Below are 210,347 nucleotides of genomic sequence, written 5' to 3'. Positions count from 1 at the left end.
CCTGCTCCAAAGATGACCATTCATCTGTTCTTCCTCAGTGGCAGGAACGACACCAGAAATCTAAGACCTTCTGTGCATCATCCTGCAAGGACACCATGAAAGACAGAAACCCCATCTTGTCCCCAGGCCACCTAACCATGTACTTAACTGTCATCTCACCCTCTCCCAAAGCTCTTCCCCAAATAAGTCAGTCGCCTTCACCTCTCAGGACCCTCAATGTGGTGTATTTCATCAAAGATCCACAGAGAGGTCAAGGTAAACCAGGCATATCCAGTCTGACGTCCTAGGAGAAAGTCCATGGTCCCAGCTCTTCTGTGAATTCGGTACCTGTTTCAGCAGCTCACAGACCATCTCACCACAGGACTGTGTGTCTTTGAGTTGCTGGTTGTTTGGTTTTGTGAGACAGGGGTCTCTCTGTGTAGCCTTGGCTGTCCTGGAACTGGCTCTGTAAACCAGGCTGGCCTTGAACTCAAAAAGATCCACTTGTTTCTGCCTCCCAGATGCTGGAATTAAAGGCGTGCACCACCACCGACCATCAAGTTGCTGATTTTTTTAAACTGTTGTACAGTGCCTTCCTCCTTACTTTCCCCCTACACGTTCCCTCAGCTCCTACCCAAAACCTTGGGTGTTTTATCCCAGCAATTGTGCTGGGGACAGTGGGTTTGCCTTCCATTCAGCTTCTGGAAGCCATGAGTTCCCATCCCACCCAGGCCCTGGCAGGCAGAGGCCAGAAAGAAGACACAACTAACCTGATGGAGTCCAGCCCATGCTTCAGACACTTGCTGATGCCAGACCACGTGTTCAAAGCCAAAGTTCCAAAAGTTCTCCTTCTCCCGCGGAGGAAGCTCTGCAGCCCTGTTTTATAGATTCCCCGGCAGAAGCTCAGGGAATGCAGAGTGGAGAGTCAAATTCAGACCTAGCTAGCCAGTACCTGCCATCTGCTATTAGTGGACTGGAAGGTCCTGGGCATGTGGGAGAGGTGGAGTAATCTTGAGGTTTCCTATGGGAAATCACAGGCTGTCTTAGTCTATACAATGAATGACAAGATGAGGGTCGGGCAAGGGAAAGGTAGAGGCTGAGTCAGATGCTTCCCAAATTCCAGGCGCAGAGCTGTTCACGTAGGAACTGGAGATGTGGACATAACCCCCTGAAATCATCCTGTCTCCCTGCCTTAGACCTGTCTGGAACAGGAGGACCCAGAGCTGCCTGCCCCCAGGGACAACAGGCTCAGCAGATTAGCTCAGAGGACAGGGATGAGGTCAATGCTAAGTGGATTTCCAGGAAGCCACCTCCAGCCACCAGGCCTAGCCCCAGGTCAGCAAGTCTTTAAAGGAAGGGCCCTGGCTGGGAAAACGCTGAGTTAGCCATAGGATGTAGGCTGATGCAACGGAAGTGACTTTTGAGCCCCCTCCTTGGGTTGCATGATGTCATCTCTGACTTGGCTCATTTCCTCCATCCCTAGAGAGGGTGGTAGTAACAGTTATAATCCTAGGATCATGGAGAAGATCGAGCAAGACAGCGTGGCCCATACTTGCTTTGTTTTGCCTGCCCAAGACATACCCTTTCAGTGTAAATGCATAATAAGGCTCCTTCCTGAGGACAGCCATGAGCAAAAAGACAGAGTTTGTGGTAAAAGGAAGGGAGGAGAGAATGCAGAGAGCATCCAAACAGAATGAGAAGCCATCATGAGGCCAGGCTCTGGACCACCTCACATCCTGATTACCCTCGGTGGCTGTGACCATTCTGAAGAGCACAGCCCTTCCCTCACTGGCAGAACCTATCACCCCTCTCTGATGGCACTGAGCCCCAAATGACAGAGAAGTGACCACAGGCCAACCCCCTACCATCAGGGAAGTCAGTAGAAACACATGCCAGGATCTTGTCCTGCTTCCCTGGGGTATCCTCAGTCTCCTGTCCTGCTACCCTGTGGTGTCCGGAACATGTGGCCTGAAGTTTTATAACCAGGGAAGCTTCAGGAACACATCTGTGTGTTGATGTCCTCACTTCAGAGCCCCCAGGATAACTCATCTGAAGCCAAATCCCATCGCAGGCTCTGCTGTGAAAGGGACAGAAGACAAGAAACATAGACAGCTGGAGGCAAGCCAAGCCTTGGGGCGTCATGGAGGAAGAACTGTAGAGATGGTGCTTGTGCAGCTCACTCCTGGGTGTCCTGTTGGGTAACTGGGCCACTGCAGTGAGAGCGCACAGTTATCTGTGTTTTAGTTGTGTGGTGCCTGTTCACCATGGCGAACAGCATCCAAGTAGTCTGAAACAGCCAAACTGTGAAAAGCTGGAGGGCTGCGGCCAAACAGATTCATTCTGGCCTGGGATCCCATGCTAAGCAGATAGCCAGCCAGGGGCTCAGTGGATCCTCTGTGGCATCAACCTCCAAGACGGAGTCTCAAAGCCCCCTGGGATATTCCCTCTAGGGATATATGGGTTTCCTTACCACTCGGGGACCAATGTATTCCGTAAGTCAAGGGGAAGACTAGGCGAGAAGCTGAGATTCCCATGCATGATCTAGCATCAAGAAGCTCAGTGTCTTCTATTGGTCCCACTGGCATGAAAAAGGAAGCATGGAGCCCATGAAGGCTGAGACTCAACAGGTCCTACAGCAACATGGCAGGTTCCTGTGTGGGACCAAGATGCTTTCATCCCCAGGATGGGATGGAAGGCGACTAGTGTCCAAGTGGAGCTCCTGAGACTACCAGAGCAGATGGTAAGGGGTGGGGGCTGTCCGAGTTTGCATCTTTTCATGAAGAGTGACAAGCTTAGAACCTTCTGGCTCCTAATGACACGTTTGTTGAGCATTGTAAGGATATAGATGGGAGCCAGGGATCCCACTCAGACATCCCAGGTGCAGCAATCATATGGACCTAGGCCTCAGAGTGAGCCGTTCCAGGTGTCAGGTCTTGAACAGAAGCCTGCCAACTGGTAGACACAACAGATAAGCAAAAAAGGATGTGTGAAGGCCAAGGCCAGCCTCTCAGGAAGGAAGCTGAGACTCAACAGGCAAAGCATGGGGACCCCAGAGAGTGCCCCGTGGTCAGGGTGCCTAGAAAACAAGAGGGGTACCTTGGGGGAACAATATTGCCTCCTTGAGGGAAAGAGACAGGTGTGTCCCTACATCCAACCCTCCTGGTCCCCTGACGTCATCTGGCACCTGCCACTGTCTTTGGTCACCCCAGCACCTGGAAGACCCCTTTGAAGAAAGCTCCTGACAGTGACAATGCCAAGAATCGAAGCTGCCCACTAAATGCCTCCTTCCAGGGTTAGAGTCAGACATGGCATGTTAGCGCCCTCTGGTGGTGTTCCTGGTCAGGGTTGATCATGTGGGCCATCCAAGCACTGGCTTAACAGTCCTGGCGGAGCAACCAATTCTGTGATTCTGACCCAGAATCTTGTGGTTTCAAGATCCCTGAAAGAGTGTGGAGGGTCTTGACTCAGGGATACTTGCAGCCTGCCTCCTGGGCTGGCATTTGAGGACAATGACAGACAATATGTTAGCACAAGGTCCCTACCACCATCTAGTCAGAACAGGAGGTCACAGTGCAGGGTCACAGACCACTTTGGTCCCAGGACATGCCACCACTCCAAGTACCCACTGAGATCCAGCCCATTAACCCCAGAACCCCAGGCTAGACCATGCTCAGTCCTCTAAGGCCAAGCAGTGACAGACTTAACCAAAAACTGTGGATATTACATGGCCAAAAAGAAGGCCCTGAGGTGTCAGAGTCTCTACCTGCTCCTGTGGGCTCCCTGGGCACCATGCAGTTTTCTGAAATTCAAGATCCAGCCTGGAGCAGGCGATAGAGAGGGACAGAAACAGACCCCAGTTAAATCTTGGGAGTCCAGTGTTTGAACAGCAATAAAAACCCAGTATCTTCCTGGGCGATGGTGGTGCACACCTTTAATCCCAGCACTCAGGAGGCAGAGGCACGCCAATCTCTGTGAGTTTGAGGCCAGCCTGGTCTATAGTGTGAGTTCTAGGACAGCCTGTCTGAGAGAGAGACAGAGACAGAGATAGAGAGAGACAGAGAGAAGAAGGAGGAGGAAGAGGAAGAAGAAGAGAAGGAGGAGGAAGAGGAGGAGGAGGAGGAGGAGGAGGAGGAGGAGGAGGAGGAGGAGGAGGAGGAGGAGGAGAAGAAAAGTCACCAATGGAGTCATCAAAGACAGTGACAGGTGCCAGATGAAGCCAAGGGACCAGGAGGCTTGGATGTGGGAACACACACACCTGTCTTCCCCTCAAGGAGGCGCCATTGTCCTCATAAGATCCCCACTTCTTTTCAGGGTGCTCTAACCACAGAAAATAAAAGCCCAGTATCATAAACCTTGGGGCCAAAAAAGTAGAATCTCTGGCCTGGGTAGAGACTCCCATTTTGACTGAGCCAGATCAACACAATAACTTGGCCAAAGGACCACCCCTAGGAAGGCAGGCTCACCTTAAACAAAGCTAAAGAGGTAAGCAGAATAGTTTTTCATCTAATGAGAATATGCAGTTTTCCTCCCCAGAATCTCCTCTCCAGTGCAGAACTTACCAGGCCACAACCATGCAGCTTTGGAAGCCTACTCACTATGTACACAGTTTCTCCTTTCCTATCTCCTTTCTAAACATGTTTTCCTGACACTCTGTGCTTCCCCAACATCTCGGGCTGTCTTACTCATTCTCTAAAGCCTCCCTCCCCTCCAAGCAGCTGCTTTTCCACCATGTGGCTGACCTCCATGGGGCTCTAACTGCGTGGCTTTTTCCTCCATGTCCCTGCTCTGGGCAGCAGCTGAGACTCACAGCTTGCCTGTTCTGGGTTTTGTTTTAACTCTAATGAAATTGTCCTCAAACTTCCACTTGAGTTTTTCTTACATTATTTTATGAAAGAGACAAAGAGCCCTAAGAGGAGACACCCCCATTTTCCCTTTATTGCTGGAATCTCCCCAGGGCAGTCTTAGCTACTGGTAAGTATAAGGGGGCTAGTCAGCCATACCCCTGCACTCCCATCCACAGGGACCAGAAGCCTGGGAGATCTTCTCCATTCAGAACTCCTAGGTGACAGGGGACCAGATATCAGCCAGCGACACTATTCTTTCACCGTCTACATGCCACAGGCACAGCCTGCTCTCAAGTGATGCCCACCACATATCCATCAACGAGACCAGAGTCAGCACCCCCATGCTGTCCACATTGGTAGGGACATTGAGCCCTCACGTTGGGGTCAGTGCTGGGGAGGGAGGAGCTCACAGGAAATCAACAAGCACACTGGGCTTTAAGAGTGAATGGGATCAGATCTGTCCAGGATTGAGAGGGTCAGAGTGTCTCAGGGTAGGGTCCTCCAGTAGGCCCACAGAAGGGGACCTTAAAGACTCAGGGATCAGTGACTGAGATGGGGGCACCCCGGCCATCCACCCGGCCCCACTCACCTCACCACCTTGGTTCAGAAGGCTCTGCCTCATACCATTCAACCCTCCAAGAACACACCACTACATGTCAATGCACACGTGGAAATTCCCATGTGCTCTGTCCCAGCCACGTGACTTTGGACAGGCCACCTGCCTCCCTGAGGTATGTTCCTCTCTTCTATAAATGTCATGTCTTGGGTGTATACACAAAGGAATCTAAGTCAGCGCATCACAGAAGCACCTGCTCACCCGTGTTTACTGTCCATCAACTGCAGTAATGGAGTCGCAGCTGAATGGATAAAGAAGTGTGGCATCGGTACACAGAAGAGTTATATTCAACCATGAAGAAGAACAAACATGTCCTTTGCAGGGGAGTGGAGATCATCTTGTTAAGTGCAATAAGCCAGGCTGGGGGTGGGGGTGGGGGCATAAGGGGAGGTGACGAAAGTAGAAGCTGGCCTATCAGAGAACAGGAAGGGAACCCATGGGGAGGGACAAATTTGAGTAATAGGAAGACAAGAGGCAATCAAAGTGGCTTAGATGCATGAATGTAACTGACATCAGGAACACACTACTCTGAGAATTAATAACCACTAAAAGAAAAAAACTAGAGGGGAAAATCTTTCAAGAAAAAGAAAAGCATGCACAACAAAATGGTCTTGCAACTTCACAGAGCCACTGCCCGTGGTCCCTGATGTGCCCCACGCTCAGACAGAGCCAGCCCAGGCCTGAGCCTATGTTCCAGGAAGTGTCATAGACGTTTCCTTGCTTGATGGTGAGTGTAAGGTGATCTGAAGCTGGCCTGCTATCAGCCCGCAGTGCCTGACTGGGGAGGAGCTTGCACATCTAGCCACCCCTCCCTCTTTGGCCCCAGCATGTGGTCGGACAGAGATGTCAATTAAGGGCATTTCGGACCACAGTCTGATCACAGAGCCAAGACCTCTCTACTCCAGACCAGGAGAACAGCCCTGCTTCTGCCTTGGAGTTTCCAGTCCTCCACCAACAGTAACGAGGAATCTGTGATTTGCTAACAATGAAAAACAAAATTTGCTGTTAGATTGTTTTTTTGTTCTCGCCAAGTTAGGATAAAGTCTCTGAAATGACCAAGGAAAGAAGCATGCAGGGGAGAGGGAACATGGAGGGACTGGTAATGGGATCATGGTCCTATGTCCCCTCCTGTCCCTCAACGAATAGATGAAGGAAGCTGATGGGACTGCCTGGTGACATTCAGACAGACTGGAGGGAAGAGCAGGAAGCCATGAGGATTGGGGTAGCACAGAATGCCTCAAGCATCCACAGAAGATTCCACGGAGGACAGAGAAACAGATGACCAGAGGTCCATGGATCCAGAATTAGGAAGGCCTGTAGTGCCAACAAAGGAGCCCATCAGGCTGTGACTGCTGGGTGTGGGTGCCTCCTGCCCTTTGGGAAAACAGTGAAGTCCCATCCCTGGGACAGGGCTACAGGAATCCAGAAGAGGACAAAACTCAACCCTTGACCTCTGGAGCCTGAAGATTCTTCCTTCTCTCCCCATGCCCAAGCATGGCATGTACTCCTTTCTCCCATCTCCTGTGTCACCAGCACCCAGCCCTCAGGGACAGGAGCTGAAGGAGGCAAGATGTGCAATGCAGAGACTCAAACCGTGAGCCTTCTACACCTGTAAGCATTGGCCACCAGAGGGCAGCATGACTCTCCAGAGCCCTGGAGTCAAAAGGGACCCCCCCCCATGACACACCACTGTCCCCAACAAAGCAGCTGACCTCCTTCTGCTAAGCCTCTTTAGGGGAGCCTGAGTCCTTGTTTCCAGGAAACATGGACCAGAGAGTAGCAATCTCTGTCATGAGAGGATCCATGCATTTCTGTCTGTCAAGGTCTCATGTTTGGTTTGTTGTTTTGTTTTTTTCAAGACAGTGTTTCTCTGTGTAGCCCTGACTATCCTAGAACTAGGTCTATAGACCAGGCTGGCCTACAACTCATAGAGATCCACCTACCTCTGCCTCCCAAGTGCTGAGGTTAAAGGCGTGTGCCACCACCGCCCTGTGGTTGGTTAGTTTTGTGAAACAGGATTTCACAACCTCAAACACATGCTTCTCCTGTCTCAGCCTCTTCATAACTAGGTCTGCCCTGCGCTGTCAGTCAGTGAGTTCAAACTGGCCTATTCCTTGGTCTGTGAGCTTACAAGTCTGAACCATAAAACACTGTTCATCAAGAATATTCATGCAATCATTGGTTTCAAGAAGGCGTCACCAACAACGCTGGGGCATTAGCACCCGGGTTCATCCAGTATCTCTAGTTAACCCATGGCTCTAGGTGACATTAGCTTGGGACTCAGGAGGCCTCAGGCCACTGAAGGTGAGAAGGGGTCACCAACAAAGCTGGGGCATTAGCACCCCAGATCATCCAGTATCATCTAAAGATGGTTCTCGAGTTAACTCGTGGCTTTGGGTGACATTAGCTTGGGACGCATAGGAGGCTTCAAGTCACAGAAACGGTGCCTCTAAGGTACAGGAGCATGAAGGGGTGTGCTGACATAGCAGAGTGGGGTGGCACCACACAGTTGGCATCTTAGCAGGATGTCATGGGGCTGCACGTGCCATCTGATATGCCTCACTTGGCTTTCCCCAAAAAGTGGGAAGACCGTCAGGGGCTGGGGAGGGGTGTGTTAGTCATGGACCTGGAGTTATAGCCGGCAACTGCTGAGTGTCCATCGCGTACCAGGCTCAGTGCCAGATTCAGGGCCAGACACACGTCCTGCCTCATCTCTCCTCTCTCCAGACAGAGCAGGAAGCAAAACCGATCTCTGAGCTCCCCATTGCCACCCACGTTCCCTAACTTGAGTGACACTGGGAGAAGGGGCTAGGGCAGAGCAGAGGCCGGGGACCCAGCGAGCTCAGGCTAGGCCACCATCTTCTCTGACTCAGAGGAAGCAGATGAAATCAAGTTCCAGAATTTAACATCGAATGAGTCAGTGAGCACCCTGCCCTGAGAAGTCACCAAGCTCCCCCAGAGAGACTCAGTGGCCAGAAACAGAGCTTTCCCTGCTGGAAACCAGATGTGCTTGCCCTCCTGGAGATTACAGCATCAAAAGGTTTTGGGGACAGTTTTCCTTGGAGTCAGATTGAGGTACAACAGGACACAGTTTGGCTTGGGATGCCCTCATCTAGCTTCCAGCCTGCTGCAGACGGAATTCTATTGGATTCAGACCCTTGGACTGGCTGAGGAGGTCTAACATGCACCCCTGTTTTAACAGATCTTCTCTCTTTCTTTTTTTAAATTGATTTATTATGTATATAGCATCCTGCCTGCATGTATTCCTGCAGGCAGGAAGAGGACCCAGATTTCATTACAGATGGTTGTGAACCACCATGTGGTGGCTGGAAATTGAACGCAGGACCTCTGGTAGAACAACCAGTGCTTTTAACCTCTGAGCCATCTCTCCAACCTGTTCTTAATAGATCTTCTCTTGTAACTCAGCCCTGTGGGCTTAACACATTGCAGCTACTCCTGGAGAGATGAGGAAACAGAAGCAACAGAGAGTTAGGTAAGGTGCCCAAGGTCACACAGTCTGGAGGTAGGGACGACAAAATGTGCATCCTACATTAAGGCCAGACTCACCCAGTAAAGCCATGTCACTGTGTCCAGAGCTGGGAAGCGCCCGATGCCCTATGCCCCATGCCTCTATCTTCACAAAGAACCAATCTCATGCCCCCTCCTCCAAAAAGCCTGCCTGGGACCTAAGGAGATTAGAGGGACATTTCAATTCTGTTCCTGTCCTTCAATGCTCCCTACCCTAGGTCGTCTTTGTGCACCAGAGACAGGTCTGGACAAGCCCCAGAATCCTCATGTCAGGGGGGGCCTGCCTCGTCCACCTCCTTCCTGCCCTTGGATTTCCTATGACAGATCTCCGTGCCCATGTAAACACCGAAGGCAGCAGGAGAAGAGTCGTCAGCAGACCGTAAACAAACCTGCTCCGGAGATGAGACCCAGGCAAGCTATCTGGACAGGGTTGAATCCCTGCAAAGTTTACAGTGGGAAAAAGAATTATCTACAAGGATTGAGGAACTGTAAAGACGCTTGTTGATGAATGAGCGAGGGAATGAATGAGACCGATGGTGTGTGCCCAGAGGATGCTCACAGTTGCTAAGAGGTGATGGCAGTTAAGCCAGGGTCCTCTCTAGTCAGCATCTCTGTGTCCAGCTCAGAGGTCACCCTTCCCCAGTCTCCATCCGCACATCGAAGTCACTCTGGAGCTTCTAGGGAATCACGTGCACCCAGTGTTTTCTCCATTGCTTCCTGTGCTGGACCAAGGTGCCTGAGGGCATGTGGATCCCTCCAGCCACAACTACACAATATAGGGGACCCACTGAAGACTGTCCATCTCAGATATCCTCCCATAACCCCAAATGAGGCTGATTTCATCGTGCAGGAGGAACTGAGGCTAAGCGACTTGCTTCTGCCATCCCAGAGTGTCTCTGCAACCCACTCACTTCCTCGTTGTCTTCTCCATCAGACCAGAGTCCCCAGGCTTAACACAGCCAGGCTACACAGAGAAACCTTGTCTCAAAAAAAAGAAAAAGAAAAAGAAAAAAAATCAAAGAGGACAGGTAGATGGGAAGTCAGGTCTCTTCAGGCTGATTGTTGGTTTCATACAATGGGAGGCTGGGTTCTTGGTGGGTTAAGTTCACCCCAGGCCTGTGCTTGGACCCTTCACATCCCCAACTTGTCTCAGTTCGTCTTGGAGCAGGGTGTCTCTCACTGTAGTAAATGTATTCCTAACCCCTGTGGGGCCTTTGAGAAAGCCAGACTACTGTGGCTGACACCCGTGTGGCGACCTCCTGGATTTGTGGTCTACTGGCCACTTCCCACCACAAACCAGCTTGAACGCCCCATAGAAAGAGGCCTGAGTCACAGGGTCCAAGATGATGCTCAGTGTGGCCATGAGGTACTTTCCCAAAAACAGTTAGAGGAAGGGCCCGTGCAAAGTCATCCTCAAGGGACAACAGACCATTTAGTGTGACCCTCACCATCAACAGAGGCCCACGGCCACTGCTTTCCTGAAGTCACCTGGGGCCAGGAGCTGGCTGTGTGACACACGTTGCCTGCTGGCCATTAGAACATACCTCAACTACGGGGGGTTATCTGACAGCCTGGAGTCATGCCTCCCTGCCTCCTCAACTCCTTCCCAGCTACCACCGTCCAAACACCTTCTAGGCCTGGTCTCTGTCCTCCTGACATGACCTGGAACTCTGTGTACCAGGCTGGCCTTGAACTTGCAACAGTCTTCCTACCTCAGCCTCCCAAGCCCTAGGATTGTAGAAGAACAATACCTGAATCAGTTAAACTATGAATTGTGTTCCTGCTCCCAAGCTAAAGTTTGACCTTTGCCATATACTGAGCTCTGCTGCTGCTCATACTCTGAGCCCTGATCTTGATTATGCCCTGAGTCCTAAGCCTGGTCACATAGTGAGAGCCTTGCTCTTGTTTGCACACTGAGCCTTGGTCATGCTCATATACAGAGCCTTGGTCCTGACCACACACCAAGCTCCTGTCTGGATAATATTCTAGTCCCTGATCTTGCTTACACTCTGTCTTGACTCTTTTCAAACATTCATCTCTGATTGTACACTGAGCCTTGATCCCTGTCACAGCATGAGTCTTGATCCTGATCATGCAATGAACTCCTGTCACAGGTTGAGCTCTGGCCTTCCACATTGCCCCTGGAGGTCACCAAGACAGAGGGGTCTCTTATTTAATCTCTTTCCGTTGAGCCAATTGAGGCTCTACAGCTGGAAATTGAGCCCTGGTCTTAGATTTCCTTCCATCAGGACCTCATGGAAGAGAAGGGAAGAGAGGAGAAGGAAGCAGGGAAGAAAAAGAGGCTGGCTTACCTGGAAAGAGAATAAGGACCCCCTGATGACACACAGGTTGGCTGTCCTGGGGCTACTTGTCCATGAAGCTAGGGACAGAAAAGGTCCCTGACTAGTAACTGGGGGAGACTAAATAGAGTTAGCGCTGCTGATAGAGCCAAACTCCTGAGAGACATACAGAGAGGTAAGTGGCTCTGGGAACCCTCAGGCCTTACTGGGGGACAACCCGTAGCTCCCCCTGTAAGCAAGGCTTTGTGTCCTGGTGAAAGATGACGGAGCAGCTCCTCTCCTCCAGGGCTTGTTCTCCTCCTCCGTAAAATGTGACCAATGGGATGGACAGCGAAGAGCGTGCGTTGTCCTTTCAGAGGACCCAAGTTCAAGTCCCCAGCATCCACAACAGACAACTCACAATCGCATGGAACTCCAGCTCCAGGGCATCCAACACCTTCCCCTGTCCTCTGAGAACACCTGCACCTATGTGCACATTCCTCCCCCACAGACAGACAGACAGACACACACACACACACACACACACACACACACACACACAAACAATTTAAAAATAAAATAATTCCTTAAAACCCGGGAGACAGTCAAATCCCCAGACAATTCTAGAAACACTGGAGCTCTGTGCACCTCAGAGTCTGGTGTAGAGCCTAGAAAGACAGCAAGGCCTACACAGGGCCCATTGTAGGCCTTTGTCAAATCCAGCGTGGTCCTCAGCCAGCTGTGGCCATAACCCAAAGTGAGAGGGTCACTCTGAGGACCCTCAGCTCTGGCGGGTCAGATGCTGGGCAAGGCGTTAATCCGGCTTCATTACCTCTTTACTCCACTGCAGTTTGGATTCAGGATGCTGGACATGGAGTCTGACCTGCAACCCCTACCAGGCTCACCATGTCTGACTGCGCATCAACTGGGAGGGGAGGGGTGGCCCCTCCCAGTCACTTGGCTCTGAGTCAATCCCTTGCCTACCAGTCATTCCCAGGGATTTGTTACCAGCCTTCCAGAAAGTGACCATCCTGGCTAGCAGCATCCCTTTACCCATTCCCACCACGCCCCCCTAGTACCCCTCAAGGGTGATGCCAGGGCAATGCACAGCATCCCCGCTCTGAACGTATAGCAAGGCAGTGAGGTCAAGAGCAGCTCCAGCTGTACCATGGACCCACTGTGCTGTCCCACACAGACTCAGCTGTCCTGGTCCCACGGGAGCATCGGAGGCCAGACAGGTCGGAAATAGAAAGCAGATCCAGGCCCTGCGGGGGATCTGGCCAACTCCTGACCCTGGTCGAGTTCGGCCAAGGGAGCTGAAGCCCAGCCAACTCAGAGTGGTACATGGGCCCCAGAACCAGTCTGCTGGAAGAGACAGAAGCCTACCCTTTGCCCAGGTACCAGGCCTGGAGCTGTTCCTGAAGCTTCTATAAAGAAAGCTCACTGGGCTTTGGCTCCGTGCGTGACTGGCAGTTTGACGGAACAGACAGACTCCAGGCCTGGCTCTCCTCTTTCTAACTATGTACCCTTGGACAGGAGACTTTACTTCTGCTATTTGTCCTCCCTGAGAATGGAACCCAGCAGCCCTTCAGAAGGCTTGAAGCTTGAGGCCCAGCAGCTGGCCCATGCCGGACTGACACCACTGTGGGTGCCTCGTTCTGCATTTCTTTGTTGTTTGGTGAGACAGAGTTTCTCTGCATAACCCTAGCTGTCTTAAAACTTGCTCTGTAGACTGGGCTGGTCTTGAACTCACAGATATCTGTCTGCCTCCTAAGTACTGGGGTTAAAGGTGTATGCCACCTCCGCCCACCTTTATTCTATATTTCTTGCTGAATGATGGACCCTTGGATTAAGTTTTCAGACGGGAAGTCACACCCCAGCAGTGGCTCAGTTGAGTAGAGTCTCCCAACTGCCCCTGTTGGTGTCATGGTACCTCAATACAAGCAAAAGTAGAGAGTGTTTTGCAGTCTCTCAGATTACCTTGCTTAGGACCGGATCACTCTGAGCCCCCCTGAAGCCTCCTCAGTCCTTTTGAGGCCCACTCAGCCCTTCGGGGTCAAGGATAGCTAAGTCTCTCCTTCCCTCCCTGTGGAGGCTGTGTTTCCCCAGAGACCCACAGTGCCCTTCGATTCCACACTTCGGAGAACCGTCTCCTCGCTCCAGCCTCTCGCTGCTGTTACCCGTGCTCCTGGTCTGTCACCTACAACCCATGCACCTATGTCACCCCTCAAACAAGGTTCAGGAAGCAAGGCAGCAGCTGCCCTGGTATCTGCAGCCTCAACACCACCCTTTCCTTCAGATCTGTACAACCTGCCGAGTGATAGGACAAGCTCCGCCCAGGAGCTTCCCGGAGGTGGAAGGGCACCAGAGAGGTGAGGACAGCACACCCCTTCCTGTGCTGTCCCAATGTGGAGACGGGGCAGGGAAAGGAACAATGGAGCCAGGCTGTACCTGGGCATCCCAGGTATAGAAAGTCCCAGCCACTGGCCAGGATACCCAAGTGCAGGAGAACAGGTGGGCACTGACCTCAAGGGAAGGAGCACCCTGGCCAGCTGGTGAAATGTGAGCTCCTCCAGCCTCAGGCCCTGTTCTTGCCTGCCAATCAGACCCTGCCCACAGAAGTGACATTGAGTCCCTATCCCTCAGCCTTGCAGCCTAACAGAAGCTTGAAGGCCTGCCTCCACAACCAGAAGCCAGTGCTGACCTAAGGGAGGCCGTCTGGAAAGCCATGGGCTTCTGCACTTCTCTGGGTCTCAGTTTGCCCATATGGGATAGATACAATGAAATCCTGAGAATATAAAGGTGAGTGCCGACTGAGGCTGGAACCTTTCATTTCCCAGAGGATCAAAGCCACCACCGTGGCTCTAAGGGCTGCTGAGACTCGGTGTGAAAGTGTCAGCTCCCTCCCAGCCCCCATCACACTCTCCAGGTCTCTGCTCTACAGACCCTGACTGTTCAGCTGCCCCTTCCTGGAATGGTTTCCCCTCCCTCTGCCCATCCAGGCAGCCCTGCCCTCATTCCTCTCCTTAGCTTGCTGGATCTGCCACTAGGCACCTGCTTCTTCCTGTAGTCTTTATCACACCCAGTGTGAGCTCTGGAGGCCTTGGACCTCCTGTGCACAGCCCTCCTGGGTCTGCAGTGTAGAAAGACTGCTAAGTGGGTACTCAGGGAAGCATGGTAGTGTGATTGAAACAGATGATAGACACAAGGAGCAGAGGACTAGCGAGCATTCCCTAGCAGAGCAAACAGCCCTCCACAGCCTTAGTCCCAGCCACGTTCAGCCCTTGCCCTGCCCAGAGACCTTCCTCTGCCAGCAGTCTGTGGCTACACCTGCCTGGATGCCCTGAGCCCCAACCTGCCAGGGCAGGACCCACCTTGCAAATCTCTCCTCTCTCAGAGACTGGCCTAGCTGTTCTAAGACAACGCACAGCCTTGGGCCATAAGCCAACCCTGCCCCCTCTTCATTCTTCCTGGTCTGAACAGCTGCAGCTCACCCACCCCTCTGTCTAGGGGAGGGGTGGTATTTCTGACCCCCTAGGCTCCTTCTGGCCCCAGCTCCTCTAGCCGGCCAGCAGGGGTGGGGAAGGAGACCGCTCCGCCCCCACCCCAGCCACCCCTCTGCTTGTGTCCAAAAGCAGCTGGCTGGCCTGACGTCAGGCCCTGGGAAGGCACTGTCCGTTGGTCACAGACCTGGAGTTACAGAGCCCAGGCTCCGCGCAGAGGAAGGCACAGCAAGAGCCGGTGAGTTCCCCAGGCATCGCTCCTTCCTGTGTCCCCAGGCAGGTAGCACAGCACGGGGTACCCTCATTACCCAGGCAGGTGACTTAGGGGGAAGATAGGGGAAGGGATGAGAAGTGGTCCCAGGAAGCAAGCCCACTTCACAGCCCTCTGCCACAGAGGCAATCACCTAGATGGAAAGATTGAGCCCCAGATGGGAAGGGGGTGGAAACGGTACCCTCCCTGCCACATCAGTGACCTTTGCCCACCTCACCCGCTCTGGGTTTCATTCATGAAATTGATCATCCATTTGGTCAACGCTGGCTTCCCGTCTGCGGCTGAGTCCAGAGCCACAGTTTGGTCCCTCAGACCAGGTTAGGAAATGAAGAGTGACCGACGTGGACTTGATGAGCTCCAGGTCCCCAGCCACTAGCACCAGGAGGGGACAAGACTTGCTGCAGCACCCAGGGGACGACTTCTGTCTTGGACCCGAGGTCTTTGCTCTAGCCCAGCTCCTTCCTCTGCCCTTTTAGGAGTGGGGAAACTGAGGCCCCTTGCTGGATTTGTCTGCTCAGCCCCACAACACAGCCTCAAAGCTGATGCTTCTCAGCTGGGCTTACCCTGATGTAGCTGCCCTGTGAGAAGGCAGGAGAGCAGGGTCCCGAGGGGGCTGGCTGGCTGGGAACTGGCTGGTGGCCAGAGTGCCTGGCGGGACAGAGACGGAGCAGCTGGGTAGCCTCAGGCAGGACTGAGACAGAGGCAGTGGCGGGAATGCATAGCCCGCAGGGGTACCTGCCACTGCCCACCTTAATCTGCCCTCCACAGCAGGCGGCCAGGTACTTCCGTCCCCCCCAGGGGCTGCCTGGCTGCATCAGTGCGCAGGTCACTCTGCCAGCACTGTCAGAGTGAAGAAAACCATGCTTTCTCCTGGGAGCCCCCAGGGGACTTCTTCCATCCTACACAAGGTGGTGTGATCTGGGGAGTCTATCAGTAACCCCAGAAGGCCAGGGGGGAACAGAGGCTCAGAGAGGCCAGGAAGGGTCTCTCTAAATCCTCGTTCAAATCCCAGGCTGCCCTCTTTATATAGCTTAGGTTGATCTCAAAGTCGCAACAATCCTCCTGCCTCAGTTTCCAGTGCAACATTAGAAGTATGCACATCAGACCCATTCCATCGGGTTTCTGTTCGGAGGATGGAAAGAGATGTGTTGATTTCTTTTGTTTGACAGTTCTTGGTTTGGTTGACTATTTGGTTGGTTGGTTGGTTGGTTGGTTGGTTGGTTGGTTGGTTGGTTGATTTTAGTTTTTAAGATAGAATCTCACGTAGCTCACGTGAACTCAAAGGCTCACTGTGCTGCTTAGACTAACCTCAAACTCACAGTGATCCGCCTGCTTCTGCCTCTCAAATTCTGGGATTGCAGGTATGTGTTCCCACACCCAACTGCAAGGGGTCTTTCAGAAGCACTCATTTGCATTCTCCACAGCTGTTCTGACACAGGTCACCTAGGCCACACCCTTACTAATTCCAGTCCAGCCAGATACCACACAAATAAAAACCTGGAGGCAGGTGAACATAACCCTGTTGGACGATGGGACTGCAGCAAAGAGAACAAACAAAGTTGGGTTCTCCAGCAGCACCCCTTGAGGAGGAAGGTGAAGCAAGTCCGAAAAAGTCTGGGTAAGACTCCTTCCATAGATATAGTCAAAACCAAGGCCACCATGTACCTAGATTGCTTTGGCTTCTCACAAAGTGTTGAGCCACACAAGGGGTTCCTACCTCAGGACTTCGAATGTGTTTGCCCAGCCTCCTTCTTCACTATTCCCTTAGATGGGTCTCCTGGCCCTGATTTCACTCCAGCTATGAGCTGTATGAGGAGGGACCACCTCAGCCTACATCCCTTAAGCCCCAGTGCTGGAGTTCCACAGGATCCAATGTCTGCAAAGTTCCCAGCTGTACTCACAGCCTGCAGAGTACAATAGGTGGCTTAGCCAGTCCTCCTCTACTCAGCTGAAGGGGGACTGGCACAGAGCAGGCACAGGCCTGGGCTGCTGTGCACCCAGCCCAAACAGAGCATATATTTGAGGACTGAAGAGTGCAGAATTTAAACCTAGAACTTCTACCCCTACTGCTGAACCCCGAAATAAACCTCTCCAAGCCCTAGTCTCTTAACAACAAAAACTGGGCCAACAACACCTACTTGGGGTTACCTTGAGAGGTGGTAGTGAGATCCTTGGAAGTATCCTCATAGGGGTCAAAGATTTACGGGACTATATTGCTCTCTCCCCAGGGAGGGGTGTCCATGGTACCAGGGATTTAAGGGGGCTCAGCAGAGTTGTGTGGGGTAGTAACTGTGAGTCCCAAGGTCACCAAGTACCTCAGGCACAGGGAAGAGAATATGTAAAGATTCTACCAGGCCACCCAGGTGTAAAGAACAGCACACCTGGAGTGGAGAACAGCAGGTACAGAGACCGTGCATGCCAGGCTAAAGGTCTATACTCCGAAGAAGTAAGCAGCTGCCCCGTTGGCACTTCCCAGCAGCCCTAGAAAGGCTGAATTGACAAAGTAGGGTATCAGAGACTGGTGAAGTGGTAGTTGTCCAGGCTAGAGGTGAGCAAGGAACTAGGATGGCAGGAACACATGTTTAGGAACACCAGGACCCCCAAGTGTTGCCAGTGATCCCCCAAAACATGTGGCATTCCCATTAAGGTCAAGGACTCAGCTAAATGTTCCCAGATAATGACTTTGTGGAAGTAGCAAGGTACAACCCGGGTCCTATTCTCAACAGTGCTCAGTCTGCTCCCAGAAAGGCTGGATTAGGGGTCTGAATGTCCAAACAGTGTTTCAGGGAGCTGCCAGGTGATCCAGAGCAAGTCTGGTCCTTACGCAGGACTGAATGAGGAGGAACCAAAGGGCAACTCAGGACAGCCAAACACAACTGATGCTGGCTCTAAAGAGGATGCTACCAGGCCCAACAGAGTAGTTCACACATGTAATCTCAGCACTTGAATAGCTAAGGCAGGAGGATTGCTGTGAGTTCAAGGCTAGCCTGTACTTACATGGTAGGTTCCAGTTCAACCTGGACTAGAGTGTGACTGTCCCAAAAATCATGACTTAAAAATAAGCAGGCAGGTGCTTCTTCAGCCCCGGTTCTCTTGTCCTTAGAAGGCCATGTGTGTCTTTATTAGGGTTGCAGGCTGAGCCCTCACAGATTTAAATATATACCTGTGATCTTGGAGCCCCAAGAACCACCCAGTTGCTGAAACTAGCCCTCCTGCTCCCTGCGTGGCTCTCAGTTCTACCCAACACAGCTCAGATCTTCAGGGTCACAGTTTCCATGCTGTGTGACCCTGGGCAGATGGCTTGTCTCTCCTATAAAAGCTGCTGCTGCCTTGTGGCTGTGGAGTGATCATACTCATTCCCAGCCGATGCCAAGAGCACCTCAACGCCTGCCCCTCCCAAGCCTGGCACAGAAAGTCAGGTGGAGCAGGATCCAGAGTCACCGTTGAGCTTCCTGGTCCCCTGTGGAACCAGGCAGGGCAGCCAGCTTGCAGAGGAGCAGCTGTTGGGCCACATGCAAACATCAGGGTAGGTTTGGGCAGAGCCTAAGAAAAAGCCAAGATAAGCTACTCACCACTCACAGGTTGAGGAGAGAAACAGTCTCTGGTGCCCAATATGGAATCCTAGGCTAGAGCATTCCGTGGCTATGTGCTCAGAAACTGTAAAGGACAGAGGTGGCCACCCCTATCAGTGTTCTGGGCATAGTATATCAACATGGCTTCGAGGGAGGGAACGGAGTCAAGTGACTTGAGGAGAGGTTCACTCTGTCCCTGGAAGCTTCCTAAAAGCGCCGAGAAATCCTGGGAAGGCTGACGTGGCCACTCAGGATCCTTCAGCATGCTCACAGTAACTGTGCGGTTCTCTTGTGCATGCCGTGGTCATTTTCCCCTGAGCCACACAACACCTCCAGGTCTCTCCACTGGACCGCCTTCATTTATCTAGGTCCCCAGAGTCTTGACTCTACAAGGTGGAGTGACTCGTGAGAGCTTGGTGGAGGAAGAGCACGTTTAAAGTACACAGTTCCATGGAGTGTGGTGATGGGATGGGATGGGATGGGATGGGATGGGATGGGATGGGATGGGATGGGATAGGGACAAACACAGCAATCTGGGTGGCAGCAAGGGGCTTCCTGGCAGAGGTGGCAGCTTTGCTCAGCTGGTGGATAGGGAGGGTACAACTGTGGGAAGAACCAATAACAAGGCCCCCAGCTCCACCCTTAGTGCAGCCCTGAGGGGTCTGCAAAAGTGAGCAATGGACAAGGCTTTAGCAGGATGGTGGGTCTGTGCTGGCCACTTACAGCCCATAGTCCCTAAAGGCTCAGACTGCTGGGAAGGTACAGGATGCAGTATTATAGGGGTAGCTAAGTCTCTGAGGGAGGAACAGAAGGCCAAGTCAAGGGGACATCCAGAAACTGGGCAGGGATTATGCCTGCAGGAGAGAGTGTTTCCCTCTAGCAGGCAAGAGCCCTGGCATCAGAGCGACACCCCAGCTCTTTCCAAAACCCAGCCTCAGGCCCCTGGGGGAAAGGAACTGCATAGCCCCTCTGAATGTGACCTGGGGACCTGGCCCACCACAACCTGCCCCAGGCAAAGCCTCAACTGGCCTATAACATGGGAGTTCTGGCTCTGGTCACCTGGAGGGGAGAAGAGAAGTTAGCAGAGCCAAGCAGCCTTCACCACATGCGCTCACTCTTTGGTGAGGCCCAGAGAAGGCTCTTCTACCCCAAAGCAGCACAGGCCACCATGGAGGTAAAGAAGCATAGTGGCCCCAATAGAAGCCTTCTCCTTCCTTGGGGAAGATGTGACTGTTAGACTCACAGCTTCCCTCTTCCTCAAAGGCTAGGTCTGTCTGTGTGTCCCCTTCGAGACTTCCCCAGGGCACATACCCACCAAAGGCCTCTCTATTGGGATTAGTGGGGGGGGGGGGTCCTGTGAGTGAGCACTTAATGATGAAGTGAGGACTTCACTGTGAGGAGAAGCTGGAACTAAGGGAGTACTGAAGGGAGTATCGGGGTGGACATCATAACGGGTACAGAAGCAGCTGTAGGTAGGAGGAGCATGCCAGTGTGAGGCCCCAGCTGTGGATAGAACCAGAACTCCATGAACAAACAAGACCAGGTCTTAGAGAGGGACACGATCAATGTGTAACTGGGATCAGGGACCAGTACGTAACTCTGTCCTGGACCAGAGTTTGAATGACCTGGATCAAGATTCAGAATAAGACAGGATCAAGACTTGGGTTCCTTGAGTGGAGAATGAGGACATGGTGGGGATCAGGGTTCCTTCTGTGGCTCTGACTACAACAGAGATATGTGTCTGCTGGGGAGGCAGCATATATGCAGGATCAGGGTTCAAGATGTAACCAGTAGGGCAGGGTGTGACAGAGATTGGCCTTATTGCATTCAGGGGCTTGGGAATCGATGAATGCCAAGTCCAAAAGCAACTTGGGACAAATGGGTACCTGTGGTGCCTATTAGTATACCATAGTGCATGCTGGTTCCCAGGCTGTCTTAGCATCACAAGTACCTGTTACAGGGTCCAGGCTGGCATCCCGTTTCTTCTCAACTCTTCTTACCCAACACCTACCCTAAACTTCCACAGCTTATGGGCTTCCCTCTCCTATCTTCTCATTCCCTTATAACCCTGCAATTTCAACTACTTCTTTTGTCTTCCTCTCTTGGCCCCCCTCTCTCTCGGTCTCCTTTGCCCGTGCTCTCTTTGTCTTCATCTCTCACTCTTCCGCTCTCTCCTTCCATGGTCCAGTCCAGTCTGCTGGACATGTACGGTTTGCTATATTCTCTGTCTGCTCTGCACTTTTCCAGATGCCTCTGGCTGGTAATCTCCCTCATATCTACAATAAGAACCTTGCCCTCAACCATACCACAGAGCAGTCTTACCCTCAGTTTATACATCTGGTGCCGAAACCCTTCATTTACACAGTATATAATTAGGATTGGGGCTCATTGTATCTCTGGGATCATGTCTCAGCGTGTAATCAGGATGCAGGCTCAGAGAGGGATCCGAGCTCTTAAAACAAAACAAACAAACAAAAACCAGTGTCTCTTTATGTAGCTCTGGCTGTCATGGAGCTCTGTAGACCAGGTCAACCTCCATCTCATAGTGATCCTCCTGCCTTTAGCCCCTGTGTGCTGGAATAAAGGTGTGAACCACCACACCCAGTAGAACTCAATGTTTGACTAAGGTTGGGCTCGGGGTGTTACAATGAACGGAGGCTTCTTATGTTACGGAGATCAGGGCTCAGTGTCCGACAAGAGTGGGGACTCAGTGCAGGAGCAGGTTCCAGTTTCAGAGTGTGACAGGAACTAAGGCTCGTTGACTTACGGAGACCATGAGTCAATGAGCAAGTAAATTCTGTGACACGAACATCAAGGCGCAGCTCTATCCAAAGTGAGGGCTAGTGTTCTTGGAGGGGAGCATCAGGTGTGTGCCTCCATTCGCATTCACTCCTCTAGACTCTGGAACATTCTGAACACAGCTCCCGACTCTCTCAAGGCTCAGGATACCTCAGAGTCCCACTGCGCTATTGTGTGCCCAGTACCTCAAGAGCATTTCTTGTCACCACAGATGGCTCTGGGGAATTTCTGGGGACGCAGGACCCTGAGGGCTGGCGTCACCCTGGGACTGATTCCCAGAGGAAGCGCTGTAATGTTTATTACAAGTCTTTGATTGTGTCATTCACCCAAGGCCAGAGCAGACAGAGCCTGGGGAGAATCCACTCAGAAGAATCTGTCTTGTTAGCTCTGGGGTCTTTTCTTCTAACACATTCTTACCCATGTCCTTGATCCTAAGGCACAACTCATAGTCCCCAGGTGCCAGGTCCTGGCCCCATACTCCCTTGTATCCACTGAATATCTTTCCTGCTTCTTCCCCACCTGGTGTCTTGGAACCATAGGGTGACAGGAAGGCCATACAGTTTACTCAACAAACACTTCTGCCTAGAGGGCCCAAGATAAGGACCCTGTGTCTTGGGAAGCACAGAGGCTCCTCCTAGAAACCTCGATGTAGTAGATGTCCAGGGTACGGGTCTCTGGGACAGAAGGTACGCTGGATGACCTCAGCAGGGACTGAACTCTCCTAGCACACATCTAGAGGAGGCGACCAGCCCTGCCAAAACCCCACCCTTCAGAGTTAAGGCTGCATCAACTCTGCTAGGATAGACATTGGATCCCCAACTCCCATCTAGAGGGAGGTAAGATCCTGTGGCTAATTCTTGGTTGGGGTGGCCAGAGGGAACCTGCTACCTGCGGCTATATGTCCAGGTCCTGAAAGTGGACAGTGTCTGAGCTGTTTACAGCAGTCAGCTAACAAGGGGGACGCAGGGAGCCAGCCTATGGGTGGGAAGGGTTTTCTTGTGCCCTGCAGGGGGGTGGAGCAGTGGGCATCAGCAATGCTTCATGTGCCGCCCTCCTCCCTGCCTCTTCCCAGAGGCTCCTTTCTCCTGAAAAACCCCAAAAATGTCCATATTTGGAGGGTCAGCCTGCTGAGGCAGGGGGAGCGGTGCTGGGATCCTGTTAACCCTTCCTCTTTAAATAAAGGGATAAATCAGAGCCGAGTTAAACACTATGGCAGAAACATAAACAGCGGGTAGCTCCAGCCCAGCCCCCTGCCCGCCCCACGCCACCCTACACGGAGCTCAGTGTTTATTTGACTCACACCGGAGGCCCAGCAGCTAGGCAGCTTCTGCTGGGACCTGCCTCCTGGCTCCAGCTCTCAGCACCCATATAGCCTACTAAGCACCCATTCTCCAGGGAGGGTCCAGAGTGGTGATCTGGAGCTGACCGGAGAAGAGGTAAGAATAGACCAAGGCCCAGGGGCTGGGACCTTGACCATGGGTGTGGGGCAGGGGCAGGGGCAGGGCAAGCAGCTTCTAATCCCCGACGTGGGCCAGCTAGTCTTTGTCCCAGCAGAACTGGTTCATCATCCACCAGCTATGTCTGCAATGTTCCCAGAGGCAATGGGATTCCAGTGGCATAGAGTGGCATAGAAAGCACAGTAGCTAAAGGACTCGCCTAAGGAGACAGTTAGGACACGTTAAAAGCTGCCCTGAACTCACACAGCAGCCCTGTGTGTTCATTGCTCTGGAGTCTCATGGCATCTGAGGACAGTCCTCCATGCAAATGTTGGTCTGTCCATCCAGGATGGTCTCAGGAACCTCAACATCTTGCTTCATGCACTATGGATACGGTCTGGGTGTAACGGAGAGAGCTGGGTCAAACAAAAGCATGGTTTGGGGAATGCTAGATACCTGGGATGACTAATCTGCTTGCTTCCAGGCTGGGGGCCCACTGACCACTGCCATGCCCTCTGAATCCCCCACGAGGCCCTGGGATGCTATGCCCCTCAATACCACTGCAGCAGCATGGACCAATGGAAGTGTGCCCCTTTTCCACCTGTTCGCCCAGCTGGATGAGGAGCTGCACCAAGACTTCCCCAACCTGTGGCTGGCGCTAATGGTCGTGCATGGCACCATCTTCCTGGCTGGGCTAGTGCTCAATGGACTAGCATTATATGTCTTCTGCTGCCGCACGCGGACCAAGACACCTTCAGTGATCTATACCATCAACCTGGTGGTGACTGACCTGTTGGTGGGCCTGTCCCTGCCCACACGCTTTGCTGTCTTCTACAGTGCCCGTGGCTGCCTACGCTGCGCTTTCCCTCATGTCCTGGGCTACTTCCTCAACATGCATTGCTCCATTCTCTTCCTCACCTGCATCTGTGTGGACCGCTACCTGGCCATTGTACAACCTGAGGGTTCCCGCCGCTGGCGCCAGCCAGCCTGCGCCAAGGCTGTTTGCATCTTCGTGTGGCTGGCAGCCGGCATCGTGACCCTGTCTGTACTGGGCGTGAAGACTGGTGGACGATCGTGTTGCCGTGTCTTTGCTCTGACTGTTCTGGAGTTCCTGCTGCCGCTGCTGGTCATCAGCATGTTCACAGGGCGCATCATGTGCGCGCTATCGCGACCCAGCCTGCTACGCCAGGGCCGCCAACGCCGCATGCGGGCCATGCAACTGCTGCTCACAGTGCTCGTCATCTTCCTGGTCTGCTTCACACCCTTCCATGCCCGCCAGGTGGCCGTGGCGATATGGCCCAACGTGCCACGCCACACGAGCCTCGTGGCTTACCATGTGGCTGTGACTCTCAGCAGCCTCAACAGCTGCATGGACCCCATTGTCTACTGCTTCATCACCAGTGGCTTCCAGGCCACTGTCCGAGGCCTCTTCCACCAGCATGGAGAAGAATTCAAGCCCAGCAGTATGGGTGCGGTCAGCATGCACAAGAGCACCAAGGCTTCGGGCCCCCATCAAATCCTCAGCACCGGCTCTCACACCCTCACCCAGCCTCTGACCAATGGGCCTGAGCCGTAGGCAGCAAGTGCTCTGTCTAGGGACAAAGGTCAAGGCTCTGAGAGGTTACCAGTCAGTCACAATCTGGACCTGGCCAACAAGTTGACTTCCTATTGATCCATTGGATGTAGCTGCCCAGAGTGTTGTATTGACAAACTGAGCCCACCGTGCTGTGATTGATTAGCAATGTCTGCCAGGGACTCCAGCTAGGGTGTAACGGTGTGAATGTCGGATGCTTACCTTCCCTGTGGCTGTTCAGTGGTGTCCACTGAACACTCAGAAAGGTAGCCAGGAGCTGCTCCTCACCTTCCTTATTTCGTCTCCTGAAGAAGCTCCTCCAGAGAAAGCATAAAGATTAATGTTCTGAGGACACCACCAGAAGAGTCTCCACCACAGGTGGATGGAGAAACAAGAACAAGACTATTATCTACAGGGAGTGGAGAGAACCCCTCGAGTGGCCCTGGGCTTCTGAACCATACCACAGGCCAGCAGAGCAATACAAAGTGTCCACTGCCCGCTATGTGCCAGGACTTAGGTATCCGGCTGACACTTGGACCACTGAAACCCCAAAAGAAGAAGCTAGTTTTAGTTTCAGCCTTTTCTGTCTTTCATGCAAAGAGGGGAAGTGACACAGACACTACCACTGGACAATGGTAGGGTCAAAGCTAAGGCCAGCCTCACAGCCTCCAGCATCCCAGCTCCTGCTTCCACGGCTACCTTCCAGACTCCTGAAGACCCTGCCCAGGATTGGTCCTGAGTCCCTTGCCTGCTCCCCCAGACTCTGCAAGGCCCCACCCCAGTCTGGTGGATGAAGATGCTAAGAATAAAGATACAAAGCAACTCAAACTCAGGGCCACCAAGCCAAGGCCTCTGTGTCTCCTAGGCTCACCCTTCTGGGGACCAGAGCTCCTTGGAGATGATCCTCTGACCACCATCTCCAAGCTGGTCTCAAGGGGGTCTCATACTTGCCTCTCTCAAGTTCTAGGCTCCTGGTGTTTGGGGGGCAGGGTCTGTGGTGAAGGAGCATGCTCTGCGTCACAGTCCGTGAAGCAGGTGAGGTGGGATCTGGGCCCAGATTGTGCACCGGTCTAATGAGAAGTCTCCTATGTCCCAGGGACCTGGGACTTGAGAGGCTGGAAATGGGAGGCAATTGGAGCATGGTTGGGGTACATAGAGTTTCTAACTGACTCCAGATAGGGTACCTATACCCAAGCTCAGGAGGACTGTGTGAGAATAAGAAAGCCAGTCAGGGACCCACTTTCCAGCCAGGAGACTGGGCTTGGGATATAACTAAATTGCTAGCTCAGCATGCATGGTACGCTGGACTCTACTCCCAACACAACACCACAAAAAATGGACAGGGTTTGAAGTGAAGGCATTATGGCGGTCATGGGGAGAGAAGAGCACTTGGATAATCAGAGGCCAATCTTGTTCCCACTAATCCCAAATAGGTTTCCAGGACATCATGAGACCACTGGGGTGGGGTGACACTGGAATTCATTTTCTGGCCAAGATGAATGACCTAAAGTCCAGACGTCAAAGACATAACAAGAAAGACAGCAGGGCATGGCCCTACGTGGGGCTACTTCCTGTCTGTATTCCTGAGAAGTGGGGGGCAAAATTATGGCACTCTTTTTTCTTCTGAGACAGGGTTTCTCTTTGTACCCTTAGCTGTTCTGGAACTCGCTCTGTAGACCAGGCTGGCCTCGAACTCAGAGATCTGCCTGCCCCTGCCTCTTGAGTGCTGGGATTAAAGGAGTGCTTCACTGTTTTACTCTCCTAACCACCATGTCCCTGACCCTCCCTAGAGTCATCTGTTGTGCCTCCTACTGAGCGCCCCCCCCCCCCGCAAACACTGGGTCATACAGGGCCAGAGACTCCAGAATCCATCCCAAGGGATCTTTCGGGTTCCTATAGGCTACTCACATCCCTCCCTCTTTCCCCTGCCACATCCATCCCCAAGTCTATGTCTCTATAACCTGACTCCCTTCTGTGCTGAGAGCCACAGAGGCAGGGACTGCCTGCAGTGGAAAGCGGGGCTGAGACGGGATCGATATAAAGAAGAGTCCAGGCTCATGGTGGACAGGAAGCTACACCAGACCCTTGAGCGTCACATGAACAACCCCCCCCCCAACCTTTTCTAGCACAGGCCCCAGTCTCTCGCCCCAACCCCACTGATCCATACCACACCAGACTGTCTGTTACCTTTGCCCTTTTTCATCCCTATCAAAACCTCCCCAATCCTGGTTCCCTGTCGTCATTCCAGTTCACACTACGGAGTGAATGAGTAGGCTTGGGGGTAAAGAGGAGGCAATTATTCTGGGACAGTCCTTTCTAGAAGACAGGGGTCTCAAAAGAGGATGAAGAGCCATGCCCAAGTCTAAAATAACACCATCAACCTGGAATCCTCAGGGCCTTGGAAGCTTCTCGGGCTATAAGAGCCTTTAGTGAAGGCCTTTGAGGGCCTCACCAGGAGCTTGCCACTGTTCAAGCCAAGACTGGCTGCCTTCTAAAGGGTCAACAGCCAGGCTCAGGGCCATCCTCCCACCTCTGAGAACTCTGACAACCTCTCTTACCGAGCTATGGAGCCTCAGTTTCCTCACACCCCACTCCCTTCTCTCCTTGGAGCTAGAAAGCAGATTCTCGGGGCATCTTGACTACCTGGGGTCTGGGGGCAGGGCCAGGAAACTGACAGGTCTCCCTGGTGCTGAAAGTCCAGACCATCACCCCATTTCAGAGATCTAGAAGCTAAGGATTTGTCCAGGAGAGTTCTGCTCAGGCCCATGGTGCCCAGGCTATGAAGTTTCCATGTCCAGTCTGTCTTCCTCCTCCCTGGATTTTCAAAACTCCCAAATGACGTAAACTGTGTATTTATATCCGATGTAAACAGCATCCTTCACTAGAAGTCCATGCTCTGAATTAACACTGTTTATTTTCCTTGTGCCCAGCTCGGCTCCCAGCTGGCAGTTGGGAGCTGGTGGGGGCACCCAGCCTAAAGGGACCTGTGTGGCTCCTCGCCACTCACTGTCCCGTGGAACCCCTAAGGCGGGAATGAAGAGGGAGGTGAGCAGCTAGATGCCCAAGCATCTCACCAGATCCTCAAGGGGTGACCTGGAGGCAGGGGAGCTTTGGCCCGTCTGAGGCCCTACTAAGTGCCTAGAAGCCATTCTCTCTCTGGCCTGAGAAGTGAGGGTACCCACCTTACTTCATTGATAGGGACAGTGTCTGAAGGGGTTAGCTTGAGAAAGTTCTCGTTGGTACCCAGCTTTTGTCTCTCAAACGGCCTGTCTGGCCTTGGCCCAGGAAGGCTCAGAGGAGACAGGGATGCTGGGAGGGATGGCTGGCCGTACAAGACTCATCATTCTTCCTGTCTGGCACTGTTGAACAGCCGGAGGCGTCTAGAGGTAAATATTAGGGACTGTTTAGATTAACCTCCATTAATAGCAGGAAATGTCACCTTGGGTGCCTGCCCTGGCTTCCTGCAGGCCTGAGGCGGGGCTATCTGGTTCAAGCTGATGGCCAACAGAGAAATGCTTGCATGAATTCCAGACCTTCCACACTTTCTCCTGAGCTCAAGGCCACCTTCTGGTGTGGGAGGGCTCTGCCTGCCACAGCTCCCTGAACCTCACTCTCACCTCCTAGGGGATCCCTGAGGCAAAGGTGCAAATCCAAGGGAAGGAGACACCACCTGGCTGATTGGAGCACCCACCTCACACTCTTTGGGCTGGGCTCCCGGTTCTCAGAGGAGAAAAGTAAAGCTAGAAAAACAAGGCGGCGACAGTGTCACCCAAAGACAGGGCAGGAACTCCCCACACAGACCTCATCCCAGCCTAGACGCACATACACGGGAACCACAGAAAATACAGACTTGGCTGAGGAGGCAGAGAACAACCACCTGAATGCCAGCACGGGTCACATGGCCTCAGCATAGACCAGGTATGGGGGTGGGGCAGAACAGGTAGAAAGCCTCCCCCAACACAGACACACACGCAGGCATGCACGCACGCGAATCACATTCTCTCAGGCACATTTTCCCCACTCCTGTGTCTGCAGGACCTCATGGCCCCAGGAAGACCCCCTAGACTCTTCAGCCCACAGCACTCTCCTGCCTGTGGCCCTCCTTCGCCTCTACCCCCAGTTCGGGACAGTTCTATTCACAATATTACCAATCCCACCCCAGCACCTACACACCTGTGCCACCACCTCCCTCCTCTGCCTTGCTCCCTGAGACCCTTTGTGCCGAGACCCACTTCTTCCCAGCTACTGCAGTGATTTCTCAGCATCCTCCAGACTCCACCCTCCCCGTTCTCTACCCAGCAACTTTACATGTGTCTGTCATTAACCACCGCTACCACCCTAAGACCTTCTGGTTCTCCAGACGAGTCCATTGTTCCACACTGTGACATTTTCCTGTACCGTGGGACTGGCAGCTGGGACCAGGCTCAGATCAGCCAGTGACAACCGTGAGTAAGTGGGCTCGGAGGAGGGCTTCGTGGCAAAGAAGGGATCTCTGCCTCCTCCTCGGTTTCCTCATCCGCACTCAGAACTCAACTTCACTGGCTCCCAGACACAGCGTGCTGGGGAGCCTCCAGATCACCAAACCTGATTTCTCCCTGCCCACCACCTGGTATCAGACAGGGTGTCCCATCCTCATGCCAATTATTCCTGTTCTCTTAGGCCTCAATTTCTTCTTCTGATCTTTAGTGGACTCACTCTGTCTTAAGGCTGGGGTGCAAGAAGAAGTGAGTGTACCAAAGGCAGGAGGATTACCTCAAGTTCGAGGCCACTGTAGGCTACATAATGAGACCCTGTCTCAAAAGACAAACAAACAAAAAAGTGTCTACATATATGTGTGTAGGTACATGTGTGTACATGTATGTAGATACATGCTTCTGGACGTTTGAATGTAAGTGTGTGTGTGTGTGTGTGTGTGTGTGCATGAAGCTGGGCATATATGTGAAAGTATATTGTGAGGTGAGCCTGTGTTTATGTACCCATGGATGTGAGTCTACATGCAAATACCTATATATGCATGTATTGCAAGTATATATGTATAATGTGTGAGTCTATGCATGCATAAGTGTAAGTGTCTGTGTGTACATATATATATATGACATGTGAGTCTATGTATGCATGGATGTTAATCTGTGTATATATCTACATGTGCATGTATAAATGTTTATACATGTACATGTGTGAGTCTGAATATACACAAGTATAAATCTACATATATGTATGCATGTATATTTGCATATGTATAAGTCTATGTGTGTAGGGGTATAAGTCTGTGTATATGTGTCCTTGTGTATGTGTGTGTATATGATGGTAATATGGCTGTCAACCTGAAAGAATAAGGAGTCACCTGGGTGATACCATTTCCAAAGAGGTCTAATTGAGGAGGGAGACTCACCCTCAGAGTGGATGGCACTTTCCCACAGGTGGTCCATATATAAAGAGGTCTGAGGGGCAGAGGAGGGGTTGCATGCCTTTAATCCCAGCACTCAAGAGGCAGAGGCAGATGAATCCCTGTGAGTTCGAGCCAGCCTGGTCTATAAAGAGAATTCCAGGACAGCCAGGGCTACACAGAGAAACCCTGTCTCAACAAACCAAGAGTGGGTTTAAAGGAGGTAGAAAGAACGCCTCCACGATCTCACCAGACCAATAGGAAGGGTCTCTGTGGACCAGCTCCCACTTCTGGTACCAGTTCTCTTTGTTAGTTCTTTGTTAGTCCCTTCCGTTGTTGCCACAACTTAATACCTGATAAGAAACTAAAGGGGGCTGGTTAAAGTGGCTCAGTGGGGACAGCCGTGGTTTGCACAACAGCCTGATGGGCCTGTTCCAACTCCAGGTCCCACCAGGTGACAGGAGAGGACCAAATCCCATGACATGCATGCATGGGATGCTCACACCTACACTCTCACACACATAATAAATGATAGAGAAAAACATTTTAAAAGAAGCAACTAAATGGTTAATTTAAGGCTACAGTTGAAGAAGGGCCGCAGGAGCGTAAGGTGGCTCGTCACATTGTGGCTGCGGTCATCGTGCCCGTGTGTAAGCTCATCGTGTGTATATGGCACCTGTGCCTGTATGAGTCTGTGTATATGTGTGCGTGTGTGTGTCAGGATATTTGAGGAGGTATGTGCGTACATGTGCACATACGTGTGAGTGTGTGTCACTCCTTGGTATTCGGCACTTAATAATTAGTGACCCATTTGAGTTGTCTGAGAAGACAGGGCTATTTCCAGGAAAGCCCAGCACATTCTTTCCTTCCTTGACTCGTTCACTCAGTCCCTACCTCTGCCTTATCCCTCATATAATTTGAGGTCTCTCTCAAGAGGACATACACAAACACACACACACACTGCAGTCACAGTGGTATAGTCCTCAGAGACTCATCCCACACAACAGAGGTGGTCAGAGAAAAAAAAGAGCACTTCCAGCCAGGCGGTGGTGATATACACCTTTAATCCCACCACTCAGGAGTCAGAGGAAGGTGGATCCCTGAGTTCGAGGCCAGCCTGGTCTACAAAGTGAGTTCCAGGACAGAAACCCTGTCTTGAAAAGAAAAGAAAAAAAAAACAACAGCAAAAAAGAACACTTCCTGGGTGCCAGGCTGGGTGCAAGATTGCTGCATTTTCTTCCTGACTTGAAATAGATCTTTTTTTTTTAAATATTCATTTATTTATTATACATACAATATTCTGTCTGTGTGTATGTCTGCAGGCCAGAAGAAGGCACCAGACCTCATTATAGATGGTTGTGAGCCACCATGTGGTTGCCGGGAATTGAACTCAGGACCTTTGGAAGAGCAAGCAATGCTCTTAACCACTGAGCCATCTCTCCAACCCCTTAAAATAGATCTTGAGTAAGTCCAGCTGGCTGTGGCCTTGGCAATGTCATTTACACCGGAGTGTATGGGACCTGAGGCCACCAGGTGGCGCTTGCCGGCTAGGAACAAGGTGTCAGAAGTTCGAACATCCATTTGGAGAAGCCATGGCTTCCTAACACCTGAGTGACCAGGAGCATCAAGTCAAGGAGACAGAGCTTCTTGCACTCAGCCAACTGCAGGGTAGGACCTCCCCTGTCAGGGACAAGGGCAGGCCCTTCACCAATTTTTTTCTGCAGTTGAGGGAGGCCATCCTCACTGCATGCCTGTCCTCTTGGTGGGCCCCACTGAGAGCAGCACAGTGGTCACACGTCCTCACCACTTCCTCAGCCACACAGTCTGGGCCCTGAGCATCCATGCCATGCCCTCATCTGTGCTCACGAGGACTATCTGGTATCTGGGTGTTCATCTCAGAGCTCATGTGCACCCGAGAGGGCTTCTAGCAGGAGGCAGCCATCAAGATGGCCTTGGTAGAGTATCTAAAGGCCACCGTTTGAGGAGCAAAGCAAGCATAGAGACAGGGAGGAAGAGGGGTTGGTTTGGCTTTTGATGAAGGGCTGGGGCTGCCCTGGGGTGTAAAGTGAGGATTGAGCAGGGGAGAGGCTCTCTGACCCAGTGACAATAAGCCTGGCCTCTCTCTGCCCCTGGCCTGAATGTCCCTCATCCTAACGCTCGCGCCAGCTTGTTGACTAGCATGGAGATGTCCAGTTCCTGGAAGGAGAGGGGAGCAGAGCTGTCCTACTGTCAGGGAAGCCATCAGCGGCCGGGTTCTGCAGCTGCACAGGCCTGAAACCTTGACCTTAGTTTCTTCTGACGCAGTTCACTGGCAAACCATGCTCCAGGCTCAGAGGCGTCCCTGCCTGTAAACTGTGTTTAATGTCAGCCAAGAAACCAGTTGCCTATAAGCACTTAAACCCTAGCGCCAGTCAGGAACCAAAGAGATCAGCTGCCTCTGGCCTCCAAGCCTGAAGGGCTAACTGCACAGTTATGCACCCTGTGTCTTACTCTTAGAGCAGGGTTCTACTCTGCCCATCGTAGAACTAGAACACAGAAGAGCCTCCCACTCCCAGCCACCCTGCCAAGCAAGTAATGTCCTCCCTACATGAGAATGAGGAGAGAAAGAGGAAGGGACAGCAAATAACTTAGCTTGGAGTCACCTGAGAAGCTGTGGAGGAGCTGGACAGCAAGCAACTCTCTCCCCTCCCTAGGGCCATACCTCCAGGCCTCCTGCCTCGACAGTCGTAGGTTGGTGGGCTCTGAGGGCAGAGTTGCCACCCTCCTTCCTGATGCCAAACTGCCACTGCAGGTGATTTGTAGGAGCAAAGAGCACCCCAAGGTCATCCATGGTCACCAAGTTAAGTATTTTATTCAGAACTGAAGAGATGGTTCAATGGTTAAGAGCACTGGCTGCTCTTACAGAGGACTTGGGTTCAGTACCCAGCACCCACGTGGTATCTCATATTGTTTGTAACTCCAGTTCCTGGGCATCCATCACCCCTTCTGACCTCCGTGGGCACCATGCACACAGGTGGTACACATACATCCATGCATGCAAGCAAACAAATTAATAAATTTAATAAAATAAACAAATTGATAAAAATAAATGAATCTTAGGGGGACAATAATTTTATTCACAAGCCACACATGGTGATGCAGGTCCTGGGCTACATAGAGAGTCTCTCTCCCCCCTACATTCCTCCCTCTCTCTCCCTCCCTCCCTCCCTCTCTTTCTCTGTCTCTAAAACAAACAAACATCATTCCATTTGTCTGCTATTTAAGAGCCCACAGAGGTGCCTTCTCAGAGCTGTAGAGCCTGGCTGGCAGCTGAGCCCACTGTGTGTGCAGGAGAAACAGGTCTGAGGATGGGAGTGTACCAACAAACAGTTCCTCATACATCCAACCACAGAGTGCTGGCATCTGCCCTATGCCAGGCAAGAAAAAAGCAGCGGGCAGACTGATGGAAAGATGCCAAGAAGAAAGCAGGAGTTCCAGGCCTCTGCCATCAAGCGGAGAGGATTCAGGCCTTAGGGACCAGCAGGCCCTGTCTCAACAGCCATGACTGTGACACCGCCATAGCCTGCTTGGCTGTAGAGGGTCGCATGCAATGACAGAGCACAGCAAGCTGATTGGCTGGCTCCATCAGGGTTCTGGCATGCCAAAGGGCTTCTGGGTATCCGGGACCATCTGGGGCCCAGTCACAGCAAGAGTCACTGCCAGGGAAGATGTCTTCTACCCTTTCTTCTACTGCCCACAGCCTGTCACCATTCACAGAGTATGCCCACCACCTACCCCCCTGCCAGGGGCCCTTGGCTGTAGCGGTGAAGGTAGAGAGCAACCTCTCCAAGCTTTGACTCTTCACGGATGAGCCAGAAATCTTTTCTTCACCTCCAGAAACTTCCACACACCTCCCCTGACTGTGGCTTCTGGCCACGCCCACCCGAGTCCCTTGCGTGTGAGAACCTTTGGGTCTTAGTGTTTTCCAAGTACCTTTAAAGGGTATGAGAAGTGGGGATGGCCTGAGGGAAGGAATGTGGTTGCTAGTTATTCCCAAGCTAGACAGTCATGCCAGTCGGCTCTGGTTTTAGCTGAGCATCAAACCCTTCCTTCTCCTGCTCCCTCCTGGCGACTAAAGATGGATCTACTGGGATCCCTGCTGAGACCGGTTCTGCTCCCCACTCCCAGCCTTTGCCTCTCACCAAGTACCCTTGAAGGATCCTGCGCACGGGGCGGAATGAGGGCGGTGGTATATGACAATGGCACAGTGAGAGCCGTGGAGGAAGATGTAGAAATGGGGCCCCAGATCTCACCTAATTCTGGCTCTGGCTTCAAGATGGACTCCCCAAGAAGCCCAGTTGGCTGTAGGACTTGGTAGGAGGCAAGTTCCAGCCCTTGACTGATGTGACCTTTCAGCATGTGGTTTCTGCCTCTCTGAGCCATGGCTTCCTAATGGCTGAACCGGTCACGATGACCCTCATTCCTCCGGTTACTACGCTAAAAATTCTGGGAGGGAGCAAGGCACAGTGTGTTCTACGCAGCCCGCCACTCTGTCATTCCACAGGCACTTGAGAGCACCTGCTATCAGCTTTGGAGTGGCCCAGGGTGGGGGTACAGCAACGAACAAGGCACACTTCCTGTTCTAGAGGAACTCCCAGCCCAATTCAGGGTGGTGAGATACTGAAAGAACTCCAGCTGACTCAGCTGTGGGCCAGAAAACTGAGGAAGGCTGTCCAGAGACGTGACATTCCAGCAGACTTTGCTTTTCTCTTTCCTTCCTTCTTTCTTTCCTTCTTTCTTCCTTTTTTTTTTTCCTTCAGTTTCTTGAGACAGGGTCACATGCTATAACGCTCTCCTCAAACTCACCCTTGACAGTCCTCCTGCCTCAGGCCTCCTGAGTGCTGTGATTTCTGTACCTGGCTTTAGTTGGGCTTCGCGGGATGTGTAGGTGTTTTTCTATGGGAAAAATCAATGAAGACTTCTCTAGGCACAAGCACTCTGGAGGTAGATGTAGAACTGGAAGCCATGTGACCAGCTGGGAGAATCATCTCAGGCCAGTTACTCCCACCTCTGGGCCTCAGGTGCCTTGTTTATAAATGAGAATAGAAAAGGCCATCTCCCAGGGAAGCTCCAGACTGGGCCTGTGCTCAGACTTCCTATTTCACTTTCCATGTGTGTTGTGAAAGCCGGGGCTATTTTTGCCCACACTCGACTATTTGTGGGTCCAGAGCCTGTCCTTTCCCACAGAGGACAGAGCTGGCCTGCCGTAGCCATTCTGCCCACTCCTAGGCTGTAGTGGGAGGGGAGGTAAATTGAGCAGGAACTCCGTCATGGGAAGCAGATGAGGAAGGGACTGAACGGCCACCCTAAAAGGCCGAGGCTCCTCTGGGAACCCAATTTAAGAAGCCCTGTGGCAGACTAACTAGTCCAAGTCTGGTTGGTTGGTTGGTTAGTTAGTGAAATTTTATTTTATGTGTATGGGTGTTTTGCTTGTATGTATGTCTTTGTGTGCCGTGTGTGTTCCTGGTATTCCCAGAAGCCAGGAGCGGACATTAGATCCCCTGTAGCTGTAGTTACAGGGAGTTGGGAGCTATCATGTTGATACTGGCAAGAGGACTCAGGTCTTCTGAAAGAGCAGCCAGTGCTACATTGGCTCTAGCCCAGAGTTATTGAGTTATTTATTTTTTTAAGCAGAGCCTCACTCTATAGCCCTGGCTGGCCTAGAACCCCTATATACACCATGCTGGCCTAGAACTCCTATATACACCAGGCTGGTCTAGAACCCCAATATATACCAGGCTGGCCTAGAACTCCCATATACATCAGGCTGGCCTAGAACTCCTATATACACCAGGCTGGCCTAGAACTCCTATATATACCAGGCTGGCCTAGAACTCCCATATACATCAGGCTGGCCTAGAACTCCTATATACACCAGGCTGGCCTAGAACTCTTATATACACCAGACTGGTCTAGAACCCCTATATACACCAGGATGGCCTAGAACCCCTATATACACCAGGATGGCCTAGAAACCCTATATACACCAGGATGGCCTAGAAACCCAATATACACCAGGCTGGCCTAGAAACCCTATATACACCAGGCTGGCCTAGAACTCCCATATACACCAGGATGGCCTAGAACTCCCATATATACCAGGCTGGCCTAGAACTCCCATATACACCAGGCTGGCCTAGAATGCCCATATCCACCAGGCTGGCCTAGAACTCCCATATCCACCAGGCTGGCCTAGAACTCCCATATACACCAGGCTGGCCTAGAACTTGGTGCTCACGCATGCCTGGAAAGTCTCCTTTCACAGGTGAAGTGAGACCAAGGACAGGGCCTGAGAAGGAGTCAGACACCTTCTCCAGCACAGCCATGGTCTCCTCTATTACCATCAGCTGAAAAACTGCCAATTGCCTGCCTGGCAGAGGCCTCTCCTGGTTGCCCAGCAACCTTCCCACTTACTTTCCTGTCCAGAGTATTGGCCCAGAGGTATTAAATCTTGGAAGAAAATTGGGGAGGGGAAGACTCTGGCTTTTCCATAAACTAATTGTTCTTTCCTGTAGCCCTGGGTGAACAGCCCAGGGAGGGGGCAATGAGCCACTGACTTCCAGTCAGCTCCCTACCTCTCTGACTGAGAAGCCCAAACATCCCAGGCACCTTCCCTCACTCTTCTGCAAAGCCCTGCCCCCTACTCTCTCTCTTCCACCCCAAACCCCTGGTTAGGAGGGCACAGTAGGCTCCGTTCCTGTGTGATGAGACACAGCATTGCTGGCAGAGACGAAAAGTGGTCCCTGGAGCTGCAGGCCTAGTGGGAGGAAAGAGATCATCCTTGGACAAGGCACAGTATCAAAGGCCAAAAGGGCCAAGAACAGTCGAAGACAGCTCAGGCGAAGCCTACTTCACAGCAAGCCTCGCCTGAGCCATAGATGTCATTGCAGCAATCAGGATAGGGTACCGAGGAGTAGACAGAGGTTGAAGCCTGTTGCGGGGAGGGGGACACATCAGGAAGGAACACAGTCAGCACTAAAAACTTCCGCTTGTTCCTTCTAATCCTGTGAATCCCAGAATCCTCCCAGACTCCTTGGACACAGGAATGTTCATGTTAAGAACCTTATGGCCCTCTGACCTGAGGGCTGAGGACCTATAGGTACATCAAAGATACCTACAGGGACAGTAGTCCTAACTGGGCCATTTCCAGCACCAGCCAGTTCACCAACCTGAGCCACCTCCACCTTCCAGCCCAGTCACCTGCTATCCAACCTGCAACACCTTTTCCCAGACACCAGCTCTTGAAAGACCCAGACTACACCAACCACCTCTCTCCAGGAGGCCGGCCTCCTTCCAGCCCAGGCCAATCTCAGGAAGCTACTCTTTTTTGTAGGCTGAGAGAATGAGGGCCTGAAAGGTAAGGGGTGTAAGAATGTAGCCATGACCTCAGCCCCAAGCCCAGGGCTTCAGTAAAGTGTTGTCCTAATCAATGCCCTGCCCTGGCTCATGGACCACTGGCACAGCCAGAAGGGCAGAAACAAACCAAGTATGCATTAAAGAGTGATCAGACAGACATTCTGCAATGGCGGTCACTTGGCCACAAAAAGGGGGCATTCTGACATGGGTTACAATGTGGATGAGACTTGAGACATGGCTCAAGTTAAGAGCTGTTAAGAGCACTGGCTTCTTCCAGAGGACCCAGGTTCTGATCCCAGCACCTACATGGTTCACAACCACCTGTAACTCCAGTTTCAGGGGGCCCAACGCCTTTCTCTGGCCTGTGAGGACACTAGGCACACAAATGGTACATACATACATACATACAGGCAAAACACCCACCCACATTAAAATAGATAAATTATTGGATAAATTTTTAAAAGAAAGAGGAAACATCTGGCTAAGTGAAAAAAGCCAAATTCAAGGGCTGCTCTGTTGATTCGAAGGGGCTGGAAGGCCTGGCCCTAGAGCAGAACCAGAGCTGGTAGCTAGAGTTGGGGGAGTGTTGGGAGCAGCTGGCTCAGAAGTCTTGGCTTTTTGTTTCCATGGGAGATGTTCTCAACTACAGGATGATGATGCTTGCACAACCACGTCCATCCACTGAATGCCATGGAAAAGGTTAACTCCACAGAAAAGGTTAACTCTGTGCTGTGAATGGAAAGCTATTACAAAGTAGCCTTATCTGCTAACAAGAGGAGCAACGCCCTGAGGAGGTGTGAGCACAGACACAGGTGCTGTTGGTGTTTGTAGTAGACTCAGGATGCCCCAGGCCCAACTCAGTGATCCACCAGAGGCCAAGTCAAATGTGGGGGACTTCCGTCCTCACCAGGAAAGTGCTCTGTAAAACAGTGGCAAACACCAGAACTCTGGAGTCTGAGACAGAGGATTGCTGCTAACTTTGAGGCCAGACTAGGTGACAGACAGAGTGAGTTCCAGACTGGCCTGGGACACATAGCAATGAAACAGAGACCCAGAGGCTGGGGATACCGTTCACTTGGTAGAGTGTTTAACTAACAAGCTCAAGTTTAGCACCTTGTAAACTGGGTGTGACAGTACATGCCTATAATCCCAGCACTTAGAGGGTAAAGACAGGAGGATCACAAGTTCAGAGTCTTCATAGGCTTCATAGTGAGTTTGAGGCCACTCAAACAAGCCAGCAAGCAGAGAGAGAGGGAGGGAGGGAGGAAGAGAGAGGGAGGGAGGGAGGGAGGAATAGAGAGAGAGGGAGGGAGGGAGGGAGGGAAGGAGGGAGGAAGGGAGGGTAAGGGAAGAAAGGAAGGAAGGAAAGAAGGAAGAGAGAGGGAGGGAGGGAGGGAGGGAGGAATAGAGAGAGAGGGAGGGAGGGAGGGAAGGAGGGAGGAAGGGAGGGAGGGAGGGAGGGGAAGGGAAGAAAGGAAGGAAGGAAAGAAGGAAGAGAAAAAAGAAAGTGACCCACAGACTGCTCGCCCTGAGTCCTTCAGTGACCTCTAAAGCCAAGCCGTGTTAGATGCAGATGGGTTCCACTCCTTACCCTGCCTCCCCACACAGTACATTTATGACAGTTCTGCCACCCCATCCCCACAAGTGTATGTGTGAGTCTGGCTGCCACAGTATCTTGTTGATCATTTACTTGTCCTGTGCCAGCCCAGTCAATGGACTAATCCTAGAGACAGGACCAGCCCTGTTCTCATAACTGTCCCCTGTTCTAGAACCAGGTTCCCTGCTCTGGAATTGGCTTGGCCCTCTCCAGCTCATGGCTGCAGGACAGCATGAGACTGGGCCAGCTGGCCACTGGTCCCAGAATTGCCTGTGTGTTTTCCTTTCCTGTCACCAAGAGCGACAAATTCAGAGTTCCTCTTACCATTCCAGAGGTCATAATCAAGGTCAAGATAGAGGCAGGGATGCTTCCTTCTGGAAACCTGGGAAGTGAACTGACTCCCTCGTCCTCCAGGCAGCTTATACTAGGTTCCCTACAGGTTAGAGGGTGTGGGCACCTGACTCTGCCCACCAGCCTGGGTGCCCCCAGGGAGGAAGGGCAGCTGCTCAACATGCATCTAGGGGCTCCCATGCCTGTCTTGAGAGAGTCTATCTTGACCTGACATTGTGCAAAGCTAGCAGGGGAATGGTTTGAAGTCACACATGGAGAACACGTGGTCCTTCTGAAGCAATTGTGCAAATACAAGGAAGAGGCAGACTTCTGGGGCCACCTGGTGGCCACCTTCTCTCACCCATCCCCACTCCGAGGAGGGCTAATCCCACCTATGGAGCTCCTGACCCAGACACAGCCAGTCAACTCCTGGAGGTCTCCTGTGACTCAGGGCTTCCCTTCCACACCCAAATACTACTTCTTTGCCCAATACAGTTTCTCCATCAGCCACAGAAGGCCAATCAATCCCCCTTGGAGACTCTTGGGGCACTCTGCTCAGTAACCCTTCCCCGCTGCTCCTCAGGACCCCTTTGCCTTGGTCCCTTCACTGACTGATGCCTCTCTGCCAATCATGTTCTACCCAAGGGCTCAAAGGTCCTGGCCCCACCCTCCTCCCTCGTCAGACTGACACTCCTTGAGGGTGGCTCGTGAAGCATAACTTCTCCGGAGCCCAATGCTAGGTACAGGACTGGCACCCAGCAAACCCCGAGTTGCTAACCAGGTACACTCAAAAGTGTGTCCCTGGATACCCCCGTTGGTACCTTTGGCCCAGACTTAGCAAAGGTTCTTTTTCCTCTGAACTTTTAACAGAGCCAGCCACTCAAATGAATTAATGTTCCCATCCCTGCTGACTCATTTGAGAACATCAGCTTCTGCCAATGGTTGCCAGTCCTAGCCACCAGAAAACAGGCCTGTACCCAGCCCAGCCAGGACAGGGCCACACGTCCTTAGTGCTCTTCCTAGCCCCAGGCATCTGTGCCAAGTCTGGGGGTTTCTATAGTGGTATTCTTTCTGTAGAGTTGGGGTCTCCAAGACAGTGCAGTCTGTGATCTTGTTTAGACCCCTCAGTAGACAAGGATACCTGGTTTAATTACAGTAGGTGGGGAAACTGAGGCTAGAGAGGGGAAAGGCTCTAGTGCTAAAGGAGCTGGAATGTAGATGCTCCCTGGAAGATTCTTGCCAGCAGACAGGTCCTGGCCATACACCGGTGTCCTCTCCCACTCCACAGAGAATTTGTGGGGAGGCTTCAATGTAGACTTCTGGGTCTAGGGGACCCCAAGAGCTAGAAGACCAAGTTGAGAAGCTACGGCACATGCCTTTAATCCCAGCACTCAGGAGGCAGAGGCAGGCAGATCTCTGTGAGTTCAAGGCCAGTGGAAGATCCTGGGTGTCCCACAGCAAGGACCAAGAGAGACAGAGCTGGGCTTGACCCTCCAAGTAGGAGTTGGACAGAGGCAGCCAGCCTGAAGTTCCCACACTTCCCTGTAGTAGCTGTCATCAGTGTCCTCTGGAAAACCAAGGAAGGAAGGATTCCTGGCTTCCAAGCAGGACTCACAGGGTGAGGCAGGGACAGATGGATAGATGGGTCATCACTCCCCCAAACTGGACACCATCCACAGCCGGCTCCCTTATTCAGTTTGGAGGTAGAAGGAAGGACTCAGTAAACCTAGGCCAAAGCAGCCAGCCTGGACTACATAATGAGACCTACCAGCTAGCCACCTCTGGGTCTTCCAGAACATTCTGCAGAACAAAAAGTAAAACGATTTGTTTGTTTCTTTCTTTGTTTGTTTTGGAGACAAGATCACACTCTGCCTTATGTTTCAAACCGCAAACCTGGGACAAATGACTGACACTGGCCTCCGGGTTTTCCCAGCATCCCTTAATCCCTACCTGTTATAGGGTCTTTCTGGCTGGTATATTGCCCCCCACTCTAAACAGGGCCTGGGCTGTTCTTCCCACAGCTGCTCTTCCCTGTATAATCCAGACATTTTGGCTACACCAGCCCATTTACCTTTTGGCCTCTTGGCCAGTCTCTTGGCCCAGGCTGCCCCTCTTGGTTGGCGGCTCTTCTCTGCACACTCCCTCACACGGCGGCAGCTCAGTCTGGCCGTGTTTACTCTGGACTCTTCCAGATGTCTCTGCCTCTGCTCATTTCCTCCCTTTTATCTATAATAAAAACCTTAACCCCTTAGGAACAGTCATGTCCTCCTTTTGCTTCTTCTTTCTTTCTTTCTTTCTTTCTTTCTTTCTTTCTTTCTTTCTTTCTTTTTTCTTCCTTCCTTCCTTCCTTCCTTCCTTCCTTTCTTTCTTTTTCATTTTTGCGATGCTATAACCCCAGTATGGAACCAGGAACTCATTTCCTCTATAGCCCAGGTTTCCCTTGAGTTTAGGCTGGCTTCAAATGTTCAGTAATCTTCCAGATTATAGGCGTGAGTCGTTGTACCCAGTTCAGCAAACTTTTTGTATAGTCTTTTGAATTAAAAGGTCTTGAATGAGGCCGGACATTGTGGCACATGACTTTAATCCCAGTGCTCAGGAGGCAGTGGCAGGAGGATCTCTGAGTTGGAGACCAGCTTGGTCTAACAGAGTGAGTTCCAGGACAGCTAGGGCTACATAGAAAAATCCCTGTCTTGAAAAACCAAACCAAACTGTTAGGACTATTTTCTAACCGAGTCACTCCACTGTCAGAAAATCATCCCAATCAAACCAAATCAGACCAAATTAGAAGATATCCAGGTTTAATTAGACACCTGCACTCCTGGGTGGCCCGGAGGAAAAACGGGAAGACTCCACCCAAGAGGAAGAGAGAAAACCACAAGTTTATTTTTTGGGGAGCAGTTTAAATAGCCTGTGGGAGCGGTTTTGACCCTTCTTGGGGAGGGATCAAGGTTTGAGGGGCACAGGGGAGGGGCCTCCAAAGATGGAGGCCAGAGGCTGGGATTACACAAACCAAACAAAAAAACCTCTTGAATTGAACCAGGCCTGGTAGCACATGTCTACAATCCCAACACTCAGAAGCAGACACAGGAAGACTGTGAGTTCAAGACCAGCCTAGCTACATAATGAGACCCTCAAAAACAAATACATAAATATGTAGCTTGAACATCTTAGTCCATACCTATAACCCCAGAACTTGAGAAGTAGAGTCAGATCGATCAGGAATTCGAGGCCAACCTCAGCAACATAGAAAGTCTGAGGCCAGCCTACATGAGACCCTTTCTTTAAAAAAAAAATTAAGTAATAATAATAAAGGCAATTATCCAAGCCCATAACCCTAGCTCTTGGGAGATAGGGGCAGACGGACCAAGAGTTCAAGGCCAGGTTGGCTACGTGAGACCCTCTAGTTTCAAAAACCTAAATAATAAAAAGCTCCTGCACAGTGGGCAGAAGAAGAGGTGAAGGCAGAGATGTCGCCTCTCAATGGGGTATGACTAAGACTAACTAGGAGAGGGAGCGTCCACGTGGAGGCGATACTATCGGTGCTGAAATGTTAATTACACACCTGGCCGTTGTTTGCCACTCTGAGGGTGCTCTTTATCTCTCATTTCTGCTCTCTCTGCCCTGCCCAGGCAAGCCTGCTGGGAAGGGCTGGGGGCCCTGCACACGAGAGAGAATGTAAACAGCTGCCCAAGCCAAGGAGCAGGTGGGATGTCTCATCTGGAGCATGCCTACTCTGAGCAGAGGCAACAGCCTCCTTTTTAAAACTAGACCGATTCCTTGGAGTATCGCTGGTGACCTCAAAAAAAAAAAAAGTGATGTCACCAGGAGGTCTGAGAAGCCCAAGGCTGGGGACATGAATGTGCCCAGGTTGAATTTCCCAGCCACCAAAACCACTGAGCTAGATATAAAAGGTGAATTTTGGGCTGGAGAGATGGCTCAGTGGTTAAGAGCACTGACTGCTCTTCCAAAGGTCTTGAGTTCAATTCCCAGCAACCACATGGTGGCTCACAGCCATCTATAATGAGACCTGGCGTCCCCTTCGGGCTTGCGGGCACACATGGAAGGAATGCTATACACATAATAAATAAATAAATAAATAAATATTTAAAAAAAAAAAAAAAAAAAAGGTGAATTTTGCCCATGGCATGGGGGTCCCTCTGCTGTAGGACTTACGGTGAGCTAGGTGTCTTTTGTAGAGCCAGTCTAAGAGGACCAGAGGCTGCCTGCCTGGTGTTTATGTCCCTAATCCTTACTCTCAAGTTACACCAGGCATATCCCTCTTTTACCCACTGCCTTTATGCCTGCTACCCCGCTATAAGAGAGCTGTTTGTGATCACAGCGGCTTGGCCACCTTATCTGAAGCTGCCTCTAAGTCTGGGCTTCCCCAGAGCCATGCACTGCTGTGGTCCCCTATTCTTAGGGCCGTCATAACGTGTCTCTACTGGGTGGTCATCGCACCCGTTCACACTCATCTGTCCCAAGGCTGGGTGAACTCCATCAGGCCAGGAAATGTGCCTTATAAGTCTCCCTTGTTCTTCTCTCACACCTGGCCCAGCCCCAAAGAGCGACTCTGAGAAGGCTTGCTGACCTACTGTGGCAGTCAGCAGAATGGGTGGTGGGAGGAAGAAAGGCAGGCAGGGTCATGAGGTCGGGGTGTGCCCCGAGAGAGAGGCATTCATACTGACCTCAGTCATCCATACCAGATCCCTGAGAAGAGATACAGGCTGGGGAAACCGGGGCTCAGAAATGCCAAGGGGATCCCAGGCATCAGAATGTAAGCCCTCTGTGAACTTCAGGATGCTCCACAGATCTTCTAACTCCAACTCCCAGCACCAAGCTCACAACATGGCCAAGGGCCATCTCCCCCTGTTTGCAAACTCTGGTCTCCTTGTCCAGAAACCACCATGGGAACCTGGCACAAGCATGCAGACCTGTAACCTGAGTCTTGAGTCACACACTGAGCCTGTATCCCGATCTCGTTGAGTGCTGATCCTGTCACACTAAGCCTTGATTTTGGTCATACATTGAGCCCTATGCTGGTCACACCCTGAACCCTAATCCTATTCACATGCCTAGATTATTTCCTAGTAACACCCAGGACCCCTGCCTGTCAGGTTGCAAAGAAACTAGGGACAAGTCTCACTAGTGATTCCCCCCAAACCCTTCTCACCCCGCCCCCTACTCTACTCTGTCCACCCCAGGAGCTAGGCTGCACTTCCCTTTCCATCTTGATTCCTATATAACTCAGGCTTTTCAGTCTGGAGCACTCTTGGCTCTTGACTCCGCCCTTGGCTCTCTCTTGGTCACCTCCCTTTGCCCTCTCTTCTAAAGATTTGGTTTATTCTGCTGGCCATGTTCAGTCTGGATTTTTCCAGTTGTCTCTGGCTATTCTCTCCCTCATATCTACAGTAAAAAACCTTCTCAGCAGGGCAGTGGTGATGCACACCTTCAATCCAGCATGGGAGACAGAGACTTAGGAGGACCTCTATAAGCTCAAGGTCAGCCTGGTCTACAGAGCAAGTTCCAAGATAGCCAGAGAGACAGAGAGAGAGAGAGACAGAGAGACAGAGACAGAGAGAATAGTCAAATTATCAGGGTTATAAGGAGAATTAGTAGCTAGAAAGGAAGGAAGCCTGTGGAGTTTAAGGGAGGGGGGAGGAGGAGAGGGGAGAGGGAAGGGGGTAAGGGAGGAGAGAGGGGAGGGGGAGGGGAGGGGAGAGGGGAGGGGAAGGGAGGAGGTCAGCATGGACTTTGAAAAGTTTAACAGGTACTTGTGACACTGAGAGAGCCTGGAGGCCAGCGTGTGCTTTGGTATGCAAATAGGCACCATTTGTCCCTTCTGCACTTAGAATTTGGAGAAACGGGGTTCCCTTTGGACCTGGCATGGCGATGGCCGAGACCCTACGGTCCCTTGGAGGCTGGCACATCAGCACATAGAAGGTATGGAATCCAGGTCCGGTAGGGCAACAAGCTAGGAATAGAATATAGTAAGCCAGCTGTGAGCCCTAGAGCTGGGCAGGCTGGAGAAAGGGAAGCCAGAAAGATAGTGTCTTTAAAAACAAACAAAACATACAGAAGAGCTTCTTGGAGCCCAGAATTGGCCACAAAGCTAAAGGGTAAACTGAGGGCCTTAAATACCATTAGCTGGGCCCTTCTGACCCAAACCTTACAAAAGCTAAAAGTAAACTCACAGAAATTCAGTCAGCTTTCTCCTCTTTCAAGCACCATCCCAAGCTTGGGGGCCACACAGACGAGGTTTAGCCACCTGGCTAACAGGGCTAGATTGATGTTAGCCATTTCTCCATCCTTCGGCAGGCGGAGGTGGGTGGAGCCTTGTGCCCAAGGTTCTCATCCTTCTGGCAGAAAGGCAGCTTTTACAGCTGCTGGATGAAAACTTTGGTAGACAAACTCCAGACCCCCAGCTCTTTCTTTTTACCCCAGTTTGCCTGTCTTGCCTCCAAGGTACACAGTCCTCTCCCTGAACTCTGTTTTCTATTACAAGTTCCCTCGAGTCTTCTGGTTTCGGATGGTTCCTTGTCTGGAAGGTACTAGGGAAGATGTCCCTAACCTCAAGCTGCATCATAGGGAGAGTAGGGTTTTCCAGTCTCTAGGAGCCCTGCCTGGGTGGTCTCCAGACCCACTCACACCAACACAGGCTTTCCTTGGACCCTCCTTTCCTTGCACCTTGACCTCCTTTCTACTCCCACCCTCCTGTCTTGTCTTGAAGGTAAGGACAGGGGCTGGCTCCCCTAGCCCTATTCCCACCAGCTCCCCTCCAGGCCTCTCAGAATATCCCAGAGGGCCAGGGCTTCAGCATAGTGTCTTGTCTCCCATTTCCACACGCTGTCACATCTCATCCTTGCAGAGCTAGCACGGTTGCCAAGACTGACAAACAGGCCTCCACACCTGAGGCGCCCCGCCCAGTGCTCTGGCCACGCCCATAATGATCTCCTTCCCTGTCTTCTTCCATCCTATTCCAGTCTCCAGCTTCAGCCCCTAACTGTCCTGGGTCCCTTCCTAATCCCCAGCGTGGGCCCTGGCCCGCCCCTACCAGAGGCTCCCTATCTTCTCCTGTGCCGGGTCTCTTCCTGCCCTCTGTAGGTCATACCTGGCCATCTTTTCCAGTCCCTCTCATAACCTTCAACCTGTAGGCCCAGGACATGCTAATGAAAAAATTTACACTTAGCCTCCCAGCAGCAGCAACTGCTCAAAGGGCTGAGTGAGCCAGACAGTAAACCGGTATTATCTGGTGAGTGCTGTGTCCCAGCCAGAAGCTACAAGGAGCTCAGGCCTGTCATTCCTCCCTGCTCTCCCTGTGGAGGAAGGAAGGCACACTCAGAGAAAGGACAAATTGAGTGTCACCTCACAGACAGTCAAGTTCATGATGGGGAAGGGGCGGGTGGAAGGGGCAGCATCTTGGAGGCATTTGGGGGAAGACAGCACAGGAAGCACGGACAGCTGCACATCCTCCCCAGAGACTTGGGGCAGGGGCTGGCTTGGAGGGGTGCAGGAGGCAGCTGGATTGCTGAGAAAGGACCAAGCCAGCTTCTGCATCTCACTACCCTGGAAGCCCAACGGCATGCCACAATCCCTCTCCTCGTCCTTAGAGCCTAGAGAGGTACCATACACAGTACAGCGGCATAATTGGCCCAAGCTGATTTCTTTCTGAACTCTGACCACATTCTCTCCAGATCCCTGGGACCCAGATAACCGGGGTCACATGTATAGCTATACATGACAGAGGGACCTGAAAGCTCATTTCACCTGATTCAGTAGCCCATGCCTCTCTCTCCATCTTGTCCACTAGACCAGCAGCTCCACAGTCAGGGAAAGGCAGCAACAGAGGCTTTTTTTTTTTTAGCACAAGGCCCCTTTAAATTATGTTTAGTGTCCCAGTTGGTAAGAGAGGCTTGGATCAGGAAGTGAGCTGCTCAGGGGAGCATGGCTCATCCAAGGCAGATCAGAGTTCGAGTCCTGTGCCCTCCAGCTTCACTATCTGTCCCTTGCTGTACTGTTCAGCCTGTCGACAGGAGCTGGCTACCTCCACCTTGCTCAGGGCAAGTCCTATCACCAAATACACGTGGAGATCAGCGATCTGATCTACTTCCTTGTCTGTGACTAGGCTGCTGAGAGGGTTTGCTTCCTACAAAGCAAAACCAAAGCACTCCGACAGCCAGCAGCCCAGTGTCCACTGCTGGCCCCAAGCATGGGCTCAACTGTGGGAAACCCCAAGGTGACAGAATCAGGGTGCTGTGAATGTAAAGCCAGGGAAGTTGCATTTTTGTCTTGAGGGGTCATCTCTAAAGATCCCCAGAATCTGGCTTAAGGGGATTATGACACCCCCCCTTTGCAGCCCCCGGGAGAGATCTGCCATTGACTGTGGTTCACAGTAGGATCAGCACTTCTTCCACTCAGGGAATTCACAAGTAACTTTTGTTAACTCAGGATGAATCAGGCATGGTGTCATACTCTTGTAATCCTAATACTTGGGAAGCTGAATCAGGAGGATTACCTTATGATCTAGGGCAGCCTGAGCTACACACACACACACACACACACCATTTCTGCTCACACATGGCCTGGCCACCCCCATTCTGACAGTCCCTCGCTATGTTTTTTTGTTTTTTTTTTTTTTTTTTTTTTGGTTTTTCGAGACAGGGTTTCTCTGTAGCTTTGGAGCCTGTCCTGGAACTCCCTTTGTAGACCAGGCTGGCCTCGAACTCACAGAGATCCGCCTGCCTCTGCCTCCCGAGTGCTGGGATTACAGGCGTGCGCCACCACCGCCCGGCTCCTCGCTATGTTTGTACCCTGACATTGGCTGTTTGTGTCTTCAGATATCGCCTCACTTGGCTCCTACACACACACACACACACACACACACACACACACACACACACAACCTCTGTAGTGAAAAGTAGGATCCAACTAGCACCTGCTTCTTTTTTTTAGCTTTATTTTTATTTTATGTGTTTTGCCTGCATGTGTGTATGAGGATGCCAGATGCTCTAGAACTGGAGTTACAGACAGTTGTGAACTACCGTGTGGGTGCTGGGAATTGAACCCGGGTCCTCTGGAAGAGCAGTCAGTGTGCTCTTAATCGCTGAGCCATCTCTCCAGTCCCCTAGCACCCACTTCTACTCTCTCTCTCTCTCTCTGCTTCCCTAACCATCCTTACTTTCCCACGATGTATCATCATGCCTACACAGGGACTGGTGAGGCCAGTCTGACTTTGGGGAAGTTCCAGCAGGTAGTCAGACTAGGTGCTTGTCTATCCCCAGCTGGGGGAGTCATTCTGCAGCTATCCACATAGGTCCCGCACCCACAGTCTCACCTGTAGATTCAAAGACACCTCAGTACCCCAAAGCTATGGTGATGGTTTGAATGAGAAGGATCCCCATAGGCTTATATATTTTAATGCTAGGTCCCCAGTTGGTGGAACTGTTTGGGAAGATTAGGAGGTGTGTCCTTGTTGGAAGAGGTGTGTCACTAAGGGTAGGGTTTGAGGCTTTAAAAGCCCACACCATTCCCAGTTAATTCTCTGCCACGTGTTTGTGGATCAGGATGTACTCTCTCAGCTCCTGTTCCAGCACTCTGCCTGCCTGCTGCCATTCTCCCTGCCATGATGGCCATGGACTCGAACCCTCTGAACCTGTGAGCCCCAAATAAATCCTTTCTTCTATATAAGCTCCTTTGGTCATTGAGTCTTAGCATAGCAATAGAAAAGTAACAAAGACGGTCATCATTATTCCTGAATAAGCAGACACTGAAGAGGTGGCCAGATGTGACCTACATCGGAGCCTTCTTGGTCCTCTCTAGAATTGGCTCTGAGGCAATAAGGGAAAGAGGAAGGGCAAGGGAACAAGAGCACAACCCAGGTTCACTGGCTCCATGTTCCACATGTGGGGAGATCCCAACACAGGCAGTCAGAAGCCTCCACACAGTGAACTCCCAACCTGCCGAAGATAAGCAGTTCTACCCCGTCATCATCTCTAGACCTCCCGTCTCCCATGCTGCCCCTCCACCTGCGGGGACTCCCTAGTCTCTAAGTGGTGATTCTGCTTCTTTTCTCCAGTTAGCTTGACCCTTCACTGAGAAGCCTAGGCCCTCACCTGCCCTGGGAGGCCATGCTAAGCCCTCACGGATCCTCCCACAACTGCCCTGAAGCAGAGCCTTGCCACAGGACATCAGTCACTAGCTACTCTTCCCTACCCTTGGGATACTGTTCACATCCCCACATTAGCCTTTCAGTTGTCACAGGCATCTGTGCTTGAAGATGTCCATCTGTCTTATCTACTAGAAACTGTCCACAGACCATCAGTCTCAAGAGGGCAAAACTGGCCTCTCCCTCCAGTGCCTAGCACAGGGTCTGACACATAGTAGGTACCAGTAAATGAGTATGACAGAAAATGAAAGGAGAGAAGTCACCCCAGGGCCAAGCACTGTGAGCAAGTTGGAGGATCCTGGGCACTCGCTCTGAAGGGAAATAAACAAAATACCCAGTGAGTTCTCCCCCAGAGCTGGGCTGTGTTCGTGTCCTGAGAGCAGAACGCAGCTCCAGTGAGAGCAAGTGTATGCCCAGAGGCAGGTCCAGCCTCCAACGTTCCTCACAGAGGCCATGCCCTGTTCCGGTCCATGTGCACACAACAGTTCATGGCATTCTCATATAGGGAATTCCACAAGGGAAGCATCTAGGGCCTCATTTACAGGGGAGGATTTAGGGCTTGGGGAGTGAAAGTTTCCACCCAGACCACCCTGGATGCTGCAGAACTGGGATGAGAAACTGTGTGTGCATGTTCTTTGAGAATTCTGCCATGTTGGGGGCATCCTGGCATTGCCCTAGCCCAGATGTTTGGAGGGTACCTCCAGGGCCCTGGACGTGGGGCTCTGGTTCTCCATGTCCCAGAGGCTCTGGTCTCCTGCAGCTGCTGGGGGCCACGCTGGCTGACTGCCTACCAGAGTGTGAAGTGCTTCCTGAGGGAATCCCTGGGGAAAGCCCTGGCAGACGCCTGCTGCAAAGTGAAGTGTGTTGGGGAGGCCTTCCTTCCGGCTGATCCGCCTGGGCCTCCAGGGTCAGGCCTCAGGTCACCCTCCAGATGGGACAGGAAACCCATTAGTAGTCTAGATTGGGGGCTGGGAGCTGGTCTAAGGCACAGGGCTCCAATCCTCACAACCTGAGTTCCATCTCCAGTGGAGGGAAGCAGCTCCCAAAGTTGTCCTGGGACCCCCACATGCACTGTGGTACGTGTGTAAGCACCCAAACACACATATACCACACACACACATGTACATACACATCCCATACACATCACACACTCACACATACCTCACACACTATATACCACATACACAACACACACAACCCAAGAACACCACACACACATCCCACACACACATACTTCAAACACCACATACCACATACACAACACACACAACACACACTGCACACCACAAACCACACACCTCCACACCCACACCACATACACACACCACACACTACACACAAGGTATACACACATATACCACACACTACACACAAGATATACACACATATACCACACATCACACACACGCCCGCTTGTGATAATGACTTCCCTTGGTGATGAATTGAGACCTGCAAGGATAGGATGAGACAAAGCTTTTCTTCCTTAAGTTTGCTTTAGGTAGGTAAGTCATGGTATTTATCACAGCAACATACCCAAAATAGGACACCATGTAGCCCAGGCTGGCTTCAGTTCCTGGCAATCCTCCTGCCTCGGTTAACTAAATGCTGGGATTCTAGCATCCATTTTTTATTGTTTTGTTTTGTTTTTTTGGTTTGATTTTTTGAGACAGGGTTTCTCTGTATAACCCTGACTGTACTGGAACTAGTTCTGTAGATGAGACTGGTTTCAAACTCACAGAGATCTGCCTATCTCTGCCTCCTGAGTGCTGGGATTAAAGGCTTGCGCCATCACCACCCGGCTTCTAGCACCCATTTCTTTTTCTTCTTCCTCCTTATTTCTTCTTCTTTCTCCTTCTTCCTCCTCCCTCCTCCTTCTCCAACAAATATGAATACTAGAAAAAGTTTAACAACTAAGCAGGCATAATGATGTCTAACAGAAATCCCAGCACCCAGATAGAGGGAGGCAGGAGGATGAGGAGGAGTTCAAGGCCAGACTGGGCTACACATGAGTTAAAGGGTGGAATAATTGGAAAGTGAGCTTCTGCTTGTTAATCTGTAAAGTGGGAGAGATGCTAACAGGGACTGCTTCACTGGGCCAGATGCCATGCTACGCTTTCAAGAGCATCTGCAATGGCCCTACGCTGGGTGCACAGTAGATATTGAGGAACCTTTGGCTGAGGGGCTACATGGAAAGGAATAATTCACCAAGTCAGTTGAAGGAAGCTGGTGAATTCCAGTAGTTTCTAGAACACAGCCCAAAGAGAATAGAGCAGATCACGCTGGTGCCCACCCCCGGTGCTGAGAGATTCCTTTTCATCAGGCCAGGCTGGCAACCCCCAGCCATGGGCCCAACCTGGCTAGTACCTACTTATATACAGACTGAGCTTAAGAGGAAAAATGGAGGCCAAGGGAGTTGGCTCCGTGGGCAAAGCATTTGTTGCACAAGCATGAGGACCTGATTTCAAATTCCCAGAACCACACAGAGCCTGGCACAGCAGCGTACATCTATAATCCCAGTACTCCCACTGCAATGTGGAAGGCAGAGAGCTGAGACTCCCTAGGTTGACAAGCTAGATAGCCTTGGTACATGCAGTAACCAACAAGAAACCCTGTTTCAAGATAGAGGGCAAGGACCAAAACCCAAGGTTGTCACCTGACCCATACACACATACCAGGGCACATGTGTGCCCACACTCACTCACATATATGTACAAACACCATATATGTATGCACACACAAATCAAGAATGACTTTTACTTGGTGGCGCACGCCTTTAATCCCAGCACTTGGGAGGCAGAGGTAGGCGGATCTCTGGGAGTTCGAGGCCAGCCTGGTCTACAAGAGCTAGTTCCGGGACGGGCACCAAAGCTACAGAGAAACCCTGTCTCGAAAAATCAAAAAAAAAAAAAAAAAAAAGAATGACTTTTACATTTTAAGTGGCTGAAAAATTCAAAGGAGGGAACTGTTTCATGGCCAATGAAAATCATATGACATTCACCCTTCAGTGCCTACAAATAAAGATTTATTAAAACACAACTGTTACTGGAGTTATTAGGGTCAGAGCTTGGGCCCTGGCAGCCCAATAAGCCAGACTTAATAGACCAGTTGAAAGTGGAAAGCAGGGAAGAAAGAGGGCTCTGAGGTTAAGAGTGTGCACTTATTCCTGCACGGATTGGGCAGTTCACAACCACCTGTTCCAGGGATCCAGCAATCTCATCTGGACTGCAAAGAACCTCCACTTACACAAGCACTCACACACACACACACCAACACACACACACACACTTTTTTTTCCTAAAATATTTATTTATTTATTTATTATGTATACAATATTCTGTCTGTGTGTATGCCTGCTGGCCAGAAAAGGGCACCAGATCTCATTACAGATGGTTGTGAGCCGCCATGTGGTTGCTGGGAACTGAACTCAGGACCTTTGGAAGAGCAGGCAATGCTCTTAACCTCTGAGCCATCTCTCCAGCCCCCCCCACACACATTTTTTTAATCTTTTTTTTTTTAAGTGAAAAGCAAAGGAGATTTATTCAATGTGACCACACCAAGATGAGGAATAAAGAGATCTCAAGCCCATCTTCAGGGTCTGATCAGGAGATTAGGGCTGAGATAGAGACAAGAAGTGTGCACAGCTCAACCGTCCTAGCCAAGGTGTGGTCCTGCCGGTCACCCCTGGCCTGAGCTTCAGCCTTTCCCGGCAAGTTGTTTGATAAGCTATGAATCTCATTCCAGGAAACAAACGCCCCCTCTGGCTAGCATTAGGCTCCAGTCTTTTCCTTCTTCAGCGCAGACACCCAGCGAAATTCTAGTTTCTTGGGATACATTGTTTCAGTAGCCAAAGGGAGGACCTTCTTTCTTCTGAGGACTTTTACACTCATGCCCCGCCCCAGTCTTTCAAAGCTCTCCCTATACAGCGCAGGCTTGCCCATGATTTTCAGCTATCCGCTTGCTGCTTCTGCTTTCTAAATGCTAGCATACAGGTGTACATCCCCATACTCTATTAAGACTCTGGCCCCTGGGTTCCATAGTCAAGGGCTGTACTCAGGCTATACCTGTGGAGCCAAGGCCTGCAGCAGAGAGCCCCTGGACTGCAAAAACACTCATTGGCTTTTTCTAGAAGTTTGCCAATCCCTGAAGAGCAGATACTGATGGGTGGGAAACTGAGGCGCAAAGAATTTTAAAAAGTCAGCTGGGGCCCTGGATATTTTCTGTGCCACTAACCTGTAGGTACCGTGGTGCTCATCTTCAAGATCCAGGGTCTAATTCTGTTGCCAGGCTGGTCTGAAACTTACTATGTAGTTCAGGATGGCCTCAAACTTGTGGCAATTACCCTGCCTCAACCTCCTCAGTGCTGCAATTACAGGCATACAGCACTCACCCCACCAAACTTTCCTTCATTTAAAGAAATTATTTATTTATTTTTATTTTAGGTACATTGTGTGTTTTCCCTGCATGTATATCTGTGTAAGTCTTGGATTTCCTCAAACTGGAGTTATAAACTGTTGTGAGCTGCCATATAGTTGCTAGGAATTGAACCCAGGTCCTTTGGAAGAGCAGTCAATGTTCTTTAATTGCTGAGTCATCTTTCCAACTTCAGGACACCCCCCTTTCTTCTTTCTTTCTTTCGTTTTTTTTGTTTGTTTGTTTGTTTGTTTGTTTTTTTCAAGATAGTATTTTACTGTGTATTCCTGGCTGTCTTGGAACTCATCCTGTAGACCAGGCTGGCTTTGAACTCACAGAAATCCTCCTGTCTCTGCCTCCTAAATGTTGGGGTTAAAGGCGTGCATCACCACTGCCCGGGCAGACCTCCCCTTTTTATGAGGACACAGCCCGCAGGGATTAGGTCTCAGCTTATCAAACTCATGCCACTTGACTCTGTCTTAAACCAGATCACCCTCTGGTCCTAGGGGTTAGGGGTCCCACATATGCCCATTGGGTCACAATTCAATCCATGACACCATCTCTGCCCCTAACTGCCGACTGGAGTGACCTAGCAAATCTGTAAGAAGGCCAAGTCCCCATCAGGACCTAGAGAGGCTGCATTTACTTGGGAAGATAGCAGTTCAGAAGGAGGTGGAGCCTAGCCTGGTGGGGTGAATTAAGTTCACAAGGGTGCTTGTTAGAGCCAAATTTCAAAACCCTGGCCCTTGCAACAGCCTCCTTGTCCTCTTCCTCCTCCCCAGTCATCGGCTGTAGACACCCACGGGTGTATCGATGTTTCTTCTCCAGGCCCCACCTTGCCCTGCTGTGGCCCTGGCATCTTCCAGCTAGGCTGCCCAACCTGGGGGCAAGTTTGTTTGTCTTCAGCTCTTTGTCATCTCAGCAGTGACCACGGGAAGGAGGGAGAAGAGGCACTGAGCCCAGGGTGAGGCCCCGTGAAACACCCTCTCATCCCTTAACAGCATGGCTCTGCCGAGCTGTGCAGGAGCAGACAAGTTTAGGAAGAGCCTCACTAACACTTAGGAAAGTTCTGCAGGGTCCTCTCTGCTGAAGAGACGCAGTAGGCTCAGAGAGGGCAAGGCCAGGCACAGCTGGCCTGACCGAAGTTTAGCCACATCGCCCATGGTCTCACATCTAAGTCCTTCCTATAGAGTCACATGACCCAGGCAAGCGTCTCCAGTGAGGCCCTCTGCAAGCATGACTCCTCTCCTGCCCTGGAATCTTGGAAGTAGCAGGAAAAGCCATTATAAATGAACATGGAGAGAGAGGTGAGCGTGGAGAGGAGGAGTGGGGAGCCCCATCAGCCTCCTGAACTCCACTTCCCAGGGAGCTACATGTTTGATCTTTTGGCCATCGGTCTCATTTCTCAGCTAAGGAAGCTGAGGCACAGGGTGCTCCATGTCACTCTTAGCAGCAGCCAAGGACCACCGTTGAGGGAAGTCCTACGCATTCTTCCACTCTCTGGCCCCTACCTCTTCATCCACACATTGGGCAATTCCTGCTTCTACCGCCCCATATCCTGGGGTCATTGCAGGGTCTGAGGAACCCACAGGAGTGGACCCTCTCTATTGTGGGCCCTTTCCACCATCTCCATCACCAACTGTGCCATAGGAGTCAGGACCAGTTGTGTGGCTGTGTTCCATTGTTTTCCATTGGTCACTGAGGGCATCCCTCTGGCTGGCCAGGGCATAACACCCAGTTTTTCCATCTGCTTCACAGGCCTTGGGGAGTTGTGGTCTTTGGGATAAACAGTTTGTGTCCTAACCCTACTCTTGCTCGCTCGCTCTCTCAACTGCTTCTCTTTACCAGGGAGGTCCTGGGAAATAAGCTCCCCACCTCTCCATGGTCTCATCAATGGCACTGTTGTCCCATTGTACAGGTGAGAAAACTGAGGCTCAGGCAGGTGAAGAGCCATAGCCAGAATGAACATGTCCCCTTTTGACAGAGTTCCAAGAGCTACAGGGATCATAAGTAAACTCAGTCAGCAGGCAGAAGCCCCATCAGGTAGCCCCAGCATTGCCACCAGCTTTGGGGTCAGATAAATGTTTGGGGATCCCAGAATGAGAGACAAGCAGGCTCCTCACCTTAGGGCACCTAAGACTGGGGGCCAAGAGACTGACAGTACTCTGTAGAGTTACCAGGGGAGAAGGCATTCAAAAAAGATAATACTAGGAGGCCCAAAGAGATGATTCAGTGGTTAAGAGCATTGGCTGTTCTTCCTGAGGACCAGGGTTCAGTTCCCAGGACCCACACGGCAGCTTCCAACTATCTGTAACTCAAGTTCCAGTGCATCTGACTCCCTCACACAGACATACATGCTGGCCAAACACCAATGAATGTAATAAAAATTTTAAAAAGATAACTTCAGCTCTTGAGGGCCCCCCTAGGACCCAGGCAGGAGTACCCTGTGCCTGCAGCTCCCATGACACTCTGAGGTGCAGAGTGGCTTCTCAGAAGACTTGAGCAACAGAAGGTGCATCCGAGAACAGGGACGGGAAGAGCAAGGAAGACAGACTGTGCCGGCTCTCAGAGCAGCCCAGGTGCTGAGTGGGGAAATCCCAGAGCCTCCTACCTAGTGAATGGAACGGGATGTACAGAAGTGTGTGTGCATTTGTGTGCATGTGTGCATGCGCATGTGCACCTGTGCATCTAAGGGCAGTGGAGGTATGGATGTGTTTGCAAATCCCAGTCTGACACCCAAAGGGGCCCCTCACTTCATAAACTGCAAGTCTCACTTTGACATCAGAGAATCAAATGCTATACAGTTGTCTATGTCAATGCTATAGCCATAGTCATGGGGAAACTGAGGCAGGGAGTAAGGAAGTGGGTTGTCTGACATCACAGCTCAGATAAGGAAAGTGACTGAGTGACCCCCACCCCATATTGAAGTAAGGGGTAGCTTGGGTGCAGCCTTAGTGTAGGCCTGGGATGTGAGCTGTCATGCCAGGGTGGTACTGGGCCTGCACTCAGAAAAGAGTCCAGAATCCCTCTTGGCTTTTGTGAGGAATGTGTGTTGCCTGATGCTGTTGGTGTGGAAGCCAGGGTCCTGGCTTCATGTGATTTACCCTAACCCAATTGGAAAGCCCCCTTCCTTGCGGCACACCTTCCTCAAAGCCATCGGTGGCCACACACTTATTCTAACACTTTGGAGCCCAGGCTTTGTCAGGAGAGAGTGAGACTTTCTTCTTTCACCTTGGTGCTCCCCAGAAATGAAGGAGGGTGTTCCAAGGGCCTGAGCCCCTATGGCGGGGCTGCTAGCCCAGCAGCCAAAGTTTTTGCTCTTAGAGAGAGTAGTAAGGAGGGTGTAGCTGCGGGCTCCTCAGGCGTGGGGTGCTGAACCAACCCAGCAGGTTGGGTGAGAACTAGGTGGGCCTCCTTCCGTCTCTGTACCCCACCCTTTAGGATGAGGATGACCCTGAGGACAGCCTAGGGTAATGAACAGAGAGACCTTCCAGTTGTGTATGCCTTCATGGGTAGCCAGCAGGAGATCTTAGGATGGTCCAATCCCTCATGGAAAGTGTGTGGAGTATCCCAAGGGAACTGGCCAAGAGGGCAATGACCCAGGATTGGGAGGGAAGGTTTCCAACAGGGTCAGGACCTTGTTCACTGTGTTTGAAAAAGATGATTCCAGTCTGGTGTGATGACACATGCCTATAATCCCAGCACTTGAAGGCAGAGGCAAAAGGATCAGGAATTTAAGGCCAGTTATATACTGAGTTCCATCCAGGACAGCCTGGGCTACACAAGGCAAACAAACAATCTCAAAACAAACAAATGAAACAAACCTTCCAAAAGTTCTGCAAAGGCAGGCCTGGAAATGGCCAGGCTATATGGTAATGACAGTAGGCCACGGTCCTACCACAATGTCCTTTGGGGTAGCTACTCATCCAGTCCCTGAACATGTATACCCTGCAGAGGACCAAAGGAATGTGGAGACAGGATTGCAGGGCTATAGGGGCATAGTCAAGTGTTCAAGGACAGGGGCAAGCTGAGAGCGACCCTCACGCGTGCAGCTTTTGGCCTTTTTCCTTCCAGTCTTTCTCTGCCTCGCTGGTGTTGCTGCTGTCACCTCCACCCACCCCTCCCCTGCTCTGGCCCCTCCTACTACTTCCACTCCTTTCTCTCCTATTGTCTGTTGCTTCGGTCTCACCCACCGTGGACAGCCTCCGGGGCAGGGAGTGCCCACCAGCTGCTAAAGGAGTCACCGTCAATTGCTGAGGAAAGCAGGGTGCTCATGCTAATGAAGCCAGAAGGAACCCCACTGAGCACTGAGAGTCATCATAGACCACCACCACCACCACCCTAGGGCCCTGCTGCTCTGCTGCTCCAGCCTCTGAGTCATTGCTGGAGCAGTGCCCCCTGCTGGATGCCCCTTTCATCCACCTAGTACAATGAGGCACAATGAAGAAGCCCACAGAGCCTCCTGCAGAACCTTCCTGGGTCCTTAGGAGTAAGTAGTTTCCAGGCCTCCTTGAGCTCCTCAGTTGTCTTTGTGGGGCTCACAGGGGTGACCCCCACCCCCGCCTTGCAGCTGAGAGGCCACCTCAATCTTAGCTGTAGCTACATGGCATTTGAGTCTTTGGCACCCAGTACAGAGACTGGCAGAGCAGATAACTCTCTGGTAAAAGAGAAAGAAAAATGGAGGCTGTGTGGGCTGGCACATAAATGTAACCCCAGCACTTGGCAGCCTGAGTTAAATAGAAAAACCTTGTCTCAGGGCAGGGAAGGGTAGGGTAGAGTAAGGCAAAATGAAGTCCATCTGTTCAAATAAAGGAGGCCACTCTGTCCTGAGGCCACCTTAGGGTTTAACTGTAACTTCAGCTCCATGTTGATCCCTATAGTTAGCCACAGACTAAGCCACGATCCCACTCACAAACTAGTCATAATCCCGGGAACAGCATGAGCGCTAACCTACACGGGACTTTGAATGCTAGTCACAGCCTATACCTGGTCACACACTGAGCCCTGAGCTTATACTGCCCTACACTGAGTTTTGTTTTGTATTTTCTCTCTCTCCATTTATTTAGTTTTATTTTTATATGTATGTGTGAGTGCCTGTTGGAGTGTTTGCACATCACACGTGTGTCTGGTGACCAAGGAGGCCAGAAGGCATTGGATCTGCTGGAACTGCAGTTACAGGCGGTTGTAAGCAGCTAAATGGGTACTGGAAACTGAACTCAAGTCCTCTTCAAACAGTAAACGTTCTTAACCTCTGGGCCCTCTCTTTAGTCCCTGTGGGAATATTTTGGGTTTTGTTTGTTTTGTTTTTTTTGAGATGGATCTCCAGTAGCTCAGTTTGGCCTGAAACTCGTTATGTAGCCGAGGGTGAACTTGAGATCCTCCTGCCTCTCCCTCCCAAATGCAGGGATTGTGTCACCATGGCCAATGCTATACTGAGCCCTGACCCTGGTCACAAGCTAAGCCCGGATCTTGGTCACACTCATATACTGAGCTCTGACCCTGATCTGCTCTAAGCCCTCTTTGCTTCCTCTCAGACAGAGCCCCAATTCTCGTCACATTCTGAGAGCTGCCCTTGGTTAGATGTGCATCCCAAACCCGGCACACCTCAGACCCTGCTGCTTTGCTGCATCGGTGCTGGCTCTGGCTTGACGGAGCCCTGGCCTGTTTTTCACCCTGTGGTGCCCGGCCCTGTTTACTGGTTGCTTTGCTGACTGCCCTGCACTCCCTCTCCAGGCAGCCTGGAGGAAAGACTCTTGCTTAGCTCAGTCCCAGGCTCCCGCCCTGCCCAAACCAGAGGTGCTTGGGAGTTGTTTCCCAGACTGCAGATTAGGGAGGGCTAAACCATCCCACTCGCTGGCAGCCTGCAACCCAGGAGGTCTCAAAGTTTCTTTCCACCTCCAGCATGGTATCCAAGGGGTGTCCCTGGGAACGTGCCCAAACCCTTAAAGCTCCTTGGAGCTGAAGTAGCTCCATAGACACCATGGACAACAGGACTGGCGCAGCCAGCCTGTCAGGGCAGCCCTTCTGCAATCACCATTTTTGGCTCTAGACTTCAAGCACTCCTGACAACTTCTCTGGACCCCAGCCTCGGGGTCAGACAGTACTAACCCTGCCACAAGCAACCATCTACGAGAGCTACCGCCCTGGCTTTAGAACAGCTGCCCCCACCCAAAGGTAGTGGCCTTTGAGTTTAGCCTTGTCTTCTCCCACTTCCTTCTTTATTTTATTTAATTGTTTTGAGGAAGTGTCTCACTTTATAAGCCAGGTTAGCTTGAAACTCTCTCTGTAACCGAGGCTGCCTTTGAACTTAGCAATCCTCGTGCCTCAGCCTCCCCAGAGCTGCTCCCCCACTTCCTTCTCTGTTACATCTTATGTAGTTGGTGCAGGATCACGCCCCAGTGTGTGCGGAAATCACAGGACCACTTACAGGAGTCAGCTCTTTCCTTCCACGTGGGGCCCAGAGGTGGAACTCAGGGTGTCCGTCTTGGTGGCAAGTGCCTTCCCCACTGACCCATCCTGTCAACTCCCAAGTCCCTTTTTAGAAAAAAGGAAATCACCATTTTCTGTGTTCTCGTGGGGGTACTGTGTCCCACATGTCCTGCCAGAGCCCAGCATCGAATGAGGCACGCTTCACCCCACACTTGCCATGTGGGATAACGAGGAAACCGAGTCTGCAGTAGGCTTGTAACCGCTTACTGAGGCCAGAGCCACTCCACTGCTTTCTACGCTAGCCCTACCCCGTTTGCCTTCCAGGGGGCATTCTCCAGTCCCCAGCCTGAAGGACTGCTTGTTTGTTTTGTTTCAAAAATATTTTTCCTATCTTCATTTTATTATAATTAAAGATTTATTTATTTTAATTGTAAATGTGTGTGTGTGTGCCTGTAAGTAAGGTGCATTACTTGTATCTGTGGAGGCTAGGAGAGGGCATTAGATCCCCTGGAACTGTTGGTGGTGATTGTGAGCTACCGAGAAGCAAACCCAGGTCCTCTGCCAGAGCAGTAAATACTTTTAACTGTTGAGCCCTCTACCCAGTCTCTATATTTTAATTTAATTTATTATTGTGGTGGTTTGAATAGGAATGGCCCCCCCACAGGCTCATATAGTTGAATGCTTGGTCTTTAGGGAGTGGTACTGCTTGACAGGGATTAGGACAGTGGTTCTCAACCGTTCTAATGCTGTGACAAGCCTTCAATACAGTTCCTCATGTTGTAGTAAATCTCAGCCACAAAATAATTTTTATTGCTACTATATAATTGTAATTTTGCTACTGTTTTTTAATTATAATTGTAAATATATGTTTTTCTGATGGTCTTAGTTGGCCCTGCGAAAGGGCCTTTTGTCCCCAAAGAGGTCATGACCCACAGGTTGAGAACCACTGGATTAGGAGGCGTGGCCTTGTTGGAGGAAGTGTGTCACCAGGGGTGGGCTTTGGGATTTCAAATGCTCAAGTCAGCCCCAGTTAAATGCTTTCCTTTTTAAGAGTCGCTGTGACTGTGGAATCTCTCCACAGCAATAGAATGCTGACTAAGACAATTATTTTCCTTGAGACAGGATCTCATGTGTCTGTTCTGGCCCCAAACTTGTTACATAGCCAAGGATGACCTTGAATTTTGATCTTTCTGTCTCTGATCTGCCTCTACTTCTGGGATCCCATCATCAAAGGTGACAGGTATGTCACCAAGATGCCACCAGATTGATATTACCCTGGGAATTAAACCTCATGCAGGCCAGGCAAGCACTCTGCCCACTCACCTTATCCCCAGGCTTTGATTTTAATTTTTGAGACAGATTATCATGTAGCCCAGGCTAGCTTCAAACTTGTTAGGTCTCAAACTCAGGGCAAATGACTACCTGGTGTGCCTCTTTAACATATCGAAGTGGAAGCTGGCTGTCAGATTCTCGCCATTGCAAATACCAGCCACAGAGTCATCAAGGCTGGCACACCCGGCCCCCTACCCCAAACCTCTCCAGGCCCTGAGCTTTGCTTGCCTTCTCCCCCCCCCCCCCCCCCGCCAGACCCCCTCTATTTCTCTTCCCTGTATAGCTCAGCCATTTTGACTAAGAGTCTGTTGGTCTCTCCGTCCTCTCTGCGCTCTCTCTCTCTCTCTCTCTCTCTCTCTCTCTCTCTCTCTCTCTCTCTCTCTCTCTTTTCCTCTCTTGCCCCCACTGCTGGCCCGATTCTTGTCTGGACCGTTTCAGATGCCTCTGCCTGTTTTCTCCCTCATATCTACAATAGACCTTCTCCTCAGCCCTATCTTGAAGCAGTCATAGCCTCATTTTTTTTCCATTCAAAACTTACTATGTAGCTGAGGATGACCTTGAGCTCCTGACCCTCCTGACTCTCCCTTCCAAGTGTGAGGATTACAGCACGCCCTGCTTCTCAAGAACTTTTTGAAATGAAACATGAGGGCCTGTGTCCCTCCTGTACTCAGACGCCCCCAGCACTCTCTGCTCAATAGCTTAGAGGCTTGCTAGCAACCTTTCCCTACCTTGGAGTGTTTTGCAGTCAGGGTCTGACAACCCATGGGCTCTTTCATTCTCTCGCTCCTTTCTCACCTATGAACTGCATGCTGGGTACAGGCTGGGCATCAGGGACTGGGGACAATGGGTTGACTGGAGCCCACCTTCTTCATCCTCAAGTTAGTTTAGGGCAGGTGAACAGAAAGGGGGAGAGAGGCCAGGAGTGGGCTGAGGGGTGTGGGAACGGAGGACAGTCTGTTCAGAAACTACTAAGCTTCGTTCTGGGATAGGTGCGCTCTTCCCTCTGGTCCTTTCCTTCCTCAGGTTGTTCTTTAAAGCATCCTTGGGGAGAGGGGGAGAGAGGGAGAGAGGCTCACTATCCATAGAACTTACTCTTATTTGGGGTGGGGGATCAAGACAGGGTTTCCCCAAGTACCCCTAACTTTCCTGGAACTTGCTCTGTAGACCAAGCTGGCTTTGAACTCACAGAGATCCTCAGGCCTCTGCCTCCAGAGTGCTGGGATTAAAGGTGTGCGCTACCACTACCCAGCTGCATTTACTCTTCTTTATTTTCTCCACCAGTTTCTCACTTTCTGCCTCAATGGCCATTGGGCTTCCTACCCCATTGTCTGTTCCCAGGGGGTTGCAGGCCCCAGGGGGGCCTGGTTTGTTTGGCTGTTGCCACTTCTTTCTGTGAGCCTCTGTTCTTCCTATTGAATGAGCAAGCTCCTTTCTTATTGAAGGAGCAGCCCTTTGTGTCCTGGGCTACTAGCTATTGATGCTAGAATGCCCTGGAGGTTGTGGGAGCTTGGATGCTGCCATCTGGGAATTGAGAAGAGCTGACTCCCCTGGGAATGCTCTGAAGCCTGCCTGCAGAGAGGAAAAGAGAACATCTTGGGAAGTATAAATTGGTCTTCTCATAATCAAGTCATAATCAAAACTGAATCTGGGCTATCTTTCTTTTCTTTCTTCCTTTCTTTTAATCAAGTTTGTGTGTGGGGGCAGGTGTCAGAGAACAACCTCTGCTGTCAGTCCTTCCATCTTGTTTGAGACAGGGCCTCTTATTGTTTGTCTCTGATATACCAGGCCAACTGAGCCATGGACTTCTAGGGAGTCTCTCTCTCTCTCTCTCTCTCTCTCTCTCTCTCTCTCTCTCTCTCTCTCTCTCTCTCTCTCTCTCTCTCTCTCCTTGATGCAAGAATGCTAGGATTGCAGATGCCATGTAACACGGATTCTGAAGTAGGGTTTGTCTTGTTTTATCTACCCACCTTTCTGAGGGGTCTCATGCAGCAAAGGCTGGCCTAGAGCTTACCATGTAGTTAAGGATGAACCTGAATTTGTAATCCTCCTGCTTCTGTCTTCCATGTTGGGATTGTATGCTCATGCAACCACCCCTAGTGTTATGCAGTGGTAGGTACTGACCCAGGGCTCCAGATGCTGTGCACACAAGGCAAGCATCTCCTAGCTGAACTAATGCCTCAATTCCTCCCGTCATGTTTTGAGAAAAGGTCTTACTATTCAGATTAGGCTGGCATCAAACATGCTGTGTAACCATGGACTTAAATTCAAGATCTTCTTCCTACTGCTTCTCAAGTGCTGGGAGTATAAGCATGTGCTATACCATTCTTGGCTCATTTGTTCATTTACACACACACACACACACACACGCACACACACGCACACACACACACGACAGAGGACAACTTTAGGGAGTCAGTTTCCTCCTTCCACTATGTGGGTCCCAGAAATCAAATGCATGCTGTCAGGTTTGGTGGGACACTCAACTATCTCACTGGTCCTCAGCTTTCTGTTTGCTGAATGCTAAGGGAGGCAGGGCTTACTGTCAGCTCCAGTGAGCTGAGAAGGCTGCCTGCAAGATACACTGGGCAGGCTGGCCCAAGGAAAGCAAGGGCCAGAGGATTTTGAGAGTGAAGGTGGAAGGGAGGAGAGCCAGCCCAAAGGGATGAGGGGCTGATCCTAAGAGATGGATGCCTAGCTGAAAACAGTGGCCCCAAAGGGAGGAGCACCCTGGGGACTACGGTGTCTTGTTGATCTAGTCAGTGGGGCGGTCCCATACGTAACCTGCCTTCACCCTTCATTCTTAGAGCTGTGCCAGGGGCCTCGCCCTGCCACCCGCCGTGGGAGGCTCCTCTCCAGGTCACCCTGGTCATTTGGTTCATGGCTATGGCTCAGCTGAACTGAAGTGACTCTTCCCTTGCCCCTTGGTCATCTAGACAAGTGGCCTAGATATGCGGTGCTGCGGCCCCCTCCCCCACAGGCCCGGAAGCTGCTTGCAAGAGACAGTCTTCATGGGTTCAGGTCCCTGCTTAGCCACTTGCTCACTGTGTGATCCCAGGCCTGATACCTCAGCTGTCTCTCTTTCCTCTTCTACAGAGAGGATGCTAACTGCGCTCAGTACAGGACTGCCAAGTGTGTGAGGCAGCATGTTCTGTTTTGTTCTGAGACAGTGTCTTAGCCTCCAACTCAGGATCCTCCTGCTCCTGTCTATGAGTGCTAGGATGTCAGGCCTGTGCCACCATGCCTGGCTTGTGAGGTGGCTTTGATCACACAGGACTTGAACTGTTTGCTTGGTTTTTGGGTTTTCTCTGTGTAGCCCTGGCTGTCCTGGAACTCGCTCTGTAGACCAAACTGGCCTTAAACTCACAGAGATCTGCCTCCTTCTGCCTCCTGAGTGCTGGGATTAAAGGCGTGTGCCACTTTGCCCTGATGACCCTAAACTCTTAATCCTCCTGCTTCTACTCCTCCAGTACTGAGATTACAATTGAACACAATACACCTATCTTTTTGTTGTTGTTTTTGCCATTTGTTTTTCGCTATATAGCCCAAGATAGCCTCAAACTTTCACGGACCCTCGTGCCTCGCCTCCCTTTCAAGTACTAGAATTACAGATACACTCCATCATGTCTGGTTTATCCTAGGGATCTTCCAATGCTGTTGCTGTCCTGCCCTGTGCCTCAGTGGGTCCTTCACAGTCATTTCCGTGTGTCCTCACCACAGAGTTGGGGCTATGGGGACAGATTCTCTTCACAGATGAGGAAACAGGCTTGGGGAAGGACTCACCTGCTATGCAGAGACAGCTGAAGAACTTTGAACTTCCAAGGAGATGTACTTACATGGGAAGCCATGTGACCATCAGGTGTCCATATGACCTGGGTCACCCTGGAAATTGTGTGACTGACTATACCCAACTTGGCCCCTTGACCTTGAAAGAATCTGTGGACTCTAACAGTCTCTGTTTCATGGCCGATTCTGGAACCGAAAGTTTTGATGTGGATCTGTGCCCAAGCCCGAGGCCTTTTTAATTAAGGCTCCTCATTGCCCGCCCAGACTCTTGGATTGATGGCCTGCAAGATTTCAGGTCCTACTGTGGGAGGCTAGGGCTCTTCGACTTGCTGGAGGGAGATCCAGGCTAGAGAGGGTAGGCTCACTCATCCCAAGGAGTTTCCTTACTCTGTGGGGCTCCCATCCACTTCATTCCCGGTGGGGCTTATAGCAGTGGGGAAGGGACTTCCGCAGGGTACGTGGCATGAAGGGCATTTAAGCGGAGCTAGCTGGGGAGAGGGGTTTGGGGCACTCTAGACACAGCTGGACAGTCTCAGAGTGGAGAGATGAGTGTGGCCCAAAGAGGTTGCTCAGGAGCTTTGGCACTTTATAAGCATGCTAATCGTGACAATGAGCAACTGGAAAATAGGAATTTTTAAAGGCGTTCGCTGTTGTTGTTTTTTAATGTATACTGGGCATGGTGCTGCATGTCTGCTATGATCTTGGCACTCGGGAAACAGGCTGGAGTATCAGGAATTCAATGCCATCCTGGGTTACATGGTGAGCTTGAGGCCATTCCGGGCTACAAGAAGCCCTGTCTCAAAACAAGAAAAAGCAAAACAATTGTTTCAGCAAAGGTGATTACCCAGGGAATGTTCTGTTGGGACACAGCCTTTCCCTTCCTCTTTTGAGTCGCCTGTCCCAAGCCTAGCAGGAAGGCTGCAGTCCCCAGAGTGAATTTGCTTTGGGATGGAAGGGATTTGGCAAGGTAGGAAGGGGCCCCGATTAATAAGTGGGTGTGTTTGTCGCTACTGTTGTTCTTGTTGTTGTTGTTGTTTTGTTTAGTTGTCTGTTTCGTGACAGAGTCTCACGACGTGGCCCAGACTGGCCTCCTACTCTTGATCCTGCAGCCTCAGCCTCAAGCCTCCAGGTGCCAGGATTACAGGCGTGTACCTCCACACCCAGCTCGGTGTTGAATTTTAATCACAGTACAATCTGAGCCATCCCAATTTATACAGGGCTTCAGTGCACGTCACCTCCCTCCCTTCCCAGGAACCTACAAGTACAAGGTTATCACTGATCAATCTGACATTTTCATGGCTGCAGAGAGGCAAGAACACTCCCAGAAGAGTTCAGAGGTGACTTTAGAGAGTAGGACAGCCAGCCATATGAAGAGTCAAAGAGGGGGTCCAGGGGAGGAGAGATGGGACAGACCCTTAGGAGTGTCTTAGATGCACATAGGATCTATACCTCCTAACAGCCCTTCATCTCTTCCCTTGGGGTTACCTCCTCCCCTCAACCCTCACCTCTTCCAGCAAGCAGAGAGGATGCTCAGGTTAGACATGTTCCCTCCCCACTTTAGCTCCTTTGTCTGTGAAATGGGATCATCATACCCATGCTTAAAGTATAGAGTATTAAGGGCAGGGTGTGGATAGATATGAGTGGGCTGAGTTCATCTCCTTCTCTGCTGCCTATATCTTGGGCTGCATCGAGCACTGTCCACCCCTCTGTTGTGGTCCAGCAGGTTTGCTGTGCATTCCACAGGTGGGAGTCCCACTTTTCTCAGCTCAGCATGAGGAGCAGGTCCGGGAAGACCACCAGTCTGGAGCTGTCTTGGGGCAGCCTGTCATGCATTGATGCAGGGTGGGGTGCAGACATCTACCCTGAAAGGGCCATCATGCTCCATGTGTAAGACACAGAGATGGACAGGAAAGGAAAGATTCCTAACAGCAATAAGCAGCATCCTCCCTTCCTTCATCTGCCATCTTGCTTACCTGATACCTAGCCAGATATGCCCCAGGGGTGAGTCTTGGCCATGTCATCTATGGCTGTACAGTGGCAGGTACAGCCTCTTGTGCCCCAACCTTCTTGTCTCAGGGAAGCGCACACACACACACACACACACACACACACACACACACAGCCCCAAATGAAAGGAATGTAGAGGGTCTCCACAGCTGAGATGGGATGACATTCAGACAGCAACAAAGCCTTCGCGGTACTCCAGGCTCCTAAGCAGCTGGGAGATCAGAGTGCTTTACACACAGGGACTCAGGATTTGCTTTATAGTTTGTGGTAGCCTTGTTTTTAAAGAGCAAACAAAAAACAAACAAAAAACTACCGAGCATCTGGGGCTCAGTGGTTCAGAGCAGGCACTGCTCTTTCGGAGAACTGGAGTTCAGTCCCCAGCACCTGCATTAGGTGTGTGGCTCATAACCACTTGCAACTCTGGCAGAATCAGAAACTTGCCCTTTCGGCTAGGCTGGCAGACTGGGGAGCTCTGGAGCAGCTTGCTTCTGCTCTTTGGTGCTGGGGTTACAGCCTGTGGAGCTGTGTTAGGCTGTGTGTGTGTGTGTATTCATCTGCCATCTTGCTTACCTGACATCTAACCAGATGTGTCCCAAGAGTATGCATATATGTTTTTAAAATTGAGCCCCAAGTTCTCTGAAAGAGCTGCCAGGGATCTTAACCTCTGAGCCATCTCTCCAGTCCTATGTGTCAGGCTTTTTAAAATGTAGGTACTAAGAATTCAAACTTGGGTCCTCACGCTTGTAAAGCAAGTGCTCTTAATGCTTGCACCGTTTCCCTAGTCCCTCTCTAGCCTTTTATCTGATAGCTTCATCTCGTTCTCCACTACAGAACTAAACTCCTGAGCTATTTCCACACCTCGGGCTTAGAAACTACCTCCCCAAATTCCACTTAATCAAGCACTGATTTCCTCTTTGCAACTTTCGTCAGACAGAGTCTTGCCACAGAGTCCAGGATGGCTTTCAACTTGGGACAATACTCCTGCCCCTGCGTCCTAAGTGTTAGGGTCCTAGGCATGTACCTCCACACCCAGTTTAAGCATGAATGTTCACGCATGCAGTCGTTTATTCTTTGTGAGATGTTTGCTGAGGGCGGGCAAGATGGCTCAGCCAGTAGAGACGTATTTGCTGAGTGCCTGCAGCAGCTCAGCTCTTCTGCTGGGCTCTCAGCGGTGGCTGCTAATGCTCGCTCATCTGTACGTGGCATCCTTAGGGAGAGGAGTTCCCGGCTCTGAGTAGCGGAGTCCAGTGTGGCTAGAGGACATGGTTCCCGTGCACTCCCTATCTGCTTGCTGATAAATGAAGGTGAAAAAAGATCAATAAATATCATCAGTTAGTGAATAATTAAACAAGGTCCTAAGCTGGTTCTTGGTACTTCGACCTCTATTGTCTTTTTCAAAGGCATCATTTTTTTTTAATTTTTTTTTTCAAAGCTGGATGTGATGGTACATACCAGAAGAGTAAGATCATCCTTGGATACAGGGGGAGTTTGAGGCCAGCCTGGGCTGATGAGACCCTATTTCAAACAGCAACAAAATGAAAGATACGCACCCCCCCATTGTTTGATTTTTTTTCAAAACAGGGTTTCTCTGTAACTTTGGAGCCTGTCCTGGGACTAGCTCTTGTAGCCCAGGCTGGCCTCAAACTCACAGAGATCCACCTGCCTCTGCCTCCTAAATACTGGGATTAAAGACATGCGCCACCACTGCCTGGCTGAAAGATACCTTTTTAGTGGGTGTAGCAGTGTCTGCCAGCGATCCCATAACATAACCTGGGAAACAGAGGCAAGAGCCTCAGGAGTTCAAGGTTATTCTTAGCTACACAGTGAGTTGCAGGCTAGCCTGCTCTACATGAAACTCTGTTTCAAACTTTTATTATTTTTTTAACCCCAATGACAACAAAGAACAATATTTTAAAGAAAAGATTTATTATTTTAAATTATGTGTATGTTTACGTACCCTAGTACAGGTGCCTGGGAAGGCCAGAGGTGTTGGACCTTCCTGCGACTGTAGTTACAGAGAGGCATCATGTATTGATGGGGTTGCTGGCAACCAAACTCGAGTCTTCTGCAAGAGCGGCGTGCACTCGTAACTGTGGAGCCATCTCTCCAGTCCTCATACCATGAACTATGTCTTAGTGGCGTGCTCATTTCCAGGTGAGGACTCAGGTGAAACAAGGCTCAGATGGAATTGCAAGTCAAGTATCAACCAGGGTGGAGCAGGTAAGAGACTTGCTGACAATCCTATTGTGTTCTTGGAGACCCTCAAAGGGCTAGAAAGACGGTGCACCAGCAAAAAACACACACTGCTCCAGCAGAGGATTTAGCACCCATGTCAGCAGCTCACACCCACCTGCAACTCTTCTTCAGCTTCAGCTCTTGTAGCCTCTGTGGGCACCAGCACTCACATGCACACACGCCCACACGGAAACATACGTGCACACAGATTTTTTTTAAAAAATCCTCAAAAAATAAAATCCTCAAAACACAACAAAGCAGCCACACAACATTAACAACAAAATGTCAACAGGGGAGGCATGCCCTCACTGATGGTCACCCACGAGTCACCCACCATTGGAGAAACTGTCACAGACTGAATACACTGTATACCAAGCACCCAAACAAGGAACCTGAAGCACCAGCAGGCGCTGGACTCACCCGCCATACCCACTTCCTGGTCCCAGCACCCTCCCTCAAGCTTAGTCACCATCCTGACTCCTTAATCCGGCTACAGATATCTACAACTCTATATAAGCATGAGGCAGAGATTTCTGTGTAGCTCTGGTTGTCCTGGAACTCACTCTGTAGACCAGGGCGACCTGACTTTGAACTCAGAGAGCCTCCTGCTTCTACCTCCCCAGTGCTGGGATCAAAGGTGTGCATCACTATCACCTAAGTAATATTACAGCTAAATTTCTTGTCCCCATAAGACAGATTCCTGTGTAGTCACAGCTAGCCTGGAACTCCCAATGCCACACAGATCTTCCAAGTACTGGGAAAATGGAAGTGGAACATTGTACCCCCCCCCCCCCTTTTTTTGAGGCAAGTAGCACACAAAGTGACCTGTTACTCGCTAACTAACTTAAGCTGGCTTTGAACTTCTGAGAATCCTGACACTGATGGGAGCCTAGCTCTGGTCTAACTTCTTTCGCTCAAAGCCGTTTGTAAGAGTCACCCATATTTACTGAGCAGTGATGGCATATGCCTTTAATCCCAGCACTCGGGAGGCAGAAGCTGGCGAATCTCTGTGAGTTCGAGGCCAGCCTGGTCTATAAAGTGAGTTCTAGGACAGCCAGAGCTGTTACACAGAGAAACCCTGTCTTGAAAAACTAAAAAAAAGTCACTCATATTTATCTTCTGTAGTTATAATTTTTTTAAATTTATTTATTCTTATTTTATGTATATCAGTGTTTTGCCTGCATGTTCGTCTGTGTGAAGATGTCAGACCTTGGCATTATGGTTGGTAGCTGCCATGTGGGTGCTAGGAATTGAACTTAGGTCCTCTGGAAAAGCAATTGGTGCTCTTAACTGCTGAGCCATCTCTCCAGTCCCTGTAGTTGAAAATTGTTTACTGTCAATCCAATGAGTGTCTATGTCACAATTTATATAACCCTTCAATATCGACACATTATCACAGGACTGATTCCAGCTTGAGGCCACGCTAAACATCGCTGCTAAGAACAGTGGAAGCACTGGGCATTGAGTCCTTTAAAGTAGATTTCCAGGATGCATGGTGTGCTGACAATCAGGAGGCAGAGGCAGGCAGATCTCTGAGTTTGAGGCCAGCCTGGTCTACGGAGTGAATTCAAGGCCATTCAGAGCTACGGAGTGAAATCCTGTCTAAAAACAGCCAAGTGAACCAGAAACAAAGAAAAAAGCAGATATCCCTGTGGTGGTGAGTCTTGCAGTTGCTCCCTTTCTTGCCAACACTTGGCATTGTCGGATTTTCCCATTTTATCTGTTCTGGAGACTGACCAGGACACTTTGTAAATTCCTCCCAAGTTTTTCAGATAGATCATAAGATTTCTGGTTTACAGATGAAGACACAGGGCCCTGAGAGGTCACTTAAACCTTGGCATAGGCTTAGGGCTGGGTTGCCAGCAGGGCATCACCCATCATTTCTTGTATCTGTCCAGCCCCCTTCTGGACCTGGGCTCTCAGCACTGGGAGAGATCAGTTCTGTGACCCAGGTGTGGGTGGCTTGGGCATTCACGGCTCAGCGGATGTTCGAAGAGCTTCAGAAATGAGAGATGACCAGAGAGGGCAATGGATGAGAAGGAGTAAGGATGGGGGAGTTACAGGCAACCAGTTTGCGCCCAAGAGGGGTGCAGCTCTGTTGGCGGAAGGTGAGCACAGCGCGTTACACAGCTGCGGCCTGGAGAGCTTGAGGGTGTCTGGCAGGAAAGCCAGGCGAGGGCGGCGGAACACACAGCCGCCTCCAGAGCCCACTACCAGGCCCTGGGCGGGGCTCGGCCGGAGGGGCGGGGCTTTCTCAAGGGGCGGGGCCACTGACTGCTTCCGACCAATGGAAGTGAGCGACTCAGGCTCCGCCCTCCTACCCTACTGCATAGTCATGAGGCGCAGGCCGGCGCTGCGTCAGCGGAAGCGGCGCGCAGCGGCTGTTTCCGACCTGATAAAGCGGCGTTGTCCCCGCGCGCTGGCCGCAGCCTCTCAGCGCTCCCTCAGTGCCCGAGTCTCTGACTGACGGACCCGCCCGGCCGGCCGCCGCCGAGGGCGCAGCCGCCGCCCGGACGCCCCGCCGCCGCCCCGGTGCGCCCGGGGCCCCGCACCCCAGCCGCCAGCTAGCCCCACCAGCCCCGCGGCCCCGGCCGGAGGAGACAGGTGAGCGGCCGCACCTGCCGCCCCGCCCCCTCCGCGCGGCCCGGGCCTCGAACCGGCGGCCCGACCGACCCCGCGTCTTTCCCCCGCCCCCACCCGGCCGCTGCGCTGCAGCCCGCACCTGCCCTTGCTCGTCCGCATCTTCGGCCCCGCGGCTGCGGTGTCTGCCTCCTAGCGCACCGGCCCGGGGCCACCCTGGCGCTGGGTGCGCACCTTCCTCTGCCCAACCCTTGCTAACTTCTGGGAGTTCACCGGCTCTGGGCCCACTACCTTGAAATGCTTCTGGGCCACCGCTCTCTATCCTTGTCCCCCAACATACATTGCTTGCAGCGCTGCTAGCCGGTGGCCTGACCCTCTTGCGGCCACCTTTATTTCCCGAAGCCCACCTCGTTCCTGGAGAAGACGGGAGGGAGCACTACGCTCCAGGTGCAGAGCCTCGGATTTGGAGAAGCCCCCATCCCTCTCCCATCTTCCTCAAGTCCCTTGAGCTTAACCCATTCCTCTCCAAGGTGTGCTGCGCTAGATGGGCGCCCGGCGAGCACACTCCTGCGGAGGGCTTTTCCAGGGGAGGTATGTGCAAGTTGGGGAGCACAGCCTGCTGGTTAGTTATTTGTAATAACCTTAGAAGGTGGGGTCAGCCACGGGTGGGTAGAGGCGCTAGGTCCCCTGGGGAGTCTGGGTCTTTTGCTTTACCCTGTGGGATACTGATGGAGTGTGGCTTCAACTTCTGCCTCAGTCTCCCCTTCTGGTACCCTAGCTGACCACACACTGGGGTTTGCAGCTTCTTGTTACTGGGGTGTTCAAAGACGCGTGCCTGGCAAACAGAATTTGTAAAGATGAGCGATTGAAGCAGTCGTTTCTAGTGGTCTTGTAGGCCCCCAAAACTCAAGAGAGTGGGCCACAATACATCTGGGTGTCTGCCCCCCCCCCCCCCCCACGGTGAAGTGTGTTCCCAGCACATTCCCTGCAGCTGGCTCCACTGACTGCTGACAGGTAGGGTGTGGTGGAGTCTTTCCTCTGTTATTTTTCCTCGTAGTAAGAAAGCGTTAGTAAAAAGCTGCAGGGGTGCCTTACTGATTCAGGGTGACAAATGGCTGGTCACTGGAACTGGGAACCTCCGCCAGCCTTGGAACAAATGTGAACAGCACCCTCAATTTGCTGCTTCGATCCAAATCCTGCATGAGAAGAGCAAGTTGATGAGGGCTTTGCAGAGATATTTTGCACAAGCTGCTGGGGGGCGGGGGGGGGGGGGTGAGGGGGAAGGCAGTGACCGTGGCCTGAAGCTGTGTGGGCTCCAGGTGGGAAGAGACCCAAACATGATGAGGAAATCAAGTGCTTTGGGGGAGGGATGGGGGAAGTAGGTCATCTGCAAATCCTACACTTCAGGAATATTTGTGCTGATTGTTTTTGTGACGGATGCTGAAAAGTTGTTCCTTTGAAGGGTTTGAACCGCCTGTTAGGTGTATGTGGGGGTGATTTATTTGGGAGACATCCCTACCACAATCCCTGGGCCTGTGGAGGGAGGCTGCCCAGGGCCAGCACCCAGTGCTGTGGAGGATTCACTGGCTTCTCTTGCAGAGATGCTGTGTGCTGCAGCTTTGCCCCTTGTCGCATCGTGAAAGCAGATCAGAGATTGGACTGGGTGATCTCCAAGGTAGCTCGCTTTTAACACCCTGCAACTTTGCTTATTGGAGAGGAGGGAGTGGGGGAAGGGCTGAGGGAGCTGTAAACGGTTCTTGCCCTTCTCTGTCTGCCCTGCAAGAGCTGCAGGGGAGGAGGGGGCTGTGATGCTGCAGCTCCTGGTCTCCTGTGCAGGAAAGGAGCGGCGAAAGGTATTTGAGCTGGTGTTTAGGGGGTGCTGAATTGATTTCATCTGTGTTATCCAGAAGGCAGACGGGAGGATTGAACAGGGTGGTGTTAGGGTCTAGGATGCCTCTGTTGCCCTGCCCTATGCCTTCTCACTGTCTGGAGGACCGTGGTGCCCCAGCTTTGGGTAGCCAGCAAGGGGTGGTTTGTGACAGCTTTGTGGCCTGGTGTTGAATAAGCATGACTGGTGATCATTGTAGGTGGCAGACAACCCCAAATTGCTAGTGCCCTCCTGAGGAACACCCCTGGCAGAAATGTGCCTGTAATTTGTGGAACCAGAATGTGCTAGAAGCTGTGTTCTTGTTAAGGGTGGGTGAAGATGCTGCTCTATTGCTCGCCTCCTGTGGTTCCCTAGATTTTTTTTTTAATCATAATGTAATTATGTCGACAAGGGTGCACTTAGTAATATGCCATTAGAGACTCGACTGCAGGCCAGGCGACACGAATGCTCATTGGCGTCCAGTGAAGGAGCAGTAGTGGGGACAACCTCATGCATGAGGAGCCATCTTGGGGTGGAAGACCCCATAAGCCAGAGTCTACAGAGGACTCAGCTGAAGCACCTCCCCCACCAGCTCCCAGACAAGCTCCTCTTGTTTGCATTAGCGTAACTGCTCCACCAAAGTCAATGAACAAGGATCTTTTTAAATGGGAACTTTCAAAACGTGCCTCGGGTGCCCCCCCTCCCCCCACTATCAAGTTCTGGGGCCTGTGAGTCTCCTTTCAGAGAAACTTGAGGCCTCTTCCATGTTGGTGGAAAGGACAGTCCTGTTCCCAGCCTGAGGAACCTGGTCATTCTCATGACATGTACCTTTTATGTGAAGGCTGGAGTGTGCCTGGGGTTTTTTATTGTTTGTGTATGTTTGGGATTTTTTATTTTTTAAAGACTGGGTTTGCAGCTGAGACTAGCCTTGGACTCCTGATATTCCTGCCTCTATCTACCTCCCAGGTGCCTCCTCCTGACAGGTGCTGGAATTACAGTTGGGTACCTTCATGCCTGGCTCTGTGAGGTAGGCAGTTTTAAGAATGAAACACTAGCACATCTCAAGGTCCAAATCAGGAGCAGAAGGAGACGGAGCACGAGCAAGGAACTCAGGACCGCGAGGGGTGCACCCACACACTGAGACAATGGGGATGTTCTATCGGGAACTCACCAAGGCCAGCTGGCCTGGGTCTGAAAAAGCATGGGATAAAACCAGACTTGCTGAACATAGCGGACAATGAGGACTACTGAGAACTCAAGAACAATGGCAATGGGTTTTTGATCCTACTGCACGTACTGGCTTTGGGGGAGCCTAGGCAGTTTGGATGCTCACCTTAGGAGACCTGGATAGAGGTGGGCGGTCCTTGGGCTTCGCACAGGTCAGGGAACCCTGATTGCTCTTCGAGCAGATGAGGGAGGGTGACTTGATCGGGCGAGGGGGAGGGAAATGGGAGGCGGTTGCGGGGAGGAGGCAGAAATCCTTAATAAATAAATTAATTAAAAAAAAAAAGATTAAAAAAAAAAGAAACACTAGCACAGGAAGACTGATGCAGCAGGACTGAAAGTTCAAGGCTAGTCTGGCACACATAGGGAGATCCGTCTTTTTTCATTTTTAATATTTATTTTTATTATTTTAAGTTGCCTGTGTGTGTGTGTGTGTGTTGTCGTCTTTGTGTGGGTATGTATATGAGAGTATAGGTGCCTGCATCCCCCTTGGAGCTGGAGCTTCAGGTAGTTGTAAGCTGTCTGATGTGGATGCTGAGAATCAGAACTTGGGTCCTCTGGAAGAGCAATACCTGGTCTTAACCACTGAGTCGTCTTTCTAGCCTGAGGCCCTATTTTTAAAAAAAATAATGAACTGGGCAGACTCAGCAGGCATAGCCTACTTGTGTGTTTTAGTTTATCACTGTTAGCTTTCCTCTTGCTCCTTTTCAAGGGGCCACTCTGTTCACAGGTAGCCCCTTGAGAGCAGTGGTCAGCCTTGTATCTTTCTTGGAGGGCGAGGATGTTAGTGCCTCAGAATGTCAGGCAGTCGTTGTGGTATGGCTGAGTGTTTCTGTCTCCAGTGATGGAGTTGCTGGACTGCTGAGAGCTGTGGTGAAGGACCCAAAGCCTGAGTCTGGAGAGAGGATAGTTCCAAGTTCCCTGTAGCTCAGCTCCTGCTTGGGTGTGGTTGTTATTTGTTTTTATTTATAATTTTTTATGTGTATGAATGTTTTGCCTGCATATATGTTTACTATATGTTTGCTACATGTATGCCTGGTGTCCAAAGAGGTTGGAAGAGGATCTCCTGGGGCTGGAGTTACAGAAGTTTCTGAGCCACCAGGTGGGTACTGGGAATTGAACCCAGATCCTCTGTAAGAGCAACAAGTGCTCAAACCACTGAGTCAGCTCTCCAGCCTATTTAGTGGTTGTTGCTTTTTTGACATAGCATCTCAGATAGCTCTTGATTGCCTTGAATTCACTGTGAGCCAAGGATAATTTCTGATCCTCCTCCCTCTACCCTACAACTGTTGGGGTTCCCAGCATGAGCTGCCATGCCTGGCTTGGGTTTCTTTTGAAAAGGGGCTAACACTCTCATTCTCTTGTTCATCCTTATTTTGGGCTAGATGTAGCCTCCAAGCACTGGGGTCTGAGGGTGCCAGAATGACCACAAGTAGAACCCAGAACCCTCATGTTTCCTGGGATCTGCTTTACCTTTTTTGTTTGTTTGGTTGGTTTTTTGTTTGTTTTTTCAAGACAGGGTTTTTCTGTGGATCCATGGTTGTCTTGGAACTCACTATGTAGACTAGGCTGGCCTCGAACTCACAGAGATTCACCTGCCTCTGCCTCCCTAGTACTGGGTTTAAAGTACACCAACTTTACCTTTTTGATCCTTAAGCTTGGCTTCCTTGCCTCTTCAGGCCTGGGAGACATTGTACAGACTAGGCCTCCTTGTCTTTAGCTGAACCCCCACATCTATGGAAAGATCTGCTCAGCTGGGTAGTTGGGTTGGGCAGGGTGCAAGTAAGGTGCCTTCTACTCTGGGATACTACATGACCAACAGATCCCACATGGCCAACCCCCGGCTTGAGTTTTTGTAGTTGTGTCTCTTGAACTTGCAGAACTTGGTTTGCCACCACATCCCCCGGTTTCAAACATGGGAAAGTCTTGAGTAAGAAAAGCCACACTTTGAACTACAAGATGAGGCATTGAGACATTGAGGTAGGCATGCATTTGGCTCTGTGTAGTGGTCACTGTACTTTGTGTACAAGTCTCACTGCATAATTTTAAGCAGTCACTTAGATGTTGTAAGCCAAAATATAATAAATAGCTCTGTGTTGCCAACAACTTAGTCATCATTTGAGGGAAGTGCAACCAATCAACAGTGTATGATTTTTGGTTTTGAGTAAGGAAAGTATTTTTCCATCAATTTAGGAGATTGAATTCTTGGCCTGCAGTGTGGTTCTCACACTCCACCACTGTAATACACCTGTAACTGCCCATCAGCTGTGGGGTGTGGTGTTTACATGCGTGTTCGTGTGTGTGCGTGTGTGTACAAGGCCAGAAACTGGGTATCTTCCTTTATGGATCTCTACCTTCATTTTGAATCAAGGATCTCTTACCACACCTGGGGGTTGGCCAGCGAGTTCCAGGCATCCTCTTGCCTCTACCTTCCCACCCCATTGCTGGGGTAAAAGGTATGTGCCACCATGCCTAGCCCTCCATCTGTTTTTAAAAAGCTGTTTTTGTGTGTCTGTACATTAAGGAGAGACACATACAACCAAGTAAATGTGGGGGTCAGAGAACTACTTTGATGTTGGTTCTCTCCTACTTTGTAGCTTGCCAGGCTCACATGGCAAGTGCCTTTATCTACTGAGCCATCTCATTGGCCTTCCACGTATTGATTTACTTATTCATTCATTTATTTACTTTTTAAAATGTATTTATTTTTATTTTATGTGCATTAGTGTTTTGCCATAGGTGTCAGGTCCCCTGGAACTGTAGTTACAGACAGTTCTGAGCTGCCATGTGAGTGCTGGGAATTGAATCTGGGTCCTCTGGAAGAGCAGTCAGTATTCTTAACCACTGAGCCATCTCTCCAGGCCCCATTTATTTACATTTGAGGGCAGGGTTTGACATCTATATTAGAGGTAAAATCACTTGTATTGGACAAGGCTGGGCAGGGCATCCCACACTTGTAATCCCAGTGCTCAAGAAACCGAGGCAGAGGATTGCCCAAAATTTGAGTCCAGTCTGGGCCACATAATGAATTCTAGACTAACCTGGGGCAAAGACCAATCCTTTCTCAGGGGGAAAAATAAGTATAAAGCCAGGCATAGTGATACATCCCTGTAATCCTAGCACTCAGGATGCTGAGTCAGGAGCGTCAAAGCTGAGCATAGGAAAGACTAACTTAGAATGCCAGAAGAAACCCTTATCGTAGTGGGTTGAATTTCCTTAAGAGAGATGTTTTCCAAGGTTTTGCACAAGTGCTTCATACTATAGCTTTGAAAAACTATGGGCACATTCAAAATTATGGATACATCTAAACCTTTTTGTCCCTTTGTTTTATCTTTTTGAGACAAGGTTTTACTGTGTGAACTCTATAGACCAGGCTGGCCTCGGTCTCACGGAGATCCACCTGCCTCTGCCTCCTGAGTGCTGAGATTAAAGACTTGGGCCAGGCCACCACTGTCCAGCTCCAATTTTGAATAGCTTTAAAAGATGTCATTTGCAGTATATTGTAGTCATTTAAAAGTAAAATCCAATGTCATGCACTTTGGTGATGTCATTCCTGTCATCAGTGCCCCTTAAAAGAACAAGAACAAATTGTTTTTAATAATGTGAAAGTCACACCGCCGCTGATGGCGGTGATCCATTTCCCCCTGTGAAATTTGGTTTGAATGTAACTTACCTTTATACCGGAGAGTCTTTTTATTGGTGACATTTTTTCTTTCCTGTGACAGAAGTATGAGGAAATTGCAATTCAAAACATTTCTGTAATCTTTAAGCTGTGTCAGTTCAGCCCAGAAAAGTGGTTTGACTTTGTAATTACTGTCTTGGTCACAGAGTTGGTCACAGAACCACAACTCATCCTCAGGCCTAGTGAGGGTTATAGCATATGTCTTAGAAAGCCATGGAATCAGAGTGGCTTAGTGGTGGACCTTTTAAGGTGCCTGCCTCAGGGAAAGGACTTACTGAACTGTCTCTGGGACTTGTGCTGCTGGAGCATTCTATGAGAACAGCCCCCCCCCCCCCCTTTAAGACAGGTTCACTACATTAGTGCACTTGCTGGCCTGGAACTTGCAGCAGTCCTCCTCCAGGTGCTGGGCTTACAGCATGAACACTGTCTGACAGCCGCCTTTTTGTTTGGGTGTGGAAGGAGCACGAAGGTGACCTTGGGGCTTCTCTGGCAGTTAGTTTCAGGAGATACTTTGTGGAGACTGTACCTGGAGACCCTGAGGATATTCTTGCTGGGTGCCCCACGCTTTTACATGCCACCTTAGATGCACAGTCCTGCGTATCTGAGGGACAAAGCCCTTGTTTCATCGAGCCTGTCACTAGAGATGGTCTGTCTTGCACCTCAGTATTGGGTTGCATGCTTTCTAAGTGCTTGGTGTTAAATGGCGGAAAGATGGGGAATTTCATAGGCCATTCATGGTTCACTTAGGGGTTTGCATTTTTATTTGGTTTGGTTAAAATGTAAGCCTGTGACATTATGCCTTGAGTTAAAATTTAATTTGCCAGAAAAAGGCAGCAGTAAGAAGACCAAGGTGGGTGAGCCTGCGGCTCCTTGGGGACTCTTGCTTATTAATCTAGTGTTCCCCTTTGCTAAACTTCCTCCCTCTGTGCTGTAGGCCTGAGGGTTCCTGTTGGCCTCTGGGATGAGAGCCATTTAGGTGGGCTAGAGAGGATGATGAAGAGGGCCTGTACTGGGAGACTAGGGTGTTGGAAAATTGGGCCTCTTCCTGAGAACCCATGATGGGCTGATGTGGAGCACTTGACTGCCCCCAGGTGCTGCTAAGGCATGTAAATATGCTGGGTTGTTGAGATGTTTAGTAATTCAACAAACTGCTCTAACCTCATGCTCAGAACAGCATGCAGTGGCTGGAGAGCAGCAGAACCAGGCATATGGGATAGTTTTGTGACCAGAGGGCCCTGTGTGCCCAGCAGTGAGCAGGATATTTTCCTGCTTTAGCGATCCATAGCCTGGCCCAGCCTGGCTTTCCACCTCTCTCTGGCCTCACTGCTGGTGTGGGTAAAAGCACATGAGAGCTGAGTGTGGAGGCTTACATCTATAATCCTATCATTGGGAGTTTGAGATCTGCTTAGGCTAGAGAGCAAGACTGTAAAAACTCAGGGAAACCAGAGAGTCAATGAAGAGTGCTTGAGCAGACCATGACAGCATAGGGATAGAACCCTGTCTCCTTTGTTCCTGGGGTAAGAGAAGACAACTGAAATCAAAGAATGAGGTTGGCAGCGATGGTGAATGACCCCAGAATATGGAGCCTCATTGGCCTGTCTCCAGCACAGCAGCTGTTTCTCAGTTACCTTGGTATTTTGGGCATCAGGATGGAGAGCAGGGTCTCCTGACTTGGAGAATCTCCATGTGCTGAAGGAAAGCAGGTACAGGAAAGCATAGAGGTTCTCTTGCCTCTAGAAATAACTGCATTCCCCTGGGCTTCCCTCCAACATGCAAATATCCTCCCAGTCAGGCAAGCGACAGGAATACTGGAATGACCGTTAGTGGTTTTTCATATCGCTTATGTAAAACTGTTTGCATCAAAGCTTGGATAGGGAAGCCCTCCCCCGCTGAGGCCCTGCACACCTCTGTGCAGTACTCCCCTCTGCTGGATAGAGTCAGGTCAAGGGGTGGGCCAGCCTGTTCTGCCACTGCTCAGCACCATTTAAAGGCAGTTCTGACTTGGGAGAGAGCTTGAACAGGGAGGTCAAGTTGTAGGTCAAACTGTCCTGTTTCCACCATACAGTCTGTGTAGCCTGTAATTGGCAGGGGGTGTGTGTATGTGTTGTGAAGGACGTGTGTGATAGGGACCAACATTTGTGTCCCTAAGGCAGAGTGCAGGTAATTGCAAAGTTATTGAAAGCATTTCCACTCTTGTTGAATGAGTCATAAATGTTCTTAATTTTGAAGAGGGTGGGGAGGGGCCTGCACCTTTTACTTTTTTTGTGGGAGCTTGGCAGAGCCCAGCTTGTCCTGGTAGGGAGTACAGAGAGTGGCCAGCCCTGGCTTTGTGACCTTGGCCCAGAAACCACCACTGCTCAGAGCCTCAGCCTCTGTGTGATAACCATGAGCCCAAGAGATAGTTATTCCTGTGGAGTAGGCACTTGAAGGGTAGGAGTGACAGGCGCTAAGAGCACTGAGCCCTCTGATAGAACTCAGAATGTGCAAGTTAAATGACTTACCCAGAGCCCCATCACAGGTGGCCAAGCCTGGTGCATACCCAGGGTGTGTCAGGCTGCACGGTTCATGGTCTCAAGTCGATCACTAACTTAAAATGCTGTTTGTTTTCTGCCCAAGGAAATGTGGAAGTGCCATTCTTCCTTGTGTTCCAGCTCAAGGCCATTCTGCTGTGCTACCCGTGCCAAGAGAATGCCTGCTGCTAGAGAAAGCTCATCTTGGCTACTGGCTGCTCAGCTGCTGGTCCTTCCTAGGCTCCTGTATTAGGACTGTGTCAGGAAGGATCCCTGGGGGCAAGGAAGGTACTCATTGGCTGGGCGCTTGTGTTGTCTCACCTGGTTTCCTAGAGCTGTGAGGATAAGCAGCTACCCCCTGCTGTAATTCCCTAGTATTGTCACATGACCAGTGGCCTTGGTGAGCCTGCCCCAGTAGTCAATTCTGTCCCTGTCTCCTCATTCCCATTCTGCCAGCTAGGCTGTGAGCTAGGCCACAGTAACGTTGGTTCTGAGGTCTGTTCTATCCTGATGGTGGTTCTATATGGCCAGACTTCTGGGCGTGTTGAGCAGACAGGCTCGGGAACATTAAGCTATCTTGACTTCTGACTTGGACCAGTTTGGGAAGATGTCCAGACCAGGTAGTACCTGGTCTGATCAGAAGGTTGTTTTTGAAATTTGTTATTGGTGTTCTCAGACGTAGAAAGGTAACAACACAATAAGATAGTGTCATCTCAGCTTGTTACCCAACAAGCTATCTACATGTTTCTAGTCTGGACCATTTTTTGTTTTGTTTTGTTTTATCTTATCTTAACATGTCTTGTTATGTAGCCAAGGCTGACCTGGAACTCATCCTTTTCTGCCTTAGTCTCCTAAACTCTGGGACTGCTGGGATTCAGGCACGTGCTACCATGTCCTAAAAGGTTTGGTGGTTAGGTTCTGGAGGTGGAACCTTACATGCTAGGCAAAAGCTCAACCACTGAGCCACATTACCAGCCCTGTGCTTCTAATTAATTTTTTTTGTTTTTGTTTTGATACTGGGCCTCATAGAGCTGAGGCTGATAATCAACTGTATAGCTGAGACTGGCCTTTGAACTCCAGTTCTGCTTCTACTTCCCAAGTAGAGATTATATGCATATGGCCACCATAGCTGGCTTGTTTTTTCAGTTTCTAGTGTCATTTTCTCCTAACACCCTATGTGTTGTGGAATGAGTTGATGCTTAAAACCAGTCAAGTGTAGAATGAAATCAAAACAGGGTTTTGAAGGAGGAGATTGGCCTGTGGCAGTGTCACCAACAATTGAGGGAGACTTGGGAGAGAAACAAGCTCTGCCCGCAGGTCTCCAGGGCAGAAGCAGCTATGGGTGCAGACGGGTGGCATTGTCACCATGTTATCAGCCCACACCGACAGTGTGCCATCTCTGTGGCCAGGGAAGCTGTGTCCTGATAAGTCGTCTGGGAGTGATGCTGGTTTGTGGTGTCAGGCCAGATAGGGTTTTTATGTGGGTCTGTGGGAGACTGGAAGACATCAGTACAGACCATGTCTTCTGCCTATAGAATGGCACAGGAAAGCAGTTGAAAACAGTCATCAACAGACAAGACAAGGTGGGCTTCCCCATGCACTACCCACATCCTGACCACCCAGGGATTTGTTGGTCCCAAACAGTTCTGCTTTACTTAGGACTCTTAGGCCTGTCATCCTGCAGAACTTTGCCTGGGAGCAGGCAGGGAGTTCCTGTGCCTATCTGTGGCCCTTTTTGCCTGGTGCCCTGGTGATCTTAGTGGCTCCAGGGAAGACAGCTGTGATGCTTATACTTTGTACAACACTAGAAGGTGAATTGAAGAGTTCTGATCCCTAGGCCCCCCCTTGGGAAGTGAACGTTTTTGGCATGCTGAAGTCAGTGGGATACCAGGATCTTAGCAATACTATAGGCTGGGGCCTTAAAAACAACAGCTTACTTCCCATGGGCTTGAAGGTTGGAGATTCAAGAACAGGGTGCTCTCAGACTGTCTGCTGTGGGAAGGGACAGCTGATGCTTCAAAGAGATGCTTTGTGGCTATAGTCTCATGGTAAAAGGGGCAAGACCTTAACATAACTTCTTTATGAAGATGAGAATTTCACTCAGGTCTCTACTCTGATGACCTCATCACCTGATTCACCTTCGAGGTAGGGTTCCTGACTGTGATTGGAGAGTATGAGCTTTCTAGCCATAGCACTCTCTTTGGTTAGTTGTGGGTGACCTTAATCACCACAGAACCTAGATGGCACAGTGCACAGTTAACATGCTTTGAAACCATCCCTGTCTTGCTGTTGGATCCAGTTCTAGCAGGCCCAGTGTGCACTGCCTGCCTGCCTGAAGTGCTACATGTGCTTTGTATCATCCATGTTGCATGGAGACGGAATCATTCTTGCTTGGGCATCTGGCTCCTGTACTATAGGGTGTGCTGAGCACAGTATGAGATGAGCTAGGAAGTGACCGTGACCTTTAGGATATACAGAATAAAAACTCATGGTTCTGGAGCTGGGGGTGCTATGTTATCCATTCTGGAGGGCCACGCTAGGTTTTGGCTGCGTCTTAAGCGGCAGTTGCTGTTTTAGAAGATGAAGTTGACAGGACCTCTGCTTGCTTCCAGTTGTTTTCATAGGCAATGAGAAAGGCAGGGCCTGGTCCTTAACTTACTGGGAAGGGGGTGGGCAGGCCTGGGTGGTGGCCTAGTCAGTCTTGCTGAAAGGGGCATATCCCCCTGCCTCATAACCAGTAGACCAGACTGGATCCCAGGCAAGAGTGTGGAGTCCTTGACCTTGGAAAGCCATCTTCTGTGGCATTTAGCACAGTTTGTTTTTATCCACCACGTCTTAGAAACAACCCATTGGAAACAGTGTTGGTGTGTCTAGGGTCACTTGGGACTCACAGCCTGTGGGCAGCTTACCTGACCACCAGTGCCTACCAGTAGCTCAGGAGACAGGTGAGATGGCTTAGCTGAACCTTTCTGGATACCTCTGGGTGCCGTGGTGCAGCTTTTTTGTGTCTTGGGCCCTGCCACATGGCAGCAGGTATAAGGACTATGGATAGGATCTCTTTGGGTCACCATCCAAGTGATTGAAGTTTTGTGACACTATTGCAGCATAAAGGGAGCTGTGAGGAACTGTGCTCATGTCTAAAACAAAGGTCTTCCTCCGCCTTCGTGGTGGACCAGGTTCTGCCTTGCTTACCTAAGGGGAGAGTGGTGATCCTGAACATTCTGTTCTATGCCCGGGACTGGAGGTCTGCAACAGTAGAACTTGATGTTCTCCTCCCAAGCTGTAGGACTCTGGTCTGAGGGCTCACACCTGTAAAGCAGTCATGAGAGAGCTGGGGAAGCCCAGTGTCCCTCAGCTGCTCAGGGTGAACTTTCCCACTCTGCAGCCTGCTTGTCTTCTGCAGTCCCCTCACACCCCAGCCTTCGTGCCCCTTGTTGCTCATGCTCTTTTTGCCATCTTCAGACTGGCCAGTGCCTCCTTTGCCAAAGTAGAACAGACTGCTAAACTTTGCTTCCCTTTTGAGTTCTGTTTGTTTGTCTTGGATTTGTTTGCTTGCTTGTTTGTTTTTGCCTCTATAACCCAGACTTACCTAGATGATAGCACAAGCTGAACTTAAACTCCTGTTTTCAATAATAACTTTATTTCTTTATTTTTATCTCTCAGTAGTATTGGATGCTAGACAAGTGCTGTAACCCTAAGCCTATCTTGACCTTGAACTCCTGCCTCTGCCTTCTGTGTGCTGGAATTACAGCTGTGGGCCTCCTGCACAGTTTTTTTTTTTTTAATCACTAATGGCTCTGGGAATCCTATGAAGTCTTGGTGTGTATATAGGCACATGAGGCTGTGTACATGCAAGGGGACTGTTGCTACTGTTGAAAGATAGATCATGGGACCCTTGTGAGCAGAGCGGGGGAAGAGTACAGTTAATGTAGGACTCTGCAAAGGAGTGCAGGGTGAGAGAGCAGCCTGCAGGGAGCTTCCACCCCAGGCCTTGGAGCATAGGATGAAAGAACAGAATCAGAACCATCAGGGAGTGAGGGCTGGCCAGGGGTGGGGCTTCAACAGACGGGTGCAGTTAACAGATGATGACCCTGACTGATCTGAAAGAGTGCTTGGCCGTTCTCCCTTGTGTGGTGAGAGCCCCTGGCTGTGAGTTCATGAGTGCTTCAGGTCTTGCGGGGGGGGGGGGGGGGGGGAGCAGGAGGAGGGATCATACTTGGCCAATGTCGCTGAGAAGGCAGAACTCAGAGGGGTGTGGTGGGTCTAGCTGCAGCTGTAACCTCCTTGGGGGCGTTTTCTATGAGTGTGCTGTCAGAGCCATCCCAGGGATGGTGTGAGCATTGTTGGGCCCTGGTTTCTGCCAACTGCATTCTAGGGTGGCTTCACAACCCCTGCATACCGAGCAGGCAGATGCAGGGTCTCCAAGAGCCAAGCATGGCCTAGATTGTAAGCTTAGTTTCTGGAACCTGCAGGAAGGGGTGTGCTGGGCAGCTTGCTTAAGCTGAAGGGGGAGGGAACCAGGACGGTTTATCTGGGTATGGGAATGTGTTGATTATGAAATGTGAAACCAGGGTTTTGCTGAGTCTGTTGCTAGCTTTGCCTTTCCTCCAGAGGGCCAAGCCTGGGTTTCTTCTCAAAACAGGGAACTGTAAGACCATGCACACAGAAGGCCCAAAACACTCAGGCTCACCTTCTCTCATCAGGCAGAACACTCAGCCTGACTGCAGACGCTAGTACCTCTGTGCCTCCTTTGCTCGGTTTGACTGGACAGAGTGACAGTTTTACATAGAGTTGTTTTTACTTGTGTCTGTCCCTCAGGATTGCTTTTAGAAAACACAGTTTGACCCATGTATGTAGTAATAAGAGCGGCGGGCTACGTTCTGGCACCCGGCCGCCCACACGGCTAGCTTTACCCGAAATAATTACACGGAAACTGTATTCTTTTAAACACCGCTTGGCCCATTTCTATCTAGCCTCTTCTAGGCTAGCTCTCGCACCTGGACTAGCCCATTTCTAATAATCTGCTGTAGCCCACGAGCTGGCTTACCAGGAATGATCTTAACCTGCGTCTGCCTGGAGTGGGAGAATCATGGCGACTCCTGACTCAGCTTCTTTCTCCCAGCATTCTGTTCTGTTTACTCCACCCACCTATGTTTTAACCTATGAGGCCCAGCCAAGCAGTTTCTTTATTGCTTAACCAATGGAATCAACAGATTGATATATGACACTCCCACATCACATGTATACTACCAAGTGTGTTTGCTGAGCTCTGGAAGGATCTTAGCCTGGTGACCTGGCCTGCTTCTTAGAGTTGCCTAAACTTAAAAGCTATCTTTTCCTGGAGGAGGAGGATGGGGAAGGCCTTACTATATTGCTTTTTCCCCACCCCCTTTTCCTCTTTCTTTATTTTTGAGACAGGCTCTCATTATGTAACTTTGACTGTCCTGGAACTCATTGTTTAGACCATGCTGGCCTTGAACTAACAGAGATCTGCCTGATCTACCTGCCTCTGTCTCCTGAATGCTGGAATTAAAGATGTGTGCCACCACGCCACCACGGCCATGCTGGTTCTTAAATTTGTAGGTTCATGTGTCTTCCTACCACAATCTAGGGAGAGACTGGGGCTACAGGCATGTGCCACTGTACCTGCCTTCTCTGTTTTCCTTTTGGGATTTTGTTTTTTAAGTTCTAGAGACAGAACCCAAGGCCTAATACATATCAGGCAAGAACTTGCCTTTGAGTTGCATTTCCAGCCCCTTTGTTTTTCTTTCTTTCTTTTTGGTACAGACCTAAATTGCTCAACTAAATACTAAAGGCAACAACTGAAGGAGGATAGATTTTAAAAAGTACAAAAGGATGATGTCATAACCACACAACAGAAAGTCCTTTAACCAGTTTTGAGACTGTGTGACTCTCCTCAGCACCCTGTCTCCAGCCTGGGGCATCTTTCTTTCCTAGTCACGAGTATTCCTTTTGGGATCTGGTAAGAGTTGTACCTCTTTCTCACAACACAGATTGACACGGTTTGTGTCATGTGGTCATGTGTTTCCTAATGCCTATCTAGGGAGGCCCCAGTTTGCCCTGTCTATAGATAGGGTGGGCTTCACAGCCTCTGGGCTCTGGGAATGGAGGCCACAGGGTCTGGTTGTTAGAGCTGAGGGAGCTTGTGAACTGGGTGGCTCCCTGCTTGCTAGCGTTCCTCTTCTCTGTCCCTTTTAGCGATCAAGCCCTAGAGGGTTGCCCTTACAGCTTTTGTGTCTATCATCATCATGTTGATAGGATTAATGACTAAGACTTTGGAACTTTGTCCATGCCAGGTACTTACCTATCTGCAAACCTGTGGAATTGAACACCATGCAAAGTGACTGTTGGCTGCTGTTGTGACAGCCTCTTTGTTGGAATATTTAGGGGAGTTAAAATTAGCAGTGAAGCACCACAGAAAGTCAAGGCTGCCTAAAAGAACCAACAATGTCACATTTAAAAATGTGCCTGAGATAAGACTTGGCAGTGAAGGGGAGGGGAAAGTGGAATTTTTTCTCTCTCTCTCTCTTTCTTTCTTTCCTTTTTTTTTTTCTGTTGTTGTTGAAAGATTTATTTACTTATGTACATGAGTGCTCCGTTTCCCTGTACACCAGAAGAGGGCATCAGATCCCATTACAGGTGGTTGTGAGCCACTATATGGATACTGGGAATTGGACTCAAGACTTCTTAACTGCTGAGATATCTCTCCAGCCCCCGGAAAGTGGAATTTTCAACTCTGGGTAGAAAAGATAAGAGAATGGCCAGAAACTTGTAGCTTGTGGGACCCTGTGGGACCTTATTGCCAGGACCAGAGTTTTGGAGAGAAACCCTGTATGTGCATAACTGCCTAACCCCACAGCTAGATAGGCTGCACCATACTGCCTTTGGAGGTCTAGAAACTGCAGCCAGCTTTTAAGGACCCCTAATAGATCTCTCAAGTCCCTTAGGGCAAGTGGCACAGTGTTTGGATGTAACCTGTATGGTTCTCCTTTATCATTCAGGTCATCTCTAGATGACTTTAACCCCAACATAGTGTAAATGCTGTATAAACAGCCACTGTGGTATGTTGTTTGGGACTTTTGGCAAGAAAAATATATTCTCAGCCCACCTGAAGTTTTGTGAATGTTTTCTACTTGTAGTTGGTTGGGTCTGCAGAAGTAGAAGCCAGTTATATGAACAGCAGAAATATGGACTGTGTGAATGTATGTATCTATATGACAAATGTATTCCTTTGTATCTCATCTGATATTATCTTACTGTAGAAGGTGCCTTATATGTCGCATTGATGTGTTCTGATATGTCACTGTTATAGTGCACATCTATAAATTACATGTAGTACGTGCTGTATATTGAAGTAGGTATATCATATTAGACAGTGTATTTCCATAATACACTTTTCACTTTCTCTTTTTATAAAGCTATTGGGAACACCTGGATGTCAGGGCCCCAGTTCTGCAGTAGCTCAGTTTTGGTAAGAGCTGGCAGATGATGGTTCCAGAGGACAGGGTCTGAGCCTGTCCTGTTAGGAACCCCTGAGTCCTGACCTGCTGATCTACTGTGGTATTTGGATACTGACCACAGGGGTGGCAGGAATGAGGTGCTGCTGCTTTGTCTTGTACATGTCTCTGACTGGGCTAGAGGACTAGAGTTGTCTGCATTCTCCAGCATTGCTCACTGGCTTCCCTTAAGACCCCCTTTGCAGAGGCCTCTGGCATGTGGCCACTTAGTTCCTCTTATGATAGGAAACCTGCTCCTGTTCATTGTGGCTTCTATGGATGTAGTAGCATCTGGTATCCTGGCAGGCAGGCAGGCTGGCCCAGGAGAACTCCACTCATACCATTTATAAAGGTCACCACTGCCATCATTCTGTCCCTGACAAGCTGTAGTAGTCAACCCTTGTTTTCCATAAAGAACCATGATTTGTTTAGATAGTGTCACTTCTTACTTGTGGCTTAAGGGCTTTGGTCAGTCTACAATTTCCTTCTTTTCAAGGTAGTCTCTTGCTATGTAGCTTGAACTCAAAAATCCTGCCTCAGCCTCCTAAGTGTTGGGGATTATGGAGGTGTGTTACAATGCCTGGCTATCCTTTCTTCTGTAACAGGATAAAAGTCTAGCACTTTTGACCACCTAGTTCCTCTGTCCTTTTCCTACATAGTGGCCTTTCTGATAAGTGTAGGGGGCTTGCCTTTCCTCCCTCATCACCTCCAACCATCATTGCTGTGACCTTTGTGCCCAAGGCTCCCTGGAGCCATTTTCTTCAGGTTTTCTGTCTAGTTAGGCTCTGAGTCACAGCTTACTAAGTTTGTACCCTGTTCCTTTGGACCACACGCTCACATTTTCTTTCTTCCTAGGATGATGGGGCTTTCCTAACCCTCGCCCTGCATGGTCAAGGACTATCACCAATCAGATCTCATTCTAGTTTACCCATCAACTTAGCATCCTGTGTATCCAGCTCCCTATTGGCTTTACATGGAAGAGAATACCCACAGAACACACCCCCCCCCTTTCCTGGCAGTGGTGCTATGATTTATGGTGCAGGTGACCCTGGCAGGCCCCATGGCGGGTAGGAGACAGACAGATATGTCATGCGGAGAGAGCTTGGGTATGGAGATTATTTAGTGGATATTGGGAGGGTATGGAAGGGCAGGGGGTATGAGGGAAAAGAGGAAAGAGGAGGAGGGAAGGAAGGAGGCAGGGAGGACAGGCCAGCATAATTATAACAAGTGGTGCTATAATAGGTAGCTGGCTGGGTGCCTTAGGAGCAGAACAAACTGTCCAGCTGCTGCCATATCACCAGAACAACAGGTAGAGGACTGGGGTTGGGTATCAGTTTTGGACCCAAAGCAGCACTGTGTGTAGACTCTGTAGTAGAGATAGCTGTGTATGGATCTGCTGGGCCACCTGATTGGTGGGTAGGGTGCATAAGGGCTCCATAGCTCTATTGTGTCCCCTAAAAGTGAACCTCTTAGGAGAAGCTTCTCTTGCTGCTATAGTCCATTTTGTATTGACAGGATCATCCCAGTTTGTCTTTGAACTTGCCTTAGCTCAGAGTGCTGGTATCCTCCTATTCCCAGCTTTGGCTTTCATGTGGGCTAGTTTATCTTTTTACTCCTTTCTCTTTTTTTTCTCTATCTTGGAAGTTTCATGTGCAGACTGAAGAGTTTTTTCCTACTTTGAAAAATATCTCACTGCTTGGGAAGATACTTTGGTAGATTCCTTAGTGTGCCCTAAATCTCTGTGTTTGGAAGAGTGGAGCCTACATGGTGCAGGTGGCTGCCCAGCTGTGTAGGTCACCTTCCCTGTGTCAGGTTCTCTGTCTTTCTAGCTCCCTACAAATGCTTGGATGTATTTTTGGATATCTTTCTACACTGTGGGGCCGTCTGTGTCCTGTGTGTACAGCAAGTGCTTGCTAACCAAGTTTCCTGGCCTTTATACACCTGGAGAGGGAGGGCCTGGCTCCTTCCCTGCCTGCCCTTTTCCATCTCACATCACCCTTGCCCTCTCACATTTTCCCAGACTCACTCGTCCAACTGACAAAGGGGAGGGAGTACCATTCCAGTCTTGCTCCTGGAGAATGCAGCCAGTCAGGCCTCACCAACCAGGCCTCACCATCTGTTCCCTCTTTCCTCATCTGGATGCTTGAGGTCTTGAGGTTTTCCTCCCTAGGCCCTAGACTTGCTGTGATGCACACTAGGCACCAATCAGTGAACACCTCAGCCTGCCCTTCTTTCTCTAGAGAAGTTGGAGGTCTCCGGAGATGCTACAGAGAGGACAGAGTGGAGCGGGAGGAAGGGCTCTGATGCCCGACTGCGAGTTTCTGCTCTTGTCTTTCCTGCTTCAGTTTCGTCTTTGTAAAATGAGACTAATGCTAGAGTTCCCCACATAGGATTGCTGTGAGGTTAGTGAGCTAGTATAGAACTAGAAATTGGCTCATGGGAAGCACCTTGTGAGTTTCAGCTACAATTGCTGCACACCCACATGAAGCAGTTGAGTAGGCAGTGTCTGCAGGGAGACGGAGATGAACCCAAACACACAGGCTCTGCAGTTCTCATGAGGACAAGCATGAGTCCTGAGGATGGAAGTGCTTTTTACTTCTGTGGAGTTGTTGATATGTGGTGGGGCAGAGCTGAGTGTTCTGACCTGCGAGGATCCCAGCCACTTCTCATGGGAGAAGGAACGGGTCAGGCTCTTTTGGGCTGGAGCAGGGCTAGATGGATGACTGGGAGGTAGAATGAGCACTGGTTATCTGTGGCTAATGTTGGGGCATAAGGCCCCTCCTGTGTAGAGCTGGATCTAGGTTTCAAGATGCTGATAGGTGGCTGTTGAGGGAACAGCTTGCCTGGAAGATAGAGGTAGAAGAGGAGAGACCCACACATGAGTGAGTGCATTGACCTTCAACTTGATTGATCCTTCGTCCTCCTTCATCTCCCCAATGCTGGGATTAGCAAACCCAGTTTACATTAATTTTTATAGTCTTTATAGCCTCTTTTAAAGAAAAAAATTTGTGTGTATGTGTGTGTACACATGTGCCAGTGTGTAGGTGTGCACACACACAAAGGCCAGTGACAGTTTAAGGGAGTTGGTTCTCCTACCTTGTGGGTCTGGGGATGAAAATTGGGTTCTGAGGCTTGGCAGTAGGCATCCATCTCTTGTTAACTGAGCCATCTCTCTAGTCTTTTTCCTTCCTTCCTTCCTTCTTTTTTTTTAGACTTATTTTATGAGTCATGTATATGTGTACACCATGTACGTACCTGGGGTAGTCATAAGAAAGCATTGGTTCCCCTGGAACAAGAGTTACAGAAAGTTGTGAGCAATCATGTGGGTGCTGGGAGCTGAATCCAGGTCCTGTACAAGTACAACCAGTGCTCTTGACCATTGCCCCCCCTCCCGCTTTGAGGTAGTCTTGCCATGTAACTGAGGATGTCCTGTGTTGTTAGTTTTTTTTTTTTAAACTCTTATTACTCTTTTTGGGTCTTTTGGGGGGCCTGCCTCCCAGCTTCCAAATAAAACACATGGAGGCTTATTATTTCTTATAAATGCCTTGCCTTAGTTTGGTTTATTTCTAGCCAGCTTTTCTTAAATTAACCCAGTTATCTTTTGCCTCTGGGCCTTTCTCTATTTCTGTATATGTTACTTTCGCTCTTACTCCATGGCTGGCTGTATGACTGGGTTGCTGGCCCCTGATGTCTTCCACCCCTATTCTCTCATTGCTTCTTCCCTTCCTCTGATCTTCTGTTTATACTCTGCCTGCCAGCCTCACCTATCCTTGTTCCTGCCTTGCTCTTGGCCATTTAGCTCTTTACCAGACCATCAGGTGTTTTAGACAGGCAAAGAACCACAGCTTCACAGAGTTAAACAAATGCAGCATTAAACAAAAGCAACACACCTTAAAATAGCATTCCCCACCAGTCCTGAAACTCACTGTTCAATAGCCCAATCTGCCTTCTTTCAATGCATCCCTCGTGCTTCAGCCTCATAGGTGTCAGAATTACAAAACTAAGACACCCTGCCTCTTTTCCATTTATTTATTTATTTTTAGGTTAGCTACCTGAAAGAATATATATTTTTTACAAACACTAAAATAATTTTTGTATATGTTGTAGTTGACTGTCCTTACTGGTAGCTCAGCTCACTGGGTCAGAAGCCTCGTGCCCAGCTCTGGGAACTTCTAGCAGTCCTCTGAAGAGTTAGTCCTGTGGCTCAGCTGATGTGGGGAGGGGTAAGGAAGGGGTAGAGTGAGATCTGATCTGCCCTGACTGGTGACTTTCAGGCCCCTGTGAATTCACCTGTCATCAGTCAGGACAGCAGAGTGTTGGGACTGTCAATCAGCATCCCCAGAGAGGGTTGAGGAGTTGCAGTCATGTCTTCTCCCTAAATTGGTCTTTTGAGGAAAGAGTGAGATGTGCTGAGTTTGCAGTGAGGGCGTTTCTCCAGGGCCTCACCTCAGTGGGTGCATCTTGCTCTCTTCTAGCGTAGTGTCCTGCTGTCTGCAGAAGGTGGATGACATGCTGGAGGCTGTGCTGACCTGGGGCCTTTGCTAGCTGTGCCTCTGCATAGATCAGTAGATCATTTAATTGGGTGGCTTTGACCAGCCCTGGGAACATGCAGATTTTATACATCACAGTGAACCTGGAGTGGACATTCCTAGGTGGTAGGCTTTACAGAACTTCGGATTCAGGAACATTGGGATGGAGAGAGTTTGAGAAACTGCCTGTGCCTCAGCTCCTGTTTCCAGGATGCAGGGACACTGGCTGACTGGTTATGGGATTAGATTTTTATCCCCAGGCGAATGCTGCTTGCACCAAGTAAACAGCATAGAGTTACCTTGGGCCACTTGCCAAACTGGAAATAACTTGGATCTAGTGCTCTTTTCTTTGGGCTGCTGTTGACTGTGGAAGATTTTGACCCTATTCCATTGCAGAGTAGGAAGAACAGCTTATTTTTCAGAATGGCAAATAAGGAAAAGAATGAAAGTATCTCAGAGTGTCTGTTTCCAGCCGTCTCCTGGGAAGAACACTTTTATAGACACCAGGCAGCTTTGCCAGCTGTGGCCAACTTTCCATCCATAGAGACTGAAGTGTGCCTCAAGGAGGCCAGGGCCGTCCTTGCCCCTAGAACTCTTGCCTGCCTCTCGTGTGTTCTGCCCGGGCCCCATGCCATGGGGCAGGCCTTGGAACTCTTCGTTCTCCTGGCTTTCCTGCAGTAAGTTAGCAAGAATGTTGTGGTTAGAGGGCAGCATGGTGCTGAAGCCGGTGGACAAGCTATCATTTGGGGCCATGTCGAAGTGGGTTTGCTCTGGATAAGGTCTGTGTAAAAGCATCCTGCCTCTGACCTGTTGAATCTTTCACTGGCATCTACACAGGAACATGCTCAAACTGTCCTAGAACTGTGGAAGATGGCATGGCCTGTCCTTTCACGTTGGCTCTTTTCTGTGCCACCAGGCTACCACCTATCCCTGCAGCTCTGTTCTCAGTGCCAAAAAGCTGACCAGCTGAAGCCCCTGGTGTCCCTCATGTGGACTCTTGGGATCGCTGGAGAAGTTGAGACACCCAAGAGTGCAGTGTCACACATCTTGGCTTGCTCTCCTGCTGTCCTGTCATCATGGCTGACTGCCGCTCTGGCAGCAGGCACTGGGTGGCAGGGTTGTGAACAGCAGCAGGGCCTAGGGAAGATCTATATACAATGGGCAGAAGTGGGGTTTCTTAACTTAGCTTCAGATCAGAAACAGCTATCTAAAGTTTTTTGTTTCCAAATCAGAACCTTAACCCTTTAGTAATAGCTTTGGGTAATTATCCTTGTGAAACCAACATTTTGCCAGGTGTGGCACGTGCCTGTAATTTCTGTGTTTGAGGTTGGGGCAGAAAGATGTGAGGCCAGCCTGGGGCTACACAGCAAGAGCACATCCAGAAAAAAAGGGGGGGTGGAGATTAGTGTTATTAGATTAACCATAGATTCCCTAGAGCCATTCAGATGGACTTAGAGCCCCCAAAGTAGCTTTGTCTTCAGTCCTTATCTTGCTCTCCTTAGGGCCGAGTGTCTACAGATGCACACTGTGCGTGGTAGGAAGGACTCACTTCTGCTCATAGGAACAGCTCATCAGTCAACAGGAGCTTAGGTCAAGAGTCCTGAGAGTTGGCTACACCGCTGTAGCTGTGGAATTGTCACAGCAAGCCTGCCAATAGCCCACATGACTGGCACTGTGATGATGGTCATGGGGTTGGGCAGTTCACACAGCCTGGACTGGTTCCCTCTTAAGGACTGTGGAGACTGAGGTCTACATCTGTCTGGGCCACTGTGTCCTGGAGATGTGTTTAGGACCCTGCACCCTTCATGCATATGTGTTCCACACTGACTCAGAAGCAGCTTAGATGCTCAGGAGCCTGCCTTGTTTGTGCAGGAGTTGGGGATAGGGAGGTGATGCTAGGTGCTGTGGGTCAGGAGAGCCTCTCTCAGCGTGTAGACTAGCTGAGTTTGCCTCTGGCTTGGCTCTTTGCTTTCCCCAGCTGATTTAGCTGTGTATTAAACTCAGAGAGACCACACAGGTGAAAAGGAAATGGAGATCTGGAGCCAGCCTGAGAACTGGCGGCAAAAACATGCTGTGGGGTTCATCTCCCACCTGTCTGGCCGCCTGGCATCTGGGGTCTCCAGAGCTGTCCACAGGGCCAGGCTGGCATACCCCAGTTACTGCTACCTGTGTTCGTGAGACCACTTAAACACCTTTCAAGAAACTAAGCTTAAGCCAGACTCAAGACCCAGTTGTTCCCTTTTATCCCTCAAAGTATCTTAAACCTCTCTCTTTAATTAGCTTGTTTTCCACTCTGTTTTATTGTTTGTACTGAGCTTGCCTTGGAGATAGCTGCAGTGCACACATAGGTGGTGAGCCCCCAGGACCTGCCACCTGCAGGGTGCTGAGGATTAACAGCAAGAGTCTGGAGCCAGAACAGAGAGGGCAGAAGCAGAGCCCAGCCTAGGCACTCACTGCCCTGCAACTACTGCGACTGCAACTTCTTCTTCCTTTTTTTTTTTTTTCTTTTGTAAAACTGCTTCTTTGTCAGCTTTCACTTCTTGTGTAGGCAGGGCACAAGCTAATATTTATCCTGCCAAAAAAATCTTAAAAATGCTGGTGTGGGGAGCACTTTCTAGAGGACTTTATTAATCGTTGAAAGGGAGTTACTGCTTTGAGAAACTGAGGCGATTGTGCTTGAACTCAAGTTTTGATTCAACAGTTTGGTTAACAGATGAAATTGTTTTGGTCTTTCTTGTAAAGACTTCTTTTTCATGTGAGTCTTGTCTGTTGGGGGCAAACTTTGGCTGTATACTCAGGGCCCAGAACTGGGCTTGGATCTGACGCACTGGGTGCTTTTGCGTTGCACACATCCAGATATATATTCTCTCTCTCTCCCTAATAATTTATTTATTCGTATTTTAGGTGCATTGGTGTTTTGCCTGCGTGTATATCTGTGTGAGGGTGTCAGATCGTCTGGAGCTGGAGTTACAGACAGTTGTGAACTGCTGTGTGGATGCTGGGAATTGAACCCAGGTCCTCTGGAAGAGCAGCCAGTGCTCTTAACCACTGAGCCATCTCTTCAGCCCCCAGGCATGCTCTTTTATAATTGACAGATCTTTCAGAAAAGCAGACTTGTATATCCCTAACTTTATATGAGCTGTCTCTTTAAATCCCTGGAGGCCATCCTTGCCACCGTGTGTGTAGGTGACTTTGGCTCTGAAGGATGGTCTTGAACTCCTTAAAAATGAAACTCTGCTGATGTTATTTTGCAGTAAAGTTAGCCACAGCTGGCTTTTGTCTAGAGCCTGCCCTTCACACGGCAGTGCCCTTGACTTTCCAAGTGGGTAGTTGTGAGGCCAGGAAATGCCTCCTAGTGAAACAGTAGGGAGTCGGGCTTTGCCTCTGTAGGCCTTCCAATTTCAGCAGCTCCTACTTTCTCTAGGCATGCTCAGAACAGGAGAGTAACTCGGGGTGGGGATGGGGTCCAGTCCCAAGAACAAGAAGGGGTTGCCAATGATGGTACATGGGAGCTGAGAGCTTGAGTAGGAAGTCTACAGGAAGGAGGCTCAGAGGCCAGGGGCTAAGGTGAAGATCTTAGGACAATGGTGACTGTCCTGGAGGTTGGATTCTCTCCTCCACGCCCCTCCCAATCTCTGTAATGCTTGTCATTGGGGTGTGCCAGGTTCTGGGCTGAACTCTGTCAGTGGACTCCCCTGGCCTTTGTGGGTGGGTCTCTAGCCCAGTAAGACCTTGTTAAGGCCCTAGGACTTCCTCTTGAATCAGCTGACTCCATTTTTTTTTTTTTTTGTAAGCCTGTAGTTCTTCTGCTTTCTTCTGGACTATGGCCATACTGTGAGCTGCTTTTCTATAACTGGAGGCAGTACACACAGCTGGCCACTGTCTGTCCCCTAGGGCATCAGCCTGTGTGTAGAACTCTATTGAATTATGTGGAGTGCAATAGAGGACTGCCTTCTCACTAACATGACTACCCCCTTGCTGTCTAGATGTTGGAACTCTACCCAACTGTTTGGCCTAGCTCCTATTGCCCAGAATGACAGCATTGAGTAAACTGTAAAGGTGTTTCAAAGGACATTATAGGATTGGCTGATTAGACACAGCAGTTTGCAATCTAAATACAGATTTTCAAGTAAATTTCTGTTTGCATTGGAGACAAAATATAGACCACTTTACATGTATTCATTTTGACATGGTAGCCTATAGAATCTATTGATTTGTACCTAAAGTAGATTTACATGTGTCCCTACACTAGGCATTTACAGGAATCACATACAGTGCACACAAGTATGAGAAACCATGCCCAGTGCAGTGTGGTCTGCCTACTTCTCTTGGCAAAAAGGTTTGTGTTTCAACTTCATGTCCAGGACAGAGTAGCAAGGACTGCTTGTTACGGAACAAGCATCTCTTAAGCATCTTTGCAGTAGGCTTTGTTCACAACTCCATGACTGTAGCTGTGTTCCAGTCCTCTTGTGTTTCCAAGTGCTGATTGAAGGGGTGCTCCGGCATGCTGGCTCCAGTGTTTATTCGACTCGCATCTACACAAAGCATCCGATGTGAAGGATTCTGCAACAGTCTTAGAGATGGCTAGTCTTCCAGAATGGCTAAAGAAATGTTTTAGATCTGCATGCTCAGTCCTGCATGCTAGGTGTGGCATACTGTTTTATGGAAGGCTACAGGTGACCTCTGGTCTGTTCCTGAGTTATCTGCCTTAGCACCTTTGTTGTTGGATTGCAGGTGGCTGTGTTCTAGTCTTACTCAAGACAGCATTATCCTGCTGGCTTCCAGACCAGAACCTGGTGCTGCATGGGCCTTGGCCAATGTCACCCACAAATTACTGAGTAGAAAGGGGGCCTGTACATGTGAAACCCAGTTGGGCCTTTTGTTTGGCCTGGAGGAGCACTGTGGTAGTAAAGCTGCTGCCCCCATCTTAGAATGTTGTTATGAGGTTTAGGCAGCCCTCAAACTTAAGATCCTCTTGCTTCTCCTTCATGAGCACTGAGATTGCCATATGGCTTTCACACCTGGCATGTGTAGAGCTTCTTGACCTATATAGACCAGTACAGTACCCAGGAAAAACAGGCTCAGGGTTCTTGTCTCTTGTCTCCTCTGGCCTGGAGAGAGGAGTAGGGCAGTTTCTCTCTGGTGGGCTTGAAGCCCTGTGTGTATAGGCTGACCATGGGTTCTTTGTAAGGGCAAGCTGTTTTTGGAGATTTTAGTTAAGCCAGCAATGATGGAACAGGCTACTCACATGCACTTAGTCTGATGGGGGCAGATAGGGAGCAAGACCCATAGATTCTTGATGATCAGTCTTGTGGAAGAGAGCCCCAGTGAGTGTCCTCCCCCAAACACTGTGGATAAGCTACTATATTTTTGGGCAGGACTTTGGAACTTTCATCTTAATAGTGATGGGCTGGGCGGGGGGGGGGGAGGCCTCCTTGGTATGTTTTAGAAATCAGCTTCAAATATTCCCCAGCTAAGTTGACCTGCCCTGTTCATTCCAGTGGCACATTCAAAGCCATCCCTCCCCCAGCTGAAGGAACTGCTGAGCAGCATGTTTTGTATCTGGGCCTTGGAGCACGTTTGTATAGACAAGCAGAAAGTCTTTCTTCAAAAATACTTTAGTTTTGTTTTTAGCTGAGGTTAGTTCCTAGAGCAGCTTAAAGAACCTGCCTGTGACCTACAGAAACAGTGCTGTTTTTCTTCTTATGTTATGCCAGGGAGCCAATGAGATGCCTTGTGCATGTTGGCAAGTGCTCTGTCCCTGTACTGTATTCCAGTCTAAAATAACGCCTTTGGCTGTGCGATCACACATTAAAGACTAGCCGAAAAGGAGTGCTTCCTGTTAGAAGACAGCATCGTACAACATGATTTTGTGTAAGGATGTACTACTTTGTAGTAGTGTCTCTGGACACAGGAGGTTTTTCTAACTCTAGTCAAACCCCAGTGGCTTTGTTCCTTTGGATATGATGGGCCCTGAGTGATAGCCCTTCACTGTAATGCTGTGGTTGTGTCCTGGCCAGGCTTGCCATCTTAGCAGGTACGTAGAGGCTCCAAAGCAGCAGTAGTTAGTTCAAAGGATAGCAAGCCACTGTCCCTAGTGCAAAGAAAATGCTGGGTCCTAATGTACCAATTTTTCACCAGAGCCAAGATAGTGGCAAATAGCATTTCCTCAGCTCAAAACATGGGGCCCACAGGTGAAGAGCTTCTTCATAGAAGTGGCAGTTTTAGCCGGGCGGTGGTGGCGCACGCCTTTAATCCCAGCACTCGGGAGGCAGAGGCAGGCGGATCTCTGTGAGTTCGAGGCCAGCCCGGTCTACAAGAGCTAGTTCCAGGACAGGAACCAAAAGCTACGGAGAAACCCTGTCTCGAAAAATTAAAAAAAAAAAAAAAGAAGTGGCAGTTTTGGAGTTTTGGGCATATGCATTTGCCCTTTACTGCCATGCCAGCTGTCACAGGTTCCAGCTGCTCCCTGAGTAGAGCAGAGAGGAGAAAAGGAAGAGGAAGTGACTGACCAGGACCTTTCCTCTCTTGGTGAGCTGCATGGGGGTCTGTTTGGAAACGGGCTGCCAGGGCCTAGAGGAACTCCTCAGGGTGCTAAGTTTTCTCAGAGGTCACCTTCACAGTCACATTTGGAGACTGGACACAGAGCTATGCTGTAAACAGTGCCGTGACTCACAGTCCTGTGGTTCTAGGTGAGGAGTCGCTGGGACACTGGTGCTAATCTTGCTGTTGGGTTCTCTGGCCATAAAACCCCAGGCTACAGCCATATGTAAGCTTTCTTTAGTCGTAAACTTGGACTTCTGAAAGCTATGTTTCACATTTTTCCAAACACAGTAGTAATCTCTTCTTTCTTTTTTCCCTGTTTTGTTTTTTGTTTTTCTTGCAATAGGGTTTCTCTGTGAAACAGCTCTGACTGTCCTGGAATTCACTTTGGGGACCAGGCTGTCCTTGAACTCACAGAGATCCTCCTGCCTTTGCCTCTCCAGTACGGGGATTAAAGATGTGTGCCGCCACTGCCCGGCAGTAATTTGTTTTTATTCCCCCACTTATGTTCCCAATTTCACTTACTGGTGTCTGCCATCTGCCATCAACCAAGATCTGAAAATATTAAAAATAAAATTTTAGGAGGAGTTATCTTTAAACCGTGTACATCCTGAGTAATACGGTGAAGTCTCGACTGTCCCTTCATGCCTACCTCAGGGTTGAGTCCTTCCGTCCAGAGTTCACAGTGTGTCTACCGGTTACTCAGTCAACAGAGGAAGTCCCTTAACCTATTAAGCCAAGCAGAATTATGCTGAACTTGCTAAGATCTGTATATTCCTGCCTCTCTGCTCTCACACAGCACAGCAGCTGAAGCCCTGGGTGGGGTAGGTGAAATTGGAAGAAAGTAGTGTACTCAGGACCAGTGGAGTGCTTGGGATTTGTCCTTGGAAGGCAGAGGACTGTTTTATACTGCATGCCTGCCCTTTTAAAAATGTCAGCATGTATTCGATCACATGGACTGTCATTTCAGGAAACGCGCCACTTTGAGTTGAGCCTCACATTCTCTTTTGCCTAGACACACACTTGGGATCTGGAAGCCTCTGTTTAGATTTCACATGCACCCGTGTCAAAGGAGTCTTTACAGTGGCATTACTTAACTGTAATCCTGTCGTTGAGGTTTGTTCTTGGTATGTATGTAATGTGAAGGACTTTTATTTCATTTTTTATGCCATGTAGCTCCTCTCTTTCTCTCTCCCCTACCCTGACCCCTGGAGGGCATGGTGGGCACCAGAATCTGAGTCTGTTGGCCTCTGGTTTACACTAAGTGAAGCACTCAGGATCTGATCCATGCTTATCTTGGAACTTGTGTCTGAGGCCACCCTTGTGGATTTTATATTAAAGCTGTAACAACTTGCTTCCGCCAGCTTGGATTCCAGGAGCTTCTCAGTTTAGAAGCTTGCTGCAGTTTCCATAGCAGCCAGAGCTTCATTCTGACTCCGGTGGCCTAAGCCAGCAAATCTCCCAATGCTAGGAACCTTTAGAAAAAAGGGAGAAATGTCTCATTGCTGGTTAATTGAAAAACAGATAACCTCCTGCTCAGCTGATAGTGCAGATTGAAGAAACATACAGACCCAGGTAAGGAAGCCAAACCTGCAGAGAACACTCTCTTTGGGGGCTGTCTTGTTTTCAGTTTGATTTTTCACTCAAGTGGGCTTTTGTTATGAGCTTTCTAAATGCTGGCTTGGCCCCCTTGACATTTGGACAGTAGATTGTTTTAGTAAAAAAAAAAAATGTAGAGGGAATCTGGTTACAGATTTCTAATCCCAGCACTCAGGGAGGTGGAGGCAGGAAAATCAAGAGTTCAAAGTCACCCTTAACTACTTAGAGAGTTTGAGGCTACCCTAGGCCCTGTGAGACCCTGCTTCCAAAAAAATAAATAAAATAAAATAAAAGGCATTCAAGCCCAACAACAACAAAAAGATGTTTCTTACCCTTGGGAGAGTGAGGCTAGAGAACCAGTGTGGGGGCAGCCAGACCTTAAAGCAAAACAACATAAAAAGGTATTTTATTTAAAATCCCAGTGCCTTCCCCCTAATTCTGTTTTCTTTGTTTGAGACGGAATCTTGCTATGTAGTCCAGGTTAGCCTGGAATTCATGGCCGTTCTCTTGTCTCAGTGCTGATGGGAGGCATAAGCCATTACGCCCAGCTCTCTCTTTTGTTGTTGTTACTTTTGGTGGAGAGTGATATTCAGGCTGGCTGTGGGCTCAAGTGATCCTCCTGCCTCAATCTTCCATGTCGTTGATATGCACTGCTATGTCCAGTGTGCCCTTGACATTGTGAAAAATAGAGCAATCGACACTGTGATTTGACTCCACATTAAAAAATGCTTTCTGGCTGGTCATGGTGCCACATGCCTATGATCTTAGAGCTCAGGAGGCAGAGGCAGGCAGATCTCTGAGGTCAAGGTCTGCCTGGCCTGTATTATAGGTTTCAGGCCAGCCAGGGCTAAACATTAGACCCTGTCAATAATAATAATAATACATATTTACTGTGATATTATTCACCATGTGTTTGCCTATTTCAGTCAGAGATTCAAAGGCATTTATTTTAAGTTGGCAGCTTGTTTGTGTGGCAGGCAGATCTGGCAGGTAGGCTGTGCCCAGGTGGCTTAGGTAGTCCAACTGAGAAGGGGCTACTGAACCTTGTGAGCTTCTGACAGAGACCTCAGCAAATGCATGACCTGGGATGGACCTTGTGGTGTGGTTAGCTTAAAGCAGATAGCTGGAGAGCCTGAAGGGGCTCTTTGAAGGGCTTTGAAAGCCAATCCAGAATAAGGGGAGAGGCAGAAACAGGGAACAGTGTAATGGATATGCTATTCTAAGGGATCATTCCAGTTATGATATTGAGATTTGGTCTACAATGTTGAGGGCAAAGTCACCAGTCAAATCAAGAGCTTCCTGGGTGTTTCAGGCATTAGAAAGAAGAGCAGAGGTAGTAGGTGTTACAGGATTCAGAGTGAACTGAAAAGCAGAGTCCAGCCAAGCCCCAACTCTTGACCCTGAGTAATCTGATAGACACATCACAAATCTTAAATGGGTACCTCCACTCAAGATTTTGACCTCAGTGTGTATTGGGGGTTGTCTTGCTGGTACCAGCAGCCTTCATGATCACCATCCCTGTCTCTGTGTGCTTTAAAGGCCAGGAAGATCCATGAGAAATTAAAGAGGCCAGCAGTTCTTCCAGCTTAGTTTCCCTGTGCACTCTCTCTCCCTCTCTGCCCGCGCGTGCGAGAGAGAGAGAGAGAGAGAGAGAGAGCTCGCACATTTGTATGTGCTTGTATTTCTTATGTGTTGGTGAGCTGTGGACTCTTGCTCACCTGCACAACCATCTCAGAACTGAGCTGGTTCCCTGGCCTGCTGCTTGAGGGACAGGATAGTACTCATGGAGAGGGGCTGAGCTTCTTGCCTCCATTTGGCTCTTTAAGCTGATGCATGCTGTTTGCCCCTATCAATTCTCCCCAGCCCCTCCATGCAGGGGCTAGTGCTGGTGGTCCACCCGCAGACTGCTTTACTAAGACTTGGTTCTTTGATGTCTGGGCCAGGCTATGCTATACTCCTTGCCTCACAGGCCCCGGGAATTCCCAGTAGGCTTCCACAGATCTCTTGGCAATTCTGATGTTTTCCTTTGCAGATCAAAAAGTTGTTTTCAGAAATGCTGTGCCAACCACGTTAATTCGGGCACCTATGAGTTGATAGCATTTTGTGGTCTGCAAGCAGGTCTGGAGGCCTTGAGTGTCCATCCAGTAGTGCTCAGGGACTGATAGATTTCCTCCTGGAATGTATGAGGGGAGTTCATGTTGGCTGGGCCCTTCCAAGGCTCCTCTGGGATTTGCCCTTGCTGCTGAAACAACTTCATTGGTTTAGTTTTAGGCCCTTGGATCTTTTTGACAGTCATGTTCTCTATTAGCTACTGAAATCATGGTCTTACATCATGGATGTATGCCCACTAGTTGATTATACAGGAAGCAGGAGCAACAGTTCAGCCACTAACAGTCTGTGAGACATGGAGGGATTCACTTGTAGTAGTATTGGGGGTGGGGGTGGCGCTAGATAGAGGAAGAACCTTTACTAGTTGTACTTAAGGCATCCTGACTGGACATGGTGCAGGAGGATCTGGGTAATGGGTGTGCATGTGCAGCTTCTGCAGACCTTGATACTGGTACTCTGCTGCTCTCAACCTCCTGAGGACTGAGTATGCACCACCATTCCCCATCTGCATATACAGTTCATGTGAAGGGTGTGACAGCTTCTCTTGATGGCTTCAAGAATTCTAGTATTTGTCTTGAAGTTTACTTTCATTGCAGTGTGTCAGTTTCTTAAAAATAAAAAAAATTTCAAATCGTCTTTATTAGTTGCTGGTATTGATAGACTGGTTTCTGCTTCTTGTCTAGTGAGAAGTGGATCTTTGGGTTTTGTGATTATTTACTTCTTCTCACTAAATGGGGGACCCTGTAGCCCAGGCTGGCCTTAAACTTGTAGCAGTTCTCCTGCCTTTGCTCACCAAGTGCTGAAATTATAGGCACATACCATCACTCCTGGCTAGAGGGAGGGATTTCAAAATTTCTAAGCATTCTTTCTTTCCCCTCTCAGTGCTGGGGGTTGAATGTAGGGCCTCATGTATGCCCAGCACACACTTTACTATTAAGACAGCTCTCCAGCCCTCTTTTTACTTACTTTTATTGTTGTTTTTTCGAGACAGGGTTTCTCTGTGTTATAGCTCTGGCTGTCCTGGAACTCACTTTGTAGGCTGGTCTCAGACTCACAGAGATCTGCCTGCCGCTGCCTCCCAAGCACTGGGATTAAAGGTGTGCACCACCACTGCCCGACTGTTCTTGTTGTTTTAAGACAGAGTTTCACGTATCTGCAGCTGGCCTTGAACTCTTGATTCTCCTGCTCAGCCTCCCAAATACAGTTAACTTCTTATTTTGAGGCAGGGGAAGTTGCCTGGCTAGGCACGTGATTTACTCTGTAGTTTAGGCAGGCCTTACACAGGCAGTCCTTCTGCCTCAACCTGCTGAGTAGATAGAAAGACAACAGACTCAGCTCTTCATCCTACACAGTCTCCATAATTTCATCTTTTCTAGAAGGACTGATACTTATTTCCTTTTTCAGGTTCATTTCCTGCCACTTAGTAATTTGCATTTACCAGTTCTCTCTGTTTTGATACGTATCCGTGGCTAACCCAGAACTCATTGTGTAGACTGGGCTGGCCTCGAGTTTGTCATGATCCTCTTGCTTTGGTCTAATAAGTGCTGAGATTATAAGCATATGTGCCATGTCTGGCTTCCTCCATAGTTCATTAATTCTCCTACTGAAAGACTTCTTGATTGCTTCCAGGCATCAGAATATGTCTTAACTTCTGTGTGCAGGGTTTGTGGGGTCATGAGTGTGCAACCTGTCAATTAATTTTGGATTGCATGGTGATGTGTTTAGTTTTGGATCCCAAAGTTGTATAGCTGCACCCTATGCATGCCCACTAGCAGTGACCGAATAAGGCTGTACCATATCCTCACTCTCTCTTGGTGTTTAGATTTGGGCAGTTTTGGCAGGTGTGTAGCAGCTTGGCATCTAAGATGACACATGAAGGGAAACATCTTTTCATGACTTAGTGTGCCTTCACACATGTGTCTTCATGACCTCCCTTGTAGGGTTCTTGACCGATTTTTTTTCTTTTAAGTTTTTGAGGCAGGGTTTCATGTAGCCCAGGCTGGCTTTGAACTTGATACACAGCCTAGACCAATCCTGAGCTACTCTCTGACCCTCCTGCTTTTGTAGCACACATGTTGGGGTTACTGGCATTTGCAACCATGCCTGGCCCTTGACCTGTCTTTAATCAGACTGTTTTCTGACCATGAGAGTTGAGTGTATATTTTGGATAGCTTCTTTGTAAGTCCTTTCTCCTAGTCTGGAGCTTACCCTCCTATTGTCTTGACATAGCATCGACTCATTGCTCATGTGCTTTCCAGTAAAAGACTGCCTTGCTGTGTGCTGTATTTCATTCCTACGATGGGCACATTGGATTAGCTGGATTCAATTGGATTTTTTATACTCTTGGTTCATACATTGATATTCTTTGCTATCAGCTGCCATTGGTCCAGTTTCTCTGGCTTGTGTTGTCTCTGATTATCTGGAGAGAGGTGCTGGTGGGAATCAGGAGGCTGTGTCAGTGAATGTCACTTAGGCCTGTGTTGTGGTTCCATTAGTACCTAGTACCACACTGTGATTCCTGTCAGGTTGTCCCAGCAAACCTGACTTTATGCTGATGTGAAAGAGAAAGATAGCTACCGTCTCCCCATACTGTACTTTGCACTTTGAATTTTGATCCTCCCCTGCAGGGTAGCAATTTGGTAAGATGCTTTCTCTATACCTCTTGAAGCTCCCAGGTGGCCATGTGCTCTTGGGAGCAGCTGATGCAGTTCTCATGAGACTGTGCCACAGGGTGGATGGAGTCACCACATTTTTAAGGTATTTCAGCTATATGTTTAAGTTGAAGAACACCTCCTGTACTCATGGTGTTTTGAGGGTGTAGTGCCGAATTTGTGCCAGTTTATACCTGTGAATGTGGGTGTTGTGGCAAGCCAGTCACCACTGAGCATTTGTTAGTTGCATGTAGTTAGAACATACAGTCTGCATATGTGTGAGAATATGTATGGACCATGATGGGGCATCTGTAAGTGCAGCATGCACCACCAACACTCCTACACTGTGCCCAGGCTGAGTGCCTCATTGACTTTGACAGTGCTGGTGAATGTTGTAACCATTTTGACCTTTAAACTTTCCCACCCATGGAGCTAGGGAAATGGCTCAGAAAGTGAAGTGCTTGCCTTCTACCAGGTTTGGATCTTCAGCACCCACATAATTGCCATGTGGTCATGGCAGCCCATTTGTCATCTCAGCTCTTGGAAGGGATCCCTGACACAAGTTGTCTAACCGGACTAGACAAATTAATTGTCAAGCTCCAGGTTCAAATGAGCAACCCTGTCTCCCTGTCTCAGTATATACAGTGGAGAGAGATTGAGGAATAAATCCAGATCCTGTGTCAATTACAGGCCTTCACCACATGCATTTCAACATGTGCATGTACATATACACATGCCCCTACCATACACATATACACAAACCTAAAAAATGTACCCCAAAACCTTGAGCCAAGCTTGGGGTACCTATCAGAGCTGCTAACCAGACACTTTTGCACAACAGCTTGAAGGAAGTCACATGTTTTGGCATCAGTCACTCTCGCATTAGAAACAGGACAATAGAGGAAGTTGTTGGTTGGAACAATTGTCGTTGCGTTTGTCTGAGTACATCTGCAGACTGTAACAAAATTGTCACAAAGTGTGCAATTTGCTGGAGCAGGCTCCAAGGGAAGCTTCTTTGCTGTATTGGGAAAAAAAACTGTCCTGGGTATGTCACAGGTCACTTAATAGAAGAGGCCAGAAGAAGCCATAGCTTATTTTTGGTCTTATTCTCATGAGTGCAGAACTGCCTGTGCTATGAGCAGAGGCAGCTGGTCCTTCTGGCCTCGGTTTCTGTACGTCATCATGCTTTTAGCCTGGCTTTTACACTGTGCTCCTCAAAGGAAGCTTTTGCATGTGATTACATAGTGTCACTCCTGTGATGGCATGGGACCAGCCTTCTTCCAAGGAACGGTTGTCCTGCACTAGGAAATGACTCCATGGGCATTGCCCTGTGGATCATGAACTTGTTTTTATGATACTTGATGGTTCTATCCTGAAATATGCTGACCAAATGCTGGGTACGTGGCCTCTGGTCAGGAGTCATAGCTCCACCCGACTTCCTTCTTCAAGCTTCTTTCCATTTCTTTTTGGGCTCTGATGGAGAATATCAGAGATGGGACATGGGGAACCCACAAAGGAAGGGTTTCTACCCTGCAGGTTCTTTGTGCCCAGGAAAGGCACAGCAAGGACCCGAATTCCCAAACAAGAGCTATGCTTGGCTAAGTTCAGATGGAGAGAACTAGGTGATATTCAGGGCTACCTTGTCTCTGGGGAAATGGATGAGTAAGCCAGCCAGGTACCTCTGGGATTCAGAAGTGCTGTCGTTCAAGTCTGGCAATGTTGAACAGATTGTTAAATTTGCTATTCTCTTCTTTTTGTCTATTCTCAGACAAAAGCATTAGATAACAAGTTAAAATACAAAAAGCTAGTAGCCTCGGTTAGATGAAGGGGAACATGTCTGAGTGAGTAAGCAATATTATTAGCTTTCAAATGTCCACTGACCAAGGAAGAATGAATTTTGGCAACAGAGGCAAAGCAGGTAGAGTAAGGAATGAGCCTGAGAAGTGTGCAGTGCTTTGCGCGAGCCCCCAAGGGCTTTCCTCAAAGGTGCAGAGTCGGCTTGAAAGAAAAGCAAAGATAAGGCTATGCAGCACAGGCATTCTCCAAAAGACAAGTTGAATCCAGTCCAGATCCCAAAAGGACTTTTCCCCCAGAGCTCATCATGTCCTTTTAAAGTCCATATGCTCATAAAGTTCTTGGAAATGAACATGGAGGAGTAATTTGGAGAATGCTGGGAAGTGCAGAGTGGGGACTGACTCAGAAAGACTGCTGCAAATGGAGGCCAGGCTTCCGGCCTTTGACAGCATGCTGAAGCAGAGGCACCATCTTTAAATAGTCCCCCTCTTTTCAGAGCAGGGGTGCCTGGCTCAGACAGCTGCACCCTATAGCTCCTTACATACCTCTATGTATCCCTCAGCCATCTGGGGTCCCTTTGTCCTGAGTGTGATTTCAAAGCTGCTTTACTATGTGGGGCCCTTTATCTAATTGCCACTTTCTAGAGCTCTGAAGAAGAGGTTGAACTTTAATGGCTGTGCCAGGTGGTACTCTGATGGGGAGCAGATTGTCTTCCACAGTGCCTGGCTGTATCTGTGTTGGTGAAGAAACGGAGTCTGTTTTATTCTAGCTGTTAACATGACTTTATTAAAAATCCCCAGTTCGAAAAGTTGCCCTGGAACTTGGAGGGCTAGTTGCCTTGCAGTGGTGTGAGCACCATGGGTTGGCAGTGTCTGGGAGTTAGCTTACAGAATGGGACATGTTCAGTAGGCCTTGCACTTAATAACTGTTCCTTAGGGCTGTCTGAAAGATGCTCATGGCATTTGCTTGTGTGAAATATACTTTGTTCACCTAGACCATGTGAGCAGCAGATACTCAGCCCAGAATATACACTATTTACAAAGATTCCAGAGAGGCCAGACCTAGATGAGGAACTGTTGCCGCTCACCAGGTGTGGCTGCTCCAGAACTCTGGAATATGGGAGTGGCAAGGAGAGGCACTGAGTGCCCTCCCAGCCACTGCCTGTAGGCGGTACGTCATCTTTCATTGAACCACACTGGTCTCTTGATGTAAAACATCAAGTTCTGGTGTGAGCAACAGCAGGACCCAAGTTAGGGAGGTGAGGATGCTGGTGTATCACGAGAGGCTGTTCAACTGCTAGCATGGTGTGTCATTCGACCCTGCAGCTGCAATGGTGTTGGGAGGACCAGAACTTGCTGTCCTAAATGGCAAAGAGTCTGGAAAGGCTGGTGTGGCTTGAGCTGGTGCAGAGGGCCAGGAAGCAGAGTAGAGCTGAGTGGTGTGAGCCCCAGGGAGCACAAGCAGTTACAGTAGGCATCCCTCTTCCCAGAGCTGGACTGGACTGCGTCCCCTAAAAAATGACAGCAGCATTCCAGGTAGATCCTTCAGCTGGGTGCCAGGCTCTTCAGGCTGCTTTCTCTGAGACTATGGGTACTGTGGCTGTCTGGCGCCTGCGAGCATATCTGAGCACTATGCCAACCGAGTCCTGACCTTGCATCAGTCGGTTCTGAGTCTTTGAGTAGGGAGACCCCAAACATTTCAGTGTCCCACTCCACTTCCCCCCTCAGTTTGATGTCTGCTTCTTCTTGCACTCACCTGGTACTTACATCACCATGTATTGCTCTACACAGGTAAAATGGAGGTATCTGTAGCCAGGCCTGGTGCCAGCTGTGACCAGAAGCTGCACACTGTATTATGCCATGGCTTGCTGAACACTTGCTGTTCTTACTTGGGCTTCTCCCTTAAGCTGAGCAGTGTAGTGTTGCTGTGGAAGCCTGTCTTTAGTTGAAGGCACCACATCTTCAGGGCCAGATGTGGCTTGATGGCATATGGTTCCTAGATCTTGGGTGCAGCCTGGGATGACACATTGACAGTGGTGGTGGGGTCAGATTGAGTGGGAGCTGGAACCCTAAAAGCTGTTTCGATGGAGCAACCAAAGAACCTACTCTATTGAGAGATTCCTAAGAATGACTGACATGTTTCCAGGGCATAGGTCAGCACCCTACAACTTGGTAGTGAGATCCAGCCTGGAGCCCTGGTTCTGCTGGACTGGTCAGAAAGTTTTACATTTTAAGGGCTTGTTTTTAAAAAAAAAAAAAAAAAAGAAAGAAACGAAAAGAAAACTAAACTAGATAGAATATACAGCAGAAGCTAAATATAGCTTTAAAAGAAAGCTGGCCACACTTGGGCTGGAGTTGATTCAGATGTGATCATTAAGGGCTCAGACACTTAAATTTTATTTTATTTTTATTTATTTTTTTTTTTGTGAGTGCGTAAGTGTTCACCATGAGTCATGGTGTGAGTAGGAATCGGAGAACAGCTTGAAAAGTTATTTTTCTCCGAACACCTTATGGGTCCTAAGGATGTCAGGCTATACTCCCTGAGTCTTCTTCCTGGCCCAGGCCTGGACACCTTATAGAAACCCTTAGCATTACTCAGCCTTGGTGCTAATGGCTGGGTGCTGCAGAATGCTACAGGGTGCTGGGACTGTCCCTGACCAGGAGTCACTCCATTACATTTTGACTGGAATGGACTGCCTAGATTGAATTTGCACACGGTGTATTAGAGGTTTGTTTTGTCGTCTCATTTTACTTTCCCTTTTTTAAATTTTATTTACTTTTATTTGTAATTAATTTAATTTTTAATTTAATGTGCATTGGTGTTTTACCGTGGGTATCAGGTTCCCTGATACTGGGATTACAGACAGTTATGAGCTGCCATGTGGGTGCTGGGAGTTGAATCCCGGTCCTCTGGAAGAGCAGGCGGTGCTCTTAATGACTAAGCAACCTCTCCAACACTCATTTTAGTTTTTGAGGCAAGGTCTTATATAGTCCAAGCTTGCTGTGTAACCAGGACAACTGTGAACCCCCTTCTTTCTGCCTCCATCCTGCAAGAGCTGATTTAGTACAGACATGCGCCAAGCCTGGTTTCAGAGGGTTGCTGCCTCATCTCTGCTGTTGCTGCAGTGACTCTGGAGCCAAGTCTTAGCCCTGCATTTCAGGCACACAAGTTTCTGAGGATAGAGCAGAAGTGGGCCAAAGGCCACTGAGCATAGCTGAAGGGTTTGGCATTTGTAATTATGTTTTTAGTACTGCTTGCAGAATAATCTCTGTTGTCCTGCCAACACCCAGCTGATCTGTTTCAGCTTCACAAACTGTATTGATCCATGTCCCCAAAATGTCCCTGTCAGGAAGGGGCTAAGAAGTTAAACCATGGCTCCTGTTTTGACAAAAGTCTGGCAGGTTAACATAAAGAAAGACCATGGTGGTTTCTCTTGACAATGCGTGGGCAGAGGTTGAGGTCAAGAGTAACAGAGCTGAGGGTAGGATTGGTTTCCTCACTGCTTATACCATGTGTTGGAAAGAGGAGCAACTTGTTTTTGTTGTTTTAATCATGTGTATTGAGTATCTGTAAAGGGTTATGTGCACATGAGTGCTAGTGTCCTCAGAAATAAGAGGTGTTGAATCCCCTGGAGTGCCATGTAGTTGTAAGCTGCCTAACATGGGTGCTGGGAGCTGAACTTGGGTCCATCTCTCCATTCCTGTGACTGGGGTTTATATGGTAGAGTAGGTAGGTGAATGTGAGATTTCAGATGAGAACTGTGGAATTGCAGTAAAACTGGGGACAGAGAAGCCAGTGTGTAGCTGAGACTGCTGGATCTCTGGTGGAGTGTGGTGGGTAAGGGTATGGTAAGCCTGAAGGGGTGGCTTATAGTTGCAGCCAAAGAGCAAAGTAAGTGGGGGTTGGGTGGGGAGCACTGAAAGCCAGTGCGCTGGGAAATCTTCCCATTTGAGCTGTCCTGACCCTGCCTTGAGGGGACTGCTGAGAGAGGGACTAGATGGTGCTCACCCCAAGTTTTCTGCCCACCCTAGAAGGGGAGGAAGAGCTAGTTGGGACTCATTTGTTTGTTTGTCTCACTGTGTGGCGGTGGCTATCCTGGAACTCACTGATCAGGCTGGCCTCAAACTCACCTGCCTCTGCCTCCTGAGTGCTAGGATTAAAGGTGTGCACCACTATGCCTGGTTTAGGACTCATCTTTACTAAGTAACTGTTACTAGAAATGTTATCCAAAACAATTATTGAGAAATGTCTGATAAGACATTTATACAGACTCAATTTCATATCCAATGGGAATGCTGCCCTACATGATTCAGGGACCCTTTTTTGTAGCCCTTCAGATGGAACTGAAGGTCTGTCTCCTAAAGAGGTCAGGGTGTTGTGCACCCCCATCTTTCCTCTTATTGTGGCAGCTGGCATGTGCGTGTGTGCATGCACATATTTGTGAGTCAAGTTCTTGCTGTGTACTCCAGGCTAGCCTAGAACTCAAGATCCCCCTACCTCTGTCTCGCTGCTGCTGGGCTCACACCTATGTGCCACCACACTGATGTTGGGGTCCTTTCTGAATGGACATGTCCAGTTATCTCTAAGAATCAATATATTACTGTGTGTGTGTCTAAGTAGAGACAATAAACAAGCTGATCACAGAAACTGGAGTGGAGCAGACTCCAAGACTAGGCTCTTGTGTTGTAAAGCCTCTGGTAATGCCATACATAGGCAGGGCATCTCAGAACTGCTTGAAGTTTCAGGGTTTGGCATGTGTAAAGGTCTGTTTTAGCTTTCTTTTTTAGATTTGATTATCACTGTGTTTTTCAACCTGGACAGGTCAAAGACTACTTCCCAAGCTGCTGCTACCCAGCACCCAGCCTCAGGATAGATTTCGAACTTGTCTATTAGGCGTTGGGACTGGTGTCCCTGTCTGTCTAGCCTGCCCTTCCACCTTTCATTGCACATTTGCAGGCAGTGTTTCATGAACCCCTCTGTGACTCTGTCAGCTGCTTTCCCCAGCTTCCCTTTCCTTTCTGCTCTCTTTCATGATGCCACTGATGACTCCAGCACAGAAAGCCTGACACAGGTGATGGTGTCAGTGGTGGCTAGCAAGCCAGCGCTTTTTCCTGTCCACTTCTCTTCTGAGTCCGCTTACTTCAGCCGCCCCAGGTATAATTCTCAAGAGCCCACGTTGAATGTTGTCAGTGGTGGCAGGTGTGGGCCAAGGGGCTACCTGTGACTTCAGCTTGTCTTTGCTCTCTTGCAGATCCTCTAACCGCTCGATGGGGAGTCACAGAAGATCACCTGTGTGTGTCAGCTCCCTACCTCTCTGTAGCAAGAGAAGTGACTGCAGCGCCTCCACAGTCATGATGATGAAACTGGTATTAACTGAGTGGCCCTTATGGATTTTTAACTCTAATTCACAGTGAGCCAGCAAGCCATATGTTTACAGTCCAACCAAAAACCCTTCTGTGTTGCTGCACATCTTGAGTGAAAAGTTGAGACACCTGTTGGTACAAAGTGGAATATAAGAGTTACTTGCCGAGGAATGCACTTGCAGCAGAACGAGAAGACGTCTTAATTTATCGTTGGAGAGAGATGATAGTATTATTTATATAGGTAGAATAAATATATATATATACATATATATTTTGGTGGTAATGAAAATGGCTCCGCAGAATGCCGACTCGGAATCTATGCAAGTACAAGAGCTGCCTATGCCCCTACCGGACCCTCAGAAACCCAGACACCCAGAGGCCGAGACCCAAGAGGAGACCATCAGTGAGGGGTCCATAGACAGAATCCCCACACGCCTGTGGGTCATGCACGGGGCAGTGATGTTTGGCAGGGAATTCTGTTACGCCATGGAGACAGCACTGGTCACACCTATACTGTTACAGATAGGTAAGTATAGCACAGCATGCCTGGCTACTGCTGAGTGTACAGCTCCAGCTCCAGGTGGTGGCCTTGGGGAACCCTGCCATGGATCCTTGACCTCTGTGTCAGTTGTCTCCCGTTAACCTGGTTCAGGGGCTTGTTCCTCTGTGGTCTGGATTTTGTGTCACATTCCTGATAGCAGGGTACTTGAGAAAAACTGGGCTTGGATATGTTAGGTATACTGATTGGAGGCCATTGGCTGTACCACCACAGCACATCAGGGATCATAGTGTCATACTCAAGTTCTTGCCTGTGGAATGGGTGTGAATCCCACCTCAAAGGTGACTTCAGCCCTCTCAGGTTGCCACCAGAATGAGTTTGTCCCCAAAATTTCGTCAGAATCTTTAGTTTTCTCTGTAGACTGAGGAAATTTTAAAAACTTAATTTCAGCTCTGAAGTGTCTAAGAGAACTAGACAAAAAACCAAGCACTCTAGAGGCATCGTATAATCAGGATTAATATTTTAAAAATCTGTCTGCTTTGGTTGTTTGAGCAGTATTTCTTGCCACAACATAACCACATCCTTGCATGGTGAGAGCTAACCCTGCTACACTGGGATTGGTCAGCTCAGCCTGTAGATTTGCTACCCCTGTGAATTCATCACTTCTTCCATCACAATGGGATGTGGCTTCGGCCTCAGAGCACACAGGTTTCTGTGGGAGCAGGCTTCCCAACACTGGCGGTGCTCGTGGCCTCACGCATGCCTGCTCTGTAGCCCCAGTTAGTAAAGCCAGTGGATAGGTCTCATTCTCAGGTTCCACTATGGATCCTGGGATGCTTTTCTTTAGGAATCAGACTAATCTCCTCCCTTCCCTTCTAAAGCCAGTTCTCAGAAGGGTGTAGCAGGTGGCCAAGCGACTTATGGCACAGCTGTGCTGGGTCCTTGTCCTGGAGGGTTAGCAGGTATTGAGCTTGACCACACGTAGCTGTTCTCCTGTTTTATCATTGTGTTGCTTCTTATTCTTGGGGGCTTGTCATGTGAAGGCACTGCGGCAGACAGGCTATGCTCACAAAAGACAACTTAGAGCAATGAGAGAGACATTGGGGAGGCACCAGGCTTACTTGGTGTATGTTTTGTTCAGAGCCTTCTGAGAACTAGCTTCCACTCAGGTGTTAAAGCAGATCTAGAGCCAGCATGGGCTTCCAAGTTGACTTGCTACTTCCATTGTGGCAATGGAGATGTGATCCACATCTGCCCGGAGTCTTTACACTTAGTGGGTCGTACTGTTTCCATGCGACCTTCAGCACTTTTTATTTTTTGGTTTTGAATATTTATTACATGAGGTTTGTTGTGTGTTTTTAATTAATTAATTATTTTACCATACGTACCTCCCAAGTAGCTGGGATTATAGGCCTGAACTACCAGTCCCTCAGTGACTGATCTTACTAGAGGTCTCTGGGGCTTCCTGGAGGGATCTGCATGACAGGGAAGGCTCCAACCAAGAGCCAGCAAGGCCCAAGGTTATGAGTTAGGAGCTTGCGAGAAACTAAATCTTGTCAGTGCTTGATGACAAAATTTTCCCCAGCTGAGCTTTGCAATTACCACAGCCTGGTCAAGACCTGGAATGCAGCTGCTGAGAAACCTTGAGCCAAACTCCTGGACTGAGCATTGGGTTCCTAAGCCATAGAAATTGACTGTGAGATGGCGAATGTTGTGAGCTCCTCCACCGTGTGTTTTGTCACATAGCAGTAGGTAGCTAATGTATGGGTGTTGGCTGTTACATTTGAAGCTTTATGGCCATACTATTTCTAAACCCTTTATGATTTAGAACATAATATTTTCCCCATTACCTACACATATTCATCTTTCTTAAAAGAGCATATCAAACTGCTTTAATTTTTTTCAGTTACATTGTTTGATTGATTAAAGGTTGTAGGGTTCACGCTTGCTAAGAGAACAACTTTCAGGAATCAGTTCTCTCCCACAGTGTGAGGCCCGGGAATTGAACTCAGGTCATCAGAGTTGGCAGCAATTGCCCTTACCTACTGAGCCATCTCCCTGGCCCTCAAAGTGATTTCAAAGGAAAGATGTTTCTATTGACCTTTCATAAGAAACTGTCTGCAGTTTGTGGTAAGAAGTCTGTCCTTTCTTTTTTTTTTTTTTTTTTTTTTTTTTTTGGTTTGTTTTTTCGAGACAGGGTTTCTCTGTGGTTTTGGAGCCTGTCCTGGAACTAGCTCTTGTAGACCAGGCTGGTCTCGAACTCACAGAGATCCGCCTGCCTCTGCCTCCCAAGTGCTGGGATTAAAGGCGTGCGCCACCACCGCCCGGCTCTTTCTTTTTTTTTTAATGTTTAATTTCTCATAGAAACCTTCCTGGCTGGAAGGCAGCAAGCAGAAGCTAGTGAGCAGAGAGCTTGCTCAAATTCTGCCCTTCGAAGTCAGTGGACCAGATGATCTCGGTCCAGCAGAAGCCAATCAAGTGAGCACATACAGGGTTGACCTTTGACGGTTCCCAAAGGTAGTGCACTTGTGTTTCCTGTGAGTCACTCCTTTCAATTAGTGAGTTGTTTTTGTTGTTAAAACGTTGTGGTAAAGCTGATCAGTGAGCCCTCAAGTGGGGTGCAGAAAGGCTGTTGAATGTCCCATCTAGAGGAAGTCAGTTCTGCTTGCTGCTTGCCACCTTCCAGCTATCACCAGCCATGTGTCAGGCTGCCTCCCTAGTCACGCTGATGTACCAACAAGTTTTATAGCCTGTGTTCCCTGTGCCTTTACCACGGAATAACTCCTTGTACTATTGACACTGGACTGGGACCAATGAAGGGACCCTCAAGCCCTGTCTGGCATGGAGAGGCCAGTGTCCTCTGCCCTTGATAATGGTAATGTTTGGTCATTCTGATCCTAACCACACTAGGGATTCCCCCTGCTGGCCTCCAAAGGAGGGAAGGAATAAGGGAGGCTCCAGAAGGGTAGGTTGAACCGAAGATGGTATGGCTGGTCAGCCGCCCTTCCACCTGTGATAAATCAGTGTTTTCCTTTATGCGTAGTGGCATAGGGGGTTTCTGTGCCTGAATGGTGGTGGTGTTGGAAGGCACTGTGTCCCACAGCCAAAGCTGACTTCTTGGAGAAGCCTTGGCTCTCCTTCATCCAGTGCTTGTGGCTTTACTTCTGTTCCAACACCTCTTCTGAAAACAGTCACTGAGTTTACATGTCTGAAATGCTTCTACAAGTCTGGAACATGGTGAACGCTGCTGCTTCTTCACCAGGGCTCCCACAAAGGCTTGAGCACCTTTGCTTTGCACATCTTTCAGTGAAGTAAAACCCCAGAGCAAAACATCTGGAAGTCTTATCCCCATAGAATGAGTAAAGGCAAGGGCTATTAACTGAGCTCACTGGACTCCCGGGTCTTGTTCTCAGGGTCAGCACCACCATGCTACACCACTTGAGACATGACAGATCAAGAGACTTCTTACGAGATCCCAGCCCATGTCCAACTGTGCAGGAATGTTCAAAGGGCTTCATTCTTCTTACTGTTGATGTTTGGACCTTGGGGGGTAGGGGCGTTCAAGATAGGGTTTCTCTGTATAACAGCTCTAGCTGTTCTGGAACTCGCCTTATAGACCAGACTGGCTTCAAACTCAGAGATCCATCTACCTGCCCTTTCTTAGTACAGTTTTACATGTATGTGGAGTTAGGGGTTGGGGCCAGGGCCTACAGAATGTTTGGCATGTGCTGTTTCACTGAGTTACATCCTTGACTCAACTTTCACTTTTTACTTTTTCTTTTGATTTTGAGACAGGTTCTCTCTATATACCCCTGGCTGTCCCAGAACTTGCTATGTAGACCAGGCTGGTTTCGAACTCACAGAGGTCTGCCTGCCTCTGCCTTCCAAATGCCAGGATTAAAGGTGTATACCACCAAATCTGGCTATTCGTTTGTTTGTTTTTGGTTTGCATGCTTGCTTGCCTGCTTATTTTGAGACAGGGTCTCAAAAAGGCTGCCCTTGAACTCCCTGTGTACCCCAGACAGATCTTGAATTTGTGCTCTTTCTGCTTCTGACTCCAGGTAGCAGGGATTATGGGCCTGGCCACCAGACATGTTATACCTCAGCTCTTTTCTTGTCCCGGGAGCAGAAGGCCAGCTCTTCCTACCCAGCCTGAGCTCTCTGAGTGCCATCACCTCCTGTAGTGCTGTCTCCCACTGTCAGTAAGCCTAACATTGGGACCAGGAGGCAGGACTTACTTGGAATCAGGAGACCACCTTGTCTGTGAAGGAGCCCTATGGTGGAGGTGCCAGTCTGGTGCTGGGGTGCTGTTGCTCAATCCCTGGGTCTGGGAAGAAGTCTTTGATGCACAGGAGGTGACCGGTGTGCTGTGATGGGAAAGAATTGGGGGTAGTGTGACAGGGACCCGACCTGTCTGCAAATGGGACAGGGCATTTGCATAGAAAAGATAGTTCCCTAATACTGAAGAACTCCAGGTACCAATGTCCAGTGCATTGAGGGACCCCACCTACCTCTCCACGCCCCATCTTACAGGATGTCTCTTGTAAATTTTCATCACCATCTTCATCCCATTCAGAATTCCAGCATTCTATACTTAACAAGACATTGAAATCTCCCATTCTTGTCTCACCTCTTCTGAGGGTCCCATGCTAGGCAGCCATCTTTGTCCCTTAAGTGACTTTGTCATTTTCCCTTGTCATTGTCCCTAAACTGACTCTTGGTTTTGTTCTTGTTTTTGTCTTTTGTGTATTTTTTCATTTCACTTATTCTTCTGGGTGTGCATGCGCACACCACATTGTTAGTGTCAAGGTCAGAAGACAACTTTGGAGAGTCACTTCTCTCCTTCCTTTATGGGATCCAGGGATTGAACTTGGTTGTGGTTTGCTTGGCAAGTGCTTTTTACCCACCAAACCATCACACAGAACCTCTTTTGTGTGTTCGAGACAGTGTCACTGTGTACTGGCCTCAGTATGTAGACTCTTCTGGCTTGTAGTAGACCTCTGCTTCTACCTCCAAGTGCAGGGAGTACAAGTGTGTGCCACCATTCCTAGCCTCCACCCTCTGTGAGATGGGAAGCCAGCTGACTACCAGACTGCCAGTCCCAAGAGTCTGAGCAGAAGCAGGCCTGAAAGATCTACAGAGTACACATACCTGCCCTGACGGCCCACTATGGCTGGTGTTGTATTCTGCCATTGATAGATAACATCTCAAACTCAGGGCCAGATGTGAATGTACAGCTGCCTTTGAAAGGCAAATTTGGAAGCACACTGCTCAGGAGTCTATGGGAAACTTGTAGAGAGCCAGCCTAGCCTTGGTGGGTGCCCTCCTGTACTATGTTCCCATGTTAAATTCTTCCCTTGAGAAGGAGTTCAGTCTCCTGCTACTGTTTATTGTTTCCCTCTTGGCTCAGGAAGTATACTCAGGGGAAAAGGAAAATCAGATAACAGAGAAAAGGGTGCCTTTTGTTGTAGTCTATGGGTTTGACTCATTAATGACGACTGAGCTAGTGTGAGAGCCTACCTACTTTGCCTTGTTGAAGGTTCAGAAGAGTAGCACCCAACAGCAAGCAGTGAGGTCTGCCAATTATTTATGAGGAAAAGCGGTTCACTGTCTCCCACATGCAGGAGTAGAACTGCTCACCAGTTTGTGAGCACACTCTCTGCGGAAGCTCCTGGGGAACGGGTGTGTTTCTAGGATTCAGTTGGCCGAAGCTTGAGCCCACCTCTTCTCCTATGGGAAGCGCCTGCCATTTATTAGTTGTCTACACAGAGACACTGGAAGATGAAAACAACCTTCCGTGCCTTTCAGTCCCAACAAGGGGTTGTATAAGGCACAATCAGGAGGCTGGAAGCATGAGCAAGATGCTGATATACCAGCCATAGCAGCCTGGCACTGAGTTGTCAGCAGGGTGGCTGTGACCTGAGTCCAGCCCTTTTTAGGACCCCAGCACACTGCCTCCAAAGCTGGCTGCCTTCCTGTGCCTCTGACTGTCCCTTTCATGTTGAAGTGCACAAGCATGGCAAGCCTTTGGTGAGAACTGAGAAGCACCATTTCACAGGAGGCATCTGAGTGCAGTGCATGTCCATAGCAAGCATATGCACATGTAACATGCGCTGTGTAGATTCTGCAGGTGTTCCTGTGACTTCTCACACTGGCTTGTGCTATATGCCCTACCTTGCAGGGTCTACGTGCCTTGTCAATGCTGCCTTCCTGCCACTCAGATGCACTTAACTCCTCTCGCGGAGTTCTTGTTTTGACCCTTAGCATCCAAGAGCTTGTGCAGGTAGCACACTTTTGGTTTGTTACCCCTTGAACACCCAGGGCTGTGAGTGTAGCACAGTGTCAGTATACATGTATAGTATGCTTGAGTGTTGGAGTTCGGCATCAGAACCCTCACCACCTTCACCACCCCTCTCCCAGTAAAGGCACCAGCTGGGTAGAAGGATCATTTGAGCTATGAACTTTAGCCATCCTAGCAAGAGAATGAGCCCCTCGTCTCACCCGTTTTTGAAAGGTAGTACTAGGGGGGCTGGAGAGATGACTCAGTGGTTAAGAGCATTGCCTGCCCTTCCAAAGGTCCTGAGTTCAGTTCCCGGCAACCACATGGTGGCTCACAACCATCTGTAATGAGGTCTGGTGTCCCCTTCTGGCCTGCAGACATACACACAGACAGAATATTGTATGCATAATAAATAAACAAATATAAAAAAAAAGAAAGGTAGTACTAGGGGTAGAACTCAGGACCTAGTGTGTTGGGTAAGAACTTTACCATCTTGCTGTACCATGTGGGCCCCCTGCCCCACCCCCTAGTTCAGCAGAAGTTCATCTCAGAGAAAAACATTGTCCTGGAGCTATCAGTCTTGAAATAGTCACATTGGCAGGAAGAACTGAGGAGCACCCTGTCCCACTTTACAAGGGTAGCTACTTGGTGTGGCTGTCACAGGTGGGCTAGAATGGGTACTGCAGGAGTGAGGGCACTTAGCCGCAGGCTCCTTCCTCGGGCTCCCTGGCCAGCACACTTTAGCCGGCATGTTTACAGTGTCACATCACCACCCCAGGAACCCTAAGGAAAATATCACATACATTTGGAGGCTTCTTACATGCTGTCTCTAGGTCCTTCCCTATAGAGTGCTGTGTGCCCTGTGGTGAGGCTGCAGCAGTGTATGCTGAAGGTGACACTGAGGGGGCAAATGGCCAATGAGGGGTGAATCTTGAAGACCTTCTGCTCAGTGACGTAAGCTGGCAGCAAAAGGACACACACTGCGTAGACAGAAGGCAGAGTGGTGGGTGCTAAGGAGAAGGGAGGGGAGTGTTTCCTGGGGGCAGTGTGCTGTTGACTGGTTAAAATAGAACTTTCGTGTGTATTTCACCAGTGACTTCCCACCTCCCAGAGACCTAAGAAAGACAGAAGAGTGCCTTTGCCACCTGCAGTTGGCCTCCTCCGTATAGACAGGACTGTGATGCTCTGAGGGACAGTCCTCTGTGCATCTTGTGTGTGTGTACATGCGTGGTGTGCATGTGGAGGATGGGGCAAGTAACTCCCCAATTGTGGTCACAGTGACGGGGAAGCAGCTTGTGCTCGGTACTGTGTTTTGGAGGGAAGTCTGGATTTCCTTGTTTTTCAGATCATTGTGTTTAACAAACAATGAAATGGTCACCGCAGTCATTTTTCCCAAGGAATTCCATATGCTGTTATTTTTTTGTCAGACTCTTACTAAGCGCCTGCCTGTTGGTGGTGGGCAGTGTACCAGGCATAGAAGTGACATGGCCACCCAAAGCCATTGGGGCTTGCCTGGACACTGAACATGTCACCTGGACTGCTGCTTTTTTTTTTAATATTTTTTATTGTTTATTGGTGTGAAGGTGTCAGATCCCCTGCAACTGGATCTTCAGACAGTTGTGAGCTGCCATGTGGGTGCTGGGAATTGAACCCGGGTCCTCTGGAAGAGCAGTCAGTACTCTTAACCACTGAGCCATCTCTCCAGCCCCCTGGACTGCTGCTTTGCAGAAAAGAAAGGCTGTAAGTGAGCACGACTGCACTGTTGGCTTGAGGCAGAGGTTGTGGGGTTTGCCCCGAATTTCCTCTGGCTGGAGTCTTCCTGTTGTCTCTCAAAGACAGAATTGGGGAACATTGGGGATGTGCTGATGGAGAGAAGGTGGGGGTTCCCTAGCTAAGTGCAGGAGGAGAGCTCATGAATAGGGGCTGTTTCTCTAAGAAGCACTCTAAGTGCTGAGTGATGGGAAGTGAAGGTGAACGCTGCATGGCACTGCAAGGCCAATTAGTGAAACAGGAGCAGGATGCTACCATACAGAATCGGCACGCCTCAATAGGGATTTGTTCCAGACCCCTGAATTGGTGTGTGTGATGCAGGGATGGTCTGAGAGGCACTTGCTAAAGTTACAGAGTCACTGTGTATTTCAGAACAGAATGACAGGACATAGAGCATACATATCAAGTTAATGAAGGCAAAAAACTTATCAGTTCCTGCAGGAAATGGCCACTTAAAACTTTATGATAAAAGCCAAAAATAAGTTAAATTTTAACAAAATACCACAAATAGGTGTTGAAAAGATAGATCAAGATACCACCAACCCAGAGATCCCATAAAGGCCCAGAGGTGCTCTGTGTGTCAGACATTAGTGTACAGTATAGGTAGGGAGTGTGGCTTCTGGGAAGGGTTTGCCGATGTCATGGGAGAAGTGGGCTTTCTAAAAGATGCAGAGTACGGGATGGCCTCAGAGTGTGGCAGTGGATGACTTTGACTCCTGATCCTCAGGCCTTCACCTCCCAAGTGCTGAAAGTACAGGCGTGGGCTACCACACCGTGCTACCTGGGAAAATTTAAAACCAGTGCTGTCTTTACTCTTAAAAGTAAAGTCAGTCTTAAAAGAACCAGTCAGTATAGAGGTGTCCCCTGTATCACTTGCCTGGCTTGTGCAAGACCCTGGATCCATCCCTAATGTAGAAGAGAAGGTAACTAAATTGAAACTGCACAGAATATGTACACTTGTAGCTTGTTTAAACAGTTAGAAATAGGACTTGTCTTTGGTGCAAAATGGGCTGTCTGCTTCCCCTTTTTATTTTTGATTGTGCTTTGCAGTGCTGTAGAGTAGAACCAGGGCTTTGCACATGTTAGGCAAGCATTCTGCCACTGAGCCACATCCCTGGTGAAATGAGGGCCTGGATGGATGTTACAGTTTGTAACTTGTGGGCACATCACAATAAAGAACTGTCCATCATCCTCCATTTCTGTAGGTTACATTGTAGACAGATCTTAAAAGGAGAAGCTTAGAAGAATCTGACAGCAGGGGATGGACAAGTAGGACTTTCTCCAACACTTGGCTAAATTAAGATGGGTGCAAAGGAGGAGCCTGAGCCTGGGTCTTATACCTGAGGCCACACTGGCTGCAGATGTGCTGGCTGGGGCAAATGCAGGTGACTTGAGGAGCAGTTGTTATCTGTACTTCACTTTCCTGCTGTCCACACACCTGTAGTTTGGGTTTTCCTATGAAGGAATGACTAAGATGAATTCTCTGTATAGGTGATCATTTTTCTGATCCAGCAGTGGTTGTGAGTTGCACTGCTTCTTCCTCTTTTAGAACCCTGAATCCTATAATACTTCTCTATTATGAGGCCAGCAGCTTAGTTAGGCCTTCCTCATATGGCCTCCTTGCAGCTCCTAGGGAACCAGTTTGGGTTCATTGTCCTTTGCTTCTGTCCCTTTGTCCAGAATATGGTGCACCCTGACTTCCTCACTTGTGTCCTTGTGACAGCTGAGCCTAGTCAGCTGTGATACTAGCACAGTGTTCTGGGTCAGAAGTGTGCTTCAGTAACAGGGATCATGAATAGTGAACATGGCTATGTGCGTCTCATCCTGAATGCAAAAGTTCTGGGAGCAGAGGTGTTTCCAGCAGTGCTACACAGGCCAAAGCATCTCAGCACTTAGCTGACAAAGCCTAATGTGACAAGCTTCTGCATGTCAGGCATCTGTATCACTGGGCAGAGGTGTTTGACCTGCACAGGAGATGAAACAGTGACAAACTCAGTATTGAAGAGTCTGTTTCACTTTACATAGCCATTTTGAGAGCATCCCTAGGCATGTCAGATTTCCTGATGCTCAAGAAGGGCAAACAAGGAGACGTGGTCACCTGGTGAAGGGTAGTTATGCCAGCACGAGACACTTGAGTGGTGCTTCAGAGGCAGTGATGCTGCTGATGTGCTTAAAGAGTTCACAGTACACTGCCCACCCACCTCTGGAACACCTGCCAGGGGATACAGGTGCTGTTAGAAAGTCTGAGACCAGGGCTGGAGAGATGGCTCAGTGGTTAAGAGCACTGGTTGTTCTTCCACAGCTCCTGAGTTCAATTCCCAGCAACCACATGGCAGCTCACAACTGCCTGTAACTCCAGTTCCAGGGGACCCAACACCCCTACACAGACATATATGCAAGCAAAACACTAATGCACATAAAATAAAAAAAAAATAAATTAAAAAAAAAAGAAAGTCTGAGACCAGTTTGGATGAATGGGCACAGTAATACCCAGAAGGATGGTGTGGAGGGAGGCAGGGAACAGGCCTCCAGGCCCATTTTCATGGCCTCTCTGAGGAAATGGGGACTTTGGAAGCGAAAGTACTGTCAGGGCCTGTGGCATCCTTTCTACCAGTTCACCTTCAACAGGGCCACCAGGCCAGGTGGAGGCTTCCCAGTGACTTGGGGTATGTTTCATTTGTTCTGTGGCCTTAAGATCACCTGGCATTTGATCTTGGGGGACTTTATGGATCCTTAGACACAAGTGTTTCTGAACCCCATAAATCAGCTTGTCTATCCTTCTGGTGCCCCACACCTTCCCGCAAAAGTCTTCGAGGCTTCCCTGGCCCTGAATCTTGCCTACCTGACTGGCCCGCAGGTTTCCATGACTCCTCTCCTCCAACATTCCTTCTCTGCAAGCCGGGCTGTGTGTGTCCTTTGCCTTGCCCTACTAGGCCTGCCTGTCAGGTCTTCTCTGGGCTCTTTTCAGCCCTAGACATGGAAAAGGGAAGGCTGGGAATGAGGCAAAATTCCAGTTTGCTCAAACCTAGGTGAAAGTAAGTATTGCCCTAGGTTTTCCTTTGCCTTCCTGACAGTCCTCACAAGTGCCAGATTCAGAGGATGTCACTGAGGCAGGGATGTGCCCTGCACCTGCATTGCTCCTGTGTACAGTGCCACACAAATAGATGTCCAGCACAGAGTAGCCTAGTCACACTTACACATAAGCAGAACCATAAGAAGACTATGCTCCTAAAGGTACCAGAGGACTCCCTCCACACACACACACCCAGCCACCCATGCTTCCTTCTAGGGGTCAATTGCCTTCCACTTATACTTCCTTGCCAGGGTCCTGGTCACTGACAACCTATAAAGGCTCTGACTCTCCCTCTCTGGAAGCTTGTCTTGAGCTACTCACTTCCACTATCTGACTATCTTTTCCTTGGACTCAGACCATCTCAGTACTACCCCATCATCCTCAGTACTACTACCCACTGACACCTGGTATGACATTCCTTCCTGCTCCTAGGTGAACCCCTGTCCCAGGCTGCTTTGTCTGTTTTCCTGCTGCTAAGCATGACAGTGTACGCCTGCTGGGTGGAGTGACTCATGCTGATGGTGGCTGTGTGTAGGGGGAGCTCTCTGTGCCGCTTGTGTCAATAGATCCTCAGGTGCATACCTCACCCCATCTTCTAAATGAAGTGGAGGGTAAGGCAGTGGGAGCACCTCATTGGATGCCAGCGCTACTAGCAAAGCCAAGGAGACCTCTCCAATACCCATACCCAGGTTTCCAGCATGGAACAGGCTTGTTCCTCCTGGTACTGTTGTTGGGCATGTTGAGTTTCATTTGGGAAAATAGCACCATGTGTATGACATCTTTCCATGCATCGCTGTCCTGTCAGCTTTTTCCAGGAAGTGGGGAAGATAGTGTGAGACTTGATTTCATAGGAAAGTTATACATTGATACCCACATCCCTGATGCAGCATTCTTAGTCTTGAATGAGGTTGAAGAGGGAGGAGGGCACTAGACAGACCCTGCCTCACAGCCTCTGTGCCCTACCCGCCAGAGCCTTTTTCCTACAGGTGCTCAGGACCCATTTCTTTTAGGAGCCGGGTGCCGTAGGGTTCTCAACCTTTGTGCAGCTATGGGGGTGGTGGCGCAAGGACCCCTTAGTCTCATGTCGTTTCAGAAACTAACTGGCCGCTGTGTGGACCCTGGAAGAGATTAATTTCCTCCATACATCTTGCTCTACATGGAAGAGAGTTCAGCACTTGGCCATAGGCTTGGTGATGGATATGTGTCCATTAAGTGTCTTTAGCTTCAGGGCTTTCCTAGCCTGCATCCTAGTCTGAACCAGTGACTTGGGGTCAGACCTGTCTGCATTGTCCTCAGACAGCTGTGTCTGCAGTACAGTGCAGGCGTTCATGGGGATCTGTTCACCCAGAGCAAGTGGACTCCCTGAGCCCCTGCTTTCTTTCTCTTTGGAGAAAGTCTCTTAAGACAGGCTCTCGTGTGGCCCAGGCTAGCCTTGAACTGGCTGTATAGCCAAGGATGGCCATGAACTCCTGATTATCTTACCCTACCTTCTAAGAACTAGAATGGTAGGCATTTGCCTTCTTCTGAACACTTTCTTACAACTATGTAACTGAGCTGTGAATCCCTCCGGGCTGTGGGTAGTAGAAGCTTAGAGGTGACATGTGACAGTTGAGTGGCAATCCTTTGAAACAGAGCTAGGAAAAACCACCTGAGTAGCTTCTAGTTTTACTCTTTCCTTGTCTTCCCAAGGCACTGGTTACTTCAGAATGTTCTTTGAAACTCTGCGGCCCTGCCTTTAGCTGGAGATGTGCATTCTTCCAGACCCTCCCTGCCCAGGGAGGCCCCAGTGTTAGGATCCAGGCATTATGTTGCCCCCTGTCACCTGGTAGGATGTACTTTAACACCCAGTATCTCAGCAGACCTTGCTTTGGTTCTGGTATGGCAGCAGGTGACCACGACCTGGCCTATGGAAAGTAGCCCATTCTTTCCACACTGTAGCCTTAGCAAGGCCATCCTGAAATGGGCTCACAGTGAGCTTGCTGTTTAAGATTCCTGAGGTCACTCAAGGATGCTGAGGTTTTCCCACGAAGAACTTCTTCTCACCAGTGCATGTTATCTTGGGGTTTTGTCCAGGAGTACAAACCTATCTGGCCTGGCAGGCTTGTCCATTGAGAGAAAGAATGAGTTCCTATTTCCATCCTGGACCTTTTGTTTTGTTAAATATTTATAGGCCACTTTCCCAGCCTCCCTCCCCCACAAAATACCAGTTTATCAAAAATGTCCTTGTGAATAGAAACCTCTGCATGTGACCCAAGCATTGCAGTGGGCTGTCCCATGTACACATAGTGACACAGTGAGTATTTCCTGTGAACAGGGAACCTTCCGGGTCCCACCATTGTTGTTCAACCTTTGCCTGGAAAAAACCAAAAATTATTTACTAGGGACCGGCTTTGTGTTTGTTTAGGGCTTTGCTGGGAATTGCCTGGCTGAGACATCCCAGGGACGTGCTGGCAGCCGAGTGTTGGGGGTGGCAGAACCCCTTGCTCATCCTGGGCAGGTCTGGAGATGCGATGGGAAGTGTTAACTTGCCTGTGTGATGGAACAGTGCTGTCACCTGGTTAGAGCCAGTTCTGGGGCAGGGAGCTTTAACTATGATTCGGTAGTCCCCATACAGGTAGCTGAAACAGGGCGTTTGATCTCCTTGGGGCCAGGGTCTGGAGTCTAAAATAGACTTCTGGGTAGACTGGCATGACAAAACAAAACAAAACAAACAACAACAACAAAAACCCAAACTGCTGTAATGTCACCACTGGTGCTATTTGTGTCCCTGTGCTTGTGTCCTTGGCTGCTCTCTTTGCTTTGCACAGCTCTGGATGTCTATAGCCAATGATGCCACCCCTCAACCTTGCACAGCTAAACACAAGACTGCCTAGCCATGTTTCCTACCCAGTAGGAATCTGCATTCCTCCAGCACATAGTGCTGTACCTGGTATATCACCAGGTTCTCTAGCAAGCAACCACCACCCTGTGGCTGCCAGCATCATGTGGAGGTCTCACCCTGTACAGGTCTGTACCTCTTCCAGGAGAGAACTTGAGGTCGAGTACTGGTATGACTGGTCATTATCCTGTCACAGGTACTGTGGAACACAGTAGTGTCAGCTGAGTGGCCAGCCATGACATTCCTAATGAACACAGCAAAAACTGGCAAGAATAGAGGCCAAAATGTGGAGCTTAACATTGTAGCTAACATTCCTACTTGAGCAGTGGTAGAGTAGAGCAGAAGCAGACCCAACAGGACAGAAAGGCATGGCCGTTCTTCAGGAGTGTCCTAGTTTAGTTTTTGTCAGCTTGACTCAAGCTAGAGTTATCTGGGAAGAGGAACTTCAATTGAGAGAATGCCTTGATTAGACTGACCTGATTCATGATTGACATGACCCAGGCCATTATGGGTATTTCAGTCCTGTGCAGGTGATCCTAAGTTGTATTAAAAAAAAAAAGCCAGGAAGCAGAGTTCCTCCACGGCTTCTGCATCATTTCCTGTCTCCAGTCCTGCCTTGAGTCCCTACCATGACTTCCCTCAGTGATGAATTATGACCTGAAAATTGTAAGTTGAAATAAGCCCTTCCCTCCCCGATTTGCTTTTTATCATGATATTTATCAGAACTATAGAAGACAAAGGCCTTGTGTTAAGATTGACAGCTCATAGTCCAGTTCTTGTCTCTGCCCCTGGAGCCAGTAAGTGAGCAGCCCCAGATGCCAACAGATGGAGTGGCTGTGCATAAGACTTTACCGATGGACATTGAAACGCATTTTATAAGCTTTTTTTTTTTTTAGTTAATTTATTTTTATGTGTCTGGGTGTTTTGTCTACAAATATGTCTTTGTACCACATGTATGCCTAGTACTCACGGAGGCCAGAAGAAGGTGTCAAATCACCTGAGACTGGTGTTAGGGATAGTTATGGGCTGTCATAAATGCCAGGTCCTCTGGAAGAGCATTCAGTCCTCTTAACCACTGAGTCATCTCTCCAGCCCCTCCATAAACTTTTTGTGTCTGAAAGTATCACAGCCATTTTTTCTTGTCTTTTTTTAATTGATTTTATTGAGCTATACATTTTTCATTTTTTGTAAGATCTGTGTAGAAGGCAGCCTGATCTTGGGCAGCAGAGTTTGCTCATCTGTTCTGGAATCATAGCTTTTGGGCTGTAGTGGCTACAGCTGTCAGTTCCTGCAGAGGTAGTGACGGCTGGTCCAAGGTCTCCTATCCCTACTCCCGGCCAGCCTCCTGCTCGCCATGCCCACCTGGAGGAGCCAGTACTTTTCACTGACTCTCATTTGCTGCCCCAGTAAGTGTCGGTACATGACCACACTCGGTAACCAGCTCTTGGCTGCTTCAAAGGCCATTGTGGATGCAGCAGGGCCTGTTGTTCAACACAATATGTGTACACCCTGTGGCCAATAGATGGATGCATCATAGGACAGCTAGAGATGGCAGTGTCATGTCAAAGTGTCATCAAGTTGGACACCTGGCTCTAGAGCCTGCACTGTCTGTTTATCTTCTGTGAGAGCATCTGTTGTTCTCCTCTAGTCTGTCGAGTTCTGTAGTAAACTACTCATCTGTAGTCTACACTAGAGATGGGAAGCACATTATTCTCCCATCTACGTGCTCAGATGAATATCTGGACCTGTCTTTCCCACTGTTTGAGGTACTTCCTGTCCCTTTGCTAGATGCTGCAGACTTATGAACATGTCAGTCTTCTGCGACTGCTGTCTACCTGTATGTGTCATCTGCCAATATGACTTTGCTGAAGTCTGTGTTCCTAGGGGCTGATGCCTAGACCTACTGATATGATGCCAGCCTCTGTTGATGTTGTCACTATCACCTTACAGGGAGAGTTCCGGCCAGTGAGAGCACCTGGGTTAAAGGTCTTTGCTAAGAGACAGGCCGTTGGACTGTATAACAACAGCTCAGTATCAGTTCTAAGGAGGGACTGTGGACAGAGAAAGGTCCTGGCCCGTGTGGGCCTTGTCTCACAACCTGATTGAGTCAGCAGACCTCTATATGTCCTGTCTGGCTCTTGATTGGAAAAGGGAAAAGAGGACTTGTTGGTCTCAGTGTCCCCAGGAAGCCATAGCCTGACTGGAACAAACCAGGACTTCTGGGTCTATATAGCATGGAACCCTGTATTCAGGGTTGGGTAGGCACTGTGGGCAGCAGAAGGCAGTGGTACCTCCTGAATGGATAGCCCTCCCCTATTCCTCAGGTGTTGGCACAATGACAGCAAGAGGGTTGCCCTAAGCAGGAGAGGGCAAGCCTGCTAAAGTGTCCCATAAAGATGTCCCATGCACACAGGAATGATTTGGGCTCCTTGTTTACTTTGAGTTGGTGGTGTGACCCATGGGAGGCTCATGGCACATCTCTTTCCTCTGAACCCCAGACTGGCCTTGCTCACTCTAGGTCGTTTTGAATAGGGTTGTACCGAGACACAGGGCATGTGACGTGGGTATTTCTGAAGGCAGGCAAGGATAGTATGGCCAAGAACAGCCTTGGCTCCTTGAGTGCCTTGCCTAGTAAGGCTGAAGAGCTCATACCATTTCCACCGGCTTGTCCGACAGAACTCACTGGGCAAACTCTAGTTTCCTGAATCTTGTCTGTTCTGCTGACTTGGGATGAGAACAGATCTAGCCTTCCTGTGGCCAGGCGCGGCTGCAGAGGTCAGAACACATACCTTAGACCCTGGCAGAGTGCCCTGGTACCGAATGGCGTGATGGCAAGGGGTTCTGCAAGGTGCTTCCTCCCTTACACTTGCCCTCCTCCCACGCAACATTTATTTTCCTTGCCAGCTCAACATGAGTCTGTTTCCTCAGTGTCCTTAGAGTGTGAAATGCTTGTCTGATGAAGTGGTGACGTGCCAGGCCCTTTAAACTTTAAACAAACTATGGGTTGTTGTAAAATGGGGAGAGATGTGCTGTCACTCAGAGCCTCCCAGCCACATCCAGGACATATGGTGTGCCATTGCTCACCCAAGTGGCCAGTCACTGCCTTCGTAAGGATAACCAGCACTCTGACTTGTAGTAGCAGATTCCTCTGTGAGGCTTTGGCCATCACTCAAGGGAGTGGTGTGGTATGTGCTCATGAGCAAGGATCTCTGTGGTCTAGAGAGAGGCTCATGGGAACTGCTGGCAGCTGTGCAAGTACATTCTAGTTGCTGTGCAGTATGGAGAGACAGGGGCATTGAAGGACTTTGCAGCAGCTCAGCCCTGCTAAGCATGGTGGCCCTGAAGACAGAGCCCAGTACTGGTCCAAGGTCTGGAGTACATTTTGTTTAGCATCCTCAGAGCCAAAAGACACTCCGAGAAAAGGTCTATCCTGAGGAGACTTGAGGGGGCAAGAGTATGTGTTTATGTGTGGTGTGTATGATGAGTGACAGACTGTGTGTCCCTGCAGGCCTCCCTGAGCAGTACTACAGCCTCACCTGGTTCCTGAGCCCTGTCCTCGGCCTCATCTTCACACCGCTTATTGGCTCTGCAAGTGACCGGTGTACCCTGAGCTGGGGCCGCCGGCGGCCCTTCATCCTTGTGCTGTGTGTGGGGGTCCTCATCGGTGTTGCACTTTTCCTCAATGGCTCTGCCATCGGTGAGTTTTTGCTGAGCTTACACTAGTGCATGCTTTGGGGGCCTTATCTTATCTGGTGACTTAACTAGGTCACTGTGTGCAGGGACCAGCTTGGGCTGCTGGGGGCCTCCTGGTGGAGACTGCACTGGGGAGCTTGGTAGTGGAGCTGGCCCCACATGGGAAAGCTGGAGGAACCTGTTCACAGGGAAACGTTTCCTGTTGTGATGGCTTGTTTTAATGCGCGTCTGACACCACGTCCTGTTTCCAGAGCGATTTCAAAAATTATCTTTTCTTTTTTTGTTCTCCTTTTCTTAGACGTGGTAGTGAAAATGTCCAGAACCCAGTTTGCTGTTTGTTTTCTTGGTTCATGCCTCATGTGTTGTTTTGCTTCTTTCTGTTGTTTTGTTTTTAATTAAAGCCACTCCGTGTGGGAAAATATTTTCTGCCTTGCGGGCACCCTTCAGAACTAGTGGAAACAAAGCCTTGTTTTTTTGGCTCAGCGAGTGAAGGAGCACAGTGTAGGTTCTGAAGCACAGGTCTGCCCGAGTTCCAGTGGCAGCAGGACCACCACCTCCATGGGGACCCACCGCTCCTCAGGACCAGGATAGGGGACAGTCTGTGGCATATTTGGTTCATTCCCCTCCTGGCTGGAGTATCTCCTTGCTAATTCCTACCTGCACAAGGCAGCTGCCTCTACCAGGAACTGCTCCTATCTAGGAATTTGGGGTTGCCACTTTCCTGGCATTTGCTGCTGGCCTTGGGCCTGTCAAAGTCACCTGAAAGTGTTCGCAGTGACATGTATAGAGATCATTCCTGGGATGGTCCTGGCCACAGGTAGCCAGCCTGTAGGCACCAATTCTCTTGCCAATGGGGCCTCCTGGGCAACCCATGACCCAGCAGGTTGAGGTTCAGTCAGAGGACTGTACTTCATGGCCAGGCCTGTCTTTGCCCCACCTCTAGTCCTAAAGGCTGGGTATTGATCTCTGGGACCAGGAAGGTTCCCCAATCAGGTAAGACTTGGTGTATGAGGGCAGTCTTCTCAGAGGTTCTCAGTGCCTTCTGAGGCTACATGTTCCTACTTAGATCTGTATAAACTTAAAAGCCTGTGCCTAGCTTGGATGCTGAGGCAGAGCCAACCAGCTCAGGGAGCAGCAAGGGAGCTTGGGTTGGTGGGAAGAGGAGGAAATGGCTTCTTTAGAGCAGTGGAGGTGGTGGCCCTTGCACAGCCACTCCAGTTGATGCCAGTTGTCTTACCAGCTGGTGTGGCCACTGCTGCTAATGGACAGAGGAACAGGAAACTTTTCCCTTCTTGCTTAAAAAACTATGAGGGAAAGAGAGAAAGCTTATCATTGCTGCTCTTACAGAAGACCCAAGCTAAAGTCCCAGCATCCACATGGTAGCTCACAACCATCTCTAACTCCACTTCCAAAAGATCTGATGCCTTCTTCTGACCTCTGCAGGTATCAAGCACGCACAAGGTGAACAGCCACGCATGCAGGCAAAACATCCATAATAAAATAAATAAATTTTTAAAAGAAGGAACTCTTGGGGGCTGGACAGAGGGGTACACCCACAAACCACAGAATGGCATGAAGCTTACTGCTGTCCTGAAAGCATTTTTCTCAGGAGCCCGATGGTTGGCATTGGAGTCTGACTGTTTCCCTATGCTCTGTCTAGGTCTGGCACTCGGCGATGTTCCCAACCGGCAGCCCATTGGCATTGTTCTCACGGTGCTGGGAGTAGTGGTCTTGGATTTCAGTGCCGATGCAACTGAGGGGCCCATCCGTGCCTACCTGCTGGATGTGGTAGACAGTGAGGAGCAAGATATGGCTCTCAACATTCACGCCTTCTCTGCTGGTAAAGCCCCATGCCAGGCCCCAGGTGGGAGGGAGGAATCTGCTCCTTGGTGGCAGTGACCAGTGCTGGAACCTTAGGAAGCACCGTGGTTCACTCCTGACCCATGAACCCAGCAGGATTAAGGGACTGAGGAGGAGGGCTATGAGAGAGTAAGGCCTGCCTGGATGATAATGCCTGCCAGGTGGATTTGGTGAGGGCCCCACACTGACCCTGCCTGGGGACCACACGGGTGGGCTGGGGTTGCTTCTAGGCCTGAGACTCCTTTTGTCTTGTTTTTCTGACTAGAAATAATGTTAGACCAGTCTTCCGATCTGTGCTGTCATTAGAGTTGTTTCCTTGGGTTTGTCTTCGCTGTCCTTTGGTTCTCCATCTCGCTGATTTGCCACATAACCCAGTCCCCCTGTGTAAGGCCCTGTGTTGGACCTGAAACTCACTGTCACTTCTCTACCTACAGGCCTTGGTGGGGCTGTTGGCTATGTGCTGGGTGGGCTGGACTGGACACCGACCTTCCTAGGTGACTGGTTCCGCACACAGAACCAGGTGCTGTTCTTCTTCGCTGCCATCATCTTTTCAGTGTCAGTGGCCCTGCATCTCTTTAGCATTGAGGAGGAACAGTACAGCCCACAGCAGGACCGCAGTCCTGAGGATGCCACCCTGCCCAGCACCAGTGTTCAGTCTAGTGCCCCAGCCCCTGCTATCCGCCTCAGCTCCCTCGGTGGGGGTGTGCAGGACGGCAGCCCCCTGTTCCCAGATGAGGTGCAGTCAGAGCACGAACTGTCCCTGGACTACCTCGACGTGGACATCGTGCGCAGCAAGAGTGACTCGGTGCTGCACATGCCTGATGCCACCCTGGACATGGAGCCTGAACTGCTCTTCCTGCATGACATAGAGCCCTCCATCTTCCACGATGCTTCCTATCCCAGCACCCCCCGGAGCACCAGCCAGGAGCTCCTGAGGGCCAAGCTGCCCCGCCTGTCTACGTTCCTCAGGGAGTCCACCAAGGAGGACGACACCTTGCTTGATAATCACTTGAATGAAGCTAAAGTCCCAAATGGGAGAGGTTCCCCACCAATGGATTCACTCAGTAACCGCTCTAAAGTGGACTTGAAGCCCTCAGTCATGTCTGGTTCCATGAGGCGGCGTAGGCACATGTTCCACAGGCAGGCTTCTAGCACTTTCTCCTACTATGGTAAGATTGGGTCCCACTGCTACCGCTACCGCCGGGCCAATGCAGTGGTCCTGATCAAGCCATCCCGAAGCATGAGTGACCTGTATGACCTGCAGCAGCGGCAGCGATCCCGGCACCGCAACCAGAGTGGGGCCACTGCCTCCAGTGGGGACACAGAGAGCGAGGAGGGCGAGGCGGAGACCACTGTGCGCCTGCTATGGCTGTCCATGCTGAAGATGCCCAAGGAATTGATGCGGCTCTGTCTCTGCCACCTACTCACTTGGTTCTCTGTCATCGCAGAGGCTGTCTTCTATACTGATTTCATGGGCCGGGTTATCTTCGAAGGGGACCCCCAGGTGAGCACCCTGTGACTAGCAGCTTCACTGCCCAGGAGAACTAGGCAGTCTCAATGTCCAGAACTTCTTGTGAGCCTAGATGCACTGCCCTTGCACCCACATGCCCATGTGGGTCCGGGGAGTCCCCAGTAGGCAGCTGGCCAGTGCACACTTAAATGCATGGTCAGTTGTGCAAGCTGAGACAAAGTTGCGATGGTGGGGTCTATGGTGACCATTTGTGAATGCTAGGTTCTTTCACACAAAGGACCAGAATCTCTTTGAATATTGTAAATGGGGTGTTGGCTCCACTATCAAAGTATCAGCCTATTTTTATTCTTACCAGGCCCTGCTAGTGGTTCTTGCCTTGCGCCGTGGCCCTGTAGGTGGTCACAGTGGTCTGTTACACCTTTTTCAGGGGCTAGCATGTCATCTCAGACTCATTTCTGCCTATCTAGATCAACCTTATTTCAGGGCCACAGGCAGGATTCCACTTGTCATTGTGGGAAAGAGTTGCATGTGGACTGGGAGGGGCTGGAGGTAGTTTATCAGATACTGACCTGGACTTGGGTTGATTCTCCTCCTCACTCTCAATCTGCCTGCATGGAAATGCAGAGTAATTTCTTCTGCCCTGAGGGTAGTAAATGCCCTCAACCTCCTCTCTCTGCAACAGGCCTCCAACTCCACCTTATGGCATAAGTACAATGCTGGCGTGAAGATGGGCTGCTGGGGCCTGGTCATCTACGCTGCTACTGGTGCTATCTGCTCAGGTGAGATCAGGGGATCCTGACTTCTTTCTAAATAGAGGAAAAGCCAATAAAGTCAGCTGCTGTGGCTGGGGATCAGGTGTTTCTGACACTTGGAGGCCATCTATGTGCTGTTTGTTCCATGGCACTGTTCAGTGTGGTTGTACTTGTGTATTAACATGTTGTCACTGCCATGACAACCCCAGCTGTGGCCCAGCAGTCTGAGGGGCAGTGGAACTGGTCCAGACTGCCAAGGACAGGAGCTCTGATGGGTGGGGTGATGGGCTCTCGTCCTAAGGCAGCATCCTTCACTCACTTTCTGAATTTGAAAGAGTTAGGATTGGAGTCCCTTCCCTTAGCTGCCCACACTCAGTCTGAACCTGGAGTGGAAGTCTACTTTGCCTGATCTGTAGGTGAAGAGGGTAGGGCAAGACAGGTTAGCCAAGTGTCAGGGTGACAAAGAGATTCCTCCTGGAGGAGGTGGTGCCTGGGAGGACCCAATCAGAAGACAGTCTCCTGAGGCTGGCCCAGAGTGCTGGGGAACACAGAATGACAAGGGAAGGGCCAAACTTTCCCCGAGGATACCTGGGTGGGCAGTCAGCAGCCCAGGGAGGCCACAGAGAGCTGACTTTTTTCAGAAGTGCTGGAGTCCCTGGGAATACAGGTAGGCATGGGCTGCATGGTTCAGGTGGGCAGGTCTTTATGCCTGAAGGCCTAGGTTCAACCAGAGGGTGGCAGTGATGGGGGTAAAGGGTATATGGAGGCAGCAGCTCTGTCATGATCCTTGTGGCCCTCTCTGCAGCCCTGCTACAGAAGTACCTGGACAACTATGACCTGAGCATCAAGATCATCTATGTGTTGGGGACGCTGGGTTTCTCCGTAGGCACTGCTGTGATGGCTCTATTTCCCAACGTCTACGTGGCCATGATCACCATCAGCACCATGGGCATCGTCTCCATGAGCATCTCCTACTGCCCCTACGCCCTCCTAGGGCACTACCATGACATCAAGGAGGTACAGCAAACCTGCGGGTGCTAAGTGGAGGTGGTGATAGGGTCACTTTCGAACCCTACTTGGCCTTAGGTCTGGTTGGTCATCAGGGGCCCCCATCTGTGCTCAGTTCCCTTCTGTCCCCCTTGTCTTCCCTTCTGATGAAGGCAACAGTTTCCATTCTCTTAATCATTCCTTGGCCGCAAGGTCGTCTTTGAACATCCTGGTTCTGGGCCCTGTCACAGCTGGGAATAAGAAGCTGCCCTGCCCACTTCCCCTTTACCATCATGTCCCCCACTAGTGGGCATTTTCCTGCCCAGCTCACTGTTTGGTTGGACCCAGCTCTAGCAGCTAGCCTCAGTGTCCTCTCTTGCAGCATTTGAAGAGCCACTGTTAGCCACTGCCTCGGAGGTGTCACTGCCAGGGCCTCTGTGTAGAGTGATTGGAACCAGGTGTAGAGGAGCACAATTATATATCCAGCGTCAGGGAGCTGAAGGCCAGAGGGTTTAGACTTTAAGATCCTTCTCAGCAAGTTCAAGGCTAGCCTAGGCTACTTAAGACCCTGGTTTAAAAGATAAAACAACAACAACAACAAAATCAAGCAGCTGGGCATTAATCATTAAAGCAAAATCAATTTGCTCAGGAGGTACACAGCACACCCACTCCTAATCAAACCTCATGGTGGTGGTGTTTTGTAGATGAGCTCTACAGGCTTCTTACTGTTGAGGCTGAGCTACTTGCTGGCATTTCAGACGTGGGTCATACAGAACTGCCCAGACCAAAAAAGATGCTGACCAGAGTCTAGAAGGTCTTTCCCCCCCTGCTGCCCTGATCTTACCTGCATCTGACCTTCCTATAACTAGACTGGCATTTTCCACTTCACCTCATTCTGTGTGGCTTAGGTAGCATGCCGGGGCCCACCACTGGTCCCAGGCCTCTGTGCCACCTAATGTCTGCCCAGCAGGTTCTAGACTCTCACGTTCTTCCCCCAGGTGGATGTTGTTGGAACCCAGGGCCTCCCATCCTGTCTTCATTGTTGCTAAATGGTTACACAAGTTCATGTGCTATGCTTCTGGCCATTTTTCTTCGTCCTTGGATGTTCTTCTTTAAAGTAGGTCTGCAGTGAGTCTTGATGTCAAGCAGCATGAGCTCCTCAGCTGTTAATCAGGGTCACTCCAGCTGTCCCATTGTAGCCTAAACTGGTCTAGAACTTGTTTAGAGCCTAGCCTGGCCTTCAACTTGTAGAAATCCTGTTGTCTCTCCCTAGTGAGTGCTAGGATTACAGACATGAGTTTTCATACACATTTGAAAAAAACAAATTACTACTTGGTTTTGAGACAGGGTCTTACTAGTATCCCTCACTGGCCTGGAACTCACAGAGATCCACCTGCCTCCACACCCTAAGTGCTGGGATGAAAGATGTGTGCAACCACACCTAGCTAATGTAACCCCCCCCCCAAGTAATTTCAAAGATTATTCTAATATCTCAGGGAGATAGCTTAGTGGTTAAAGTTGGTGTCTAAGTATAAGGACCTGAATTCAGAACCTATGTAAGGCCCTGGGTGTGGTAACATGTACCTATAACCCCAGTGCCAAGTGGGCAGAGACAGAAGGTCCCTGGGGCTCATAACCTAGGCAACCTTCTCTGAGAGACATTGTCTCAGAGAAGGAGGTAGAAAGCAATAGAAGACAACACCTGATGTTCTGATGTTGACGTGTCTCCATGGTGTGTGTGTGAACCTGTCTCCATAGGGTGTGTGTGTGCTTTTTCTTTCTTTTTCTTATTTTTTCTTTTTTCTTTTTTTTTTCTCTTTTTCTTTTGTTGGTTTTTCAAGATAAGGTTTCTCTGTGTAGCCCTAGCTGTCCTGGAACTCACTTTGTAGACCAGACTAGTCTTGAACTCAGAGATTCACCTGCCTCTGTCTCTCATGTACTGAGATTAAAGGCATGAGCCACTGCTCCCAACTCACACAGATTTTTATGGTTTTTGCTTGATTTCTATTTTGAACGCATGGATTATTTAGAAGTACATTGGTGAATTTCTGACATATTAGGAGTTTTAATGATGATCATGGTGAGCTGGTTTTTAGTAATCAAAATCAGAGAGTGCACATGTGTATGATTTCAGCCCTTAAATTAACTGATCACTCAGTCTGTGGGCCAGCATGTCCCATATATGGTGAAATTCGTGTTCTACCCTTGTGACCTCTCTATGTCCATTGGGTACGGTGGGGTTTGTTTGTTGTTCAGCTGTTCTGTTCTCTTTCTGGCTTCTGAGAGTGTGTTTAAAATCTCTCTTTCACTGTGGTGTCCTCAAGTCTAAAATGTGAGTGTGGTTTTCATCTTCTGGGTAGGTTGGCCTCCATATCTCAAAGACGAAGTCTCCTTTGGAGACTTGGGTGAGCATAGCCATGCAGTGCACAGGCATGCTTTTATATCATGTTCAAGAAACATGAACAAACAAAGCTGCCCAGTGTTCCCTGCCCTGTCACCTGAGCCTACATGCACGTGAGCGACTTGAGCTCCCTGCTCTCCAAGTGGATAGATCATCAGGGTGAGGTGGGCACTCCTGTGTCTGCCCTGCTTCTCTTCCTTGGGACTGGAGGCAGTGTCCTAGGGAATCAGGTCCTGATTAAGTTGCAGAACTGCTTCTGCAATTGCCAAAATTTTCTGCCTCTCCTGCCTGCCCGGTGCCAGGTAAGACCTGGGGCTCTGGAGATCCCAGCTGGGCAGCTGCCTAGAAGCTCACACCATGTGGATCTCGTCTCTTGACTGCAGGCAGTGTCCATAACCCTGAGGTACAGATGAAGACTACCTTCTCTGCACCTCTCATACCTGTTTCCCTTCTCTTGCAGTACGTCCACCACAGTCCAGGGAACTCCAAGCGTGGATTTGGCATTGACTGTGCCATCCTCTCCTGCCAGGTCTACATCTCCCAGATTCTGGTTGCATCTGCCCTTGGAAGCGTGGTCGACGCTGTAGGGACTGTCCATGCCATCCCTGTGGTAGCCTCCGTGGGCTCTTTCCTGGGTTTCCTGACAGCCACGTTCCTGGTGATCTACCCTGAGGTGTCAGAGGAGGCCAAGGAGGAGCAGAAAGGCCTGTCCTCAGGGCCTGCTGGTGAAGGCGAGAGTGGAGCAGGCAGTGAGAAACCCACTGTGCTGAAGCTGTCTCGGAAGGGGGGCCTGAGGGGGTCCGTGGAGACAGAATCCATGGTGTGAGCCCCAACTGGCACATTCCACAGCAGAGGGCAAGGTGGACTGGGGGCTGTACTTGCCAACACTGTGTGAGCTGGAGTTCCTTCCCAGAGCGCAGTTCAAGTTTAGTAGGTGTTAGGTGTAGGGTAGGTTTGAGCTATTAGGCAAAAATATCACACTAATTACCTTTCCCACAATTAAAAAAAATCATTTGAAATCTTTTTTATTGAAAAAACTTAATTTCAGCTGTCTTTTATTCTGCAGGTATACCATTCTGCATGTTTTAAATTGTGAAACATTCACAGCATAGTCAATAAGCAATTAGAAAATGCAAGGGTCTGCATTTCTAAAACAGTAATTGAACATGCAGAAGCTCCAACTCTCTTGGAGGTTGTCGTCTGAAGGCAGCAGACAGCAGTGCAGTGTCCAGATTGCCCGGCAGGTGTCTGGGGGCTCCTCAGCATCCTGCTGGCACTGCCTTGCCTCAAAGCAGTTTTCTCTGTTTATTTTAGAAACGGTATTTTCTTTTTTACAACTGTGGTTTTCTTAGAACAGCATCTCTAGCGAACTGGGCCCGCAGACCTGTGCACAGCTGTCAGTGCCTGAGACCATACACCAAAGCTGGGGAAGGGTCCCAGAGTCATTTGAGCAGGAGGCAGCCATTCCCCAGGGCAGCCTCCAGACATCCTGCCCAGAGACAGCACAAATCAGGACAGGAGTGCAGAATGCGAATTCTCATCGTGCCTCCTGCGTGCTTGTGTGTGAGTTTGTCTGTGTCCAGTCCCTACCCACACGGTCTTCCCCAGAAGACCACAGGGCAGCTGTTGGCTCTGCGTGACACTTCAGTTTGTCTCTACATAATCTTTGGGAATCCAGGAACAGAGCTCCAGGCAATCACTGACTCCCGAGTCCTGCTGCAAGGCTACCTCGAGAGTGTGGGGAATAGGGCACGTGAGGGTGCCGAGGCCTACCTCCCTGCCACATTTGTGACATTGGTCCTTGCTGGAACCTAACTGAAATCTTGTGACCTCATCACCTGCTCCTGCTGATGGTCACTGAATGGGAATGAAGGCAAAGAGAAGCAAGTATCTGCCTGGGCAGGAGAGCTGTGACTCAAGAGCCCGGCACAGTTTCCAGTCTCTGCATGCGAGCAAAACCCGGGCCTCAGGGAAACAGGCTCCTCAAATGCTGCAGCTGTGGGAAAATCCTTTTCAAACCACGATCTCTGTTAAAAACTCCACAGTCCTGTCTCTTGGCTTGTGAGACCGTCAGTCTGCGCTCAGGAGAGGGGAGGTCCTCCCTGGATGAAGTCAAACCCGTGCTCTTGCTGCCTCGATTGGTGTTTTTACATAAAGTACTTTAAAGTGCATGAGAATCATGCTGCAATATGAGCATTCTAAAGCAAATATATATACATATATATTTCAAGATGAAAGTAAGCCGTTTTTAAATAAATTACTTGAATTTTCTGTGTATTCAAAGGAATGCTATGTTTAACGTTCTTGGCAGGCCTCTGTCTTGCCACATTCCCACACTGGTGGCGCTTTGTAGTTTGTAGTGTTTTGTGTCTGGAGAGCAGAGGTGTGTACTCAGGATACCTTCCATCTGCCTGGGTCCTCCCTCAAGCCTAGGCCTACAGAGGACTGGCCCCACCTTCTAGTGTTTTCCGTGTTGCCAGTTGAGAACAGAATTGCAGTCTCCTGCTTAGATGGGAGAAGTTGGACTGCCAAGCACAGTCCCCACACTGAGCCCTCCAGCCAGCCAAGCCCCATCAGCCGGTGCTCTGTCCCTCTGGGGAAGCAGGCACCTCTGGACTCCTCTCTTCAGTTAGTGTCCTCGGCAGGTCGTCCCTGTGCAACTTAGTTTCCTGTGGGGGTTTTAAGAGGGTAACCCTTCCTCCTGAGACTTCTGGTCCTTGGTAAGGACCATAGCCTCTGTTTTCATGCATCCTGCCTTCCCACCTTGCCATAGCAGGACAGAAGGAGGCAGGAGTGCAGAGAACACTGGGTTGGCAAAACCTGGCTCAACCCAAACTCTGGAATCATCATATCAAGTGTGGGTCTAGGAAGGTGCATGCTGCTCACAGCACCCCACCCATGCTGAGGCTCGGGATGCAGACCGTGCTTACTGAAGCCGAATGTCAGGAGATTTGGGTCTAGTAGAGACCAGACCCACAGGAGGAAGAGAGATGGGACCATCACGTGCAGTCTGCCAGCCCTTGAGGTGCTAGCCTCCACTCACCACGATCTGAAGGAACACAAAAGACACTCTGTGGTCATGGCACAGGCCTTGGCAGAACCACTGGTAAAATATTGTCACCCTAGATGCATGGCTGTTGTTGTCAGGTGAGGCTGCATGTCTGGTAGTTTTAAAGACCTGAACCTGTTAGGTGTTTGCATCGGAATCCAGCTGTCTGTGGGTCTGGTCCAGGTGAGGTTGGGCCGAGACCCTAGGGTAGCAGCAGTGTTGGTTTCTGGGCTTCCTTGCAGATAAAGTGAGCCATGGGCCTCAAGGTGGATGTGTCTCATCTGGGGTATACCAATAGCCAGATCCTTTTGCCTAGCCCTTCTCTTGCTAAGAGGTTGTTCTGAGATTTCCCCATGGACAGCTGTCAGGGCCACTGATTGTGTATTAAGCCAAGGGAGGAGGGCTGGCGAGTGACACCGATGCTTGTATTGCTCAGAGCAGCCCAGGCATTTCTGTTTTTTGACCTGGGCTGTCAATCCAGCCTCCATGGGTAGTGCGGTCCCAGAGAGAACACCTGAGTAGCTCTTTTGTGAGATTAAAGGTGATCATCTGGGCCTAGGGATGGAAGGGTCAAGCAGATGCCCATTTGTGGCCAGAGCTGAGGCTGCAACATGGAGTTAGCTTTGTAATGCCTTGGGGCCTGGACTACATGAAAGCACCATGCGGGGTTTTAGTAGGAATCCTTTGGTCAAAGGCCATAGAATGCACGCAGGTTACTAACAGAAGGGATTGATGATGGTCTGAACCCTGCTTTTGTTGCCTGTCAAAGTCAACTCCAACAGTTGTTTTAAGAGAGGCCTCTTAAGATATGAGACCCAAGTTTGCCTGCGCTAGAGTATCAGCTGGTAGGAAGGGGTCCACAGCCTACTTCCGCCTGGGGCAGAATAGCATGATGGCACTCCTGGTGTCTGGAAAGCTGGCTATGGGACATTGTTCTTAGCCTAAGATCTTAGCTGGAACATCCGGGCCCGCTGAGAGGTCTACACCCTCAGGCTCCCACCCTTGAGATGCTCAGGGCCCTGTGAGGGCTGGTTTGGGAAAAGTTGGGAGGGAGAGGGCAGGACGTGGTTGGTAACATCCTGGAGTGGTCAAGATGTTGTAGAAGGTGCTTGTAGCCTCCCCTACCAACAACAGCAGCCAGGGCGCCCTGCTTATCTCCCTGCTGCCACTGGCTTGTGCAACCACCGGAGCGGATGGCTCCCTTTGTTTGCAGTCAGTGGTCGGTGTGCGGCAGCCATGGCCTCATTTGCCACAGGTCAGTGTTATGGGACACCGGCTACTAAGACTGGACACTCCTCGGCCTCACACACACCAGATGCAACGACTCCCCAGCTGTTCTGCTTCTACCCGAGTCTCTGTCTTCAGCCACCGACCAACACCTGGTGTGAGCAGGTGAAGCCACAGATGGGTCCTCCTCCAGCGGCTGTCACCAGCAGTGGGCTCACCCCTGTGCCTGTGAGCCTGAAAGCAGTGCTTCCGAGAGTGCCTGGGGACTGCCCAGCAGAGCAGCCTTGAACGGACCTCAATGTGGCAAGCAGGGGATGCGCGCTCAGTAGCTCTTGTCACCACCTCATGAAAAGCCAGCATCGCCATCAGGGCTGAAGCCCGAGATGGCCCCTTAGATGGCAACCCTTGGGCCTCCAGGAGACCTTAGCTTCCTCTGGCAGCCCCAGCTGTGCACCACCCCCCCCCCAACACCTGACAAAGGTCCTTTGCTGGGACGTGGAGCGGGAAGCACGGTTGTTGGAAAGGCCTCGGCACAGGGGCACTCCCCAGGCGCCTTGGAACAAAACTATTTAGTTCCTTTGTGAACTGGAAACAGGACCACTGTTATCAACTTATTAAAGTTGGAGCACTGTAATAGCTCTTGCTGATTTTAGCAATGGTTAAGTGTGTGTTAAACACATGTTACATTTTATGAGGAAACATTATAAGAGTACTATCACACATGATTTTGTTTTTTATAAGGTGGATGTTTATGTCTGCTTCTGTCCAGAGCCCTGGGGCTTTGTCTGTTCTTTGTCACATGCTGGGCCACTGGTCCCTGTACACAGTGTGGTGTATATGGCCTGACTTCTTCCTGCCAGGCCAGTGCCTCCCCTGCCTCTATTGCTGTTATGCTGTGGTTGACTCAATAAACGTTATCATTGCAGGTGATAGTGTGGACCTGTCATTTTTGAGAGACTGCTCTCCTGGAGTCTGTTGCATCCAGGGTGAGGCATAATGTTCCTCCTGGCTATGGCCAGTGCCTGTAAGCATGGCCCGGTTCCTCAGAGCTCCCCTAGGGCCCACGGGATGGGTTCCTGCAGCTTAGGTCTCTAGCAGCCCAGAGGTGAAGAGGTTGGGCCTGTTCCTGGTGCTGGGGTGGGCGTCTCCTAGTGAGCAGCAGGAGAGGGGTCTGTTGGGAACTGGCCAATCTAGGTAGTGAGTAGCTTTTGACCTTTGTTTGTGAGCGCACATCCCTGGGTACTGGAGGTGGGTGTTCCAGTCCTTCCCGGGACAGAACATGTTACCTGAGTCTGGGTCACTCTCTGATCATAGAGCTGGAGTCATCCATGCCCATGGGCAGCTGTCAGCTGCTGCTGCAGACTCCTACTGCGGAGTCGTAAAGGACCCTTGAAGCAGTTACATACTGCATCTGGGATAGAGAACATTGGTTTCTGACACACAGGAAGTGCTGGTAGTGACCCAGGGCCCTGAAGTCCTACCTCCATACACTCAAGATGAACTCCTGCACTGGAGAGAGTCGGGTATGTCACCTCTACTATCCACTAGCCCTGTGTACCTGGTGACAGGGAAAGAATTTCTGCTAAGGGGTACCCCATTGCCATCTCTCTGCAGGAGCCAGAATCAGCACCTCCCAGGCCCCTTCAGCAGTTATGGCACAGTGAAGGACATGCGGCTCACACACATGGGACCCTCTAGTCCAGGCTGGGACCATCAAGGACAATCTCTAAAGTCATATGTGTGCAGTGACTCAGAGGGACCAGAGCCCCAAGTCTCCTGTCACTTCCATAGCTTCATATCTGTGTCTTAGCACACTGGGGTAACAGGCATATACTAGTACTCCTGGCTGAGGAAGGAGTTTGCTTTTTTTTTTCTCTGTGCGAATGGTGGGACCCAAGGCCTCGTTGCTAAGCCGCATACTCAGCCATCAAATGACATTTCAGCGTGATTTAAGTTGGAGTTTGCTGAAAACTAACCATATTAAGCATCTTTGTTCTATCTGTGTGTGCTTTGCCTGCATGTTTATGTATTCACCATGTGTGTGCAGGTGCCTGAAAAGGCCAGAAGAGGGCATTAGATCCCCTGGAGCTGGATTTACAGACTGAGCCACGACATGGAAGTGGGAACCAAACCTGGGAACTGCAACAGAAGCAGTGCTCTTAAGCACAGAGCCACATCCGCAGCCCTGTTAAACGTCTTTGCATCTAAGTAGCTTCACTGGTAAGGTACCTTTTACTCAGTTTTCAGCTGGACTCTTCATCTTGTTAATTTGTAGATGTTCATTACATATTGGAGATTTAAATTTAAAAAAAAACTGTCAGAGCTAGTGTTTCCCCCACTCATGTTTTCTATTTATTTATTTTACGGAACTTGAAACAGGGCCTTGCTCCAGTTAGCCTCAGACTCACCATGATCCTCCTGCCTCAGCCTCAGAAAAACTGGGATCACAGTATGAGCCACTGTGCCCGGCTTTTTTCTGTTTTGTTTTCCATTTTAATACTGTATTTCGATGGAGTCTAATCAGCCAGTTTTCTTTCAGGTGGAGCGTTTCTCACATGCTCTTGGAAGCAGTCTTGCAGCAAAGCTGCCCAGTCCTTTCCTGTCCTTGTCTTCAGAGCTTCCAGGTCCACACTGGGTCAGGGGAGTGCCCTGACATCCACCCCAGACAGTGCAGCAGGGGCTGCACTCCCTCCCCACACCTCGGTGCTTCGGCCTGTGCACTCCTCCCCGACCAGTGGCTTCCTTGTTCCTGTGCAGTCACCCAGAACCTGCAGTCTGTCTTTCTGGCCTGCTTACCTGTCGATGACAGATGGCATCACTGTTTTCTTAATCGCTGCCATTTGTGGGGATGCTTTAAAAATCATGTCCTGGGGACTTGAATCTCTGATCTTTTAAAAAACGTTTCTCAGCATTTCTTCATGTGACGTAATCCCCAGCTGGCCTGGAATTCATGAGTCAGTCACTCAGGAGAGAGCAGCTTTCCAGTGTTAAACTTGGCAGTTCATGAGCGCAGTATGTCTTCTGAGATTTTTATACTTGCTGTCCAGAGTGTCTTGAGATTTCAGGGTACCAATCTTTCTACGCCATGCCGCTCTACACTGCGGCAGTACAGCCTGAATGTCTCCAGTTTTCTGCTGCAATGTTGTGTCCTAGCCCTACATCCATTTACTGTTTTATAATCCTCTGGTTTACATGGACAGTGATGTCTGCAAGCTGACAGCCACTAGTCTTTCTTAGACGTTGTTGTTTTACAATTTTTATTATTTCATGTGGATGGGTGTTTTGCCTGTTTGAACCTCTGTGCATCATATGCCTGCATGGTGCCCAAAGAGGCCAGAAGAGGGCATCAAATTCCTGGAACTGGAGTTACAGCCAGTTGTGAGCTGCCACGTGGGTGGTAGGAACTGAACCTAGATCCTCTGAAAGAGCAGCCAGTGCTTTTAACCACTGAGCCGTTTTTTTTTTTTTTTTGGGGGGGGAGGCAGTCTCAAATTATAGCTTCAGGTTGATTTCAAGCTCCTGCCAATCCTCCTGTCTCCGCCTCCCAAATGCCAGGATTATAAACATGGTCCACAACACCTTCCAGTCTAGTCTTTTTTTTTTAATATTTATTTATTTATTTATTATGTATACAATATTCTTTCTACGTGGATGCCTGCAGGCCAGAAGAGGGCACCAGACCTCATTACAGATGGTTGTGAGCCACCATGTGGTTGCTGGGAATTGAACTCAGGACCTTTGGAAGAGCAGGCCATGCTCTTAACCGCTGAGCCATCTCTCCAGCCCCCAGTCTAGTCTTTATGTGCTTTCTGTTCCTTCCCAGTGCAATAGCTGACCCTCATGCAGCGTTGCCTAGGAGAGGAGAGAGCAAAGCCCCTGCCTGTTCCTCATCTTGGGGAAAACAGCGACTCTTCACCATTATTGGTCATGTGTGTATCCAGTAGGTGCTCTGTCTGAGGAAACGCCCCCTCCCCCTTGGTCATGTGTGCATCCAGTAGGTGCTCTATCTGTCTGAGGAAACACCCTCTCCCCCTTGGTCATGTGTGCATCCAGTAGGTGCTCTGTCTGTCTGAGGAAACGCCCCCCCTCAAGCTTGCAGACACTTTAAAACACCATGACGAGGGGGCTGAGGGTGTAGCTGAGTTGCTGTAGACAGAGCTTTCCTGCCACGAATGTAGCTCTGGACTCCAACTCCAGCACCACATAAACCAGCGAAGTGGCTTCTAATTAAAGTCTGTGATCAGAGCGTGCCCTGTAGATTCAAACCTTTCTTAACTCTTTGTGGTAAGAGAGCATGAGGGCTTCAGACCTTCCCTAACTGTATTGTCCAGTATCTGCTGCAGCTCCCTGAGTTTCCCCTCTGCACTGCTGCTGTTGGAGCTCCTACACCCTCGCGGGTTCCACTCACCACCGAAACAAAGATGCCACAGCCTCCATCTCCAGTCTGGGCGTTGTCCACTTGTTAGTCTTTTTTCATGTCTCTATTAACATAGCCAATCTTACTAAGTCTTATGACTTATGTCCTTTTTATAGGCTGTGGATAACCTTGAGGTCCCAACCCCTGCCTTCACTTCCTGAATCCTGAGGTCAGGGGTCAGTTTCAGTGTTCAGTACTGTAGCCAGGACACCCTGATTCTGGGGAGTGAGGGGGGCACTTTGTTGTGCTTCTGGTCATTCAGGTGTTATGACCAGACACAAGGGTGGGCCTAGAGCTGGCAAGCACCAGCCAGAGCATGCTCAGTAAGCGGCAGCCATGTGAGTGTCCATGGCCACTGTAACAAGTGGTCACAGCCAGAGGACTGAGACAACAGAAACCGCTTGCCCATAGTTCTGCATAAGTCTAGAATCAAGGCGCAGCACGGCCGCAGTCCCTCTAAAGCTCCAGCAGACACCTTCCTGCCTCTTCCCACTTGGGTGGCTCCAAGTATCTCCCAGCCTTCAGCTGTCCTTCCTCCCTTTGCCCTATCTTCACATGACCCCCGTGCAGGTGTCTCTGCCTCAGGACATGGCCAGGAACCACATTCAAAAGCCCCAACAGCACATCTACAAAGACTCCTTCCACATAAGGCTGCATACATGGGTTCAGAGGGTTAGGGGGTAGACAGAGCTATTGGAGGGCCACCATCCAACCCTCTGCAGTAGCTTGCACATCTTCTCTTGCTCTTTCTTGATGTTCTCAAGAGAGCCCAGCTCACAGCCCAGGAGGACGTACCTGCTGAGCAGTTCCTGGGTGCCCAGCCATGTGCTGTGTCTTTAACATGACCTTGCCTGTCTCCATACCAGCCCTGCCCAAAGGATCCAGTACTGCTGTACAATGTTATGGTCTCTTGGCCAGGTTCCCAGCAAGCCCGAGTCATCCTGGCTGATCAGCCTTGCCCATGATCCAGGCTGCCCCTCTTAACACACAAACCCAAAGCTTCCTCAGCCTGATGCATGCCTGGGTCACAACACAACATGGAGGAGCCCCATGGCCAAAGGAACCATTTGTGTTCAAGGCACAGAAGAAACCAAAGGCATCAAAGTGCACTTTTCTATCTCAATAATCCCTCACAAGGCTCTTACACAAATACAGAGCCATGTGCTCACTCCAAGCCCCATTGGTGCCAGTGTCCCATCACTGTTGAAGCTTCTCCTCTTGATGTAAATGACTGTCCCCTAAAGCCTCTGGCTCTTTGTGCCAGTCATTTGTTCCTTGTGAGACCTTAGAAATTGTTTCCACTTGATTGGTACTCAGAATGAATGGAGATATTAAAAACAGTTTCCCGTGTCTGCCAGGTGCGGTTGGCATGCCTGCCACTCCAGCGCTTGGGTAACTGAGGATGGAGGTTGGGGCCATCCTGGGCTACAGAATTAGACCTTGTCTCAAAAGTGAAAATGATCCCCTTCAAGACAGCTACCAAGATGCCAGGGCATGGCTCAGTGCTAGAACCCTTGTCTGGCAAGAAGAGACCTGCTTCCACAGGCCCTGCAAAGAAGAAAAGGAAAACAGCCTTCCAGTTTCGAGACCAGCTCACAGCAGCCGAATCAAACAAGCAGCATTTATTAACAAAAAGGATTTATTATATTAATCCACACATTGTAAACACCTGGTCACACATGGACTGGCATTAAATAACTTAGAATCCATTTATGATGGACTTTTACACCAGGCTTCCTGTATTTACAAAGACTGGCTGAGCCTGTGCCCTTGACTGCTGGCCACATTGTCTTTCTGGACATCTGGAGCACCCCCTCGGGGAGCAGACTCTAGAGAGGGGTGTGGCTCCGAGGCATCCTCTGTACAATGTTCATGGGAGCCACGCCTCAAGGGAAGCAGCAGTTGGTGGCACAGACCCTCCAAGCTTGGACCCACATCTCCACTCGCAAAAGCTCAAGTATCTCTGGACGCTGGTCTGCAGAGACAGACACAGACCATTGGCAGCCCTTTAGTGACTGCCTCTAACGGGCACACATGGAGTCCTGAAACACCGAGTTGGGATCCAGAGGGCTCCAAGCAGAGCTCACAAGAGGATACACGGGGGACAGGTCTTGTCCTCTCTGGGCCCAGCATCCACACAGAACACTTCCAGAATGAAACTGGAGCGGTGTGATAAACACGCAGAGGCCTCTGAGCAGACGGCGATCTGTGGTTCAGGAGAGAGGCTCTGTGTGCACGTGCAGGAGACACACAAAATGCAAGTGCATCGTGAGCCAGTGAGGCAGCTACACACGCGTGCGCTTCTGGGATGTGCTTCCTGCCTGCAATTATTTGTTTCTTCTTCGTTAAAACTTTAATACAAAGACCGAGCCACTTCCTGGGGCAGGCCTCGGTCACCTGCTCTAAAGGAAGGACAGCCTGGCTAGCTCAAGCAGGTTCTGTCAGTGTTCACCTCAAATACTCAGGAACCTCTCTGGAAGCAGGAAGTCAATGGAACCTGGAAGGCGCTGTGCCCGACTGCCACACACCAGGCCCAGCCACGCCGCTGAAGCCCAAGTGTTGGCAGAGTAAACAGATGAAGAGCCAGCGAGGAGAGGCCAGGCATGAGGACTGGAGGTCACGGGTGGTACAGCTAAATTGGCAGCTGTGGTGCTGGCTCCCAGTTGTGGATTCTGGAAGATTCTAGGTAATATGAGGTAACTTCACAGTGGAGGTTATCAGCAGTAAGATGTAGCTGCTCACCCAAGGTAGCAGTTGGAAGCGAAGGCCCTTGGGAGTAGACGATGAGCCCCAACTGGCCGTGGACGCAACTGTGTGTTGGGAGGTGCCCTCTCACAAGGCACGGAGGTCTCATTCCACTTTCCAGATGGCGATCTTGCCCTCCTCGCGGCCTGCTCCACTCAGCACATAGCGGTCCTCGGCTGAGCACAGGGTCTTCACAGTGTCAGCGTGTGCCACCAGCTCCTTCTCCACTGTCATCTTCTCCACGTCCATCACAAAGATTTTCCCTCTGGGTCTTCCCTGTGACAGCCCCCTGCCACCCACCCAGATCTGTAGGGAAGAAACAGGGGTACTCCTTGAAGCTGAGTGCTCAGATGCCCCCCAAACTCATGTCCTTCCTGCTGGCCAGGAGGCTGGGCTACCTGGTGGACCTAGGACAGACCTTCAGGGCTGAAATCCAGGGACAATGCGCTCATAGCTAACGCTGCCTCCTGAACTTGAGACCTGCTGAGGTCAGCCTCCAGTAGAATTGTGGGAGGACTGCTTGTGTGGCTGTCTGACCTCAAGGTCACACACTGGAGACTGCTGACTCACCAGTTAAGCTTCTGTGAAATGGGGCCACACCCTGTGGTATTTCCTTGCCACGTGTTAGGCAGGGCTGGGACCTGTCACCTCTTTTTTTTTTTTTTTTGTTCCAGTTTCTCCCTTTGGGGTTGAGACTGTCTACTCTTGGCCTGTTCCACTACTATATTTTACAGAGGCGGGGGCCCCAGGATAGACCCCATTCATATCCTTATTGCTACAATTGGAATGAGTGTTCTCCAGTACCCCAGGTTTGAGGTCGGTGAAGGTGCCCTAGAGGGGACTGTAGGATCCCAGTCCCTTCCTGCTGTTTGCTTCCTAGCCAGGACCTCAGCAGTCTCTTCCCACAGGCAGTCACCACAGTGTTCCTCACCAGAAGCCCCAAAGCCGCTGGCCAGGAACTAGAAACACCAAGACGGCTACAGAAACCTTCTTGAGCTCTTTCCGCATGCCTTTACTGCCTAGTCAGTGACAGAGCAGGCTAGAACTTTGGATGTGGAAAAGCTGTAAACCGGATAGACTACCATGTTGTGTAGCATCTCCCAGAAACTCACACACTTTCAGAATGGGAAGGGGTTTGAAGATAGAGTCCTAGGTGAGATGTGGTCAGGCTTCAGCAAACTGGGCCCTTAGGAGACACAGAGGCTGCCCTGGGAGGACTAAGCCAGATGGAAGAGGTGCGGCCACGAGCCAGGATGATCACGCTTGGCCTCAACACCAGAAGCTGTGTGAAAGGCAGGTCTCCACTGAGAAGTGGCTACCCTGCCAACTCCTGGGACTGGCACTGACTCGGCCTTCAGCTCTGGTGGGAAGGAAGGCTGTCCGTCATTCCCCAGACTGAGGGCTATAAAGCCCGGGCCCATGACAGCCTGTCTTTTTCCCCCTAAGGAAGGAAGGAGGAGCCTGAGGGGATGTTCTCAGGTGGCTGGACACCGTCACCTCACCTGCCTCTTCACTCGGATCATACAGCTAATCTCGGTGCAGTCTGGCACAGGGGTCTTCCGCGGAGGCTGGCCCAGGTCCTTCATGCTCCAGACATACAGATCACTGCACCCCGCGCCGGCCACCCACAGCTGCTCCTTCTGGGATAGAAATCACCGTGGGACAATGGCACTGTGACCAAGACAGCCCAAGCCTGGACTTCAGCACACAGGCCTGGAGTACCTCAGGCAGAAGCTGGAAAGCCAGCAAGGGGACGGAAGCCTGGTCGGAGTTCTTGATCTTCAGCTCATGACGATGGAAACCCTGCATTGTCACCACCACAATGCTGCGGCCTGTACCTGTGGGAGAAAGGACCATGAGAAGGGATGGGCAGAGCATGCTCAAGACACAAGGAGCAAAGGGTTAGAAGGAGAGACAGACGGAGCACATAGGAGATGCAGGAGTACTGCCACCTGGGACTCCCTAGGCACGTACTGACTGCCCAGCTGGGGTCTTTCCTTGCGACCGCCATGAGACCGGTTTCACAGTTCCTACAAGACGCTCTAACATCTACCAGACAGGGTACCTCCCATTCCGTGACTGTCACTTCATGGTGATCAGGAGCCCAAGCCCAGTCCTGGGAGATGCTCTCAAGCATAGCAAGCAAGAAACCTGGGTGCCAGGACTCACCAGGAATGATAACGCATCCTGGCAAAATAAGTTTTCTTAATTTCCTGGAAGGCCTGCTGACTGCCCAGTGATGTGAGACCACGCGGGGCCACCCTTAAGAGCACCCAGGCGAGAGGGAAGCTGAGAAGAGAGCAGAGAAGATGGAGCTGGATTAAAGTACTCAGTAAGGACAGCAGCAGGCAGGCAAGGAGGGACGAGAGAGCAGGCCAGCAGTCTATGTGTGGTGACACTCCTGTGACCCCAGCGCTGGAGCTGGAGGCAGGAGGATCACAAGTGTAAGATGAGCCACAGCTACCTAGAGAATGTGAGGCCAGCGTGATCTATGTGGGACCCTGGGAGAACAGATGGAGATAGAAACAGGAGGAAGAGACAGAGCAAGGAAGAGCACGCAGAAAGGGTACCATTGGGGAGCCCTCATATCTGTTTGCAGGGGGGTCTCCCACTACAGGCAACGCCTATACCCCAGGATGTTCTGAAACAGCCTAGAACCCACCCCTCCCATCACCCCTTGGCAAACTGTCTGACTAAGCTCTAGACACGGGTTCCAGGGATGGGCTAGGAATATTACAAGTGGCAGTCGCTCAGCCCAGCCAGGCTTGCCCTCAGAGGCAAGTGTGCCACACACGCAGAAGATGTTGCAAAGGGCAACCCGGGGTCCCTGGGCCAGGCTAACCTCCCCCATCCCCCACCCCCACCCCAGCCATAAGCAGGTTACCAAGAAGGAGCTAGGAAGTGGCAGGCACATAGCAGGATGGCAGCCAGCCACCAGCCTGTAGGGAATGGAGAGAAAACCTGGAGAGTGGCAAACCAAGCTACTAGGGCAGCACGATTGCTTAGGAGAGGAGGAACCATTGAAAATCAAAGCTGGAAACGTATACAATGAAGGGAAGGGGGCTCAACCCAGAGCAGGATCAGGGCATCATGCTCACTGGCTGACGGCCTGAAAACTTACAACACCACAGGCGGTCACCATGCAGGCTGATGGACATGAGGTCACCGTATGGCAGCTGGAACCGGCTGGTCACTCGCAATGTGCTGACATTCCATGCCAGGACTGTCCCGTCCAGGCTACAGGAGTAGACCTCACTGAGGGATGGAACATACACGTATGTATTGAAGAGGCCAGGTGGCACCGGGCACCATTGACAACGGAGATAATGATAAACCAGTGTGACACAGCAGGAACAGAACAGGGTCTGGGATGTCGGGCTCCCCATTCTAAGCCACTGTGAGCTCGATGGGGTCTCAGAGCAGAACCCCAGTGTCACCATTCACTGCACCGGGTCCTAAGCAGGGCTGTCCAACTCAGAGGGACTAGGGAGGGCAGGCTCATCAGGACCCAAGGGGTGGCCATCCATGGTAGCAGTTGGGTGTGCAGTGGCCAGTACTACCCGTGACTCCTGCACTGCCCCAGTTCCTGTCATCCTCACGAAAGCACTAAACGTCCAACCTGGGAGAAGAGAAGCACCTCTGGCACTGTTTGAGGGAACAGGGGCTGGCTAGGGGGTGGCATGGAAGACAGGCTAGGCAGACATTGCCAGAACCAGGGCTGCCCCACACAGCTAAAGACCCTGCCTTGCTCTGTCTCCCCTGGAGATTGCTCTGTCAGGTCTGACCTAGCTGCAAGGTACTCTTTTATTTTGGTGGTGGTGGGGGGTTCGTGACAGGATTTCTCTGTGTAGCTTTGGAGTCTGTTCCAGAACTTGCTCTGTAGACCAAGCTGGCCTCAAACTCACAGAGATCCACCTACATCTGCCTCCTGAGTGCTGGGATTAAAGACGCGTGCCACCACCTCCCGGCAGCAGTTGGCATTCTTAGGAAAGTAAAGACAGTATGACACAAGCTGGTATCATGGGTTGCGCTGTGTCCCTGAGAAATGACACAGTGGAATTCTGTACCCAGCACCTCAGAATATGAGCTGATTTGGAAGTGGAGTCTGCAGAGACCTGTAGCCGAGTTGACATACCATCATTACAGTAGGCAGTGGCCCAGTAGCACTGATGTCTTTACAAATGGGAAACCTGAGCCCAGAGATGGCCACACATGTGGAAGACTGTGATAAGATAGGTTGAATAATGCATCTACGAGCCAGGAGGTACCCAGGCAACCGTCATATCTGGGGAAGCAAGATGAAGCTTCCCACCCCACTGCTGCATCTTTCCGTCAGGGTGGTTTAGGGAGACTGTCCATCCGGATGTGACATGGACAAGTGAGCCAGTAAGCAGGTGGCCTTGAGGTGGGGACCTCCCTGGGCTTTCCCAAACCTGCCTCTGGATGCCGGTTCCTCTGGTGGGTGAGAGGGCCATGCCCTAGCTCCCACCAATGTCCTGGGCAGCATCTCTACCCTCCTCCTTGTACCTCGCACTGGCTAGAATAATCAGAGTTTTCTGGGTTAAATATCTCCCATGGTGGCTTGGCCTTAGAATTGGGGGTCAAAGAGTCAGGAACCCCTGGGTAAAAGGAGGTTTCTCTGTGACGGGAGAACTCTTGCCTGTTCACCCTCTGGTGAAGCCAGCCCAAAGCTGTCTGCCACGCATGCCTTTGGCAGGGAGGGTGAAGCCCCTTGAAGCAGTCTGGACGGGTTTGAAAATGAAGGTGAACAGGGCTCCAGACCCCCCGCCCCCAGGACACGTGCAACACTAGCTACAGATTTAGCAGGGGGAAGTGCCCCCATCAGCCTGCAGACAGCTGGCCTTCTGGTGACTCTCGGGGCCTGAGGGAGCCATGTCCCACAGTGGCATTTTAGAGATAGTCTCTCCTACAAAGCCAGATTTCTGATGTCTGGAAAACGAGAAAACCAGCCACAACCAGCACTTCTTGGGCGCAACCCTTTCCAGTTTTGGCCAAAAGCATAGGCTGGTCTAAGTAATCTTGGCTGTGAGGCCGAGAGCTGGTGGTCACCATGCTGGTTTTGTCGTCTCAAAGACTCCTTTCTCTTTGCCCACAAGCAGAAGCAGAACACACATGTCTCCTGCAGACTCTCCTTCCCTGGCAAAGCCCAGGACCCCTTACCTTCCACACCCCTAGGAGCCAAGCTCTTCCCTTCCCTACCCCCCAGCGGGCCCTGGTACCTGGGTTTCTTCCCATCGTGCACCACCAAGCCCGTGACTGCTGCACGGTGGTCCGTGAGCTGTTTGTTGCAGGACATGCTGTGCACGTTGATGATGTAGATGACGGAGTCCTCGGAGCCCACCCACACCTGGCTGTGCTCTGCCATCACCATACAGTTCTAAAGGGAGCCAAGACAGAAGGGTGGGGTGAGCCGCGTAGACCAGGTTCACGATCTGCGCTTACTAGCCCCAAGTCACAGCGAATGAACACTGATCCTGTAAAGATGCCTTATTGAGAACACAGACATATAAAGCATGGCAGAAAATACAGGAGGGACAGGATAGTGGTCCACGGTGTGAGCTGCAAGGAGCAGCAGTAACTGCACTGCCTCGGCAAACACACACCGGCACCGAGAGCAATGATCTGGGGGTAAAGACAAGTTTTAGCAGGTGGCTGGATTTGCAGTAATGAAGATGGATAGCAGGAATGGCCAATCGAGCCGTCAGGGCCTCTGCAGATGGCGTGTTGTCAGGGGTTCTTCGTGATGCCAGGGACACGCAGTCTGGTGAATCACTTAGAGCATCACACTGGATTAAGGGCGCTGCACTCACCACTTTGGAGGCACCCACTTTAAAGCGATGCTGGTGGATGGTCCAGGAGGAAGCATCAAACACGACCACTTTGCCTTCATTCAGGGCACACCACAACTTGGGGTGTGCATCTTCAACCTTCTCTGCAGGGTCAAGGCGCCCTGAAGAGGAAAGTAGCCCCGAAACTTTTCAGTCAGATTGGTAACAGTGGGAGGGGCCGCCTCCTACCACTCGGCTGTCCTGCAGACAGCCACAGAATGCCAGTGCAGCGCCAAGTGCAGGGGTGTGGAGATGGCAGAGTGCCATCCTCCCTGGAGAGTCTGGGGTCTTGTGAGCTCCTGGAAGGGACAGTCCGGACTGTGTAGAGTGGGGATGTCCTGTCGCACCAGGGACCCACAGGTAAGCAGGCAGCATGAGGGTGGCTGGTGAGGAAGGGGTCAACTGGAGAAACCAAGATACAGTGTGCCCACCGATTTCCACACCTACCCACAGCGTGGAGCAGGGGTACCTTTGATTCAGGTTGTCACCCACAGTTACTGGTTGGTATCTATCCTTATTTAGTGTTTTTAAGATGGAGTTTCATGTAGCTCAGACTGGCCTTGAACTTGTAGTTTTCCTCCTGCCTCATCCTCCTGAATGCTGATATTAGAGATACATACCAGCACATCCAGCCTGGCATAAACTGTAATTCATTTGAGCCCTCTGGGGGATGTTTCTCTTTGTTGAGATGAGGGCTTGCTATGTTCCCCAGGCTAGTGTTGTCCTACCCCAGCTTCTTGTGCAGCTAGGACTACAGGTCAATGTCACTGTGTCCAGCTTGACTCCAGAGTGTGGCTCTACTGGCATTACCCTAACTGGTCACGAGGCCGATGGTGTCAGAGCTGGGATGGCCTCTTTCATGAGGTATGTGTCTCTTGGCAATACTGGAATACCTGGTTCTCCCTCGGGGAGTTGTGCTCTGAATGGCTGGATGGGAGCCCCTCATGATGTCATCATGCCAGAAACACACTTGCCAGCACAGTCTCTGAGCTCCCACTGATTAGTGTATGTGTGTGTGTGTAGCACACTTAAGTGCAAGTTCAGGGACTACTTTGGGGAGTCAGTTTCTCCTTCCACTATGTGGGTTCCAGGGATCAAACTCAGGTTCTCAGGGTTGTTGGCAGCAAACACCCTTACCCACTTAGCCACCTTACCAGCCCAGAAACCCTTAATGTAGTCAAATGCATGAGTCCTTTGGTGATCAGGTATTCGGGACTGGCCTGGTCATGCCTGTGCTGCTGGGTGTGCTGGTCCACTAGCCTGTAAGTGCCTTTTATCATCTCGACTTCCGTCCACGTGGGACTGATGTGGTGACTGACTGAAGTGGGCAGGGCTCCAGCTTCCAGTACGGAGCTAGGCTGTCCTACTACCCCACGGTTATACAACCTTATTCACCATCAGCAGCCTCCTCAACCAAAGATAAGAGCTGAGGACACACAATACCTGAATTGTCACATACTGCAGAGGGCAGGGAATGAGTATTCTGGGTCCCTAACTATGTTGTTACCCAAGTATAGGGTGCCACAAGGCCAAGTGGGCAGAGTGGTCAAGACAGCTTTGCCCCGTGGCTCAGGATTCTTTCCTACAGTCAAAAATAAACCACCCCCCTTCTCCTAGCACAGGGTGTTCCCTTCATTGTTGCCAGGGTGACTTCCAACCCAGATCTAAGTTCATCACAACCAGGAGCAGTGAGAGGTTACCTTACCTGGTGTATACAGCAAGACGTCAACAGCTTGGGGAGCAGTCTCTCCTGCTGAAGGGTTAATCTTGTGTTTTAGGGTCTCCGAGGTTGTCTTTGGGACTGCCGTGGGTGCTGAAACACAAGCACTTTGGGTTACCAGACTCAGAAAGTAGGACAGCAGTGCGTGTAACTCACAAGCTCTCCCGTTAGGTTAAAAACCACATGCGGCCTGAAGGGGGCACTCTTGAAAATCAGCGTTAGGGATAATACCATCCTGATGGGGAGCCGGGCCAAGAAGGCCGCTGCTATGCATGCTCTCCTGGTTGAACGGAACGCCATTGTGTACATGTCACATTTTCTTTTAACATTTTGTGTGTGAGGCGCACACCATAGAACAATGTGGAGATCAGGAAACAATAGGAGTCAGTCTCTCCTTCAACCATGTCGTCAGGCTTGTCAACACGTGCCTTTACATAGTGAGCCATCTTTCCAGCCCTGGGTCACATCTTCCTTACCCATTCGTCTGTCTGGCTCCATTTCTAAGACTCTGCATCTGATGCCAGGATAAACATGGGTGACCCTTGCATCTCTTCCTGCACAATCCAACTCTTGTTCCTAGGCGATGCAAAAACCACCTTCCCTGGGGGTTTCTGGGACTACCTGCCAGGGTGAGGGACTCTCCGGCTAACCCCCTGAGTTACCTCCTAGCCTCCCGCCCCCATGAGTCACCTGCACTGCAGTGGGGATGATGCCTTGGGGACTTGCTGATGGCTTTTCCCCACACCCTCCCTTTCTCATTAACCCACACATCTGATACGATTGCTATTGTCCTCATTTTTTTCAAAACAACAGCTCTGAGCTCCAGCAGTGCAGGATGCGAGGAAGGGACCCTCTGCCACTGCTGCCTAGGGCTCTCCTTTCGTTTTGTGTATTTTTAAACCCTTCCCTCACATGTGCTCCCAGTGCTTCTGCATCAAGCTTGTCATGTCTCGAGTCTTCACTTTGCTAAGCCACGCACTAGAAGGTATTTCTGGATTTCTTTTCTTTTTTTTTTAATAAGATTTATTTATTATGTACACAGTGTTCAGCCTCCATGCTTGCAGGCCAGAAGAGGGCACCAGATCTCATTACAGATGGTTGTAAGCCACCATGTGGTTGCTGGGAATTGAACTCAGGACCTCCGGTAGAGCAAACCAGGGCTAGGAGCTCAGCGTGCTGTGACCGGAGCTCAGATGGCCTCTCCTGGGCCATAGGGAACAAGGTGATGATGACAGAGCGTGTGCTGGGTGTTCCCATGGCAACTCTGTAAACTGTTTACAGAGGAGCTAGAAAGCCGTTCCATAAACTGCTGGAAGCGAGAAGGCCTGCGTTTAGAGTTATATAAACAGCTGAAGTGCACTGTTTATTTGATTTTATTCCCATCTGAGGAAAAGAGCAGTTCTGTCGAGACCCAGGACCGGCAGACAGAGCTCCTGGAGGGCTCCGTGGGTCTCCAGGCAACGTGGAGCACCTGAGCCTCCTGGCTGCTGTCCCAGATCAGGCAGGAGCGGGTTCTATGGCCAGGAAGTGTCAGGGCCACACAGACAGTGACAGATGTTACCAAGGGCAAGATGAAGATATGCCAAGGTGAGTAAGCACACAGCCTGGGGTGTTTTCTAATTCCTGCACAGCTATTTTTAAAACCTGACTCCACACCCAGGAGCGATGACAGGAACCTGCGCAGGCATTCACAGCCGCCTTCGTCAGGCAGAAGGCAGTGAACTTCAGTGTCCACTACAGGAGACGAGATATAGGAAATGCATTGCTCTCAGGCGGCACAACTAGAGCCATTAGAGGAAGGACTGGGAGACGGCTCGGTGCGTTCCGTGCTTGCTGTACAAGAATGAGGACCCATGGAACGCGGGGTGCAAGTGTGTGCCTCTGCAATCCCAGTATTCCTATGGACAGACAGAGGGCAATGACAGGAGACCCTCCCCCCAACATACAGCTAGTCTAACATACACAGCAGCAAACAACAAAAATGAGATGACCCCCACACACACCTGAAGCAAAGTGGAAGGTGGGGACCAACACCTGAGGCTGTCCTCCAACCTGCGTACACACCCCGTGGCATTCACACACACACACACACTCACACACAAACACAGATGTAGAAGCGTACCACACACACCATACAAAATACAGTTTTCCATCAAGGAGTGAAGTGGCGGCACAAGCTGGCTCATGAAGGAACCGAGACACTGGACTGGGCGAAAGGATGGAGCCAGGAGGGCTCCCAAGTGTGGGAAACACCCAGGACAGATGAGATCACAGAGAGAGTCAACAAATGGCCCCACCGGGAGCCCAGAGATGATGCTAAGCAAGTGTGGGAATTCCTCCTGCAGAGTGGGTCTCACAGCCATCACAAGGATGTGCAAATGCCCTAAACTTAGTAAGCCACATGTTAAAGGGGTCCAGGAGGCGAGGGACATCCAGTGTCAATAGGACCTGAATGGTTTCTGCATCCATCTGTGTCCCGAGCTGAACTTCTATTGTTTACCTTCACACACTCTCCATGGCCTCGATAGGTTTCCTGTCTACAGGTCTCAAAGCAGGAAGCTGCAGGACATTTAAAATGGAAACAAAGCAAAAGCTCAGAAGGCGCGAGACATCTTCTTAACCCACTGGTCCTAGACTTGAAATACGGACCTCTGTATGGCTTCAGAATGGGAGAGCCAAACGGAAATGAGCAGGAAAGATGCTGGAGATTTCTGTCCCAGGAAACTGGCCACAGTAAAGATAAAGAGATGCTGGGCACCAAGGCACAGTAATGCCAGCACCTGGGAGGTGGAGGCAGGAGGATCAGAGTTTAAAGTCATCTTCAGGTACAGAGACAGGTCAAGACCAGCCTGAGCTACAGGAGACTGGTGCTTAGTCCATCTGTCAGCAGACCAACCAGGTGCAAAGAAGCCATGGATGTCCGACACATCCCCAACATTGACCAGAAAGGCTATCAGTTACTCAGCAGCCTTCCAGACATTTCTCGTCTGCTGAGCAGGACAGGAAACTCTGCAGTTGGTCAGGACATGCAGTTTATGTGTAAAATGGAACACCACCCAGGACAGAAACAAGGAGCCAGTGTGTGACAGGGAGGAGCCACATGGTCCAGGGTTCAGTGACAATGAAAGTCATCATGTGATTTAAAAAAAATCCTAAAAACATCTATAATCCTAATACTCCCTGGAGCAGGAGGATTGTAAGTTCAAGGCCTGCCTGGGCTATATACTGAGTTCCAGGGTAGCCTATGCTAGAATGCTCCCCTGTCTCACACAAACAATAAAAAAGCAAACAAGGTAACAACAGTGACACTCAAAACAAATCAGGGCAGGTGAGATTGCTTAGTGTTTAGGCACTGTGCCCCCAAATTGATAATGAGTTCAATCCTGGAGACCCACACTGTGGAAGGAAGAAAAATGACTCTGACCTTCACACACATCATGTGGCATGTGTGTCCACACACACATCTCACACACACACACAACAGAGACAAGAAACACCCTCCAAATCAACAAAATATAGCTGGGTGTGTAATGCCAGCGCGCAGGAGACGGAGGCAAGAGGACCATGAGTTGCGTTCAGGTGGTCTACACAGCAAGACCCTATCCACCCGCCCCCCAAAGTAAGCAAAAACAGAAGAGAGAGCAAGAAAGTTTGGTGGGTTCTAACGGATAGAGCCAGCCAGAAGAAGAGCCCAAGGCAAACGCTTAGACAGCCAAAGGCATGGCCTTGCACGCGCGTGGAACTCACTTTCGTTCTTCATCTTGTCAAAGTAGGCCAGCTTGGAGGCAGCATGTATGGCGCTGGACGATTGCAGTGTGCCAACTACGGCATCCATGAGCAAGACGTTGGTCAGTGCTTGCTGGACGTACTGTGGGTCCTAGGGCAGAAGCGGGCATGTGTCAGCCCCGTCCACTCACTGGAGGGTGAGTGGGTGAGGAGCTGAGATTTGGGGTCGCGTCATCTTTTGCTCGGAGTTACAATAAACCCTGATTGTTGACTCCGGGAGCCAGCACATTTTCTTCTCTAAATGGGGCCGGCAGGACCTCATGCCTCCTCACCCCTGCCCCAACCACACTAAGACAGCAGCGCTGTTACTGTACCCAGTGACAGGTGGGGGAACAGTCTTGCCATGGGCTTTTGCCGTTGCATAGCTAATCTGCATAGCACAGCGGGTGTAGAACCAAAAGGCTGGGCCAGAGATCATGGAACACAGAACCTTAGGGAGGTCAGAGTTCACTCCTACTCCATGACAGAGATAACCCATCACAAGTGGGGGCCCTACCCATGCCACCAGCCAGCCTGTTCCTTCTAAGACATTTCTGGTGACTAGTGGCTACAAGTCTCCACATACCCTTATGACCAGTTCCTCTGTGTGAGTCCTCTGATGATGGCCTTAGTTCATTGTTTTGATTAGGTTATGTAATTGTTCAAGACATGATCTTGCTCTATAGTCCAGGCTGGCCTCAAACTCCAGGTCTTCCTAGCTTAGCCTCCTGAGTACTGGGATAATGGACACATGTTCCCATACCTGGCTTGCTTGACACATGTTTTCTTGGCATTTAGACAATGCACACACCCCCAACCCTCCCCACCATTCACTGGGAAGACATCAGAACGGAGGGTGCACAAAGGGAAACTGAGTCAATGTGGGCTGCAACCTTCATGGGCTCCTCCTCACTCCAACCTCAAAGGCCACGTGGCCTCAAGTGAGGTCACAGAGCCACAGCTGCTTCTGTGTCCCCTCAGATAGTAGAACTCCCCTGCCCAGTGGTGCCAGGCCTGAGCTGCGAGCTCTCGGTGCCCCCTGCAGGACCTGGTACCACCCGTGCCCACAGGACCACCCCCACCTCAGACCTTGTGGTCGTCTGCCAGCTTCTTCCCGGCCCACATCTCCTTCACCATCAGGTGCCACAGGTCACATTCGGACTTCAGGTTAGCCTCGAAGACTTCCTTCTTGGCCACCGTCTTGATCTTTAAGGTGGGTATCTTCAGGAGGAGAAAGGCCACTGTGGTGTTTTTGACTTCCTGTGGGAGGACGAGAACATGACGTCACAGAGAAGCCTGGGTTGGTAGAAGGAGGGAAAGAGCAGCCTCAAGGCATGGAGGGCAAGTTTGGCCATGATGTTGGGCACGTGGGCACCTTACAGCCCTTTGCTTTCCCAGAGGACTTCTGGAGCGAGCCAGCTGCAGGCCTTGTGGGCATCCCAGTGGTCACTGGTCTTGGCCCTTCTTCCTGCTGTAGTTGAGAACACATGACACCCCCACCCCACCTCTCCTAGGCCTCAAGTGTGGGATGGTAATTGTTAAATATAAGGTACGAAATAAGACCGTCAGGGTCCCAGTTCAGACCTGGTTTTTTTCTTGCCGTTTTTCTTTGTTTTTGATGGTGGTAGTTTGGTTTGGTTTTTTTAAGGCAGTTTCTCGGACCTGGAACTCGCTCCATTGACCAGACTGGCCTTGAACTCAGGAATCCGCGCACCTCACCTGGGATTAAAGGTGTGCACTGCCACCACCCAACTCTCTCTCTTTTTTTTTTTTCCTTGAGACAGGGTCTCACTCTGCTGCCCACACTAGCCTAGAACTTGCGGAACTCCTGCCTCTGAGTCCTGAGTGCTGGGATTAATGACACACACCAGTACACCTGACTCAGACCTCCTCCTCTGGAGTAATGTAACATGGCCAGGCGTGGTAGCATATGCCTTTCATCCCAATACTCCAAGGCAGATCCAGGTAGTTCTCTGTGAGCAATACACAGTCCAGGACAGCCAAGGTTACACAGAGACACCTGCTCTCAAAAAACCAACCAACCAGGTTATAGAGATGACTCAGAGGTTAAGAGCACTTAACTTAGGTCCTAGGACTTACCACAGGGCAGGGAACCCTGACTGCTCTTTGGACTGGAGAGGGAGGGGGAAAGGAGTGGGGGGAGGGGGAGAAGGGTGGGAGGAGGGGGAGAAGGGTGGGAGGAGGGGGAGGGAAATGGGAGGCTGGGAGGAGGTGGAAACTTGTTTTTTTTTTCCTCCTTTTCTCAAAAAAAAAAAAAGCACTTAACTTCCAGGTCTTGAGTTCAATTTCCAGCAACCACATGGTGGTTCTGGTGCCTTCTTCTGGTGTGCAGGCAAACATGCAGGCAGTACACTGTGATGTAATAAATAAATCTTAAAAAAAAAAAAAGCTGGGCGGTGGTGGCACACTCCTTTTATCCCAGCACTCAGGAGGCAGAGGCAGGCAGATCTTTGTGGGTTCAAGGCCAGCCTGGCCTACAAAGTGAGTTCTAGGACAGGCTCTAAAGCTACACAGAGAAACCCTGTCTCAGAAAACAAAAAAACAAATAAAATAAAATGTGCCCAGGTGTGTGGTAGAATATGCCTATAATCCCAACATTCAGGTGGCTGAGACAGGAAGATTGCAAGTTTATAGTCAGCCTGAGCTATATAGCAAGACCCTATCTCAAAAAGCAAATAAACTATGAAAACTAATAAGAAGCATGTGCCCAGAAACCCCAGTAGGCACTGTGAGACACACCATGGGGACAGCAGGGACTGGGAAACAGCGGCTACCAGTGGTCAGCATGTAGCCGTCTCGCTGAGAGGAATTCATTCCTAACCTCCCGTCTTTGGGAGACAGTCATAGCCAGCCTTACCTTGCCCCTCTATACATGGTCACTGCAGTGGAATCGGGTGAGGAAATACCGCCCCAGGGGCACCACCTCACCCTTACTTGAGAGCTGATCAAGCTGGGGTACAGGAAGGCACACGGTGCTGAAGGTAACCGGAGGCACACAGCCTGGGGAATGGCTGCATCCTGCGCCTGGCATCATGGCAGCCTCACCTCTATGTTCCTGAAAGTGGCAATCTCCACGTAGCCCGGCCGCCCTTCGGGGAGCAGGAACAGGCGTTTCTGGGTCATGGCGATCTTGCCAACACCACGGTTGGTCTTCACGGAGCTTGACAGCTTGTACACGCACTCGTTCTTATCCAGATGGTCCATCAGCAGTGCAGGCAGGCTGACCTCTTGTGCCTCTGCTTCCGTCTCCTTCCAGCAGGTGTAGAAGTCTCTGAATGTTTCAGGGTCGATCTGTTTTTCATGTCCTGGATTTAACAAGAAAGAGTTCATTGAGCCTCATGCCTCAAGCATGCACTACCCAAGTCAGGCAGCAGGTGGCACCAGTGCCCAGGACTCTGAAACCTTTGCCTGCCCCAGCTTGTGGGGCAGATTTAGGTAGAGGCCATCTGTCCTTCTAGCCCACAGAGGGATGGCCATCTGACCTACCACAGGCAGTCACAGTAACTGCAACAAGAACACTTTTTTTTGAGACAGAGTTGTTCTGTTTCTGAGGCTGGTCTGGAACTCACTGGGCACCCGTACTGCTCCTGCCGTCTTTCTCCACATGCTGAGATTCTAGGCGCGCTTTGCTATGCCTGGCATATAAGGCGCTTTCTTCTGGGGTACAGCTGTTGCCCGCACTTACCTTCTGAGACTTGCTGGCTCAAGCTCTTCGCTCTCCCCATCTCCCTCGGCCTTGTCCTGCCTGGCTCAAGTGTCCAGAGCCTGTTGCTCTGTGCCCTCTACTGTGCCTCGGGCCCTCCGTCCTGCACAGACGCACAGACCGCACTCCTCACTTGCTGCGTTACCTCCCCAGCTGCTGGGCTGCTTTGCTCGGCCCCCACAATTGCTTCAAATGGACCTTCCTGCTCCTCACCTAGACATTTCCACTGTATCAGAACTCTCATTTCCTGAGACTGCCCCCTCTTTTCTTTCACGCCCCATTCTGCAGCCATAGCAAGCACTGCCCCCAAGCAGGCCATGCGGTTATGTGCCTCCGTACAGACTCATCCTAACTGTCACACCAGAACACCCTGTCTCTCCCCCTCAACACGCAGGTGAACAGCCCCATGCAGCCTGCCCTGACAGTGCAGGGGACAGCCCCATGAGAACAGCCCCAGCCCCATGCAGCCTGCCCTGACAATGCAGGGAACAGCCCCATGCAGCATTCTCTAACAATGCAGGGAACAGATCCATGCAGCCTTCCCTAACAATGCAGGGAACAGCCCCATGCAGCATTCTCTAACAATGCAGGGAACAGCCCCATGCAGCATTCTCTAACAATGCAGGGAACAGCCCCATGCAGCATTCTCTAACAATGCAGGGAACAGCCCCATGCAGCCTGCCCTAACAATGCAGGGAACAGCCCCATGCAGCATTCTCTAACAATGCAGGGAACAGCCCCATGAGAACAGCCCCAGCCCCATGCAGCAATCTCTAACAATGGAGGGAACAGATCCATTCAGTCTTCCCTAACAATGCAGGGAACAGCCCCATGCAGCCTTCCCTAACAATGCAGGGAACAGCCCCATTCAGCCTTCCCTAACAATGCAGGGAACAGCCCCATGCAGCCTTCCCTAACAATGCAGGGAACAGCCCCATGAGAACAGCCCCAGCCCCATGCAGCCTTCCCTAACAATGCAGGAACACCCCCATACAGCCTGTCCTAACATGCTGGCTGCACACCTACCAACTGTGCACATACCTCCCTCAGGACACCAGTATAACCACCAGCACACAGCAACACTGACCCTCCACGGTACAGAGGACGCCTTTATAGCCGCAGCCTACGGCAGCCACACTCACCAGGCTTGTATACAAACTAGGAAGCTGAAGTAGGAATTACAAACCCTGCCTGCTGGCAGCTGGTCCCTGCTTATGCAGAACCCGTGTCTCCCTGTGCCCAGGCTTCAGAGGCCCAGGTCTGAGGTGGACCAAGTCCCATTGGGTCCACATCACCATTGCCAGGTGTTAAAGGTGTCACGGTGACAACTGTCTGATACATCTGATTTGCTGCCACAATGCGATGGCTGAGCACACAGCCGTGTGTAAGGCTGTAGAGGACGGGAACGGTTCCAGGGGAAATTTCTAAATAACAAGGACAGCTGAGGCGCAGGCAGGAAGGAGGCCCAACAGGAAGGTCTGTCACCAGGCTGTAAGGCAACCCGGAACATTCTCATGGGGACCTCCACCAGGTGGCGCCATTCTCAAGCTTTCCTTCTGCGTTATCTCTCAAGGTAGGTGAATAATATGTATTTTAAATTCTTTTCTCTCTTCTTTTGCAGAGCTTGGGGGTTGAATCCAGGACCTTGCCCATGCTAGGCAAGCCGGCAAGTCTTCCACTGAGCTACACTCCAAACCCCACGTAAGCTTTGAATTCACTGGAAAAATAATTTCACGTGGGGTGGAGGTACAGTAGCCATCTGTATAATGTGTAACACGAAGAGACTGAAGAAGACAAACAACAGAGAATGGGGTGACCCCATGCATGGGACAAGCCTCTGAAGTCTCCTGCACTGGGCAGGGCGTTCAGTGAGGTGATTGACAGTTTGACAGTCATCCCCTGCCCCATAAAACTGTGACCCAGAGTCCTCCACCTTACAGACACTGAGTTCTGCTGCCTGCTGGGGCCCAGACTTCAGACCGACTGAGCTTGGCTCATAAGCACGTGTCACTCCCATCAGGCATCATGTAAGAAAGGCTTTCAGGGGACTAGAGAGATGGCTTAGAGGTTAAGAGCAGCCAGTGCTCAGAGGTCCTGAGCCATCAGAGGTCCTGAGTTCAAGTCCCAGCAACCACATGGTGGTTCACAGCCATCAATGGTGAGATCTGGTGCCCTCTTCTGGCCTTCAGGCATACACGAAGGCAGAATGTTTTATGCAAAATAAATAAATATATATAGCTCTCAGTCACATAGGGTACAGGGGAGAGGGGAGAGCCCAGAAAACAGAACAGAGGAAGAGGCAGGAGTGGCAGGCCACACCACCGCTTGAGAGAGTGACAGAGCCAGACATCCTTCATGCACATCCTTCGGGACAGACCTCTGAGGACCAAGCAGGGCCTGTGCAGCCAGCACCCGAAATGTCCTCGTATAGACATGTGGCCCATCCTTGAAGGCGAGGGGCTCGTGTGCTCTGGACGTGCTGAGTAGGAGCCGCAAGACTAAAGACACCCCAGTAGAGGGAAAGCAGACTTCTCGTGCTTACAGCCAGCACCCCAGCTAGCGATGGATACCACCCTGCGGGGACTACAGCAGGACCCGACTACAAGCTATGGTGCCTCCCTCGCTGCACACACCCACAGCCGCTATGCACACATGTGGACACCAACACACTCCGCTGTCCTCAGGTGCACGACAATCACACTCAAAGGCAGAATGTCCATTCCCCGCCTCCAACCTCTCACAAGTGTGCCGCTGTGATGTGCCCTCCTGCCAGCGGCTCACGTCACACTAACGAACGTGAGAATGGAAATGATGGTTTTAAGTACAGTCTCAACCGTACTCTTCTGTGGGTCACCGGGTATTGAACCCAGGGTCTTGCTCACACCAGACCAGGCAAGCTCTCTACCGAGCTACGCTCCAGCCCTCGGACGTACTCTTGTATCTCACACGTTCAACTCTAAGATAAGAACATTCAGCTTTGCAAAAGTTTTGTCTTTCAGCACAGCCACTTGACCGGAACACATACAGTCACAGCAGTGGCAACGGGGTCCTGTCCCCTCCTGGGGCACTTCTCTGCCTAAGAAACCATGTAAGTGAAGGCCAATGGCAGTCCTTCACCGGCCGGCTCCACAACTACAGATCAGGTGCTCACTTCCCAGGCTCTCTGGAAGTTAGGTAGTGATGTCACACACCGCCACTTGCGGAGGAAGAAGAAAGGCCTTAAAAGAGATGCGGGCTCTCTTCCTTCACTAGGGTCTACCAGCCATTGAGTAACTAGGTGGCCAGACCGGACCAGGGCTGTGAAGGCTCAGTGTGCTGCCAGGTGAGAAGAATAACCCTAGAGATCGGAATCCCTTTATCTCAGGCCACAGGTTCACATCCTCATGAGGTCACATGGCGGGAAGAGGAAAAGCACACCCACAAAACCCTCAAAGTCTTTCTGTGAATGCCTTGTCTCCCCTACACACACTAGCACACCATAGCTGTCTGCAGCCCCGGACTCCCAAGCAGTGCAGGCTACCCAACAGAAGGCTACTGCACCTGGCCAGTGACAGGTGGCCCGCCATCTCCATCTCCCCCAAAACGGCCATGTATCAAGCTGTGTGCACCAAGTCTCTTCTATAAGTGACAGTGTTAACACAAACTGGTGCAGCCTCCTGTGTGCTCTAAGATCTTCCAGGGTTGTACGCCCAACACCATAGAATTTTAAGTTTACTGCTTGAGAAACAAGAAAAACACCCGCCTGCCAGGTGCAGTGGAGCGCGTCTTCAATCCCAGGCTTTGGGAGGCAGAGGCAGGTGGATCTCTGTGAGTTTGAGGTAAGCTGTTCTACAGAGGGAGTTCCAGGACAGCCAAGGCTACACAGTGAAATGCCATCTCGAAAAACAAACAACAAACCAAAATCTGCACATGCTCAGTAGGAAGCACATGCTCCAAATACTTTTTTTAGCTGCAGTTGGTGGGATCTGTGGCGGCAGCATGTGTGGATGGGCTGATGGGACTGGTCTGGCCAGCAGAGAGCAGGGAATTCAAGAGCTTCAGCAGCTGGGAAGTGCGCACAGGTTCAAGCCTTCCTGCGGCAGTTCACGGTCAGCCTGCGGCAGTTCACGGTCAGCCTGCGGCAGTTCACGGTCAGCCTGCGGCAGTTCACGGTCAGCCTGCGGCAGTTCACGGTCAGCCTGCGGCAGTTCACGGTCAGCCCATTCATGTTCTCTGCAGTGTTCACAGCGTGGCCGGGGTGACGCCTGGTGTGCCCGCCCTGGTGTGCCCGCCCTGGTGTGCCCGCCCTGGTGTGCCCGCCCTGGTGTGCCCGCCCTGGAGGTGCCTACCCTGGCAGCACCCGCCCTGGCAAGGCGAAGATGTCCAGAACACATGAAGCCCACACAAGTCAACAGCGGAGAGAGAGAGCTGTCCCAGCATAAAACTCAGGCAAAGGCTGAGATTATGGCAGACGGGAAGAAGCCAGCATGAGGACAGACAGTTGAGGTCACCAGCTGGGCAGTGCTAGCTCACATTAGGCAGGAAGATCATTGTGACAATGAGGCTCCTACTGCCAGGCAGTGGGCAGCACACAGGTGGGGTGCTGACACTTGGCCCAAGCAAGCTTCTAGCTCTCAGCAGAGGAACCAACCCACACATACTCTCTAGGGACAGATGTCAGGGCTCTCCCTTTCAGTGTCTGGAAAGGCGAAGTCACTGGACACCTCTCAGTTACAAGATGACAGATGAAGTTGGGCGGTGGTGGCGCACGCCTTTAATCCCAGCACTCGAGAGGCAGAGGCAGGCGGATCTCTGTGAGTTCGAGACCAGCCTGGTCTACAGAGTGAGCTCCAGGACAGGCTCCAAAGCCACAGAGAAACCCTGTCTCAAAAAACAAACAAACAAACAACAATAACAAAAAGATGACTGACGACCTACACTCCCTCCAGCATGGCCAGAACAGACACACATGTCAGTACAGCTAAAATGGATCAGTGAGAAATAGGATTTCAGACTTCCACAGATGGCGGGACACAGTCCGTGAGTGTAAAACATCACCTGTGTGCTGTTGGAAGACATCTTGCCATCAGGGATTTTGAGTGAAAGAGAAAGCAGAGCCTGGGTTGGGGACAGTGCTTCACTGGGGACACAGCACAGCCAAACCCAAGAAACATAGCACTTGGCACACTGCCCCCCCCCCCGCCGTGTGTGTGTGCGTGCGTGTGTGCGTGTGTGTGTGTGTGCATGTGTGCGTGTGTATGCGTGTGTGCGTGTGTGTGTGTGCGTGTGTGTGTGTGCGTGCGTGTGTGTGCGCGCGTGTGTGTGTATGTGTGCGTGTGTGTGTGTGTGCGCGTGTGTGTGTGTGTGCGTGTGCGTGTGTGTGTGTGTGCGTGTGTGTGTGTGCGTGCGTGTGCGCGCGCGTGTGTGTGTGTGTATGTGTGCGTGTGTGTGTGTGTGCGCGTGTGTGTGTGTGTGCGTGTGTGTGTGTGCGTGTGTGTGTGTGCGTGTGTGTGTGTGCGCGTGTGTGTGTATGTGCGTGTGTGTGTGCGTGTGTGTGCGTGTGTGTTTGTATGAGAATTCTGAGGCACAGCTGTGCAGCCACTGCACAGCCACTGGGTCAGATGCAACTGCAGAGACGGCCAGCCTCATGTAGACCTCAGCCATGCTGTATCGTACGTCACCTGCAGCTCTGGGTCAGAACATGTGTGCACTCTGTGCTGTGTACGCCATCATGTTACATAACACCAGCAAAAGTTGCCCAAAACACTGAGACTGACTATTGTCTTTAACATACAAGGGTTTGTGCTCTTGCTAACACCCACTGGTTTAACTACAGAAAACGGAGACTTCTCATATCTTCTCACTGCCGTCACTCCACGTGGAAACAGCAAGCTAGCAGGTCTTTGCACTGCGTTGTCTTAGAATAGCTTACTCTAAAATTGCTTTTCTAAGCTGGAGCTGCTGATTTGAGTTTCGTTTAAAGAAAGTCATTAAGTGAATCTTGATTTGGGATTAGAATAGAACTTCAAATAATTTCTGAAACAAACCTAAAAATACGTCTACCATTTTTTTTTTACTAAGTACTTATGCAAAGCGGGATTCTAAACACTGAGGATTACAAAATCAGAATATCAACTTTCAAAGACACCAAAGATGGGTTGTGCCTTGCAGAATCAAACACTCAGTCAAGATTTTACAAGATTTAATTTTTTTCTTTTAAGACAGGATCTGTCTCTATAGTCCAGACTGACCTAGAACTCACTATGTTGTTGAGGCTGGCCTTGAACTCATAGTTCCTCCTACCTCAGTTTCCCAAGGGCCAAGGCTGCAGGCATGAACCATAATTCTCATCTTCAAGATTTAATTCTTGGCCAGGCATATGGTATACTCCTTTAATCCTTGCACTTGGGAGACAGAAACAGGTGGTTCTTCGTGAGTTTGAGGCCAGCCTGGTCTACATAGTGAGTTCCAGAACAGCCAGGACTTACATAGCAAGACCCCGATTCAAAAAACAAAAACAGCTGGACAGTGATGGCACACACCTTTAATCCCAGCACTCGGGAGGCAGAAGCAGGTGGATCTCAGTGAGTTTGAGGACAGCCTGGGCTACAGAGCTAGTTCCAGGACAGCAAAGGCTACACTGAGAAACCCTGTCTTGAAAAAACAATTAAAAAAAAGTATATTCATCTCATTAATTTGGAAGTTTTTTTTTAAATAAAGATTTTGAGATACCCCAGACTGTTCTCAAGCTCATTATATAAGCAAGGATAACTCTGAACCTCTGATTGTATATACCATCTCTCCATCTCTGGGGCTGGGGTAACAGGTGTGAGCCACCATGCCTGATTATTCTAGACACCGGGGTTCAAGCATGCTAGGCAGGCACTCTGCCAACTGAGCCACATCCCCGCCCTGCTTTTGTCTTTAATCAATGTTAATATTATATTGTATACAACATAAATTAAAACGTATTTCTTTATGACTAATTACCAGCAAGTGTTTGTTCGCACACCTGGTTTATATTCCTAAACACCTGCGTCTCATGGAAGATTCTTGGGTGAAAGTGACCATGAATGCAAGTTCAAGAAGCCTTGGCTTGAGGGTGGAGAGATGGCTTAGGGGTTAAATGCACTGACTGCTCTTCCAGAGGACCCAGGTTCAATTCCCAGCACCCACATGGGAGCTCACAACTGTCTGTAACCCCAGGTCCAGGGGACCGACACCCATAGCATAACACCAATGTGTATTAAATTAAATAAATAAATAAATAGCCTTAGCTTATGGGGCAGTGACAAGGGAAAAAAAGCTGTCTGTGTTCAGTGCAGACACAGCTCTTTTTTTATCTTTTTGATCTTTAGTGGATCGAATTGTAGCTAGAGACCCAAAGATCCGGAGGGCAGCGGAGCAGCTGTGGGGTCCTCTTACCCATGGTCAGTGCATCAAACAGGCGATGGATGATAACGGTGTCTTTCACGATCCCCGACTCCTGGACCCGCTTCACGAAGTCGTTCAGCTGCATGTGCTTCTTGGGCAGTTCGAAGTTCTTCACAGCGTCATCTGCTTTGGGGGCCTCGCCCGGCTTGTCCAGGACCTCTGTGATGAGCCGCCTCAGCTCGGGAGTCCGCTCAGCCTGGGCCCACTCAGAGGCGGACATGGATTCCACCATGCTCTTAACAAGGTCGGCTGGGAAGATCCCTATGTCGGTCTTGTACAGGTTCTGGAAATCCAAGAGGGCGCTCAGCAGCTGCCCCTGCCTTGCGTGGATAAGGCCCCGCAGGTAGAAGTACCTGGCCAGAAGCAGAGAGTCACCAGGGCCCAGCAGGCCCATGGCCTTGCTCAGGAGAGCGGTGAGGTCTGTGTAGTAGGTCTGAACACACTGACTCAGCAGCGGGAAGTGGATCTCGGGGATCTTGAATGTATATGTTGACTTTGGGGTCACTTTGAGAACTGGAAAAGAAAAACAAAGGGAAAATGCATGGAATTATTTAACATGGTCCTGGAAAAGGCAGAGGGACCCCTATGGTGTCACTGCGTGCTTTGGACATAAACCCATGTGCTTCTTTCAAGACTCTCCCCCATACCCTTGGGGTGAAGAAGAACCCATTTTGTTCTCAGAGTAACAACTATTCTCCTTGGGGCAATTATGTCTTCAAAACTATGAATACTAAGTGAAAATGCTGGGACTGGGCTCTGAAGACGAAGCAAATATCCTAAGCCAAGTTATATCTGCCACGCAGGGCTCAGCCTTTGCAAGCGTTTGTCCCCTGAACAGTGGCTCTGGGCAGCAATAGCAGGGGCCCCCGCCTCAGTGATGCAGCCAGTGAGAACTGAGGAGAACCGAGCTCCTAAGTGCCACAGGCAGGAATTAAACCAGTTCCCTCCAAAGCCTGCTGGAAACTAAACACTGATCAGGATTGAAGCTCCTTCCCTCCTGGGAGCTCCTGAGGACAAGAGACCAGAGGCTGCGGGCACACGGAGGTTGGAGGTGGTGCCCCAGCTATGGAAGCTGGAGGAGGGTGGGGCCTGTGATGTGCAGGGGTAGGGGACGGGTAGGGCATCCTCCAGATGAGTAGGAAAAGGGAGGCTCTGTGTTCCAGAGTGAGTGTGCACACACCTGCCATGCCCAGGGAAGACATTGCAGGCTCAGAAATGGAACTGGTCTGCTTGGGGTCACACAGCCAGGACCTTGCTACAGAAGGGCTCACAGCTCCTAAAACTCTGGGTTTTCATTTGCATACTGTCTCTGCAGACAGAAACTCTCTGGGGACTCAGCTTCCTGGAGCTGGCTGCAGCCTGAGAGAGGGACAGCAGCTGTCAAGGGCCTGGCCCCCCAACAGTTTCTCCCACCCATTAAGGACTCGGTGGGGCTTAGCGTACCAGTAAATGATACAACACAGATCAGGGTGTGCCTCGGGGAAGTTTACAGAAATGCAACGTAGCTTGTAAATATCTACCTGCATCCTTTAGGAAGGGACTGGTACCTAGACAGGGGCATCCTATTACACATCCGCAAATATAGACATGTCCTATATGTATAACATACAAACGTGTGCATGTGCGTGCGTATACACACACACAAATGAGGGGGGCATGGACACAAAATAATCTTTTCAAAAATAGTTCACATAAGCCAGGCAGTGATGGTGGCGCACGCCTTTAATCCTGGTGTTCAGGAGGCAGAAGCAGGCGGATCTCTGTGAGTTCGGGGCCAGCCTGGTCTACAAGAGCTAGTTTCAGGACAGCCAGGATTGTTACATAGAGAAACCCTATCTCAGAAAAAAAGAAAGAAAGAAAGAAAGAAAGAAAGAAAGAAAGAAAGAAAGAAAGAAAGAAAGAAAGAAAGAGAAAAAAAGGTTCTTTTTTTTTCTTCTATTTTTACAGAGGCAGGATTTCAGGAGTATCACAATGAGTACACTCACATAGGGTAGCCGGAAATCCAAGAGGCTGGCCCCAAACTCAAAAGCACCAATCCTGCCCCAGCCTCCCGAGTTGTTAGGATTACAGGTGTTCACTACCACACCTGGCCAAATAGTTTAAGATTTTAAGCATATTCCTTCCCTCTGAACCATCTACGATCTACTGACTGCAGTGTTGGGAGAGTACATGCAGGAGGGTGGTGGTCTCGCCTGGACTGCTGCTTTTACAGCTTGAGGTGTCCATTATCCGAAGCGACGAGTTTCTGGGTGGTAGCTCGGGCAGGGAGATATCCTGCAGGTTGGGCATGCTGACCACCATGCGCCTGTGGGTGATGTGCAGAGGCGAAGCCTTCCTAGAGGCCATCTTCTCCACGGTTGGTCTCCTTGGACTGATGAGCATCCTGTCTATCCTAGGGAACAGCAAAAGTTCACTTCGTGGGCACAAAGATGAAAAGTGTGAGCCTCCGAGGCCACCACACCCAGAGTGACAGGCAAGGGGACAGAGCCATGCACAGGGGGAGAATCTGTCACTAAGTGCAGCCTCAAGCAGCTCAGGGGAAAGAACAGAGGGTCTCGGAGAGCCCACAATCCCAGAGATGGACAGGGCTGATACCTGAATAAAATCAGGAAAAGGCAGGAAAAAAAAAAAACAGGCTTCTTGAGTGAGGAAGCATGGGAAAAAAATGAAGCTGGACAGAGATCAGGGTGTGGTACAGGATGCTAGGCCAGACACACAAAAGCTGCCCCCATGAAACAGGGACACAGAGAGGAGGCTGCACATTTAAAGGCTCTCGGTGAATTAACTGTTCAATATCCTGCCAAACTGATCCCTTGCATGTCCTAATAGAGCTGTGACACATGAGCCCTCAGTCCCCAGAAAGCCGTGCACACGGGACACAGTGAGGCACCTGTCCTCCTCAGACTGGGTGTCAAGGTCCATCCGGGCAAAGGCGTCCATCCTGCCGTTGAGCCGGGCCTTCAGAAAGGAGTGGAACATGTAGGTGTCCAAAACCTGCATGCGAGGGAGAGAAGCTGTCAGACTGTGCTCGTGGTCCGCTGGCCTCCATCCAGAGCCTGCGGCCGCCCCACTGAAGAATGACCTCTCCTGCACAGGAGGTAGGAAGGAGCCTGTGATTATTTTAAATTATGTGTCTGTGGGTATGTGCACATGAGTGTAGGTGCTGGCAGAGGCCAGAGTGGTCAGATCCCCCTGGATCCAAGATTATGATATGAATCACGCAAGGAGGGTATTGAGAGCTGCACCCACCAGAAAGCAGTAAGCACTCTTAACCACTGCGCCATCTCTCCAGGCCTGCAACGGGTTCTTAAGTACTTAGAGGTTCGCTCCTCACCGGCACATGGAAAGACTAAAGCTAAGAAGCCCAGGCCACCCGGCCACTACAACAGCTGCCCCTGTAGTGTATGTGACCCTGGCCCCAGGGACCTCGGGACATTCCTCAGCACACAGGCTGTCTCAGCCAGGTCAGGAACCAGACAGCCCCAAGGTCCTGACTCCACAGGGGACTCCATAGCACTGAGGCTGTTTCTACCCAAATGTATGGGTTGCCATCTGGCAAGGAAATTCTCAGACTACAGGCAACCCCCAACATAGGCAGGAAAAGGAGGTAAAAGGTGCCCAGATCTACTGGGAGGATGGAGATCCAGAAAGATCCACACCAGGAACTCAAAGTGAAAACAGTGTAGGAAGATGCAGGGAAGAAATAGACCATGTAAGAAGATGGACAGCCGCACTCTGAATAACTAGAGTTAGTAAGGATAGCCTTGACCCAGATGGGCAGGACCACAAACTGACCCGGATCACTATAAGAGAGCAGAGGACACCAAGAGGGACGCAGGGCAGAAAGGGGGTGGAGAGGCACACGAGAGTCATGTGGGAGTCACACCATACACGTGAGTGGTGTGACCTAGACCCTGGAGATGGACCACTCTTCCCACCTCAAAGGTGTCTCACAAACCCACAGGTGCTCCACAGGGATGCCGACCAGATCAAAGCCCTGCACGCTTTGTATGATGGACAAACCAGTCATTAAGGGATGGGCAGAAACAGTGGGTTTGCCAGGTGGTGATGGTGCGCGTCTTTAATCCCAGAAGTTGGGAGGCAGAGGCAGGCAGATCTCTGTGAATTTGAGGCCACCTTGAACCTCAGAGGTAGTTCCAGGACAGCTAGGGCAGATACAAAGAGAAACTCTGTCTTGAAGAGAGAGAGAGAGAGAGAGAGAGAGAGAGAGAGAGAGAGAGAGAGAAAGAGAGAGAGAAAGAGAGGGCTCCACCCCAACTCTAGAATAATGTTGAGGAAGCTGCTGAGACACAGCTCTCAGGTCAGTCCCTGAGAGAAAGAAAGGACCAGCAGTGTGCCAATGGAAAATGGGCCGAGCTCTCCTCATGGACAGAGCAGAGGCTGCAAGGCCAGAGGATGCTGGCAGGGAAAGGGGACTGATGCTCTGATTGAGGACATGGTCACCCACGTCCGCACATGTGCCACAGTCCACCAAACCCACCTCCTATAACTGTCTCTTATTTAAAATAGACTATACTCCAAAGCTAACTTAAAATCGAGGCAGCCAAGGAATGAAAACCAGGCAAAAACATTCTTTCTGAAAAAGCGAATACAGTGGATGAGACAGTACGAGATCCCGAAAACGCCTTCCTCGAGAGATGTTTCAACAGAGAAGTGAGTGGGTGGTACCGCCTGAGCCCCACCCTCTCACCTGCTTATAAAACTGCTGGTCCCCTGCTGCCCGCGTCTTGAGAAACTCCTCGCTGTTGAACACGCGGTGCTCATAATTCAAGTGATTCTTCACTTCCCTAGCAAAGAGAAGGGGGAAGGGGGGGTCATGTGCTGAACCACAAACGTGCAAAAGCACACTGTCTTCTAGCAGCAGAATGATGCTGAGAGACACACCCTTCACAACTTACTGCATCCCCAGAATGACAGCATCAAGATGGAGTACATGATCGCCTTCACTTCTCCAGCTAGGAGGAAGGCGGGAAACAAGGCTGCCGCCTCCTCCTTGAGCCTCAGCTCTTTACACCAACTAAGACTCAATAATCAGCTATGGTGCTCGTCAGTTTGAGGGTGGAGGGCATGCAGATGCCGCCAACGCTTCAACTACTAGCCTGTCCCGGACAAGTCCCTCCTCCTCCACTGCATAACCTGTCTCGCGTGATAAGTTCGTGGGACTTTAGTTGACAATCTTTCCAAGCCACAGGGACATATAAATAGACGATGGCCTGCAGGGTGTGGCCAGATGGATGGCCTAGTATCTTCCCACCAGTGAGTAAAAGTGCATTCATCAAGGGATATAGAGTTTTACAGTCTAGAATCTCATTTGCTGGTTGCTTTGTTTTGGGAATAGGGAGAATAGTCTCATATAGCACAAACTGGCCCCAAACCCAGAGGGCAGTCTTGCACTACCCATCTTCCTACCTCTGTCTCCTTCCCAAATTCTGGGGTTACATACGTGCACTACCACACTCGGATAGAAAGTATTTTGTTGTTGTTTAAAAAAAATAAAGAAGCCGGGCGTTGGTGGCGCACGCCTTTAATCCCAGCACTCGGGAGGCAGAGGCAGGCGGATCTCTGTGAGTTCGAGGCCAGCCTGGTCTACAAGAGCTAGTTCCAGGACAGGAACCAAAAGCTACAGAGAAACCCTGTCTCGAAAATCCAAAAATAAATAAATAAATAAATAAATAAAGACACCCATGGGGCTGGAGAGATAGCTCAGAGGTTAAGAGCACTGATTGCTCTTCCAGAGGTCTTTTTTTTTTTTTTTTTTTTTGGTTTTTCGAGACAGGGTTTCTCTGTGGCTTTGGAGCCTGTCCTGGAACTAGCTCTTGTAGACCAGGCTGGTCTCGAACTCACAGAGATCCGCCTGCCTCTGCCTCCCGAGTGCTGGGATTAAAGGCGTGCGCCACCACCGCCCGGCTTCTTCCAGAGGTCTTTGTTCAATTCCCAGCAACCACATGGTGGCTCACAACCATTTATAATGAGATCTGGTGCCCTCTTCTTGCCTGCAAGTATATATGCAGACAGAACACTGTATACATAATAAAATAAATAAATCTTTAAAAAAATAAAGATACCTGACCACCTCAACCATAAAAGATTTGTCTCCAAAGAAGGAAAGAAACATCACAGGATCGCACTTTGAGCAAAGGAACAATACAGTCCATCTCTGAAGCACCACCTCATTAGTTTCCCTAAGTTTGCTTTATGTTGCTGGGCTGTGGTGGCGTACACCTTTAATCCCCGCACTCAGGAGGCAGAGGCAGTTGGATCTCTGTGAGTTCGAAGCCAGCCTGGTCTCACAGGGAGTTCCAGGGCTACACAGAGAGACCCTGTCTCGAAAACAACAACAAAAAATTGCTTTATGTACATGAAGACATTAAAAAAGACAGACTGTTTAAGTTTCAGTTTGGAAACAGAGCACGGAGAACGCCATGGTTCTGTGTTAATCGCTCCTGAGCGGACACCCTTCCAGAACAGACCAGAGCCTGCCTCAGAGCCTCCTTTGCTAGGGATGCAGGGAACAAGCAGCTAGAGGGGGAAGGATGCAGCAAGAGAAAGAGAACAGCTGGAAGAAAGAAAGGGCCCCAGGTTGTCACGTAAGTCCTAAGTGACAGTTCGGCTCCTGTACTGTGTCACATTCAACACACAAACTTTACTACTTAGCCAATGGCAGTTCAGGTGGCGCTGTCACACACCAGGCAGTAGGCAATGGTAAAGAGCTTCCTAGCAGTAAAGCCAGCACACTCATCTGTCCTGAGTGCCTTGGACACCATCAGGCTTCTGAGTCCCGTGGAAATGGCCAACTATCTCATAATTAGCTTCAGGAACAGACCCTCCCTTGACGGACCCTCCCTTGACGGACCCTGAGCCCTCAGCCAGCGCACACAGACACTGACTGGGTCTGCAGGCAGCATCTCCCAGGAAGTCACCTTGCAAACCACCATCTAAGTGGCCAGTGATGAGAGAGACAGAGTCAAGGCTGGGAGGATGCTGGGCAGGGTGGAGACTATCTGCTCGGGCCTTGAGGAGAGGCTGGGGAATGAGCTCAGTGGCCAACCCCAGACGCCGTGATGAGCTCTGAAATACCTGAAGATGCCGACGAGCAGCTGGAGGGTGATATGCTGGATCTTGCAGTTGAGCGTCTGCTGCCAGGCTCGGCGGCGGGCGAGGCCCTCGTTCAAGTCTGTGCTGGAGCTCAGGTGGGCAAGGTGCAAGTCTGGATGCAGCTGGAGGCTCTGGACTCTGGAAAAGGGCAGACCAAGCTGAGTGGCTGGGAGTGACATGAGCAGAAGCCAAGCAGATGGGTACTTGAAGATGCTCTGGTGTCTGTCAACAGTGTGGGGGAGCATTACAAACTCAGGACCGGGAAAGTTCGTTCACCTCCAAATATCACCACCTGAAGGCCTACCTAAAAGGAGCAGGCCTCCTTCCAGAACACAAGTACTTCCTGTGTCAGGGCTGCCAGGACTGTCAACCACTGCTCCTGGAGGCAGCATCCCCTGGCCAGGTAGGACCAGAAGCCACTCTGTGTCCTGCATTACAAGTCCTGAGTGCCACCATTCATGGCCTAGGAGGGAGCTGACCACCGGCTCATCTGCGAGCCCTCAAGCACAGAGAGGGACTCACCAAGAGCCACCACCAAGCATGGGGCCTGGCCTTCCCATTACCACGCAAACCCGTGTTTTTGAGAGAGGCTTAGGGACTTAGCCCTGAGGACGATCTCCAGCAGTTCAAGGATATGAGATTTGCCCAAGGGTAGGCTCTGGGCATCAGCAAACAAGTCTGTTATTTTAGACAGACAATCGCTTCTCGGCCTTTTGGCTAAGATCAAGTGTATTTTAGACAGACAGAAGCAACACGCATTTGTTCCACAAATGTTCCTCGTGTGCCCAGTGTAGGCCAGGCACGGTCCTGAGAGTGGGCCAGACAGAGACCCTACTGCATGGGGCTTATGCCAGAGTAGAGGAGACAGAAAACAAAAGAAGTTGGCTACACATGAGAAGTGATAAAGGGGACAACACAGACCCCATGTGTGCAGCTATGAATGTGAGAAGATACAAGGTAGTGGGAGCCCCTGAGGTGAGGTGGAGAGGCTCATGGGTACCCACAATCCTCCATGAGCATAGTCAGCTTGCAGGGCCCAACATGGACCATGAGAAGCTGGTGCAGGTTGGGGTGATGTTCCGGACTCATTGCTAACACCCCGAGGAGCTGCAGTGTAGGAGTGTTAGCCCTGACTGACCTGACTCGTGAGGCCTTTTAGGACCTTCCTGCCTAACAGAGTCATGACAACTGCATGTTAATGCCAAACACAGAACAGGGCACAGAATACCAGCCACTTCCCTGCATGGGCCACACCACGGTGCTACCTGTGATGTGGCGTTTTCCGAGCCTTCTATTCAGGGACGGTTGGGTGTAAGAAGCTAGCCACTCCCTATAGAACCTCATCTTACACACACACACACACACACACACGTGCACGCATGCACAGACAGCACACCCAAAAAAGGGCCCTTATCCCTGACCTAAGGTGATGGACACTTCTCATCAGCATCTCTAGGGGAATCTGGGAGAAAAGACCACTGCCCTATGACTCTCTGGCCAAGCATCTCTGAATAGATGTGTTCTACCTTTTAGGACAGTTGAGGAGGGCCCACAAGGGCCTGGATCAGGCTTAGAAGCATATGGACCTGTCAGGTTTACAAAACAATGTTCCTGTACTGAACCCCTGTGAGATGCTTCCTCCTACAGGCTCACTCTGGGGGCCCTGCCACAGCAGGGACCCAACCCCACACCTCTGTACTTGGATTCTGAAAAGCAAGCCATGCAGACACTGCTGGATTCTCAGCCAAAGCAAATAGCCAGGCTAGCTTGGAATGACTCTTGCCCCCTGCCAGGGGAGTAGCCCTGCTTATCAAGAGGAATGTAAGATCCCACTCAGGAGTCCAACCCAAACTCCAAGGTGGCTGCAGGAAAGCCATGGACCCCAGCTCCCACAGCCATGAAGGACAACCCCCCACGTTCCCCTACCTTGACTTTGGAGACTTTCTTTATAAACATTATTTTTTAATGTATTTATTTGTATTTTATGTGCATTGGTGTTTTGCCTGCAATGAATGCCCATGTGAAAGTGTTGGATTCCCTGGAACTGGGGTTATAGACAGTGGTAAGCTGCCATGTGGATGCTGGGAATTGAACTGAGTCCTCTGGAAGAGCAGACAGTGCTCTTAACTGCTGAACCACCTCTCCAGCCCAACTTTGGAGACTTTCAAACTTCTGATGATGGGGACTGGAGAAATGGCTGAGCTCTTCCAGAGGACCTGGGTTCAATCTCCAGCACCCACACAGTAGCTTACAACAGTCTGTGACTGTAGTCTCAGGGAACCCAGTGTCCTCTTCTGTCATCCTTAGGCACAGGACACATACATGGTGCACAGACATACATGCTGGAAAATACCTATAAATTAACTAATTTTTAAAAAGTACGGCTGGGCGATGGTGGCACATGCCTTTAATCCCAGCACTCAAGAGGCAGAGGCCTGAGGATCTCTGTGAGTTCAAGGCCAGCCTGGTCTACAAGAGCTAGTTCCAGAACAGGCTCCAGCTACAGAGAAACCCTGTCTCAAAAAAAAAAAGTGCAAAAACCTTCTAGTTACAGAAGAAATGGGCAGGGGCTGATGTGGGAGTGTCATATATCAATCTGTTGATTTCATTGGTTAAGCAATAAAGAAACTGCTTGGCCCTCATAGGTTAAAACATAGGTGGGAGGAGTAAACAGAACAGAATCCTGGGAGAAAGAAGCTGAGTAAGAGAGTAGCCATGATTCTCCCACTCCAGGCAGACGCAGGTTAAGATCATTCCTGGTAAGCCAGCTCGTGGGCTACACAGATTAATAGAAATGGGTTAGATTAATACGTAAGAGCTAGCCAATAAGAAACTGAAACTAATTGGCCAGGCAGTGTTTAAAAGAATACAGTTTCCGTGTAATTATTTCAGGTAAAGCTAGCCATGCAGGCGGCCGGGTGCCGGGGACACAGCCCCGCCGCCCCTATTACAACAAGGGGCTGACTTCTATACACAGGTTGAGTGTTCCTTATCCATAATGTTTTATTTGGTAGAGTGGGGCTTAGTGTCTAGAGTGCTGGCCTTGCCTAGCATGTCCTGAGGCCCTGGGTTCTAGTCCCACCACACCCCAAATAAAACAGAAAGAAGCCAGCTTTGAGAGCAGAGGTGTCTCAAGTATGAGATTCTGAATACCTGCCCTCACCCAGTGAGACATCTCAGGCTGTGCCCAAACCTAAACACCAAGTTCATTTACGTCAGTCCCACAGATGAAGGCCCTTTCCCACAGGATGTTGGTAAGCCTGGGTTTTTAATGTGACCTGTCAGAGGAGCTCAGGTGACGCATTTCCCCCTTCTGGCACTGAGTCAGCACTCAAAATGTGACAGATTCTGAAGTATTTAAATCTTGGAGTTCCTGACTAGGAACGCTCCACCAATACGCAGAAGACTCCATCCAGGCAAAAAGTCTGCCCACCAGGCCAGAGTGAGAGGTCAGGAAAGCCCAGCAAGCATGCTCAAGCCTCCCAGACCAGGGTTCCAGTCCCCCCAACAGAAGGACCAAAGGGGCCCGGAGAGCGGTGGTGCATGTCTGTACCTCAGCCCTCAGAGTCGGAGCTAGGAAGACTGGGAGTTTGGGGCCAGCCTTGGCTGCTGTGGTGTTTGAATGCTTGGCCCATAGGGAGTGGCATCCTTAGGAGGTGCGGCCTTGTTGGAGGAAGTGTGTCACTATGGAGTCAGGCTTTGAGGTATTAGATGTTCAAGCTATGCTCAGTGTGACATGCCATTGCTTCTACTGCCTGAGGGTCAAGATGTAGAACTCTTAGCTTGTTCTCCAGCACTGTGTCTGCCTGCATGCGACCATGCTCCCTGCCATGATGATAATGGACTAAATCTCTGAACTGTAAGCCAGGCCCAGTTAAATGTTTTCCTTTATAAGAGTTGCCATGGTCATGGTGTCTGCTCACAGCAATAGAACCCTAAGACAGCTACATAGTGAGACCCTGCCTGGAAAACAATCAAGGGATGGGGCCTAAGTCCAACAGTAGAACATTTGCCTCACACACACAAGGTCCTGGTGTGACCCCTAGTACTGAGGAAAAGAAAATCACCAATAAGAACCACCAAAGAGCTGGTGCGGTAGCTCATGTCTGTGGTCCCAACACTCAGGAGGTTTGAAGCAGGATTGCAAGGACTAGTGAAGGTCAGCATGGGCTATAAAGCCAGTTACAGACTAGCCAGGGCTACATAGCAAAACCCTGACCTCGGCAGACACAGCCCAATCTGGCTCTTTGCCACAAAGTCTAAGGCTATCTGCCATATTTGCTCACTGTCCCTCAACCTCAGCATCCCTCCTAAGACCCACATACCAGGTCATGTGGCATCGAACTCTGCAATCATGAACTGAACAGCGGGGTCTCTCTCGCTACCATTTCCTACGGCTCCCAAGGACAATAGTTCTAGAGCAGAGCAGGAACAGTACGACTCAAGGGAGCAGGGTATTGTGTGTGACACCTGCCCAGCCTGGGACCAGGGCCAGGGAAGGTTGATGCCACAGTGCAATCACCTCCTGACTTACCAGCACAGGCATCCCCAGCCACCTAAGGATGGGGGCCTCTGCGCTGTGGAGATCCCAGGGCCCTCAGAGCATTGAATATCTGTGAATTAGCCCTCTGGGGAGAACGTCCACTGAGCCAACTCCAAAGAAGCAGCACACAGTCAAGAACCAAAGGAGGTAAAACACAGGAGCGCTGGGGAGGAGACCGCCCTCAAGATGACCACCCTGAGCACCACAGTACAGGGAGCATTGCTGCTGTCACTGGTGCAGATCCAGCTGAATAGAAGCACTTCACAATGTCCTGCACCTATCTAGTGAATGTATGAATGAATGAATGAGCGAGCGAGCGAGCTTAGGAGACCACAGCACAGGGCCCAGGGGACACAGCATTGAGAACTTTCTTGGAACCTTCCTGGGTTTCCAATGTGCCCTGCCTCCGTTACGCCGTGATTCATATTTAGACAATATCTGAATAAAGACAAATCACTTTTGTTTAAAAATATTCACAATGGGGCAGAGTGGTGGCACACACTTTTAATTGCAGCACTCGGGAGGCAAAGGCAAGCAGATCTCTGTGAGTTCGAGGCCAGCCAGAGCTATACAGTTAGACCCTATCTCAAAAACACCAAAAATAAGTAATACACTTTCAAAAATAATGTCCAAAACCTAAGTATGAAAAATATCTATGAGAATAACAAATTAGAGAAGTGGCAAACACAGAATTGGGACATACGTGTGCTCCAACACAAGCTGTCTCGTGTTACCTCTGAATGAAGGTCTGTGCCAGCACAAGGGGGACATCAGGGATAGCGATGTCGCTGTCAGAGGACGTAGAGCAGGTGACGCTCCCGTGGTCAATGTCTATCAGGACCAAACCATCCGCCTCCTGCAAGACAGAGGCCGAGGTATGAGTCGGAGTCTGCACACACTTTTAAAAACCCACGACAGTGTTTGCATTTGCTGAGACGGTACCAGTGTTCCATCACCCGGCCCAGTGCAAACACCTCCGCGGGCGTGCAGGATGCTGGGAGTTCTGTGGTGGGGAAGTCTGATGAATAGCAGCTGTGTGCACTTATTACACTGTCGGTTCTGCCCACTCTGCAGCCTCCACTGCTACTCATCTCCAAACCTGCACCCGTCCCCAGGAGGAAACTGTCCCCATTCAATGCTAACTTGCTGCTTCTTCCTCCCGTTGACCTGCGGCCTTCTGCTCTGGGTCTCTATGGCTCTGACCACTCTAAGGACTCCCTGGGAGTGGCTCACTCAGTGTTCTTGCCACTCAGCAGTATCTTGGAGGATGTCCTGGACTGCACCAAGGGTCAGAAGCCCCTCCCTTGTGAAAAGTGAGCGGTTCACACGTAGATGGCCATCGGCCTTCTCTGAGTCATGGCACCAAGGCAATTGTTAAGTTTCCATCACCCTAGGACAAATACTACATGGAGTACTTCACAGCGCCTTGAAGGAACATTCCAGAACTCCACAAATACACTCCCTACACTCAATGCCCAGTATATCATTCAGCTGTCCAGTCAGCTCTGCCACCCAGGGCCCAGAATACAAGGCTGAGTGACCTCAATACAGTGGTGGAATTTCTGAAAAAAAAAAATGCATATCACAGGACTCTTAAAGTCTTATCTCTGAGGGCAGGTACTAGGCATGAGTGGCACTGGACCCCAAGACTCCCAAGTCTGCAGAAAGAGACAGGGACACTTAGAAGATACCAATGTCTAACCGAGCAAACATGGGTCCCCTGGCGAGGCACACAATGTTACCCTCCGTGCCGAGGCCAGCTGTGCACAAAATGTGGCCAGGTTATGACAGTATATGGACCCTCCCATTTCTTCTCTGTGATCCCATTCAGGAGAAGCATAACACCAAACACACCCAAAATGCTGCTCTTGGAATCTTCCAGAATAAATAAATTACCCAGCAAGTTTCCTGCAAGATTCCTAACCAGCATTACTAAGTAAATACATGTGTGGGGGGGGGGAAGCTTCCTGTCCAAGGAGCCCAAACAAAACAGCTTTTCACGAATGACATAAAAAAGAAACACCATTTTAAACCTCCTAGTACTGCCCACTTTTTCTGGTCCACACAGCACACAGGGTGAGGTTTTCTGTCCCTAACCCTCCTGGGGAGGTCTGAACAGCCTTTTCCTAAGCTATTTTCAACACTGAGTCACTGGCTTTGGCAAGAACACACAGGCCTGCTCACCCGTCCACCCTCCCAGGAGAAATGGGACAGCTTATGGGGTGGGGGGGCGGGGAATTTCCTTTAAATTTCTAGGAAACGTGTGGAGGGCAAGGAAACTGAAACAGGCAGACAGCAGACTGCAGGGAGGGTGAGAAGCACTCGGTGTGCGGTGTGCTCCCTTCGCTGCTTTTGTCCATACCCAAAGTGCCCAGAAAAAAAGTTATGCATAGTGGTGTATAAACCCCATAACTCCAGAGGCTGAGTTAGGAGATCCTAAGTTCAAGGGCTACAACAACCTGAGCTATAGCAAGTCTGTCTCTCAAACTAACACTTCCTCCCCATCCACTTCCTCTCTTTTTCTCTCTTCACCTAGCCCCCTGAAATTTAAAATTAAAAGTCATATGTGGTAATGCACATTTTGTTTGTTTGATTGGTTGGTTTTTCAAGATGGAATTTCTTTGTGTAGTCCTAGACCTTAATCTGTAGACCAGGCTGGCCTCAAACTCAGAGATCCTCCTGCCTCTGCCTCCCTAGTGTTGGGATTAAAGGTGTGCACCACCATCCCCAGCTGGTAATACATATCTTTAATCTCATCATTCTACAGTGAGATGGTGGAGACAGGGGGATTACAGTGAGATGGTGGTGGAGACAGGAGGATTACAGTGAGATGGTGGTGGAGACAGGAGGATTACAATGAGATGGTGGAGACAGGAGGATTACAGTGAGATGGTGGAGACAGGAGGATTACAGTGAGATGGTGGAGACAGGGGGATTACAGTGAGATGGTGGTGCAGACTGGAGAATCACACAGAAGCTCAGTGGAGTTCACAGCATCAAAACAGAAATAAGACCCTGCCTCATAAAGTGGAAAATTTAATGACTTCCAAATGTCCTCCTCTAACCTCTCCACACATGCCACAGCATGTATGCCACTGCCCTTTCTCACACACAGGCACAAATACACTTTAAAAAATGATTCAAAACAAATTTAACGCTATTCTCCCTGCCCTGTGGAACTACCAATGCGCACATGAAAAGCCGTGGATGCCATTAGGAACAGTGGATGGCACTGAGCTGCCTCAATGGCACTTGATCACCCTCTGGAGCACCAGGACCAGACAGTAATGGGAGTCACCAAGGACATGAGACGGGACTGCCTGCTGGGTTCTCAAGTCCAGAAGCTGCCTTGGGGAGCCTAGCTGTGTCCCAGGTGGTTAGCCATAGAGCTGACTCAGCGGCTCTGCTCTGGGCTGTATCCCCGAGAGAAAGCGAGACCTTCGCTCACACAAGGACTTTTGGACAACCCCATAACTGCTATCACGGCCAAAGGGGAGCCACCCCATTGTCTGTCAAACATTTTCAAGCTGACAGCTGTCCATCTACCCAGGATCCGTGACGGGTCAAAATTTAAACACATACCAATGCCACACACTGTGATCGCAACACTTGATGACAGTGAGTTCCAGGCCAGCCTCAGCAACAGTGAGAGACTGTCACCAACAAATACTATCTCCAATTAGCAGCACAGTGACCCTCCGTTAAACACCTACAGCACGCCAAGGGCTACCCCATGTCCCGCTTGATCCTCACTGTAGCATCAAGCCTGGCAAACTTGCTGTCCTTTGACGGCTAAGAGAGGAAGGAGTTGGCTATTTCAGTAAGTGCAAGCCACACAGAGCGTGAACAGCCAGACCCACAGGTGCCCCCAACACTGAGCAGCCTGCTGCACGCACGTGCATGCCAAGGGTTAACAAAGCGCAATGGTTGCATTTAAAACAAAGCAGGAAGCATGCGGCAGTGACAGCAGAGTGGCCGTCTACGAGTCAGCCACGTGACAGCCCTGCCCACAGGACCCGCCCTGCCTCCCTTCACAGATGAGGAAAGAGGCTGAGGGAGGGGCTGATTCACCCAGGTTACACAGCTAATACCAGCAGAGGTCGGAGGTCACAGCACTCCAGTGCCCGGATGTCTGTCCCCCACTCAGCCTGCTGCAAGTCATGGGTACCACTCTGAACCTAAGCTAACACAAGGGAGGCTAACACAAGACTCTGGTCCTTGAATCGCAGGGATCTTGGTTTCAAACACATCCCTAGACCAAGAGAGCGAGCAAATGAGACCGGACAGTGTGTGCACGTGGTGCAGGGACAGAAAAGATGGAAAGAGGGCGCACTGTGTTGTCTGTGCATGTGTATACAAGTGCCTCGTGATGCCCAGAGCACGCAGCCTGCAGACAGAATGACAATGCGCTACACCAGCCGCACGATGGAGTCACGCGGGTTCATTTCCCCCAAGTCTGAGCTCCCTCCCTAACCTTTCTGACTTCTTCAAAGTGGTCCAGGTGACAGCCCATGAGGAAAGATGTGGGAGCCATAACGAAGTCCAGCATCTGTCCCGACAGGATGGGCACAAAGGTGTGCTGCCACTGCAGCGGGTGGATGTAGACCACGAAGCACTCCGCGATGAGCGTCAGCAGGGCCCAGTCTGAGGAGAAGAACACGATGCGCTGCTCCGTCAGGATGCAGGTCAGGATCTAGGGGAGCAAGAACGCTGTTGGCTTCCGCTTCTGGCTGCTTTGGGCTGCACATGGGAAGTCCCTCTCCCCTCCCCGGAACCAGAGGTTGCTTTTAGCCTCATCCCCGACTCTGTTTACCAAAACCGAAGCCAAGGCTGCTTACAGGCACGTGTGCAGCGGCAAGGGTCGGATTTAGGCACAGGGTGTGGATACTTTGAGTGCATGGGTTCCTGGTTTCGTTATTTTTTGGCAGTCCTGGGGTTTACATCGAGAGGCTGAGGCAATGAGCCCCAGCCCTGAGCTGCACCGAAGCTGTGACCTACACTGCAAATGTAGTTTAATCCTGTCTAGCAAGCAATAGTCCTGGCCCCCACACACCTGCAACACCTTCTCAGGACGGAAGCACAGCAGGGGCAGATGAAGGTCCAGGTCGATGATGGGGCTCTCGGGGTCGGCTCGAGAAGGAAACACAACTTGCAGAGGCTTCATGTTAAATATCTACGAAGATCAAGAACCACTGATAATTCAGATTATTATCTGTCTACAACAGAGATCAAAATGCTCCACACGCGACAACTGAGCACATTAGAGGCTGTGGTGAGAGCCAGGCCGTGGCGGTGCACGCCTTTAATCCCAGTACTCCAGTACTCAAGAAGCAGAGACAGGTGGATCTCTGAGTTCGAGGCCAGCCTGGTCTACAGAGAGAGTTCCAGGGCAGCCAGGGCTCCACAGAGAAACCCTGTCTTGCAATGAGGGATGGACAACAGAAGTATCAAATTATGGGCAGGCCTTTGGCCACCAAAGCCCAGGCCTGGTTCCAGTCTAGCTTCTGCCTCCTGACCCAGCAAGATGAAAGAAGCCACAGCCACACACTCTTACTGCCGGAACAGCACCCTGCCTTCCCAGCTCCCAGGGGATGGGACAGTCCCTGCAGCCCTCCTTCTCTTACGCTGCTGTTTCTGCCAGCATTTTATTCCAGCCACGAGAAGAGTAACAGAGCTTCACTGGAGGTTCCTGGCGGCCTGAAGACGCTAGTAAAATTTCTTGGGCAGGAACCCAGTTGGGGAAATACCTACCTGCTGTTTAAACAACATAATGGCTCTCCTAAGAACAGAAGCCAAGAGGCTGGCTACTTTTATCGGTCGGATGTATAGGAGAAAAGACAAAAAGTAAGTCCCATACCCAATACCCAAGACAAATAAATGAAAAAAAAAAGGTTTAAATGTTAGGTAAAAGCAAAGGACTTCCTTAGGCTGAAAGTTGGGCTCGTAGTTTCTGAAGAGCCGGACATGATCTTGTGAGTTAATACTAAACAGACCCATCCCACACCGGGCACAAGCCTCTCAGGCAAACCTCAGTCCAAATATCTTAACTTTTTTCCTGTAGAGATGAGTATGTAAAACCATTCAATGAGAACCCCGGGAAAGCAGTGTCCGGAGAACAGGTTAAACATGGATGAAACTGGAAATGGTTGAAAGCATTCTGACTCAATGATCTTCGACACACAACAGAAAGACTCAGCCTGGTTCCAGGTCTCACTTACCAAGTAGAGCGGCCCAGGTGGTGGGCTGGGTATTAACGACAGTCTTGCGGCAAAATCTTTTATGTGATTGTCAACTTCAAAGTCTTTGCAGAGCTTCAGATGAGTCAAGAGACTGAAATTTAAAGAAAAGCCACAAAGTTAAACAACAGTCTAATTGTCACCGTCTGATTGTCACCCTCGGCTACTTTGGTTTTGGGTGCTAATAATTTGGGGTTGTGGGAAAAAATGGCTAGAAAGTGTGTGTGTAACTGCTTACACGCTATGCTTCAGTGGAGAAGACTAGGAACACGAGACTTTGAACTGCTCGAGGAAGGTTCCACAGTGCTTTTGTTTTTGTTTTTTGAGACAGGGCTTCTCTGTGTAACAGAGCCCTGGCTGCAGATATCTCGGTGGGGACCTCCAATTGTCCAGTCCCCCACCCCCACCCCGTGTCTGCGCTCTGTGCGCTGGCACCCAGTTACTGAGCTTTGGGCAAGGGGGCTGGAGGTTAAAATACACAGACACACACAGAGAGACAGCGACATGGGTCATTCTTGAATTCCCCAAGAATGCCCCCTTTATTGTGTTCAGGGGCAGATTATATAGAGATAGCCATGCCCCAGCCAAACCCACCAGAAACCACTCTCCTGCCATCAGCAACTCCTGAAGGTCTCGTGCTCAAAGCAGCTGTAGGCACTCAGATCAGGGGATTACAAGAAAGTCAAGATCTGGGGTCTCACTGCTCCCAACACCTGGCTGTCCTGAAACTCACTCTGGAGACCAGACTGGCCTCAATCTCACAGAGATCCACCTGCCTCTGCTTCCCAAGTGTCTGAATTAAAGGCCTGCACCATCATACCTGCCTGGTGCATTCAGGCTTTGAAAGTAAAACTTTAAAATATAAGGGGTGGCCAGGTATGGAGCCCATGCCTGTGATCCCAGCACTCAGGCTGAGGCAGGGAGAACCAGCCTAGGCTACACAGAGAGATTCCGGCTCAGGTCAGTGATAGCCTGGGGGCAGAGGTCTGCCCCATGAGAATGGACTGAGGGGCAGGAGATCTTGGAAGTAGTCACGTGGGATACAAGTGGGGAACCTACACAGACACGGCAAGACTTTGCCACTACCCCACTGCACCCCAAAAACCTTCATCTTCATAATCTCATGGTGGTACCTGAGGGGACCAGGTCAGTGGCAAGTTGGCCCAAAGGAGGGAAATCTGACCAGAAGAGAAAGTGACCCTGCCTAAGGAGCTATACAGAGCCTGGAGGTTACAGTTGAGTGAAGATGTGTGGTGTCCATAGGGCTGAGGACCCATGGGGGTCCCTCCTTGTCAGGCAGCCCCCCCAGAAAAAAACCCACCTATCAAAACCACAGTTCAAAGAACTTCTGCTTGTCCATAAATACCAAATAATAACCATTCACAGGTCTTATGTCAGGACGTAGAAAAGCCAATATTCCATATTTGAATTTATTATAAAAATATAATAACATCAATATAAAATTTTTAAAGTAAAACTACCTATAATCTACTGTCCCCAACACAAATGTGTTCTTTCTGCTGTGTATCCAAAGCCTGTTTAAACATGCCACTCTGGTTGGTTAGCTGAAGTAGGATCACCTGTAGCCCACACTGGCCTCAAACTTGCCAGTTAGGGATGACTTGAACTCCTGACAGGAGGGCTGAGATGGCAGATGTGGGCCACCCCCCCCCAAGTCCTCAATCCCCCAACACACACACATACATGCACACACGCATGCACGCACATACGCATGCAAGGTACAGCCTGCATTTCTGTCCTTTGCTCTTCTCTAACTGTTCTCCACTTCTGACAGGGCAGCAGTGGCCACAGAAGAAGGGAACTCTGAGGTCACATGCTTGCACTGGCACCCAGCAGGAGGGAGTTCCACCACGTGATCAGTCAGCCACTGAACTGGCACCGAGAACTGACCCGGGAAGAATAAGAAAGCACCTGTCCTCAGCCGTGAGCTTCTGACAGCAAAGGGTAAAAAGCACCACCTGCTCTGTAGCACGGGGCCTGAGAAGGAGCAGAGCTGTCTGCTTCCAAGGAATAAAGAGCGCCTGTGAGGAGGTGAGGAGGGACCAGTCCTAAGGCCCCTCACCACTCCCTGGGCTGGCAGACCTTTCTGTAAACATGCGTTTCCTCATCTCACTAAGACCAACCAAGTTCTCTGTTCTACAAAGACACTGTCTACGGCAGACGCCAGACTGAACTATGCCCAAGAGGCAGCTCTGTTTGAAAAGTGAACCATGATAACACTGGAATCCAAATATGAATGCTGGGAATTCACAGAGATTCCTGCTTGGCCAGCATGCTTTTGTCTCGCTCTGTGACCTAAGTGTAGAGTCTACAAGTGTCCCTGAGAAGACACCAAGTGCCATTTAGCCTCTCGGTGAGTCTGAGGACTGCTCTTTTGTCTTGGGAAGGGGAAAGTCATGCTGCCTGCCACCTGTCTTTAGTCAAACTGGTAGCGCCAATCCCAGGACCATGACCTTTTTAAATGTGGCCCAGACTAGTCTCAAATTCCCTAAGTAGCTAAGGATTCCATTTGATATTCCTGCCTCTGCCTCTCCAGTGCTGGGACAGGCACGAGCTACCAGGCTGGGTTTATGCAGATGTAACCCAGGGCTTTGGGCATGTTAGGCAATCTACCAACTGAGCTACATCCCTAACCCTTGTCCTCAGAACTCCCACCCAATAGCAGCAGAAAGGGTTATTGATGCTGCCAGGATTTGACATATTTGTGAATGTCAATAAATCGTCCAGCAATGACAGCCTGCTGATTCTCTCAGGTCATGAGGCCTGGAGTTTCTCTTCATATACATCTCTTTTTATTTTTATTTTATTTTATTTTTATTTTGTTGTTGAGACAGGGTCCTACTCTGTAGCCCAGGCGTGGCCTGGAATTCACTATATATAGCAGATTGGTCTCAAATTCAAAGTAATCCTCCTGCCTCAGCTTCCCAAGTGCTGTGTGTGATTAAAGAAAAGAATGCACGGCCATACCCAGCTACGCTCTTTTAAGAAAAAATAATAAAACTGAAACTGTTAGTGGCCTCCTTCTTCCTGCCATCCTGATTCCACATGTATTGATGGAAACCCCAGGCTTCCCACAGTGCTCCTGGGACCATGGCCCACCAGACCCAAGGCTTATTAACAACACTGGCCCCAACGTACCAGGAGAGGCAGTCCTTGAGGGAATTGTAGTATGGGAACCGGGACACCACGCACACCGCAAAGGGCACAAAGCGTCTAGCCGAGCTCACGCTGGGCTCCCAGTGGGTCTTGCCATTGTAGAAACAATATTCATCCTGGACAAAGGGCAGCAAGGACATGTCACCTCCTGTGCTGACACTACAGGTCTAGACTGCCAAAAGCTGGCATTTCCTACAGAAATGACACATAAGGAAGGGTCTCCACCAGCTCCCGCCTTCCAGTCCGTATAGACGGGTCCTGCAACGGGTCACACCATGCAGCACTGGAGGGTTTTCAGCAAGGACCAGGAAGCCACCCTGGAGACCTCCAGTTTTGGGATGAACAGAGACATACCACTAGAAAACAAAGGGACACACAGCACAGCCCTCAGCGATAGACTCTGTCGCAAAAGGACCAGCACTAGATAGTTCCACATCGTGGAGTGTGCCGAAGACAAATCCAGAGACAGAAAGCGGCTAAGTGGTTGGTGGGGCGAGAGGAGGGGAGCTGAATGAGCCCGAGCTGGGAGATGGAAAGTTCTGGAGGCTGCATGAGCTGGGAATGCAATGTCTCAGTGTCACGCAATGACTGGAAATGTAGAAAGCATATTCTTACACGACAATAAGCAAGAACAAAGAAGGCCCACCCCAAGCTCAGAGGACAGCAGCAGATCCACCTACATGCAGGGGTCGGTAGTACTGGGCGACCACACCATAGGTTCTGTTCCCACAGACATCCGTGAGGACCAGGAAATGGATGTAATCCTCTTTTGGTTCCGAAGTCACACAGACGCCCCCTGCAGGCAGATCAGAAAGAAGGGGGAAGCCCGGGTGGCTGCTCTCTGCAACAAAGACCTAGGTAACATATAAACACACTTCACCTAGTAACCGCCAGGGGCTTTGATGCTCAAACCATGTTCTGCCCCCAGGCCTGTTCTAGCCAGCTCTTTGCTTCCGAACTTTCCCAGCCTGCAGCTTTTGACAGCCCCTCCACTACACACAGCAGATTCGCCTGTACATCTGTTTCTCGGTTATGACTCTTGCAGCCAGGAAAGGGCAGTGGGCTTGAGGGGGGACCAGAGACAGAACGTGATCCAGCCCTTGGGCTGGGCATGCCACACAAGTCACTGAATGTTTCTTAAGGCCAGCAGGGACCTGAGACCCAGACACACATCTCCTCGATTGGCACTGGTGTGCTCAGAGATAAATGGCAACCTGTTCCTCTTGATTTAATAAACAGGAAGCAGGGGCCAGAGAGGGAGGGGCAGGTGCCCTCCTGGCTTCTCTAGCTTTAACTTCCCCAGAAGTTAAAAAGACTGACTTTCCAGGTGCCACGAGTACATCTGTGATCACAAAACTGGGAGGCTGAGGCAGGAGGAGTAAGAGTTTCAGCCAGTCTAGAATACAGAGAAAGATCCCACCTCAAAAAAACAATGACAAAAAAAAAAAAAAGAAAAAGAAGGAAGTAAGGAAAGAAAGAAAGAAAGAAAGAAAGAAAGAAAGAAAGAAAGAAAGAAAAGGAAAGAAAGAAAGCTGACTCCCATGATCTAACCCTCTGTTGCCCCCAGTGTGGAGGGCTCTGGAGCAGAACACTCAGTGCGGAGGCAGCAAAAGAACGCCCACCACAGGCTGCTACCGAAGTGTACCTGGGAAGCACAGCTGGGGCAGGGCAAGGAGGTCCACGCCCCCTGGGATGGTAACGTCCTCAGAATCGGGCCCCTTCAAGTCTCCGGGGTGGCTCTTCCAGTTCTCCATCCTGGGCTTTTCCCTCTTCTTCCGGAAGGACCGCCTCCTGGCTTTGCTGAGAGTACAGCTGGTCCCAGGCGCCTGGCCATCGTCTTTTGCGGTGAAAGGAGGCACAAACACAGACAGGACTTCAGGGGCAAGGGAAGAGAGGCTCTTCGTTCCTCGTTTCTGGGCAATCTAAGAGAGGGAAAATAGGAGTCACTGTATGTGTGGCTGGGGAGATGGCATGAAAGGTAAAGCTGCACAAATACCAGAACTGGAGTTTAGATCCCAGCACCCAGCCATAGTCCCAGAGCTCAAGAGGCAGAGACGGGATTCCTAGGGCAAAGGGGCTAGCCAGATTAGGTGAATCGGTGAGCTACAGATTCAGTGGGAAACCCTGCTCAGTGGCTAACGTGGAAAAGGTGATCAAGGAAGATATCCAACATCAACCTGTGACCTCCCTATGCATGAGTATGTGTGTGCATGTGTGCACATATGCACACACACATAGCCACATACATGTTAGCACAACTAAGTGCAAAAAGAAAAAGAAAAGTGACTGCATGCGTCTACCCTCATTCATGACACCCTTTCTAGGTGGGTACCCTGTTTGCATCTCTGCTTCTCCTCCATGCACACAGGCTCCAGCAGAGAACCCTGTCCTTTAAGGCTCATGTTAGCAAGTGACTCTTTCCAGAACTTCCCAGACCCCATGTGTGCCCCTTGGGCCTCCTCACTGAGAGTGTTCTGCTAAGGAGCCCTCCACAGTGGGGACAACAGAGGGTTAGATAATGGGATTCAACTTTCTTTCTTCTCTTTCTTTCTTTCTTTCTTTCTTTTCTTCCTTCTTTTTTTTTTTCTTTCTTTTTGTCATTGTTTTTTGAGGCAGGATCTTTCTCTGTATTCTAGACTGACTGAAACTCTTAATTCAGAAGCCTCTTATCTTGTTGGTACCAAGCACCACAGTTCAGAGCTGGGTTCCGTTATACACAGTCACAAGTTCAAATCCTGGCTCTGCTCTGAGCTGCTGAAAGCAAGCCACTCCATCTGCATTTTCCTCTCCGGACTGAGTGGGGGCCCTCAGACAAGCACGTGAGTCAAGGACTCAGTCAGGGGGAAGCCCCCGGGAGCACTCATGTGTGCCCCGCACAGAGCGGTGAGAGGGCAGACACCGAGACACTCTCAACTTTGTCATAATGCACAAGCACCTGTGTCACTTTGATACTTTTCAGGTCCCCTGGGACATTGCTCACATTTTACCCAGTCCCTGACGATCTGGGCAGATAAGCAGAGAAGAGGGCAAGGCCTTGGCAGACAGAGTGCAAAGGGCCACATCTCTCTCCATTGGGCACATGGTTCCCTGGAATCAGTAAAAGCTGGAGAGACGCCCAAATTCTCTTAAGCCCCAGTTGGAAGGCTACGGTGTAGAACACTTGCTTACTATGGGTTCCATCCAGTACTGCAAAGTGAAGCAAAGCTGGTATAGGATGCCAGGCATGGGTGGGGATTGGGCAATCATTGACACCTTAGGAAGGGCACGGTCCCAAAAGCAATGAAATCATGACAGGCAAAGAAAGGAACAACCACAGGTCAACATTTAGTAAAAGCCAGAGGATCGCCTAGGCATGGTGGCACAGATCTGTGAACCCAACAACCTGGGAGGAAAAGTAAGGAGGACCCGACTTCAAGGTCATTCTCAGCGACACAGTGATCTCAGGTCAGCCGAGCTAAAGGAGAGCAAGACGGCTCAGCAGGTAAAAGCATTTTGCTACCAAGCTTGAGAACCTGAGAGACGGCCATCACCAGAACCCATGTGGTGGGAGGAGAGAACCAGTTCCCACAAGATGTGACTTCTATACACATATGTCCCCACACATGGCACACACAAAATAAATTTTAAAGTGTGTGTTGGGGGATCAGAGGAAGGAATGAGAGCTCCCTCCACCCAAGGCTGTTCTGTGAGCAACACGTTCTGTCAGCAAAGAGACTGAACTCACTGCTCTCACTGACCTCTTCACCTCTGGTGGACACAGACCCGTGGGATTAAGGATCAAACATGCAACAACCATGTCTCCAGTCATAGAGGCGGAAAGTCTGCTACATGAGCCCATAGGGCTGATGTTAAAACACGACCTCTGCCTCCCGTAGGGATACAGGCACAGAGGGAGGCGTCCCTACACCCAGAACCATCTCCTTGTCAATCATAGGCGCAGGAACAACCAAGTGTGTCCCATGTAACATGGGAGACTGCGTTCTGGGACTCCCTTGAGTCCAGCCTTCCTCTGCTCAGTGCTCCTGCCTGGCTCATCGCAGGGCTCTCTTCCCAGCTTGGAGCCCTTATGCCGATTCCCAGTTCCTGGAGTGCCCTCCGTGTGAAGGTATAACTGCAGCAAAGGCAGACAGCTCCCAGGCTCTGCCAGCACAGACACTCCAGCTGCCTCCCTGAGCACCCACTGAGGATGGGAGAGGGGGGCTTTCAGTTTCAAAGTTGAACGGCTGATTTCCAAAAACCCCTATCTTCCACCTATAGTTTTTCTTTCCTTTTTTCTTAGCTGTTAAAGAATGGCTTCTCAGCCGGGCGGTGGTGGCGCACACCTTTAATCCCAGCACTCGGGAGGCAGAGGCAGGCGGATCTCTGGGAGTTCGAGGCCAGCCTGGTCTACAAGAGCTAGTTCCGGGATAGGCACCAAAGCTACAGAGAAACCCTGTCTCGAAAAAACAAAACAAAAACAAAAACAAAAACAAAACAAAAACAAAGAATGGCTTCTCTTAGGGGTGAAGAACTAACACACAGCGAAACACAGAGAAAAGCAGGAGGGACTCGGGAAGCGGAAGCCCCCACCTCCGATGTCTTTACTGAGGATGAAAGAGTCTGGGTTTGGGGATGTAGGATTCCAACCTGTGGCCATTGCATCATCTTCCCGCCATGTGCAAACTCCACCTTGTCATAGGCATGAGCAAGGCTCACTGCCATCCACGACATCACATCTGCAAACCAGCACCTGACAGCTCATGTGACCCAGAAGTAAACCTCTCATGGCTCTACCTGAACAGTGACGACAGCTCACCCACCTGGTGCCAGCCTGCCACCAGTCCACATTCAGACTCTTCAGGGAGCCACCAGATCTAACAAACACACCAGGGGCCTGGAGGGAGGCAGAGGCCCTGCACACACCTATCTGTCCCTGCACCACACTCAAGTGTCTGCATGTCAGCAGCATTATCCCTTCTCAGGTGCAGATCACGCGTGGACATGTGTCACAGTATTGTGTGCTCCTGAGCAAAATGATATTCCGTGCCCCAGGCCAAGGTACACCAATGTCATGCATAGTTTATCCTCTCGGGGGGCTTGAAATATTCCAGACCTCTGCATCTGACTCGGATGCTCTTCGATGGCCTGACACTCCCCAACTCCCTGCCTGCTCCAGCTCCTCAGCAGAAAGACCCTCAGTGCTCACTCATTTACGAGACAGGAGCCAGAGGGTGAGCTGTCCCACCAGAGTGCCCACAGGGCCTCCTCCTAGACCTCCCCTCCAGGGTCACCACCTCCCCCAGAGTCTCCTTGCAGACCTTGACTTCCCAGTACTTTGGGCTTCTCTGCCCCACCGGCACTACTCCATCATCGAGGTTGTGAGGGAAGGACAGTCAGAGGATATGATACGGTTTTGTGCCCTCATCCAGCGCCAACGGCTCCCAGGGGATGTTCTCCCTGGGTTTGCATTCCTGGCACTGGATAAACTCTGAGCCTCCAGTCAGTCTGGATCGTTATCACACCAAAGCCGATGCCTTGTGTCAACCTCTCTTTGTCTCCTAAAGTAGTGCACTCAAATGTCTGCAGAGATGGCTCACACTTGCTGCTGTTCCAGAAGTTACATGTTCAATTCCCAGCACCCACCAGGCAGCAATCACCTCTAACTCCAGTCCCAGGGGCCCTAACACCCTCTTAGTCCTCCTTGAGCACTGAACACATCTGGTACACAGACATACACGCAGACAAAACACCCATAAACATTAAAAAACAGATCTGAAAAATAATTTGAATAATGTGCTCAGTCAGGCACGGTTGGTGTCTTAGTTAAGGCTACTGTTGCAGTGACGAAACACTATGACCAAGGGAAGGAAAGGGTTTGTTTGGATTATGCTTCCACATCATAGTTCATCATCAAAGGAACTTAGGGCAGGAAATGAAACAGGACAGGAACTTGGAGCCAAGGGCTGATGCAGAGTCCATGAGGGGTGTTGCTCTCCTGCCTGTTCAATCCGCTTTCTGACAGAACCCAGGACCACCAGACCAGGGATGGCTCCACCCACAGTGGGCTGGGCTCTCCGCAATCAATCAGTAATTAAGAAAATGTCCTATAGGCTTGCCTACACCCAGATCTTATGGAGGCATTTTTCAAATGAGGTTCTCATCTCTGCAATGACTCCAGACTGTCAAGTTGACATTACACTAGCCACTCAGCACAATAGTTCACCCCTCTAATCTCAGGACCCAAGAGGCAGAAGCAGGAGGATCTCTGTAAGTTCAAGGCCAGTCTGGTCGGCATGGCAAGTGCCAGGACAGCCAGAGTTACATGAAGAGATCCTGTCTCAAATAAAAAAAAAATCCTACTGTCTTGGGGGCTGGAGAGATGGTTCAGGGGTTGAGAGCACTGACTGTTCTTCCAGGGGACCTGGGTTCAATTCCCGTCACCCATGACACCCTCACACAGACAAAAACAATAATGCAGGCAAAACAATAATGCAAATAAAAATAAATTATTTTTTTAAAAAATCATACTGTCTCAGTAGCCATTATCATTAAAAAACATTTTGGTCTTTCTGATTGGATTAACAAGATATTTTATCATTAAAAAAAATAGCAATGAACACCTTGAGGGATACACAAGACTAGGAAAGCCTTCTCTGTAATTCCGGGCTTTTCTGCAGAGCCTAGGGTACTTCCTTACATTCTTAACACATACATAAGCTTGAGACACGTTTTCATAATGTCGTTTCTCAATTCAAACCGTTGCCTTGATGTTTAACTTTGCGGTGGGGCTAGTCAGCTTTCGTCACAGTTACACAGTATTGACCGAGTGAGCACCCAATAATGCATCCGCCCAATCCCTCTGAAGACATCTGGGTCACTGTAAACATCTCATCCTACTGGGAGTGAGGGAGACAACAAATGAACAGAGGCACTGAAACAGCTGCACACATCTGGTTCCTCGGTTGTAATAAATTCCACAGTTAGGTGATAGTGGCGCATGCCACTTAATAATCCCAGCACTCGGGAGGCAGAGGCAGGTGAATCTCTGAGTCTGAGGCCAGTCCAGCCTACAGAGCGAGTTCCAGGACAGCCAGGCAGGGCTACAGTGGGAAACACTCTCTCTCTCTCTCTCTCTCTCTCTCTCTCTCTCTCTCTCTCTATATATATATATATATATATATATATATATATATATATATTCCTGCAAATGGAAGTCCATCCATCAAGAGTATGCTGTATGTAAGCTATTTGGTGACACACGGTGTGGCTGCTCTCACTCCAAGGACAAGAAGACAGTCAGTGCCACAGAGCCTAACCTCTGCAGGCCCAAGCTGAGCCAGACAGAGGCTTATTGCCCTCATTCCTGTTTATTAAATCTCTATCCAATGACCATCTTTTTAAAAGCTAATTAAAAAGCAAAAACCCAGAGCCGCCTTACTCACGGGTGACAGATTTATTTCTAAGTCGTGTTACAAAGGAGTGTTTCTTCTCCCTGGAGGCTTGGCTCTCACTAGAGAAATAAAGGAAATTCACAGATGCTACCCAACACGGTCACCAGCAGGAGTCCACTGAAATCGAAATGAATTAGAACTGGGCAGGAAAGATGGCTCCACAGTTAAGAGCACTGGCTGTTCTTCCAGGGGACCCAGCACCCAGGTTCAAGTTTCAGAATCTAGATAGCAGCTCACAATCAATTAGAACTCCAGTTCCAGGAAATCTGATGTTCTCTCTGTCCTCTGCAGGCACTGCATACACATGATGCGCATACATACATGCATACATACAAGCAAAACACCCATTCACACGAAATAAAGGAAAATATTTAAGTTTTTTAAAAAATTTAAATAAATAAATTAAATGTGAAATCCAGTCCCTCAGGGTGTTGGCCATATTTCCAGAGTTGGGTGGGCATGTGTGGCCAACGCCCACCGTGTAGGACAGTGCAGATGAAGGACACCATCATCGTCTGGGAAGTTGTGTTGGTGCTGTTGCCCATAGAGCAGAAAGCCATTCCACTGCAATGGTGCAAAAGGCTGTGTGAGCAAGTCATCCACCCTCGGCTGAGTTGACAGTGGATCCTCTCACATTCCAACAACCAGCAGGGCTCCATCCTCGGTCAGGGGGTGGGGGAAATCAAACCAAACACAGTGATTCACAGGGGGACTGCTCAACCCTGAAACACTTGGCAGGATTTCCAACAGAATGACTAGTTCCCCACCCCCACCCAAGAAATGAAACAGAGTTAGGGCTCCCTCTAAGAAACACGCAGGGCACTATGTCCCTTGACCTTAAACTGGATAGTTCTCAGACCTCTTGTCTTCTGTTTTCATGTGTCACCAAATAGAAATACCCAAACCACAGAGAATGATAACTTAATTTTTGAGACAGGGTCTCTCATAGCTCAGGCTAGCTTCTGAACCTACTATGCAGTCAAGGCTAGCCCGAGCTCCTTCCTGATCCTCCTGCTTCCACTCACCAAGTGCTAGGATCACAGATTTGTGCCACCAGGCCCTAAAGGTTTTTGTTTGTTTTTTTGTTTTGTGAGACAGGGTCTCACTTGGTGGCCTAGGCTGGCCTACTTAGAACTCACAGCAATCCTCCTGCCTTGGTCTCCCAAGGGTTGGGATTACAAGAGCAAGCCACCACACCCAGTGAAGTGCCAATTTTTTTCTTTTGTTTTTGCTATTTTGCTTTATTTATTTATTTATTTATTTGATGTACGCTGGTGTTTTGCCTGTAAATATCTGTGTAAGGGTGTTGGATTCCCTAGAAATGGAGTTACTGACAGTTGTGAGCTGCCATGTGGGTGCTGGGAATTGAACCCAGGTCCTCTGGAAGAGCATCCAGTGCTCTTAACTACTGAGCCATCTCTCCAATTCTTGTTTTGTTTTTCAAGACAGGGTTTTTCTGTGTACTCCTAGCTGTACTGGAATTCACTGTGTAGACCAGGCTGGCCTCAAACTCTGAGATCCGCCTCCCGAGTGCTGAGATTAAAGGCAAGTGCCTCCACCACCCGGCTTTAGATGACAATCTTAAAAAACAAATTTAAAAATTATTTTAAAGCCTTGCACATTCAAAAGAGAATTGCTACAAAAATTAAACTAGCTAACTATAACACTAATGTTGATATAAAGTGAAATTACCCCAAAGTTCAGCCCACCTCTCAACTCTTTGTTCCCCCTAATCCTGAACTGGTTTTTTTTTTATCCCATTTTGTTTTGTTTTGTTGCTCTCTTTGAAATCTTGCAAGAGTACACTATGGGGAAAACTATAAGGAAACCTCCCCCTCTCACTTAACCCGGGGGCTACCACCACCTGCCTAATTCAGGAAAGTACCACTGTGAATAACCAAGCTGACTCAGCCCATTCTAGAAGGCATTGCCTCACACTGAGCAGGCAAGAAGTACACTGTGAGACACAGGAAGCAGAGGCATGGATACCCAGAAGACCACAAGTGAAACCAGGTTATTTCCGATACTAAGAAAAAGAAGGCAGTTCCGTTTGGTAAACGAGAGGCAGAAAGACAGTGGAGCTGCACAGAGGACAAGCTGGCTTTAGAAGGGATGGGGGGGTGGGGATGAGAACTGTAGGAGGGACACTCTGAATCATTTCCGTGTGGATTGATGCCACAGGATTGACAGGTCACTATGGCCTATGGATAAAACTGTCTAGGGTTTAACACTCATTTGGTTACTTTTATTAACATTTAACTCTCCTTGGTGACATCCATTTTGCCTCCACTATTCATTGTCCCTGGATAGTCAACTGTCAATCAGTATGCATGCCTTTATGCTTTTCCATGTTGTCACATGTAAACACTCAGAGGATTTATCTGGGCACTTAACGGGACACTAGGAAAATCTCTGGAGAAAATGACAGTTCACAATCATGCTGGATCAAAGGAAAAAGAGAGGCACCGATGGATTGGGAGAAAACAACTTGGGTTTCAGAATTAAGAAAATGGGAAAATACAGCACAGAAGTAAGGAGAATGAGGTGTTCAGAAGACTCTGGGGAGACGGGGAGATAAACTGGGGAGATAAACTCGTCTTTGGTTGCTGGAGGGAAGGGAGGAGGGGCTGCACGGCAAGTGAAGAAAACGGCTATGCAGCTAGCTCTACTAAAAGCGGAATATTCAAAGCTGGCGGTTAATTCTAACACCTGAAACCTCACTATTCAGTGCACAGTACAGAATCCACTACTTGGGAGGCAGTGGAGCTCTGCGATGAAGGGAACCGTTTAGTCGCTACTCGGAAAGGACCTGGTCTCCAGTTGACCATGAACTCCTCGGGTCCCCGCTGGGTCAGCACCTCGCCCCAGATGGTGGCATCCTGAGGGCGGAGGAACACTTCAACGCTTCAATGCACAGAAGCACGTCTGCACCACCACAAACACTAGGTACTAGTCCAGCTGGTCCCCGCCCAGAGAGGTTGGTGGGCGCGGAGGGAGGGAAGGATGGCCAGCTGCCTATCTCCCCTGGCCTGAGCTAGCGCTCACCCCCCTACAGCTGGGGCTCAACCCTGAGGCATCCGCACCACAGGGGTGCGTAGCCACTGAAGCCAGCCCCACGCGCACCCGGCGAGCGCGGCTCTGACTTCCACCCCGCCTCAGTTTCCCCTTCCGCCCCTTACCTGCTCCAGGCCGCGGAGGCTGTCCTGAGAGGCGCCAAGCAACGCGCACAGCTCCAGGAGCCCCGAGGGCAGCGACAGGTGTCGCGCCGTGGGCTCCGCCATAAGCTCCCCGTCACCCGCCCGGAGCACTGCGCTCCGAGCCCTTGGCTGCCCGGCCCCGACCCCGACTCTGCTGGCGCCTGTGACCGCAACCCAGACCCCAACCGAGTGCCTCTGCAATCGGGTCGCGCCAGAGCCCGCCCGAGCCTCCTCTCCTCCCTTAGGCTGGTTGCCAGCGAGCAGCGTCCACGAAGCGGGGCGGGACGTAGAGGGAACGGGGCGGGTCGATGGGGAGAAGGGCGTGGTTTGTGAGGGACCTGTGGGCGGGGCCTGAAGGGGCGGGCGGGGCTTGTAGCGCTGGAGTAAGCCTTGTCTGTGATTTGGCAGGGGCGGGACTTCGTTAGGGGCGTGTCTGGCCGGACCTGGGTGGGTGGGACCTCTTCAGGGGCGGGTCCGACTCTGCCGGGGCTTCTGGCGCAGTCATTTCCTAAGCGGAGCGGCGGGTCCGGCGCGTGCGCAGCCCCTCTGTGGGCTCGGTCCCTCCTCCTGTCCCCGCAACACAGGAAGGAATGGGCGGTGTCCCCAGGTGCCCGGCCACGTCATCCAGCCCCCGAAGCTCTTCTCCCGCGGCCCAGTTGTACCCTGCAATAAGTAAGGGACAAAAGCCCGATCTCCCACCACCTCCAGGAAGCTCTCCGGTGCTGGGACGCGGAGTGGACCCTGTGGACAACTGAAGGAACTGTCGGAAGGGAGTGTAAAGATCCACTCCTGGTCAAAAATTGCATGGTTAACCGCAGGCCGCCGCTGGAGCCCGGGTTAAATTTAGCAGGAAATGGGGCAAGGTGAAGCTGCTGGAGAAAGCAGGGTCAGAAGCCCTTTGGGCCCCCTCCTAGCTTTCCGCTAAATCTGACTCTTACTGACCCTGAGCCTCTTCCAGCTTCAGACTGGATTCAGAAGAAAGTGCTGCCTGCCTGCCTGGGCAGCTTGGTATGGTCTAAGATCCCAGCCCTTCCTCCTAGGTGACCTTCTCCTGCGTGCCCTGTCACGGGAATCTTTAAACCCAAGGGGAAAGGAGACCAAGGGACTTTTCCAGGGCTTTCATAAAAAAAGAAAAAGAAAAACACTGAAATGCTACTGGTAATGTTAAATATCTGTTATCTGCCTAGAGGGAAGGATCAGTAACTGAGCAAATCTTGGAAGCAAAACCTGGGCAGGCTGGCTGGAGGTGGGGAGCAGGAACTCTAGGTCCCAAGCCCAGCAGGACCTGGTGACCACAGCAGGACATAGAAGTAGCCTAATCAGCCTATAGGCTGCCTGACTTCTTTGGCCCTCATTCTTGTCCAGGAGCCCAAACAAGTTGTTAACGTCACTGACATCAAAAGGACAGGTTTCACTCCTCCTATTTGACTCTGCACCAGGCCCTCATCTCAGATGACCTCCACTAGGCACAAGCCCTGAGGGGGCAGACCTCACAGAGATCTGTGGTGCAGATCGCCAGTTTGTTTGCAGGGCCCTGCCTGTTGTCTGGCCCCTGCTATTGTGTCAACTGTGTGTGTGATAGGTAGACCCAGCATCCCTGAGCCTCTGCTTCCTGTTTGTGGAAACTTGGCCAGGGTGGAGGCCAGGATTCGGTTGGCAGGGACTCTGTAAGGCTCAGGGCAGAGCAGGTCTGATGTCTGTCCTGTTTCCTCCAAGGCGTGGAAGGGTTTGAGGAGGGGAGTGCCAGACTGCGGTGGAAAGGCCAAGGCCAGGCTCCACAGTTTCTCTTCTGTGGGCCTCCCTCATCCCACAACAGAGAGTTAAGCTCCTAGTTTTGTGCTTTTTTTTTTTTAAATTAGACTCCCATGGCAATCCAGGACTAGTGGTTTGCTCATGTAATCTCAACCATCTGGAGGTGAGGCAGAGGATCATAAATGAATGTCTGGCCACCTGAAGCTACACAGCAAGATCATGCCTAAATAAATAAATAATAATAATAATAATAAAAATCCCCATGGCCCATACTGCAGGTACTTTCCAAGTACCCACAGGAAACCTGCCATGGGGCTAGAGTTGCGGCTTTGTGGTAAAGCAAGGGTTGTGGCTCCGTGGTAAGCCCTTGCTTACTCTGTACCAGCATCACAAGAGTTCCCTTCCACTCCCAAGCACTTCAGGACACACAGATTACGGTGTCACGTTGTGCACAGTCCTGAAAATGGCCTAGAAGTAGCATTAAGAATCTCTAAGCACAGGCAGGCATGATGGCATGCACCTTTAATCCAGACCTCAGGAGGCAGAGGCAGGCAGATCTCTGAGTCTGAGGTCTTTCTATTCTTAGTTCCAGATCAGCCAAAGGGACAGTAAGAACTTACCTCAAAAAGAGAAAGAAATTAGTCAGTTATCCGAACGGGAAGTTTTTATGTGTCAAAAGATACTGCCAAGACAGTGCAAAGACCACTTCCAGAACAAGAGAAAAATTTTTGCAGCCATTCTGAGGCAGGATAGAGATACGGGGGAAACTCTTGACATGAGAAAGGAAAGGAGCCCCTCACCCTGGCACCCAGGTCAAGAGAAGCAGGAACCCAGTACAATCAACTGCTTAATGCCACTCTCCTTCCCTAGCCCTAGCACCTCTGAAACTTTCCAAGAATCTCACCATAAAGCGAATTTACAGGAGAAGCACTGCCAAAGCGACTGTGCAACCCTCGTGGTTCCTGGTTTCACTTTATCAGACTCTCATTCCATCCCAGGCAGCCACAGAGCCACCTCACTTACCTCACTCATTAGAAGACACAGCGGGAAAGAGAGGGGGTTCCTAGCAACCTAATAGATGTCACCTGAAGAGCCACTGAAATGGCCTATGCGGTCAGTGCTGTGTGAAGGCAACTAATTGTGACTCTCGCTCGAGGAGCCTGAATCTCCATTGGGGGTGTCTTACCTGCCCTCCATACCCAGTGCTCTTGGGTACGTCCCTTCTGAGCATCTCTCTCATAACCTCTTGCTTAAGCCTACATTAAAATATTCATGTTTAAGATTTACTTATTTTAAAGCCCGACAGTGGTGGCGCATGCCTTTAAGCCCATCACTCAGGAGGAAGAGGCAGGCAGATCTCTGTGATGTTCGAGGCCAGCCTGGTCTACAAGAGCTAGTTCCAAAGAGAAACCCTATCCCCCCCCCAAAAAAAAACCGAAAAAGCAAAAATAAGATTTACTTATTTTAGCTGGGCAGTGATGGCACACACCTAAAGCTGTGTGCAGCACTCAGGTGGCAGGTGGATTTCTATGAGCTCAAGGCCACACTGGTCTACCTAAAGAGTTCCAAGACAGTCAGAGATATGTAGTGAGACCCTATCACAAAAAGAAAGAAAGAAAGAAAGAAAGAAAGAAAGAAAGAAAGAAAGAAAGAAAGAAAGAAAGATTTACTTATTTTGGGACTAGAGAGATAACTCAGCAGTTAAGAACACATACTGCTCTTACACAGAGTGGGAGTTCAATCCCCAGCAGTTATATCAAATGGCTCACTCTACGGCTCCAGGAGGATCCAATTTCTCTGACCTCTGTGGGCCGTTGCACTCACATGCACATACCTACACACAGACACACACACAGAGACACACACACACAATCTAAAATAATACAAATTAAACTTAAAACTTTTTAAGATTTATTCTTATGTTCTATGCATGAGTATTTTACTTGCATGTATGTAGGTGCACTGGATGAGTCAAGTGCCCACGGAGGCCAGAAGAGGGCACCAGATTCCCTGGAGCTGGAGCTACACGTGGTTTTAAAGCATGTGGGTGCTGGGACCAAACCTGGGTCCTCTGCAAGAGTAGCAAGTGCTTGTAACCACTGAGCCACTTCTTCAACCCTGATATTAAAATATCACGAAGGGGCATGGAAGGAAAAATAAAATATATTTAACAAAACAAAATCCTACTCTATTTTATTATAAACTGACAAGGGTCTGATTTGGCCTGACTCCAAAGTTCAGGGGGTGCCTCGGGCTGCTGAGAGCCACAGTGTGGAGCTGCGCCTCTGTCCCTCACTGCTAGGTAGATGTGTGAGAAGGGACACGTGTTTAGAATATACAGACATTTCTCTGACACAGACACACACATTCGAGATCAGCCCCATGGGGAGTTTGCTCCACCCTTCTGTTCTTCGGGAGACTAACACAGCTCTCAAAGTTGGTTTGTTGTTGTTTGTTTTGTTTTTATTTGGAGAAGGGGGCTGGGGCTATAATCAGGCTAGGGCTAAATCGGCATTAGCCCTGAACTCTACTGAGGCACTCTTAGATAAGGAACATACAACCTGCGTGTGGGAATACAACCTTTATTACAGTTTCTTCTATGATTAGAATGGGTTATTTTTAATTTTGAAAAAAAAAGTAGGGCTAGGCATGGTGGCTCATGCTTTTAACCCCAGTTCTTGAGAGGCAGAGGTAGACAGTTTGCTGTGAGTTCCAGCTTGGTTTACATAGTGAGTTCCAGGCCAGCCAGAGAGAGCTAAATCGTGGATGGAGATCAGGCAAGCCGTGGGGCTAAATGTGGGAGGAGGTAGGGTCTATCTGTACCAGGGTGGGATGAGGATGTAGCTTAGTTGGTAGAGTGCTTATTAGCATCCAAGAAGCCTTGGGTTTGAGCCCTAGTGCCAGGCACAGTGACACATTCCTGTAGTCCTGTCTAGACTAGTCCCATTGTCTTGGGAGGTGGGGATGGGCAGATCAGAGCATCTGCTTTGGGTTCGAGCCCAGTCAGGGCTATGTGAGACCCTGCTTCAAAATAAACAGATAAACAACCTGTGCCAATGACTGCGCTGTGCCCACAGACTGTGGACTCCCATCCACGGCCCAAGCCCTGTCAATGTCAGTTCCTGCTGGCACCTGGCCCCAAATGGCGTACAAGAATGGGTACACCATTGGAGGGTACAAATAAGAGAATAAAGGTGAAATTCCATGGTCCGTTGAGTGTGTCCCACCTGTGCCCTGGGTACCTGGAAGCAGGATTCAGCAGCCTCACTCTGGGTAAGAACATAGACACGACGAAGCTCTACGGTGCCATATCTAGCCACATCCAGGAGTAGAAAGGGCATGCTAAAGTAGGAAAGGAGGAAGTGGCCAATGAGTCGCACCAAGTTCAGGGTGTCAGAGCCCTGCGGAGGGGTAGAGGAAGTCTCTATGTGCTCTGTCCCACCAGTGGGTGGGGCACGGGCTTCACAGCAGCATGCTAGAAATGTTTTTTGTAAATATGAAACATTTTATCAGAAAAAAAAAAGCTGAGCCAGGAGCCAGGACTATTTCTGGACTTCTATTGTGTTTCAAACAATGCAGCTTCCCCACCAAGCAGCTGCCCCACACCCTGACACCCCCCCCCCCGAGAAAGGACCTAGAAAGGAACTAACCAATGATGTACGGCCATTAAGATAGGAAGGGAATGGCGGTCACCCTTCCTTGGTCAGACCTAAGAGCATAATGGCTCAGGAGGGTCCTGGGTGCGGGGCTGTCTCCCTCCAGTTCATACCCTGCTCAGAAATCCATGTCCCTAGGCAGAATTTTTGCTCAAAGAAACCAAGAAGCCAAGAGCTGCAGTCGACTGTGACTGGCGATGTCCTGGCCCATGCTTCAAGCCAGGGTCAGAGTC

At 50.2% G+C, this 210,347-nt stretch overlaps 3 protein-coding genes across 8 annotated transcripts; 2 read left to right on the top strand and 1 right to left on the bottom strand.

Annotated features, from left to right (window-relative positions):
• The first annotated feature begins 13,715 nt into the window (after positions 1 to 13,715).
• On the top strand, positions 13,716 to 25,227 carry Gpr20 (G protein-coupled receptor 20). Of its 2 annotated transcripts, none has more exons than XM_075963481.1 (4): positions 13,716 to 13,760; positions 13,893 to 14,048; positions 14,885 to 14,987; positions 23,312 to 25,227. In XM_075963481.1, the coding sequence occupies exon 4, from the start codon at positions 23,336 to 23,338 to the stop codon at positions 24,401 to 24,403; it is 1,068 nt and encodes a 355-aa protein (XP_075819596.1). In that variant the 5' UTR covers positions 13,716 to 13,760; positions 13,893 to 14,048; positions 14,885 to 14,987; positions 23,312 to 23,335; the 3' UTR covers positions 24,404 to 25,227. The 2 variants fall into 2 exon arrangements, with proteins under 2 accessions (XP_075819596.1, XP_075819597.1); XM_075963482.1 differs by having other exon boundaries at positions 14,882 to 14,987.
• Positions 25,228 to 71,833: 46,606 nt separating this feature from the next.
• Slc45a4 (solute carrier family 45 member 4) lies at positions 71,834 to 143,634 on the top strand. 3 transcript variants are annotated; one of them, XM_075959496.1, is made up of 9 exons: positions 72,096 to 72,647; positions 113,133 to 113,225; positions 113,323 to 113,960; positions 131,443 to 131,631; positions 133,288 to 133,467; positions 133,922 to 134,991; positions 135,641 to 135,737; positions 136,516 to 136,727; positions 139,559 to 143,634. In XM_075959496.1, the coding sequence occupies exons 3-9, from the start codon at positions 113,717 to 113,719 to the stop codon at positions 139,922 to 139,924; spliced, it is 2,358 nt and encodes a 785-aa protein (XP_075815611.1). In that variant the 5' UTR covers positions 72,096 to 72,647; positions 113,133 to 113,225; positions 113,323 to 113,716; the 3' UTR covers positions 139,925 to 143,634. The 3 variants fall into 3 exon arrangements, with proteins under 3 accessions (XP_075815610.1, XP_075815611.1, XP_075815609.1); XM_075959495.1 differs by lacking the exons at positions 72,096 to 72,647; positions 113,133 to 113,225 and adding an exon at positions 71,834 to 72,070; XM_075959494.1 differs by lacking the exon at positions 113,133 to 113,225 and having other exon boundaries at positions 72,096 to 72,637.
• A 5,778-nt stretch (positions 143,635 to 149,412) lies between these two features.
• Dennd3 (DENN domain containing 3) lies at positions 149,413 to 204,976 on the bottom strand. Of its 3 annotated transcripts, XM_075959491.1 has the most exons (24): positions 204,689 to 204,976; positions 195,725 to 196,001; positions 194,760 to 194,875; positions 194,062 to 194,195; positions 190,885 to 190,996; positions 189,720 to 189,839; positions 189,141 to 189,359; positions 185,401 to 185,522; positions 180,106 to 180,261; positions 177,719 to 177,815; positions 175,898 to 176,001; positions 175,200 to 175,399; positions 172,999 to 173,520; positions 164,937 to 165,196; positions 162,960 to 163,130; positions 161,853 to 161,982; positions 158,091 to 158,198; positions 156,368 to 156,507; positions 155,777 to 155,934; positions 153,658 to 153,791; positions 152,259 to 152,374; positions 152,039 to 152,176; positions 150,333 to 150,842; positions 149,413 to 150,298 (listed from the first exon to the last, which is right to left on the bottom strand). In XM_075959491.1, exons 1-23 carry the CDS (start codon positions 204,788 to 204,790, stop codon positions 150,642 to 150,644), a joined length of 3,837 nt encoding a protein of 1,278 aa, XP_075815606.1. In that variant the 5' UTR covers positions 204,791 to 204,976; the 3' UTR covers positions 149,413 to 150,298; positions 150,333 to 150,641. The 3 variants fall into 3 exon arrangements, with proteins under 3 accessions (XP_075815606.1, XP_075815607.1, XP_075815608.1); XM_075959492.1 differs by having other exon boundaries at positions 149,413 to 150,842; positions 204,689 to 204,970; XM_075959493.1 differs by lacking the exons at positions 149,413 to 150,298; positions 150,333 to 150,842; positions 152,039 to 152,176; positions 152,259 to 152,374 and adding an exon at positions 152,706 to 152,825 and having other exon boundaries at positions 204,689 to 204,962.
• Between the last annotated feature and the right edge of the window lie 5,371 nt (positions 204,977 to 210,347).

Source organism: Microtus pennsylvanicus, chromosome 2, assembly GCF_037038515.1.
Source record: "Microtus pennsylvanicus isolate mMicPen1 chromosome 2, mMicPen1.hap1, whole genome shotgun sequence".
Lineage (NCBI taxonomy): Eukaryota > Metazoa > Chordata > Mammalia > Rodentia > Cricetidae > Microtus > Microtus pennsylvanicus.
Note: the sequence above shows the minus strand (reverse complement) of the source record. Positions and strands in the feature narration are given on the sequence as shown.

Bases quoted from the DNA above. Each gene is read 5' to 3' on its own strand.
- Gpr20 (XM_075963481.1), top strand. From the start codon at position 23,336: ATGCCCTCTGAATCCCCCACGAGGCCCTGGGATGCTATGCCCCTCAAT.
- Slc45a4 (XM_075959495.1), top strand. From the start codon at position 113,717: ATGAAAATGGCTCCGCAGAATGCCGACTCGGAATCTATGCAAGTACAA. The intron at 113,961-131,442 runs GTAAGTATAGCA...GTGTCCCTGCAG, and splicing joins ACCTATACTGTTACAGATAG to GCCTCCCTGAGCAGTACTAC. The intron at 136,728-139,558 runs GTACAGCAAACC...CTTCTCTTGCAG, and splicing joins ACTACCATGACATCAAGGAG to TACGTCCACCACAGTCCAGG.
- Dennd3 (XM_075959491.1), bottom strand. From the start codon at position 204,790: ATGGCGGAGCCCACGGCGCGACACCTGTCGCTGCCCTCGGGGCTCCTG. The intron at 163,131-164,936 runs GTGAGGCTGCCA...GTCCTCCCACAG, and splicing joins CCACTTTCAGGAACATAGAG to GAAGTCAAAAACACCACAGT. The intron at 158,199-161,852 runs GTGAGTTCCACG...CTTGTGTTTCAG, and splicing joins TGACAAGATGAAGAACGAAA to CACCCACGGCAGTCCCAAAG.